The sequence below is a fragment of the Petromyzon marinus genome, chromosome 46, assembly GCF_048934315.1.
Source record: "Petromyzon marinus isolate PM22_M1 ecotype Great Lakes invasive population chromosome 46, UKy_Petmar_22M1.pri1.0, whole genome shotgun sequence".
NCBI lineage: Eukaryota > Metazoa > Chordata > Hyperoartia > Petromyzontiformes > Petromyzontidae > Petromyzon > Petromyzon marinus.
In genome coordinates this window covers 13,669,018-13,952,179 of record NC_133712.1, presented here as the reverse complement: position 1 = coordinate 13,952,179, position 283,162 = coordinate 13,669,018, and the positions used below count along the sequence as shown (strand labels likewise).

Sequence of the window (283,162 nt, the reverse complement as noted above, 5' to 3'; positions counted from 1 at the left end):
AGCTTCCACACAGCGTTACGCAACCGATGAAAAGATATTGCCGCTCGACTGATTCGGAGCGAGACCTCTGCTGTTAAACTGGAGCCGGTCATAAGCACACTGCCCAGGTATGAGAAACTCTCCACGCACTTACACACACACACGTACTTACACACACACGCGCACTTACACACACACGCGCACTTACACACACATACGCACTTACACACACGCACTTACACACACACGTACGTACACACACACGTACACACACCGTCACCCTCACGGTCTCACTCACAGTGACACTCATAGCCACGCGTGGCTCTCACCGCGCATTTCCTCCCCGGCTCTCTCCCTGGCTCTCTCCCTGTCTCCCTCTCACCCGCTCCCTTCCGTCTCCCTCTCTCCTTTCCTCTCACCCGTCTCCCTGCCACTTACACCCTCCGTCATCTTCCACTCCATGCTCCCCAGCTCCACATCTCCTCTCCCCCTCCCCACCCTTCCTCACTCCCTCTCCAGCAACCCCCCCCCCCCCCCTGGCGTCTCCTCAACTCTCACTCTCTCGCCTCACATCCACACCCCCTCCCTCCACCTCATACCCTTCTCCCCCTTCGTCTCCCTCATTTCCCCCATTACGTCGCCGGGCTCCACGTCACCCTCCCCTCTCTCCCCCCTGTCTCCCCGTCTCTCATCACCGCCCTCCAGCAGCCGATTCACTCTCCCGTCTCCCTCTGCCCACCCGCTCTCTCCTCCACTCCCTCCCATCTCCCTACATCTCCCTACTCTCTCTCCTCCACTCCCTCCCGTCTCCCTACTCTCTCTCCCATGCACCATCTCCCCCGTCTCCCTACATCTTCCTTCTCTCTCCCACGATCTCCCCCCTCCCGTCTCCCTCCATCTCCCGTCTCTCTCCCATGCACGATCTCCCCCCCCCACCCCCTCGTCTCCCTACATATCACACTCTCCTCCTTCCCCTCTCGCCTCCCTCATTTTCCCCGTTCCATCTCCCCGCTTCCCCGTCTCCCCTCTCCCACCCACTCCCTCCCTCCCTCTCCCCGTCCCACTCCACCGTCTCGTCAGCCGCCCTCCGACAGCCTCTCACGCCGCGGCTGATGGCAATGGATGTGTGCGTGTGGGCACCGTAGCACAGTGGCCTATGGGGAGCGGTGGCACAGTGGTTGGCGCACTTCGCTGCGAAACCCGGCGACCCGAGTTCGATTCCCGCTCACGATCAATTACAGTGGCGAATGTTTGAACCGGTCCGTGGCCTCACCACACCCGGCCGCCTTTGTCTCACCAACCCCCTTCATACTTCGTGCCGGGCTTCAGAGGTGCTCTCCAACAGCACTTGCCCCAACAGTTTGTTCAAGGCTATATGGGGTGGGGGGTCTTTGTATGTGGGGAACATCGATTGTGCATCTGCCAGTCATGTCGATTAGTCAACCCATGGCATCTGGGTCTGTCCCGTGGTCACGCCAACGCGTCATGTGGCCTCAAAGTGCACCTAGCCTGGCACAAGCGCTATGGTGACGTCACCGCCACTTCGTAGCGAATGGCGTTTGTTGTATGTAGGTGTATATGAATGTGTATGAACTGGTCGTGTGCATGCCCTAGGTCAACTCAGCTTCAAATGAGCACCTGGTGTGGTGCCTAAATATCGCCACTATGGAGACAAAGGCGGCCGGGCGTGATCCTGGCCACCCATCCCCTCGTGTGCCGTGCCGGTCTTCATAGGAGCTCGCTAATAGCACTTGCCCCAACAACCTGTTAAGGCTATACGGAGGATCCTTGTCTTTGGATGTACGTGTATATGTGTGTGTGTACAATACACGTGTGAGTGTGAGATCCCTTCCCGTGGCCGCTAATGGGCCACGTCAGCCTCACAATGAGACTCGCCGGTCGTGAGTGATGGTAAATGACAGCGTGACCCCATTACCACCACCACCACCCACACTCCCCCCCCTCATTACCTGGGGTGGAGGCGAACATCGCAGTCCAACGCCGTACGCGGCGGTCCCGTGTATCGCCCACAAACGCCTGGCGGTTCACCACCAGCATTGACTCTGGCAACATCAACACCAGCCTCTCTTCTATAAACACCTGTGAATGCGTGGGTGGATGGGGTGAATGAGTGGCTGCGGGCATAGGGCTAGAGGCACGGTCAGTGCCGGATTAAGCTAGTGCGGGGCCTGTAGCATATGTTATAAAGGGCACCTAAATAAAGAAAAAACACATACATATTAAAGCACATTTTTAACTTGCATAGTAAAGTAATTGTATTTTTTTCATTTGCTATACAGCCAGATAATGACAAATCGCTAACCTAAAACACCCAGTCGTTCATAAAAGTTGAAGGCGGTATAGTACTATAGTAATAGAGCAAGTGCAGAATCACTGAACCGGAATTTATAGCTTGAAAGTGCGGGGCCCGTAGCTACAGATGCAGCTACTTTTACTACTCGGATAATCCGGCACTGGGGACGGTTGGCTACGTACGGTGCGAAACAAGTTCAACACACTACTACATACGTAATCCTTGTAAACCCTTCCTTTTCCCTGTAAATTGCCTGCCACCATTGAGAAGGAGCTTCTCAACTCCATGGGCCTTGCTCAGAATACGCTGGCTGAGTGAGCGGTTGGGGTTCGAGGTGGTGAGTGGAGTGTGGTAGGTGGTATGAGTGTTGTGAGTGTCGGAGCAACGAGGTGGTGAGTGGCCTTTAATAGAATGCTAGGGCAAGTGTTGTTAGTGAGTTGCACGGCTCACAAGAGCAGTGGGTGGTCAGAACCACGCCCGGCCGACTTCGTCTCTCCAAGTGGCGATGATTACACACCGCATCAGGCGACTAATTATTTGAGGCCAAGTCGACCTAGGGGAGGCCCAGGTCCAGTTCATACACATACATACAACAAACGCCGCTACTAAGTAGCGGTGACGTCACCACAGCGCTTGTGCCAGGCTAGGTGCACGTTGAGGCCACATGACGTGTCCAAGGCTCGCTGTTGGCGTGACCGATTCAGATGGCCGTGAGGCAGGGATCTGAGCGGCAGTTCCGCGCTAACCGCTGCGCCACCACCCTAATGGGCTCCATTCGCACTCTCACGCCCCGATAATTACGCGTTAATTGGCCCGGCAACCTGGCGGAGATAAATGGGGAGACAGTTATAAGTGCCGGAGGGTCAATAGTGGAGGGGGGGGGGGAGATTGATGGAGCCGCATCGGGTGTTTAATTTGGGGGTCCCTATTGAAAATGTGTGGGGGGGGGGGGGTCACCGGACCTAGAATTCCATGACACAGTTCGAGTGAGGAGATGGAGGAGCAGGGGTGGGGGTTTAATTTGGGTCCTGCAGATTGGGGGGCCCTCCCCTCCCTACCCGTGACCATGACCACCGTCTCCACCTCATCACCATTGTCATATACCGGTAATCACACCAACATCACCACCACCATCCTATTACAACCACCATCATATTATACACTACCGTCACATCGTCACCACCGTCATCATATAATCACACAAACATCAACTGCCATTCCCACCATTATATAATCACACACCAACATCACCATTATCATCACATCGCTACCATCACGACCACGTCCCCCTCCCCCTGAATCGTCCGCGCAATGGGCGAGACCCCGTCGCCCAGGGGGTTCGCAGGGGGCCCGCGATGAGAATTGGGAAGGGGGATAGCGCCCCCCTGTGGGGGCTCGAAATGGCCGACTAGCCCCCCACCGCATCACCACCGCCGTCGATAGCAAATGACGAAGATCCATCACCCCTGTACGGCCTTAACATACTTTTGGGGCAAGTGCTGTTCGCGAGCACCTACGAAGGCCGGCAGGGTACACGAAGTGGGTGGGTGGGTGGCCAGCACCGCGCCCGACTGTTCACCTACCCCGAACACAGCGCTGCCGAAACGACGCACTGGCGTGATGGTATGAGTCAAGCGAACATGTGGTTGGGTTGTCCACCACATGGAGGCGCAGGAGTGTGGAGGAGCGGGCGGATCGTCTGCGGAGATTACGCCACTGCGGCAGGCGCGACACGGGGCAGCAGGGGCGTGCCCGGGGGCACACGGGGGGGGCACGGCGGAATGGGGGGGGGGGCACGGCGGAATGGGGGGGGGTGGTACCGGTCCCCCATCACGAGCCCCATGGCGCACGCAATTAACCGCGGCGCGGTGTCCTTTATACGTCACTCCCGGCAGGTGTCATATGTGCCAGGTCACCTGTGCCGGTTGACACCTGGTCAGACTTGCAAACCGCGTGCTCCATCTCAAGGGATTTAGCTGGTGAACGTTTAAGATGAATAAACGCAAAACCAAAGGCTTCCGAGTAGCCTACGCAGCATGCAGGGGCAAGTGCTGTTAGCGAGCGCCTATGAAAAAGCCGGCACGTCGCACGAGAGGGTGTGGTGTGGCCACAACACCTGGCCACCTTTGTCTCCCCAGTCCCGATGTTTTATATACTGCACCAGGTAAACTTATTTGAGACTGAGTCGACCTAGGGGAGGCCCAGGATCTGTTCAGATATTTACTGTCGCCGACGTTGGCCGTGAGCGGGGTTCATAGCGCAGTGCGCTAACCACAGCGCCACCACTCCCTACACGAGACATACATGCATACACGCACACAAACAGGCGCGGTGTGCTGTTATAGGCATTTGCAGTTTTCAGTTTAATACAGAATTCGTCTTTAAAAGTGCAACTCAATGTGAAAGTTCGACTCCGGGTCGCGGCTCGGGGTCGAGCGGGCAACGTGGCGGCGACATAAGCGGTGGCACCGACACAGGGCCCCGTCACGCCGTGTCACGCCGCCAAATGCTCCGTTAAAATGTAAAACCGCGGTGACAACGCCGCCGCCGCCGCCGCCACCGTCGCTGCCGCCGCCACCACTGTCCGGCCGTGGAGAGGCAGCACGTGGCTCATGCCCCCACCCCCAACCGCCACCGCGCACACTCCTCCACGCACGTCACACATCGCGCACGCGTTGGTCGCACACGTTGGTCGCACGCGCGGTCGCAATAACATTCAATTGAATGAGAAATTCACATGGGCTATGATTACAGCCATTGGGCATGGGGGGACGGGGGGGGGGACGGGAGGTAGTGGATGTGGGGGGTAAAGGTGGGGGGGGGGGGGCGGGTGCTGAGCCACACAACAGCTGTGGCGGGAGACACAGGGGGAGTTGGGTGGGCAAGGCATGGAGGAGTGGGAGACTCGGGTAGGGGTGCGCCAACCTCGTGGGAGAAGCGGGAGGCTGGTGAACGCGGGGAGGGGGGCACGCCGGGAATGTAAGTAGGAATGTTTGTGCTGGGCGGGTAAGGGGAGCGGGGGGAGAGGGGGGGCACGGGAGACACTTGCGGTCATCTCGCATCTCTGACCGGGTGGGGTCAAACCACCTCCTCCTCTCCCAGACTTGACGCCAACTCTCCGCGTCGTCAACAAGGATCGTGTCCTCCTCCTCTTCCTGCTCCGCCACCCAAACAGGAGCTGTCAAATCCGCTTGTAGTCTGGGCCGCATCAGGCAGGGTGTGTCTGCAGCTGTCTACCACATGTCAAGGGCTTGTCCATGTACACGAAGACAAACGTGTCTCATGTAGCCTTAAGAGGCTGTAGGGGCAAGTGATGTTTGCGAGCACCACTGAAGGTCAGCACGGCACACGAAGGGGTGGGTGGCCAGCACCACGCCCGGCTGCCTTTGTCTCCCCAGTGATGATGTTAATTACACATCACATTGGGTACTCATTTAGGGCTGAGTCGACCTCGGGGAGGCCCGGGATTGGTTCAGATATTCGTCACCGGTGTAGGCGGTGAGTGGAAATCGGACTCGGGTCTTTGCTGGGTTTCTAGCGCAGCGCGCTAACCGCTGCGCTACCGCTCCCCACATACATACGCACGCACGCGTGTCTACGCACGTGTACACGCGCGACTGTACACAGGCGAGCACGCGTGCGCCCCTAGGAGTCAAACTGAACGCGCCACTGCTCCCCGCTGTTGATGCTGCCAGTAGGAGGGAGGCCGACCGCCCCCAACGCGTCGTCCAGGAAGACGGACTCCCCACCTCCGCCCCCCGCACCGCCGTCCAGCGCGGTGTTGTCGTAGTTACGGGCGCCGCCCTGGTCGCCGCGGACAACGGTCTGCGGGAGCGTGAGGTCGGCATCGTCCCCGTCGTCCACCTGGGACTTGTAGGAGAAGAGGATCGTGGGCTCCGCGCTGCGGGAGGGAGCGGAGGGACAGCGCTCACGTGCACGCACGAGCCGGAGGCGCCCCCGCATGCCCCACACGGGGCTGCTGGGACAAGTGCTGTTTGCGGGCACACATGCGCTGTAAACGCCGAGTGGCCTACGATGTAGCAGGAGCAGCAACAGCAGCAGCAACAGCAGCAGCAAAAGCAGCAGCAACAGCAGGAGCAGTAACAGCATCACCTACAACAGCAGCAGCAACAATAAGAGCAGCAGCAGCACCAACAGCATGAGCAGCAACAGCAGCACCAACAGCATGAGCAGCAACAGCAGCAGGCTCTCCATGAACGGAGAGGTGGGGGGGGAGGGGAGACCGGGAAAGGAGACGGGGAAATTTAGGAGGGGTGGCACCACAGGGGAATGAGATGGGAGGGAGACACAGGAAGGCAGACACAAGACACACGGGGGGGGGGGGGGTAGCCACAGGGAAGGAGACACACGGGGGAAGGGAGACATTGTGGGGGTGGAAGGAGTCTCGGGGAGGAATACGGGGGCTGGGGGCAGCACTGACCCAAAAACCCCGCGCAGGAAGGTGAGGTACAGCAGCGGCGCAAACGCGGTGAAGTAGAGGAAGGTGGTGACGTCCACCAGGCTGGGACAAAAACACACAAAGACACAGATCCCCACAATAGCCTTTAACAGACTGTTGGAGCAAGTGCTGTTAGCGAGCATCTATGAAGGCTGGCACAGCATATGACAGATTAGGTGGCCAGCACCACGCCCGGCCGCCTTTGTTTCCCCCGTGCTGATGTTTACCCACCGCACCGGGTACTCAATGAAGGCCGAGTCGACTTAGGGGAGGCCCAGTACCGGTTAAGATAATCGTTACCGATTGTTGGCTGCGAGCGGGAATCGAACTTGGATCGCCGGGTTCGTAGCACAGTGCAGCGCTAACCTCTGCATTACCGCTCCCCACAGCGCGCACGCACACACCACGGCTATTAGTGGCTTGTGGCGTGGTTGGCTATGTGGTTGATGGTGTGGTATAGCGGCCGGCGTGGATGGCGGTGTGGTTAGCGGAGGTGTGTGGTTGGCAGTGCGGTGAGGGTGCGGTGCGGTTACCACAGCCCCGCAGTGACGTTGGCCACCAGCAGGGCGCTCCCCACCCCCTGCACGAGGTTGAGCACCGACAGGAATGCGGAGTACCAGTAGAAGCTCTGCCTCGCTACACACAAGGCGGTATGCGCACACGCGGTATGCGCACACGCGGTATGCACACACGCGGGGCACCCACATAGTACACACATAAGGTACACACACGGAGCACACACACGGTACGCCCATACGCAATACACACATACATTACACACACACGGTACGCACATACGCAGTACACATATACAGTACGCACACACAGTACGCGCACACGCGCGGTGCCTGCGGTATACACGCATGGTATACACACCCGACCTTTTCAGGAAGAATGCTGCGATCTGGACCTTTGACCCCGACACCCAGACTGGGCGCTCTAACTGCGCCTCCCCCACCCACGCCAACCGCTAACAGCTGACCGCCCCGACACAGCAGTGAGAAGTGAGTCCCTGTTGCATTTGTCAATCAGTCACTGTGCTCCCCCTCTCTCCAATCCCGTGACGGCCCCTGACCCGGTTTCTTTAGACCCAATGTAAACACGTGTGCAATCTACACGCACGCACACACACGTGCAGAGTGAACATGCGCGCAAGCGTGCGTAAGCACAGATGCACGCAAGCAGACAGTGTCACAAGCACACACGCGTATACGGACAGACATCCGGACACATGCACACGCGGAAAACGCAGAGCCCAAGGCACACAAACCAATATATGCAAGCACGGACACACACATGGACGCACACGCACACATGTACCCAAACACGACACATGAACACGCTCTGGTATGGCGGTTAAAGGCGGTACAGAAAAAAAAACGTGGACAAATCTCCATCTATTCCACCTGTATGGGATAAAGTGAACATTTCGCCCATAAATATTAGGCTGAAAACTTTTTCAATATATGGAGAACTGCAGAGCTGCTGCTCCAGCTATGTATAGCACTCAGCACGAGGGGCGCGGAGACTCACATGGGAGAGAGATCTTGTGTCGGATCGGAGTCCTCGGCAGAATCACGATGACCGAGTAGATCTACAAGACACAGCAAAAGACAAAGATCCCCCATATAGCCTGTAATAGAATTTTGGGGCCAAGTGCGGTTCGCGGATATCATCCTTGAAGGCGAGCACGGCCGACACCACGCCCCGGCTGCATTTGTCTCTCCAGCGCTGATGTTTACACACCGCACACTGGGTACTCATTCAAGAACGAGTGGAGGCCCAAAGCCAGTTCAGGTATCCGTCACCGGTGTTGGCCGTGAGGAGGAATCGAACTCGGGGCACCGTGTCTGTAGCTCAGTGCGATAACCGCTGCGTCACCGTTCCCCACTACGAAACACAGCACACACACACACGCGTCTATACACCACGACTAACATCAGTTGGCAGGCAGCATCTTAAGGTCGACTGATCCCAAAAGGAGGACCTGGGTGGTGTGTGTAAAACATCACCACTGGCAGAGACAAAGGTGACAGGGCGTGGTGCTGACCACACCACCTCCCTTATGTACTGTGCCAGACATCAGAGGCACTTGCTAACAGCACTTGCCCCGACAGGCCACCTGGGCTACACAGGGAACCTTTGTCATTGTGCGAGCGTATATGCACGCGCTGACCAGCATGGAGAAGCATGGCCAAGCAACATCTCCCGCAATGTGCACGTGACATGGGCCGGCGATATTCCAGCAGTGGATTGCGAGAGGGCCACCTGGGTGGGCGGCTCGCAGCGATTGGATGCTCGCAAGTTCACATCCTGGTTGGACGGGTGGGGGGGCAGTGTGTGTTGACTCAGCCCCATCATCCCTCCTTACCTCCCTCCCCCCCCCCCGGGTCGATACAATGAGTATCAGTTTGTGGCGGGGGGGGAGGTCATCAGTGGTTTTGTTCTATGAAGGGACTCGCCTCCGCCATAGGAATGTGGAATATGGGAATATGGGGGGTGGGGGCTGCACTTGGTGGAGTGGTGCGATCGCGCCCTCTAGCGGCAGTGACTCGTCACCAGCCAACTGGACAGGTTTCAGTGTCTCATCATGAGCAGATTCAGCCATCTGTGCAGCATCTCATCCACAGCAGGCCCACAGTGTTGACTGTGTTGGACCAATGCTGCTGGGATGATGCATTCCCAGGAGGCCATGTGGCTGATGGGATGTGAACAAAACATGTTTTTTTCTTGTAGAAGGACAGATAAGGGAACGAGGTGAATAGTCTGCCTAAGTTCTCCACAGTGATCTGCGTCGAACATTGAACCGGGACCCGCATCGAACGGAGAGAGAGGTCCTTGCCCATAAACATCCAGCACTTCTCCAGTACTGGTTCAAGTGAGCCCGACTCGGCTGAGGAGACACTGAATGTCGAAACCCTGTTACTTGCGGAACACGGAAAGCCGTCCACGGTCAATAGTTCGCCAACACCCCCCCCCCCTCCCGTTGCGCATGTCTCTCCGGCCCCCCACACCCCGTGGCGCTACCAGGAAGAAGAAGCAGGAGCTGGCGAGCCAGAAGTGCCGACCCCCGTGTCCGTAGATGTTGAAGTCCTCGGCCGAGAGGTAGTAATGTCCGTCCGGGTAGAGGATCTCGAGGGCACCCTGGGAGAGGTGCAACCCCATCATCATCATTGTCACAATCTTGTCATCACAACTTCACCGTAATCGTCACAACTTCATCGGATGAAGAGTAGTAATGTTCATCAGAGTGGAGCATCACTTCATCGCAACATTGTGGTGAGTGTGAGTGAGCATGCGAACAAGAATGTGAGAGTGAGCGGGCGAGGGTGAGAGAGTGAGAATGTGGGCGAGTGTGGATGTCAGTAAGTGGGTGTATGAGCAAGTGTGATAGCGATTGTAAATTGTACCTATGCGATTAGGAGCGTGAGTGCAGGAGTGTGTACCTGTGTCTGAGTGAGTGTACCTGTGTGAGAGTGTGAGATTGAGTATCTGTGCCCAAGTGAGTGTACCTGTGTGAGAGTGTGAGTGCCTGTGTGTGAGAGGGAGAGTGAGTGTACCTGCATGAGAGTGTGAGTGTACCTGTGTGAGTGTACCTGTGTGAGTACCTGCGTGAGAGTGTGAGTGTACCTGTGTGGGAGTGAGTGTGAGTGCCTGTGTGAGAGTGAGAGAGTGAGTGTACCTGCGTGAGAGTGTACCTGTGTGGGAGTGAGTGTGAGTGCCTGTGTGAGAGTGAGTGTACCTGCGTGAGAGTGTGAGTGTACCTGTGTGAGAGTGAGTGTGAGTGTACCTGTGTTAGTGAGTACACAAGGGCAAGTACGGTGGTTGTGGCCAGAACTCGCTTCACGCTGGCCCTGCTGTCAAGGTGGCCTGAGCACACACAGCATCATCATCAGCAGCATTAGCACCACATCAACATCATCACAATCAGTAATGGTCAGTGCCCGTGCTGTTTGGTGGTGGTAGTGGTAGTGCTGTGCTGGGCATCGGGCCCCACCAAACGCAAGGCCGAAGATGACGACGCTGAGCTCCGTAGCGAGGAGGAAGAATCGTGAGATCTCCCACAGGATCTGCAGCGCAACAACCAACACGACCACAACGATCACAACCATAACGACCACCACAGCTATCACCATCAACCATTGCACCATCACAATCATTACCACCACCATGACCACTACCACCATTAGTATCACAACCACGACATCACTACCACCATCCACCGTGGCACCATCATCACCACAACCCTCACCATTACCACCACCATTAAAAACAACCATAACCATTACCATAATTATCACCACCACTAGCAACCCCAGGGCGGGGGGGGGTCGTTGTGGTCATGTTTATTGTGTTTTTTGTTGCGTTCGTGTACATGGAGATTGTTGTAATTGAGTTTGTTGTTGTGGTAGTTGTGTTTTTTTGTTGACATCTGTGAAAAAGAGCTTTATAGCTCATTGGATTCCTCCAGTATAAATAAATATTCTGATTCTAAGATTGTGGTCGTTGTGTAGATTCTGGTTGCATTGTTGTTGGTCGTGGTAGGTGTTGTGGTGCTTGTGATTGTTGTGTGGTGGTTGTGGCTGCACCAACCTTGTCGGCCACTGTGGCGCTGGTGGAGGTGCTCACGGTCATTGAGACGATCGCCCGGACGATGCCAACCACAGCGACGAGCAGCACCTGGGGAGACACGGGGAGAGAGACACATGGGGAGAGAGACATGGGGAGAGAGAGACATGGAGAGAGACACACACGGGGATAGAAACACATGGGGAGAAAAACACTGTCGAGAAATACACACGGAGATAGAGACAGATGGGGATAGAGACACATGGGGAAAGAAACACATGGGGAGAGAGACGCATGGCAAAAGACACATAGAAAGAGAGCGACACGGATACATGGGGAGAAACATGGGGCAAGAGCAACACATGAATCGATTGGCGGTGACCCGGGTCACCATCGTGACCCGGGGTGCCAAAACCTCCATAACTCCAAAACCAGAAGGCCTGTGAAGACGGGAGATGTCACCGAGTCTGATACGCACACCAAATATGGAAATAAAAAAAACACACGCAAAACACCCATAAAAAGGGGGGCTGCTGGGGATTTGTGCGTGGCAACGGCTGTTTATTGCTTGTTTTGAAAGTACATCAGGATGCTGGTCTGGTCATTCCCCAGCACGTTCTGCTTCTTACGGGGGCGGCCACCCCCTTGTCTTTGGGAGCGAGACCACTTGGGAGGCAATGGCGCACCAGGCGCTCTCTTGGAATGGCCGGCGGTCATGGTCGTTGCTGGCGGGATCGACATCGTCGTCATCATCGCTCCCAGCGTCGCCCTCCGGCAGGACAGGGTAGTGCCAGCGATGCTCCCAGAAAAAAACCTTAAACGATGCCCGGCCCACCAATATTTTGCGGTGACCCGGGCTACCGCCAATCGATTCACATGGGGTAGACTGACACAGAGACTCATAGACTTACATAGAGAGACCCAGAGACTTACATAAACTAAGTTGTGATTAAACCCAGTTCTCAAGTGCACTGAGTGAATGGTCTCCAATGACTGCACACCATAACACTGATCACATTAAATTTGGTTCTGCTATGAATTTGGCCAAATTCCAGCAATGAGAATTAAAAATATTGGTTTAACCATCACGTGACGAGCATTCATCTCATACGGCAGTGTGAGAGGAGAAGTGTCGACCAGCGGTGACTTGCAGAAGGAATCTCAGAGGTAGCTCTGTGATATCCGCTTCCGCTGCAGGCCGATCTGTGTGAAATTTCCAAATGGATTTTGCGTCTTCTGACCCCGCGGCGCCAGAAATCGAGGTCGGTATCGGATGTCATCGCAAAACACTGCAACACTCGCCCTGCAAGCGGTGCAACGTGGCGATAGCGGCCACGTGTAGCTGCGCACCAGCAGGTAGAAGGTGGTGAAGATGGGGCTGGCGCTGGCGCGGAGCTTGAGCTGCACGCTGCGGAACTTCCACGTGAGGAAGAGGAAGAAGAGAGCGTTGGGGATGAGAAGGATGACATCCCAAACTCGCACCCTGAGCACACACACGCAGCAACGTCATCATCATTAGCAACATCATCAGCAACACCAACGACAGCAAAAATCATCAGCAGCAACAACATCATCAGCAGCAGCAACAACATCGTCAGCAACATCATTGGGGCGGTGACGCGGAGCGATAATAGCGTGCTCGCCGCCAGTTGCAGAGGATCACGGTTTGTATCTAGCGGCCTCCCTGGATAATACTGCGGTGTGCATATGAATCATACAAATACTAGTGCCGTCTGCTTCACGCACGGTGGACATCAAAGAACCCGTGACGTAATTTGCAAGCGTAGACCATTATGTGCTAGCGTCATGGTCCAAATTGACTAAAATTGTAAAATTAAACCACAAATTACTCAATTAGGGTCAAACACACACAGTAGCCCCAGCGGTTATCGGCCCCGACTGCGAGACCTTGGCAGGACCCTCCTGACGAAGTCGTGGGACTTCTAAGTGAGGCCCTCTGGGTATTGGGTAAACATGCAACCTCACATACCTGTCAACCCCTTATCAGTGCTGCCTACCTTATTACAGGCCAATTCAGACCTTGTTGGTCACCCCGTGTACCTTATAAATCTCAACGTTCATTCTACAAAGTCTCATCACAAGGGGAGAAACACGAACAAAGAGCAAAACACATTTTTTGCCCGTATTGAAACGGCTGTACGCCGTATGGACCTGAAAACTCAATTTGCCTGTACAAGAATACGGGTAAACCCTCTGGGTTGACAGCTATGAGGTGGTCATATTGTTGGTCTCTGTGGTAGGTCTCCCCCACGTGTCGCTCTCTCCCTGTGATGTTGATTGTGTTGTTATGCCACCACTACAACACTTGTCAGCACCATCAACTCCATCAACACCATTGGCACCTCCATCACCGTGCCTCCCCCCGCTCCCCCTCACCTGGACTTCCCCTCCCCCCGCTCCCCCTCACCTGGACTTCCCCCCCCCCCCCTGCTCCCCCTCACCTGGACTCCCCGATGTCCTCGTACAGGATGTAGAGACACGAGTGCGGCTCGGAGATGTTGCCGGGGGTCGTGGGGACCGTGGGGACCCCAGGGGTCCGAGTCCCCGGGCCCGGGGTCGTCACGTTATCCAGAAACCCCGCCATGGAGGGGAGGGGGGGGGGGCGAGGGGACCTGAGGGGAGTTTGAAGGGGGGGAGGGGGCCGAGCGGGGATCAGGGCCCGTGGGGGGCTGATAGAGAGAAGGGCAGGGGGTAGAGAGAGGGGCAGGGGGTACAGAGAGGTGCAGGGGGTAGAGAGAGGGGCAGTGGGTAGAGAGAAGAGGCAGATGTAAAGCGAATTGCAGTGGGTAGAGAGCAGAGCAGTGGTGTAGAGAGAAGAGCAGTGGTGTAGAGAAGGGCAATTGGTCGAGAGAGGGGGCAGAGGGTAGCGAGAAGGGCAGGGCCCGGGGCAGCCCCGTGTCCGGATACCTCTCTCGCGCCCACTTCTCGCAGTAAACTTCCGTTTCGATGGGAGGGGCGAGAGTCCCCGTTTCCGTTTCCGGTTTGGCTGGGGGCGGGGGGGGCCATGGGGGCGGGGGGAGGTGACACCGTCGGCCGCGTCAAGTACTCCGGTCCCCGCGGACTCGTCAACCAATGGGGCAGCGCGCCCTCTCCGTCACGTGCCCTTTACCTAGTTAATATTCATTACGTTTCGCGCGCTTTTTTGGTCGTCACGTGGTGCAAATTTGGCGGGAAACCGTGCTCACGGGTCGAGGTGACGGGGAGATCCTTTTGCTTCACCTGCCGCGACTCTGAACTGCTGCGCCTCCCATCGCAATGGCGGTGAGTTCTCGTGCTCCGTGCTGCGATGATGATTATTATTGTATCTCGTGGTCGATAAGTCCCTATACCCCTTCCTGAGGAGCGGTCTAAGCTACACGCTAGACAGTAGTTTTCCGTCCATGCCGGACGGGACTGATAACTTTTAACAGCGAAGTGCCTCTTGTTGCGTTTGGTACAATCGCACGTACGGATTGATCAGCAACCTGCTAAGCTGTACTGCGCTACAAGTGAGGCGACCGACGCCCGACTGCGCTATCACTGGGTGAACCGCCAACCCCTCCCTCGCCGTTGTTGTGTAAGGCAGGCGAGGTTGACAATGGCCAGGCCCTCCTCCACGGGGTTAGGGCCCCCGGGGTAACGTGAGGAGAGGGGGGGGGGGAGAGGTTCACAGTGGGCAAAAGTGGGGAATCTGCGGCCCGCGACTTCATATCGTAACCTCCGCAGTGACCACACAAGGGACACAATCGGGCACTGAAGAAAATATTTTTTTTTCTAACATGGCAACACCGAGTCGCCTCTGTCACCGCCAGAGCCTCCTGACAGGGACAGACTGACACTGACGCGCGCAAGTGTGTGTGTGTCAATGTGTCGTAGTTGTCCACAAAGTGCACCTATAATACAGGTTTTTTTTAGGGTTAGGTCGGGTAAATATATAAATGTTGCGTCGTTAAACCCGCCACCACCCGACAGCGCCAATCAGTAAGGTTTGCCACGTAAACAGAACGTGACAATTCGTTACTAGTACAGCACACCGGTGCGTTGGAGAGCAAAGTCACAACATTTACGACACATTTACGCGATCTAACTCATAAAACCTGTATTATGGACATTGGTCGAGAAAAGTGCACCTAGCATGGCACAAACGCTGTTGTGACGTCACCACCACTTAGTGGTAAACAGCGGTTGCCCACAGAAGGTATTTGAAATCCCTATAGAGTATAGCGGCTCGCAGTATTAACCAAGTTGCCAACTCTCGCCACAGGACAACCACTGTTTATCTTCCCCACACAAGGTAGTTACCTTTTTTATCGACCCGGACGGAGCGAGGGATGATGGGCTGTGTCAGCCTCCCCCCTCAAATCAGGATGTGAACTCGCGACCTTCTGATTGCAGCGAGCCCCTTTCACCATGCCGTGTGTGCGCATCGCGGGACCTGTTGTTTGACCATACCTCCCCACCTGGTCAGTCACCACGGGTGTATTGGGGCCACGGCTCCGCCCCTGATCACTGGAGGACGAGTGGTTTGGAATAATTAATCGTTGCTCTTGCAGGATTCTTCGGAGCCAATGTCGGAGGGTGAAGGTCGTGGGGGTGCGCGAAGGACTGGTCAGGACGCCCTGACCTCGAGCCCCGGTCGCGACCTCCCACCCTTCGAGGACGAGTCTGATGGGCTGCTCGGCACAGAGGGCGACCGCCCGGAGGAGGAGGAGGAGGATGATGATGCAGAAGAGCTAATCGGAGACAACATGATAGCGTGAGTGTGGCGCCATGGCCGGACGCAGACCCGGTGTGGGAATGTGGAATAAGTGACGGTGTTTTTGTGTTTAACACGTCGGCTTCGCGGCTGATGTTAGGGTCCATGATTGCTTTTTTGGGTTGATACCAATGTGTCGTACGCCCTTCTCCACCCAGCACGGCCAAATAATGAGATGAACAAACTAGACGATTCTTACGGCATCAGCTCTAGTGGGTGGCTGAACAGCCAAACCCACAGCCGTCGACAATTAGGTGCGCCTTTGCGCTGGCAGTTGAAACTGGCATCTCAAGGCGATGGGCGATGGCCTTAGTTTGTCAACTCCCAACGGCCTGCATTCCCACACAGGCACAGGAGACGTCCCGGTGATCCTTCACAGGCTACTGGAGCCAGATCCCCTTGACAAACACTTCAGAAGACATCCTAGAGAGCTGAGGGTGGTGGGAGACGGGCAGGGCAGATCGTGGAGGTCCCGGCGTATCGTCGTCCGCGGGGCATCTGCGGGATCTGGCGGAGGGGGTAGGAAGCGTTTGCTTGCTTGTGGGCGATGTAGGAGGAGGTGTGGTGTTGGCCGCGATGAGGCCTTCGCGCAGAGCGGCACTGTAAGCAAATCGAACCGCGTGCGTTCACAGAGACTACCGTGCCATCCCGGAGCTGGACATGTATGAGCACGAGGGCATCGATGACAACGAAATTCCGTCTGAAGCGGAGCTGTCACCCGGCGCGCGGGCGCGGGCTGAGGAGGAGATGGAGCGCCGCGACCAGCAGATGGGGCGGACGGCTCCGGGACGCACACGGCTGGGCCTGCTCTACGGTGAGAGGGGCGACCGTGCGGGCATGTGTCGGGGGAGTGGGTAGCACAGTGGTTGGCATGCTGCGCTATGAACCCCGCGATCCACGTTCACTTCCCGCTTACGGCCAACACCAGTGACGATTATTTAAACCGGTCCTGCGCCTCCTCTCGGTCCGACTAAACCTCAAATGAGTATTTGGTGTGATGCGTAAACACCACCATTCGGGACACGTCGGCGGCAAGGTGTGGTGCTGGGCACCCGCCCACTCCCTCGTGTGGCATGCCAGTGTCATACGTGCTTCTCCAATACAACAAAACACGTACGCCGACCCCTCCCTCTGTCATGACGAGCTGCCTCCTCCCTCCCGACAGACATGGACGAGGAGGACGGGCAGCCAGCACGGAAGCGGCGCCTGGGCGAGCTCGCAGCCGAGGGAGCGGATGATGATGAAGAGGTGTGTGGGGTGGTGCCTCTGTTGGTCTTCTCAATCAATCAACCTGTGGCACCTGGGTCTGTCCTGTGACCTCCTACTGGAGAGAGTTGGACATTTCACGCGGCCGGACACAAGCACCTTGGTGACCGCCACTTAGTGGCGAATGGCAGTTGTGTGTGGAGAGCGGTGGCGCAGTGGTTAGCGCGCTGTGCTACAAACCTAGCGACCTGAGTGCAAATCCCGTTCACGACCAATAACCGTGGCGGATATTCGAACCAGTCCTGGGCTTCCCCTTAGTCGACTCGGCTTCAAATTAATACTTGCGGTGTGTAAAACATCAGCACTGGGGAGACAAAGGTGGCTGGATGTAGTGCTGGCCACCCACCCCCTCATGTGCCGTCCTGGCCTTAATAGATTATACGGGGGATATTTGTCTTTGCAGATGATTGAGAGCATCGAGAACCTGGAGGACATGAAGGGCCTGTCGGTGCGAGAGTGGGTCTCCATGGCGGCACCACGCCTCGAGATTCACAACCGCTTCAAGAACTTCCTGCGCACGCACGTGGACGCACATGGGCACAACGTGTTCAAGGAGCGCATCGCCGACATGTGCAAGGGTGGGAGCGGCATGCTGTGCACACCACACCACAACACCACACGCACACGACTACCACACTACCACCGCACTCCACGCATGCCATGGCCACCACAACCACGGTGGCCACAGGAGCGTGCGGCTTGTGTTCTAGTCACCACGTGTCTCCCCATGTCTGCTTGAGTCTCTCTTGAGTTTTTGTATCTCCCTATGTCTCTCACCATGTCCTCCCGGTATTATCCTCCTGATTGTGTCTCCTTCGTGCTCCCCATGTGTCTCCCTCACCCAGAAAATCGCGAGTCCCTTGTGGTGAACTACGAGGACCTGGCGGCACGCGAGCACGTGCTCGCCTACTTCCTGCCCGAGGCACCGGCCGAGATGCTCGGGGTGATGGACGAGGCGGCCAAGGAGGTGGTACTCGCCATGTTCCCTAAGTACGACCGCATCGCTCCCGCGATCCACGTGCGCATCTCCTCGCTGCCACTCGTCGAGGAGCTGCGCTCCCTGCGGTGAGTGGGATCTCGTGTGCGTGCGCATGCGTCCGTGTGTGTAAGGTGGTGGCTCACGAGAACAGCACTTGCCCCAACAGTCTATTTAAACAATACGGGGGTCTTTGTGAGTAAGGAGAGTGGTAATGGTGTGGTAATGTAGTGGTTAGTGCACTGCGCTATGAATTCGGCGACCCGAGTTCAATTGCCGCTCATGGCCAACACCGGTAACGATTATCTGAGCCTCCTGGGCTTGCCCTAGGTCAACTCAGCTGCAAATGAGTACCTGGTGCGGTGTGTAAACATCAGCAATAGGTAGGGTGGCAAAGGTGGCCGGGTGTGGTGCTGGCCTCCCACCCCCTTGTGTGCCACGCTACTCACTAACAGCACTTGCCCCAACAGTATGTTAAGGCTATACAGGGGATCTTTGTCTTTTTTGGAAACTAAGTGTAGGTCGATGGGTGAGTAGTTGTGGTTATTTTTGTCAGCCATGTTTATTATCTCGGTGACTATGACACTGGTGGCTGTTTAGCATCGAGTATGAAATCTGCGTACGCCTGACACGTGCATGCGCCCTTGGGCCCTGCGTAGGCAGCTGCATCTAAACCAGCTGATCCGCACAAGTGGTGTGGTGACGGCCTGCACGGCCGTGCTGCCCCAGCTGTCCATGGTCAAGTACAACTGCCACAAGTGCAACTTCGTGCTGGGGCCCTTCCTCCAGAGCCAGAGCCAGGAGGTGCGCCCAGGCTCCTGCCCTGAGTGTCAGAGCCTGGGGCCCTTTGAAATCAACATGGAACAGGTACGTCGGCCACGCCAGCCAATAGTGTGTGTGGTGTTGTGTGGTACTGTGACAGCACTTGCCCCTACAGTTGGTTATGACTATACAGGGGATCTTTATCTTTGGTGCTGGCCACCCACCCCCTCATGTGCCGTCCCAGCTTTCATAGGTGCTCACTAAGAGCACTTGCCCCAGCAGTCTGTTAAGGCAATATTGGGAATCTGTCCTGTGTGTCGGTAGACTGTCGAAGAGCTGTGAGCTGTGGCGCTGCGGTTAGTGCACTGCAATACAGTGAGGGAAAAAAGTATTTGAACCCCTGCTGATTTTGTACGTTTGCCCACTGACAAAGAAATGATCAGTCTATAATATTAATGGTAGGTTTATTTGAACAGTGAGAGACAGAATAACAACAACAACAAAATCCAGAAAAACACATGTCAAAAATGTTATGAATTGATTTGCATTTTAATGAGGGAAATAAGTATTTGACCCCTCTGCAAAATATGACTTAGTACTTGGTGGCAAAACCCTTGTTGGCAATCACAGAGGTCAGACGTTTCTTGTAGTTGGCCACCAGGTTTGCACACATCTCAGGAGGGATTTTGTCCCACTCCTCTTTGCAGATCTGTTCCAAGTCATAAAGGTTTCGAGGCTGACGTTTGACAACTCGAACCTTCAGCTGCCTCCACAGATTTTCTATGGGATTAAGGTCTGGAGACTGGCTAGGCCACTCCAGGACCTTAATGTGCTTCTTCTTGAGCCACTCCTTTGTTGCCTTGGCCGTGTGTTTTTGACATCCTTGGAGAGCTCTTTGGTCTTGGCCATGGTGGAGAGTTTGGAATCTGATTGATTGATTGCTTCTGTGGACAGGTGTCTTTTATACAGGTAACAAGCTGAGATTAGGAACACTCCCTTTAAGAGTGTGCTCATAATCTCAGCTCGTTACCTGTATAAAAGACACCTGGGAGCCAGAAATCTTTCTGATTGAGAGGGGGTCAAATACTTATTTCCCTCATTAAAATGCAAATCAATTTATAACATTTTTGACATGCTTTTTTCTGGATTTTGTTGTTCTGTCTCTCACTGTTCAAATAAACCTCCCATTAAAATTATAGACTGATCATTTCTTTGTTAGTGGGCAAACGTACAAAATCAGCAGGGGATCAAATACTTTTTTCCCTCACTATTAATCCGGCGTCCCGAGTTAAATTTCCACATAAGTGGCAAATGTTTGAACTGGTCCTGAACTTTCCCTACATTGAGTGGACTTAAATGAATGCCTGGTGCAGTGTATATAATGCATCAGCACTGGGGAGACAAATGCAGCCATGGGAGGCGTGGTGCTGACCCACCACCACTTTGTGGGCCATGCTGGCCTTCACAGGTGCTCTTCACTAAAAGCACTTGTCCCAACAGCGCATACCATCTATCTGGGGGTCTTTGTTTTTTGTCTGCGTGTATGCATGCATGTATCGTGTGTGCCTGTCTCTGCGCGTGTGGACGTTTGTGTGTGTGTCTGCGCGTGTGTTGACACACGCGCAGACACACACCTATCATGTGTGTTAAGGCTACAAAGGGCACCTTTGTCTTCGTGTAGACTGTGTACCAGAACTACCAGCGAATCACGCTGCAGGAGTCCCCGGGCCGCGTGGCCGCGGGGCGGCTCCCGCGCTCCAAGGACGCCATTCTCCTTGCCGACCTCGTCGACAGCTGCAAGCCGGGAGACGATATCGTGAGCACCGTGCCGTTGTGTCTGCCCTACCTAATTACAGTCCTAGTTCATTTTTCTCACTACCGCATCCATTTCTATCGCTACCTATATTGTATCGCTGAATATACGCTCTGCACTTCCTAGAATTATTTCATTTGATTGAATATCTACCCTGAAACTACCCATAATGAAACTAATGGAACATATACTGCATCAAATTTTTATGAATACCACGAAACGTTTAAATATGAATTTTAAACAGAAAGTGTTCACTTCCAAATGTTCGTTTACCGTGCATTAGGCTAGGCCTAGACTTCTCCAATCGCTGTTGGCTGAGATCATAAGCAATCGAAGTGTAATTGTGTTAAATAAAGTTGTTAAAATAAATAACTCAGAAACTTAAAATGAAAACTAGCAATAGAAACATGGGGGAAAAAAAAGAGTTCTAAGCATAGAAAACAAACCGTTACATGATGCTACAAAATCATCTATTTACCTTAACTCTAGTGAAGCTCGGGCTCGGTGAAGGCGGCGTTTTGGTGGTATTCATCTGTAACCTCGCCGCGCTGCACTTTGCGCTTCCGTAACTAACGCAAACATTTCTTCATATTTACATTTTTTTTACATTATTTATGAGAGCATTTCTGTAAGGTTGGATTTCCGTAAGTCGGGTCTTCCGTCACCCTAGCAACGGCGCAATGTTCTTGCGATGTCTCGATAGCAACACCGCAGCATCGTCTCATCACCACAGCAATATTGGAGTATTACAGTGTCCCAATGGCAACATAATGTCAGCGCGATGTCTTCAAAGCAATACCGCCACATGGCTCGGCAACATAGCGGCCACCCCCCCCCCCAACTCTTTTCCTGTGGTCGGTGATGGTGACCTCACCCTGTGTTGCCACGACCGCAGGAGCTGACGGGAATCTACCACAACAACTACGACGGCGCACTCAACATGTCTAATGGCTTCCCCGTGTTCGCCACCGTTATCCTCGCCAATCACATCACGTGCCGCGACGACAAGGTGGCCACTGAGATGCTCACGGACGAGGACGTGCGGGCCATCATTGCGCTGAGCCGCGACGAGAGGATCGCGGAGAGGGTGAGCCGCGCGGCGGGGAGAGACACGGGGGGTGGTTTGGGGGGGGGGGGTGGTGGTGGGGGAGACACGGGGGAAGAGACATGGGGGGAGTTGCATAGAAACACAGGGATAATTGAGAACACGTGACCACGGTGAGTGGATGCAAGTAAGTGGACACGTGGAGACATGCAGGCAGGGGTGGGGGGTTGGACAGACATGAGATGTACACGGGGACAAGCGTGTCAGGCATCGAGTGTGTGTTTGTGCATGGCGCAGGTATTTGCCAGCGTGGGGCCGTCCATCTACGGGCATGAGGACATCAAGCGCGCCATCGCCCTCGCCATGTTCGGGGGCGAACCCAAGAACCCAGGTGACCCCTCCCCCATGACCCACGTCATAGCCCCCGACCTTTTAAATCGTGGTTGGCACCGTCAAAGTTCGACTTGAGCGTAAACACGTCTCTTGAATTGAGCTCGATCAACATCATTATTCTCATAAGAGCCTGGGGAAAGAGACCATGATTAATGGGGGAGGGAATTACAAAGCGGAGCAGCACAAGGAAAGTAGAAGATAGAGAAGTCAAGTGCAATTGTGAAACCAAGTGAGAATTCCAGAGACCAGGAGAGAGGAGTCTCATTTGCACGAGCGAGTGAGCTTCGCGTCACTGAAACGATCAACGTAAAACAACGTTACAGTGATGAAGCGGCAAATAGAAATCGGCGCAAAAACACGGACTACCGCCCCCCACCCCTTACCGACAGGCGGCAAGCACAAGGTGCGCGGGGACATCAACGTGCTGCTGTGCGGGGACCCAGGCACCGCCAAGTCCCAGTTCCTCAAGTTCGTGGAGAAGGCCGCGAGCCGCGTGGTGTTCACCACGGGCCAGGGTGCCTCCGCCGTGGGCCTCACGGCCTACGTGCAGCGCAACCCCGTGAGCCGCGAGTGGACGCTGGAGGCCGGCGCTCTCGTGCTGGCTGACCGGGGAGTGTGTCTCATTGACGAGTTCGATAAGGTGAGTGACGTCGGAGGGGGAGGGAGAGGAGAAGGGGAGGTGGAGGGGGAGAGGAGAGTCGGGCAGTGACAAGCACGGGAGGTTGATGCGATCCGGCAGTGGCATGCTTAACCGCTTGTCGCTTCGCGGTTTTAATCCAGCAGGGTGCCCTGGTTAATACTCCAGTGGTGGTGCCATCTGCTTCAATCACAGTGGATGTAACCGTCTGTTAAAGGCTACGCGGGTGATCTTTGTCTTTGCAGATGACAGATCAGGACCGCACGAGTATCCACGAGGCCATGGAGCAGCAGAGCATCTCAATCAGCAAGGCCGGCATCGTCACCTCGCTGCAGGCGCGCTGCACCATCATCGCCGCTGCCAACCCCATCGGTACAGCGCCTGCCCTCCCCTCTTTGTTTCCTTCTCCACCTCACCCCGTCCTCACCAACTGTCATCCTATGACTTTTAGGGTCGCGTGACACCCGTGTCACCCGTGTCGCGCTGTCCCCCTCTGTATGTGTGCGGTGCGTGTGCAGGAGGGCGCTACGACCCCTCGCTGACCTTTTCGGAGAACGTTGACCTCACAGAGCCCATCCTGTCTCGTTTCGACATCCTGTGTGTGGTGCGCGACACCGTTGACCCCGTGCAGGTGAGTGGTGGGGTGGGGGGTGGAACAGTGGTGCAGTGGTGAGCACGGCACTACGAAGCCGGTCACCCAAGTTCGATTCCCACTCACGGCCACCGACATCGGTGATCGCGAATATCTGCATCCGATCCTGGGCCTCGACTCAGCCTTTAGGTGAGTGCGGCTTTTAAAGCTCGGCACCGGGGAGACGAATGTGGCCGCCCGTGGCACTCGCCACACCACTGCCCCTCGTGTGCCGCGTCGGCCTTCTGACTCACAGCGGAGTCCGCACGCGTGGGGTACCTCTGCGCGTGTGTGGGGATGCAGGACGAGATGCTGGCGCGCTTCGTGGTTTCCAGCCACGTGCGTCACCACCCCGGCGGGCCTGAGCGCCGCGGCGAGGAGGCCACCGGTGCCGGGCCGGCGCCAATGCCCAACTCGTACGGTGTGGAGCCCATCCCGCAGGAGCTGCTGCGCAAGTACGTGACCTACAGCAAGGAGAAGGTGCGGCCCAAGCTGAACCAGATGGACCAGGACAAGGTGGCGCGCATGTACAGCGAACTGCGCAAGGAGTCCATGGTGAGACTGGTGGTGGGGAGAGAAATCGACGAGACACCAGATGATCCGTCCAGCGACCCACGCGTTGATTTGTTCAACTGCTTCTGCACCCGACACTCCACCATTCACCAACAAACAACCCCCTGCCCCCTCGCACCCCCTTCCCACCCTGTCTACAGGCGACAGGTAGCATTCCCATCACGGTGAGGCACATTGAGTCGATGATCCGGCTGGCAGAGGCGCATGCGCGCCTGCACCTGCGTGACTTCGTGCTGGAGGAGGACGTGAACATGGCGATCCGCGTCGTGCTCGACAGCTTCATCGACACGCAGAAGTTCAGCATCATGCGCAGCATGCGCAAGGTGGGAGCAGAGGTCACCGCGTGAGAGCAGGGTCTGGGTGGGAGGAGGGACCACGGCATGGGAGTAGGGTCCGGTGGGAACAGGGTAAGGGTGGGAGCGGAGTCCAGATAGGGGCAGGGTCCAGGTAGGGGTAGGGTCCAGGTGGGATGAATGGGTGCAGTGCTGTGACCGGTCACCTGTCTCTGTCCATCTCTCCTTGTGTTTGTCCACCTGTTGTAACCGCCGTGTGTCTCCACGTATGTCCTCCCCGCGTATTCCTGTGTATCCCCTCTCATGTCCCTGCATGTTCCCCTTGTCTTCCTCACCTGTTCCCATGTGTCACAGCGTGTTTACATGCTTCCTATGTATCCCGTGCGTGTGTTCCCCGTGCATCCGTCACAGACATTCTCACGGTACCTGTCGTTCCGCCGAGACAACAATGAGCTGCTGCTCTTCATCCTAAAGCAGCTCGTGTCCGAGCAGCTGAGCTACCAGCGCAGCCGCTACGGCTCCACCGGGGTCGCCGGTGGTGGCAGCGGGACCCGGCACGATCGCGTCGAGGTGCCCGAGAAGGACCTCGCCGACCGGGTGAGCTCTCAAGGTCATCGGGTCACCAGTTAATGGGGTTCACGGGGTCATACATTGCAGATTGTTAATGGGAGAAAGAAGGAACAATTCTGAGCCCAAATTAAACGGAAAACAAATCAGAGACAGCCCGAAAACAACAGGCCTGATCGACTTTTATTTAAGTGCTTTTCCTATAACGGAGGTCAGCTCGGACGAATTGCTTTCAAAATCCATTGATCGTAAAGTTTAGGTGACAGAAACGTCAGCTTAGGTTGGGAATGATTTCCGCATTGGTAATGTTCAGCAGGGCTATTTCGGAGTACCGACTATGATGATGCCACTACAATGTGGGTAACATTGGATGAGCTGTGTAACAATGTCGATGTTACCGTGGCGAGGATGAGCGGAGTCACCATGGTTACCAAGTGGCAGTACCTAACCTGTGAGCCCCCCCTTTGCGCCCCTCCCCCTTTCTGCCCCCCACAGGCGAGACAAATCAGCATCCACAGCCTCTCTGCGTTCTATGATAGCGACGTCTTCAAGAACAACCTCTTCTCTGTTGACACGAGGCGCAAGCTCATCATCCAGCCACTCTGAGTGACACGGAGGGGACACGGAGGGGACACGGAGGGGACACGGAGGGGACACGGAGGGGACACGGAGGGGACACGGAGGGGACACGGAGGGGACACGGAGGGGACACGGAGGGGACACGGAGGGGACACGGAGGGGACACGGAGGGGACACGGAGGGGACACGGAGGGGACACGGAGGGGACACGGAGGGGACACGGAGGGGACACGGAGGGGACACGGAGGGGACACGGAGGGGACACGGAGGGGACACGGAGGGGACACGGAGGGGACACGGAGGGGACACGGAGGGGACACGGAGGGGACACGGAGGGGACACGGAGGGGACACGGAGGGGACACGGAGGGGACACGGAGGGGACACGGAGGGGACACGGAGGGGACACGGAGGGGACACGGAGGGGACACGGAGGGGACACGGAGGGGACACTGGGGGTGGGACACGGGGAACAGAGGGGTCATGGTGTCGCGCGGACGAGGGACACGGGCCACACACGGGGAGATCACTGTGCGTTTGCTGTGTGGCTGTCGTATTTTAAATTGAACAACTGCACAATCATAAGTGGATGTTAAATAAATGTCCTGGAGCACGAGTCTGCTCTGGAAAACTACGTTTGCGAAAATTCGCAACACAGAACTTTGAGAAACTCCAATCAACGCCCCCGGGGCGAATGGGCGCAGTGTTATTACGGGGGTCAAGAGGGCACGGGACGCGTGTATTTGTGTGTGGCGGTTGTTGTGGCGCTGGAGTCGTGTGTCGACGTCGCGAGGTTGAGATAAAGCTGTGTTTTCTCAATGGCCGAGTTGAGAGTGGATTTTGTCGGCTCCACACGTGCAGCATATATCAAGGTTCACCTACAACCCTTGCTGCATGCTGCTCCCAGAGGCGTGAGGGTGAGGGGCAGTTCTGGTGGTGTTCGTTCAGTTGCTCCACGCCCACCACTAATGACAACGCCCACTATCCCAGTTGCCTCCGCCCACCCTCTACTAACCCCGCTCACCATGCAGCCCTCCGTGTCCGAACGCAGGGGCGGGACTAGAAAAGGCGGGGCTTGGGAGAGTAAATGGGCGGGGCATGGAGAGGGGCGGGTCCTACAGGGGTAATCGACTTAGTGGCTGTAGTCAAAAACATTTTTGTAGCTTTTCATCAAAGATCTCAAAGGGCTGTACAGAGCAGGAGCAGACAGTGCATAAAAATAGAATTACATTTTTAAGAATAATTTACGAAATTAACTAAAATTAAAATAATCGGAAACGTATAAATATGTTTTAAGGCGCATTTTTAAAATGTCCAGACTACCGATCCCTCTGATATCTCGTGGAAGAGCGTTCCATAGCTTGGCAGCTACACGGGAAAAATCTCGGTCACCCAGACCGAAACCTCGACCTGGGAATGCAGAGAAGATCTGCATCCCCAAATCTCCGGGACCTTGAGGGGACATGGGTGCAGCATGTCAATGATGTAGGCTGGAGCATCATGGTTCACTGCTTTGTAAGTTAATATGATTTTAAACTCTGGTATGTGAAACTGGAAGCCAGTGCAGGTAGGCCAACACTGGTTTAATATGTGGTGTTCTGGTTAACACCCTATCAGACGCATTCTGAACATGCTGCGAACTGATCAGCGCCTAATTAGTCACGTCAGTGAGTTAAGACATGACAATAGTCTGTCAGATGAGATGAAGGCATGATACGTAAACATTTTTATAGCGTCATTCATGCTAAGAGTCCCAGTCGCGCTGTGCCCAAGATGGGGCCACGGATCAACTTGTGAGAAGAAAAAAACATTTTGTTGGCCGAGGACGACGCAATCTACTAAATTTTTATTTTGTCTTGAGACCCCCTCCACTACCCGTCACCACCCCCTCGGGGCGTAGCAGCCCCCACGAGCGAGCCGCCGCCAGGCACAGCCAAGCGAATTAAATCGTCACGTGGCGTGCGAGCGTTTCACGGCGCGCGGATTATTATAATGATCAATGAGCTTCGCTTGGCGGCGGTGGTGGTGGGTGAGCGATTGTCAACTCGCAACTCTACGTTGAAAATTCCCTTCTTTAGAACCGCTTTTTTTGTGTTTAGTTTGTTTTCCTTCCCCCACGCACTTCCGATTAGCGCGGATGGCTACGTACGGTGCGAAATAAGGTCAACACCCGGCGCATCCAATTCTGAGCAGTGGCCGTAAGAGAGCAAGTCTCCCTCGCTCACCTGCTGAATTAAGACAGCTTCTTAGCTCGAATTGATGCTGTCCTTGTGATGGCCGGCGCAGTTTTCTACGAAACGTCGAATCGCTGCGTGGCGAGAGTTTTAACACGTAGGATTTCGCAACCAATATCCATAATAGAGGTTTTTGGGTTAGATCGCGTAAATATATAAATGTGTTGTTAAAACCCGCCACCACCCGACACAGCCAACTAGTAAGGGTTGTCACGTAAACAGAACGTGGCCAAACTTGATTTGGTGCTTTCGTGACTGCAATAATTAATCTTTGGTTCTTTCAGTAAAGTCACTTTCTACGTGACTTTACCGAAAGAACCAAAGATTAGAACGTGGCCACTTCGTCACTAGTACAGCACACTGGTTGTGTGTTGGAGAGACAAGCAACAACATTTACAAACCGAGTACGACGTTTCGCCAATAATTACAACAACTAGCTTCATCAGGCGACAGCCAGATTTGTGGAGAAGTGATATATAAGGAACGAAACAGGTGGACTTCTCCACAAATCTGGCTTTCGCCTGATGAAGCTAGTTGTAATTACTGGCGAAACGTCGTACTCAGTTTGTAAATGTTGTGGCTTGGCTCTCCAACACACCGATGTGCTGTACTAGTATACTACACTATGCACTACACTATACACTACTACGCAATACACTACACTATACATCTCTACACACTACACTATACACTAGTGCTGTACTAGTGACGAATTGGCCACGTTCTGTTTACGTGACGACCCTTACTAGTTGGCTGTGTCGGGTGGTGACGGGTTTAACGACACATTTACGCGATAATAACCCAAAAACCTCTATTATAGATGTGGTGAGAGAGACGGGGAGATGCGTGAGAGGGGGAGTCACCCACACTTTGCCCTACCACGACTGTGGTGGACCTGTCATCCACGGTTAAGGGGCCGTCCATAAATGACGTCACGCACCTAAGGGGGGGGGGGGTCAGACATTCGTGACGATGTGTGACGGGGGGGGGGGTTTGAGAAATGTGACGTCACATCAAAATGCGCAACTTTAAATAAATATAGACGACACGTTCTACTTAATTAGACTTTTAAATAAATGTTTTCTCCTACAACATCAGAGTGCAGCGGCACATTAAATACGCACTACAATGACAATAGTTTAAAGCGATGTGAAGCATGTTTTATTTTAAAAATAGAAATATGGTTTTTGGGGGGGGGGCAGAGTTTTGTGACGTCATATTTGAGGAGGGGGGGGTTCTGACTTTTTGTGACGCCGTGTAACGAGGGGGGGGGGGTCAAAAATCGTCCAAAGTCGCGTGACGTCATTTATGAACGGCCCCTAATCGGCGGCCTCTGGATCGCGTGTCGCGCGCGTGAATCGTCACACGGCCGCGTCTCTCTGTTAAATGTTTCGACTGTCGCGAAACACGAATCGATTATTGCAACAGCGGAAAGAAATCTGTGTCCATTTATTCTCCGCGCGCTCCTCGCCGAGCGATTAATCGGTGTAGCGAATCGATTGAATCGCCACGGCCGCGCGAATCAGCGGAGCGCGAACTCGGCCCGCGGAGGCCCGGAGGCGCGAATCGAAGCCCGCGAATCCGCGACTGAGGACGCGAGACCCCACGGCTCCACGTGTTTAAGGTAGAAACTGCACAGCACTGCGGAGTTTGGGTGACGGGGCAGTTGTGAGTGGGCGCACGGGGCAGCTTTGAGTGTGTGGGGGGCACGGGGCAGTGTGTGGGGTGGGGGGGGGCAAGGCTAAGGACAGGGCAGGAGGAGCGAGGCGATATCAGGCGCGGGCAACAGCAGCGGAGGTGAGAACGAATTGAATGAACGCCACCACAAACACCACTGCAGCTAACACTGGCCACTTAGCACCAGCGCCCACACTTGCCCTGGTACTAACCGCTGTATCTAACACTGACACGAGCTCTATCGCCAAGCCCAATCACCAGCACGAGCCCCAACACCAGCGCTTACACGAACTATAACCTCTTCAACTAATACGATCCTTGACCCGAACCCTCGTCCTAACCCCCAGCCCTAACCCTCGTCCTCACCCCCAGCCCTAGCCCTCGTCCTAACCCCCAGCCCTAACCCTCGTCCTAACTTTGCCTCCTTGCCATACCCTTGTAATGACAGGAAAGGATCACCACCCTGACCCCCTCCATCACCCCGAGTGACCCCCTGGACACAATCCCCACGATGGCGCAGGGAGGTCAGCGACGACGTCCGCGCCTGCTTGCGGTGTCGGGGTCCTTCCGCCTGCGACGACCCTTGCGGCGACCCCTGCTGCGACCCCTGGGACCCCTGCGACAGGACCCCCGGCATCGACGCCGGGTCACCCTGGTGCGACGAAGATTGGTGACGCGTGGGGTCGGCACGTGGGTCAGGAGAAGGGTCAACAGTGATGATGATGATGGTGATGACCCCGTGAACTCAGAGCCACAGTCGGGAGGCGAGGGAACCACCGCAGAGGAGATGGAACCGCAATCGGGCTCCGGAACGGGGCCAGAGGAATGGACATCGACTGATGCCGAAAAATTCGGCATTAGCAGCGAAGATGAAGAGGTGGACGAGGGGCATGAAGAGGTAGATGAGATGGAGGAAATGGAAGAGAATGACGAGATAGACAGGGCAGATGATCGTGAAGAATTGGGCAAGGTGGGCGATACGGAAGACGTGGAGGAGGATGATGATGATGAAGAGGTGGAAGAGGAGGAAGACGAGGTGGACGAGGTGAAGGTGGAGGAGCCGGAAAGCGGCGGGTATCGCCTCGCAGAGGGAGACCGCGTTGTCGTGGTGATGGACCCCGGTCAGGTGAGAGGGTTGGCGAATCACGCATAAAGATCATCGGAACTTCTTGCTCCACGCCCAGCCCCTAACCCTCCTGTGTCCCTCTTCGGGTTCCCGGGGGAGTTCCCCTCTGCCCCCCCCCCGTCACCGCAGACCCTGACGTTGCATGGCTGCTGCGAGCTGCGCTGCCTGCGGGGCCGCCTGGAGCTGCTGGGGTTCGAGCTGGCGCCATCCCACGCGCCCACGGAGCTCCTGTCGCCGCGGACGCACCGCGCGCTCTCCCTGCGCGCCCTGCCGGACCCCCACGGGGACCCCCACGGGAAAGGGGATGGAACGGCTCGGCTGCGCCAATCGCTCACCGCCGCCTCCTTCAGTGCCGGTGCGGCCCAGGCCTCGGTCCTCTGCCCTGGTTCCCGCAGCGTGTCACTTCCTGCTGCCACCTCCACTCACTTCCTGCCGTGCCCTCGCTCTTATGTCCGTTTTGCCTTGATTTCTAAAAGCAGGGCAGCACTCACCCGAGCCCTCACCGTAACCCTTACCCTGTCCCTCACCCTCTCTCTACCCTAACATCATGTAGCCCCTCACCCTGTCCCTCACCCTCGGCCATGTGTATCCCTGACCAGAGTGTCACTCTTATTCCGGGTCACTCGCCTCGGCCTGGCTCAAATTAGCCCCTCACCCTAACACTGACTCGAGCTCCTCCGCTACCCCATGCATTTCTCTTAACCCCATCTGTGCTCCGTGAATCCATGCAGGCGCGGTGGAGCGGTTATTGCGGTGGCGGCGCGGTGGCGATGGTGGCGCTGGTGGTGGTGGTGGCGGTAGCGGGGTCACCGCAGGGTCAGCGGTGCTGGTCCTGCGCCGGCTGCACTCCCCGCTCGTCCGCTTCCTCTCCGAGTTCTCTCCCACCCCGCGCCTTCTCTCCCCCAGCTCGGTGGGGTCACGTGGGGTTACACGTGGGGTCGCACGGGGTCATGCACGGCGTCACGTGGGATTACACGCGGACATACGTGGGGTCACGTCGTTGTTACATGGGGTTTCTACAGGGGGTCACGTGGTGTTACATGGGGTCATGCTGGGGTCAGACACAGGGTCACGTGGGGTCGTGCATGGGATCACGCGGAGTAATACACGGTGCTGTTAGCGAGCATCTATTAAGGCCGGTACAGTGTACTTTCTGTGTACACACCCCTGTATGACGCCGGTGCTGGTTGTTTGTGGGGCACAGGGGGACCCCCACAGGAGCCGGGGACCCCTACACGCGGCTGGAGTGGAGGAGGTGGGGGAGACAGAGGGGATCGCAGTGTCCGAGAGCTACAGACACGCCATCGACACCATCGTCACTGCGTGCCGCAGAGAGGGTACATTACCATATCATCACCATCACAACATCACCAGCACGCCGTCACCATCACGCCGTCACCATCACGCCGTCGCTATCACGACATCACGGTCACGCCATCGACACGCATCGTCACGGCGTGTTGCAGAGAGGGTACATCACCATATCATTGCTATCACAACATCACCATCACAACATCACCATCACAACATCACCATCACAACGTGTGTGTGTGCCACGAACCCGGCGACCTGAGTTCAAATCCAGCTTACGGCCAACACCAGTGACGATTATCTGAGCCGGTCCTAGGCCTCTACTAGGTCGACTCGGCCTCAAATGAGTCCCTAGTGCGGTGTGTAAACATTGCCACTATGGAGACAAAGGCGGTCGGGCGTGGTGCTGGCCACCCACCCCCTCGTGTGCCGTGCTGTTGCCACCAGCCTTCATAGGTGCTAATCGCAGCAGCGCTTGCCCCAACAGTCAATTCAGGCTATATGGGGTTTCTTTGTCTTTGTGTACGTGTGTGAGTAGAGGGGGTGCACTACCCCGTGGTGCTCGTGTGCGGGAAGAGGAACTCTGGGAAATCCACGTTCAACCGCTTCCTCCTCAACTCCCTCCTCAATCAGTGAGAGCCACGGCGGGGGATCAAGGGGGATCGGCGAGGGAGTCGGGGGTGGGGGGGGTACAGGGGGGGAGGGGGCGATCATGGTAGAGAGTGGGGGGGGGGATCAAGGGGGTGGGAGGGATGAATGGGGAGTGGAGGGGGGGGGGATCAATGTGACAGTACTTGCCCATCAGCCTGTGTGGGCTACATGGGGGAACTTTGTTAACACGTGTCTGTCTGTTTGGGGGAGCGGTGGCGCAGCGGTTATCAGATTGTGCTGCCGACCAAAGTTCCAATCCCGCTCGCGACCAACGAGTGGCGAATATATGAACCGGTCCTGAGCCTCCCCGTAGGTCGACTCAGCCTTAAAAATTAGTAATTGGCATGGTGTGTAAAAAATTCAGCACCGGGAATACAAAGGCAGCCGGGAGTGGTGTGCCACGCTGGCTGTCACAGGTGTTGCTCACGAGCTGCACTGGTCCCGACAGTCTGTTAAAAGGCTACACGGGGGATCTTTGTATTTGTGTGCGTACAGTATGTCACGAGTACAATACCTGGAGTGCGACGTGGGGCAGACGGAGTTCACTCCGCCTGGCTGCATATCTCTCCACGACGTCACGCAGCCGCTCTTCGGTGAGTCTCGCTCACCCGGTGAGGTGCTCACCTGCTGATACACACAAAATGTCACTTTCACGCGCATAAAAAATACTAAAGATCCTCTGTGTAGCCTTAACAGACTGTCGGGGCAAGCGCTGTTAGCGATCACCTATGAAGGCCGACACGGCACCCGAGGGGATGGGTGGCCAGCACCACGCCCGGCCGCCTTTGTCTCCCCAGTGGCAGTGTTTACACATCGCACCAGGACTCATTTGAGGTTGAGTCGACCTAGGGGAGACCAAGGACCGGTACAGATAATTGTCACTGGTATTGAACCGTGAGCGGGAATCGAACTCGGCTTGTCGGTTTCGTAGCGCAGCGCGCTAACCACTACACTACCACTCCCCACAAACACACGTGCGCACACACGTGTACACACACACACGTGTACACACACACACGCGCGTACACACACACACGCGCACACACGTGTACACACACACACGTGTACACACACGTGTACACACACGTGTACACACGTGTACACACACACGTGTACACACACGCGCACACACACACGTGTACACACACACTCACCCTCACGCTGTACTTCTCACACCATGGTGAAGCCAAGGAACTGAGACTCCAGGAATAATTTCTCAACTTCTGCGGCCGTCCCCCCCTCGTCGTGCCCCTCCCTCCGTGCCCCCCCCAACCGCTTGTGCCCCCCAAAGGCCCCCCGTTTGGGCACCCCCGCGAGGCGGCGAGCTGCGTGTTCTACGGCGACGTGAGCCCCGAGCGGGACCCCAGCCGCTATGTCGCTTCGGTCCGGAGCGTCGTCCTCGCAAGCGGCACCCGACGCCTCGCGCCGCTCATCGTCAACACCATGGGATGGGTGCAAGGTGCAGGAAGAGGGGGGGTGGGGGCTGGGTGGGGGGGGGTAAGGGGGGATTGGATGGGGGGTGGGTATGGGAAGTGTACGATGAGATGCAGGTGCATAAACACACAGATTCTTCTCCGGTCACGGATGTCCACACACACAAAGACAATGAGCCCTCGTACAGCCTTACCAGGCTGTTGTAGCAAGATTGATGTTAGCGAGCGCCTATTAAGGCCAGAGTGGTGCACGTGGGGGAGGGTGGCCAGCACCATGCCCGGCCGCCTTTGTCTTCCCAATGCTGAAGCTTACACACCACCGCACCAGTTACTCATTTTCACTCTCTCACACACTCGCACACTATTGCTGCCCCACTCATTCACACGTCTCTCCCAACTCTCTCGCGACCCCCACACGGTAACCCCCCCCGTCTCCTAGGTAATGGGCTGGCACTGCTCGTGGACCTGTGCCGGATGCTGCGCCCAAGCCACGTCGTGCAGATGAGCCCCAACGGTGTCGAGGCCCAGCCCTTGACGGCTGCCACCCTGCGCGCCCTGCACGGCTGGGAGACGGTGCCCGAGGAGGACAGCCACGATCGCGACGACGACGAGGAGGATGAGGAGGAGGGGGATGAGGAGGAGGAGGAGGAGGATCACGAGCTGCTGGAAGTCGTCAACAGTTTTGCTTCCATCAAGGGATACAGGGCCATGTGAGTGCTGACCCTTTGACCTTTATGGATGTCTGTTGGACTTCTTTTGCATCCTACGTAGCCAACTCTGAACCTGTCGCGGTGCACAAAGTGAGAGGGGAGGGGTACGGCACAGCTTGCACGGCCAACATCAGTGGCTCCGCGTGATCAATGAAACGGTGCTGGGCTCCCTCCCCCAAGCCGACTCGGCCTTAAATGAGCAGCAGCTGGCACGGTGCGTGATGATATCGTGGCCGGGAAGACAAAGGCGGCCGGGTGCGGTGCTCGCCACCCCGCCAACTCTCGTAGGTGCGAAGTGCCGACGTTAACAGGCGCTCTCTATACAGCATTGCCCCGACATTGCGATTGGGCTACACAGGGGATGTTTGTCTGTAGCTGTGTGTGTGTGTGTCGAGTGCAGGCCGGTGCCCAGCAATGTACTGCGGGAGCTGTCCCTGTTGGCCTACCTGAGCCAGCTGCAGCCGCCCGGAGCCAGGGCCCTGTGGCCCCTTCACCGGCTGCCTCCCTACGAGGTGCCCGCACACACAAACACTGCGTGTGTGCTTGCACGTGTAGTGTGTGCGTGCGTACAAATATATGGGGGATCTTCGTCTCGTGCAGCGGTTAGTGCGTTGCGCTACGAACACGGCGGCCCGCGTTCCGATTGACGCTCATCGCCACAAACACCAGTGACGATTTTCTTAACCTGGTCCTGGGCCTCACCTAAGTCGACTCAAATGAGAGTACCTGGTGCGATGTTTAAACATCGCCCCGGGGGATAGACAGAGGCGGTCGGGCGTGGTCGTGGGTTGGGGTTCGGTGCTCGTTAACAGCGCTCTCCCCAACGTCCTGCCGAAGGCTGCACGGGGGACCTTTATCTGCGCGCTTCTCCGCGTGCCCCCTCCGCGCAGGTGCCGCTCTCCTCCGTGGCGCTGCACTGCGCGCCGGGCGCCGTGGCCCCCGCCCACATCCTATACGCCCTCAACGCCCGCGTCGTGGGGCTCTGCCGGGCCCCCCCGGGCCTCCCGCTGCGCCCCTCACCCACGGTCTCCCCGAACGCCCCCCTGATCGTGCACGGGGACCTCCCCCCCTGCCACTGCTATGGCCTCGGTGAGAGGGATGCGGGGGACGCGGGGGGACCCGGGGAGGGACACGGGGACCCGGGGAGGGACACGGGGACCCCGGGGTGTGTGGAGGGGTTGATGGATGTAATTTGGTTGTCGTGGTTGAGTAATAGTGGCTGTTGCGTAATGCAGTTGCTGTGGTGGTTGCCATCTGGTGATTGTTCTCACGGTACAATGTGGTGGTCGTGGCGGCTCTCAGGCGTAGTACGTGGGGTGGACGCTCCCCGCGGTATGCTGCTCGTCCTCACCCCGCTCGCCCCCGAGCGCCTCCGCCTCGTCAACCTCCTCGTGCTCGGAAACGTGCCGCTCCCTCCACTCCTCCTCAAGAAGCAGGTGACCCGGGGGTCATCCGGGGGGCCATCCGGGGGTCGGGGTTGGCTCACTGGGACCACTACGCCTTGTGTTGGTTGCGGTGATGGTCGTCTAGAGGGTAGTTTTAGTGGTGCTGTGCGTGGTGGTGGTGGTGGTGATGGTGCTGATACATTTGGCAATGGTGGTGGTGGTGATTGTGGGAATAGCGGTGGTCTTGTTGGGGATTGTGGTCATGAGGATAGTGGTGGTGGTGGTGTTGGTGGTGATTAAGGAACAAAACAGGAAGACTTCTCCACAAATCTGGCTGTCACCTGATTAAGCTAGTTGTAATTACTGGCGAAACGTCATACTCAGTTTGTGAATGTTGTGGCTTGGTTTTCCAACACACCGGTGTGCTGTACTAGTGACGAATTGGTGCGTTCTGTTTACGTGACAACCCTTACTAGTTGGCCGTGTCGAGTGGTGGCGGGTTTAACGACCCATTTATATATTTCCGTGATCTAACCCAAAAAAACCTGTATTATGGATGATATTGGTCGCGAAAGCCTACTTGTTAAACTGATTATATTTTCATCAGCTTTTTGGAAGCTACCTGGCCTTTCGCTCCACATGAAGCTTCGGGTCTTCATGGCCACAGTTATGCCCTCCCTTCTCTACGCTAGGAAAACGTAGACCCCCCCTGAAGGAACATCTCCACCAGTTAGAAACATTCAGGCTGGCCTGCCTACAATCCATCCTGGGTTTATCCAGACTGCATTGTGTGTGGAGTTCACAGATCCTTGAAAAATCTGGATACAGTCATCAGTTGGGCTGAGTAGGCTGCATGCCCAGCCACCCCATGCCCAAGCAGCTTCTGTTTGGCCGGATAGAGGGGGCTAAATGGGCGCGGCACGGGTTAGAGAAGAGATGGAGTGATGTTGAACAGAAGGATGTGGAGCTGAGTGGACTTACCGATGACTGGTACCAGCGGTGTCAATATTGGCCTATGTGGAGGAGGCTCGTGAAGGACGCTACTGGGAATTTGGATGCAGTCGCCCTCCAACAACGGTGGAGGGTAGAGGAGCGACGCTCACAACAACTAGCGAAACGCCGGGCGGCTAAAATGAAGAAATGTGGCACAGTAGGGAGCGAAGTGCACCTAGCCTGGCACAAGTGCCATAGTAATGTCACCGCCACTCAGTGGGGAACTGTGGTTGTTGTTGATGGTGGTGTGGTGGGGATGAAGGTGGTGGCAGTAGTAATGTTGTTGTTAACATGGGCGGCTATGCCGTGGTTAGGGGGAAAGGAGTGGGGGGGGCACACTACTAACCCCTCCCCCCACACGTGGCTGGCTCGTGAAGATAACGGCCGAGACAATAACTCTCACACGGGGGGGGGGGGGGGGGCACGATCCCCCACTCCTCAGCTCCCTCCTCCCCCATACCCAGCTCCCCCCATCACCCGAGAAGCCGTGACGAATGTGTGAACTGGTGCTGAAGCCTCCCTTAGGTCCACTCGGTCTTAAATGGATAACTTCTGCGGTGTGTAAACATCGCCGCTGGGGAGACAAAGGCGGTCGGGCGTGGCGCTGGCCACACACCCCCTCGCGTGCCGTTCTACGGCTCTCATAGGTGCTGCTCGCGGGCAGCACTCGCCGCACGATTCTGTTGAGGCTCCACGGGGAGATCTTTGTGTGTGTGTGTGTGTGCGAGCGGTGAGCATGTGATTGTTGAGGAATGCGCGCCCTCATTACAGATTAAAAGAGTGACTCGGGCCATTGTGGCTGTTGTCGTCGCTGCTTCTGCTGCTGTGGCAGCCGTTTTTGTTTGTTGCGTCTCTGTGTTGCGCGCGACGTCACTGCTGTTCGTGTGATTAACAGTGTCTGAACCTGTCCCCGTGTCTCTCCCCGTTGTGTCCCTGTGTCGTGTCCCCGCTGTGTGTTCCCCGTCGCGTCTCCGTTTCGTGTCCCCGCCGTGTCTCCGCCGTGTCTCCGCCGTGCCTCCGTGTCGTATTCCCATCGTGTCTCTGTCTCGCGTCTCCGTCGTGTCCCCGTCGTGTCTCCGTGTCTCCGTGTCCCCGCTGTGTCTCCGTGTCCCGGTCGTGTCCCCGTCGTGTCCCCGTCGTGTCCCCGTCGTGTCCCCGTCGTGTCCCCGTCGTGTCCCCGTCCTCCAGCACGGCGTGCGGGGCGAGTTGCCCTACGTCTCGGGCCTCTACTCCGTGCGTCTCGCCGGCTCCGGACAACTCCGCGTCACTCGCAACCACAAGAGACCGGGGCGGCAAGCGCAGTCGTGACGCCAGCACTTCACGCCAGCAGCACACCACATCTCACAGCATCACACCGGCATCACGCCAGTAGCACGCCACATCTCACAGCATCACACCGGCATCACGCAACATCTCACAGCATCACACCGGCATCACGCCAGTAGCACGCCACATCTCACAGCATCACACCGGCATCACGCAACATCTCACAGCATCACACCGGCATCACGCCAGTAGCACGCCACATCTCACAGCATCACAACACACTGGGTCACACCGGCAAAGGAGGACTGGCCCATTACACAGCTTATTACTTGCTCAACATCGCCATAACATCACACATCACGTGGCGTCTGTGCTCGTGTAAAGTTTTGTTAAAGTCAATATCAATAAAGTTCTCTTGATTTTGCATCCGCTGTTGGCGACCTGAATGACGGGAGGAGGGGGTAGCCCCGCCCCCCCAAACCCTCCACAAAATCCCCCGCCCACTCCAATCCCCCCCCATCCAACCCCTCCCCCCCAATCCCCCGCCCCCCCAAGTTTCTTCTCCCTCCATCCCCAGCTCCGTCTCCCACTCTTCACCCCCGCTCCCTAAGCTCTCCCCCGTCTCGCCATCTCCCACTCTCGCCTCATCTCACTCTCGTCTCCCCTCTCATCCCGCGTCAGTCGTCCATCAACTCCCGTCTCCTCCGTTCTCTCGCCTCTGCACTTCCGTCCATATCAACGCCAGTCCCCTCACTCCCCGCTCTCCCCTCCTCCCATCTCTCCCCTCCCATCTCTCCCGCTCTCCCCTCCTCCCATCTCTCCCCTCCTCCCATCTCTCCCGCTCTCCCCTCCTCCCATCTCTCCGCTCTCCCCTCCTCCCATCTCTCCACTCTCCCCTCCTCCCATCTCTCCCCTCCTCCCATCTCTCCACTCCTCCCATCTCTCCCGCTCTCCCCTCCTCCCATCTCTCCACTTTCCCCTCCTCCCATCTCTCCGCTCTCCCCTCCTCCCATCTCTCCCCTCCTCCCATCTCTCCCGCTCTCCCCTCCTCCCATCTCTCCACTTTCCCCTCCTCCCATCTCTCCGCTCTCCCCTCCTCCCATCTCTCCCCTCCTCCCATCTCTCCACTCCTCCCATCTCTCCCGCTCTCCCCTCCTCCCATCTCTCCCGCTCTCCCCTCCCATCTCTCCGCTCTCCCCTCCTCCCATCTCTCCCCTCCTCCCATCTCTCCACTCCTCCCATCTCTCCACTCCTCCCATCTCTCCACTCCTCCCATCTCTCCCGCTCTCCCCTCTCATCCCGTCTCCATGGTAACCGCTGGGCGCGCACTGAGGATAGATGAACCCCCCCCCGCCCCCACTCTTGCCTCTCTCCCACTCTCTTTCATCGCTCTCCCCGCTCTCCCCGCCTCTCCCCCATCACGGGAGTTTTTATTTTTAACGGGACGGGGCGACGCTCGGGAGGTTTACACGGGGCCCATCACCACCATCCCTCGCCCTCCATCCACCATCATCCCATCATCGTCCATCCACCATCACCCTCCACCATCCCTCACCCAGGCCCCTCACGCTCCATCCACCATCCCCCCTCATCATCCACCATCCCCCCCCCCCTCCATCGCTCACCCCCCAAAGGGCTCCAAGTTGTGAATTGTCAGGAGCGATGTCAGCCGCCATCGCTACCTCGCGGTGATGGTGATGATGATGGTGGTGGTGATGTCTTTGCGCTCCACTGCACCGTACGCGACTCTGCTGCTACTGCTGCTCACTGCTCGAGCCGCTGTTGGTGACGGTGGTGATGTTGGTGACGGTGGTGGTGGTGGTGATGGTGGTGATGGAGGGCAGCCGAGCACTGAAGCAGACGAGCAAGGGGTTCGGCAAGCCAGGACCCCGACGTCCGGGGTCTCAACGTGGACCTCTGGCCCCGGCACCCCCACCGTACCCCCTGGGACCCCCCCTCTGTCGTCCACGAACTTTGAGACTCCGCAGCCAACAGGTGACGGGGAACTCGGACACGCAGTGTGGTGTGTGGGGATTAGTTAGCGGTGGTTGGTGGTTATTGTAATGGTGATTTGTTGACGTCGGTGGTGATGTTGGTGATATTGATGGTGTTGATGTTGGTGGTAATGGTGTTGGTGATGGTGGTTAATGATGTTGGTGATGGGGATAATGATATTGGTGATGGTGGTATTATTGGTGGTGATTAATGATGTTGGTGGTAATGATGTTGGTGATAGCAATGATGGTGATGATGTTCGTGATGGTGGTAATGATGTTGGTGATGGTGGTAATGATGTTGGTGATGGTTATGATGTTGGTGATGGTAACGATGGTGGTGGTGATGGTGGTGATGGTGGTGGTGATGGTAACGATGGTGATTATAACGATGGTGATGGTAACGATGGTGGTGATGTGTGCAGGTGGTGAGGCGGTGGATTTTGAACCGAGTGACGTCACGCCCGGCGCCCAGGCTCCGACCAATCAGGAGACGGCAGGGCCTCCACAGACCACGCCCACTAGCGCACCTGTGACTCCACGTGACTCCGGTGGGACCCCGTCCCGGCAGGTGTGGGCGGGGAGGGGTGGTGGTGATCGTGGTGTTGATAGCGGCAGTGATGATGATAGGGGTATAGTAATGGTGGGGTAGTGATGATGATAGGGGTAGTGGTGCTAATAGGGGTATAGTGATGGTGGGATAGTGATGGTGGGGTAATGATGATATGGGTATAGTAATGGTGGGGTAGTGATGGTGGGGTAGTGATGATGATAGGGATATAGCAATGGTGGGGTAGTGGTGGTGGGGTAGTGATGATGATCGGGGTATAGTAATGGTGGGGTAGTGATGGTGGGGTAGTGATGATGATAGGGGTATAGCAATGGTGGGGTAGTGATGCTGATAGGGGTAGTGATGGTGGGGTAGTGATGATGATAGGGGTATAGTAATGGTGGGATAGTGATGCTGATAGGGGTAGTGATGGTGGGTAGTGATGGTGGGGTAGTGATGGAAGTGCACCTAGCTTGGCACAAATGCCGTGGTGACGTCACCGCCACTTAGAGGTGAGCGGCGGTTGTTGTTGATGGTGGTGGTGATGATGCTGATAATCGTGGTGGTAGTTGGTGATGATGGTGGTATGGGGGTGGATGGTTGGGGGCAGGGCTGGACTATGAATGTTCTTTGTTCTTCTGTTCTTGATCCACACGGGGAGAGAGGTGGGGGGGCGAGCGGCCATTGAGCCGTGGATTTGTAAGTCTGGACTCAGCCACGACGCTTTCATTAGGGGGGGGGTCCGGGGGGTCGGGGGGGGTAGGATGTAGACGAGTGGGGAGATAAGAGGTATGCGAGATGGGAGCTGCACCGAGGGGAGGGAAGGGGAGAGACCCGTGTAAAGGGAGGCCAACTCCCGTTACCGGCTTTAGCGCAGATTACACGCGGGGATTTACCTCGACAGATGGGGGAAGGAGGGGGGCAGACCCATGCTGCTCCTGAACCCCCCCATAACCCCTCTCCCGTAGCCCTCAACCGCTTGCATCACTCCACAACACCGACGCACGCTGTCTGTGCGTCAACCTCCGTGTTCACGCCGAAGAACCCGCCTCGGTATTTCTGCGTCGTTGATCGCCCAAGCCATTTTGACTCCCCGTGAGTGATGGGCAGTTGTGGAGATAATGGAGGAGTTTCCGTGCCCCCCCCGGGCAGTGTGCTTGTGACCAGCTCCGTCTTGGCAGCCGTGGTCTCACTCCAGGTTCACTGGAGTGGCATTATTTTTAATTTGCTGCGTAACGCTGCTGCGTGGGAGCGATTTGGTCTGTCGCTCCACACGAACCTCCGGGGCTTATCGGCCACAGTTATGCCCTCCCTTCTCTATGCTTGCGAAACGTGGAGCCATCGAATGTAACATCTGCACCGGTTCAAAACGTTCAGGCTGGCCTGCCTACAACCATCATGGAAAATCCCAGAGTTTGATCTTCTAACGAAACCCATAGTCCACCCTAAACCACAAACTATGGCAGATTCGGATACCTGATGCATACATTAAAATAAAATAAAAATAAAAACTCTTTGGTGTGCGACTGTGGTCATCCAGAACAGACCATATGCAACGTATAACAACGCAATGCCCGATCCACAAATACGAAGGAGACATCACAGCGATACAACGCCGCCGCTTCTGACGCGGTTATCTGGCCTTGACCCCCTGAATGTGCAATTGTAGTAGTCAGTGCCGGGTTATCCTCGTAGCAAAAGTAGCATATTTTACGGGCCCCGCACATTTCAAGGGCCCTGCGCTAAATGCTTTCAAGCTATCAATTCCGATTCAGTTATTCTGCACTTGCTCTATTACTATAGTACTATACTGCCTTAAACTTTATGAACGACTCGGTGTTTAAGGTGAGCGATTTGTCGTTCTATCTAGCTGTATAGCAAATGAAAAATACAATTGCTCTACTAAGTAAGTAAAAAATGTTTCAATATTTACGTGTTTAAAAAAAAAAGCAGGGCCCCTTTATAACATATGTTGCAGGCCCCGCTTAATCCGGCACTGGTAGTTGTCTACATCAGCCGTACGAAAGAAGACGCGTTTAACCAGGCTGGACTGGTTAAATACGTCCTTGAAAGAGCTGGCGATGCAGTTTCTGTTTGGCCAGATAGAGGAAGCTAAACGGGCACGGCAACGGGCTAGAGAAGAGATGGACTGATGCAGGCAAGCGAGGATGTGGACCTGAGTAGGCTTGCCGAAGGATCGTACCAGCGGTGTCAAGATCGACCTCTGTGAAGGAGGCACGTGAAGGACGCTACTGGGCAGGTGGAGGCAGTCGCCCTCCAACAACAACAGAGGGCGCAGGAGCGACGCTCACAACAACGAGCGGAGCGTCGGGTGGCTAAAACGCAACAAATTGGCACAGGTGGTGCATCTACCAGTCATCTCATTCAGCTCATGGCACATGGGTCTGTGCCGTGACCTATCAGCGAGCCTACAACACTTTACATGACATCAAAAGAGCACCTAGTCTGGCACAAGCGCTCTGGTGACATCGCCGCCACTTCGTGGCCAATATTGTTGTCTCCTCTGTGTGTTCAGGAGGTTGGAGAACGTGGGGTTGAAGAAATCGGGAGGGAGGAGGAGGCTGGGGTCCCTGGGAGGGAGGGGACTGAGAGCCCTGAGAGGGAGGAGACTGGGGGCCCAGTGGGAGAGACTGGGGGCTCTGGGAGGGAGAATGAGGCTGGGGGTCCAGGAAGGGAGAATGAGGCTGGGGGCCCTGGGAGGGTGGGGACTGAGAGCCCTGAGAGGGAAGAGACTGGGACCCCTGAGAGGGAGGAGACTGGGGGCCCAGTGGGAGAGACTGGGGGCCCTGGGAGGGAGAATGAGGCTGGGGGCCCTGGGAGGGAGGGGACCGAGAGCCCTGAAAGAGAGGAGACTTTGGACCCAGTGAGAGAGACTGGGGGTCCAGGGAGGGAGAATGAGGCTGAGGGCCCTGGGAGGGAAGAGACTGGGGATCTCGTAAGGGAGGAGGAGGCTTGGGAGGGGACCGAGGGCCCTGGGAGGGAGGAAACTGGGGACCCAGTGAGAGAGACTGTGGACCCAGGGAGGGAGGAGGAGACTGTAGACCCAGGGAGGGAGGAGGAGACTGGAGGTTCTGAGAGGGAGGAGACCGAGGGCCCTGGCAGGGAGCAGACTGGGGGCTCAGTGGGAGAGACTGGGGGCCCAGGGAGGGAGGAGGAGACTGTGGATTCAGAGAGGGAGGAGGAGACTGGAGGTTCTGAGAGGGAGGAGACCGAGAGCCCTGGGAGGGAGGAGACTGGGGGCTCAGTGGGAGAGACTGGGGGCCCAGGGAGGGAGCAGGAGACTGAGAGGGGGGAGGCAGGGGGCCCAGGGAGGGAGGAGTCTGGGGGCCCAGGGAGGGAGGAGACCGAGGGCCCTGGGAGGGAGGAGACCGAGGGTCCTGGGAGGGAGGAGACTGGGGGCCCAGTGGGAGAGACTGGAGGCCCAGGGAGGGAGGAGGAGACTGAGAGGGAGGAGGCAGGGGGCCCAGGAAGGGAGGAGACCGAGGACCCTGGGAGGGAGGAGACCGAGGGCCCTGGTAGGGAGGAGACCGAGGGCCCTGGGAGGGAAGATATTTGGGGCCCTGGGAGGGATGAAGAAGAGACTGAGAGGGAGGAGGCTGGGGGCCCTGGGAGGGAGGAGACCGAGGGCCCTGGGAGGGAGGAGACCGGGGGCCCTGGGAGGGAGGACGAGGCTGGGGGCCCTGTGGAGGAGGATGAGATTGGAGGCCTTGTGAGAGAGAGCGGGGACCATAGGGGCCCTCATGGAGAGGTGCAGACTGGGGGCCTTAACAGGGAGGACGGGATTGGAGGCCCTGGGAGGAAGGAGGCTGGGGGGCGTGCGGGGAAGGAGACTGGGGGCACGAGGGACCCTGCAGAGGATGAGGAGGCCGGGGCCCCTGCAGGTGGAGAGGATCCCCGGGGCCCCCCCCTCCCCGCCCTGCTGGGGGCACTGGGAGTGGCGTGTGCACTGCTCCTGGCACTGGCGGCCGCGTGCGCCGCGTGGAGGAGGAGCGCGCGGAGAGCGAAGAGTGGGGTACGCGACTCATTCACTCACGGTCACTCAGTTTTCACAAACTCACACGCTCATTTATATGAGCGACACCATCTACCGCCTTGCTGCAAAACATTCCTTAAAACATCTCGTTACACTAAACCACTCCACTCTGCGTTTTGGCTTTGAGGCCAATTATATAACCAATCATTGCAACCTGCAGGTCAACTCAAATCTGGATATGTGGCGAGACCATGACTGGGCTGTCTTCATCCTAAATGTCATCTTAAATCCGCCATTTACCGAAAGGACCACTTAGTTTCTCCAACTCCGTTCCGTAGTCTCAGAAGTGCCTCCTTATTCCCATTAAAATATTCGATTTGTTATAACTTTGTTTTGGTAAAAAAAAAGTGTTTACGCATTGCTGCTCCGAGTTTATGACAAACCCTTACCCGCTCATCTCCAGTTTGATTCTCCCCATTCACGTCCCCTGTGTCCCTATTAAGACTTAAAACACAAATCACTTGCACCTGGTACCGACCTTTATTCTGGCGCCTTTTTCTCTCCTGTGCGTGCCTCGATCCCGGCTCCGTTCCTGGGGGTGAGCGGCCACTCGCTGCGTCTGCGCTACGGTTGTGGAATTCCCTACCCTTGGAAATTCGACCATCCGACAGTGCGGATACTTTCATCAAGTCTCGTCTTAATACCACATCTTATTAACCACAATAGAGGTTTTTGTGGGTTAGATCGCGGGTTATTACCCAAAAAAACTCTATCACGGATAACATTGGTCGCGAAAGCCTACAGCGTTAAACATCTTCTTAAGTCATCTTCTCTGTTCTTTCGGTAAAGTCACGTAGAATGAGAATAAAACAATAAAACAAAATAAGACAATAAAATTCTCACGACGTTTCGGCCACAACACAAGTAGCCTTCTTCAGGTGAAGGAACAGAACTGTCGGGACGACAGCGCTTCATTGAAGATAATTTTATTGTCTTATTTTGTTTTGTTTTATTCTCATTCTATGTGGTGACTTTACTGAAAGAACCAAGAAGATGAATCCTTGCAGTCACGAAAGCTTTAAATCGAAATCTTCTTATGTCAGTTTATTATCTTTAGTTTCTGTTTTGTCTTGGCCTATCCTTATTCTTGCAAGGCACCTTGAGACATTCGTGGAATGCTCCTTTCAAATAAATGTAAATTACATTGTATTTGCACTCGGGGGGGGGGAGGTTGTAATTCGGGTGTCTTGTTTACGACCGGTAAATAACCTCGTTCCTTCGTCTGCTGGTCGTGCAACATCCCTCAAGGGCCCCTTCTGCACCAACACAGCCGTCATTCACCCCTAAGTGACGGTAACGTCACCACGGTGCCTGTGCCAGGCCAGGTGCACTTTGAGGCCATCACGTGTAGTGCCGAACGCTCGCTGCTGGCAGCAGGTATCTCGGGGCAGACCCAGCAGGTGCCATGGGTTGGCTGATTGAGATGACCGGCTGATGTACCCACCGGATCTACCCCCTACTGAGCTGTACCGCACTCGACTCCGTCTCGTTTCCTCTCTGTTGTTGCTGCTGCTGCTGAAGTGCACCAGCAGCAGCCGCACAGTAAAAGAGCCGCGAAACTGTGGTGCAACGCGACCGTTCGTGTAACAAATGAAATTAACTCATTCACACGGTCAGTCATTCACTCATTAACGCCAGTACAGGGGACCCCCCCCCGCCCCCTCTTCGTAACGACAGCGATTGGTTCCACGAAACCGGCCGTTAAGCGACGTGGTCGTTAAGCGAGTATAGGGAATGATTTGGTCGTGAGAATTTTATTGTGTTATTTTATTATTTTATTCTCATTCTACGTGACTTTACCGAAAGAACCAAAGAAGAAGAAAATTATTTGGTCGTTAAGCGAGTTTCGGGAATGCGCATTTAAAGGCTTCATTCGTTCCGATAGTATCGAAAGTGACACCTTTTTTTACCCAAACAACGTACGTTTATCATTTCAGTTTCAGTTTTTTTTTATTTTGGTATAGCCCTGTGAGCCATTCGGCTCTTGAATCGGGTGCAACCACAACAAAAAAAACAAAAACACCAACAAGAAAAACATCTTAAAGTGACTATGTGACTGTGCAAACAGAAAATCCATTTCAGCAATGGATATGAATACATAAAGATACTAACAACATTATAAGCACACAACATTAAAATAAAAACGTGGTTAATCAATGCATGAATTAATATTTACCGTAGCCACAACAGCCCGTCGTTCGCAGGGGAACGGTTGATAAGTGAACATATTGGCCTCTACGGAGGGGTGGCCGTTCAGGGAGCGTGTTCAACTCTAATTATTAAATCTCACTCACTCCTTTGCATGTTCACCACAAGGACCGCGTGTGGTTGATGCAGGCTTGACTCCTTGCAAAAGGGTTTCTATTTGGGTGTATGGACATCTTAACACCTCCTATTTTATTGCCAGAGAGGGTAAAACCATTTTTTATTTCATACTTTGACACTGGCAAAAAGGTTCCCATTTTGATCACTCACTCCGTTATTCATTCGAGAATTCTCTCATTCGCCCACCCCTTGTACCATCCCATCTCTGCTACGTAGGAACAGGTTTGGGGCCGTCCATAAATGACGTCACGCACCTGAGGGGGGGGGTTAGACATTTGTGACGATGTGTGACGAGGGGGGGAGGGGTTTGAGAAATGTGACGTCACATCAAAATGCGCAACTTTAAATAAATATAGACAACACGTTCTACTTAATTAAATATACTTTGTAATACATGTTTTCTCCTACAACATCAGAGTGCAGCGCCACATTAAATACGCACTACAATGACAAAAGTTTAAAGCGATTTGAAGCATGTTTTATTTTGAAAATGGAAATATGGTTTGGGGGGGGCAGAGCTTGGTGACGTCATATTTGAGGGGGGGGGACTGACTTTTTGTGACGCCGTGCGACGAGGGTAGGGGGGGGTCAAAAATCGTCAAAAATCGCGTGACATCATTTATGAACGGCCCCTTTGCAGATTTGTCAAGCACGTCTATGAGGGTTTGGGGAAGGAGAGGTACAGGCAGACCTTGCTTGGCGAGATGTTAACTACCTCGCCTGGTGTACAGGAGGTTCATGAGTTCGACCCCGACCCTGACGCCTGTTGTAGATTCGTGTTCTCCCCGTGGTCGCATGGATTTTTCTCTGGGTCCTCCGGTTTTCCCCTCCACGTTTAGAATCAACAACACACGTTTAGAGAGTATTTAGCTGATATAAATGCCCACGTGATAAGCCACAGAGTAGAGCTTTCATTTGTGATGGCCACATCGCTTCTGAAAAAGAGCTATATAGCTCAATGGGCCTTACTTGGTAAAATACCAAAAATAGTTTAGTTTGGTTAGAGTGACCCCATAGAACGCCGATTCGTTATAGCGCTCTTTGTCCTGGAAGAAACTATTTACAACAACAAAAAAATAATAATCTAAAGAGTCATCTAAAAGTGCTGAGCCAATCAGAGCGACGCACGCTTTGAGCCACCCCCCTCTCCCCCCCGCGATTCGATTGTTACGCATCGTGGTGACGATTATTTTTTTTAGAGAAACAATCTATTTGTTTAGCCAGGTGAGACCAGGATAGAGTCTTCAGGCACCGGCTCAGAATCAGAATGTTGTATTTAGATCGCAGGAGGAATCCGATGAGCTATAAAGCTCTTTTTACTCACAGATGTCCAGTAGGGGCCGTTTAGAACGCTACAACGACAAACAGTACAAAAGTACAAGAAAGTTTTATTTTTATATTTAAAGCTTTCGTGACTGCAGGGATTCATATTCTTGGTTCTTTCGGTAAAGTCACATAGAAGGGAAACAATAAAATAATAAAAATATAAAACAATACAATTCTCACGACGTTTCGACTGCAACACAAGCAATCATCATCAGGTGTGAACATTTTTCTTGCTGTGGTTTTCACACCTAGTACAAGAAAGCTAAACAAATAATCAAAACACAAACAAATACAACAATAAACCATCCCCATCCTTCCAGGAAAAGCCCACTGAGGTATTAGCTTATTGTTCAGGAGCTTATCTGGCCACAAACGATAGCTCTACAAAGTGGCCCCGCCATTCATAGCAGCAACGTCATCGAGATCATCTCAACGCAATCTTTCTAAATGTGAAGGAAAAAAACCGGGGGACCCGGGGAAAAAAATAATCCACGCGACCACGGGGAGAGACACGCAAACTCCAAATATACAGCTGCAGGCGTCAGGGATGCGATCGAACCCACGACCTCGTGCATACCAGGCGAGGGACTTAACGTCTAGCCACCGTGACGCGTCTGGAGAGCACGCGTCCATCACGGAGATGGAGCGATGACATATCAAGCAAAATGAAACCTCGCCACAGAAATTTAGACTGAGGGCATCACGAAGTTCACGGAGCTCCACTCTGAGGATCCCGGATTGGCAGCGCAGCAGCTCCCCCGCCACTAACTTGTAGGAGTACAATAGAATGCACTTGTGAATACAGTACATAATACTTAGTGACGTTATTAACAAACGTAATTTTTTTTGCATTCATGAAATGTTTACCATCTGTATTATTATTCGCACTTTTGCCGATAAAGCCCTCATATAGTGCTCATATGAATAAGAAAAAATATATAACACTGCCAGGAGCGCATCCCCATATATACAATGGTGTAATGGCCCCCTTTAGCGCTGATTCGATGAGGGCTCATTTCTTCAGGAACACATCTTCATCGCTAAGCGGGGTCTGCTTGTATTCGCTCGGGGAGAGATGGGGACGGCCTGACCCTGTCCGGGCTGTGGAGCTTCAAAGGTTAAGTGGCTGGCTGACATATGTCATCTAAGAGCGATCAGCTCAAAGTGCACCTAGCCTGGCACAAGCGCTGTGGGGACATCACCACCACTCAGCGGTTGTTGTGGTTGTTGTCTCTGTCCCATGTTTCCATGGCAGCGGCTCACCGAGGAGATGCAGGGACCGCGCTTTGGTTGCCACGACAACCCGGCGATGGACCCCCGTCCAGAGATGCAGGAGCGGCCCCACAGCTGGAATGGGGGGCCCGGGCCGGGGCTGCCCCCTCCACGAGGGGTCCCTCCGGGCGTGGCCAGACCCCCCTGGGCCCCCCAGCACGCCTCACACCCCGGGGCTCCAAGCAAGAGAGAGCACCACGAGGAGGAGGACACACACCTGTAGAGAAGCGACCTCAGCAGGACACGCGATCTCACTTGGACAAGCGATCTCACCTAGACACGCAGCCTCACCTGGACACACTGCCTCACCTGGACAAGTAACCTCACCTGGACACGCGACCTTACCTGGACACGCGGCCTCACCTGAACATGCTGCTTCACCTGGACACGCTGCCTCACATAGACACGCGGCTTCACCTGGATACGCGATCTCACCTTGATACGCGACCTCACCTGGATACGCGACCTCACCTGGACAGGCGGCCTCACCTGGACACACGATCTCACCTGGCAACGCAATCTCACCTGGACACGCGGCCTCACCTGGACATGCTGCCTCACCTAAACACGCTGCCTCACCTGGACACGCGACCTCACCTGGCAACACGGCCTCACCTGGATACGCAACCTCACCTGGACAGGCGGCCTCACCTGGACACACGATCTCACTTAGATACGCAATCTCACTTGGACCCGCGATCCCACCTGTTCACATTCTCACCTGCACACAGATTTACTCGCCTGCACACCACCTGGTCGCGTGAGACTGCAGGCAGGTGGGGGGGGGGGGGTGCCGTCACGTGCTTGTGTCTGCGATTGCCTACTAAGGGCGCCACTCGAGCACCAGATTCCCCTTTCCCCTCCAATTCGTCCTCCTCGCCCTGTCTCACCCCGGATGGAGGAGGAGCCCGGATCGATAGCGCGTGTCCTGGTGGTGACGCCAGCGTCTGCCCAACTTGGCCCTGCCCCCCAAACTCCAATCAAAATCCTCATTCCAAGCGTGAATAATCCCTAAGGCCAACCCAACCCTAACCCTAATCCCAGTTATAACCCTAACCACAACCCAAACCCTAGCCCTAATCCCAACCTTAACGCCAACCCTAACTTGAGCCTCAACCCAAACCCTAAGCCTTACTCTAACCCCAATCCTAACCTGAACCCTAATCCCAACTCGAACCCAAACCCTAATCCTCGCCCTAATCCGAAAGCTACGCGAGTCTCTAACTCCAATGCGAATCCGAATCAAAACCCCAACTCTGACCCTAAATCATTCCTCAACTCCACCTCTGTGCCTAACCCTATCCCCGAGCCTAAATCATGATTTCGAGCTCCATGCCTAGCCAGAGACCTGAATACCATCTGACCCTACTAACCCTATCCACGACCCCGAATTCCCAACCTCCAACCAACCCCAACCCTAATCCCGACTCTAACCCAGACCCCCCCCCCCCCCTGATGACCCCGGCACCCAAAGGTCACCGTGGCCCCCCGAGGAGGTGGGGTCAGTGTGAAGTGACTTCTCGCTGGGAGAGGAGCTCGCAAACGCGCGATCGCTCGATTCCACGTTTGTTCCACCGGGTCACTTTTTTCCCTTTTAAGCCCGATGTTCCGTGTCAGCACCTCGTGGCGTTGAAGGACGGCTTCGACGTTTCGTGGCGCGCTGGCGATTCGTGCTCTCGTTTATTTGGGGGGGGGGGGGGTGTGTCTGTGTGTGCGTCTGTGTGTGTGTCTGTGTGTGTGTTTGTGTTTTTCGTGGAGTCCCCCACGCTGCGTCGATGGCTGCACGCAAACGCCACTTGAACTTGCACGAAATACACGCGACGTAGTAACGCACGAGTGAATATAACCTCGCAAACACACAAATGTCTCTATGTGAATAACGCTCGCGACAAGACGCGCGTGGACGTGACGTGTGTGTACGTGCGCCGTGCTGGTCTTAGTAGGTGCTCGCTAACATACAAACAAAAAACATTTGCCCCCAACAGTGTGTGATTGCTATATTTGGGATCTTTGTGTGTATATGTGTGTTTGCAGCGGTTAGCGCGCTGTGTTATGAACCCGGCGACCAGGGTTCGATTCCCGCTCACGGCCAACACCAGTGACGATTATCTGAACCGGTTCTGGGCCTCCCCTAGGTCGACTCAGCCTCAAATAAGTACCTGAGGCGATTTGTAAACATCGCCACTACAGGTGGCCGGGCGTGGTGCTCGCCACCCATCCCCTGGTGTGCTGTGGCAACCTTCCTCGGTCCCTAACAGCACTTGTCCCCACATCCTGTTAAAGGCTATACGGGGAATTTTCGTCTTGGCTTTTAATGATGAGAGGCAGTCACCGCATCCTCCTTCTCCTCCTCCTCGTTATTGATTTTCCGGGAGAGGCGGAGACCCGCGTGTGCGTGGGTCTCGGCGCCTGAGTCCCCGTGGTGTAAGAGGCAGTGTGGAGAAGGGGGTCCCAGTGTGGAGAAGGGGGTCCCGGAGTGCAGAAGGGGGTCCCGGAGTGTAGAAGGGGGTCAAGTATACAGCGATGGCGACAGATGAGAGTGTGGAGAGACCAGGGCAGCGGTGAGTGAGGCACACAGACACATCCACTTGTGTACACGTACACACATACGCTCAGGATCTCGCAGTATCACGATACTTCGTGCAATAAAACATCGTGGTCTGCAGCTTAAATGAGCCATCTACCGTTTACAATCCAGCAGAGACAGTAGTGCAAATTCCACATTCCTATGACGGCGACGGGGTGAGTCTTAAACATTGAACAGCCGCTCTTGACTCCTCCAAAGTGGTAGATATTTTATGGACTACGAGAAAGGGATGATGGGCTGAGTCAACCTTCCCCTCCCCACCTCCCCAACCAGGCTTTGAACTCTAAACCTTACGACCGCTGAGACTGCCGCTTGCTCTGTCAGATCCACGATTATCGTATCGCACCTTACGCAATACAGCCTCCTAGGTTACAGAAGAAATTTGAACAATTGGATGGAACTGGAAGCATCTTCTGCAAAGTTCTTGAAGAACATCGCGAACCTTTGCCCACAGACTAACAGCGGCAGTGATTCATCCGATACAATCAAATCTCTGGACCAGGTTTCGACAGTGTCACACCAATAGAGATCACACACGTGTGTACACATACCTCGCACACGTGTGTACACGGTGTACATAGATCGTACACGCGTGTACACAGATCTCGCACACGTGTGTACACGGTGTCCATAGATCGCACACGCGTGTACACAGATCTCGCACACGTGTGTACACGGTGTACATAGATCGCACACGCGTGTACACATACCTCGCACACGTGTGTACACGGTGTCCATAGACCGTACACGCGTGTACACAGATCTCGCACACGTGTGTACACGGTGTCCATAGATCGCACACGCGTGTACACATACCTCGCACACGTGTGTACACGGTGTCCATAGACCGTACACGCGTGTACACAGATCTCGCACACGTGTTTACACGGTGTCCATAGACCGTACACGCGTGTACACATACCTCGCACACGTGTGTACACGGTGTACGTAGATCGTACACGCGTGTACACATACCTCGCACACGTGTGTACACGGTGTCCATAGACCGTACACGCGTGTACACAGATCTCGCACACGTGAAGCGCGTGCCCACTCTGTCTCGTTCGCCTGGCCGCGCTCCTCACCGAGGACACGGCGGTGGGGTCGTCACCGAAACGAATCGTCGCGGGGTCTCGGCAGAGCCTCGCGCGTTGCCTTCTCGCATCCGCGTTTCGCGCCACGGGTCACTCACGGCCGGCGGAGGGGTCCGTCGACTCGATTACCCCACGCGCGGCCAAAGACCGTCGCTGTCCCTCGGGCCTCAACATCAAGACGGCAGCTGCCAAGGCCAACATCGCAAGAGGTTTCAGAAAAAAAGCCCCTCCCACGCCGCTGCCCCCTGTTGGTCTCCAGAAAGCGAACAACCTTGCCGAGGACGGCGACGACGACGACCTCGCCCGCCGATCAGAAGCAGGAGACCGCAAAGACCTTCCTCGAGTCACTGAAAGACACTCGGCAAGAAGACGAAGGTGGCGCAACACGGCCCAGGGGGCTTTGACTTCTTACGGCAACGAGCCGCCTGGCGCAACCCTCACCGGGCTGCTGGGAGCGATGTCCTCAGAGCCAACCCTGAGGACATCGCTAGACGGGGCAATTCAGCGGCTGTCATCGACATAACCCCCCCCCCCCACCTCCTCACCACCTCCTCACCACGTACTCACACACACACACACGGCGCGTCTGCACTCTTCTGCCGTCAGAGCCGAGGAACCGGAGCTGAACCCGGACCCGTCCCTGCCCTGGCACGTGCAACAGCTCCACAGGTGACATTAAAGCTAGTGCGGGGCCTGTAGCATGTGTTATAAAGGGGCCCTGAATTAAAACAGAATTGTTTTACTTGCACAGTAAAGTAATTGTATTTTTTCATTTGCTACCTAGAGCCAGATAATACGACAAATCGCTCACCTTTAAACACCCAGTCATTCATATAAGTTGAAGGCGGTATAGTACTGTAGTAATAGAGCAAGTGCACAAATCACTGAACCGGAATTGATAGCTGGAACGCATTTAGCACCGGGACCCGTAGCTACATATGTAGCTATTTTTGCTCCTGGGATAATCCGGCACTGGTGAAACCCCCCCTCACCCGAGCACGTGACATCCCTCACCACCCCACCCACGCACCCACACACCCACACACGTGACCGTTCTCACCTGCACGCACGCAATGACCCGTGCGGCTGTCCGCGCGCAAAGGTTACTGGGGGCGGCTGCCGCGCGGAGGTTCCTGAACCCGTTGGAAGAGGAGGAGTGGGGGGCTGGGAGGGGGGCCGCCCTGGCGCGAGTGATGGAGGAGGCGCGGGCATCGTCACGTGAGTGAGCGGAGGGGTTACCACACGACTGGGGGGGGGAGGGCAGGGGGGGGGTGGAGCACCCAGCTCATTAGACTAGGGGTCGTTAACCAAAATAACAATAGGCATTTTTTTCAAATTCGGTTAAAAAAGATGGCCCTCAATATTTCAAGCGCCACAATGCACTGCGTGGTAAATACGAGACCGTAGTCCTTACTCTTTGGTTCGTTCGGTAAAGTCACGGAGGTAGAAATAAAATAAATCACGACGTTTCGGACACAACACAAGCGGGCCACGATTTTCACCTGAAGACGGGCGTTTGTGTTGCGTCCGAAACGTCGTGATTTATTTTGTTTTATTTCTACCTACGTGACTTTACCGAAAGAACCCAAGAGTACGGATTCCTGCAGTCACGAAAGCTTCAAATCAAGATTGAACCGTAGTCCTTATTTTTTTTTAAACGTCACGAAGCAGTCCTTAAAGAGCCGCACGCGGCACCAGAGCCCCAGGTTTCCGAGCCCTGCGTTAGACCGACAGCGACACCACGCGAGTGACGGGGGGGAGGGGTGCGTTGCTTTGCCCCCCACCCCTCCCCAAATTCCGCAGGCTCCGGCAGGGTGGGGGCCCTCGAGGTGTGGAGTGCCCTGCGCGCAGCATTCGCAGCCCGGCTCCGGGAGCTCTACGAGGAGCCCCCCACTGCCCCCCCCCCCCAGGCGAAGAGCCACCGGGCCACCCCCCCCCCCCAAGGCAGGGGAATAGGTGAGGTCACGGGGTCACACATCTCTCCACGGCTTATTTTGCCCCCTCCCCCAACCCTCACTGTGGGTGCTAACGGGGTGGTCACGTAATTGGCTAAAGTAGCGCGATCTCTCAAACCCCCCCCCCCCCCCGTTAACGGGCCACGTGACCTGTGCCCCCCTTCCCTCCTCTCCCCCAGGGCGACCTCTACAGGAAGGCAGGGGACGCGAGGCTCCCACCCTCAAGGCGCCCCCCCCCCCAACCCACTAAGATAGGGTCCCCCTGCCGTAAAAGACAAACGCGGTCTTGAAATTAGTGACGCCGGCATTCACGTGCGAGAGATCTAGTCCCCTATACAGCGGTGTGGCCCTGTCCACAGCGTCGCCAGGGATTGCTCTGCGTTGTGTGATGGCAGAGTGTTGCCTTGAACCAGGGACCCACGTCTAACATCTGGCAGCTCGCCAGCATTGGTTCAAGCGAGCTCGACCCTGTTGCCGATGATGAGACGCTGAATGTCAAAACCGGTCCAGGATTATGCTCGCGTTGAACCAATCGATGCCGCCGAAGTTACGCCCTCCCAAGAAAGTGCGGGTGTGTGGCTGATGGGATGTGTAAAGAATACGTGGTGACGCATTTGCGTGGGCAGAGACGCGAGCAGGAGGCGGTGATCGTCGGCCGTTGTCGTGCTTGGGTTTATTTTTTGTCGCTTGTATTGCGGAACAAAGTCCCCATTTCAAACACCCCGGGGGATTCAAATCACGCGGCAGCACAACGGGCTCGGTCACCGGGCCGATTGCGAGCTCCGCGGCCGCCCAACCCCCACAGCACGTGGCGGCCCAAACACGCGTCACAAAGAGCTCCTCCGCGTCACCACCACGAATCGCACTCTGATGTGGGCGTGACGCGCGCGTGTACACGTGTCAGTGTCTGTGTGTACACGTGTCAGTGCGTGTGTATACACGAAAGGTCCTGGCAAGGATTATTCAACATCCCCTTGCTAGGCACGCTGTGGAGAGGCTTGCGGAGCCTCAATGCGGTTTCAGGAAAGGGCGGTCCTGCACAGATGTCATATTTTCTGTCCGTCTGCTACAGCAGAGGTGTAGGGAATTCCAACAAGACCTACATCTCTGCTTCATTGACCTGGTCAAGGCCTATGATACCATAAGTAGGCTTGGGCTCTGGGTTGTTCTTCGTGCTTTCGGAGTCCCTGACCCTCTGCTCACGCTCATTAAGGACCTTCATGATGGTGAGCAGGCCCGGGTAAAACTACGTGGCCGGGAGTCAGAGCCATTCCCTGTACACCTTGGTGTGCTACAGAGATGTCCTCTGGCTCCAACATTATTTAACATCTATTTCGACCACGTAGTTCATGAAGCCTTCAGTAGCTGTACCGGAGGAATTTCCATCTGGTACAGATACAATGGGAGGCTGATCGATGCCCGGGTGCGGTCAAGGGATGGCTCCCTATTGGTCAACCACGTTATGTATGCCGACGACCTGGTAATTGCAGCTCACTCAGAGGAGTTGGAGGCGCTGCTGCCGAAACTGGAGTGTGCCACTAAGAGGTGGGGCCTTACCATCAGCCCCACCAAAACGAAGCACCTGCCTGGGTATTTTGTACCATCGGGCACTCCACCCCCACAACTCCCAATCGGTGATGGGGCAGTTGTGGAAAGAGTGCAGAATTTCCCATACCTGGGCAGTGTGCTCATGACCGGCTCCGGTTTAACAGCAGAGTTATTACTCCGAATCAGTCGAGCAGCATTATCTTTTCATCGGCTGCGTAACGCTGTGTGGAAGCTACCTGGTCTGGCCTGCCTACGATAAATCCTGGGTTTAACCAGGCTGGATTGTGTGAGCTCACAAATCCTCAAAAGATCTGGCCAAAGTCCCATCGATGAGCACCTCCGGCAGGCAAGGCTGCGTTGGCTGGGTCATGTAGCCCGCATGCCCAGCCACCGCATGCCCAAACAGCTTTTGTTCGGCCGGATCGAGGGGGCTAGGCGGGCGCGGCACGGGCTAGAGAAGAGATGGAGTGATGTGGTACAGGAGGACGTGGAGCTGAGTGGACTTGCCGATGACTGATACCAGCGGTGTCAAGATCGACCTTTGTGGAGGAGGCTCGTGAAGAACGCTACTGGGCAGTTGGAGGCAGTCGCCCTCCAACAACAACAGAGGGCGGAGGAGCGATGCTCACAACAACGAGCGGAGCGCCGGGTGGCTAAAGCACAGCAAATTGGCAGGTGGTGCATCAGCCAGTCATCTCGGTCATCTCAGTCAGTCTACCCGTGGCACCTGGGTCTGCCCCGTGACCTCCTGCCAGCGGGCATTCGACACTTCACGTGGCCTCAAGATGCACATGGCCTGGCACAAGCGTGGTGGTGACGTCACCGCCACTTAGTGGCGAATGGCGGTTGTTGTTGTTGTGTACACGTGTCAGTGTGTGTCTGTGCACACGTGTTATAGTTTGCTATGCGTATGTGTACACGTGCCATTGTGTTAGCGGTGTCACTGGATCCCTGCACACGAGACGCGATCCATCTCTTGGGATTGACCACGTGTACTATTATCTTTAAAAACATCTAAAAGTAACATTTTGGAGGCGCGTCTTATAATCCGGTAGCTGTGTGCGTGATCAACGTGCACCTCGCATGGCATCAGCACCATGGTGACGTCACCATCACTAAGTGGCGAACGGCGGCGATTGGATGCGCTTATAGCACTTGCCCCAACAGCCTGTTAACACTGTCGTAGGTGGCATCTGGTTTGTCTTTGTGTGACCAGATGTGTGTAACATTACTGTGGGAACCCGTCGACCCGAGTTCGATTCCCGCTCACGCCCAACACCAGTGACGATTATCTGAACTGGGCCTCCCCTAGGTCGACTCAGCCCCAAATGAGTACCTGGTGCAGAGTGTAAACATCGCCACCCCTCGTGTGCTGTGCCAGCCTCTCTCACGGCACTTGCCCGAAAAGTCCGTTAAGCCTATACGGGGTTGCCTTTGTCTTTGGAACTTTGCACCTCTTCCACATCAATCCTGATTGGGAGGGCTTGACTCGGTCCATCATCCCTCCGTCTGGGGTCGATAAAATTAGTACCACTTTGTACAATGAGTACCAGTCAACAGTTGAAAGATAAACTCGTTCATCCCCCGCCAAAGTAATGTGGAATTTCCACCACTGCCCCACGGCTGTAAACAGGAGAATAGCACCAATGGCTCTGAGGCCAGAGTCGCAGAGCCAGTACAGCTGAGATCCAGGTTCGAATCAAGGTTCCAGCCACTGCCTGTGGATAAACCAGGGTCTCAAGTGTAGCAACGAATTGATGGCCTAAGCCCAGTCAGCAGCGAATACCATCGCGACCCAGAGACTTACACAGAGACCCAGAAACTAAAATACACTTCTATGTGACTAAACTGGGTTCTCAAGTGTAGTAGCGAGTTGGTGGTCACAGCCCAGTCGCCAATGGCTGCACCAAAAAAACCTAGCAAGTAAAATGCATTTTTCACTTGATTTGGGCCAAAAATTATGTCTCTAAGGATTAAAAATATTGTTTCGTCTCATCCAGCATTCAACCACCACACCGCGGGTCACAACAACGCACTCACCCATCCACCCACTCACCACACTGTGGGTCACAACAACGCACTCGCCCATCCACCCACTCACCACACTGTGGGTCACAACAACGCACTCACCCATCCACCCACTCACCACACTGTGGGTCACAACAATGCACTCACCCATCCACCCACTCACCACGCTGCAGGTCAGCTCCCTTCTCTCTCTCTCTCTCTGCTTTTTCCCTCTGCTTCTCTCTGTTGAGAGCGCGATACACTGGTGTGCCGCTCTCCGACACACCGGTGTGCCACTGCAGGTCACCTCCCTTCCCTCCGCTTTTTCCCCTCGCTTTGCTCGACTGTAAAATTCCCTCTCCGATCAATCATCGTCATCGTCTATTTTCCACCCAAGCTTTCAAAATTAATAACCTCGCTCCATTCGCACAGCCTGGGGTTTTTTGGGGTCGGATCGCGTAGATAAAATGTGTGTCGCAAAACCCTACTCCACCCGAAACGGCTAAGCGTGGCCGATTGGCTACTGCTTCAGCAGCACACCGGTGTGTTGGAGTGCAACACAGCGATGTGTTTGGGAGTGCAACGTACCGTTGTACCACTCTCCCTGACCCAAAAATAGATTATTAATTATAATATCAATCGCGAAAGCCTAACACACGTGTCACATCCATCAGATGCAGATCATGCCGCAAGCGCTGGATGATTGGTGGGCTTGCCGCACGCACCGTGGAGACAGCTTTGGATTGGTCGCGTGGTCACGCAGACCGGCGGTCGGGACACGCTCCCCCGGTTGATACCAACATCGCGGGCGTGGAGCGGAACCCCGGGGGGTGGGGAGGGGGTCACACAGGGGTCAGCAAGGGGTCCAGGCTGGGGTGGGGGGGCCCTGTTAGAGCGTGGGGGCCCCCCAGCCGAGGTTATGGAGCGCGTGGAAGGTGGCGGCGAGAAGCGCCGTGCCCAGGAGGTCGCCCAGGGCGGTCAAGTATGGGATGGAGCTGCTGTCGGGGTCCGAGCCACGGGCCCAGAGCCAAGGTACAAGCCACGCGGCCACGCACAGCAGCACACACACCTGCGCACGTGCACACACACACGCGAGTGGGTACAGGTGCTATGGCAGAGGTGTAGAGAATATCAAGAGAACTTTACATCTCTGCCAGGTCTCTGGGTTATTCTTCATGCTTTCGGAGTCCCTTGACCCGTTGCTCACAACAATAAAGGACCCTCACAGGTGGTGCATCTGCCGGTCATCTCAATCAGCCAACCTGTGACACCTGGGTCTCTCCCGTGACCTCCTGTTGGCGAGCCTTCGACACTTACTTCACGTGACCTCAAAGTGCACCTAGCCTGGCACAAGAGCTTTGGTGATGCTTTCAGAGGTCCTCGCTCAAAGCACTTGCCCCGACAGTCTGTTAAAAGCTACACGGGGGGCACCGTTGTCTGTATGCATCTCACCTGCAGCAACGCTGCCCCCAGGTAGAGGGGGATGAAGGCCAGGGGGGTGGGGCTGGGCCCCTGCAGGAACCGCACGGTGGCCATGACGGTCACATGACCCGGGACTACGAGGGAGAGCAGCACGCGGGCCGAGCAAGAGCTCACGCCTGTAATACAAAGACAAAACACTAATATCCCCCGTGTAGCCCACACGGGCTGCTGGGGCAAGTGCCGTTAGCGAGCACCATCTATGAAGGTCGGCGCGGTACACAAGGGGGTGGGGTGTGGCCGATTCCATGCCCAGCCACCTTTGTCTCTCCGGTGGTGATATGTTTACACATCACACCAGGGTTGAGCACTCGTTTAACACCGAGTCGACCTTGGGGATGCCCAGGACCTGTTCAGATAATCGTCACCGATACTGGCTGTGTCCAGGAATTGAATTAACCACCACGCCACCGCTCCTTACACACACTCCTACACAAGACAAAGACCCCCTGTATAGCCTTAACAGACTGTCGGGGCAAGTGCTGTTAGTAAGCACTTATGAAGGCCATCATGGCACACGAGGAGGTGGGTGACACCATGCCCAACTGCCTTTATCTCTCAAGTGGTGATGTTTACACACCGCACCAGGTACTCATTTCAGGCTGAGTCGACTTAGGGGAGGCCCAGGACGCACACACACGCGTGCACACACACTTTATCACTCGCACACCTATATACACACACCTGGACTTGGCACATGCATTTTCTGTGCCTAAGATACCATCAACAGGGCTACACTTGCACACAGGTGATGTGAAACTGGAGAACAGGTGAGCCTCGCCTGCGTACAGATGAGAATGCAGCGAGCAGGCGAGTCCCACCTGGGCCGCAGAAGGTGGCTCGGAGGCTGGGCCAGGTCCCCGTGGGGAGCCCAGGTGAGTGCCCCAGGTGCAGGTGAGTTGAGATGCGACTCGCCTGCACGGCTACCAGGTTCCCTCCCACACCTGGGGGGGGGGGGGTAGGTGGGGAAGGTGAGTGCTACAAGGGGAGATGTGCAGGGTGATGTTGTGGTGAGTGTCATATCAAGATCCTGGGTGGGTGAGTGTTGGGTGGGTGAACAGGGGTGGTTGGGGTGAGTGTTCAGTGGTGGAGAGAATTGTGGGTGAGCTTGTAGCGAGTGCCATGTAGCCCCCAGGAGGTGATTGCCATGTGGTAGAGGTGTGCTTGGGGTGAGCGCACTATGGAAAGGGTAGGGGGTGAGGAGCGAGGGTCCTCACCGTTGATGATGGGAGTGAAGACGGCCATCCCCGAGTATCCCGGGTTCGTCACCGTTTTGTCTAAAATCAGTCCTCCCACACTGCAGCACAAAGACAAAGAGCCACCAACCCCCTATAGGCTTAACAGACTGTTGGGGCGAGAACTTTTAGTGAGCAGCACCAATGAAGGCCGGCACGGCACACGAAGCGGCGAGTGGCCATCACCACGCCCGGCTGCCCCTTCCCCCCCACCCCCCGTACCTACTAATGGCCACTGCGGCCACGACGGGGGTCCAGCCGTGGTAGAGGACGTCGTGGGTCGTGGGACAGCGCGAGGCTAGGGCCACCCACAGCGGCGCCAGCAGGACCACGGCCAGGCACACCGCGCCCGGCAGCAGCCCAGCGTCTAACCACCACCACCACCACGGGGACAGCCGGAGAGACACGCAGAAGAGGGCGGGGGAAGGGCAGGGAGCAGGAGGAGGCCAGTGTCAGCGTTCTCCGGAAATCGGAGCTGTAAACGGTGAGAAGGCTCTCGGGGTTCGGCACAGAGCTCAAACAACTCCAGTTGCACACGACACACGCACACATATAGAGCGCACTCGGCCCTGTGGATTATGCAACAACCTTCAATAGTTCTTGAAGAAATGCATTGCGGTCCTTTCCATATAAGCTGCACACTCGGTGTGTTTTTAGGCCTATGTGAGTTTATGAGTCTCTATCTGAGTCTGTTGGTCCGTGTGTGAGTGTATGGGTCTCTATGCAAGTCTGCGGGTCTCGAGGTGAGTCCCTGGTGACTCGGCTGAGATTCCACTTCAATCCCAGGCGACGGTTGCAACCCAGATTGGAACCCAGGTTTTCTGCCACCCGGCCTCCTCCGATTATGACATGCGAGAAGGGTCAGGGTGACCCTGCGTGACCCGACATGAGCCGTGTGACCCAGTACCATGGTGCTGTAGAAAGGTGGCGGTGTGCGCGAGGAGGGTCAGGGTGACCAGGTCACCGAGGCTGGCCGCCACAGGGGTCGCCACGTTGTCCGGGTTGATGCCGGCGCGGCGCGAACTCACGATCACCGCCACAGTGAGCAGGCCTGGGTACCACCATCATCACAATTAGTCTTGTCAGCATCACTATGATCACCACCACCACCATCATCACAACCATCACTACCATCCCCATCACTACAATCATTACCATAATCGTCACCGCTGCTATAATCACTACCATTAACATTTCCACCACCTCCACCTACACCAGCTCCAACACCACCCCCTCCACCAGCTCTAAAGACTCCGTATAGCCTTAGCAGACTGTAGGAGCAAGTGCTGTTAGTGAGTAACACGTATGAAGGCCGGCACGGGACACGAGGGAGTGGGTGACCAGCACCACGCCCGGCCGCCTTTGTCTCCCAAGTGGTGATGTTTACACACTGCACCGGGTACTTATTTGCGGCTGAGTCGACCTAGGGGAGGCCCAGGACTGGTTCAGATCATTCTCACTGGTGTTGGCCATGAGCGGGAATCGAACCCGGTAAGCCAGGTTCATAGCGCAGTGTGCAAACCGCTACACTACCGCTCCACCACCTCCACCACCACCACCTCGCTCGTACCGAGTGCGAGCGCCGCTGTGAAGGCCGTGCACATGCTGCTGGCGCAGAGGTGAGCGACACGGGCGGGGTCGGGCCAGGGGCCCCAGCCCCCCGCTCCCCCCGCGCCCCCCATCCAGCCCAGCAGCACCGCGGAGAGTGCGGCCAGGAGGCCGACCACCGTGGCCTGCAGCTGACGGCCCCAGCACACACGACATTGCACATGACACGCGGGCGGAAACTCCGAGACACATACAATCACGTGTGACAATCTGGGTTGTGGGTTGACTCGGGCTCAAGCACCAACCCTCTGTGGTCGATACAATCAGCACCACTTTGTAGGGAAGTCCATAGGAACGTGGAAATTCCACCACTGGGTCAGGGCTGTAAACGGAGAGATGACTCCAATGCTCATTTGAGCAGGAAATCACTTTGGCGTGACGTGAAACATGACGCGTGCGACACCTGGATGAGAGCGATGTTGGAGGTGATGAGAAGGCGCTGCCCAGATCCATCCATCTCCCCCTTGTTCGCCTGGACAATGACAAAGACAGAGACGAAGATCCCAGGGGTTCCGCACGCAGACTTTTGTGGCAAGTGCAGTTAGCGAGCACCGGTGATGTACCGGCGGCGGGTGTGGCCAGCAGGACCACGCCGGGCCGCCTTTGTCTCCCCAGTGCTGATGTTTACACATGCCGCACCAGGCGCAAGTAACTGATGTTGACCGTGCGTGCGTGCGCACGTGCGCTTTGTTTTTGTGGCGTGGCACAAGCGCCGTGGTGACGTCGCCGCCACCTAGTGGTCAACGACGGTGGTTGTTGTTGTACACGTGCGTGCGTGTACACGTGCGTGCGTGTACACGTGCGTGCGTGTACACGTGCGTGCGTGTACACGTGCGTGCGTGTACACGTGCGTGCGTGTACACGTGCGTGCGTGTACACGTGCGTGCGTGTACACGTGCGTGCGTGTACACGACGGTGTAAAATAAATTTACATATATGTGTGTACACGTGTGTGCGTGCACGAATCTGTGTGTGTACACGTGTCTGCGTGTGTGTGTACACGTGTCTGTGTGTGTGTATACGTGCCTGTGTGTGTACACACACGTGCCTGCGTGTGTGTACACACACGCGGAGGGAGACTCACGGCCGTTGAGAGTCGTGACGCAAGCGTCATCTCCAGGTTCCCCTTGAGTCCGAGCAGAGCGGGGACGAGGATGAACAACTCTGAGCGCTCGCGGAACACGGCCCAGTGCTGCGAATTACAACACGCGGGGATCCACGCAATTTTACCCACACATCTAATGCATGTATAGTAGTAGTACCCTCACCATTGCAACAAAGATCTCCCGTGTAGCCTGTAGCAGACTGTAGGGGCAAGTGCTGTTAGCGAGCAACCTATGAAGGCCGGCACGGCACACGAGGGGGTGGGTGGCCAGCACCACGCCCGGCCGCCTTTTGTCTCCCCAGTGGCGTTGTTTACACATCGCAACAGGTACTCATTTGAGGCTGAGTCGACCTAGGGAAGGCCCATGACCGGTTCAGATCATCGTCACTGGGTGTTGGCCGTGAGCGGGCATCGAACCCGGGTCGCCAGGTTCGTAGCGCAGCGCGCTGACCGCCACACCACCGCTCACCATTGCAATCCACCCTCATCCACATCATCAGCACCATTTAATGCATCAGCATCAACACTCACCCTCACCTACACGCTCACTCACAATCCTTAACTGCACCATACACCCGTCACCGCATCTGTACCACACACACACAAGCAGCCTCACTCACCTGTATCACCCTCACCGGCACTCAACCCCCCTCACCACACCTCACCTGCACCACGCACTCAACTCACCCTCACCTGTACACTCACCCTCACCTGTACACTCACCCTCACCTGTACCCTCACCTGTACCCTCACCTGTACCCTCACCTGTACACTCGCCTGTACCCTCACCTGTACACTCACCCTCACCTGTACACTCACCTGTACCCTCACCCTCACCTGTACCCTCACCTGTACACTCACCCTCACCTGTACACTCACCTGTACCCTCACACTCACCTGTACACTCACCTGTACACTCGCCTGTACCCTCACCTGTACCCTCACCCTCACCTGTACACTCACCTGTACACTCACCCTCACCTGTACACTCACCCTCACCTGTACCCTCACCTGTACCCTCACCTGTACCCTCACACTCACCTGTACACTCACTTGTACCTTCACTCACCTGTACACTCACCCTCACCTGTACCCTCACCTGTACACTCACCCTCATTTTCATCGCCAACAGCAGCGGCAACATCGTCGCCAGCATCAACACCTCAACCGTACCTCACCATCACCCGTAAGCTCACCCTTACTCCCACATAACCATCACCTTCAGCAACATTATCATCATCATCAGCAGCATCATCATCATCAGCAGCCATACCTCCCCGCACCTGCACGTTGTCCAACACGGTGCCGGCTCCGGCCGTGCCAAGCCCGGCGAGGAGAAAGGGAACCACGACTTGCAGGGCGATGGAGGCGGCTCCCTCCTCTACCCCCTTGTTCACGGGGGTCCCCTCGTCTGCCCGAGCCCCTCTCCCCACCGGGGTCTCTGTCTCACCCCGGCGTCTGCGGGCCTCGAGCCTCGGTCTCGCCTGCGCGGCTTCTCCGGCGAGGAGCGACCTCACCCGGCTGAGGGGGTCCATGGCACCGGGGGTCTTCGCGGGGTCGGGTCCCCCTTTTTTTTCTCCGGCCGGATCGAGGGGTTTAAACTCTTCCTCGGGGGGTGGCCACGCCGTGGCCAAAGCCCCTGGAGGCGGAGTGGCTCTGGCGCTGAGAGGGGATCTCTCACGCCCTCTGCTGGGCCCTCTCACGCAGTAGGGGTTACCACTTATACCAGTCCCCTTAAATTATCCCCTTCCCCAAGTCCTTTTAAACCCCCTTACTCCTGTCAGGGCCCCCTTAGCGACCCCTACCGCTTCCAAATCCTGGAAACCCTCGCAGGCCTCCCCCCCCCCTCTCCCTTTTGTGGACCCCGACAGGTTCCTTTCCCAGGTGGCCCTCTCCAGAAGAGCCGGGGCCGGTTTGGGATCTCGACCGAGTAACGGGTCCCCTAAATAGCCACAGCCATCACCACCAGCAGCACCCCAACCACAACCAGCACCACCACCCCCCCCCCCCCCCCGTGTCTCGGGTTTCTCCTCCGAAGGGCCCCCTCTCCGATTACGGCCTCACCGTTGGAGGGGACCGCCGGGGTGTGAGGGGGAGCGGTGGCGGAGCGGTTAGCGCTACGAACCCGGCCACCCGGGGCTCGATTCCCGCTCGCGGCCACCAACACCCAGAGGCGATTGTCTGATCCCGTCTCGGGATTTCCCCTAGGTAGACTCGGCCTTAAATGAGTACCTGGTGCGGTGTGTAACGCATCGACACTGGAGAGACAAAGGCGGTCCGGTGTGATGCTGACCACCCACCCACTCACCACACTGCAGGTCACAACAACTCACTCACCTACCCACTCATCTAACCACCCACTGATCACACTGCAGTTCACAACAACTCACTCACCTACCCACTCATCCAACCACCCACTCACCACACTGCAGTTCACAACAACTCACTCACCTACCCACTCATCTAACCACCCACTTACCACACTGCAGTTCACAACAACTCACTCACCTACCCACTCATCCAACCACCCACTCACCACACTGCAGTTCACAACAACTCACTCACCTACCCACTCATCTAACCACCCACTTACCACACTGCAGGTCACAACAACTCACTCACCTACCCACTCATCTAACCACCCACTCACCACACTGCATGTCACAACAACACATTCACCTACCCACTCATCTAACCACCCACTCACCACACTGCAGTTCACAACAACTCACTAACTCACCTTACCACTCATCTTACCACCCACTCACCACACTGCAGTTCACAACAACTCACTAACACACCTACCCACTCATCTAACCACCCACTCACCACACTGCATGTCACAACAACACATTCACCTACCCACTCATCTAACCACCCACTCACCACACTGCAGTTCACAACAACTCACTAACTCACCTTACCACTCATCTTACCACCCACTCACCACACTGCAGGTCACAACAACTCACTCACCTACCCACTCACTCATCTAACCACCCACTCACCACACTGCAGGTCACAACAACTCACTCACCTACCCACTCATCTAGCCACCCACTCACCACACTGCATGTCACAACAACTCACTGACCTACCCACTCACTCATCTAGCCACTCACTCACCACACTGCATGTCACAACAACTCACTCACTTACCCACTCATCTAACCACCCACTCACCACACTGCAGTTCACGACAACTCACTCACCTACCCACTCATCTAACCACCCACTCACCACACTGCAGGTCACAACAACTCACTCACCTACCCACTCATCTAACCACCCACTTACCACACTGCAGGTCACAACAACTCACTCACCTACCCACTCATCTAACCACCCACTCACCACACTGCAGGTCACACCAACTCACTCACCTACCCACTCATTTGACCACCCACTCACCACACTGCAGGTCACAACAACTCACTCACCCACTCATCCAACCACCCACTCAGCGAGTGCACTCTAGAATTCTCTCCCCCCCCCCACCAGCCTCTTATCAACAATAACACGCTTGCCTATCACGACAGCACTTTGATAGTGCTGTTTGTTGCTGTCCGCTTGAGGTTTTGCACTTTTGGGTCCGTGCTCAGCAGCTGTATGTCATGTATATACACAGACATGTACCGTACCAACAACAACCGCCGTTCGCCAATAAGTGATGGTGACGTCTCCACGACACGTGTGCCAGGCAAGGTGCACCTACAGGCCACATAAAGTGTGAAAGGCTTGCCGCTGGCAGATCACGTGACAACTCGGATGCCATGAGTTGGGATCACTGGCAGATGTACCAACTGTGCCAATTTGCTGCGTTTTATCCGTCCGGCGCTACCGCTCGTTGTTGTGAGCGCCGTTCCTCCGCTGTTGGAAAGCGACTGGTTCCAAGACTTCCCATGCGGCGTCCTTCACGAGCCGCCTCCATACACAGAGGCCGACCTTGACACCGCTGGTACCCGGTATTGTACAAGTCCACTCTGCCTCACTCCCCCCTCTGTACCGCAACAGTCCACCTAGCCCGCCCATCAGGACAAACAAGTTGTCTCGGGAATGCGGTGGCCGGGCATGCGGTCTGCATGACCCAGCCAACTCTGGAACCACAGAGTGTACCGCAAACACACACTCACACGCGCTCCACACGCAGGTCATCTTCCCCTGGCTGGGGTAGAAAGAGGCCCTGGCGGGTGGTGGTAGTGGAGGAGGAGGAGCAGACTTGGCGGCTGCAGACAACGTCTGTGCTGCTGTTGGGTGGGGGTGCGAGTGCGTGGAGTCGTCTCAATGCAGAAACGCACCCGGTGAAGTAAACAGCAAAGAGCACGTGCGTCAAAACACAGCGACACGGGGTTGGCCCGTGGTCGCATCCGTGGCACTAACGATTTGCTGCTGCCTGTTGGACGAAGTTGATTCTTCACTTCTATTACAGCTTAACCTCTGTAGGGCCTTCCTCGTTATGGCCCCCCCCCCTCAAACTCAGTACCTTGGCACCACCGGGCGTGGTGCTGGCCACCCACCCCCCTCGTGTACCATTCCGGCCTTCAGATGTGCTCGCTAACAGCACTTGCTCCGACAGTTTGTTCAGGCTATACGGGAGATCTTTGTACGTGTATATGTGTGGGGAGCGGTAGTGTAGTGGTTCGCGCGCTGCGCTACGAAGCTTGCGTGCCGAGTTCGATTCCCGCTCCCCCTACCCCCCCCCACCCCCACGTTTCACCCTCCACAATCACACCACGATCCCATGTGCACCGAGACCGCAGGACCCGAAGACAATGAATCCACAGAATCAAGACGGGGGGCTTGATGAGTTTTTAATTGGTCACGGATCAGCGGTGGTGAGGTGCGGGCAGCGAGGTGGGCGACGCGGTGCGGTGGAGCTCTAGAAAGGGTCGCCAAGCGGTGCGGTGGAGCTCTAGAAAGGGTCGCTGTTCCAAGCGGGAGGCCGATGCGCGATGTTCGGTCTCCGAAGAGGTGGCCATTCGGTTCGCGTGCAAGGCGACCGTAAGGAACGGGCGCAGGGGTGTGGGTGATGAGGTTTGCAGAGGTGCGCCATTGGCAATTACGTGTGATGAAGTGTGGCTGATATACTGCGTGCTTCAAAAAGATGTTAACACTTATATGGGACTTTCGTTTTTAATGGGAAAAAAGAACGAATAAGGGACCGTCGATAAATGACGTCACGCGATTTTGGACGATTTTTGACCCCCCCCCCCCGTCGTCACACGACGTCACAAAAAGTCAGACCCCCCCCCTCAAATATGACGTCACAAAGCTCTGCCCCCCACCCCCCAAAAAAAGATAAAACATGCTTCAAATCGCTTTAAACTATTGTCATTGTAGTGCGTATTTAATGTGCCGCTGCACTTTGATGTTGTAGGAGAAAACATTTATCAAAAAAGTATATTTAATTAAGTAGAACGTGTTGTCTATATTTATGTAAAGTTGCGCATTTTGATGTGACGTTACATTTCTTAAACCTCCCCCCCTCCCCTCGTTACACATCGTCACAAATGTCTGACCCCCCCCTCCCCCCTTAGGTGCGTGACGTCATTTATGGACAGCCCCTAATACACTGTAACATGATAAAAAATTTAATGTTAATATCTTCACACTGTTAAAGAGTCTCCCACGTGTTCTCCATCGTTGTCAACACGTGGTCTGGAATCTTCTCCAGGTGGTCTCCAGAGCCCGGAAGCAGCCGCACATGTCACGTGGTCTTTTCTCAGAAGTGTTAAAAACATTGTTTTGAAGCACCCTGCGTATAGTAATAATAATATATGGGCCATGGGGTGAGTGTTCAGGTTTATGAGAGGGGCGTGGTGAGTGACAATCACAGACCCCGTCGCGCACTGTGCGCGTGACGAGGTGTTTGTGACGAGGTGCGCGTGACGAGGTGCGCGTAACGACGTGTGTGTGATGAGGTGCGTGTGACGAGGTGCGTGTGACGAGGTGCGTGTGAGGGACGAGGTGTTGCTGCTCAGTACTCCACAGTCACACACTTGGTGCGCAGATACTCATTGAGAGCTTCCTCACCTGCGGAGACATGCGGACACACACGGCACACAGACGTGAGCACACCACACCAGCAGCACACCACTCCACAACAGCAGCACACGACACCAAACCAGCAGCACACAAGCAGCGCACCATACCACCTCCACACTCCACAGCACACCACCTGTGCCTCACCACCTCCACACCACACACCGTGCCGCCCGACCTCGGCCCCACCGCATCACACCACCTCCACCATATCACATCACAAAGACAAAGACGCCCTATATAGCCTTAACAGACTGTTGGGGCAAGTGCTGTTAGTGAGCATCTATGAAGGCTGGCTAGCACCACGGACGACCGCCTTTGTCTCTCCAGTAGCGATGTTTATACTCCGCACCAGGTACTCATTTGAGTCTGAGTCGACCTAGGAGAGGCCCAGGACAAGTTCAGATAATCGTCACCGGTGTTGGCCGTGAGCGGGAATCGAACCCGGGTCGACGGGTTCGTAGCACTGCGAGCTAAACCTCAACACGACCGCCATACCACATCACCTGCGCCCCGCCACACACGCGCACCACACGCGCACCACACACCACACCGCCACCGCCACACCACGTAACCTGCGCCCTGCCACGCACGCCCCGCTCACCCAGGTCCTTGCCGAAGCCCGACTGCTTGAAGCCCCCAAAGGGCGCCGCCACGTCCGTCTTGTTGTAGGTGTTGATGAAGACGGTGCCGGCGTTGAGCGCCTCGCTCACGCGCAGCGCGCGCCCCACGTCGCTCGTGAACACGCCCGACGCCAGCCCGAATTCCGTGGCGTTGGCACGCCGCAGCACAGCGTCGTCATCCCTGCACGCGGGCCGGGGGGGTGGGGTATGGCGCCGTGCAGCATCACACAGCGTCAAGCAGCATCCTACAGCATTACTCATGCATGCAGCAGCATACACTATTGTACAGCACCACACATACACGCAGTGTTACACAGCATCGTAGAGCATCTCACACACACACACAGCCAGCGTCATACAGAATTCTATAGCACCACACACACACAGCGTCATACACCATCGTAAAGCACCAAACACATAACCATCGTACAGCACCGTACACACACAAACACAGCGTCATGCACACAAACAGCCGGCATCGTACAGCACGGTGCGCGTAAACAGCGCGGTACACACCCAGCCAGACCATCCCTGCAGGGTCTGCTGTATGGAGCGCGCCCTGCACTTGATCTTCTACTCATCTGCAGCACATGAGGCCATGAACCTACTCTATCCCCCCCCCACCCCCCACCGCTAGCCCCCTCCACTCCTCCCCCTCACCCGCTGGGGAATCTGGAAATGATCATGATGGGGCCGAACGACTCCTCCTGGGCGATGAACATGTGGTCCTGCACGTCGATGAACACCGTGGGCTCCATGAAGAACCCTGGGGACACGCGGTGTGGGGACACGAGGAGACACGGGGACACCATGGGGGGGATACCAGGGAGAGACAGGAACAACAGGGACACATGGGGACACCAGGGGAAGACACGGGGACACCAGGCAGAGGAAGGGATACGGGGACACAGGGACATGGGAGACACGGGCACATGAGGGAGAGACAGGGATACGGGGACACAGGGACATGGGAGACACGGGCACATGAGGGAGAGACAGGGACATGGGAGACACGGGCACATGGGAGACACGGGCACATGAGGGAGAGACAGGGACATGGGAGACACCGGCACATGGGAGACACGGGCACATGAGGGAGAGACAGGGACATGGGAGACACGGGCACATGGGAGACACCGGCACATGAGGGAGAGACAGGGACATGGGAGACACGGGCACATGGGAGACACCGGCACATGAGAGAGAGACAGGGATATGGGGACACGGGAGACAGATGCAGAGAACAGGACACAGGGACAACGGGAGAGAGGGTGGGGGAGACATGGGACAGAGGAACGGGACAAATATGAGAGTTGTACACTGTACAAAGATCCCCCGTATAGCCTGTAACAGATTGTTGGGGCAAGTGCTGTTGGTGAGCACCTATGAAGGCCGGCACGGCACACGAGGGGGTGGGTCGCCAGCACCCCGCCCGGCCGCCTTTGTCTCCCCGGTGGCGATGTTTACACATTGCACCAGATGCTCAGTTGTTCAACCTCGGGGGTGGCCCAGGAACGATTTAGATAATTGTCACCGGTGTTGGCCGCCGTGAGCGGGAATCGAACTCGGGTCGCCGTGCTCGCAGCGCAGCGTAGCGCTAACCGCTGCACTCCTGTGCCCCACGTACGTAGACACACACCCCCACCACCCCCCGCCTCCCTCACCTGGCCGCTTCACCTGCCCTCCCCCACACATGAGCTTGGCACCCTCTTTTCGGCCACGCTCGCAGAACTCGAGCAGCTTCCTGAGATGCGAGGCGTGGTTCTGGGGGCCGTGGTCCGTGCTGCGGTCCAGGGGATCGCCCACCTTCATCTTGCGCACTTCCTCCACCTGCACGGGGGACACGGGGGGTGGGGGGGGGTGTGACACACGGGGATACGAGGGGGGCACGCGGGGACAATAAACAAACGAAACAATGTTTTATTTTTAACCAAGTAAGGCACTACTGAGCGGTACATCTCTTTTTCAGAAGCGACCTGGCCACACAAATGATAGCTCAACGAAGTGGCTTATCACGTGGACATTTATAGCAGCCAAATAATGTTTCTAAATGTGAAGGAAATAACCCGGAGGACCCGGAGAAAAAATCCACACGACTACGGGGAAAGAGACACGCAAACTCCAAATATACAGCAGCAGGCATCAGGGTCGGGATCGAACCCACGACCTCCTGCACACTCGGCGAGGTAGGTAACATCTCGCCACTGTGACACGCGGGGACACACGGTGATACATGGGGCTTTTATAATTGTTGATTGTTGTTGCCGGTTGTAGTTGAATGTTTGTTGTTTGATGTTGTTGTGGAGGTGGTGCAGGAGTCACCACTCTGGTGACGAACGTGTCGTGGATCCCGTCCTCCAGAAACAGCCGCCCCGCGGCGATGCAGTTCTCCCCCTTGTTAAAGAACACGGCACTCATGCCCTGCGGGGACACGGGGAGACGGGGACACAGGGACACGGCGACACGCGGATGGACATAGGGGGAGACGGGAACATGGGGACATGGGGACACGGGGAAGACAGGGACACGGGAAGACGGGGACACGGGGAGACGGGAACATGTGGATGCGGGGACACAGGGACACGGGGAGACGGAGACACGCGGATAGACATAGAGGAAGATGGGGACACGGGGACACGGGGAAGACAGGGACACGGGAAGACGGGGACACGGGGAGACGGGACACGGGAAGACGGGGACACGGGGACATGGGGACACGGGAAGACGGGGACACGGGAAGACGGGGACACGGGGAGACGGGGACACGGGGAGACGGGAACATGTGGATGCGGGGACACAGGGACACGGGGAGACGGGGACGTGGGGATGCGGGGACACCGGGAGACGGGGAGACAAGACAGGGACGCGGGGATGGATACAGGGGAGGCATGCTTAGGGGGGTGGGTGGGGGGTATGATCAGGGTGAGAGTGGACAAGGGGAGGTAAAGGAGGTGGTAATGTGGAGTGGGGGGCTGGAGGATGGGTTGGGGGTGGGGAGGGCGTACCATGCGGACCGCCTTGTCCAGGTCACAGTCGTTAAAAATGATGAGGGGGGACTTGCCACCCAGTTCCAGAGACACTTTCTTCAGATTGACCGTGGCACAGCTGTGTGGCACAGAGACAGATACCGCTGTGTCATGGTGGATTATGGGTAATACCTCATCGATACGATGATGGTGGTGATGATGATGATGACGCTGTGATTGATAGAGCTCCCTCCTTCATGCCGGAGCACCATTACACCTCATTTTAAACACATGGAAGGGCACGCCCAGTGGCAGCTGTCCCTGTGTGGCATAAGGTGACTTGATACTTGGGCCTGCGAGCGGGCGTTGGTCTACCAGTAAGGGGCGGGGGTGATGATTGCTTCGGCGCGTGATCCCAATCGAGTAAGTTGTGGGTTCACGTTTAACATTTGGTCAATGGTGTCCCGTGACGCTGGCGCACAGGGGCGTGCTCTTGCGAACGTCCACTGCGAGTGAAGCAGCTGCCACCGAGGTATAATAAACCGGGGCGGCCTGCCAGATTCGAACCGCGAACTTCTGTGGTAATCGGTGAACGCTCTGCCGTTGGGCCACAATGACGGTGACGACGGCGGTGACGACCACGGTGATGACGATGGTGAGTGTTGTGCACCGCGGTGGTGGCAGCGTCGCTCATGCGCACCGCGTCTCTCGCGATTGCCGACCAGGAACCCAGACGAGTAGGGAGGCAGCAGCAGCAGCCAAGGGGTGAGGAGCCAGCGCTACCAACAATTTCCCAAAACGTTTCAGCCAATTAATGAATATTAATACATCTCACCACCCCATATATATTGCAGAGTAGGAGCTTTCGAGGCTTTCTACCGGGTCCAACCTCTTCATGACCTGCTTTCGAGCATTTCTACGGAGCTCACCTGTTGATGATCTGCTTCTAGGAATTTCTACCGGGGCTCACCTCTTCATGATCTGATTCCGAGGATTTCGATCGGGGCTCACCTCTTCATGATCTGATTCCGAGGATTTCTACCGGGGCTCACCTCTTCATGATCTGATTCCGAGGATTTCTACCGGGGCTCACTTCTTCCGAAGATTTCTAACGGGGCTCACCTCTTCATGATCTGATTCCGAGGATTTCAATCGGGGCTCACCTCTTCACGATCTGATTCCGAGGATTTCTACCGGGGCTCACCTCTTCCAAAGATTTCTGCCTGGGCTCACCTCTTCATGATCTGCTTGCCGACGTCGGTGGAGCCCGTGAACCCGAGCTTCCGCACATCCGGGTGCTCCGACAGTCGCTGGCCCACCACTGAGCCTGGGTTCGTGGGTCATGGGGTCATGGGGTCATGGGGTCATGGACACAGGTGTGGGTCAGTGTATTCGTGGGTCAGTGGAACAGGTCAGGGTTAGATTCACAAGGTCATGGGCACGAGGTCAGGGGCAGTGGGTCATGAGGTCATGTGCACAGGTGCGGGTCAGTGGATCATTGAGGCAGAGGGAGGGGAGTCGAGGAGGGGGAGAGGAGAGGGGGAGTGGGGAGGGAGGGGTGAGTGAGGGTGGGGATGAAGAGGGGTGAGTGGGGGGAGGGATACCTGGGCCGGGGAGGATGTTGATGACTCCCTTGGGGAATCCGGCCTTTGCTACGAGCTCCGCAAACTTGAGCGCGCTGAGCGGAGTCACCTGCACACAGCATCATCATCATCAGTGTCAGCATCATCATCATCAGCATCATCGTCAGCATCATCGTCAGCATCAGCGTCATCGTCTGCATCATCAGCATTGTGGTGGTAGTGTTTGAGATGGTGATGGTAGTTTCTTTGTTGCTGGATGTGGTTGTAGAGTTGTTATTGTGTTAGAGGTGGTGTGAATTTTAGTGGTGGTGTTGTAGTTGTGGTGGTGTTTGCAGTGGTGTTTGTGATGGTTGGTCTAGTGGTGGTTGTGGTGCTGGATTCGGTGGTGGTTATGGTGGTTGTTGACCTGCGCCGGTTTCACCACGGCCGTGTTGCCGGCGGCGAGGCACGCGGCAAGTTTCCACGACAGCATCATGAGTGGGTAGTTCCAGGGGATGATGATAGCACACACCCTGCAGAGACACAGTAGGGGGGACACGGGGAGACACGGGCAGACACGGGGGGACACGGTGGATGTGAAAATGTAATTATTGCAGTTCAATAAACACCAGAGGCCGTGTGTAACCCCAGTGACCCCGGTGACCCCGGTTAAGCCGGTGACCCACCCGAGTGGCTCGCGCTTCGTGAAGGTCAAGTTGCGGTTGGGTCGTGCGTGGTTGATGGGGATGGTGGAGCCCTGAATGTGGGGGGGGGGGGGGCAGAGGGTGGGGCAAAGACCAGGTCAGAGGTCAAGCTTAGGATGACAATCTCCTTCCTGTTGTCCTCCCCCCCATCTCCCCTACGCGTCTCCCCCACCGTGTCTCCCCACCACCCCCGCGTCTCACCTGGATCTTGTCGCACCACCCTGCGAAGTAGCGGAACGTCTGGATGGACATCCCCACGTGCGTCTTGAGCGCGAGCGTGAACACGGCGCCCGAGTCCAGCGACTCGATCGTGGCCAGCTCCTCCTGGTGCTGCTCCATCAGATCCGCCAGCCTGGGGTCGTGCGCGGGGTGGTGGGGGGGTCATGAGGGGGGGGGGGTCACCCAATCAGTGGGTCATCCGGTGAGAGATTCATCTCATGGGGCCAGTGGGCCATCTCCGTCAGTGGGTCATGAGGTCTTCGGTGGGTTATGCTGGGTCAGTGGGTCACGTGTACGTGGGTCTGTGCCAGCCCAGATGTTCCCAAAGAGCAGCCCAGAGTGATGAAGACAAAGGTTCCCCACTACCCCCGTATGACCCACACGGGTCTGTGGGGCAAGGGCTGCCGGCGGGCACCCGTGTGTGCGCGCACCTGTACATGAGGTTCCCGCGGTCGCGTGCGTTCATGCGGCTCCACTCCCCGCGCTCGAACGCGTCCTTGGCGGCCGCCACAGCGCGGTCCACATCAGGGGCCGTGCACAGAGACACGGAGCAGAGGGCCTGCGGGGACACGGCACTTGTGTCACTCCACTGCTGGATGAAGGCCCGCTACCCCTCCCCCCCCGCCCTATGCTGTGTTGGCCGTAGGGGTTGTTTGACCATACTTCACCGCACTGGTCAGTAAGAGTATGGGGGAAAGGGCTGTTTCAGATGTCACCGAGCCAATGATGTGAGCCATGACGGTCAGCGTCACCATCTTAACCTCCACCAGCATCATCACCACCACCACCACCACCTCCACCACCAACTTTACCACAAACTCGAAACAAAAACACCTCTATCACCATGATCACCATGACCACCAACCCCTCCCACCCCCTCCCCACTTCCCCCCCAATCCCCCTGCCGCCCAGTGAGCGCCCACTCACCGTTCCCGTGGCCGGGTTCACTGTCTCGTAGGTCGCCCCCTCCGCCGCGTCCACGAACTCCCCCCCGATGAATCCCTGGTGCGGGATTCGCACGGTCATCGCGTTCACCTCCATCACCACCTGCGGGACGACACAGCTCGCCGTGTCTCCTCGTGTCTCCCCGTGTCTCCCCGTGTCTCCCCGTGTCTCCCCACATCTCCTCGTGTCTCCCCGTGTCTCCCCGTGTCTCTCCACGTCTCCTCGTGTCTCCCCGTGTCTCCTCGTGTCTCCCCGTGTCTCCCCGTGTCTCCCCACGTATCCTCGTGTCTCCCCGTGTCTCCCCGTGTCTCCCCACGTCTCCTCGTGTCTCCCCGTGTCTCCCCGTGTCTCTCCACGTCTCCTCGTGTCTCCCCGTGTCTCCCCGTGTCTCCCCGTGTCCCCCCGTGTCTCCCCACGTCTCCTCGTGTCTCCCCGTGTCTCCCCGTGTCTCCTCGTCTCTCCCCGTGTCTCCTTGTGTCTCCCCGTGTCTCCCCACGTCTCCCCGTGTCTCCTCGTGTCTCCCCGTGTCTCCCCGTGTCTTCTCGTGTCTCCCCGCATCTCCTTGTGTCTCCCCGTGTCTCCCCGTGTCTCCCCGTGTCTCCCCACGTCTCCTAGTGTCTCCCCGTGTCTCCCCGTGTCTCCTCGTGTCTCCCCACGTCTCCCCACTTCCCCGCGACCCCATGTCCACCGTATCTCCCTGTGTCCCCATGTCTCCACGTCTCTGCACATCCCCGTGTCTCCATGTCCCCGCGTGGCTCCCCGTATCGCTGTGTCCGAGCGTCCCCGTGGATGTCCACGTGCCTCCCCGTGTCTCCGCGTGTCTCTCCGTGTATCTGTGTACCCGTGCGTCTCTACGTGTCTCCGCGTGTCTCACGTGGTCCACGACGATGTCCCCCGTGCCGCCCTCCCCGCGCATCTTGCGCACGACCATCTGGATGAACTCAGCGAAGGAGCTCGCCATGTACACCTCCTCGTTCTGCAGCACCACCTCGCTGCACAGCATCCTCACCTCCTCCACCAACCTGTCACATCGTCACATCACCTCGTCATTACGCCCTCACCTCCTCCACCAGCCTGCCGCGTCATCATCGTCGCACGACCTCATCAATCCAACATGCCGTAGCACCATCATCTGGTTGGTCAATCACCCCGTGACTTCATCGTCTTGCCACCTCGTCACCTCATGACCGACAACCCTGTCACCTCATGACCCTGCAACCGCGATGCTGTGACCTCGTGACACCCATGTCAACCGTGACCCCGCGACCCCGTGACTCCACGACCCCGTGAGCTTACCGGACAACGTCCATGGAGCCAGCTCCACTTTTGAAGAAGTCCGTGGCATCCACCACCTCGTCCACGTTGCTCAGGATGCCCTTCCACACGGCCTGGGGTCAAAACCGAGATTCACACTCCCGGCGGTGATGATGGGTGCGGCGAGTGCGTGCGTGCGCGTGTGTGCGTGTGCATGTGTGTGAGCATGTGTGTAAGTGTAGCGGTTAGCGCGCCGCGCTATGAACCGGGCGACCCGGGTTCGATTTCCGCTCACGGCCAACACTGGTGACGATTATCTGAACCGGTGCTGGGCCCTCCCCTAGGTCGACTCAGCCTTGAATTAGTACCTGGTGCGGTGTGTAAACATTGCTACTGGGGAGACAAAGGCGGTCGGGCGTGGTGCTGGCCACCCACCCCCCTAATGTACTGTTCCAGCCTTCATAGGTGCTACTCGCTAACAGCACTTGCCCCTACAGTTTGTTAAGGCTATACGGGGGATCTTTGTCTTTGCGTGAGTGTGTGGAGGAGGCTCCTGGAAGGACGCTACTGCGCAGGTGGAGGAATTCGCCCTCCAACCAGAACGGAGGGAAGAGGAGTGACGCTCACAACAACGAGCAGAAAGCCGGGCGGATAAAATGAAACGAGGTGGTACAGTGGGGAGCACAGATGGTGCATCTGCCAGCCAGCTCAGTCAACCCATGGCACCTGGGGGGGGGGCTATCCCGTGACCTGCCAGCAGCGAGCCTTCCGCACTTCATGTGATGGTCACACGGTGCACCTAGCCTGGCACAAGGCACAAGCACCCTGGTGATGTCACGGCCACTTAGCAGCGAGTGACGGCTGTTGTTGTTGATTCCCGCTCACGGCCAAGGGGCCGTCCATAAATGACGTCACGCGATTTTGGACAATCTTTGACCCCCCCCCCCTCGTTACACGGCGTCACAAAAAGTCAGACAACCCCCCCCCTCAAATATTACGTCACAAAGCTCTGACCTCCTGATGTTGTAGGAGCAAACATCAAAAAGTCTATTTAATTAAGTGGAACGTGTTGCCTATATTTATTTAAAGTTGCGCATTTTGATGTGACGTCACATTTCTCAACCCCCCCCCACCCTCGTCACACATCGTCACAAATGTCTGACCCCCCACCCCCCTAGGTGCGCGACGTCATTTATGGACGGTCCCCAACAACCAACGACGAATACGTGAACCGGTCCCGGGGGCCTGCCCTAGGTTGACTCGAGCATCGGCACTGGGGGGGGGGGGGAGGAGGGAGACAAAGGCGGTCAGGCGTGGCGCTGGCTTCCCCGGACTTTATAGGCGCTGCTCGCCAACAGAACTTGGCACTGCAGGCCTGTCTGGGGGCTTCTCCCGGGGGGGGAGGGGGGTGGTGGCATTTGACTTCGGTTCCGTACCCGCACTCGATCGGCAACTTCCCTCTCGCTGTCGGAGAGCTCCAGGCTCTGGGTATCCCCCTGGGAGAAGTAGGCCGAGGCGGGGATCGTCTTCCCGCTCTCCAGCTGCAACACCTGCACCCTCAGCTGCACACAGACACATACAGACGAAGATCCCCCGTAAAGCCTTAACAGGCTGTTGGGGCAAGTGCTGTTTAGCGAGCAGCACCTACGAAGGCCGGCACTGCACGCCCATAAACACAGACACGCAGAGTGACAGAGTTCTAGATCCAGAGAGACGCAGACAGAAAAAAACAGAGAGACACAGGCACACAGAGACACGGAGACACCCCCCCCCCCCTATCCTCACTCGTCGGACTTGAGCCGGCCGCTCCACGCGCTCCCCACGCTCGCTCGCAACTAGATCAAACATCGCATCACCACCATCATCATCATCCCATCATCACCATCATCACCACCACCATCACTACCATCACCATCATGATTACCGTCAACTCATCACCACCATCATCACCACCATCATGACCATCATCACCACCATCAACTACCATCACCACCATCATCATTTCCATCATCTCATCACCACCATCATATCCACCACCATCATCACCACCACCATCATTAACCATCACCATCATTGAGTACATTCGGTATTGGCACTGTCATTCTTATAGTGGAAAGGCCATCACGAAGGCAGGAGGAGCCTCTGTACTTCACAGACAGGTAGAGTACAAGTAGAGTCTGCCAGTCAGAAGCGATGCTGATGCTGCGTGTAGTCCCACTTGAGTGGCGGAGCGAGTGGCCGAGGGAGTGACCGAGCGAGTGACCAAGGGAGTGACCGAGGGATTGACCGAGGGAGTGACCAAGAGTGACCGAGCGAGTGACCAAGGGAGTGACCGAGGGATTGACCGAGGGAGTGACCAAGAGTGACCGAGGGAGTGACCGAGGGAGTGACAGAGGGAGTGACCGAGGGAGTGGGCGAGCGAGTGACCGAGTGAGTGACAGAGCGAGTGACAGAGGGAGTGACTGGGCGAGTGACCGAGCGACTGACAGAGGGAGTGACCGAGTGAGTGACCGAGGGAGTGACCGAGTGAGTGACCGAGTGAGTGACAGAGGGAGTAACAGAGGGAGTGACCGAGGGAGTGACCGAGTGAGTGTCGGAGCGAGTGACTGAGCGAGCATCACCATTTTGCCATCGTTTCCGAACAGCACCAGCCCCTGTGGGGTCACGACCCCGGGTTGCGCTGCCCCCTCGATGGGTAGGGGCTGCCCTGTGGGGGCGGGGCCCTCGAAGAGCGAGGAGCCGAACAGGGAGACGCACTGAGAGGACAGCAGGTGGAACACCATCAGCGTCATCATCAGCATCATCATCAGCAGAATCGTCATCATCAGCATCATCATCAGCAGAATAGTCATCATCAGCATCATCATCAGCAGAATCGTCATCATCAGCAGCATGTGCGGAAGGAATGATGGGTGTAGCTTCTGTATCCATAATAGAGTTTTTTTTGGGTTAGATCGCGTAAATATATAAATGTGTCGTTAAACCCGCCACCACCCGACACAGCCAACTAGTAAGGGTTGTCACGTAAACAGAACGTGCCAATTCGTCACTAGTACAGCACTAGTGTATAGTGTAGCAGTGTATTGTGTAGTGTATAGTGTATAATGTAGTGTATAGTGTAGTGTATAGTGTAGTGTATAGTGTATAATGTAGTGTATAGTGTAGTATACTAGTACAGTACACCGGTGTGTTGGAGAGCCAAGCCACAACATTTAAAAATCTGAGTACGACGTTTCACCAGTAATTACAACTAGCTTCATCAGGCGACAGCCAGATTGTTGGGGTGGGGGGGGGCGTGGCCTGTAAGCAGGAGGTGAATGAGAGAGACAGAGAGAGTCGGAGGGGGTAGGGGCTTCTCTCACCTCCCCCTCGATCAACGTCCACGCCCCGGGAACTTTATCGTTGCCTCTGATCCAGTTGTGAATCGCGAGCGCCGGCTGATCCCAGTTTACCTGCACGACAGCACGCTCCAGTCAGCTGGGGTCACTCGGGGTCACTTGGGGTCATCTCAGGTCATGTTGTCATTCGAAGCCAGTGGTAGTAATTCCCACATTCCTACGACCGGGACGAGTCGATCCATAGAAGACAAATAAAAAGGATTGACATTTCCCACAATGTGGTACTCGTTTTATCGACCACAGGGGGAGGGATGGAGGGAGTGTAGTGGAAGAAGGGGAGGGAGGGGAGGGGAGGGAGGGAGGGGAAGGGAGGGAGGGGCTGAGTCAACCTCCAACAGAGATGTGAACTCGCGAGGGTCCGGTAGCTGCGAGCCACTCGCTCCATGCCGGGCCTCACGCCCGTTGTGACCGTGCGGCCTCAGAAACTCACGGCGCCTGACATCTCAACCAGTGGAAGGGCACCCCCAGTGGCAGCTGTCCCCGTGCGCCACGAGGAGTATGCAGCACCTGGCCTGCGAGCGGGCATCAGTTTTCCAGTAGCGGGGGGCGATGACTGAGTAATTTGCGGTGTGATTTTTTTTCTCCAAATTTGGTACTGTGACGCCGGCATGCAACGGCCTACTCTTGCGAATTACGTCATGGGATCTTTAACGGCCGCCGCGGGCGAAGTGGACGTCGCGGAGTTTTTGTTTTACCGCGGTGAATGCGCAGACAACCGCAATATTGACCAGGGTGGCCCCGCTAGGTTAAAACCAGGAACCTCGGCAACAAGCGGCAAAAACTCGCTGCCGCTGAGCCCCGTCGCCGCCGTTGGGACCGCCTTGGGTCATCAGGGGTCACCGGGGTCATCTGGGGTTACGGGGAGCTCGTGGGGAGCTCACCTGCGCGTTGTCCTTCTTCTGGATGCCCTCATAAGTGGCCCCCTCCTCCAGCTGGATAATGCGGGGGGCCGTGCCGTCAGCGATCATTCGCACCGCCTCCACCTGGGGGCGGAGAGGCAAAGTTGGAGGTGGCGGGGGGGGTACCCTCCCCCTGCCGTGTCACGCCCCCCTCTCTCCATCCCCCCCACCCTCAGACCACCTCCCTACCCTTCGTACCTTGGCCTAATGCCCCCCTTGCCCCCCCCACCTCCCATACCATGGCCTTCATTCCCCCTCACTCCCACTCGCCCTCCACCCCCCCCCCATACTATAGTGGTAAAATTTTCGCCCCCCTCTTTCCCCTGCCAGCCACAATCCCCACCCGCCCCCACCCCTCCCCCTCGTCCGTGCCTGAGTCTTCATGCCCCCCGCTGCCAACGCTCCCCCGGCCATCCCTCCCCCTCCTCCCCTTCCCCCGCACCATGGCGGTGACCCCCTGCGGGTAGAGGAAGCGCTTGTAGAAGGAGCTGACGGTGTCGTCGGGCAGCACCGCACACTCCCTCTGCAGCAGCAGGGGGCCCGTGTCCAGCCCCGCGTCTGCCCAGAACACCGAGAAGCCGCCCCTCGCGTCCCCGTGGATCAGTGTCCTGGGGCGTGGCGGCGGCGGCAGCGATAGGAACATCAGCATCATCATCATCAGAAGCAGCATTATCAGCAGCATTATCAGCAGCATCAGCAGCATAAACATCAGCAGCAGTAGCAGCATCAGCAGCAGCATCACAATCACCATCCCATCGCAACTATCAACATCACCACCCCCATTCCCACGACCACCACCATCATCACCACCTCCATCCCAACCATCATCACCCCCACCATCACCATCATCACACCCATCCCCACCACTATCATCATCACCATCACCACCCCCATCCCTATAGAATACATCCCAACCATCACCATCATCGTCATCACTCCCATCCCCACGACCACCGCCACCCCTAGCACCACCACCATCCATCCCCACTATCATCATTCCCCACCCTCCGGCCCCCCGCTCCCCCGCACCAGTTGATGGCGGAGGCCCCGCGGTGCCTTGGCAGCAGCGACGGGTGGTAGATGATGGAGCCGTGCCGTGGGTGGTCGATCACCTCCATGGGGATGAACTGCGAGCAGAAGGGCAGCACGTTGAGCTCGGCGCCCAGGCCGCGGTAGGTGTCCAGCAGGGCCGCCACGGGCTGCCCCTTGAGACGCCAGCGTGGCGGTTTGAAGACGGGCACCGCGTCCGCCTCGGCCGCCGCACCTGGGAGGCGGTGCGGAAGGGGACGGACGCCCCGGTCAGCCGCCTCGCCTGCTCAGCGGGTCGCTCGCCCAACGCTCAGTCACGCATTCACTCGGTCACTCACCGACCCATCCAAGATGTGTTTAGTGGTTTCGAGTGGATAGATGGGATTTCGGAGGGTCAATGGAGTTTCGGGGGTTCCTCACCAAGGGGGTCTGGCCTCCCATCCGTGTCGGGGATGGTGAACACGCCCACAACCTCGTGGCCATCCTCGCGCAGGCCCCGGTACACGTCCAGGCCGAACAGGCTCTGCCCAATAACCACCACGCGCATCCTGGCTCCTCCTCCTCACCTGCACATGCACACCAGGTGAGACCCCGTCACCAGGTGAGTCTCCTTCACCATTTGAGACTCCACCGCCAGGTGAAACCCCGTCACCGGTGAGACTCCTTCACCATTTGAGACTCCACTGCCAGGTGAGACCCGTCACCAGGTAAGACCCCGTGACCAGGTGAAACCCCGTCACCAGGTGAGACTCCGTCACCAGGTGAGACTCCGTCACCAGGTGAAACCCCGTGACCAGGTGAGACCCCATCACCAGGTGAAACCCCGTCACCAGGTGAAACCCCGTCACCAGGTGAGACTCCATCACCAGGTCAGACCCATCACCAGGTGAGACCCATCACCAGGTGAAACCCCGTCACCAGGTGAGACCCGTCACCAGGTGAGACTCCGTCATCAGGTGAGACTCCGTCACCAGGTGAGACCCATCACCAGGTGACACCCCATCACCAGGTGAGACCCCATCACCAGGTGAAACCCCGTCACCAGGTGAAACTCCGTCACCAGGTGAGACCCATCACCAGGTGAGAACCATCACCAGGTGAAACCCCGTCACCAGGTGAGACTCCGTCACCAGGTGAGACTTCGTCACCAGGTGAGACCCATCACCAGGTGAAACCCCGTCACCAGGTGAGACCCCGTGACCAGGTGAGACCCATCACCAGGTGAGACCCATCACCAGGTGAGACCCCGTCACCAGGTGAGACCCGTCACCAGGTGAAACCCCGTCACCAGGTGAGACCCATCACCAGGTGACACCCCGTCACCAGGTGAGACCCTGTCACCACGTGAGACCCCATTACCAGGTGAGACCCCGTTACCAGGTGAGTCTCCGTCACCAGGTGAGACCCATCACCAGGTGAGACCCATCACCAGGTGAGACCCCGTGACCAGGTGAGACCCATTACCAGGTGAGACCCCGTCACCAGGTGAGACCCCGTCACCAGGTGAGACCCCGTTACCAGGTGAGACTCCGTCACCACGTGAGATCCATTACCAGGTGAGACCCCGTCACCAGGTGAGACCCCGTCACCAGGTGAGACCCATCACCAGGTGAGACCCGTCACCAGGTGAGACCCCGTGACCAGGTGAAACCCCGTTACCAGGTGAGACCCCGTGACCAAGTGGGACTCCGTCACCTGTAGGCTCACAAGAAAAGTTCCAAAGCAGCTCGGGTGTCCACCTTTTCCACACCAAACCCGGACACCTGGAAACTCAAGTCGGTGGACGATTGAGTGAGTGGATGGGTGAGTGTGTTATTAGGTGAGTAGATGAGTGGTATGGGTGAGTTTGTGGGTGATTGAGTGAGTGGATGGATGAGTGAGTGGGTGGAAGGGTTTGCTACCCTCCCCACTGTGGACCAAACCCAGGCAGAGCTCTCAGTCATCAGAACGCGCTGTGAGAGGGGTTTTGGCACGGCGCTGGTCGCGGATCCTCGTTACGAAGCCACCCGGAACGCCCGATCACAGAAGCCAACTGCCCGCTGGCCGGGTCAACCCCTTATCGCAGCCACGCCGCCACCCTGGTTAATACCGCGGGTCTATTAACCAGACAGGTTGCTGCCACCGCGGTGCAGAGGTCAACTCCCAGAGGTCACCGGTGCTGTGAGATCTCGCAGCGCGGCAGTTTAAACAATGGTCCAAATTACTTGAACCCCCCCCACCCCCACCTATGTCCCCCCCCACCCCCAGCAGAAGCATAAATGATGGGTTCACCACAGTTAAGTCTATGATCGGCAGGTCGTGCGTGGTGGTGGTGGTGGGGTAAGCAGTGGAGCGCTGGTGCAGCGGGAGGGGAGGCGGGAGGGCAAATCTCTGATGGGCGATTTCGTCGACGTGTACAATGTTATCGCTCCGTCACAGCGGCGCCGTCTGTGGCGGCGGCGAAGACCCCGGTGACGTCTTCAGGCCACGGGCCCACAAAGTTTGTGCAAAAGCACAGGCAAATGTTGTCCTCGATTGTGGACGGATTGGCGTCGGGGGATGATGGGGCTGTCCCCCTTAGGACAATAAACAGAGCGATAGGGAGATCACAAAGCAATGCTGCTCATCCACTACCATCATCAGCAGCAGCCAGAGTCAATACACTGCTGGATGAAGGCCTCTCTCTCTCCCCTAGACGTAGCCACCTCTCGCGGGCTCGCGACGCACCGATCCGCCCGGCTCCTGCCGCACACGAAGCCGCTGTAGACACCCTCTCGGGCGAGTTATTTCCCTCCTTTGGATGCTGCTCCGCCGTTATCAACCGGTCTCGACCACATGCCATCGTGGTCCCCTCCAGCGCCTTGCCCAAGCCTCACTTCTCTTAGCAAGGCGTTGCGACGACGACGATGATGTTGCTGACGACGACGATGATGATGATGCTGCTGACGATGATGATGACGACGATGATGATGCTGCTGCTGACAATGATGATGACGATTATGACGATGATGATGCTGCTGACGATGATGATGCTGCTGCTGACGACGATGATGACGATGATGATTCTGCTGACGTTGATGATGCTGCTGACGATGATGATAATGGTGCTGCTGACGACGATGATGACGATGATGCTGCTGACGACGATGATGATGATGCTGACGATGATGATGATAATGCTGCTAACGACGATGATGATGATAACCCTGCTGCTGACGATGATGATGATGCTGCTGCTGACGATGATGATGCTGCTGCTGACGATGATGATGATAATGCTGCTGACGACGACGATGATGCTGCTGCTGACGATGATGATGTTGCTGCTGACGATGATGATGCTGCTGATGATGATGATAATGCTGCTGACGATGATGATGATAATGCTGCTGACGACGACGATGATGATGATGCTGCTGCTGACGATGATAATGATAATGCTGCTGCTGACGATGATGATGCTGCTGCTGACGATGAGGATGATAATGCTGCTGCTGACAACGATGATGATGATAATGCTGCTGCTGACGATGATGATGTCCCTGACACGCGTGCGTTGTCTAATCCACGTATTCGTCTCTTTGTGTCTGAGTGCAGCTTCAACCATGCATCTCTCCATGATATCATTATCATCTAGCCACTGCCGCGGATGAAAATTAATGATATTTCTAACACGTGTATGTTCTCTGATCCACGTGTTCCTCTTCCTGTGTAGCAGTGGAACTTACAGCGTGCATCTCCCCATGCTTTCATTATGATGTATCCACTGTTGGATCAAAATCAATAAGATGATGAAGAAAATTACGTCTCCAACTCGTGCGTGTTCTCTCTAATCCCCGTGCCCCTCTGTCTCTCGGTGTAATTCCCAGCGTGCATCTCCTCCACCCTTCTCTGCGCAGTTTTGCGCTCCGCCTCACCTGTCACGTGTCCGCGTCTCGCATCACAAACACCACAATTGCGACGATGGTGCAGCCACGCGGAACGTAGCAGAAACATAGCGACACACTCCCAAGTTGATTCCGTTCATTGCCAGGTAGAGAAACTCAAAGAGACCAGGACGAGTCGTTTGTAACAACGACAAAAGCCCTACCCGTGCCACCAAATGGACCGAAGTAAATACAACATAGTTACAGAAATTAAGATGAAGCCAATACAGAAGGCTACGAAGTTGGGATCAAGGTACAAACACGAGCGATGACAAGGGACTAAACTTGACCTTCGGCAATCAAACAGGAGGTGTTAAAATGTTCAAAGACCAAATAGGCGGCTATTGCAAGGTATCGTGTCAGCATTAACCACACATGCTTGTGGTAAAACACGCGAACAAAACGTGCTTTGATAACAATATATGCATTGCCTTTGAAACTGATTGGCCTACTTTATGGCCTCCACTCAGCAGTGTTAGACCAGATCATGCCATTAAGCGAACAGCACATATCAAATCATTAAAAGCTCGGGTTGAGCAGTTGTATCTGTGGAAAAGAGTGAAGCCTATTCTTTCTGTTTTTGGTTCTTTCGGTAAAGTCACGTAGAAGGGAAATAATAAAACAATAAAAATAAAACAATAAAATACAATTCTCACGAGGTTTCGGCCACAACGCGAACAGCCGTCCTCTGCTCTTCACCTGAGGACGGCTGCTTGCGTTGTGGCCGAAACGTCCTGAGAATTTATTATTTTATTATTTCCCTTCGACGTGACTTTACCGAAAGAACCAAGAATATTAATACCTGCAGTCACGAAAGCTTTAAATCGAACTATTCTTTCTGCTTCGTTTCGATCCCGTCATAAAACGGTCCCATAGACATATAGGCGACATTTGCAGTACAGAAAGTTCGCTAGAGGACAGCAGACTTCTGTCAGAGGGACACAGTTCAGGGGACAGCGGAGCGTGGGAACCCGGAGCAGCTACTGAGGGTGAACGGGCTCAGAGCGATGACACCAAGAGGTGGTGGGATGGAGAGCTCAACTCAATCTCGAGCAACCTTCACCCAAGGAGCTGAACGAATACGTTGATCCAGCAACGCGTCTTAGCCTCTGGCATCACCTGCACCCACATCACCTGTACGTCGATCCCCTGCACCCCCATTACTTGCACCCCCATCACCTTCACCCTCATCACCTGCACCTCAACACCTACACCCCCATCACCTTCACCCTCATCACCTTCACCCTCATCACCTGCACCTCAACACCTGCACCCCCATCACCTTCACCCTCATCACCTTCACCCTCATCACCTGCACCTCAACACCTGTACCCCCATCACCTGTACCCCCATAACCTGCACCCCCATTACCTGCACCCCCATCACCTGTACCCCCATCACCTTCACCCTCATCACCTGCACCTCAACACCTTAACCCCCATCACCTTCACCCTCATCACCTTCACCTTCATCACCTGCGCCTCAACACCTGCACCCCCATCACCTTCACCCCCATCACCTTCACCCTCATCACCTGCACCCCCATTACCTGTACCCCCATCACCTGCACCCCCATCACCTGTACCTTATCACCTGCACCTTAACACCTGCACCTCAACACCTTCACCATCATCACCTGCACCCCCATCACCTGTACCTTATCACCACGTCCTCACCTCGTCCTCACCTCGTCACACCTCTCCCGCTCTCAATTCGACCTCCGCGCGTGTCTCACGTTTTTGATGGGGCCCGGTGGGGGGGTGAGGGGCATGGGGGGCGGGGCTACCATGTAAATATTTGACGTCACTGATAAAGGGGCGCCTCCGGCGAAACCCGCCGCGATTGGTCAGCACGAGCACGCGCCCCCGAAACGTGGCCAATCGGAGCAAGCGACCACGTGGGCGTCGTCGTCCCCCCCACCACCTTCTGCCCTGATAGCCGCGCCCCCTACCAGTTGAATGACGTCGGCATACAGCCAGAGTCTGTCCACTGCTGGATGAGGGCTTCCCCCTCCCCCCACAGCCACCACGACCTCTCTCTCTGTGGCTATGCAAAAAAATCCATCGTTGCACAGACAACGACGCACAACCACCCCCTGCTGCAGCCCTCACGCACCCCCTCACGGCGTACCCACCTATACAGCACTGACCCATACCTCCGTTGCGTGTCCCGATAGCGGATTCACTCACCCCAGAGAGCGCGCTGGGTCCCCTCGATGGCACCAGTTGTGGCAACCCCCCCCCATGCCCCCTGTCCTCTCGTGCACCCCGTTATCAGGGCCCCGATGACCCCCTCGGCCCCTGTACCGCGTCACGCCAAGTGGGGGATGGGGATTGAACTGGGGTCTGGAGGACTTTAGACGGTGGGGTTGGCTGTTTCGTGGTGGAGGGGGGCGTTTGTGCAAGCTCAAAAAACAGCAACAACAGCAACAACAGCAGCAGCAACGACAACAACACCAACAACAGCAGCAACAACAGCAGCAACAACACCAACAACAGCAACAACAACAGCAGCAACAACAACAGCAACAACAACACCAACAACAGCAACAACAACAGCAACAACAACAACAGCAGTAACAACAGCAACAACAACAGCAACAACAACAACAGTTGCAGAAGCAGCCGCTTCTCTCGCGTCAACTCGCGACTCACGGTCGCAAACTTTTCGCGGCGTCTTCCCTCATGGAACCTCGTCTCCCCCCCGCCACCTCATCTCCCCTCGTCTATCCTCATTTAGCCCTCATCTCTCCTCATGACCCTCATCTGTCCTCATTTGACCTCATCCACATAGTCTCCCCTCACCTCCCATCATCTCTCCTCCTCACCCCATCACCCCCTCCTCATCTCTCCTCCTCACTCCATCACCCCCCCCCTCATCTCTCCTCCTCACCCCCCCCCCCCCTCCTCATCTCTCCTCCTCACTCCATCACCCCCCCCTCATCTCTCCTCCTCACCCCCCCCCCATCTCTCCTCCTCACCCCATCACCCCCCCCCCCCCATCTCTCCTCCTCACCCCATCACCCCCCCCCATCTCTCCTCCTCACCCCATCACCCCCCCCCCATCTCTCCTCCTCACCCCCCCCATCTCTCCTCCTCACCCCATCACCCCCCCCCCATCTCTCCTCCTCACCCCATCACCCCCCCCCCCATCTCTCCTCCTCACCCCCATCACCCCCCCCATCTCTCCTCCTCACCCCATCACCCCCCCCCCATCTCTCCTCCTCACCCCATCACCCCCCCCATCTCTCCTCCTCACCCCCCCCATCTCTCCTCCTCACCCCATCACCCCCCCCCCCATCTCTCCTCCTCACCCCATCACCCCCCCCCCATCTCTCCTCCTCACCCCATCACCCCCCCCCATCTCTCCTCCTCACCCCATCACCCCCCCCCCCCATCTCTCCTCCTCACCCCATCACCCCCCCCATCTCTCCTCCTCACCCCATCACCCCCCCCCCCATCTCTCCTCCTCACCCCATCACCCCCTCCTCATCTCTCCTCCTCACCCCATCACCCCCTCCTCATCTCTCCTCCTCACCCCATCACCCCCTCCTCATCTCTCCTCCTCACCCCATCACCCCCCCCCCATCTCTCCTCCTCACCCCATCACCCCCCCCCCCTCATCTCTCCTCCTCACCCCATCACCCCCCCCCCCCATCTCTCCTCCTCACCCCATCACCCCCCCCCCATCTCTCCTCCCCCCCCCCTCTGTAACTTGGCCCCGCTTCGGGTGACCTCCTCGTGGCCCCCGTCCCCGCGTCGCTAATCGCGCGCCACCGCCCCCGCAGAGGCGGCGCGCGCGCGGGGGGGGTGGGGGTGGGGTCGGTGGCGTGCGACTCCCACAAAGGCAAAGGGCCCCCGTGTAGCCTTACCCAGACTATAGGGGGCAAGTGCTGCTCGTGTGCAGCAACACACGAAGGCCGGCACGGCACAACAAGGGGGGGGGGGGGTGGAGGCAAGGACCACGCCCGGCCGCCTTTGTCTCCCCAGCGACGATGTTAATACACCGCGCCGAGCACTCATTTGAGGCTGAGTCGACCTTGTCAGAGGCCAAGGGCCCGGCTCAGATAATGGCCACAGATGTTGGTCGCGAGCGGGAATCGCGCGCGAACCGCGACACCTACCGCTCCCCATAGGCGCAACGCGCCCCACGGGTGATATCGCGATATATCGCGATATCGAGATTACTCGCGATATAGCGCTTTCATCACGACGACAGAGTGACCCCCGTGTCTGTGTGAAGAGAACACGGAGTGAAGCAGACAAGGGGGGCCCGAGTAGCGGGGGTCTCTGTTGGGGGGGGGGCGGGTGGTGGGTGGGGGGTTTCCCGTGGCGAGGGAATTCCCAGACCCCCTCCCCCTGGATCCCTTTGGCCCCCCGATCGAGGGTCAGCCCCGGTCCCTACCTGCGTCCTCGTCTCTCCAGGCCCTGATGGAGGCAGAGGCCCGGGTCGTGGGCAGTGGCTCAGCTTCCAAAATTAGACCGAAGCCCTCTGCACCCCGTTTCTTGACTCTCCCCACCAGCTTCCGCCCCCCAGGTCTCCCACTCTCGCTCCCCTCTTATTTACTTGTCCACCACCCCATCTCCTTTCACTCACCCCTCTTCTCTCAGCTGCCTCTCACACGAGTTTCACTCATCTTCCATCCCCTCCATACATCTCTCACTGACCTACTCGACCACGTTACTATCCACTGTTGTATATGTGGGTGTGTGAAAATTTGGTGAAAATAAGGAAAATTTTATGAAATTCAAAATTTGCATAATGTATAATTATGCACATTCATTATGCTAATTAAAGAAGTAATCGTATTAATTTATGCGAGTGGGTGTGGTTATGTTAATGACAGCCTTCATGATAATCAGGCCCCGCCTCGTTGACGAGTTGGTGTTATCAATAGGGATAATGCAATCAATCGTATGCAGTTATACTAGTGTCAACTCAGCTTCGTTGTCTAACTTCGTATCATCGATCAGTATAATGAAATTATTCTCGCTTCAACATTTATTGAGTATGGATTAGTGTGTTTATATTTTTATTTCCCCGAGTTCATATCTCATCGCAGGATACAGTCCTTATGCAAAAATTATAGGAAAAAATCGCACGACCACTTCTGCATTAATCAATTTATTTTCTAATGAAACCTTAACTCTAAAAGATGCAACTCTCGGCTTAGTAATAAAAACAACACAGTATCAACACATTTTGCGTTGTGGCCGAAACGTCGTGAGAATTTTATTGTGTTATTTTATTATTTTATTCTCATTCTACGTGACTTTACCGAAAGAACCAAAGAAGAAGTATCAACACAGTCTCATTAATGACTGCGTGGTTTCACTTAGACAACAGCACATGGATCCCGCATAACGCGATTGTTGTTAGTGAGAGAGAGTCGTTAAAACCTGCATGCAAGCTATTCTAAACAAAAACCTTAACATTCTATTATGAATTATTATATTTGAAATCGGCCACACAGTACTCCCGGATGCTCATTCATTGATCCATAGGCAATCCTTATCACGTTGTTAACAGGGCAATTAATTATTATGCAGCGTAACACGAACGTATGGAAAATATCCTTATGGAAAATATCCTTAATATTATGCGACGGTATTCATACGAAAAGACAATAAAAAATTATTATTATTCTCAAAGGCGCAAATAATGGATTCGTTGTCAAGATTATGCCATTGAAAAGAAAATACAAAAAGGTATGACCGAGTTGCTTCGTAACTCAATGGCAGCAGGGTTTTTCACGAATCAGTTGATATTTAATGTACCACCTTGGAATGGTAACTCTTCTTGAAACCAAAGATAACTTTAGAACAACCTTATTGTCGATTCGGGTTCGGCTGACGCAGCTGACAAGTTGACACGGTGCTGCAGTCGCGGTACTTCGTCGGTAGATGGCGTACTGACTGCGCGTTCTCCAGCCCTGAACGCTCTCAGTGGCGGCCCGAACGCCCACACTGCTGGGTGAGCTGCATCAGCACGCTCCCTCTCCTTGAAGATGCTCAAACGCGCTCGTGCTGGTTCGCTGGCCGCAGTTTCTCTCCGCTGCTGGATGAGCTGCATCAGCACGCTCCCTCTCCTTGAAGACGCCCAAACGCGCTCATGCTGGTTAGCTGGCCGCAGTTTCTGTCCACTGCTGGATGAGCTGCATCAGCACGCTCCCTCTCCTTGGATATGCTCAAACGCGCTTGTGCTGGTTCGCTGACAGCAGTTTATCTCCGCTGCTGGATGAGCTGCATCAGCACGCTCCCTCTCCTTGAAGATACGCGAACGCGCTCGTGCTGGTTTGCAGAAGCTCTTGCTTGGTGTCGGTCGCGCCGCAGCTGGACTCATTGTAGAATAAACTTTCAGCGATACTCTGTCTTTCAGCTCTTTGAAATCACACTCGGTGGCGCCTCACTACCCTGCGAGTCTTGCCATCGTCAGTAAATAGCGACGGGGCCCCTTTGGCCTCCGCTCGCCGCCCCCTGCTCTGCAGCTCGCCGGCTGGCGACCTGTTGCTCTCGTTCCCGGTTTGAACTGCACTTTTTAGATGATGGTTCAGCCGTTATATTCAAAAACATCTCCACTTTGCGCCGTGGAAGGCGTGGCCGGTGTGTGTGTGTGTGCGTCCGTGCATGTATGTTCGTGTGTGTGTCATCCCATCGAGCCCTCCGCGTCTCCCCATCCATCGTACCCTCCCCGAGGCATACCTTCACCCGTGGGTCACAGATGGACCCCCCTCCCTGCAATGATTCTTTCTGTGGTGTTATTCCTGCTCTCCCGCGCGGCGAGAGACAAAGACGGCCGGTGTCTCTTTCTCTCTCTGACTCTTGAGAGGCATTTTTATATTACGTCAGTCTCCTGCAATTCGCTGTGCTCAGCACTTGGTCTGTGACCTCTGACCCTGTGAGTTATTATTTATTTACTTCCATGGCCCGTCCATGACCAACATATACCATGCTGAGGGCCTGGGTTGGGGTTGTTTTTAATCATTATTTAAAAAAAAACAATAGAAATATGTATCTATATGTATCGGAAATTACTTGTTAATATTATTAAAAATGAAAAAAGGCATATATACAACACCACTCACCGTTCCAAATCGATTCAACACCCTATTCCTCAATCATCCACACAACCACTCACCCAACCATCCACCTGTCCTCAACTCTTGTCACTCGCCCACCCACTCACTCAAGCAAAGACAAAAATCCCCCGGATAGCCTTGAGACTGTAGAGGCAAGTGCTGTGAGCGACCGCCTATGAATTTTGCCCCTGGCACACGAGGGAGTGGGTGTCTAGCACCACGTCCGGCCGGCACCACGCCCGGACGGCACCACGCCTGCGAGAATTACGCTCGCCTGCCTTTGTCTCGTGAGTGGTGACGTTCACACACCGCACCAGGTACTCATTTGAGGCCGAGTGCACCTAGAGGAAGCCCAGGACCAATTCGGATAATCGTCACTGGTGTTGGCCGTGAGCGGGAATCGAACCCGAAGTCGCTGGGTTCGTAGCGCAGCGCACTTACCACTACTACAGCGCGCGAACCACTACTGCTTCCCACAACCCACTCACTCGCCCACCCACTCATTCACTCACGCACTTCTAAACTTGTTTCCATGCGCATTTTTTATTCGACCATATAACATACAAAAAACAGCAAAAAATCGATTCAACATTTAACACAAGTTGCGACACGTAGCGCAGATGAGCTTATGTAAACCTAGAGGACAAAGACAAAGGTGCCCGTGCAGCCCACACAGGCTGTTGGAGCAAGTGCTGTTAGCGAACACCTTATATCCCACACCTCCGATTAGCACGGTTGGCTACATACGATGCGAAAAAAATTCAACATACGTACAAGGCCGGAACGGCTTATCTGCGAGTGGGTGGTGTGGCCAGAACCACGACCCCGGAGCTGATATTAATATACTATGGCAGGTACTAATTCAAGACTGGATCGACCTAGGCGAGATCTAGGACCGGTTCAGATCGTCGCTGTCATTGAAGCTGAATCGAACTCGGGGTCGCCGGGTCCGTAGTGCAGTGCGCTAACCACTACGCCACCAATCCCCACACAGGCACAGACAGACACAGACAGACACAGACAGACACAGACATACACAGACATACAACAGAGACAAAGATCCCCCGTATAGTCTGTAACAGACTGTTGGGGCAAGTGCTGTTAGCGAGCACCTACGAAGGCCGGCACGGCACACGAGGGGGTGGGTGGCCAACACCACGCCAGGCCGCCTTTGTCTCCCTCATGGCGATATTTACACATCGCACCAGGTACTCATTTTTGAGGCTGAGTCGACATAGGGGAGGCCCAGGACCGGTTCAGATAATTGTCACTGGTGTTGGTCCTGGACGGGAATCGAACCTGGTTGGCCAGGTTCGTAGTGCAGCGCGCTAACCGCTACACTACCGCTCCCCACATACACACACAGACTAGCACTCGAACACACACACAGACATGCACACCTCACTCCCGAGTCATTGAGAACCTATGAACCTCAAGTTTTCAATATCGTTTGCTACTTTAAAAGTGACTCACTCAGTGTCAACCAGTAACCCATCAGACACACCCAGTGTCCATCACAGTGACTCATTGTCCACCGCAGTGACTATCCGAATGTCCACCACAGTGACCCACCCGGTGTCCACTGCTCGGCGCTTGAGAAATCCGCGGAAGCGTCAAGCTTCCTGCTTTGAGACATTGAGTCTCACGCGAGGTGGTGAAGGGGGCGGAAGTAGCTGCGCAGATTTCTAATATTTTCCCTTCGTTTAATTCTACTTAGCAGACAAACGCCGCTTTTTCCCCAAATTCAACAGTGAGCTTATTAAGTAAAAAATAATAATTTAAATATAACAAAAGTCTAGTTTTTTTATTACAATTATTGCTATTGCATAAAAAAAATACCATTTACAATTTCCTCCACAGATGACAGTAAATTACACGTGGCAGGCAGCAGAGGGCGCCAGTGTCGAGGCTTCCCAGGATTTCTACCTCAAGTCTTGGACGGGGTGGGGGAGGGGGCGTGGGGTGGGGCGGGTGCTCCTCCCCCAAAATACGTGACCTTGCGTGACCTCACGTGACCTCGCGTGACCTGATCACTGCACGGAGGTCACGTGCGGTTGATATCAAACATTTATGTTGATGATCATAGTTATGGTAGTGGTGAAGATTGCGATGGTGGTGGTGGTGATGATGACAGTGATAGTGATGATGCCCGTGATGTTCGTGATGGTGATGATGGTGATAATGGTGTTGATGATAATAGGGATGATGGTGATTATGACGATGATTCAAGTGATAGTGATGGCAGCGATGTTAGTTTAGGTGATGATTATGATTTAATCTATGATGGTGATTGTGATGATGCGTGATGACGATCACCATCTTCATCATCTTCACTCATCCCATTGTCACCATCATCACCCCCATCGTCATTATCATCATCGGCGTGATCATTAGCACCTTTGGTGAGCACGGATGGCTCGGTGCGTAAGAAGTTCAACATACAAACAAATTGCCAGCATCATCGCCACCGTTACCGCCATCATCACTGCCATTATCACCAACATTACCACCATCATCACCCTCCCCACCGCCACCATCGCGACCACTTCGGTCACCATCACCGCGTGTCCATGAACGCCGCCGCCGAGTAGTTAAAGAGCAGGAAGTCGTGCCGGTACAGCGCGTACAGGCGCCGTCGGTAGTGCGCTCCGAGCGTGCGGAAGTGTTTCAGCGCCTCTCTCCTCGCCTCGCTGCCTTTACCGCCACGGCCACCGCCGTCACCGCCGCCGCGGCGGCCGCGCGCCGGCGCAGGGGGAAACTCGACGTCGGCGCCGGCTCCGGCGAGCCGCAGCACGAGGCTGGCGTCGCGCTGCAGCGTCTCGTACTTGCCGACGACGTCGTAGCGCACGTGGCACGGGTGGCACAGCGCCGTCACCGTCTCCCAGTGCTCGTTGAAGGGCTCCTCGGCGCGCGTGCGCGGGTCCGCCAGGTACCACGCAAACTCCTCGAAGCGCACGTCACTGCCGCGCCGCGCCGCTTCCGCGCCCGGCGCGCGACGGTGCCGCTGGATGATGCGCGTGCCGTAGCGCGAGTGGAACGCCGTGTTGTACCTGGGGACGTGCCGGGGGAGGTTTGGGGCGAGGGAGAGATGGGGGGGGGGGAGGTGAGGGCGGCGGCGAGGGGTGGGGTGGGGTTAATTTTGGACCGCGACGCTGCAGTCTCTACACAAAGGTAAAGGTCCCTCCCCCCCCACCCCCTGTGTAGTCTTCACAGGCCGTTGGGGCAAGTGCTGCTGGGTGAGCACCTATGAAGGCTGCCACGACCCACATTGCTGATGTTTGCACACCATGCCAGGTACTAATTTAAGACTGAGTCGACCTAGTGGAGGCCCGAGGACCGGTTCCGATAATCGCCACTGGTGTCGGTGGCCGTGAGCGGGAATCGAACTCGGGTCACCGGGCGTGAACCGTTACACTGTCGCTCCCCACACACGCTCTCTCTCCACACCTCTTAAGCCTTTCTCCCCTAATCCTCACCGCACACACTCCCGCACCCTCTCCCTGTATCCCTTCCCCCCGAACGCTCACCACCACCACAGCCTCTCTCCGTCTCCTCTCCCTCCAGCTCCCCTAACCCTCTCACCACCACACAGCCCCTCATCGCCCCCCGTCACCCTCACCGCTTGGTGAACTTGTTGGTGTAGGCGGAGACGAGCCTCTCGAAGGGGTGGCGCACAAAGAGGAAGGAGAGGTACGAGTGGAGCCGGCGGTTGATCTCGGAGGCGTTGAAGTGCGCCAGCGAGCGAAGCGCGCCGGGCACGTGAGCCTCGTGCGCCGGGATCGCCTGCGCCTGGCGGCCCCTCGCCCGCCCGCTCAGCACCAGCATCACGCGCTTCCAGTTCGTGCACGCCACCTGCAGTCTCAGCAGCACCGGCATCAGCACCATCAGCACTGGCAGCACCGTCAGCAGCAGCACCATCAGCAGCAGCATCACCAGCATCACGAGCTTCCAGTTCATGCACGCCACCTGGGGTCTCATCATCAGCTTCATCAGCATCATCATCAGCAGCAGCAGCACCACCAACATCATGCGCTTACAGTTCATGCACGCCACCTGGGGGCTCATCAGCAGCAACACCATCATCATCAGCACCCGCACCATCATCATCATCAGCATCATCAGCAGCACCACCAGCATCACGCGCTTACAGTTTTTCAGTTATTTTATTTATTGATTTGGTATAGCCCTGTGAGCCATTCGGCTCTTGAATCGAGTGCAACCACAACCAACAAAAACATGAACAAGAAAACATCTTAAAGTGACTATGTGACTGTGCAAACAGAAACTCCTTGAAAAAACAGCAAAATATTCCTGAAAAGGCAACGTACACCAACGCTGTGTGCAAAAATCCCAGTGGGATGCAAGTCAAACAACAACCACAAGAAAACTTAGATTAAAGCCATCAGTCTAACTCCGTACTACAACAAAACAAACATGTCCAACCAAAAAACGTTTTCGAAATCACCAAAAAATAAAGCCATAATTGCAATGTAACAGTGATCATAGGGACTGTGACCGAATTTTTTACAATAAACTACATAAATAACATGTAACACCAAACCCTAGAGCCACAGCTGGCTGCATGAGTTTCTCCACAACAACAGAAGCATCAGTCGGAGCATCACATTTTTCAATGCACCTTTAAGATCAGCACGCTAAATCAATATACAGATAATACTTTGTAGCGTCATCCGGAGCGAAACATTTTATTCTATTTTACGCTAATGAATAGCAGTGGCAGCTAGGGGTGTACAACTCCAGTTCATGCATGCCACCTGGGGTCTCATCAGCAGCAGCATCATCATCATCATCAGCACCTCTACCATCATCATCAGCACCAGCATCATCATCATCAGCAGCAGCAGCACCACCGCCATCATCATCACCAGCAGTATCAGCACGAACATTATCATCTGCACCGGCATTAGTACCACCACCATCATCATCAATAACGACGTGAGACACCGATGGCGTAGACGATGGTGATGGCGTAGACGATTGTATTGATGATGGTGGTGGTGGTGGTGATGGTAGCCGCACCTTGGGCACGTAGCAGTAGATGAGTCGGTGTTCATCGTCCACCAGGAGGTGTTTGAGGTCCGCGGGGCTCAGCACCCGGCGCTTGGGCCCCCCTCCAGGGCCTCCCCCGAGCCCCCCCTCCTGGATGGCGTTACACCCCCGAGAGAGCCGCTCCCTCCTCGCGCGCTGCACGGGGTCCGCGGAGACGATCGTCATGCGCTGGGGGGACACCGGGGGGGGGGGGGGGGGACACGGCGGGGGGGGGGAAGAGATGCGGGGACGTGGGAGGACACGGGGGCGACACAGGGAGACACGGAAACATGGGGACAGACACAGCCAGAACGTTACATCAATCAGGCTCCGTAGAGAGACACAGAGATGCACAGAGACAGAGAGACACACCTGTTTCAGGTGAGACAATCTGTTATGCCCCTTCCCCCCCCCCTACTCTACCCCCCCCCCCCCGGAGGGTGGGGGTAGAGTAGAGGGTGGGGAAGAGAGATGGGGGGGGGGAAGAAGAATCTAGAAACTCACTAGGGGGGGACGTGGTAGGCCCTGAATTTGAAGCTTTTCAGCAGGGACCACCCCCCCCCCCCCCCCACTCTCAAATTAAAACAAAACCATTCTGGGCGTGGGGGGGGCATCACCCCCATTGTGCCCCAGCCCCCCTCCTCCCGGTTCTAAGGGGGTGGGGGAACAGGTGGGGTGGGTGCTGGGTGCTAGGTGCTGAACTGGGTGCTACTGTGAAACGCCAAGCGAGGTGCGTGGAGCAGGGCGCCAGGTGGAGGGAGGGCGACTACATTCCTGAGATCTGTGCAAGCCTGGGGCAAGGAGAGAGATCAAAACTCCCTCTCTCCCTCACTCCCTCCCTGCTCCTCTCTCTCTCTCCCTGCCCCTCTCTCTCTCTCTCCCTGCCCCTCTCCCTCACTCCCTCCCTGCCCCTCTCTCTCTCCCTCCCTGCCCCTCTCCCTCCCTGCCCCTCGGCCTTATCTTGGTATCGTGATCGTGTCCGAGGTAAGGATGGTGGCGGGGTGCATTGTGACGTGGATTGGAGGGCAGTGGTTGGGGGTGGGGGTAAGGGGGGTTTTGGGGGAGCAGTGGGGTGGGGGTGAGGGGGAAGATGTTGTACCTGCTCCCAGCTGAGGATTCCGTCGACGTCTCCGAGGCTCCGTGTTCGGAAGGGGGCCACACCTGGCGGAGAGGGGGAGGGGAGGGGGAGAGAGGTAAGGGGCGGGGCTGTGGGCTACTTGGGTAACCTGTAGCTGTGCACTCAGCTGTGTGGGTCCGGCTTTGCTGCATTCCGTGTTCCATCTCCATGGGGGTGAAACAAGCACCGGGACACACACACACACAGACGCATAAATAGGTAGACAAACACATACAACCCCCACGCACAAAGATCCCCCGTGAAGCCTTAATAGAATGTTGCGGCAAGCGTTGTGAGCGATCACATATGAAGGCCGGCGCGGCACGCGAGGGGGTGAGTGGCCAGCACCATACAGGGGCGATGTTTACACACCGCACCAGGTACTCATTTGAGGCTGAGTCGACCTAGGCGAGGCCCAGGACCGGTTCAGATAATCGTCACCAATGTTGGCCGTGAGCGGGAATCAAACTCGGGTGGCCAGGTTTGTAGCGCAGCGCGCTAACCGCTGCACTACCGCTCCCCACTACGCAAAGACAAAGATCCTCCGTATAGCCTCAGTAGACTGTTGGGGCAAGTACCGTTAGCGAGCACCTACGAAGGCCGGCACGACGCACGAGGGGGTGGGTGGGCAACACCACGCCCGGCCGCCTTTGTCTCCCTAGCGGCGATGTTTACACATCTCACCAGGTACTCATTTGAGGCTGAGTCGACCCAGGGGAGGCCCGGGACCGGTTCATATAATCGTCACTGGTGGTGGCCGTGAGCGTGATTCGAACCCAGGTATTCAGGTTCGTAACACTAACCGCTCCCCACTACCCCCACACATCCACACACACCCACACGCACCTTTGCGGCCACCCGCATGTACCTGCACGATGCCCTAATCCCCCCCACGCCCCCACCCCGCCTCGCCCCCCCCTCCCTCCTCCCACCTTCCTCCCTGCGGCCGAGTTCAAGCGTCTGGGATGTGTTGACGCCGTGAAGCGGGTGACAGCCGACGTCTCGCCGCTCTTATTTACGGACGAATCCACTCGGTCGCCCAGGAAAGCCTCCCCCGAGTCTCGAGACTCCCTTTTTTTTCAGGAGGGTCCCGCCAACGTGTTTCTCGAAAGAATTTGGGGCGATGTTGTTGCTGCTGCTTCTGCTGCTGCGTGATCCCAATTGAGTCATTTGCGGGGGGGGGGGGGGTTCAGCGTTGTGTTGATGTTTTTTGGCCAATAGCAGTTCTACTGTGCGTGTAGGTTTAGCTATGGGAGGAGGAGACCCAGGAACCCGGCGGAAACCCGGGCAGGACACGGGGGAGAACGCACGGGAATTGAATGTTTGACACTGAGACAGCCCCTGTCTACACCGAGACACGGAGACAGCCCCTGTCTACACAGAGACACTGAGACAGCCCCGTCTCCCGTGGGTATCTGTGTAGATATCCCCTGTCTACACAGAGACACTAAGACAGCCCTGTCCACACAGAGACACGGAGACAACCCTGTCTCCCCTGGGTCTCTGTGTAGACATCCCCTGACGACACTGAGACACGGAGACACCCCTGTCTCCCCTGGGTCTCTGTGTAGACAGCCCTGTCTACATAGAGACACGGAGACAGCCCCCGTCTACACAGCGACATTGAAATAGCCCTGTCTACACAGAGACACGGAGACAGCCCTGTCTCCCCTGAGTCTCCGTGTAGACAGCCCGGTCTACACAGAGACACTAAGACAGCCCCGTCTGCCCTGGGTCTCTGTGTAGACAGCCCTGTCTACACAGAGACACTAAGACAGCCCTGTCTCCCCTGGGTCTCTGTGTAGACAGCCCTTTCTACACAGAGACACTGAGACAGCCCTATCCACACAGAGACACTAAGACAGCCCTTTCTACACAGCGACACTGAGACAACCCTGTCTACACAGAGACACTAAGACAGCCCTGTCTACACAGAGACACTAAGACAGCCCTGTCTACACAGAGACATTGAGACAGCCCTGTCTCCCCTGGGTCTCTGTGTAGACATCCCTGTCTACACAGAGACACGGAGACAGCCCCTGTCTACACAGATACACTAAGACAGCCCTGTCTACACAGAGACACAGAGACAGCTCTGTCTACAGAGAGACACTGAGACAGCCCTGTCTACGCAGAGACACTGAGAAAACCCTGTCTCCCCTGGGTCTCTGTGTAGACAGCCCTGTCTACACAGAGATACACGGAGACAGCTCTGTCTACAGAGAGACACTGAGACAACCCTGTCTACACAGAGACACGGAGACAGCCCTGTCTCCCCTGGGTCTCTGTGTAGACATCCCCTGACGACACTGAGACACGGAGACACCCCTGTCTCCCCTGGGTCTCTGTGTAGACAGCCATGTCTACACAGAGACACGGAGACAGCCCCCGTCTACACAGCGACACTGAAATAGCCCTGTCTACACAGAGACACGGAGACAGCCCTGTCTCCCCTGAGTCTCTGTGTAGACAGCCCTGTCTACACAGAGACACTAAGACAGCCGTGTCTCCCCTGGGTCTCTGTGTAGACAGCCCTTTCTACACAGATACACTGAGACAGCCGTTTCTACACAGCGACACTGAGACAACCCTGTCTACACAGAGACACTAAGACAGCCCTGTCTACACAGAGACACAGAGACAGCTCTGTCTACACAGAGACACTGAGACAACCCTGTCTACACAGAGACACTGAGACACCCCTGTCTCCCCTGGGTCTCTGTGTAGACAGCCCTGTCTACACAGAGACACTGAGACAGCCCCGTCTGCCCTGGGTCTCTGTGTAGACAGCTCTGTCTACATAGAGACACGGAGACAACCCTGTCTACACAGAGACACTAAGACAGTCCTGTCTCCCCTGGGTCTCTGTGTAGACATCCCTGTCTACATAGAGACACGGAGACAGCCCCTGTCTACACAGAGACACTAAGACAGCCCTGTCTACACAGAGACACAGAGACAGCCCTGTCCACACAGAGACACAGAGACAGCCCTGTCTACACAGAGACACTGAGACAACCCTGTCTACACAGAGACACTGAGACAACCCTGTCTACACAGAGACACTAAGACAGCCTTGTCTCCACAGAGACACTGAGACAGCCCCGTCTCCCCAGGGTCTCTGTGTAGACAGCCCCTGACGACACTGAGACACGGAGACAGCTCTGTCTCTGTGTGTCCTCGATAGCCGATGGGTGGAGTTTTGCCATTTAGGTTTTCTTAGAGAGGAGGAGGGAGGAAGAGACAGGGGGAGAAAGATGGGGACACGTGGAGAGAGAAGGGGAGTGGGGAAAGACACGGGGATAGTGGGGGGAGACACACGGGGGTTAGTGGGGGAGCGGGCATTGGGAGAGGGGGCGAGAGGGGAAACCGAGAGGAAGAGAGGGGTAGGGGGGTACGGGGAGAGGGCGAGTAGCGAGTAGAAGAGGGAGGCGGGGATGAATCAGCAAGGGGGGGGGGGGGCAGCAGAGAATGCGCGTGGATACAGCGAATGCGGGGAGAGCAGCAGAGATGGGATGAGAGATAACGGGGAGTGGAGTGGAGTGGGGGGTGAATGGGGGATTGGGGTGAGAGAAAGGGGGGCCAGGCAGAAAATAAGTTTCCATGCTCCAGGGCCTTGGTGGGGGTGGGGCGGGGTAAGCGAGGGGGGGGGTAAGCGAGGGGGTAGGGAGGAGAGGGAGGGAATTCCGGAGTCGTGAACGCACAGGAAGCCAGAAGCACTCACCTCCCTGGGAGGGAGATCAGAGGGAGGGGGGAGGGGCAGGGATGGTCAGGGAGGACACCTCGATCTAGGGACCCCACCACGAACGCAATGGGAACACGAGGGCACACAAAACACAATAAGCCCCCGTGTTGCCAAAACAGTCTGTTGGGGCAAGTGCTGTTCGCGAGCACACATTAAGGCCGGGAAACCACGCGCGGCCGCCGCCTTCGTCTCCCCAGTGGTGATGCTTGAACGTCGCATCGGGTACAGTACTTGATCATTTAAGTCCGAGCCGTGGGCAGGAATCGAACTCGGGTGCCGGGTTCCTGGCGGGTCTCACGCTCCCCATACCCCCGGGGTCTCACGCTCCGGGCGTAGTGAGGTCGTCTGACCGCCTGTAGACCCCCAGCCGCAACCTCATCACCAGGCCCGACTCCATTCCTCATCCGAACTCGAGCCCCGGTCCCCAACCCATAATCCCCTCCTTGCCGGGGTCCAGCCCCTCGCCCCGCACCTCCGCGCCCATTCCCGGCATCTGTTGCCCGAGGGTCCCCGTGACCCGGTGACCCCCACTCCACGGGCCCCCTCGACCCCCAACCTACACCCCCCCCCCCTTCACGCGAACTCGACTCCTCTTGCCGCGGGGACCCAACATTCCACCCCGACCACGTGGCCCCCCTACTCTCCTGCACTCCCTCTACTCTCCCTCCACGCCCCCTACTCTCCCTGCACTCCCTCTACTCTCCCTGCACGCCCCCTACTCTCCCTGCACGCCCCCTACTCTCCCTGCACGCCCCCTACTCTCCCTGCACTCCCTCTACTCTCCCTGCACTCCCTCTACTCTCCCTGCACTCCCTCTACTCTCCCTGCACTCCCCCTACTCTCCCTGCACTCCCTCTACTCTCCCTGCACTCCCCCTACTCTCCCTGCACTCCCCCTACTCTCCCTGCACGCCCTCTACTCTCCCTGCACTCCCTCTACTCTCCCTGCACTCCCTCTACTCTCCCTGCACGCCCCCTACTCTCCCTGCACGCCCCCTACTCTCCCTGCACTCCCCCTACTCTCCCTGCACGCCCTCTACTCTCCCTGCACTCCCTCTACTCTCCCTGCACTCCCTCTACTCTCCCTGCACTCCCTCTACTCTCTCCACTGCTGCCTTTTCCCTCTCTGCTGCTTCTTCCCTCGCACTGCCCAACTCGAGAATCTTCTCCCATCATCAGCGTCGTCGTCGTCGGCATTCTCTCGAGCTGCCACGGAAACAACGTCGCTCAATTCAAGAGACGCTTTCCACTCTAAATCGTTTACAACTCTGGATGGCGGTGCTGTTTGTTGCCGGCCGCTTGATGCTTCGGGCCTGCGTTGAAAAACGATGACACCCCCTCCCCCTCACCCCCCCCCCACCCGAAACCGACACCGGGGTCGGGTTGAGCCTCCACACACACAGGGAAAGACAAAGGTTTCCTGTGTAAACCCACGCAGGCTGTAGGGGCAAGTGCTTTTGTTGCGAGCACCTATACGAGGGGGGGAGGGGGGGGGTTGACCTGCGCTACGCCAGACCGCCTTTGTCTCCCCAGCGCTGGTGTTTATACAAAACATCAAGTATTGAATTGAGGCTGAGTCGACCTGGTGGAGGCCCACGATCTGTGTAGAAGTTGGCCCCAGTGAGCGGGAATCGAACTCGGGTCCCATGGTTCGTGTGGCGCAGTGAGCTAACCGCTCCGCCACCGCTCCTCACAGAGATTCACCCACCCACCGTGCACCGTGGGAGGGGGGGGGCACCGGGGGGAAGAGGGGCACTGGGGGAGGGGGGGCACCGGATGAGAGGGGGCGGGCACCGGGGGAGGGGGGCACCGGGGGAGGGGGGCACCGGGGGAGGGGGGGCACCGGGGGTGCCCACCCCCTCACATTAACCGGGGAGAGGGGGGGGGGCATGAAGATGCATCTCTCTCAGCTGGAGTCAGGGCCCACGAACTGGGTCATCTGGCCATCCTGGGTCTCTGGCCACAGCGTTATGGAATCAGGACTCGGGTCCCTGGTCCTACGGAGCCAGAAACCTGGCGCCAGGAACCCGGTGACCCAGTGACCTGGCGCCAGGAACCCGGTGACCCAGTGACCTGGCGCCAGGAACCCGGTGACCCAGTGACCTGGCGCCAGGGACCCGGTGACCCAGTAACCTGGCGCCAGGGACCCGGTGACCCAGTGACCTGGCGCCAGGAACCCGGTGACCCAGTGACCTGGCGCCAGGGACCCGGTGACCCAGTAACCTGGCGCCAGGAACCCGGTGACCCAGTGACCTGGCGCCAGGGACCCGGGGACCCAGTGACCTGGCGCCAGGGACCCAGTGACCCAGTGACATGGCGCCAGGGACCCGGTGACCCAGTGACCTGGCGCCAGGGACCCGGTGACCCAGTAACCTGGCGCCAGGGACCCGGTGACCCAGTGACCTGGCGCCAGGAACCCGGTGACCCAGTGACCTGGCGCCAGGGACCCAGTAACCTGGCGCCAGGAACCCGGTGACCCAGTGACCTGGCGCCAGGGACCCGAGGACCCAGTGACCTGGCGCCAGGGACCCAGTGACCCAGTGACATGGCGCCAGGGACCCGGTGACCCAGTGACCTGGCGCCAGGGACACGGTGACCCAGTAACCTGGCGCCAGGGACCCGGTGACCCAGTGACCTGGCGCCAGTAACCCGGGGACCCAGGGACCTGGCGCCAGTGACCCAGTGACCTGGCGCCAGGGACCCGGTGACCCAGTAACCTGGCGCCAGGGACCTGGTGACCCAGTGACCCAGTGACCTGGCGCCAGGGATCCGGTGACCCAGTGACCTGGCGCAAGGGACCCGGTGACCCAGTGACCTGGCGCCAGGGATCCGGTGACCCAGTGACCTGGCGCCAGGGACCCAGTAACCTGGCGCCAGGGACCCGGGGATCCAGTGACCTGGCGCCAGGGACCCGGTGACCCAGTGACCTGGCGCCAGGGATCCGGTGACCCAGTGACCTGGCGCCAGGGACCCGGTGACCCAGTGACCTGGCGCCAGGGATCCGGTGACCCAGTGACCTGGCGCCAGGGACCCAGTAACCTGGTGCCAGGGACCCGGGGACCCAGTGACCTGGCGCCAGGGACCCGGGGACCCAGTGACCTGGCGCCAGGGACTCGGAGACTCAGTGACCTGGCGCCAGGGACCCGGTGACCCAGTGACCTGGCGCCAGGGACCCGGTGACCCAGTGACCTGGCGCCAGGGACCCGGTGACCCAGTGACCTGGCGCCAGGGACCCGGGGACTCAGTGACCTTGAGCCGAGGACCCAGGCAGAGATAGTCTGGATCCAGTTTCCGTGGAGGTTCAAGTTTCGATTCCAGCGACCGCCCTGATTAATACTGTGGTGTGTATTGACCATATTAACTACGCGCGGACTGCTTCAAAGTGGACGTTACAGATCCCCGTGACGCCATTCGCAAGAGTAGGCCATTGTGTGCCGGCGTTCAAATTTGCCAAATTCGAAAAATGACACCACAAATGACTCATTTGTGATCCCACACAGCAGGGATCACTGCTCCCTACTGGCAGCAGACTCATGCCCCAGGCCCCTCTTGCGAACGAGACGCATGTCTTGGTTTCTCGAGTTCGCAGCCCTGTCACGCAGAGAATCAACTCGGAAACTCGGATCCAGACAGAGATCAGGCTACTGGGAGCAGGAATTACCGGAGCCAGGATCCGGTCTACATGGATGGAACCAGTGCATTCGGTCAGCTAGAGCCACAAACGAGGAACCCGCAGTCACGCGTTATCATTATTCTGCTCGCTCACTCGGGAAAGCCTCACCGAGTCTCGTAACTCTTTGTCAGAAGGTTCCTGCCAAGTTTTTCAGCAGTCGAAAGGAGATAAGTGCTGCTCTTGCTGTTGTGCGTGATCCCGACGGTGTGATCTGCGGTGTAATTTTACACATTTTGTTCAAATTTGGAGCGTGACGCCGGCACACAATGGCCTAACTCTTGATGAAGACCGTGACGGGGATCTTTAACGTCGAATTCAGATTTGTAAATGCTGTGGATTGGCTCTCCAACACACCGGTGTGCTGTACTAGTGACGAATTGGCACGTTCTGTTGACGTGGCAACTCTTACTAGTTGGCTGTGTCGGGTGGTGGCGGGTTTAACGACACATTTATATAATAACGCGATCTAACCCCCCCCCCCCAAAAAAAAAAAACCTCTAATGGATCTTTAACGTCCACTCCGAGTAAAGCAAACCCAGCGACACATTTGAAGCCAACGAACTCGGTTTCATCGACCCGGGGACCACGGTTCGCCTGGGATACTCGGGGGCCGGGGACCGCGTCCCTGGAGCCAGAGAACCCCCGGGCGGAACTCTCAATGAGTCCCGATCTGCGAGTCTGAAACCACGACTCGTGGAATCGGTGACCCCGGTTCAGAGTCCAGGACGAGGGAGAGCGCGTGTCTCCTTATCTGTCCGAATGTGTTTGTGTCTGTGTGTGGTAGTGTGCGTGGGGAGCGGTAGTGTAGCGGTCAGCGCGCTGCGCTACGAACCTGGCCAGCCGGGTTCGATTCCCGCTCACGGCCAACACCGGTGACGATTATCTGAGCCGGGCCTGGGCCTCCCCTAGGTCGACTCAGCCTCAAATGAGTACTTGGTGCGCTGTGTAAACGTTGCTACTTAGGAGACAAAGGCGGTCGGGGCGTGATGCTGGTCACTTGACTCTCTATTATGCCGTGTCGACCTTCAAAGGTGCTGGCTAACAGCACTTGCCCCAAAAGGTCTGTTGAGGCTATACAGGGGATATTTGTCTCTATATGAGTGTGTGAGTGTCTCTGTGTGAATGGGTGTTTTTGTTTGTGTGCGTCTCTTGTCTCCTGTGCGTGTGTCTCTATGTGAGTCTGTGTGTGTGTCTCTATGTGAGTCTCTGTGTGTGTGTCTCTATGTGAGTCTCTGTCTCTCTATGTGAGTCTCTGTCTCTCTGTGTGTGTGTCTCTATGTGAGTCTCTCTCTGTGTCTCTGTGTGTCTGTGTGCGCGTGTCTGTGTCTGTGTGCGTGTGTCTGTGTGTCTGTGTGCGTGTCAGACCCTGTCAGGTGCCCCATATGCCCCGTTACCTGGAGCCAGGGAGCCGTGCAGGTAGGCGAGAGCCAGGAGGATGGAGCAGCCACAGCTTAACAGCGCCATGCGAAACAGACGCAGCCTCATTCTCCCCCCCGGCCCCCCCCCCAGCCCCCCCACCCCCTCCTCCTTCCAAGGGGTCCTCGCACCCCCCCCCCCCTAAACTCTGCCCCCCTCGAGCCGAACCGGGGATGCCCCCTCGACTCCCCGCGCGCGCGCGCTCTCTCTCCCTCCCTCTCTCTGCTGCTCTCTCTGTGTCCACGGAAGAGCGGCCTGCGGACGAGCTGATCTCTCGCTCTGCGGGAGGGGGGGGAGACGGACGAGACCACGTACAGGCAGAGGGGTGATGGTGGTGATCATGATGGTATGGGGATGGTTGGTGGTGGTGGTGATGATGGTAGTGATGATTATTGTAGTGGTGACCATGGTGGTGGTGATGATGCTTGTAGTGGTCGTGATGATAATGGCCATGATGGGTGGTTGTTGTTGTTTTACAAACCTCACCCGGTACTTATTTTAGGCTGAGCCGACATCGAGGGAAGCACCAGGTACTGTTCAAGCACCAGCCGCCACTGATTGTAAGCAGGTGGGGGGGGGTCGTATATACAGTGAGGGAAAAAAAGTATTTGATCCCCTGCTGATTTTGTACGTTTACCCACTGACAAAGAAATGATCAGTCTATACATTTTAATGGTAGGTTTATTTGAACAGTGAGAGACAGAATAACAACAACAAAATCCAGAAAAACGCATGTCAAAAATGTTATAAATTGATTTGCATTTTAATGAGGGAAATAAGTATTTGACCCCTCTGCAAAACATGACTTAGTACTTGGTGGCAAAACCCTTGTTGGCAATCACAGAGGTCAGACGTTTCTTGTAGTTGGACATCAGGTTTGCACACATCTCAGGAGGGATTTTGTCCCACTCCTCTTTGCGGATCTTCTCCAAGTCATTAAGGTTTCGAGGCCGACGTTTGGCAACGCGAACCTTCAGCTCCCTCCACAGATTTTCTATGTGCTAAAGGTCTGGAGACTGGCTAGGCCACTCCAGGACCTTAATGTGCTTCTTCTTGAGCCACTCCTTTGTTGCCTTGGCCGTGTGTTTTGGGTCATTGTCATGCTGGAATACCCATCCACCACCCATTTTCAATGCCCTGGCTGAGGGAAGGAGGTTCTCACCCAAGATTTGACGGTACATGGCCCCGTCCATCGTCCCTTTGATGCGGTGAAGTTGTCCTGTCCCCTTAGCAGAAAAACACCCCCAAAGCATAATGTTACCACCTCAATGTTTGACGGTGGGGATGGTGTTCTTTGGGTCATAGGCAGCATTCCTCCTCCTCCAAACACGGCGAGTTGAGTTGATGCCAAAGAGCTCCATTTTGGTCTCATATGACCACAACACTTTCACCCAGTTGTCCTCTGAATCATTCAGATGTTCATTGGCAAACTTCAGACGGGCATGTATATGTGCTTTCTTGAACAGGGGGACCTTGCGGGTGCTGCAGGATTTCAGTCCTTCACGGCGTAGTGTGTTACCAATTGTTTTCTTTGTGACTATGGTCCCAGCTGCCTTGAGATCATTGACAAGATCCTCCCGTGTAGTTCTGGGCTGACTCCTCACCGTTCTCATGATCATTGCAACTCCACGAGGTGAGATCTTGCATGGAGCCCCAGGCCGAGGGAGATTTACAGTTTTTTTGTGTTTCTTCCATTTGCGAATAATCGCACCAACTGTTGTCACCTTCTCACCAAGCTGCTTGGCAATGGTCTTGTAGCCCATTCCAGCCTTGCATAGGTCTACAATCTTGTCCCTGACATCCTTGGAGAGCTCTTTGGTCTTTGCCATGGTGTAGAGTTTGGAATCTGATTGATTGATTGCTTCTGTGGACAGGTGTCTTTGATACAGGTAACAAGCTGAGATTAGGAGCACTCTCTTTAAGAGTGTTCCTAATCTCAGCTCGTTATCTGTATAAAAGACACCTGGGAGCCAGAAATCTTTCTGATTGAGAGGTGGTCAAATACTTATTTCCCTTATTAAAATGCAAATCAATTTATACCATTTTTGACATGCGTTTTCCCGGATTTTTTTGTTGTTGTTATTCTGTCTATCACTGTTCAAATAAACCTACCATTAAAATTATAGACTGATCATTTCTTTGTCAGTGGGCAAACGTACACAATCATCAGGGGATCAAATACTTTTTCCCTCAGTGTATCTGCGCTAGCCCCCGTGCCACCAGGTATGTGATGGCGATGGTGTTGGTGGTCTCTGTTTTATACCTGCAGCATCCACAGCAGCAGCAGCAAGACGTCATTGGCAGGGGGACACGTGCCGAGGCAAGACGCCTGACTCTTATTCTAATAGACTCGTGGCCAGAGTGTTGTTAGCGAGCACCTATTAAAGCCAGCACGACGTCTTTGTATCCCGATTGTTGATGGTGTGGTTTGCTGTTTGTTTTGTTACCACACCGTTACCAGGTACCAATTGGAGTTGACTGAGGGTTTGGCCCAGGACAAAGTTCTGCTGTCGCTCGCCACTGATATTAGCCGCGGTCGGGAATTAAACGAAGGTTTTTTAAAGTTTTTTCAGTTTCATGTATTAGGTATAACCCTGTAAGCCATGCGGCTCTTGACTCGGGTGCAACCGCAAAAAAACAAAAACACGAATAAGAAACAAGTGACTACACGCAACAGAAAAATCCAGGAAAAAACAGCAAAGTCTTCCAGAAAAAAAACAATATTTCAACGCTGTGTGCAAAAATCCCAGTGGGATGCAAGGCAAACAATAACAACCATAAGACAATTTAGATTAAAGTTATCAGGCTAACTCTGTACTACAACAAACAAACATGGCTAAACCGAAACGTTTTCTCAATCACCAAAATAAAGCTTTATAACAATGTAACAGTGATCATAGGAACTGTGATTCAAATTTAACAATAAACGATACACATACAGTAACATGTACGACCAAACTTTTCAGCCATAGCTGGCTGCATGAGTCACTCCATAACAGCAGGAGTATCAGTAGCAAAATCAAAAAAATTCAATACACCTTTAAAGATCAACACACTATAATAAAAACTCAAGATCATACTTTGCAGCGGTCATCCGGAACAATACATTTGATTTCAGGCCATTCTGAATAGCAGTGGCAGCTAGGGTGTACAACTCCTCTCGAGCAGTTTTGAGTGAAAATGTCACAGGTCGTGATCCAAGTTGGAGTTTATTGGCGATAGCATTCCAGACCCTGGGGGCACCATTAGAAAAGGCCCTAGTTCGTAGTGCTGTGTGCTAACCACCGCGCCACCACTCCCCCACGTATAGTCATACGCACTCGCATGCGGACACGCACGCACAGATACACGCGTAGACTTAAAATCCAGATAATTATACGCACAGAGTGCGATGGAGCGGTAGCGAAGTGGTTAGCGCACCGTACTGTGAACGTGGCATCTGAGTCCACGCATCTGTGACGAGTAATATCTGAACCGGTCCTGTTCCCCTCTTTTCACCGACCATCCCAAACTGGCCATTTCATTATCGTCAGTAGCCATGATTCATTCACTGCTGGATGAAGGTGACCCCAATCTATCTCCATTACACCATCACATGCACGCTCACCTGTCCACTCACCTACCTACCAACCTACTCACTACCCATTCACCACCCGCATCGCCCGCAGTGGCGAGATGTTAACTGTCTCGCCCGTTGTACAGGAGGTCGTGAGTTCGATCCCACAACTGACGCCTGTATATTTGGAGTTTGCCTGTCTCTCTTCCCGTGGTGGCGTGGATTTTTCTGTTTCTTCCCTTCACATTTAGAATCAACGTCGCGTTTAAAGTATTTAGCTGCGAAACATTTCCATGTGATCAGCCGCTTCGTTCAGCGATCATTTGTGACCAGGTCACGCTGCTGAAAAAGAGCTTTATAGCTACATGGGCCTGGGCTGGTAAATAACAAAATAAATGTGTTTAAAAAAAATTGTTGGAAATCATTTTCCCATTCACATGCCTGCCCATCCGTCAGCCCATTCACCTACCTGCCCATTCACCTACCTGCCCACTCGCCTCCCCGATGTGCCCCCCCCCCCGTAATCACCAGGCATCGTTCAATGCGGCTCTTCGTGAGCTGCACCTGTAGGCGCGCGCCTCGCATCACTTACCACTCTCAAATAAAACAACAACAGCAGCAGCGGCAACCACCGCATGTCATGTGGATGTAACCCGCAAACCCATCCCCTATACCCTTTCAGGCCCCGAAAGGTTATCAACAAATCTCTCAATATAATACAAATAGCAGAGCTTCGCGTCACCGCAGCTGTGACGCACTGGGATTGACATCACTCGGTCTCACGCCGCCGTGCCGGCTTGCATAGCTGCTCGCTAACACCACTTGCCCCGAGTCTAAAAGGGGGGGGGGGTGTTTGAAGTCTGTATGTAACCCTAAACCTGAATGTGTTGTTTTATAAAATGCACCTCTACTATGGCACACGCGCGCGCTGTGGTGGTGCTGGTAGTGGCATCGCTGCCACTGTAGTAGTGGTGGTGGCATCGCTGCCACTGTAGTGGTGGTGGTGGCATCGCTGCCACTGTGGTGGCGAATGGTTGCTGTGGCCACCGTGTGTGTGTGTAAGCGGAGAGCGGGCGGGGAGCGGAGAGAGAGAACATATGTTCTAAACTAAACTATTTTTTTTTACATTTTACCAGGTAAGGCCCACTGAGCTATGTAGTTCTTTTTTCAGAGGCGACCTGGCCACAAATGTTAGCCCAACGAAGTGGCTTATCACGTGGGAATGTACGGCAGTTAAATATTCGAAACGCATGGCTCATAAATGTGGATGGGAAAACCACGCGACCACGGGGAGAGAGACACGCAAACTCCAAATATACAGCAGGAGTCAGGGTCCAGGTCGAACCCACGACCTCCTGTATACCAGGCGAGGTAACTAAGATCTCGCTGCCGTAGCGCGCCCAGTGCCTACCGGACACCTAAACTTACCTGGCTCAGATTCAGGGCTATTGTTCCGGCACAGGGCAAATGAAAGAGGGCTCGCGATGCCCACTAATCCACTCGCACAATGAGCTCCCCCGTCACGGCCCCGCGGAGTCATTGTACGAGACGCATACACTTTCCTCCCTTCTGTGTGTGTGGGTCTCACACACAGGCGCGTGTGTGTGTGTGTGTGGGGGGGGGGTCTCACACACAGGCGCGCGTGTGTGTGTGGGGGGGGTCTCAAACACAGGCGCGCGTGTGTGTGTGTGGGGGTCTCTAACACAGGCGCGCGTGTGTGTGTGGGGGGGTCTCTAACACAGGCGCGCACGCGCACACCCGCAGCACGGGCGCGAACTTCCCCGGTTTGTTTTCGTGGTGGGAGACGTGCACAAGGAGGGACCCGCGGCAACCACGCGAATGCGATGACCTTTACCCGCGGCTCACAGCGAGGTCACGCGCAAAGCGAGTCGAGACGGGCAAGTGCTCGTCACTCCTTTACAGGTGGGCCTCTGCCAAGCTTGTGGCACTAATGGGTGGGTCATGTTCAGGGCCGGATTAAGATTTTTTTTCGGCCCCTGGGCTGCAGGTACTGTGAGGCCCCCAGTAATATTTTCAAAAGGAAAACAAAGTTAAAGAAAAATCAAAAGAATTTTTACAAAGCCTACAACCAATACAATTCAGCATTCACAAATGAAATAACTTTTCTCTTAAACCTCTGGAGGGCCTCCAGCTGGTGGAGGCCCCTGGGCTGCAGCCCCTAAAGCCCCGTGCCTTCATCCGGCCCTGGTCATGTTGCTGCTGCTGCTGTTGTTGTGATCCCGCGGCCCGAGTTCAAATCCCGCTCGTTCGTGGCCAACATCAGCGACGATGATTTGAACCGGTTCTGGGCCTCACCTAGGTAGCCTCAAACGAGTACCTGGTGCGGTCTGTAAACATCGCCGCGAGGAAGACAAAGGCGGCCGGGAGTGAAATTTGCCACCCACCTTCCCGTTCGTATGTCGTGACAGCCTTCACAGGTGCTGCTCGCTAACGGCACTTGCCCCAGCAGCCCGTCAAGGCAAATCGGGGGGAGATGTTTCTATTTGATCCCAATTGAGTAATTCGTTGCTTATTTTTGCAGAGACAAAATTCCCAGCATTGAGAATGTTATACCAGTACCGGTGACGTTGCGTTGTTTTAGCCGTGGCAGGAAAACCGGACAACCCGGAGTAAACCCATTGCTACTCGGTGTCTGCAATGTTACGATTGATTTGCTGCACGTAACTTCCTTTTTTTTTCGCTTGCACCCAGCTCCTCCGGCGGGCCATTCTTGTCGAGCAGCTTCCGGCTGATGAATGCGTGTCACCCGCGTCAATAACAGACCGTCAATCAGTCAAGCCGGAGGCGGCGGCGGTGGGGGATACATAAACTCCGCAGAGAAAGGCGCCCTCGTCGGAACTCGAACCCAGCCGCTTCTTGCCGTGAGGCTTGCGGTGTCACCACTGCGCCGCCACCACCACCGTCGCCCGTTCATTGGCTTCAACACACGACCATGTGGCTCCGCAGTGCAGCGAGCGGCTCGCATTCTGAGTTCACATCCTGGTTGGGGTGTGGTGTTAGTGGGGGGGTTGATTCAGCCCATCGTCCCTCCGGGGTATATAAAATGAATAGGGTCGACCGTAGTTGTCCTATATACTCACCCCCGTCATAGGAACGTGACGTTTCCTCCACTGGCTCAAGGCTGGACACACGAGATGAGCAGACTCAACAATACTCGTTTGAGCAGGAAGTTACTCCGACTTGCGCACGTACAGACACTCGTATCAACAAAATGTTGTCACCTCCTTATCACTAAATTGACTTAAACTTTCGTGACTGCAGGAATTCATATTCTGTGGTTCTTTCGGTAAAGTCACGTAGATGGAAAATAATAAAATGAAAATAAAGTGAATACAAATAATACAAATATCACGACGTTTCGATCGCAACACAAGCGGTCGTCAAAACAGGATGACGACCGCTTGTGTTGCGATCGAAACGGCGTGATATTTCATTTACTTTATTTTAATTATTTCTATCTACGTGACTTTACCGAAAGAACCATAGAATACTCATTATCACTCTTTTATCGATTGTACCATGGTTACCGTAACTTCACTTATTGATTCCTCCACTCATCTTGCGGATGAGTGGAGGAATCCATCACGCGGTGTTCAACCATCACTCACCACACTGCAGGTCACCACTCACACACCCATTCACTCACCCACTCACCACACTGCAGGTCACAACCGACTCACCACACTGCAGGTCACAACTCACACACCCATTCACTCACCACACTGCAGGTCACAACTCACACGCCCACTCACCACACTGCAGGTCACAACTCACACGCCCATTCACTCACCACTCACCACACTGCAGGTCACCACTCACACACCCATTCACTCACCCACTCACCACACTGCAGGTCACAACTCACACACTCATTCACTCACCACTCACCACACTGCAGGTCACAACTCACACGCCCATTCACTCACCCACTTACCACACTGCAGGTCACAACTCACACACCCATTCACTCACCACTCACCACACTGCAGGTCACAACTCACACACCCATTCACTCACCCACTCACCACACTGCAGGTCACAACTCACACACCCATTCACTCACCACACTGCAGGTCAAAACGCACATGCCCATTCACTCACCACTCACCACACTGCAGGTCACAACTCACACGCCCATTCACTCACCCACTCACCACACTGCAGGTCACAACTAACACACCCATTCACTCAGCACTCACCACATTGCAGGTCACAACACGCCCATTCACTCACCACACTGCAGGTCACAACTCACACACCCATTCACTTACCACACTGCAGGTCACAACTCACCCACTCACTCACCACACTGCAGGTCACAACTCACCCACTCACTCACCACACTGCAGGTCACAACTCACACTCCCATTCACTCACCACACTGCAGGTCACAACTCACACACCCATTCACTCACCCACTCACCACACTGCAGGTCACAACACTTCTCATTCACGGAATTCCCTCCCATCGTCGTCTCTTTTCCCCCAGGCTATTACCAAAATAACTTCGCTCAATTCAAGAAGCCTGTTAACTAAAAAAATATGAATAGATTTTACCCTTTCTCACAATAAAACAGCTGTGTTAAGATGTTCAAACACCAAATATAAACCTTTTGCAAGGAATGTCTCCATTAACCACACGTACGTGACATTAACACCACGTATACCTTTTACAACTTTAAAGTACCGTTTGTTGATGGTCGCTCGACGTTTTTGGGCTTGCTCAGCAACTGTGATTAAAATCAAGACAGACGATGTGACGAGATGGTTTTTTAAGTGTGCGTCCATTTGTTACTCCTCCGGCAGGCAAGGTTGCGATGGCTGGGCCATGTAGCCCGCATGACCCAGCCACCGCATGCCTAAACACCTTTTGTTCAGACAGAGGGGGCTAAACGGGCACGGCACGGGCTAGAGAAGAGATGGAGTGATGTGGTACAAGAAGATGTGGAGCTGAGTGGACTTGCCGATGACTGGTACCAGCGGTTTCAAGATCGGGCTCTGTGGAGGAGGCTCGTGAAGGACGCTGCTACTGGGCAGTTGGAGGTAGTCACCCTCCAACAAAAACGGAGGGCAGAGGAGCGCCGGGCAGCTAAAACACAGCAAGTTGGCACAGTAGGAGGCATAGATAGTGCATCGGCCAGTCATCTCAGTCGACCCGTGGCACCTGGGTCTGCCCCGTGACCTCCTGCTAGCAGGCGTTCGACACTTCACGTGGCCTCAAGGTGCACATAGCCTGGCACAAGCGTGGTGACGTCACTGCCACTTAGTGGCGAAAGGCGGCTGGTGTTGTTATCGAGAGTCCTCGAGAGCTCGGTGGAAATCTCACCAACATTCACCTCCCATAGTCTTGAATGTAAGAGCTCTCCTAATCTAAGTAAACTGTGCCTTGTCCAAACAAAGTTCTACTAATCGAGTCTCTCACACAAAAGATCCACCGTATATCCTTTAACAGACCGTGTTGGTTACTTCATTTGAAACCGAGTGGACCGAGGGGAGGCCCAAAACCGGTTCAGATAATCGTCACTGTTACTGGCTGTGAGTGGGAATCGGACTCCAGTCCGCCGGGTTCGTAGCGCAGTGTGCTAACCTCTGCGCTACCGACCGGATTATAAGACCCACCCCCATTTTTTCATTTCAAGATGGGGGGGACCTGCGTATTTTCATCCAGAGAATACGGTAGCTGTCGGCTTTTGGCTGTGGTGGGGGGAGGTTTGAAGGGGACTAGAGTCCACGTTTGTATCGGGCCCATCGATCTCCCAAACAAACGGAATTCAAAACACGTGAACTATAAACCCAGAGCGGTGGCGCAGTGGTTAGCGCACTGTTATTTATTTACTCCGCTTGTTCACAAGGTGCTGCGGCGTTGGGAGAGTACTGCCACATTCTCAGTAGGGAGACAATGGTTGCTGTGTGTGCAATCGCAATTGAGTAATTTTGCGGTGTACATTTTTCAACACTCGGTTTGGGAATTTTTTTTTACCGTGACACTGGCACACAACGGTCTGCTCTTGCGAATGACGTCAGGGGATCTTTAACGTCCACCCTTGAAGCAGACGTCACCGAGCAATTATGGTCAGTACACACCACAGTATTAATCAGCGCAGCCACTGGTATCGAACCACAACCATCTGGAGTGAGTGCGTTCTACGAACCCGGACGAGGTGTGCACGATTCCCAGGCACGGTCAACATCACTGGCGGTGAGTGATGTCAGCACCGGCCCTGTGGCACTCCCCTTCCTTCACCAACCCACACTTATAAATCGTCTGAGACTTCCTGCTCAAATGAGCAGAGGCATCGGTGCACTCATCTCCTCAGAGGACAATCACTATCGACTTCCTCCCAAAGTGGTCCTTATATTGACCCTGGAGATCATGGGCTGTAGTTGACTCCCCCCCATCCACCCCCCCAACCAGGATTTGAACTCGCAACCTTCCATTGCAAGCCACTCGCTGCACAGCCGAGCTACCCGGCCGTGCCTGCAGCGAACCGGTCCATCCTCCCACAAGCCAGCACCGATACTCACGCGACGCGCCCTTCTTCACTCGCTCTTTATTTTGTCTCTGTTCACATCAGGTACAGACGGCGGTTTAACGCGAGAAACACCGATACAATAAACCCAGCATCATCATGAGCCATGGTCACTCCCAATTGCTGGATGGATGCCTCCCAAAGCCACCGCCATCTCGCAATCCTGTGATGTGCCCGACCCTATTCCCACCGGGGATTAATTTCTCACCAATTAGTAGTAGCCACAACCATAGCGAGAGGTGTACTGGACGTGGATGAAATTATGCTCTGCCCAAACCCTATACCAATCCCCAACATCAAGCAATCCGCTCTTTCGTTCACTCGCATGCTCACGTCGCGCAGAAATCCATCACCCACCCACCATCATGCACCACGAACAGCCAAAACCGGTAATAGACTCCGATTGGCTGCTGCGATATTTTTCACTGCGGTGCCACACGTGTGCACGTCGGGCATTGGCGTACGCACGCACACACGCACGCACGCACACACGCGAGTCACACAGCACCGCCACTCGCATCCACAGGCTCCTTCATGGTTCGGCTAAATAAAACCACGCTCACTTCACTGGTCGTGTATTTGTGAACCAAACAAGAGATAGTGATGGATGAGGTCACAGTCATTTAGCGGTGGGCGAAGGGAGATGCGATGGAGGAGATCAAATTGAGGGAGTACAGAGAGGAGATGGAGACGGCAGATAGACACACGTGGGGAGTAGACACTGCACAGAGACAAGGGGAGCATAGTGCGGAGACATGGAAACAGAGATTCACGAGAGGGGAACCTGGGACAGCAGACACGTGGCACAAGAGGGACACGGAGTCACCGATATGAGATCGGACGGTTGATGGAGCATTGTGGTGACTCCAGCAACACGGGACAGACACAGGGAGGTGGGACAGAGCTCGCCCGTGTTCATCACATTAATTGCTCATCACACAAATCTCGCTCACCACCCCACCCCCCTCCCCCATATAGCCCACACAGGCTGTCTGGGGAAAGTTAGCGAGTAGCACCCATGAAGGCCAACACGACACGCAGGGTGCTGGTGTGGCCAGAACCACGCTCGGCACCTCTGTCTCCCCGGTGGTGATATTTACACACCACACCAGGTAGTCATTTAAAGCAGTCCACCCTTATGGAGGCGCAGGACCGGTTCAAATAATCGTCACTGATATTGGCTTGCGAGTGGAAATCGAACTTGAGTGGCCGGGTTCGTAGCGCAGTGCGACACTCACTGCACACAAAAGACACCGGCGCACGCATGCAAACACGCATGAGGCAGCCGAGGGCCGCACTGCCTGCCAGAGGGGGCGTTAACTTGCGGTGCCTCCAAATCATCACACCACCAAAATAAATATGGTACAACTCTTCTGACATAGAGGGGATAGTGGGGGGGGGGGTTGTGGGATGGACCCGCTTCCCTAAGTTTCATCTGCACTGGCCGGCCTCAGGTCAGAGGTTAAACGGCCAAAGCGTCATGGAGGGCATTTTCGACGCCCCTCAAGGTTGCAGGTCAGGGGTGAGAGGTCGAGGTGACCCAGCTGTCGCCCACTGCCCGGGCTCCTCTGCTCCATTACCTCCCCAATCCTTCTCCCTATCCCCTCCCCTCTTACCACGTGGCACCATCCAACTAGGGGGCGCTTATCACGGAGCGAGAGGGAATGGGGAGCTGCGGTGCAAAACACCCACTGCTCTGAGAAATACAGCCGCTGCCAATAGGCACAAACTATCCCAACTCTATCCTGTACCCCAATTCTAACCTTATACTCAAAACTATCCCAACTCTATCCTGTACCCCAACTATAAACTTACACAACACTATTCCTAACTCTATCCTGAACCTCAACTCTAATCCCAACCCTCATGATCTCCTTCCTTCCATACATTTCTGTGGAACCCGTTATTGCTTTTGCCCCATATCTATTTCCTTCGTCGTTGTATTCCATTTTACGCTATTGCTTTCATTTACTTTGGTTACCCAGGTCACTCTTGCGAATAAGATTCCTATCCTGGTCTCTTGAGTTCTCACCTGGTTAAACTAAATACACTTATCTGCAGCAATGTTTTACAGAGCAGTGGTGCATTTCACTACAGTGCCGGGAAATGGAATCGGATCGGATCGCAAAGCAGAGGCCACAATGTGGCTTGCACGACGAATAGAAATCCACGGAAGCTAATTTTTCATGAAAGGAAACGCCGCCGAGGTTGTGACTATGCACAGACACACGGCAACGGCTGCAGAGCTCGTAAATTACTTAACAAGCTCTCGTGCTTCCGCGGATTTCTTTCGGCGTGGCCTTGCGGTGGTGGAGCAGGGGCCCGGGCAGCAGTAACGACAGCCGGGCTTAACCTCAGCAGCCGGTCTGCTTAATGTCGGCCCCCGAGCGCTTGGTCACCGCGAGCATGGTGAAGATCTGTACACGCAGACACAGAGAGGACACATGCAGAACATACATGGACACACACACACAGAGGGGACACACACAGGAGGCACATACAAAGATCCCACCGTAGTCTCTAACAGATTGTAGGGGCAAGTTCTGTTAGTGAGCACTCATTAAGGCCGGCATGGCACACGAAGTGGTGGGTGGCCAGGACCACGCCCGGCCGCCTTGTGGCGATGTTTACACACTGCACCAGGTACTCATTTGAGACGGAGTTGACCTAGGGGAGGCCCAGGACCGGTTCAAATAATCATCACCGACTGGTGTTGGCCATGAACGGGAATTGAACTTGGGCGACAGGGTTTGTAGGGCAGTGAGCTAACCGCTACATTGCTGCTCCCCACAAATGCACAGGGATCACAGGGTAAAAGACAAAGACCCCCCCCCCCCGTATAGCCTTAACAGACTGTTGGGGAAAACACTGTTAGTGGGCACCTATGAAGGTTGGCACGGCACACGAGAGGGTGGGTGGTCAAGACCATGCCCGGCTGCCTTTCTTTTCCAGAGTAGCAATGTTTACACATCGCACTAAGTACTCATTTGAGGTTGAATCGATCTCGGGGAGCACCAGGACCGATTCATATAATCGTCAGTGGTGCTGGTCGTGAGGCATACATACCCACCCACAGGGACATACTAACACACACCAGGGACATGCTACAATGTATTATGGCATGGTGCAGCATGCGGTATTGTTGTGATGTGTTATGGTGCGGTGTGCTGTGCTGCGGTGCGTTGCGGTGTGTGCCCGGCCGACCTCAGCGCAGGTCGGATGGATGCCGATGGTGTCGTCCAGCTGGGCCTTTGTGAGGCCGCACTTCATGGCAACACCGAAGCCCTGGGTTATCTCACCGGCGTTGGGGCCGAGCACGTGGAACCCCACCACTCGATCCTGCCGAGCCACACCACAAGCAAACCACCAATATGGTTGTCCACACCACCAACATTTTCAACCACAGCATCAACATGTCAACCACACCATAGGGAAACCACCAATACTGTCAGCCACACCACCAGCCACACCACAGGTATACCACCAATACTATCAGCCACACCACCAACAATAATTAGCCACATCACAGACAAACCACCAACATGGTCAACCACACCACCAACATGCACAACCACACCACCAACATGTACAACGAAAACCATAGGCAAATCACCAATACCACCAGCCACACCTGCAGGCACAACACGGACAAGTCTAGGCACACCACGGTCACACAATTTGTGGGCACACGTGCCTTGTCAGCCTTGTTACAGAGGATCTTGGCGTAGCAGCTGTTGTTATCACCACCGGCCACAGTCCACTCCAGCGGCCAGAAGTTGCTGTGGAAGACCTATGTGGAGTGGGGGGGGGGGTCCATGTGAGGTCACAAAACCATGCTGGTGCCCAGTGTGGCAGGAGGTTCTCACCCACTGGGTGGTGGTTGGTGGTAGTGATGCCAGTGGTGATGGTGGTGTTGGTGATGGTGGTGTTGATGACGGTGGTGGCGGTGGTACTAGTGGCAGTGGTGGTGGCGAGGTAGCGATGGAAGCTGTGGTGGTGGTGGAGGTGAAAGTGTTGGTAGTGGTAACGGCGATGACGGTGGTGGGGGCAGTAACGGTGGCGATGATAGTGGTTGTCTCACCTCGATGTTGTCGCCTCCCAGCAATTCGATGGCCCTCTCCTCCGAGAGGCCGCAGCAGCCGTACTCGAGGGGCGTGAACACGGTGGTACACACGTTCACGTAGTCACACTGCAGCACACACACGACACGTAAACACACGCAATGTTACGAACACAACACGCAGCACACACTCAGCACACCCACACGCAGCATACAAAACACGCAGCAAACAAGCATATGCCTACGCACGTGTATACACACACACACATACGCAGCGCACTAGTTAACATGCAAGCGACACATGAACACATGCAATGATACAAATGCAACACGCACAGTACACACATGCGCAGTTGATACACAAAAAAAAGACATTTAATATATCGGTCCCGGTGAGAGTGGTGCCGCTGGTGCGCGTGTGTGGCAAGTGTAGTGCAGGGGTGAGCGCACCACGCTAAGAACCCGGAGACCCAAATTCGAGTCCCACTTGCAACCAATAACAGTGGGGAACATTTGAAACAATCCTAGGTCTATTTTAGGTCGAATCAGCCTTAAAATGAGTACATGGTACAATATTTGAACATCACCACTGGGGAGACAAAGGCAGCTAAAGTGTGGTGCTGGTCACACACCCTCGCATAGGTGCGCCACGCCTGCCTGCATATGTGCCCGTAACAGCACCTGCCTCAACAGCCTGTTAAGCTACATGGTGGATCTTTGTCGTTTAGTGTGGCAACACTGGTGAGCATGTCTGGTGAGTTCGCCACTGGTGTCTGGTGAGTGTGTGGTGCGTGTGCTGCTGGTGAGTGTGTGGCAAATGTGCCGCTGGTGAGTGCGTGTAGCTTGTGTTCCGCTGGTAAGTGCATGTGGCGAGTGTGATGCTGGTGAGTGCATGTGGCGAGTGTTCCGCTGGTGAGCACGTGTGGCGAGCGTGACGCTGGCGAGTGCATGTGGCGAGTGTGCCGCTGGTGAGTGCATGTGGCGAGTGTACCGCTGATGAGTGCGTGTGGCGAGCGTGCGGCTGGTGAGTGGGTAACCTTGGTGGTGCCGCCCCCGTAGAGCCGCTGGGCCAGCAGCCGGCCGGCCTGGATGGCGATGGGCGTGAGCTCCAGCTTGCCCTGCAGGATGTCGCCGATTGCGTAAACGTGCGGCACGTTCGTCTGCTCCACGTCGTTCACCGGCACCTTGCCCGTCCTGCCAACGTCACACCAGAGCGTACCAGTAGCGCTGTGCTACGCCAGGGGCAATCATCACCGGCAAAGGCATTAACCATGATGATTGCACAATTGGGATAAAATTGGGAGAAAATTACTACAGAAAAACAAGGAAACTGTTGAACGGTCGCCAGTGACAAGTCCATGAGACTCATCCGACATATCGTGGCGTTTGGGGTGGCCTAGGCCCGGCATGAGTGGTGGTGGTCGTGGTGTGGCCGGGGGCTACCTCTCATCCACCTTCACTCCAACCACGTCCAGCCCGATGTTGGACGTGCAGGCGTCTCTCCCCACGGCGATCAGCACCTAAACGGGGGTCCAGAAGTGACAATCACCGTCGTCGCTTAAAAACAGAATACGCCATTACTCAATATCGCCCCCTACGGGGACAAACTTGAAACGACCCTCCTGAAAATAAAGAGTCGAAGAGACTCGGTGAGAGTATCCTGGGTAAAGAACCGTAAATAAAATAATGTGGGGAGAGGTGCGCAGGACTCACCGTGTTGAACTCGCCCTCGTACAGCTCCGAGCCTTCTGTAGCCTTAGCATGGACCTTGAGGCGGCCGGGGGTGCCGGCCTCGAGCTGCTCAACCTACACAGACAAAAATCCCCCATATCGCCTTAACAGACTGTAGGAGCTCAACCTCCACACATAAGTCACATTTACTTACGACACAAATACTATATATCCATATACACCCACTTGGTTTCCAATTGCTCTACCTATACAATTGTGCACGTTTAGCACGGTTGGCTACGCATGGTGAAATTCAACATAAATACATACACCGTGTACATACCAAATATCCCTCGTATACTCTTGAACAGAGTGTTTGGGCAAGTGTTGTTAGCGAGCACCTCTGAAGGCCAATAATACAGGGGGTGGGGTTGCCAGCACCATGCCCGGTCACTTCTGACTTCCCAGTGGCGATGTTTACACACCACACACTTATTTAAATCTAAGCTGATCTCGCGGAGGCTCAGGACCGGTTCAGATAATTGTCACCGACGTTGGCCACGAGCGGCAATCAAACTTCGGGTTTGTAGCGTAACACGTGAACCACTGCGCCGCGACTCCCAGCTACCCTCCTCCTCGCCGTTAGCCCTACCGACGTTGTGATAACGGTTGTATCGTGAAACGTCGTCTCGTATCTTATGGTATTAAGTGAATTAAGTCTCTTCGTTAAACACGCGCTCTCCTTTCTGTCTCTCAATGTAGCCACAAGCGCGCACCTCGTTGTGTTGTACCATGAATAATCTTATACCACGGCAGCGCCACCGCCGGGGGTGGGCACTCGTGATGGTTGGGCCTAGTGGGGGGCCCCAATGGAGGCCCATGGGGAGCACCAATGGGGACCCGTGGGGGCCCAGGAGTGGCCCTACCTTGGTGGGCACGAACTGGCGGATGAACTTGACCCCGTGTTTCTCCATGTAGTCTCCGGCCAATTCGGCCATCTGCTGATCAAATCCTCGCAGCAGGATGGAGCGCACCATCACAGTCACGTCCAGCCCCAGCCCCGCCAAAAAGCCGGCGCACTCCAGCGCCACGTAGCTGGCGCCCACCACCAGTGTCTTGCCAGGGCAGTACGGTAGCGAGAAGAGGTCGTCGCTGAAAGTACAGCAATGCAACGCAATCAGCAACAGGGTGGCGGGGTGGTGGTAACACTCCTGCCTCGCAGCAAGCCGGGTTTGGATTAAATTCCCGATTCGACCGCCTTTCTATATGGGCTTTGCATATTCTCCCCGTTCTGCAGTTTTAGTGTGTGAGTGAGGGTGTGTGCGTGTTCCATTCTCGTTCATGCCCAACACGAATGACTATTATCTGAATCGGTCCTGGGCCTCCTCTAGGTCGACTCAACCTTAAATTAGTACCATACCCGATGCGATGTTCCGACATCACCACTAGGGAGAAAAAGGCGGCTGGGCGTGGTGCTGGCCACCCACACCCTCATGTGCCATGTTGACCTTCATAGGTGCTCGTTAACAGCACTTGCCCCAACAGTTTGTTAAATCTATATGGTGGATATTTGTCTTTGTGTGAGAGAATGTGTGGGGTTTATATGTTCTCATATTTTGCATGGGTTCCCTCCGGGTTCTCCAGTTTCCTCCCATCGCTAAAACAACAATCTAACTTGTATTGACTTAGGGAGGCTTTCCTGGGTAAACAAGGGCAATCGTAATAATAACACAACAAAATAACACAAGCGGTAAGGAAACACGGAGCGATATGACACAATAAACTCCTTTGCTTATTTTAACCTCGCGGTTGCGAGCACCAGCCCAAGGATCAAAACGTCAAGTGGCCAGCAACCAACAAAACTGAAGTTATTGTCGACCAGGGGTCGGCAACCTGCGGCTCTGGAGCTGCATGCGGCTCATTAAGGACTGCTTCGTGACATTATTCACATGCATTGCGGCTTTTTAAATATTGTTTTTTTTTACCAAAATCCACAAAATGGCTCTTCTTGTTATTTTGGTTTCTGACCCCTGTTATAGATTAGAGACGCAGGTCTTTCAAAGGGCAACACTGCCATTCGATTCGTGATTTGATATCACAATAACTGGTGATGCCAACACCACAAACGATGACAATTACGAAGTTGATAAGATGCCTGTCGTTATTGACACAGTCCGGTAACCTCATTTGGCGCGTGATTCGGATCGAGCTGGTACGGGGGTGGGGGGGGTGGGCAGCTGCATCCTCTCCATCCGCACTCGTTACCCTCTCCAGCTCGTTAACTCATCTCGACTTGAGACACGAGACCCGGCTAATGAGCGGCAACATCGATCTACCATGGCGAGGTAGTTTTAGCCTCCTCCTATGCAACCGTGTCCCGATGTCCCCCGGCTCCCCAAAACTGAGAACCGATCGTTCCGTGTTTAAATTTCAGAATTAAGATGCCGAGTTGATAGGTCTTCTTCGTACAGCTGACGTAAATTGTAGAGCAACAACTCTAATTTAACTGGGAGTCAAGCGAATCAACCATGATCTAAATAACGTCCCTCACCACTACCCGAAGTCGCACAGACTCCTTTTTGGACCCAAGCGCTTAACCTTCCACAATGCAAATTCAACCCTGATGGTGCTTGCAACGCCGAATGGAGTCCACACAACAAGTTGGCAGTGGTGCAAAAAGCATAACTCAAAAACACCGCGTCTGTTATTATTATACCTGAAACGGCAACTATATCACCCAGGAAGCACCCGTCTCATCAGATCTCAAATGCTAAGCAGGCTTTACCCTGGATAGTGCTTGGATGGGCGACCACTATGCATAACAAGTTGTTATTTGGCTACATTGTTGACAGCAGATACCAGTTCAGCAAAACCCAATGTTGCACTCTGCTTCCATGGTCCCCGCCTTCACTTACTGTTATGGGTCAAATAAACTCCCACAACCCACGTGGTATAAAGAGGCCCTCATCCAGCAGTGGACTGACAAAAGGGCTGTACATGTGTAATGACAGGGTGACACCTGCTGGCCTGGAAAAGGAATCACGGGTACGGGCACGATTAAATACCAACCAATTAGAGAAGGAGGTGTATCTGGGGCAAAGGTAACAGGGGGGGTTAGCCGAGATACTCTGGGAACCTGTCGTCTGGCCACGTGGAAGATCTCCTGCGTGGTTTCCATCGCTATCATCATTACGCCGCCAGCCAGCGGCGTAGCCGAGTGAGGGGGATGGGACCACGCCGAGTGATCGGCTGTGTGTCGAGTGAGGGCGATGGGGCCACGCCGAATGATCGGCTGTGTGTGTAGCCAGTAGAGACGATAATACCTAGAGTTATACTCAGTGTGAGGAAGAACAAGTGTTGGCCTGTGTTGTGCCCAGTGTGAGTAATAAAGTACCCTCTACACGACGTGTCGCGGAAGTCGCTCATTAGACACGTACAAAAGATAAATATATACAGTAGGAGACATTGAATGTTGAAACCGGTCCATTGGTTTTACCATGTGTGTTGAATCAATGCTGCCGAAATTACACGCTTCCAGAAGGAAGGTCACATTGCTGAAGGTATGTTTAAAACACTCAACACTGGAGTGGTTGAGTGTTGACCTCTGCAATGATTAATCACCGCATCCTCGGAGCTTTGGACTCTGAGCGAACTCCGCTGGATTGAATGATGAATGCGAGGCAGCACGTGCCACTGCCTGACTCGGCGTTCCCGTGCTCGCGCTGCGCTCGGATTGAAACTGCCGAGTAAGGTTCTCATGCCGGTTCCTGACGCTGCTACGACAGTGTCGAGACGCACGATCTCCAAAATATTTCAGATATATATTTCTTGCATGAGAGATCAATAGACTCGCACAGAGACCTAGATAATCAAATAGGAACCTAAAAGACCCGCACATAAATTCAATTTGATAAAACCACGTGCATAATGAGCACCTGTGAAGGCCAAAGCAACACGCCCGACCGCCTTTGTCTCCCCAGTGCTGATGTTTACACTATATCAGATACTCATTTAGAGCCGATTCAACATAGTGGAGGCCCAGAAATGGTTCATTTATTCTTTACAGTTGTTAGCCGACAGCAGGAATTGAACTCTGTTGATTGAATGTCGCGCATTGCGCTAACCACTGTACTACCGCTCCAAACTACATATGCACATAGATTACAATAGCCCCCTGAGCACTTGTGCCAAGCTAGGTGCATTTTGAGGCCATGGGAAGTGCGAAAGCCTCGCTGGCAGGAAGTCACAGAACAGATGCGGATGTTACGGGTTCAATGAGATGACTGGCAAATGCACCTCTTGTGTTCCCCACTGTGCCACCTTGCTGCATTTTAGCAAGCTGGCATTCCGCTCATTGTTGTGAGCATCGCTGATCCACCCTCCGCTGTTACTGGAGGCCGAAAGCCTCCAAAATACCCAGTAGCCTCAAAGCACACCTAGCCAGGCACTGCCCAGTAGCATCCTTCACAAACCTCCTCCAGAAGTCGATGTTGACACTGCTGCTACCAGTCATCGGCAAGTCCACTTAGCTCCACATCCTTCTGTACCAGTTTACCTGGCACAGTTCACCTCTTCTCTAGATCCTGCTGTGGCCGTTAAGAGCCCCCTCTATCCGGCCAAGCTGCTTGGGCAGTTGCATTGGTTGATGGCGTACATGCACTCTCACACTCTCTCCTGTACACCAGCCACACCTGGTGATGCAAAACTCCTTGTCTCCTGGTATGCCCAGGTACCGCGGTCGTTCCCCCATGGCGAGGATGAATGTCTCGGCTGTGTGCTGGGTTTCCTTACCCCGCTTGTTGGTGGCCTAGGGAGCGCAGTAAATACACGTACAGCCGCACGCACACATAGGTACAAACACACACACATAGTCACCAAGAATTTGTTTACAAATAGGTCACAGGTATCTCTTTCAAGAGTATTGAGTCGGTAAGAACAAGGATTTGCATATACAGGGTGAGTAAATGTATCATCTCATCTCAATCATTCCACTGCCCTGTCTAGCCAAGAAGCCTCCCAGCGGCAGCTGTTCCTGTGTAGCACAAGGTGGACGCAGCACTGACCTGCTAGTGGGCATAAAGCTGCCAGTGGGGGGTGATGTATTATTCTTTTGCTCGTTTACCCAGGAAAGCCTCTCCGACTCACACTTGTTTACCAATTGAGTAATTTGTCACCATCCACGTTACCACTACATTCCCAACTCACTCGACCACCACCATCACCACCACCATTTACTGCCTTCTCACCACCCTCATCACAGACTCCATCATTGTCCCCCATCACAATCTCTATCACCACCTAACACTTGACCCGCTCTCCCACCATGCGTACCTTGATAGCGTGGGCGTCGGTGAAGGTTCCGAATGCGTTGACGTAGCTCACGGCATGGTCGCGCAGTGCCACGCGGTAGCCCCAGTTGAGTGAGCCAATGTAGTTCTGGATGGCTTCCTTCATGGTGCTCCAGTTGTGAGTCACTGTGGGTCAGGAGCAGGCTCACTTACTCACCAACTAATGAATCAACCCACTCACAAACTCACTCAATTATCAACACCAACTCACTCACTGCCATGCTCACTCAAAATCCACTCACTTACCAACAAACTCCTTACCAACACAATCACCAACTCACTAACCAACTTACTCTCAATGCCACACTATGGGGGCCCCTCATCGTGCCCCAGTTATGAATTACAGTGGGAAGGGAGCAACTCACTTATTCGTGAAGCTATACATCAACTCAATCGGCAACTTAATCACCCATTCACTAACTCACTCCACTCATGTGGCTTGGAAAGTGCTGTAGTGCCACAGCAGTGTAGTAGTGGCACAGCTGATGAAACAGTCACACAGCTGCCGGTAGAAGTGGCACATCTAGTGTAGCAGTGGCAGAGGAAGGCACCTTGCTGGTCGTACTCCCAGCCAAACTTGCGCGAGTCGGAGAGCGCGTGGCCCAGCAAAGCCGCCTGGTGCATCAGCTTCTTCGGGATGCAGCCCACGTTCACGCACGTGCCACCCAGGCCTGGCGAAAACAGAGATATGTTTTAATCATTAATAAACAGTATATTTGTATTAATAGTAGGCTTGTTTAAACAAGCCTCATCGAGTCTCATAACGCTCTTACAGGAGGGTCCTGCAAAGTTTTCCCAGTAGAGGGCGATGATTGCTATGTGTGCTGTAATCCCAACCAAGCAATATGCGGTGTAATTCTTGTAATATGGAGCATGACGCTGGATGGCCTACTCTGTTAGGCCAGGTGAGCATTTGAGCGAGCAGGTGTGTGGGTGAGCAGGAGAGAGGCTCACCCCATGACGTGCCCAGCGGGGTCGGCTGCACAAAGTCCAGCACCATCACCTTCTTGCCGAGCTTGGCCGCCTCCTGCGAAGGGAACGCAACGCTGGTACTGCGGGTAGCGATGCGTCGACTCAACGATTTGACGTAAATTTTTACACTCACAATGCAAGCGCCAAAACACACAAATCGATGTTACCCGCTACAAAGCGCAGTTCAGATAATGTGGCGGTTAAAAAAACAGAAAGGTGCTCAAAGAAGTGTGGAGAGATGCGTGTTTGGAATTGTAGTGTGATACAAAAAGAAAACACAGATTCAAGACATCATCTACAATGTTGGGGGCAGGATACGTCGCCAGAAGGGAAGCTGACCGTGGTCAAGAATAATAACGGAGTGGCAGCCAAAGAATGGAAGGTATCAGAGAGGACGTTACCAGTGGAGGGAGTGATGAGATCAGCTCATGGTGTGCAAGTGCTGGCTGGATTGTTGCATTGCAGGTTCGTGAGATGTGGTGATGGTTTGGAGCGGCCTTCATCCAGCAGTGGATTGTTCATGGATGATGATCATGGGCCAACATGACCCCTGCTGCCAAACGCAAGTCAAGCGATTTCCTGCTCAAATGAGCATTGAGGAATTGGTGCTCATCTCCTGTTTACAATCCTGAACCAGTGGTGGAAATTCTATATTCCTATGGCAAGGGCCAGTCTATGCATAGAACCACTGTTGACTTCCCCACAAAGGATGACGGGCTGAGTCAATCTGATTCCAAGCCGCTCGCTCTACCACTGAGCCACCAGCTGATGAAGAGCTCGAACCTTAAAGTTAGTGGACGGATTTTGAGCCAGGGCGAAAATTCTACATCGCTATGACAGGGGTTAAATAGCAAACGGCACAACATATGCCACAAAAATGAATTATTCTTCAATCCAATCTTCACTCCAAATCTCGACAATTCATGAAATCGTGCGAGAGGTTGGGGGGGATGGGAGGAAGGAAAAATGTCAGAGCTAGGGTGGCGCAGTGGTAACACTTGAGCTTTAGAGTAAGAGGGCCTGGGTTAGATACCCAACTCAGGTGCCTTTCTATGTGTAGTTTGTTTCTTCCGCTGTTTTGTATCGGTTTTCCAGTTTCCTCCCACAGCTAAAAAACAATTTAACTGGTATGGACCAAACATCCCAATACTGAAAAACAACCTACAAATTACTCATCGGGATACAAGAATCTTGGGACCGAGTGAATACTTTCCTGGCTAAACAAGTGAATAATAATAATCAAGCGGCTGCCTCTACCTCTGTACATACCTTTACAGGTGTACACAGAGGTCAAAGTACAACTATTGCCCCTAAGTCTATTACCGCATTCTCCAGATTATAAGACACCCTGGAAAATAAGACGCACCCACCAACTTGTTCCCGGTGTTAATAAAATTACACAGATCTGGCTTTCATAATTTCGTGTTCACCACTCAAACTTAGATCGGATGACGACCAAATGTGGGCAGAGGTCCTCGCACGGCCAGTATTGGTGCTTAAATCATCGGCTATGCACGGCTCCGACGACACCGTACCAGATCAGCAGGTTGTGTGTTCTGGGCCTGCTCAAGATGGCCACCACTTTCCCAAGGCTTGCTCTGTCGCAGCCGACACCTGCACGGAGGCAGTTCAAAGCATCAGCTGCAGATTGCCCGTGGTTCCTATGACCCGGATAGAAGAGTCTCCGTGGTGCGTTGTGATGAATCTAATCTCGCATACACCTACCATATTTAGAGGCACCCACAAATCGAGCAATCAAATTTCATTTTTAAAAGTGCGTTATAATCATGATTGGCGACGTTTTGAGAAGAGAGATGGTCTCTGTCCTATGACGAAGGGCCATTACTTTAAACTTCACCTATTAAACTTCTGTTCCTCTTTCAGTCATTGTTATCGACAAATGTTTTTTTTTTTATCTCAGGAAATGCTGACTCACCAGGCAATTGCTGACATCACTTACAATGTGTACAGAAGCCTCCAAAACTGTTTGCCATGTGGTGACAAAGTAGAGGGAGGGGCGCGCAGGTGACAATGGGATAAATGCCAAGGCCTCAGGGCTAAATGTAGGTGCAGTTCTGCCATGGTTTAAAAACGGTCACCACGCTTGATACCAAGCCGTAATCTCTACACGTTGTTCTCATGACTCTCGCGGCAATAACACAATGACACATGAACCTTATGGTGGTACCCCAGGGTAACATAAGTACCCCGGCTCTCGCATAATGTCCATGATAGTAATTTTTTGTCTGTTGATGGTTGGCGATGCGGCAATCAACTCATCTCGATGAGCTGTACACGATGCACTTTGGTGCATACGAGCGTTCAGGGTTTCAGCGCAATTGTCCTCGCTGCGCTTCGACATCTTGGAGTAGCACTGATTTCGGATTTATTGGTACCCCAGTCGCGGAGTTAAGTACACCCCTGGAAAACATAGTGTCCCAGAAAAAAAAATTAATTGCCTCGGCCATTTTGTATTATTTGGTACCCCGGGGTACCGCCATTAGGATCGCATGCGCCATCAATAATCACTTGCAACGCGGTGCTTGTGTTAGCAGTGGTGATGGTGACACGTGGTCATGAGGTGGCACCTGAGTTCTGAGATCAATGTCGAGACTCTGACAAGCGAAATGTAAATTGCCACCAGCTGATGCTAGGGCCGTGCCCTCAGGGGGTGGTGACGAGTGGAGGGAGGTGGCTGTCCCGCCCAGCACCATCGAGAAATTTAATGGAGTTTATGGATGATGAAAATGCGATGATAGTGTAGGCAACTATGTTCCTGGTCATTCGATACCATCACTCATAAACCACCATTGTCCATCATCACCCACCATTGTCCATCATCACCCACCACCCAAGGTCACCCATCAACCACCATCATCTATCACCTACCACCAACTACCACCAATCAGCCACCATCACCTGCCATTAGTCACTACCCACCATCAACAATAACATATTATCCACCATCATCAACTATCCACCATCACCAACCATCCACCATCACCCAACATCACTCACAAGCCACCCTAAGTCTTTACACAGCCTCGCTTCACTACCCTACACATTTTTCCAGTTTCTGAGCACAGGCACAAAGGACAAAAACTTCAAACGGCTAGCAACAAAGAGCACTATCAAAGTCAAAATCGGTAAGAGTTTACATGTTCCTTAAATTGAGCAAAGCCATTGTAAGAGCTTGGGAAAAGAGACACGAATGTGAAGGAATCACCAAGGGGAGCAGAGCGAGAGAAGGATTAGAAATAGAAGTGTCATGGTCTGCAGTGTGGTGATTGAGTGGTTGAGTGTGGACGAGTGATTGAATTAGTGAGTTAGTGGGCAAGTGGGTGGGTGAGTGTGTAGGTAAATGAGTGGGGGAATGAATGAGTGAACAAGCAAGTGAATGTGTGGGTGAGTGGATATGTGAATGAGTGAAAGAATTGAGTAAGGTTATTTCTACTCATGGCACCCACCCACTTAAGCCGGTCACGGCTAAAACCAAACTTCTAAAGTTAGTTTGGCAGTAATCTCAGCCCAACTGTGCCAGAGGCACACACACGCGCGCATGCACCATGACTCAGCAGTTTTCCGGTTAGGGCTGGGACGATTGCTTTAAAGCACAAGGGGCCGGTGTGGAACGGCACCAGCACCACTCCACACACCATTGCTGCTCCTACCCCCACCACCACTGTGAGGCAACGCCACACTTAAGCCTCATCAGGCACCCATGGCCAGTAACTCATTGTGTAAGCACAAGGTACGGCCGTGCTGCTTTTTAGTGCTAATGACGCTCGCTTCAAAGCTAATGCGATTCTGCTGCAGCAGTCGTGGTAAAAGGGGAAAAAATGCGGACCACAAACTCCCCCACCGCAGCGTGGAGGAGCACGTGGGTGGGTTGGTGGGTGAGCGCGCCATTGAGCAAGCAGTTGCGCAAGCTATCAAATGAAAGTGGGCGAGTGAGCAATTGTGTGAGCTATTGAATGAGCGTGCAGGCGAGTGAACTTGGCTGCGTAAATGAGGAGAGTTTGATGGCGAGTGAGCAAGTAGATGAGCGAGTGGGTGACCGAGTGAGCGAGGAAAGCGGTCCCCCCTTGCCTTGGAGGCAGCGAGCCCCCCGGAGCCCCCCCCGATGACAATGAGGTCGTATTCGTAGGAGTGGCGCACTGCGTCCGTGTCCTCCACCGGTGGTGCGGGTGAGGGGGCTGTGGAGGCCGCCAGCAGTTGCTGTAGTCGCCCGCTCTGGTATGCCTGCATCACCACCAGTGCCAACAGACAGAGACGAGCATAACCACCCACTAGCTCACACCACATCCTCTCACAACACTCAGGCACATGGCGTGTGTGTGTGTATATACACCCACCTGTACACATACCGAAGACAAATATTCCCTCTATAGCCATACAGGTTTGGGGAAAGTGCTGTTAGCGAGCACCTATGAAGGCCGGAACGGCACACGAGGGGGTGGGTGGCCAGCACCACGCCCAACCAGCTTTGTCTCCCTAGTGGCAATGATTACACACTGTACTCGGTACTCATTTGAGGCTGTGTCGACCTAGAGGCGGCCCAGGACTGGTTCAGATAATCGTCACTGGTGTTGACCGTGAGCGGGAATTGAACTTGGGGTCACCGGGTTTGTTTGTTTGTAGCACAGCGCGCATAGTGCTCTACTACCGCTCCTCATTACCATCACACACACATGTACACACGCGTACACACAAAAGACAAGGATCCCCTGTATAGCATTTAACAGATTGCTAAAAGCTATACAGACAGACACATACGCACAACCCCCCTTGTAAATAATGAGCTGTACATGTGAAAAGATCACAAAGACCTCGCACATTTCCGTCCGAGGAACCCAGAGCCAATTATCACCAATTAACATCTCCTTCAGACCGTCTATTTCCAGCGACGTTGCATATTCTGGGGGTTTCTGTGTGAGATGAGAATGCAATGTCTACTCAAATTAAATAATTGTCCCGGGAGTCTCACACACACAAAGACCCCCCAGTAGAGCTTCAACATAATTTTGGGGCAAGTGCTGTTAGCGAGCACCTATGAAAGTCAGCAACGGAGCACAAGGTGGTGGTGTGACCAGCACCATGCCCCTCACCTTTGTCTTTCCAATTCCAATGATTACACACCACACCAGATACTCATTTAAGGCTGAGTCAACCTAGGGGAGCAAACGGCAGGCTCATATATTTGTCACTGATGTGAGTGGGAATCGAACTTGCCGGGTTTATAGCGCAGTGCACTCACCACTACACTACCGCTTCCCACCCATATACACCTACACACCTTTACACACACAACTGTGCACAAAGACAAAGATTATCCACATGGCCACACAGACTGATGGGGCAGTGCTGTTAGCGAGCACCTGCAAAAATGAACACAACAAGCCATGATCGCGCTAATGTTGGGCAATGTCAAACTGGGATGACGGCTGTGGCTTACCTGGATCGTCTTGTCACAGCCTCCCACGTGAGTCTTGTTGACAAACACGTTGGGCACTGTTTTCTGTCCCGTCATCTCCAGCAGAACCTCCTGGATGAGAGGCCCATCGTCTGAGGAGATACACTGGAGAGTGAGAGAGGTGGAGCAAGCCTAACACTCCCACAGCCAGATGTATACGCTACTACTTTTCTCATACACATCCTTACCTATTAATACTACACTCATACATTAATTTCACACTCAAATACAGTCGTCACATTTATCATATTTTTGTACTTTTTCAGGAGGGTCCTGTCAAGTGGCTGCAGCAGAGAGCAATGTTGCTATTATGTGAAATCCAATAAGTAATTTGCAGGTAATTTTTCACCAGTGGGATGTTTGGCCAATACCAGTTCCACTGTTTGTGTGGGATAGTACATTAATGCCATATACCCACACATCAACACCACATCCCTACAGTCCTGACTTCTCTGTGCATTACCACTGTACTCACACCTACAAAATCCACACCCATGAGTAATCCTTTTAAAGGTGAAACATGTGGAAAAGTCTACAAGAGGAGTTCATGAGGCTTTTAAAGCAACATACAGTCGTCGTTGTTATTATTATTACTACTACTCTATACGTCTGACAAGGTGGTGGGGTAAAACAATCAGGCATGTGTGTCGTGTGGCATGGCGTGTTGTAATGTAGCATGGTGTAGTTTGGCATGCTGTACAGTGTGGTGTATTGTATTGTAATACAACAATGGTGTAGTTTAGCATGGTGTGTAGTGTAGCAGTCACGTAGGTGAAAATAAAATAACAAAAAATCACGACGTTTCGGCCACAACACAAGCGGCCTTCATCAGGTGAAGGGACGAGACTGTCTGGAGGACACTCCAGCGCTGTCCTCCAGACAGTCTCGTCCCTTCACCTGATGAAGGCCGCTTGTGTTGTGGCCGAAACGTCGTGATTTTTTGTTATTTTATTTTCACCTACGTGACTTTACCCAATAGAACCAAAGAGTATGGATCCTAGCAGTCACGAAAGCTTTAAATCTAGAATAGTGTAGCAGTGTAACAGTGTGTTGAAAAGCAGCATGACATAGCTTACTGCAGGGCTGAACAAATAATTATAAACACATGCCAATCATCCTTCTGAAAACAATGACTAAGACCACAGCTTCAATGCAACTACTAACCCCTCTCAATAATAAATCGTACGAGTAGCAAGATCTCTACTCTCATCAAAAATATCCAATCGTGTCAATGCGGAGAAATTACAATCCGCCTTCCTCCTTCACATTATATATTTTTTCACATATCCCAACAACCGCGCAGCCTTCTGGGAATGCATTACTATGAAGGAGGCGCATTTGTCTGCTTATTTTATCATCATCATAATCGTAAACAATTAATTCTAGACCCAAACATCGCATCTCCTGGATTTGCCATTGCTTGGAGACACTGGTGTAACCATCAATCGCATCAGAACATCAACAGGCCAATGCGCACATCTCCTGCATAAATGGGAAATTAAGAACAAAAGCCGCCACAGTAGTGCGATTGTTGCCATGCAACCCAAATTATGGAGCGTATAGTCAACCACTGTAGTCTGAGCTCCTTCAATGGAGGAGGAATAGCAACACTACACGAACTCTCTCCTGAAGCCCTCGTGGCTAGCGGGTCTCGACATTGGCACTAAGCTTCTGAACATTTTGCTGCCATTATGTCAGTCTCCACAACGGCAATTATATTTTCAAGAATAATAATATACTATGCCACAGCAATGTTATTTGAAATTACAATTACAGGGATTATTGCAATTAAAAACAGATGACACGGTGACCATCACCTTCACCCCATGCCTGCTGCACACAAGAACATCTCTGGTCAGCGCTGTGTGTGCCAGTTAGCGCCCGGCTAGAGCAGGACTCAGCAATCTGCAGCTCCGGAGCCGCATGCAGCTCTCGAACGACTGCTTCTTGACGTTATTTATTAAGGAAATTCTCATCTTAACATGGATTGCGGCTCTTGAAATATTTTTTTTACCAAATTCGAATAAAATTCTTCTTCTTGTTATTTTGGTAGCAGACCCCTGGACCAAAGGGCTTGCAATGGCAGTGGAGTGGTTGGGTGTGCTGCGAGGCAGCAGTGCGTGACCGAGTCTCGTACCTATCAGGTCCAGCTCCAGGGCTTCGTAAGAGACCTTCAGTTCTGTGAAGAGCCCCTTCACCTGCCGACCAGAGATGGGAATGAACTCATTAACATTCAACACCAACATTTTGTTTATCTAGGTGCGGTATTAATTGCATGAATGCATACTGTGTCAGTTATATATTTAAAATAATCGTATACCTATTCCATTCTTTGCGATGGATGGGTGTGCGTGCATGTGTAATTACATGTTTTCTATGTGTTTACGTATGTGTATATATGCAATTATACGAGTGTGTGCATGTATATTGGTGCTCGATAACAGCACTTGAATGCTATAGGCGGGGGATCTTTGTTTTTGGGTATATAAGAACATTGGTGTCATATTTGAACCAGTTCGGAGCCTACCCTTGGTTAACTCAGCCTCAAAAAAATACCTGGTGCAGCATGTCTGCACTGGGGATATAAAGGTGGCCAGGATTGGTGATGGCCACCCCACCCCCTTATGCGCCGTATCGGTCTTCAATTGGGCTCGCTACCAGCACTTGCCCCCAGTCTGTTAAACGCTATACAGAGGATCTATGTCTTTGTATGTATATGTAGGTGGGGTGTGGTAGTGCAACGATTAGCACACTGCGCTATGAACCTGACAGCCCGAGTTTGATTCCTGCTCACGATCAATACCAGTGACGATTATTTGAATCGGTCCTGGGCCTCCCCTAGGTCAACTCGGCTTCAAATGAATACCTAGCGAGGTGCGTAAACATCGCTACTGGAAAGACAAAGGCGGTCGGGCGTGGAGCTGGCCATCCACCCCCTCGTGTGCCACAGTATCGACCTTCATAAGTGCTGCTCACGAACACTACTTGTCCCAACAATTTGTTCAGGCTATATGGGGGATCTTTGTCTTTTTGTGTAAATGTATATTGTTTGTACACGCATCATTACGTGTTTGCTATCCGTGTGTAAATCAACACCCAGGACACCCTAGCAAATGAGATTTTTCCATCTCGAGGGATTATTAAGGTGAAAACCCTCAATAACTAAGCAATAAACCCAAATAAACACTGCAACTCTGGATCGCTCACTCAAAGCAATCGGTACCATTGCTGAGTGCTTGGCGTTTTAGGTATCTAGGTCTGCGCTTAGCACACATGCACAAATAAACATATAAAGATTCCCCCAATACTTATGGCCTTAACTGGTTGTTGGGGAAAGTGCTGTTAGCGAGATCCTATAAATATGAGGGGGGGGCGGGTGTGGCTATCCGTTTGATAGTGCTGCTTGTTGCTGGCCGTTACACGTTTGGGGGCCTTTGCTCAAACTATAAAAAGATTAACAGGTACACTTATCTCCACGCCCAGCATGGCGGTGGAAATTATCCCTAACCAGTGATCAGAGGCGCACCCCCACCCGGGAATGCTCCCACGCCAATTAGTGGGCAAAAATTACATGTGTTTTATGACGGCACACTCATCAGTATCAATCAGCCTCCTTTTTAACCCCCCACCCCCCCATGGAGCACCTACATTGCAGACCCCTCCTCCCTCCCCCCATGATGATGGCAATATGTTCAGAAGCCCAACGCCAATATCGAGGTCTGTGAGCCATTAGCATGGTTGGCTACGTAAGGTGGCGAAGAGAGTTCAACAAACACACAGTCATGACGAGAGGACTCTTTAGGACAGAGTTCGTGTATTTTTGCGTTTTCTCCTCCGTTGCAGGAGCAAAGCGTACGGTCGTTTACGATGTGGACCATTTTTTGGTTTACACGGCCACAATCGCACTGTGGATTGTCATTCATTTTCCATTCATGAAGGAGCTGTGCGCATCGGCCTGTTGACGGTCTAATGCGGTTGATGGTTACACCAGTGTCTTCGAGGCTGGTGTCAAATCCAGAAGATGCGATGTTTGGATCTAGAATTAATTGTTTACGATTATGATGATAATATTGAACACACAATCTTTATCTGCAGCAGCCTCGACTCTTTCAAGTAAGGCTGCCACTGCCCTGGAACGTGGCGTCATTAACTTTACAAGCATTGAGATTTAACGACGGTTTTTAAGACAGCACTGCCTGCTGCCATAGGCCTCCGGGCTCACGAGGTGAGCGTGGTTGAGACTATGGTGAGGTTATGCAAATCCTGACCACTCCCAACTCGGTCACCACCCAAAGCTGTCCTCTGGGTAACGAAGAGGCTTCTTGCATTGTTATAATATTTCACACTATATCATACAATATTAACGTTGACGGTAAGGTGATGATCGTGATAGAATTTCCCCATAAGTTTGTAGTTCGCGTTTTTTTGGAATTGTTTTTTTATGCTTTGCTCTCATTCCAGTACGATTAAACACTGCTGAAGAGTTGTTCCAACTGCAGTTGCGTGGAAAATAACGAGTGGGTCGTCCGACTATGACAAGTCGCCCCACGGTGACAGAAGTTACTGTGCACAGCGCTCTATTTTTTATTCAAACATTTTATATTGGAATGCCTTGTTACGGAATATTTCGTTTGCAAGCATATCCAGGATGTAATTAAACGAAACGTTGTCGTTGCAAGGTGGACACTAATTAATCCAGAAAGTTACCCGGTTCGCGAGGCTAAGATGCTACTTCGCAATGACGGACGGAAAAAAAATAACCATCGCGGTGCCCCATTGCAGAGTGATGGGTCCTTGTGCGGCCGTAATGAAACGAAGCCACGGAGCGTAATGCAATTGAGATGTACATTAGTTGTGGGCCGTACATAATAAAGTCGTGGGTCGCGTGAAACTCAGTGGTTGTGGGTCGTCGTGTCTGGCCCGACGTTGCCCAGCTACTGCCGTACCGGGTTTAAATCACGGCTGTGACGTGACTGACGACGCCTCGCTCGCGTGTCACGAAGAGAAAAGACGGCGAGGAATTCACCCTGGCAAGTCAAGACTCCGCATGCCGAGCGAGCACAACCACACGCCCCAGAGGCCCTGAATCCTCGCAACTATTATATCCGGAACGCGAACCACACACACACACGCGAGTTTACACAATCCTTCACAACCCCTCTCCCTGAACTAGACAGTGACTCGGCTTTCACCATGCAGTCGAGTACGACGCCGACTCGAGAGAAAGCCAGACCGACCGCCTCCACACACCAGCCGCGAGAACACCCACCGGCTCACCCCCTCACATTCACCCTCAAATCAACTCACTCACCCCCTCCCAGCCCTCTCACCTTTTCGCAGAACGGACAGAAGCTCTTGCTGAACAAGACCACTGGGACTCGCTCCACAAGACCTTGGACCCGCGTTCGGGCCGCCTCCCGTGCCTCTCCCGTGGGGGGCATGGCTCCCCTGTGGCTCCCCTGTAAAGGCGTCTGTAGGTCCTGGTGGGTCCTACCCAGGATCAGCGAGCCCTGTTGTGTTGTCGCTGGTGACAGGGGCCCGGATGCACTGGGGTCTGTAAACATCAGCAGCGGCGATTAATTACAGGCGGAAACGTCCGGGACTGAACTCAGGGAAATGTTCAGGCACCCCGAAACATCTTCTCAATGAAGCCCCGTTAAGAGATGTACGAATAGAGAGTAAAAGAGCATGAGGGGAGCGAGAAAAGGGGGGGGGGAATGAGGAGCAGAGGAGGGTGTAACGAGGTGTGTGGAGAGGTCAGTGGAGCCGAGTTGATGTCCGGAGTTGATGGGAGTTGCGTGACTAAGTGTGCGGGGAGAGTTTACGGGGAGAGTTTACGGGAAGTTGAGCCGAGAGAGGCGAGGGGAATTGAGTGAAGAGGTGTGTGAAGAGAGTTTATGGAGAGCGAAGAAAGGTGTGAAGATGAACTAAGATTGTGGGAGCGGAGGAGGCGACGGAGAACGAGGAGAGGGTACAGTATGTGAGGAAGGAGAGTTTGAGAAGTGAAGAGGGGAGGAGTACAGCGAAAATCGAGGCGATGGACGCGATGATCAACGACGGCAGATGAAGAGGCGGAAATGATGTTAATGATGAATTAGGGAATATTGATGATGTTATGTTGACGACTAGGTGATTCTGATTATTGACACGCTAGTTATTTTTTTATAACAGGATGTTCCTGTACATGACGATGTTGGTAAGGTGCTGATGTTCCCGAGTTGGGCAATGAGTTGATAATGTAGAGGCGAAGCTGAATACGTAGAGCATAATGTTGAGGATATAACTATGTTGACGAGGACGTTGGTGATATAATAACGAGGTTCGGTTAAGAGGTGTGAATGAGGTTGGTAACGAGGTCAAGACGATGTTGGCGATGAGGTAATAGAATGATGTTGCTGATAAGATGTGAACGGGGTTGTTGACGAGGTAAAGACGAGGTTGGTGGCGAGGTGATGGTGGCGAGGTGATGGTGATGAGGTGACCACTTCTCACCTCCGCCTCGCGCCACTGGCGGGAACCCCGCGCCGCTCTCGCCTAGGAAGCCTCGCGCGCGTCAGCGAGCACGTGACACTCTGACCAAACTCACGATTCTTAAAACGCCTTGCGGGCGTCCAACGTCCGTGACAGGCGTCTTAACGAACGTGATGGGCGTAACCCTTGCAAGCCGATTACGCGCCCCAAAGGCACTTTTCCTTATCATTGACTGTGCCCACGGGTTTGCACCCGGTGGTTGAGCTCATGAGGTGGGGTGGGGCCACAGTTATGGGGCGGGGCCGCGAGTAAAGGGGCGGGACCACTAGCGAATGGGGCGGGGTCACACGTAAAGGGGGCGGTGCGGCGAGAGAAGGGGTGGGGGGACGACTGAATGGGGAGGGGCACGAGGAAAGGGTTGGGGGCGAGTGAAAGGGACGGGTTCAATTTAGACTTAAAATTGCATGATTGCAGGAATTCTTTCCTTGGTTCTTTCGGTAAAGTCTCGTAGATAGAAAAATAATAATAAAAATAATAATAAATAATAACTTGAAAATAATAAAAGCAAAAAAGCCACAATAAAAAAATAATAAAATCAAATTCAAGAATAAATTGAAAATTTCATGGGACCTCCTTTGCCAGTACCAAAATATGTTAACATCTTAACACCTAAATTTTGATTTAAAGCTTTCGTGACTGCAGGGATTCATATTCTTGGTTCTTTCGGTAAAGTCACGTAGAAGGGAAACAATACAATAATAAAAATATAAAACAATAAAATTCTCACGACGTTTCGACTGCAACACGGTAGGACCAACACCTCGGCCGTGGCAGATCACTGTTATAATTCAGTAGGCTCACATGACATTGACTTCTCCAAGACAGAGGTTATTTGCAAACCATCTGGCTACCATGAGAGATTCGTTCATGAGGCTATCCACATATACAAACACACAGACAATTTCAAGCGAGAAGATGGATTTTGGCTTTAGCAATCATTGGAAGGATTTGATAAACCTTTCCGGGTCTTAATTGATTGTTCACGCTTACAGTGGCTTTCAGACCGCATCCATTATTTTCGTCTCCCCCCTCTTTTCCGAACATAGATGGACTCGTCCGTCTGAATAACTGCTAAATCGCTCTCCGTGGTGCTAACGTTAAAAAAACGCCACTTTTTCAAATTTTCTTGCGGTGGTTTTCACACCTGATGATGATTGCTTGTGTTGCAGTCGAAACGCCGTGATAATTTTATTGTTTTATATTTTTGTTATTTTATTGTTTCCCTTCTACGTGACTTTACCGAAAGAACCAAGAATATCTTAACACCTGTTTGTTTCCAGAAAAAAATGGAAAAACCTATTCTCAAATTAAAAAGCAAAAAGAGGCGGGGCCATAAGTAAAGGGGGCGGGGTGGCGAGTGAAGGGGGCGGGGCACGGGCGAAGGAAGCGGGGCCATGAGTAACCTCATTGTTGTCGCACGGGGGCCACCTCGTGCGACTTTTAGGTTTCCACACTAACCACGATGGATGGGTGGTCAATTAAGGGCACCTCCACCCACCATCCAAGGTTCAAGTTCTTCGTGTGGCTGATGTTGATGGAGAGCAACAGCTGTAATTTTCACGAGCCGGATAATTGCGTCAGAAATAGCAGCTGTATCACCGTGCATTGAGTCATAGAGTATCAATCTTGATTTGAAGCTTTGGTGACTGCAGGAACCTATACTCTTTGGTTCTTTCGGTTAAGTCACGTAGGTATAAAATTTTATTTAATACATTTTATTTTATACCTTCGTGACTTTACCGAAAGAACCAGAGTATTGCTCTTTGGTTGTTTCGGTAAAGTCACGTAGAAATAAGAAATAATAATAAAATTACATAAAAGCATACGACGTTTCGATTGCAACGCAAGCAATCATCATCAGGCATAGAAGAGCTAAATTTAAGAGAGAGAGGAAACACAGAACCGCAGATATATATACAGACACCCAAGCAGAGGGAGTTAACACAGAGACACAAAGAGAGACACAACGTATGGAGTACAGACAGTATGTTCAATTGTTCTCGGTGATCAGTCACCGCACTTTTCCGGACAGTTTTTAAGTCAAGTTGGTTTTGTTTCACGAGGCGACAACTCAAGAGAACCGGGATGAGTCTCATTTTGCAAGCGTGATCTGGGTCACCAAACTGACATAAGGGGCCGTCCATAAATGACGTCACGCGATTTTTGATGATTTTTGACCCCCCCCTTCGTCGCGCGGCGTCACAAAAGTCAGACCCCCCCCCCTCAAATATGACGTCACAAAGCTCTGCCCCCCCCCCCCAATAAAACATGCTTCAAATCGCTTTAAACTATTGTCATTGTAGTGTGTATTTAATGTGGCGCTGCACTCTGATGTTGTAGGAGAAAACATTTATTAAAAAGTCAATTTAATTAAGTAGAACGTGTTGTCTATATTTTTTTTAAGTTGCGCATTTTGATGTGACGTCACATTTCTCAACCCCACCCCCCTCGTCACACATCGTCACAAATATCTGATCACCCCCCCCCCCCCTAGGTGCGTGACGTCATTTATGGACGGCCCCTAAGCAAAACAAAGTACTTTATACAACACTCTACCGTATAACGGTCCGTTGTATTAATAAAGCTAGCGCATGTTCTTTGAGGTTTCAACCGGGACACGTGGTGAGCTATCGGCCCCTCCCCATCTCACCACTATCGTTGCCCGTGAGTGGCCTGACATTGGCCCCACCTACGAGCTTGCTCGTGTGCAATGAATAAGGGTCAGTGACCGAAACGTCGCCTATCGCATACTTTTCGTTTTAAGGCCACAGTGCTATTGACGTATGTGATTTTTTTCTTCATTTTACCGCTAATATTACTGCGGGAGTGACGTGACGTCACTACATGTTGGGTAAGTGACGTTTGAGACTTCTACCCATTGACGTCACTCAGACAGAGAGGGACGTGTGACGACACGACCATACGAAAGGAACTAACGTCACGGACCTGCAACAAAATGACGTCCCCAACAACCATCTAAACAATCAAGAACACTGCGTGACCTTAAAAAGGGTGGTGGGTGGGGAAACGCATTTATAACCGGCGACGTTTCGGGCAACGGCCCTTCCAACAATATCGGCCGCGCACACGTCACTCGCAACAACCGCAGCGCGAGACGGGGAAGTGACGTCACAGACTCCCCCCCTCCCTCCCCTACGCCCGCTTCCGGCAGCACGGCTTCAAGATGGAGTCGGCGTTGGCACGGCTCAGGGCCATCCCCACCGACATGGTACCCGAGCCGAGCCGTGCTGGGCCGAGCGCCGCTCCCCACGTGCACGTTCACAGCACGCGACCCCTCCGGAGTCAACCGGGGCGCCCGGGTCCCGTGGCGAGACGAGCCCGAGCGCTGTAGTTATGTCAACATATGGGATGGGATGGGATGGAGGGGGGGGAGATGTTGGCAGCGACTTTGGTGCTGGGTTTGTTACTGGCGGATGGTGTTTGGTGGATGGCGTGATGATCATCACCGGTCCTGGGTGTCAGTGGTGATTGGTGTTGCTGCTGTCGCTAATGCTTTGTCATAATGCGAATAGTGTGGCGATGGTAGCGATGATGTCGCTGATGGTAGATCGCGTCGGTGATGCTGGTGATCGGGATCTTAAGACTTGGAGGAATACGATGGGCTATGAAGATCTTTTTTTTTTCACAGATGTGATGATGGAGCGAATAATTACTGGCACAGTGCTGCTTGACGATTGTCGTAGTCGTGCTGATGTTGGCGCTGTCCCCCCCCCCCCAACCATCTGCAGGATTACAAGGGACAGCGCCTGGCTGAGCAGATCTTCCAGACGGTGACGGGAGTGTTTGCGGTAAATCTTCACCTCCTCACCTCGCTCTTCTCTCTCGCCTCACATCCTCACTTTTCCCCTCTCCCCTCTCCCCCTCTCATGTGATAAGTGTGGTTTGTTTTGGTCCGATTGCTGTTTACGACAGCCACCACAGTACACACACGCACCACAAGTGGCGTGCTATATACCAGCCACGTGCGCGCGTGGTGAGGTGGTTGAGTTCAGGTGGTGAGTTTGGTGATTAAAATGGTGAGTGTATGGATGGTGAGTTCTGATGAAGGCGACAAATCTGTCGTGAGTTTGTTGTGATGAGCATAGGGTAGTGAGTACAGCGATTCGGTTGTTGGTAAAGAGTTTGGTGGAGGTGATGGTGAGTATTGGTGAGTAGTTGAGCGCTGCTGCTGCTGTCTGTCGTGAGCAGATCGCCGGCTTTGTGTGGGGCTACATGGTGGAGGAGTTTGGGCAGACCGTCTACGTGGTGCTTGCCGGCTTCTTCCTCTCGTGCGTGGTGAGTGTCCACTGTGGTATGTTCACTGTGGTATGTTTACCGAGTGGCCACTGGTGTGGTACTGTGGTGAGTTTCCACTGTGATTTAGTGTCCACTGGTGAAGTACTATGGTGTGCACGGTGGTGAGTAAACACTGATGAATGTCCACTCTGGTGAGTGTCCACTGCGGTTCGTAGTATGTGGGCTGTGTGTGTACTCTGTAGTGTGTGCTCAACATGTGACGGTGTGCTGTTTGTGCTGATTTACCTATGTGCGTGCTTCGTGCATTGTGATGCATACATACAGTATCTGTACTGTGTATGTGGTGTATGTACTGTATTATGCAGGTACTTTGTGTGGTGTATGCTGTTTAAATTAAGTCTTAGTTTCTGAAGACGATGTGCTCTGGGTGTATACTGTCTGTATGCCATCTTGTCACCTTTGTACGTGTGTAGTGTAGCACAAGTCGGAGACGAGGTAGTTGCAGGAGGCACCTTTTATTGTAACACCTTCCGGCCGTTCACACACAGGATCGCCTCCTTCTCGCTCCCGTTGCCGTACAGCCCAGCCTAGACACAACCCTAACCGCGTTGCACCGACGGCGTCGACCGAGACGGCCAACAACTGTCCGGCCGCGCAATTGTCGAGTGAAGGCGCCGGCGACGAAGGCGGCGAAGACGACGGCGAGACGAGTCCACTCCCATAACCGGCAGCCCGGAGCTCTCGCTCTCCGCTGCTTTTATTCTACTCTGCGCGGCCTGGCTCCGCCCTGGCCGCGCCTCCCTTCTCGAACCCACTAGCGGGTTCCAGGGGCTTCCCGATGAGGTCTTCCGTGACCCTTGCCCCAGTTCCTCCGCCCTGCCGGCGCACACAACCGTGTATATGCTCGACGGCGTGTGCACTAACTGTCCACCGCAGTTGCTGCTGCTGGACAGCAGTCGGCGCTATGTCACTACACGTGCATAATTTCAGTGTGTATGCTGTCTGCATGTGTTCACTGTGTATTGTCTCTCTATGATTTATGTATGTCCATACTGTCTTAGTGTGCGCCATCTGTGTCGCTACCCATGGGTTCATCTCACCCCATGGGTTCATCTTACCCCGTGCTCATTATCAGCGCAACTCGCCCCTCAGTTTGCTGTGATCCACTCCCCCCCCCCCCCCAATGTCTTTCACCACTCAGCTCACTCTGCCGCCGTGGCCATTCTACCGGCGCAGCCCCCTACCGTGGCAGCCCCCCCGTGACCCCGGGGAACCCCCACGAGCGCCAGACCCCGGCAGGAAGAGCAAGAAAAACAAGTGAGAGCATGCGGTCTGCAGTAGCCCAGCTCAGTGTGTCACTCAGCCTGCTGTATTACAGTACTTGTTTAATTTGGTTATTCAGGTTTTTTTTTACACTGGAAAAGCTCACGGAGTCCCAGGACTCTTTTTCAGGAGGGTCCTGTCAAGTTTTTACCATAGGAGGCGACGATTGCTGTGTATAATTCATTAAAGTCCACTTTGAGTGAAGCAGACGGCCCGTAGCATTTTTATGGTTATACAAACCACAGTAATAATCAGGACCGTGAACCTCTGCAGCAAGTGGCAAACTCGCCACCACTGGGCCACCGTCACATATGAAAGGTAAAGGCCCAGCCCTGCAATTGCTCACTCGCGCCAATGCTGGCGGAAGCGCCTTTTCCAGAGCGAACTCTGAGGGCATTTGATCGGTGACTATCACAGTGCTCGCCTCCACCCCTGCCGTGGCGTCACGAGTCCCAGATGAATATGGAACAGACCAAGGTTAGATGCCCGTGTTGGCGGTGTTTCAGTGTGGCCCTTCTTCACAGCACAGAGACCAAACCCTCTGCTGATCTTTCTGCTATGAAGGGTCGTTACCCAAAACGTAGCCCATTACCTCATTCTCTGGATTACAAGACGCACCCAAAACTTTAGGGGTCTTCTTAAAACAAAAAAAATAGCGTCTTTACAATCTTGAGAAGATTTTGAACAAGATTTAAACACGTCTTCTGGAAGACGTTGTATTCTCGGCATTAGACGAACTTTCAAGTTTTTTTTCAAAGCCGGGAAAACAAGTTCATCTTAGAATCCAGAGATGACGGCGTGCATTTCCTCTCCAGTGCTGTGTTCTTGTTGTATGAACTAATTCGTTTGATTACCTAATGAGCTGCTGTGAACGGCGCAGCCATGCTAACAAGCGTGTAAAACCGTGCAGGCCGCTGGCGCAGCGCGAGGGACGCTGACCCCCGACCTCGACTCCCGGACGCCAGCCTCCCTCCGTTGTTGCAGCCGTCGAAAGGCTCTGTCGGGCCTCCCCCGACAGAGAACCCTGGTTCAATAAAGGATGGAGCGCGTGGAAGAGAGAGATGCGTCTACATTGTCTGCTTTACCCGTCGCGAGTTGATGGTTTGCTGTACCTCCTTGTGTGTGTGGCCTACACCGTGCATGATTCCCGCTTTTGTACTGGCGCATCTGGGCCGTGCCAGAGCCGAGTCGAGCCAGCCCGGTGTGGCTTAGCAGGCACCAGGTTATTTTTCCACTGCACAAGCCTAGCCGTGCTGCTGACGTCATGCGGAATTAATGAGTAGAGACGCTTATAAATGACGCAGTCATGCACGCGCACCCCCTCGCAGTGGAAAATCTCCCAGGGCCGTGATGGTCCCATGATGGCTCGCTTATTCCAGAAGAAAACGGGTATTGGCGACACAATCACCACAAGTATTGGCTTGTATTAAACCCCCAGGAGTGTATAGAAATGGGTACAAACTCAGTATTCTATCAGCGGCCATTATCAATTCACTGTTAGATGCAGGCCTTCCGGAAGTCATCGACATTTATTTCGCTCCATATCTGCGACGGGTGGGACTACTTCGCGAGTTTATTTCGCCTTTGGAAGTTCACCATTACCGGTTCAAGCAAGCCCAACCCTACTGATTGGACGCTGAATGTCGAAACCAGACCCTGCTTATAAACGTCGGACACCAGTATTGATTGGTTCAAGCAAAGCCTGATTGCTGTTAATGGGACGTGGTCGAAACTCAACTAATTCCGCTGTAATGTACTCGCAGGAGACTGATGGGATGTTGCAAAGTACTGTAACGTTTTATTTAGGAGGGGACACGTGGAGGCGAATTGTCTTACAACGATTATATTACAGAAGCTTAAACTCTATATAAGGAACGAAACGTACTTCACAAATCTGGTTGTCGCCTGATGAAGCTAGTTGTAATTACGGGCGAAACGTCGTACTCGGTTTGTAAATGTGGCTTGGCTCTCCAACACACCAGTGTGCTGTACAAGTGACGAATTGACACGTTCTGTTTACGTGACAACCCTTACTAGTTGGTGGTGGCGGGTTTTAAGGATACATTTACACGATCTAACCCAAAACCTCTTATCATGGACTTACAACATTTGCTTGAAACCCAAGAATCCGCGTTACCATGGCGACGCGGGGGGAGGGGTGCGGGACGCGTTGCGTATCTACTACACGCGCCTCTACATAAACAGGGCTCTCGATTGGCGGAGTCACGCACGTGATCGCGCCTGTCCAATGGCGTCCCGAGAGCTGCCCGTCGACCGCCGTACGTTGTGAACCCCGGGGCCGCCATCTTCGGCAAGGAAGGCGGGGGCGAATACCTACCCACCGTGTGACACGAGGCATCACGTGACACCAGAAACGTCCCCCGAATGGTTCGCGCTGACGATTTAACCCTTACCCAATATGGCCGCGTCGGCGTCGCTTAAACAAAATTTTGAAGAACCAAAATCAAATGTTGAGTTCCCCGCCCCCACTGATCCCCATAGAGACGCGGTGGTGGCGGAGGTTGGAACGGCAGCCATGGAGAGATACCGGCGTATTCGGCTCGTGGGGAAGGGCAGCTACGGGGAGGTCCACCTCGTGCAGTGCCTGGGGGAACGCAGCAAGAAGCAGGTGAGGTGGAGGAGGGTGAGGCGTGAGGCGCCCGGGGTGGTGAACGGTTTAGGGAGGTGCCGGGAGGAGGTGCCCGCGAACTGGGCCGCCCCATCGGGCGAGACCGATGTCTCAGCTCCCGAGTCAAAGGCCTCGTTGACCAGACGATCAATTAGACAGTTGGATCAGATCGATCAAATAGTCAACAACATGGTAAACTAGTTGCACGGTATACCAGATAATTGACCAGATAGTTGCCCAAATAGTCACCACCCCATAGTCAAAATCAATAAAATTGTTAACGTTATAGTCATCCACAGTTATCAAATTGATAACCTCTTAGCAAACCAGAACGTCACCCAAATACGCTGAGGCACCCTGAGTCACAGATATTATCAACCACATATCCACCCACATAGTTGCTCTCATCGTTACCCAGTCACCTTTATTTACGCAGTCATTCGTCCAGATGATAACAGTGATAATTTTATAATGCGCCTTTCATATAAGTCTCAAAGCGTTGCACAAAAAATGAATTAAACTGCCAAGTATGAATACCTCTTCTTTGGTTCTTTCGGTAAAGTCACGTAGAATGAGAATAAAATTATAAATTGATAAAATAAAATAACACAATAATATTCTCACGACGTTTCGTGAGAGACTGTCTGGTAGGACAGCGCTGTCCTACCAGACAGTCTCGTACCTTCACCTGATGAAGGCCGCTTGTGTTGTGGCCGAAACGTCGTGAGAATATTATTGTGTTATTTTATTTTATCAATTTATAATTTTATTCTCATTCTACGTGACTTTACCGAAAGAACCAAAGAAGATGAATCATTGCAGTCACGAAAGCTTTAAATCGAAAAGTATGAATACATTTCAAACAAAATGAATAAAAACTGATAACAATAACTACACTCAAAATATAGATAAAATAAAATACCTTAAAGCCGATAAAATTACAGTACAAATAAAATCCAGTTACACCGACAAGCATCCTCAATCACCCCAAGCCACCCAAATATTCGTCCTCATTACGGTGAGGCACCCAGGTCTTGTCTATTTTTATTTTACCAAGTAAGGCCCACTGAGCTACATAGCCCTATTTGAGATGCAACCTGGTCACAATTGATAGCTTTAACGAAGTGGCTTATCATGTGGACAATGTCTAGCAGCCAAATACTCGAAACGCATATTCTAAATGTGGAGGGAAAAAAAAACTTGATTTGGAGCTTTCGTGACTGCAGGGATTCTTTGGTTCTTTCGTTAAAGTCACGTGAAAAGAGAAAATTATAAATTAAATAATAGCATACGACGTTTCGATTGCAACACAAGCAATCATCATCAGGTACAAATGAAAGAGAAAACAAACACAGTAAACTTAGAAATTTAATGCAATACAACACAGAGAGTCGGCTAACATAACAGTCAACACCCTACCTGGTTGATTACGTTCTTCCAAAGATTGCTAAATTTGAGAGAGAGACAAAACACAGACACGGAGACACATAAGCAGAGAGAGACAACACAGAGACACGCACATAGGCACACAGAGAAACAATACCGGAGGACCCGGAGAAAAATCCACGCAGCAGCCACGTGCGAGAACACGCAAACTCCAAATATACAGCAGCTGCAGGCGTCAGGGGTTGGGATCGAACCCACGATCTCCTGTATACCAGGCGAGGGAGTTAACATCTCCTAGCCACCGTGGCGCCCCAGAGTTATGCTGTAGTTACCCAGATAATCGCCATGATTCTACCCACAACTCTTATGTGGGGTTCATCTCCCAGGCGTGGGGGTATCTGTGTGGTGAGTACGGGGTCTGTGGTGTATTATATGATGTGTTTGTGTGTGTTGTGTGCACGTAATGATCTGCCCATGTTTGTGTCGTTAAGGCCCTCAACCACCCGCCGCAGAAAGAAATGGTCACGCGTACACAGGGGCCGTCCATAAATGACGTCACGCACCTAGGGGGGGGGGTCAGACATTTGTGACTGTGTGACGAGGGGGGGAGGGGGTGATAAATGTGACGTCACATCAAAATGCTCAACTTTAAATAAATAAACACGTTCTACTTAATTAAAGACTTTTTCAAATAAATGTTTCCTCCTACAATATCAGAGTGCAGCGGCACATTAAATACGCACAATGACAATATTGTAGTTTAAAGCGATTTCGAGCATGCTTTATTTTTGGGGGGGTTAGGGCAGAGCTTTGTGACGTAATATTTGAGGGGGGGGTCTGACTTTTCGTGACGCCGTGTGACGGGGGGAGGTCAAAAATCGTCCGAAATCGCGTGACGTCATTTATGGACGGCCCCACACGCCTTCTAACGCACCACATGTTTTATCTCGGCTCGCCGGGTAACATTTTTACGCGCAATTCTCGCAACCAAATTTAGCAAAAGTTGTGAGAATCCTTCAACTTACCGGTGAGCTGAAACGATAAATGGCTCGTTACAACGCTTACTCACGAGACAATTTCATTTGTGAAGGGCCGTGACGACACAAATTTGGCCAGATCATGACGTGCCCTAACTCGAAAATGTAGTGAGTGGTGAAATGCCCTAACGCATTGCAGAGGTTCACGGTTAAATGACAGCGGCCTCCATGATAACTACTGCACGGTATTAACCATCTAATCACTCTACTGCTTCACAGTGGACGTTAAAGATCCCGCGACGTCATCGCAAGTGTAGGCGCTTGTGTGCCTGCGTCATGACCCAAATTTGCCAAATATAGTTTTTAAAATAGTACTCGTAGTACCCATAGTACACTGTAGCGATCATCGCCCCCTACTGTTAAAACTTGGCAAGGCCCTGCTAAAGAAAAGCCACGAGTCTTTCCTTTGAAAACGATAATGAATCGTGATACTGGCTACAAAAACCTGCACGTAAAGCGGTGTCCGTGTGTTGACAATAATTTCATATTGTAATGCACCACACAGTATTCGCTCACTCTTGTAGGGAGAGAACCAAAGACGAGCGGGAAGACAGCCACACAATGAGCCAGCACCAACAATTGCACAACCTCAGCGGTCCTCTTTATATTAAGGCGTAATCGGGAGGAAACCAAAGCACTCGAAGGAAACCTACTACGCATGTGAGGGGGGAAACACTCCATCCCATATAGGTGGGACAGAAAAGATTCCACATTTTTGCTGTACCACCTGCTCCAGGCGAGCCAGTGTACGGTTCTTTCTTGACGCGCACAGGAGTTTTAAAACATTTGTGCGGTGCTCCACCAACCCCCGCTGCTGCCTCCATAGTGCTGGATTAAAGACCACGTGCAGCACGGCCATCACTCATGCATTCATGCTGCGCTTTGTGTCCCTTTCCCCTTCAGTTTGTCATCAAGCACCTGAGCCTGGCTTCTGCGTCGGCGCGAGAACGCAAGGCTGCTGAGCAGGAGGCGAATCTCCTCTCGTCTCTGCGCCATCCCAACATCGTCACATACCGCGAATCGTGGGAGGAGGGCGGCTGCCTCCACATTGTCATGGGTTTCTGTGAGGGCGGCGACCTCTATCATCGCCTGCGCCAGCAGAACGGCCAGCTGCTGCCCGAGCCGCAGATCGTGCAGTGGTTCGTGCAAATCGCCATGGCGCTGAAGGTGGGCAAGCGAGCGAGCATACGTGTGTGTGTCTACATGTGGGGAGCGGTAGTGCAGTAGTTAGCATGCTGCACTACGAATCAGGTGATGCGCATACGATTCCCCCTCACAGTCACCAGAGTTTGATTCCTGCTCACAGCCAACACCTGTGACGATTATCTGAACCGGTCCTGGGCCTCTCCCAGGTCGACTCAGCCTGAAATGAGTACCAGGTGCGGTGTGTAAACATCGCTACTAGGGAGATAAAGGCGGCTGGACGTTGTGCTGGCTGCCCACCCAGTTGTGTGCTTTGTCCACCTTCATAGGTGCTCACTAACAGCACTTTCCTCAACAGTCTGTTCAGGCTATACGGGGGATCTTTGTGTGTGGACTCAAGGTGGGTGTGTAGGCAGTTGGAGGGACTGACACTAACCGTTACACATACCCGCTTCTGGTGGGGTAAAAGAGCTTCTGAGCTCAATGAACCTTTCCTGAATGAAACTCACTTTCTGATATCCTCTACAACAGTAACTCTACCTAACACGAACACGAGCTCTCACGCTAATACCAACACCTAACCCTAATACTGTACCTAACACTAGCTTTAACATTCATACTAACTAACTCTAACCCCAACCCTAATTCTGACCCCAATTCTAACCCTTACCCAAACCTCACTGATAAACTACTCCTGACACCCAACTTCACCCAACACCAACATCAATCCTGACCCCAAACCTCTACTCTACCCCCCATGCTTAACCAAAGTTAACTCCCCACCCCCCACACCCCACCCTCCCCCAGTACCTGCACGACAACAGCATCCTGCACCGGGACCTAAAGACGCAGAACATCTTCCTGACACGCGGGGATGTGATTAAGGTGGGCGACCTGGGCATCGCACGTGTGCTGGACGAGCCGGCGGCCATGGCGAACACGCTGATCGGAACGCCGTACTACATGAGCCCCGAGCTCTTCCAGAACCAGCCGTACAACTACAAGGCACGTGGGTCCACGCGGGCTAGGCTGGTGCTGGGTAGGGCGGTGCTGAATGAGGCAGTAATAAGTGGCTTGTACCGAGTGGTGGGGAGCGGTGGTGCAGTAGTAGGTAGCGCATTGCACTGCGAATTCGGCGACCCGAGTTCAGTTCCTGCTCACGACCAATAGCAGTGATGAATATTTTAACTTTTCCTCGGCCTCCCCTAGGTCGACTCAGCCTTAAATCAGTACCTGGTGCAGTTTGTCAACATCAGCACTGGAGAGACACATTTGGCCAGGTGTGGTGTTGGTCACTCACCCCCTTGTCTGCCGTGCCGGCTTTCATAGGGGTGAGTATTGTGGGTGTGAGAGGAATGCGGATTAGTGGCGTGTGAGTGAGTGTTGTGGGGGTGATTTTCACCGTGGGTGAGTAGTGAATAGCAGTTAGTGAGTTGTGAGTAGTAGGTGGTGGTTATTGAGTAAGTGGTGAGTGTGCGGTTCTCACTCACAGTCGGATGTGTGGGCGCTGGGCTGCTGTGCGGTGGAGATGGCCACGCTGAGACATGCGTTCAACGCACGCGACATGAACGCCCTCGTGCTCAAAGTGGTCAAGGGCAAGGTGAGCAGCCCTTCCCCAGGGCCTGCCACCCCCAGGCCCCTCCCCAACCTTGTCCCCACCGTACCCTACCCATGCATGCCCAGCACTTGTGTCTCTGTACCCATTTGGACCTCCCAAATGGCTACATACTGCGCAAGATAATTTCACCATACATAAATGTGTGCGTCCGCGCGTCCCCCCGTGTCATCTAGATCCCCACACTACCGCCGCAGTACAGCCGTGAGCTGGGCGAGCTCATCGTATCGATGCTGAGCCGCTCCCCCGATGAGCGACCTGGCCTCCAACACATCCTCAAGCGCCAGTTCATCCGCAAGCACATCAGTGACTTCCTCCACAAGTGAGTCCACCTTGTCCCGCTTGTCTGCATCGTCCACCCTGCCATCAGCACCAGCATCATCTTCATCAACTTCACTGTTAGTATTGTCATCATCACTATCATTATAACATCATCATCATCACAAAAGCATGATCACCATCAGCAGAATCAGCATCATCAGTATCATCATTGCTACAGCATCATCATTGCTACAGCATCATCACTACAGCATAACGAACATTGTCAGTATTAGCATTATCATCTTCAGCACTACCAGTATCATCATCAGGATCAGCATTTTCACTATCAATATAAACCATATCAGCAGCATTACCAGAATTATAATAGTAACTTATCAGCAGTCACCAACATTGTCTTCATCACTTCCAGCATAATCAGCACTGCAAAATCAACATCAGCATTACTAGCATCATCACCACTATCATCATTTTTATCATCATCACCCTGGCCAGCATCACCCATATCACCAGTGCTGACGGCATGTGCCAAATGTAGCGAGGATCCTGTGCTGTGTGGGTGTGTTGTGTGTGCTTTGTCTTTGTATACCTTACAGGATGGAGACCGAGCATAAGCGTGGCAGAGGCGGCGCCGCTAGGAAACCCCGGGAGCAAGCGGAGAAGGCTCCATCGCAATCGCAGCCCAGCGCCAAGGTCTCCATGGAGACGGGAGACTCGTGTGTCCCCATAGCAACCATCTCCAACGTGGAGCTGCAGTTGGGGACCCTGGGGAAGGGGCCATGGGGTGACAAGGAGGACAAAGGGGGACCTCCCCTGGATAAGCAGCAGGGGAGGAGGATGGAGAGCAGCCCCAGCAGCGATTCCGCGATTCACCCAATATCTGACCCCAACTCCAAAATTAACCCAAACCGTAACTCAAAACCTAACCCCAACCCTGAAACCAGGTCAAACCCTGTTGCGAAGCGGAACCCGACCCCCACACCAAAGGTCGCCAATCCCCTTCTCCCCACAGCCACCGCAACCCCCAACCCGACCCGTGACCCCGACCTCGACCCCAAACCTCGGCCAACTCCTAACACCGGGCAACAACCTCACTCTACGCGCACAGAGGTAGCGGTGTCACCGTGTCACACTCACGCGCACACACACACACGGGAGAGTGTGGTGCGCGCATGTGTGTGTATGTGCTTGTGCACGTGGTGAGGCCAGCGTGCCCAATTGTGCAAGTGTGGAGTCAGATGTGAATATGTTGTGAATATCACGAGTGTGTGGTGTGTGTAGCAGTATTGTACTTGAGTGTGTAGTTTGTGTACACTGTGAGTGTGACGACACCGTGTGTACAGTGTATGTATGTTTAACTTCTTTCACATTGAACGTAGCCAACCGTGCTAATCGGAGGTGTGTGTACAGTGTGTGTGTACACTAAGCGTGTGTACACTGAGTGTGTGTACACTGTGTATCAAGTGATTTTGTTGTGTTTTAGGCCTCGGGCCGTTGCACCAGTGACCCCGTCACCCCTCCTGCCGCGACCCCTCCTGCCGCGACCCCTCCTGCCGCGACACCTCCTGCCGCGACACCTCCTGCGGCACCATCCCAGGGCGTGCCTGCACCGAGCCACAGGGTGCGGCTCTGTCCACCAACACCACCGCCATCAACCACCACCTCCACCACCCCATGGGCTTGTGCCGTGGTATTGACGCCACGGTACTTGTGCCGTGGTTGTCTCACCGCGTGGTTGCGTGTCATCCTGTGGTTGTGCGGCAGAGTGTGGCGAGGGAGAGGAGGCGGCAGAGGAAACTGCAGGAGGAGCAGCAACACGTGCCACTGGGTGAGGGGGCTGGCGTGGGGGCTGGCGTGGGTGTGTGATGTGTGGTTCTTATGTCTGTGCGAGCGCCTGTGATGTGTGTGGTTTTTGTGTCCGAGTGCCTGTGTATGCTGGCAAAAACAACCCCCACCTCCTCGGCAGTTGCCAGCCGGTAACACTGAGGTGGCTGTGAGCAATGTCATTTCGGTGAAGGCCGATACTAATCAGCTGTTATCCCGACAGTGTGTTCGCAGCTGCTACAGTGGCCAATAGGGGCTCTAGATGGGAGCGAGGGTCTGGTAACCCTTCCAACTTCAACTAATTTACCAGAAAACTACGAATTAAAGATCAAAACTAGCTTGTGCCGGAGGCCCCTGGAGGAACAGGTCCCCCATGACACCTGGCCAAACCCCATTTGGCAGAGCCAGGAGACTGTACCCCACCCACCCACCTTGGGGTTCCTGATCCAATTCTGGACCAAGAATCCCAAAAGTCAATTAAGGCTTTACTGGGGCTGGTCTCTGTCTTGGTGTGCCAGCTTCAGAGTAACTGGTGGAGTGTTAATGGCATCATTGGTGAGCAGCAGTGGTGAGCGGTGTCGATTGCAAGTGCGAGCGTTGACCCTCACTCGTTTGCGTGTGCAGTTGCCCAGCACCGCCCACTCGTGTCGCTTGGCTCAGCCCCCCCGGGCCCCCCAGCCCCCGCAGCCCACCCCACCACTCAACCCAGAGTCCCGGCGACCGTGGTGAGCGAGAGCCAGGTGAGAGGAAGCACAGCAACGGTGATGTGCGTGACGGAGTGGGCGTGTGTGGAAGCTACCTGGCCTGTCGCTCTATACAAAGCTCCGGGTCTTCTCAGCCACAGTATTATCCTCCCTTCTCCATGCTAGGAAAACATAGACCCCCCCCGAAGGAATATCTATCTGCACCGGTTTCAAACATTCAGGCTGACCTGCCTACGATCCATCCTGGATTTAACCAGACTGGATTGTGTGAGGAGTTCACAGATCCTTGAAGGATCTGGACACGGTTCCATCAGTGAGCTCCTCCAGCAGCGAGGGTGCATTGATTGGGCCATGTAGGCTGCATGCCCAAGTAGCTTCTGTTCGGCCGGATAGAGGTGGCTAAACTAGCACTGCACGGGCTAGAGAAGAGATGGACTGATGTGGTACACAAGTCTGTGGAGCCGATTGGACTTGCCGATGACTGGTGCTAGCCGTGTTAAGATTGGCCTCTGTAGAGAAGGCTCGTGAAAGAAGTTACTGGGCAGTTGGAGGCAGTTGCCCTCCAACAATAGTACAGGGCAGAGGAGCAATGCTCGCAACAGAGCGGAGCACCAGGCGGCTAAAACGCAGCAGGGAGCGTAGGCAGTACATCCGCTGATCATGATCATCTTATGCAGTCTTTGCCGTGATCTCCTGCCAGCCAATGACAATTCACGTGGCCTCAAGGCTGACCTAGCCTAGCACAAGCACCCTGGTGATGTCACCGCCACTTAATATAAAATGACGGCTGTTGTGTGCATAGCTGTACGTTCTTGTGTGTCTACCTGTTTCTGCGTGTGTCTGTATGCATATCTTTGCGTGCTTATGGATGTCTGGGTCTATTTATGTCTGTGTATGTTTCTGCTTGTGTGTGTGTAGAGGGAGAGTGGCCTTGGCTCCGATGAGGATGATGACGACGAAGCATCTGCCTCAAGAGGCAGTGTGGCAGGATCAAAAGACAGCTGTGGCCGGTAGGGGTGGTGGGAGCGGCGGTGGTGGTGGGAGCGGCGGTGGTGGTGGTGTCGGTTGTGTTGAGGGTGGTGAGGGTGGTGAGGGTGTTGATGTGACAGTGAGGATAGTGGTAGTGGTGGTGAGGTTGGTGTGGCGGTACCAGTTGTATTCTTGTGGTAGAGAGGTGGTGTTGTGGCGATTGTCCTGTTGTGGTAGACCCGAGATTCGCCATGTGAGCGTCGACCACACCGCCCCATGCGTGAATGTGCACGTGCAGGCCGAGCAGCGCGGGGTCCTGTGACGTGCAGGATCTCATGGAGGCCATGACGCTTACGCTGAAGATGGAGCCTCGCGGCGCTCCGCCCACCACCAATGGCCACACGCCGCTGGCGGCCTCCCAGAATGCCATGCGGGGGTTCCACAGGAAGTTCCACGACACGCTGGTGCTTAAGGGAAAAGCACCAGATCCCTCTACCCTCCTCCTCACCCTGTCTCCCGGTAACCACCGCCACCCCCTCTGTTGCTAGGTAACCACCTCTATCTTCCCAGTAACCAACCTTGTGTCACTCCCGCTCGTGGCACTGTCACTTTGGACATCTGTGAACTACTGGACATCTGTGAAAAATAACTTTACAGCTCATCGGATTCCTCCAGCATAAATATTCTGAATGATTATTTGTGAACAGGCGACTGTTGCATTGGTGTTTGTGCTGCTGGCGTTGTTGTTGGTGGTATTGAGCTCGTTGGTGATGTTGCCGTTGTGGCTGCTGCTGTAGAGAGCGGCGCGAGGTCGGGCCGCGTGCAGCAGCAGCTGCTGTGCCTGCGCAAGGAGCTGCTGCCGGCGCTGCACTGGGAGACGCTGGAGGCAGCGTACGCCATTCTCGACTCGGAGCACCAGCAGCAGGTACCACCCCACCAGCATCCCCCCCCCCCCAAACCATCCCCGTGTGACCCATGATCTCCGACTTCATGTGACCCACAACTTCCCGTGACCTCCTCTGACCCCATGACGCCTCACAACCTACTACAATCTCTGGAATGATCAGTGTGACCCCCCGAGACCCATGTGTATCCCTCTTACCTTGTGAACCATGAACTTCTATGACCCCTTGATCCCCTCCGGTGACGCCGCAATTCTCAGTGACCTCTTGCATGGCATGTCTCGCAACCTCCTGCATAATCGCGCGATCCCCTGCTTGACCCCATGAACTTAACGTGCGAGCCCACAAACTGCTTTGACCTTGTTATATTTCGTACGAATGACCTCCCGCCTAACTGTTGCCCACTGTGTGACCCCAACCGCCCCCACCTCACCTGCTCCCACGACCCAGGAGAAGCTCATCGAGCTGCTGGGGGAGGCACGGTTCAGGGAATTCGGCGAGAAAATATGGAGGCTCAAGTTTTTCGAAGAGATGATGGACATTGGCCCCTGACCCCCGATCCTCAAGACTACGTCCCCCGCGAACATCCTGCCACCTTGCGCTGCGACTGCCGATTCCTGACCGCCGAGGTAGCGACGAGCAATCGATGACTCGTCGGTATCACGCGATGAGTTGGCGAGTAATAATAAACGTGCTTTTGTAGGAGACGCTGCCCGGTGTGCGTTTGGCTGCGAGTCGGTTTCTTCCTCCGGCGCCGTGGCCCCAGGGCCGGGATAACGATTACACACGCGACAGCAAAAGTCGCGCGTGTAATTGTTGCAAGAGGTTTGTTCAGATCCCAGCGGCTGCCGTGGTTATCACTGCGGGGCTTGTTGTAACCGTGACAATACTACTACCACGCGTTGTCTGCTTCACTCACAGTGGATGTTAAAGATCCGCATGACGCCATTCGCACGAGTGGGCCAATGCGTGCCGGCGTCACGGTCCAATTATGAAAAATTACACTGCAAATTACTCAATTGGGAATCACACAGAGCAACGATTATCGCCCCCTACTGGCAGCAGACTCAAGTAACTCTTGCAAACGAGACTCATCCTGGCCTTCTGCATTCTCAATTGGTCACACAACACAAACCTGAGCTGTCACAGCGGGTGCCATTTCAAAACGCCGTGGGTAAAGTAGCGCTGTGCACGCGTCGTCCGGCAGTCACTCGAGGCACTGCTGCCGCCGTGGTGGGATCACTAAGCCCCCCCCCCCACCGCAAACTGCTCTCTGCAGATTGCCATTTGCCGCAACCCTGCCGATGAGTGCGACGAGCGACGAGGAACGTCTCCACTACAAGGTCCATGGCTTCCCATGATCTTGAGAAAAACTCCTTTATTACGACATCAGGAACGCGATTAAAACGGCTCTCCCTCTCAGGGGACACCCACCACCTCCCTGTGGGCTCCCCTTCTCACTGCGCCCCCCCCCCCCCCCTACTCATCCCCGTCCCTCAACACAAGTTGGTCACGATCAGGACTGTTCACCTTTGCTTGCCCTGCCCTGCACCCTGCCTGAGGACCGGCCCTGTACCCTGCCTGGGGACTTGCCCTGCACCCTGCCTGAGACCCGGCCCTGCACCCTGCCTGGGGACTTGTCCTGCACCCTGCCTGGGGACTTGTCTTGCACCCTTCCTGGGGACCGGCCCTGCACCCTGCCTGAGGACCGGCCCTGCACCCTGCCTGGGGACTTGTCCTGCACCCTGCCTGGGGACTTGTCCTGCACCCTGCCTGGGGACCGGCCCTGCACCCTGCCTGGGGACCTGTCCTGCACCCTGCCTGAAGACTGGTCCTGCACCCTACTTGAGGACTGGTCCTGCACCCTGCCTGGGGACTTGTCCTGCACCCTACCTGAGGACTTGTCCTGCACCCTGCCTGGGGACCGGCCCCGCACCCTGCCTGGGGACCTGTCCTGCACCCTGCCTGGGGACTTGTCTTGCACCCTGCCTGAAGACTGGTCCTGCACCCTACTTGAGGACTGGTCCTGCACCCTGCCTGGAGACTTGTCCTGCACCCTGCCTGGGGACTTGTCCTGCACCCTGCCTGGGGACCGGCCCCGCACCCTGCCTGGGGACCTGTCCTGCACCCTGCCTGGGGACTTGTCTTGCACCCTGCCTGAAGACTGGTCCTGCACCCTACCTGAGGACTGGTCCTGCACCCTGCCTGAGGACTGGTCCTGCACCCTGCCTGAGGACTGGTCCTGCACCCTAGACCTTGTGAACGCCCCGCCTGAAGATGCCCTCGCGGGAGGCTCCATATCCTGCACCCTGCCTGGGAACGCTCCATCTGGTGACACTCCACGCCGCACCCTGCGCTGGGCGTCATGGTGCAGCATGCAGGGGGACGGCAGGGACCCCGGGCCTCGCTCACGTAGGCGGCAACGCAGAACCTGGGGGGCACGGGGGGTGGGGGGGCACGGGGAGGGTGAGCACGGGATGCGGAGGGGTGGTGAAGGTGACGGCGGTGGTCATTATGGTAATGAGGATAATGGTCGTGTTGATATAAGTAGGCATGGCGGTGGTGATTGGTTGTGGTGGTGGTAATGATGGTGAGGGAGGTGATTGATCATGGTGGGAGTGGTGATGATGTCTGAGGAGAGACTTGTGGAGCCCCAATGTGGTTTCAGGCCAGGGTGGTCCTGCACAGATGCCATATTTTCTGTCCGTATGCTAAAGCAGAGGTTTAGGGAATCTACATCTCTGCTTTATTGACCCGGTCGAGGCCTATGATACCATCAATAAGCCTGGGCTCTAGGTTGTTCATCAACCCAGAGCCCAGGCTTATTGTTCCTGACTCTCTGCTCACAATCATTAAGGACCTTCATGATGATGGGCGGGCCCGGGCAAAGCTACGTGACCGGGAGTCAGAGCCATTCCCTGTTTACCTTGGGGTGCGACAGGTATGTCCCTCTGGCACCTACATTAATTAATCTTTTTGACCACATAGTTCGATAAACTTTCCATGGCTGTACAGGCAGAATTTCCAGTTGGTACAGATACAGTGGGAGGCTGATCGATGCTCGGGTGCGGTCGAGTGATGGCTCCCTATTGGTCAACAATGTTATGTTCGCTGATGGACTGGTGATTGCAGCTCAATGTGAGGAGTTGGAGGCGCTGCTGCTGAACCTGGAGTGTGCTACAGCCCCTCCAAAACTAAGCACCTCGCTGGGTATTGTGTCATCAAACACTCCACCCCATCAACAACTCCTCATTGGTGGGGTAGTTTTGGAGAGAGTGGAGAGGTTTCCATACCTGGGCAGTGTGCTTATTATCAGATCTGGTTTGACAGCATAGGTCTCCCGAATCAGTCAAGCAGAATCTTTTCATCATCTGCGTAGCACGGTGTGGACGCTACCCGGTCTGTTGTTCCACACAAAGCTTCGGGTCTTCTCGGCCACGGTTATGTCCTCCCTTCTCTATGCTTGCGAAATGTGGACCCCACTAATGGAACATCTTCGCCGGTTAGAAACATTCAGGCTGGCTTGCCTACGATCCATCCTAGGTTTAACCAGGCTGGATTGTGTTAGGAGCTCACAAATCCTGGAAAAGATCTGGACACAGTCCCATCAGTGAGCTCCTCCAGCAGGCAAGGCTGCATTGGCTGGGTCATGGAACCCGCATGCCCAGCCACTGCATGCCTAAACAACTTTTGTTCAGCCAGATAGAGGGGGCTAAACAAGCACTGCACGCACTAGAGAAGAGATGGAATGATGTGGTATGAGCGGATATGGAGCCAAGTACACTTGCTCATAACTGGTGCCAGCGGTGTCAAGATCAACTTCTGTGGAAAAGGCTCTTGAAGGACGCTACTTGGCAATTGGAGGCAGACGCGCTCCAGCAACAACAGAGGGCAGAGGAGTGACGCTCACAACAACGAACGGAGCGCCGGGCGGCTAAAACATCGCAAGTTGGCACAGTAGGGATGGCACAGGTGGTCCATCGGCCAGTCATCTCAGTCAACCCATGACACCTGGGTCTGTCCTGTGACCTGTCAGCGGGTGTTTGACACTTCATGTGGCCTTAAGGTGCACCTAGCCTGGCATAAGCGCAGTGCTGACGTCACCACCACTTAGTGGCGAATGGCGGTTATTGTGGTGGTGGTGGTTGGCTCACCGAGCTGGAGATGTTTGCGATGAAGATGGAATCATGGAGGCCCCTCCTTTCCACTTGCACCTCTCTCCGTACACCTCCCGGGGACCTGAAGGGACGGGGGCCACGCGTGGGGCCCCACAGCTGGAGGGAGGAATCTGGGGGGGGGGGTGCGAGACACAATACACTCACTCCCCTCATGCTCGCTCACACGCTTCACCCTCTCATCCTCACGCTCACCATCTCGCTCACGCTCTCACCCCGTCTTATGCCGAGCTGCATTCCTCCGCTCTTGCAAGCGCCCTCAACGTCGGGGGACCCGGTCAGGATGCTCAGCTCAGTCGCGGGGGTCCCAGCGTCCGCATTCCCCTTCCCAGGGGGCTTCTGCCCTGCACAGAGGGGTCCCCACACAGAGAGGGTCCCACACAGAGAGGGGTCTCTGAAGTCGAGAGAAGGGCAAGGGGGACCAGAGGGGAGGGCGAGGCCGAGGGGAGCGTCTCACGGGCGGCGAGGAGGTGGTGAGTGAGCTGTCTCTGCTGCGCGACGAGGGTGACCAGGAGGCGGTGGTTGAGCGCCGGGAGGTCGCGGAATGAGTGGTGAGCGAAGAGGAGGAGGAGCAGCGCGACGAGGAGCGCCACGCGGCGAGACCACCACGAGAACAGCCACACCTCGTCCTGTGCCAACAACCCCCACCTCGTCACTCACCAACAACAACCCCACCTCGTCACTCACCAACAACCCCACCTCGTCACTCACCAACAACAATCCCACCTCGTCACTCACCAACAACAACCCCACCTCTTCACTCACCTCGTCAATAGCCTCACATCGTCACCAACGTTCCTCGCTTAAGCACGACCACATCTCGTCAATACACCAAACCATCGCTACACCTCGTCATCACGCACACGTCCCCCACCACAGCTCCCATGAACGTACCTTGTCAACATACAGAATGATCACTTCGTTAACACACCTCGTCACAATGCAATAAAGGCTATCTCATGGCATGCCGTGCCTCGCACAACCTCGTCAAATATACCACAACCCTCACGTCTTCACGTTCACTTTTCATTCTCAACCCTTCGCCTGGTCTACTACATCGTCACTCACCTCGTAACCACATCACCCTGCCCCTTCACCTCGTCATACCTCTTCACTCCTCGTCACCACTCGCCACACATCATCACACCCTTTCACCCACTCCCGCACACCTCATTACGCCAATCCAGTCACACCCCTCAACATCCATCCTCACCACCTTGTTGCAATGATCGTCGCTCACCTCCCCTCACACTCTCACCTCATCACCCCCCCCCTCACCAGGTGAGCTATCCCCCCCCTCACCTGCACGTTGGGCCCCGGGGGATCCCCCCAGGTGATGAGGGTCGTGACCCCTCGCTCCAGCAGCAGCTGCGCCGTGAGGAGCACGAACAACCACGGCCTGAGGCAACCACAACCACCACCAGAACTACCACCACAACTACCGCCACAACCAGACCTTTAAGCAACCACTACCAGAACTGCACACCCATAACCAGAATAATACACCCACACCAATCAGCAACTACACTACACCCAACTACTCCATCGCCTAGAGCTACGACCACGACAACCATCACCCCCAGAACTCTACCCAACCACAGCCGCCAGCTCTCCCCTATCCCCCACGATCTCCACCCCCCCCCCCCCTCGCCTGGCTCTGGCGGTCGATGTGGCCGTGGTGAGGATCCAGGCGAGGGGGCAGCAGAGGGCGTAGAGGAGCGCCGCGTGGAGGCCCCCCAGATCGCCGGCGAGGAGCGCGTGCAGCGCCGAGAGGCGGCGCAGCGACTCCGCGAAGAGCGCGCGGCTCTCCAGCGCGCTCCCCCGCAGCTCCGAGAAGGCCACGCGGACTCCTGGTGTGGGAGGAGGCGGTGGTGGTGGAGACGCGCGGGAAGATCAAGGAGATGCACGGGGAAAAATGCACGGGTAGATAGAGACACGGGGAGGCAGGAAGACACCGAGATAGGGAGCTGTCCGCCCGGTTCCAGCTCACTAACATTATCCACACAATGCTTGCCAGCGCGACTCACTCGCACCCTCACTCCACTCACCCGTGTCGTAACCCACCAACTTGCCCACACCACATCCAACCTATATATCCTCCTTAACGCCTCCCTCACACTCTCGCCCACCATCCCCCCCTACCCGCTCACCCTTCTGCGACTGTGCCAGGGCTCTCCTGAGGCTCTCCCCGCTGCGCGCGGCTCTGTGCTGCGCCCTCACGAACTCTCCCTGCGAGGTGAGGATGCTCTCCCCGAGCTCCGCGCTGCGCCGCAGCTGCCGGGAGAAGCGCGAGGAGCCGCGAGCGAGCACGGAGAGCAGCGACTCCGCGTCGTCGCGCCACGCCTGGGTCACGGGGACATGGGGCACGGGTTACAGGGGGCACGGGTTAGAGGGGGCACGGGTTACAGGGGGCACGGGTTAGAGGGGGCACGGGTCACAGGGGGCACGGGTTACAGGGGGCACGGGTTACAGGGGGCACGTGTTACAGGGGACACGGGTTACAGGGGGCACAGGGACAGGGGGCACGGGTTACAGGGGGCACGGGGATAGGGGCACGGGTTACAGGGGGCACGGGTTACAGGGGGCACGGGTTACAGGGGGCACGGGTTACAGGGGGCACGGGTTACAGGGGGCACGGGTTACAGGGGGCACGGGTTACAGGGGGCACGGGTTACAGGGGGCACGGGTTACAGGGGGCACGGGGATAGGGGGCACGGGTTACAGGGGGCACGGGGATAGGGGGCACGGGTTACAGGGGGCATGGGGATAGGTGGCACGGGTGACAAGGGGGCACGGGGACAGTGAAGTGTATGTCAACCCTGCTAATCGGAGGTGCGGAGGGAAAGACGACTAACTCAACACCAAAAAGCAGTGCTAAAGAAATGAGTTTTCAATCGAGAGTTAAAAGTGCGGCGTAGTTCCAGCGGCTTCCTAACATCGACAGGAAGAGCGTTCCAGACGGCCGCAGAAGCGCATCCGAAAGCGCCACGCGATGCGGTGACCGCCGTCTGTGTTCGATGGCCAGCAGCCAAAAGCCGCCACCGCCGCTGCTACGACGACGAGGAGTGGAGTTCGCGTGGCGGTTTATGCTCAGCGACGAGATCAGCGAGGTACCGTGGTTAATTTTTTTGGCAAGCGCTTTGTGTGCGTGTGCGATGAATTCGCAGCGACCCGACAATGGAAATCGTTCGGCAAACGCAAGCCAATGCAGCTCGGCGAGCACTGGACGGACACGGTCGGATCTTGCAGTTCCCGTCACGACCACGTGCCAGAGAATGTCGTACACGCTGGTAATGTTTTTTTTTAATATATGCCAGACGTCCCGTAGAGTAGCGGAGTTGCTACGATGTCCAGTATGGGCGGGTCAGCAAGTTACATGGGCAACACAATGCAACAACGACAACAAATAACGATCGTAGTGCGAAATCGAGAAACGGGCAAGCGGGTCACACTAAACAATTATGCGACTCCCAATTTTCAAGCGTTTGGCAAGCGAGGCAACAACAACAACAAAAATAACCCCCCCCCTCCAACAACAACAACAGTCCCAGGCCACACCTGTGCGCGCAGGTGGTGGCACACGCTGTGGGCGTGCGTGTAGAACTCCGTGTATGCGCTGAACGCCACGGGATCCATGCTCCGCGTGCAGGTGCGGGGGTCCCGCGGCCTCTGCGGGCACGAGGGCAGCGCCCTGCCGGCCGCCCTCAGGTGGCACCGCGTGAACGCGAGGGCCACGCGCCGCTGGGCCTCCTCGCCCAGCCGTTCGCAGCCCGCGCGCAGTTCGGCCAGGGCCCGGCTCCAGCAGAGGCCCAGCCGCGGCTTCGACTCCGCCTGCATCTCCATCATCATCGCCACCCTCGCCATCGCCCCGTGGCCGCCTCCGCTTCCTTCTCCACTCCGCTCCGCGCTGGGAGGGGGGTCCCCTCCTCCGACCGGAGGCCCCCGTTCGGAGGATGGGACCCCGCTAGGAGGAGGATCCCTGGATGGGACCTCGCTCTGAGGGTCCCTGAATGGGTCACCGCTGGTAGGAGGATCCCTGGGCGGTGTCGAGGAACCGTGGCGTTCGCATTGTGAGAGAGATGCGAGGAGGAGGAGGACGAGGAGCCGGATGACGAAGTGGTGGAGGGAAATGGAGAGGAGGGGGAGACGCGAGGCCATTTGCGCGCGGTCTTGGGATGAGGATTAGGAGACCTGGGGGGAGGATTCGTGGGTACACGTGGGGAGCGGTGGCGCGGCCGTTAGCGCACTGCGCTATCAACCCGAGCTCAATTCCCGTTCCCAGACTCCACCAACAGTGGCGGATATCCCGAGGTCGATTCAGCCTTAAAGGAGTACCTGGTGCGGTGTGCACACCATCAGCACGGGGGGGGGGGGAGACAAAGGATGCTGTTCACGTGTGTAGCTCTACCTGTGTGTAGCTACCTGTGTACACGCGTGTGTGTGTGTAAGCTACCTGTGTACACGCGTGTGTGTGTAAGTTAACTGTGTGTACACGCGTGTGTGTGTAGCTACCTGTGTGTACACGCGTGTGTGTGTAGCTACCTGTGTGTACACGCGTGTGTGTGTAGCTCTACGTGTGTGTACACGCGTGTGTGTAGCTCTACGTGTGTGTACACGCGTGTGTGTAGCTCTACGTGTGTGTACACGCGTGTGTGTAGCTCTACGTGTGTGTACACGCGTGTGTGTAGCTCTACGTGTGTGTACACGCGTGTGTGTAGCTCTACGTGTGTGTACACGCGTGTGTGTAGCTCTACGTGTGTGTACACGCGTGTGTGTAGCTCTACGTGTGTGTACACGCGTCTGTACCCGTGTGTGTACACGCGTCTGTACCCGTGTGTGTACACGCGTCTGTACCCGTGTGTGTACACGCGTCTGTACCCGTGTGTGTGTACACGCGTCTGTACCCGTGTGTGTGTACACGCGTCTGTACCCGTGTGTGTGTACACGCGTCTGTACCCGTGTGTGTGTACACGCGTCTGTACCCGTGTGTGTGTACACGCGTCTGTACCCGTGTGTGTGTACACGCGTCTGTACCCGTGTGTGTGTACACGCGTCTGTACCCGTGTGTGTGTACACGCGTCTGTACCCGTGTGTGTGTACACGCGTCTGTACCCGTGTGTGTGTACACGCGTCTGTACCCGTGTGTGTGTACACGCGTCTGTACCCGTGTGTGTGTACACGCGTCTGTACCCGTGTGTGTGTACACGCGTCTGTACCCGTGTGTGTGTACACGCGTCTGTACCCGTGTGTGTGTACACGCGTCTGTACCCGTGTGTGTGTACACGCGTCTGTACCCGTGTGTGTGTACACGCGTCTGTACCCGTGTGTGTGTACACGCGTCTGTACCCGTGTGTGTGTACACGCGTCTGTACCCGTGTGTGTGTACACGCGTCTGTACCCGTGTGTGTGTACACGCGTCTGTACCCGTGTGTGTGTACACGCGTCTGTACCCGTGTGTGTGTACACGCGTCTGTACCCGTGTGTGTGTACACGCGTCTGTACCCGTGTGTGTGTACACGCGTCTGTACCCGTGTGTGTGTACACGCGTCTGTACCCGTGTGTGTGTACACGCGTCTGTACCCGTGTGTGTGTACACGCGTCTGTACCCGTGTGTGTGTACACGCGTCTGTACCCGTGTGTGTGTACACGCGTCTGTACCCGTGTGTGTGTACACGCGTCTGTACCCGTGTGTGTACACGCGTCTGTACCCGTGTGTGTACACGCGTCTGTACCCGTGTGTGTACACGCGTCTGTACCCGTGTGTACACGCGTCTGTACCCGTGTGTGTACACGCGTCTGTAGCTCTACCTGTGTGTCGCAGTGTGTACACGCGTCTGTACCCGTGTGTGTAGTTACCTGTGTACACGTGTCTGTACCCGTGTGTGTACACGCAAGTCCCCGCGAGCACCCCGGATTCAAATCCCGCTTCTCCACGCGCGGCAGCCAATTAACATTGTCACGTGATCCGAGCTCCTCCCCCCCCCCCCCCCCGTAGTAGCCACGCCCCAGCTCATTAACGCCACCTTAGCCACTCCCCCCCATGGACTCATGATGATGAAAGAAGAAGAGATGGGATCAGCTCCTCGCGGTGTAGAGGGTGGTCCAGATGTCTTGTGACCCCCCCAATGACCTCTAACAGTTTTCCTTTGTATATGCATTTGTGTTAAATTAAAAAAACCTTGCTTAAAATATTAAGTTTTAGATAATTAAATGGGGAGGGGGGGAGTGGTCACAAGATATCTGGACCACGCTGTAGCGCAGCAGGTTTCCTTGGGTGGATCGCGAGAGCGCACAATACTCATCCAGCAGTGAATTGACCGTGGCTGATTACGATGAGCCCATCACCGTCCCAAACACACCGGACGGCATGTGCAGGCGTCTGCCTAATTAAGCAATCAACAGCGATGAGGCTTAATTGACTGCGGTGATGTCATTAACATTCCACAAATTACCTGGCGATGCTGCTGCTGTTGCTGCTGCGTCGCAAGTGGTGAACGAGCAGAGACAACTCAACACGTCCCGAGTGTCAACAACAACACCGCTGTGTGGGGCCTTAAAGGGGGGAAACTATTTTGGCGACGTTTCGGGGTAACGGCCCTCCGTAGCACGTAAAATAATAACAATGACGGGAGTGTTGTGGTTTTTAAAAAGAAATCGATATTGAGTTTAACCATGACAAGCCATGACAAGCCCTGCTCATCAGCAGCAGCAGGGGGCTCTGCCAGTTGTTCATAATGGCCATATCCCAACGTACTAAACAATTAATCTTGATTTGAAGCTTTCGTGACTGTAGGAATCCATACTCTTTGGTTCTTTCGGTAAAGTCACGTAGGTAGAAAAATCATAGATCACGTTTCGAAACAATTGGACTCCTAAATAAAACCATTTTTTGCCAGCATCAAATTATGAAAAAATATATAAAGTTTTTACCCCTTTCTGGCAATAAAACAAGAGGTGAAGATGTTCAAACACCAAATAGAAACATTTTGCAAGGAATCAAGTACTGCATTAACCACACACGGTACTTGCGGTGAACATGCAAAAAAAATGCTCTGATATTTGCATTTTCTTGGTTCTTTCGGTAAAGTCACGTAGAATGGAATTAAAATAATAAAAATAAAACATAATAAAATAAAATTCTCAGAATTTTTTTAATGTTTTATTTTCTCAGAATTTTATTTTTTATTTGTTTTATTTTTATTATTTTATTTGCATTCTACGTGACGTTACCGAAAGAACCAAGAAGATGAATCCCTGCAGTCACGAATTTAAATCGAAATTTTATATTTGCATTGTCTTTTAATGAGTGGCCTACACCAGATCAGCCTTCTTTCGGGCCAAGTCTCACCAGAGTACGTACGTGTGGTTTAATGCAGACACGATTCCTTGAAAATGGTTTCTATTTGGTGTTTGAACATCTTAACACCGCCTGTTTTATTGCTAGTAAGGGTAAAAACCTATTATTTTTAAAATCGTAACGCCTAATATGGCCGTGGGCGTGGTTTCCCGAGCCGTGGGCGGGGCCAACATTTCGACGCGTTTGGGAGCGACTCCGTTCTGTGAACTTCCTCGAGGTTTAGAATCGAACTGGGGACCCCCCGCGTCTGACACGGAGGGACCTTGTCGATAAGACACCTGGGCAGCTCGGCAGCACTGGTTCAAGCAAATAAAATGACTGCTGCTGCTCGATACACTGGATGTCGACATCGGATCGAGTTGTTTTCGCTTGCGTTGAAAATGCTGCTGAAATTGCGCACTCCCAGAAGCCCGTGGGGCTGATGGGACGTGTAAAAATAGGTGAAGAGACATGTGAAGGAGACATTGTCCGCTTATTTAATGTCAGAAAGTTCGAGGTCTTAATTATGTTGATATACGAGGGGTCCTTTTGTCCACTTCTTGCCGACGGAGCGAGGGAGCGGCTGCCATCCACGTGTCCCGGTCGAGGATCATAGAACGTGGCCTCCAGGCAGGTTCCACCCCTCACACGCATCACGTGACCGCAGACACGTTGTGCTGCCCAGCTCCGTGGGTGAATTTAACATTTTCCCAAGATGCAACGCAACCCCCCCCCCCCCCCCATGATCATCATGACTACACACCATCACCACCATCAGCCCCTGTCACCACCATATTCCACATCTCCCTCCTTAATCATCTCCCGAATCACCTCCATCCCCACTCGATCGCCACCACCTCCATCACCTCCACCATCACCTCAATAACCATTTCCTCAATTATCAGAGTCCCTTCGCCATCACCTCGTCAACCACATCGTCCACCACCTCCTCGCCGCGCTCATGATCACGTGGGATGAACTCGGCAGCATCCCCTTTGGCCGGAGGTCACAGGGTCAAACCAGACTCCTCTCGCCATGCAGAGGGGACTGGTTCCCCCCCCCCTAAGTGGGTGCCCGAACCCCCAATCAAGCTGTCATTCCCCCCCCCCACCCCTTACTCTCCGTTAACAGAGAACCCCAAGGGGGGGTGGGTGACCATAAGCTAACCCTGACCGTGATGCTGACCCTGACCCCTCAGAGAAAAGACACGCGGAGGAATCGGTCATCTCTATACGGGATATATTGGGGTTTTTTTTTACAACAATAATCATCATCGTCATCATAGTCATGCCACAGGTAATAGCTTGCAAAGAAAACAAGAAATTTAAAATAACAAAAAATTACCACAACCTGCTCCACCACCAACTCCACCACCCTCCACCACCCCAATTGAAATTCCTCCCCTGGATTTTTACTCATCATTTGAAAGAGAAACACCGGTGGTGGTGACGGAGGAGAGACGAAGAGGAAGAAGAGGGGCAGGAAGGGAAACCGAGCGAGAGGAGGAGAGATGTTGAGAGACCGAGACCCAGGGGGTGGTAACGGAGGAGAGGGTGAGGGGGTAGCGGGGGATGCAGGCATAGGAGGGGGGCGGCGGTGCAGCAAGGGGGGTCAGGGCAGTGCAGCGTCATAGGGTACAGGGGTGGGAGAAGGGATCACAGGGATAACCACTAACTCCCCCCCCACAACCTCCGGTTCCCTCTTTACCCCCTCTGCTCTTTCAGGGCTCATGACCCATACACCAATGTTGTATAAATGGCTGTGGTTCCATTGAGAGGTGGTCATTACCAAGTGAACTTCGGGGTTCCAGACACTCTGGGGCACTGGGGATAGACATAATACAGCGAGCATGGCCTGGTCTTGGGCTCTTACAGGGGGTGCCCAGGGGTCCTAAATTAAGACCCCCTTGTGATCCAGGCACCACAGCCCCCGGGAGTGGGTGGGGGGGGCAGGGAGAAATGAGAGCGAGGGGGAAGAGAGGGTGAAGAGAGGCAAGGTGGGAGAGAGTTCGGGGAGAGCAAAGCAAAGGCATGTCTATAACTCTACAAGCAAACTTGTCCTCCAATTATCCGTTTCAACTTCTGCCCCCCGTAACTCCGTGAATATTGTTAAGATGGGTGTGGGCGACGCAGGGGACTATGCGAGAGGCAACACAAGGGTCGATTTGGTAGGGTGACACAAAGGGGCTATGCGCGAAGCAACATGGACCACCTCTTGGTGGGTAAACACAGGGATGATTTGGTGGGGTGCCAACAGGGGGCTATGCGAGGAACGACAGGGACCGACTCTTGGTGGGGCGACACAGGGGGGGGACGCGAAGGGTAACACAGGGAATTATGCGGGGCGACACAGGGGACTACGCGAGGGGCGACGTTAGTACTGTATTTATAATGTTATTCAAACTCCCCTTGCCCCCCCACCTCTCCCCACGTGGGGGGTGGGGGGGGAGATGTGCAAGCGCCAAGTGCGTGTGCGTTACACCCTGCAACGCAGGGTGTGCGCGTGTGAATGTTAACATGGATGTGTGTGAGAGCATGCTACCAGGCGTGTGCGTGTTAGCAGGGTGTGTGAATTGACCGGTGACTAAATTCGTGCACTAGTGTGTGTACAGTGTGTGCATGATGCTCGGCGTGTGTGTGTGAGCTATATGTGCGTGCGAGGTGGAGATGAGTGTGAGTCGGTGTTCTTAAGAGCTGTGGTGATGGAGCTTTGAGTGAGAGCTCGATGTGAGTGAGAGGTGCGACGAAGGCTGGGTGGATGTGTGCGAGCCGTGCGTGAGGGCTGAGTGACCCGTGCGTGAGCGGTGAGCGAGCCGTGCGTGAGGGCTGAGTGAGCCGTGTGTGAGGGCTGAGCGAGCCGTGCGTGAGGGTTGAGTGAGCCGTGTGTGAGCGGTGAGTGAGCCGTGCGTGAGCGCTGAGCGAGCCGTGCGTGAGCTGTGAGTGACCCGTGCGTGAGGGCTGAGTGACCCGTGCGTGAGTGGTGAGTGAGCCGTGCGTGAGGGCTGAGTGACCCGTGTGTGAGCGCTGAGTGAGCCGTGCGTGAGGGTTGAGTGAGCCGTGCGAGAGGGTTGAGTGAGCAGTGCGTGAGGGCTGAGTGACCCGTGCGTGAGGGCTGAGTGACTCGTGCTTGAGGGCTGAGTGACCCGTGCGTGAGGGTTGAGTGACTCGTGCTTGAGGGCTGAGTGACCCGTGCATGAGCGCTGAGTGAGCTCTAGCAGCAGCTGCTGGATTTTGGTTTGTCGTTGTTGGTCAACTTGATCTGATCGGGAAACTCGTTATACAGCTCCACCTCCGTCTCCTAATACACACACACACAGGGACACACACACACATATATGTGAGATACACAGGGACATATACATACCAATATACAGATCCACCTCTGTACACACTCCACCTAACATAAATGTACACAAAAGATACAACAACCGTTATTGGCCATTAAGTGGCGGTGGTGTCACTACTGCGCTCGTGCCAGGCTGGGTGCACAAAGACAAACACAGATACTCATACGCACACAGATATGCAAACAGAAAAGACAAATATTCCCCCCCCCCCCCCCCCCCGTAGCCTTAGACTTTTGGGGGAAGTGCTGTTTGCGACGCCTATGAATGCAGGCACGGTCCAAGAGGGGATGGGTGGCCAGCACCACGCTCGAACACTTTTGTCTCCCCGGTGGCGATGTTTACACACCGAACCATGTACTCATTTGAGGCCGAGTCAACCTAGGGGAAACCCAGCACCAGTTCAGATATTCGTCACTTGTGTTGGCTGAGAGCACGGATTGAATTCAGATCTCATGGTTGGTTCATAGCGCAACTTGCTAACCACTACACTATCGCGCTCCACTACACTATGCATACATACATACACAAATACTCAGATATACTGCTCTGCGATGTTGATTATGTTGTTTTACGTTGCAAGATGGTTGTGATGTTGGTGATGTGAGAGGCATTAATGGTACTCATGGTGATGTTTATGATGAGCATGGTGGCGATGGCGGTGATGTTCGTGAATGATGGTGACATTATTGATGTTGGTGGTGATGGTGTGGATGATGTTGGTGGTGATGGTGTGGATGATGGTGGTGTTGATGGTGGTGTTGATGGTGGTGTTGATGGTGGTGTTGATGGTGGTGTTGATGGTGGTGCCGTTAATGATGGTGGTGTTGATGGTGATGGCGGTAGTGAAGGTGGTGGTGATATTTATGTTGATGGAAATGTTAGCGATGGCGATGATGATGATGTTATTGACGTTGGTTGTATTCTGCGTTGTTGAAGTTGGTGATGGTGTTGATGCTGGTGATGGTGTTGATGCTGGTGATGGTGTTGACGATGGTGATGATACCTGTTTGAGCGCGTTGCGAGCGATGGTCTGGAAGGCCTGCTCCACGTTGATCGCCTCCTTGGCGCTCGTCTCAAAGTAGGGGACGTCGTTCTTGTTCTGACACCAGGTCTGGGCGCGCTTCGTCGGGACCTGGGGAGCACAGGGACTCACAAATAAGGCCAAAGGTCCCCTGGGTAGCACACTCAGGCTGCAGGGGCCAAGAGCTGTTGACCCTTTGTCATTCTGATGGCCCGTCATCGGAACGGGACCGAAAGAAAAACTTAAATGAAATAACTTTATCTGTGACGAGGCTTCCACAAGACCATATGGGAGGGCGTGTGGCACAGTTTGGCGCCAGCTATCATAGTGTGCGGTTGTGCCGCTACAGTTCTCTGCGGTGAGTAACGGGACCCCACCCTGCACCTTGCAGTCATCACGGAATGGGAAAGTGTTAAGCGAGTACCTGCAAAGGCCCGAATGGCACACGAGGAGGGTGTCGTGACCAGGACCGCACCCGCCCGCCTTTGTCTCCCCAATGCCGATGTTTATGCACAGCACAGGGTACTCATTCAGACCGAGTAAAACTGGGGGAGTCCCAAAGGCTGGTAGATTAATTTCGCCACTGATGTTTGCCGTAAGCGGGGAATTTATCTTGGGTCGCGGGATTTGTAATGTAGTGCTAACTATTATGCTACCACTCTCCCTTCAGTCTCTCTCTCTTTCCCGTGTCTCTCTCTTTATCTCTCCCACCTGTCTGTTCTCCATGTCGATCTTGTTGCCAAGCACCACGAAGGGGAAGTTCTCGGGGTCACGTGGTGACGCCTGGATGAGGAACTCGTCGCGCCAGCTGTCCAGCGTCTTGAACGTGCCGGGCTGCGTCACGTCGAAAACGAGCACACAACAGTCGGCGCCGCGGTAGAACGCCACGCCCAGCGACTGGAACCGCTCCTGCCCTGCTGTGTCCCAGATCTAGACACAGGGGGATAACACAGGGGGAGACGTGGGGACATGAGACACCGAGAGAGACGCCCAGGGAGTGGAATCGCTCCTGCCCCACCGTGTGCCAGTTCGAAACACAAGAACACTTTAAGGCAGGGACGTGACCGACAGGACACAGGTAGACAGTACACACACCCACACGCAGATGTTGAAACACACCGATACATGAGACAGAAGGCAACTCTCACAGACTGGTGCCGCTCCTGACCCCGCAGGGTCCCAGAGACTGCGACACGTAGAAACGTCTCTCAAAGTACACCGAAAACGCTCACTGGTGAGGAGCCGGGGGTGAGTGGGCCTGAGGTGAGGAGTGGGTTGGGGTTAGCAGGAGCGAGTGGGCGGGCTCACTGTGGGTGAGCATGGGCTTGAGGCGAGGGCGGGTGCACGAGCGCGGCTCAGGATAAGTGTAGACGAAGGCGAGCATGGGTGAGAGTGGACCAACGGGGACACGGAGCAAATAGGTGCAAGGATGAGTATCTGTGAGTAGAGTTGAGCGTGGGTGAGTAGAGGTGAGCATGAGTGAGCGTGGGGGGCGGGCGACACCTGCATGGTGACGAGCCTGTCGTCCACCATCACTTCCTTGGTGAGGAAGTCCGCGCCGATGGTCGCTTTGTACTGGTTGCTGAATTTCTTGTTCACGTACTGGTTCATGAGCGACGTCTTCCCCACCCTGCGCTCGCACACACAGGCACAGGTCCCACGTGTAGTTCTATACACTGCCGGGGCAAATGCTGTCAGCAAGGCCCTGTGCCGAAGATGTCCCGTGTAGCCATTAACAGGATGTTGGGGCAAGGGCTGTTTAGCGAGTTTGCGCTTATGAAGGCCGACACGGCACACGAGAGGGCGGTGTGGCTAAGAGCCACACATGGCCGCATTTGTCTCCCGTGGTGATGTTTATAGCGAAGTGTGCTAACCGCGACACTACCGCTCCCCACATTTTGCCTTATAGACTTGTAGGGGTGACACACACACAGCTGCGCACACACACACAAGCCCGCACACACACGTGTGTAGACACACAAACACACACACGCGCACAGCCCTACAGCCATCAACTACAAAGCCGAATTCAGAAACTGCGGCCTACATTTATCAGAGCGTGCAAGTCCCCTAACAGCACATGCCCCAACTGTCTGTTTGAGGCTACATGGGGCATCCCTGTATACCTACGTGGGGGGCAGTGGCAAAGTTGTTAACACGTTGCACTACAAACTCAGCAACCCGAGTTCTACTCTCGCCCACGGCCAACACCAGTGACGATTATCTGAACTGGTCCTGGGCCTCCCCCGAGGCCTATTCATCCTGAAATGAGTACCTCGTGCGGTGTGTAAACATCGCCACTGGAGAAACAAAGGCGGCCAAGCATGGTGCTGGCCACCCACCTCCTCATGTGCCGTTCCAGCCTTCATAGGTCCTCACTAACAGCACTTGCCCCAACAGTCTGTTAAGGCTATACGGGGAATCTCTGTACGTGTAAGTACATGTAAGTGCGTTTACGTGTGTGTACGTGTGCACGTACCCAGAGTCTCCGAGAATTATCACCTTGAGCAGAACCTTCTTGCGGGAAGTCATGGCGGAGTCTGCCGGCATAGACAGAAACACAGGTGAATCGGGGGTGAGTCGGGGCGATTGAGTGAGGTTGTTGAGTCTGGATAAGTGAGTATGGCAGGTCATGGGTGAGCGCCAACGTGAGAGTAAGGGATGTGTGGAGGGGCGAGTTTTGGTGAGTTTTGTGTATGGAAGGTTTCGGTGCCATCCGCACTCATCAGTAGAGCTGAGCCGCCTCCGACTAGACAGGTCAAGGGTGAGCGGTCAGGGTTGAGGGGTCAGGGATCATGAACTGGAGTTGAAAGAGGACCCAAGAGGCTCAAGTGTGAGGGGAGGGGGGAAGGAGGCTGGGGTCACAGGGCGCCGAGCCAAGGCATATTGCGCAGCCTCTCTCCACTACTGCGGCACAACAGCACTACACACTACAAAGTTACACAAACAGCACAACACCACACAACACAACCAGCACAACACCACACAACACAACCAGCACAACACACCACTACACAACCAGCACAAGACACCACTACACAACCAGCACAACACACCGCAACACAACCAGCACAACACACCGCAACACAACCAGCACAACACACCACTACACACCACAACAACACACCACAACACTATACAGCCAGCAAAACGTATAACACTACACAAGCAACACAACACTACATAACTAGCACAACACATGACATAACACAACAAAATGGTCATCAAACACCACCACAACAACAAAGCAACCCATCAGTGACCTCTCACCAAACAGCGCACGTGATCCAGCATTGCTAATAGACCTGACATCACTCCACACACGACATCACAGCAACCTCACAACACCACTACTCGCCACACAAACATCACCACGTCATCACAACACCACTGCTCACCACTCCAGCATCACCACAACTCACCACATCAACATCACAACGTCATCACAACACCACTACTCACCACATCAACATCACCACGTCATCACAAAACCACTGGACTCTATACCCTGCCTACCTCTCCCCTTACTTCCAAGAACTCTCCAATTTCTCCCCTCTCATATCACTGTACTCCTTCCAGACGCTCTCTTACCTCTCCCCTATCATCTCCACTGCTTCGCTTGGTGGGAGGTCGCTCATTCTCCTCTGCTGCCCCTATTGTCTAGAACACTCTTCCTCCAGCCATCCGTGCTGTCGACTCCCTGCCCCTGCACAAGTCTCGGCTCAAGACCTGCCTCTTCCCCTCTGCCTATGACTGACTGTCGCTCAGAGACCCATAGCCCCATACAGAACCACACGCACTCACACAGAGACGCGGACTCGCACACAGATTCACACAGAGACACTGACACACTCACACAAAGACACGCAGACCCACACATTCACAATACTATGCACTCAACATCACACTAGCACCAGAACACTACTCAGTGTAACTAACAACCCTCACATCATCATCACTACTTTAAACCCTGATCCGGACTGACATTAAGTATGAATGCCTTCATCCAGCAATGGATTAACAAAGGGATGTAAATTATTGTTATTTTACCATGACAACACTACCAGGCGACTGACATTACTCATCATCATCACCACCATCACCACCCCCACAGAGCACATGATCATACACATGATCATACACACATGACTTGCATAACATGTCACTACAGTATTAACCAGTTTAACACGTAGGCTTATTAACCACATCACTAACATTACGACTACACTACTCAACACACTATCACTACTCAATATACTACCGTAACAACAACATCACATCACTACTATCATTACATCACTCCTAATAACATGACATCATTACTAACATCACAACACTCGTCGATAGAATAACATCCCACTACTCACAACACTATCACAACATTATCATCACTCCTTTCCCAATTTAACGCCTGCACTAAGAACATCACAACACTATTCACGATTCTAACATCAAAATACATTATACCAAATCACTTGGTCCATACGCAACATCACCACTACCCTAACATCGACACATCACGCCACCACGATAACTCACTCTGCCCCAGAGCAAGAGCGCGTAATGGGAGAGACGGATCAAAAGGGAAGTCACCACCATCAATCTCTACGTCACTCACTACATCAACACATCACTACGTCACTCACTACATCAGCACATCACTACGTCACTCACTACATCAGCACATCACTACGTCACTCACTACATCAGCACATCACTACGTCACTCACTACATCAACACATCACTACGTCACTCACTACATCCGCACATCACTACGTCACTCACTACATTAACACATCACTACGTCACTCACTACATAAACATCACTACGTCACTTACTACATCAACAAGATAACTACATGAACACCATCACTCTATCAATACCAACAACATAACTACCATCACAACGTCACTCACTACATCAACACATCACTATATCACTTACTACATCAACAACATTACTTACGTGAATACCATCATTACATCGCCACATCAATACCAACAACATCACCCATCACAGCTCATACTACAACCTTCATCGAACATCATAAATACCACCACCATCACCGCCAACACCACAACCACTAACACAACCATTACATCTCACACTAGATACCCATTTGAGGCCGAGTCGACCTAGGGGAGGCCCAGGATTGCTTCAGATAATTGCTACTGATGTTGGTCGTCTGCGGGAATCGAACTCGGGTCGCCGGGAGGATAGAGGAGCACGCTAACCACGACACAACACCGCTCCACCACTACTAACACCACAATCACTAACACCAACACAACCACTACTAACACCACAACCACTACTAACACCACAACCACTAACACCAACACAACCACTAACACCAACACAACCACCAACACCACCACTACTAACACCACAACCACTAACATCAACACAACCACTAACAACACAACCACTACTAACACCACAACCACCACAACCACCACAACCACTAACAACACAAACACTCCACCACAACCACTAACACCAACACAACCACTAACACAACCACTAACACCACAACCACTACTAACACCACAACCACTACTAACACCACAACCACTACTAACACCACAACCACTACTAACAACACAACCACTACTAACACCACAACCACCACTAACACCACAACCACTACTAACACCACAACCACTACTAACACCACAACCACTACTAACACCACAACCACTAAGACCAACACTAACACCACAACCACTAACACCAACACAACCACTACTAACACCACAACCACTAACACCACAACCACTACTAACACCACAACCACTACTAACACCACAACCACTAACACCAACACAACCACTAACACCAACACAACCACTAACACCACAACCACTACTAACACCACAACCACTACTAACACCACAACCACTAACACCAACACTAACACCACAACCACTAACACCAACACAACCACTACTAACACCACAACCACTAACACAACCACTACTAACACCACAACCACTAACACCAACACAACCACTACTAACACCACAACCACTACTAACACCACAACCACTAACACCAACACAACCACTACTAACACCACAACCACTACTAACACCACAACCATGAACACCAACACAACCACTAACACCAACACAACCACTAACACCACAACCACTACTAACACCAACACAACCACTAACACCACAACCACTACTAACACCAACACTACTAACACCAACACAACCACTAACACCACAACCACTAACACCACAACCACTAACACCAACACAACCACTAACACCAACACAACCACTACTGACACCACAACCACTACTGACACCACAACCACTACTAACACCACAACCACTACTAACACCACAACCACTAACACCAACACTAACACCACAACCACTAACACCAACACAACCACTACTAACACCACAACCACTAACACAACCACTACTAACACCACAACCACTAACACCAACACTACTAACACCACAACCACTACTAACACCACAACCACGAACACCAACACAACCACTAACACCACAACCACTACTGACACCACAACCACTACTAACACCACAACCACTACTAACACCACAACCACTAACACCAACACAACCACTAACACCACAACCACTACTAACACCAACACAACCACTAACACCACAACCACTAACACCACAACCACTAACACCAACACTACTAACACCAACACAACCACTAACACCACAACCACTAACACCAACACAACCACTACTGACACCACAACCACTACTAACACCACAACCACTACTAACACCACAACCACTAACACCAACACAACCACTAACACCACAACCACTAACACCAACACAACCATTAACACCACAACCACCACTAACACCACAACCACTAACACCACCACAACCACTACTAACACCACAACCACTAACACCACAACCACTACTAACACCACAACCACTAAAACCAACACAACCACTAACACCACCACAACCACTACTAACACCACAACCACTACTAACACCACAACCACTAACACCACAACCACTACTAACACCACTAACACCACCACAACCACTAACACCACCACAACCACTACTAACACCACAACCACTACTAACACCACAACCACTACTAACACCACAACCACTACTAACACCACAACCACTACTAACACCAACACAACCACTAACACCACAACCACTACTAACACCAACACAACCACTAACACCACAACCACTAACACCAACACAACCACTAACACCAACACAACCACTAACACAACCACTAACACCCACAACTACTAACACCAACACAACCACTACTAACACCACAACTACTAACACCAACACAACCACTAACACCAACACACGCACTACTAACACCAAAACCCCTACTAACACCAACACAACCACTAACACCACAACCACTAACACCCACGATCTACTTAGCCACGAGGAGCCACGTGGACCCAGAATCACGAGGGAACAAGGACACTGGGAGGAGGGAGCAGGCAGAGTAACCGAGAAAAAAGCATGGAGAAGCAGAGAGGGAGTAGGGAGAGCAGAGAGGGAGTAGGGAGAGCAGAGGGGGAGTAGGGAGAGCAGAGAGGGAGTAGGGAGAAGCAGAGAGGGAGTAGGGAGAAGCAGAGAGGGAGTAGGGAGAGCAGAGAGGGAGTAGGGAGAGCAGATAGGGAGTAGGGAGAGCAGAGAGGGAGTAGTGAGAAGCAGAGAGGGAATAGAGAGAGCAGATAGGGAGTAGGGAGAGCAGAGAGGGAGTAGGGAGAGCAGAGAGGGAATAGGGAGAGCAGAGAGGGAGTAGGGAGAAGCAGAGAGGGAGTAGGGAGAGCAGAGAGGGAGTAGGGAGAGCAGAGAGGGAGTAGGGAGAGCAGAGAGGGAGTAGGGAGAGCAGAGAGGGAGTAGGGAGAGCAGAGAGGGAGTAGGGAGAGCAGAGAGGGAATAGGGAGAGCAGAGAGGGAGTAGGGAGAAGCAGAGAGGGAGTAGGGAGAGCAGAGAGGGAGTAGGGAGAGCAGAGAGGGAGTAGGGAGAGCAGAGAGGGAGTAGGGAGAGCAGAGAGGGAGTAGGGAGAGCAGAGAGGGAGTAGGGAGAGCAGAGAGGGAGTAGGGAGAAGCAGAGAGGGAGTAAGGAGACCATTTACACTACTCATACCATTCACACGACCCCTACCACACTCCTTACCATTCACACTATCCCTACCACACACTAACACTACCACTATGCCTACCATTTTACACTACCCATACCATTCACACTACCCCTACCACACTCCCTACCATTCACACTATCCCTACCACTATGCCTACCATTTACATTACCCCTACCACATTAATTCTACAACTACCCCGACCACTCACACTATGTCTACCACTACCCGTAATACTACCACTACAGACCACTCACACACGAACTACTTCTCATAACACGTCCAGTTTTCGGGACCACAATACAACATGGTTTATCTCCCCAATCACTAACATCAACCAGATCCTTCCACAACACCCAAACCAGACACCGGAAGGACCGACAGAAGGTGAGAGGGGGGGGTGGAGGAAGATGAGGGACAGCAGAGAGAGGGGGAGACAAGGTAGGGGGGTGGAAGGACGACGTCTGGGATAGGGAGACAAGCGGGGAAGGAGAGGCGCAGGGAGGCTGAGCTGCGAGAGGGAGACAGTGGCAGAGGGTCGGAGAGACGTAGGGAGAGCTGGAAATGGGAGGGGCAGGGAGTGAAGGGAGATGGGGACGACCACGGCCACGAAGCCGGCAGCGAGGGTGCCGTCCGTCGGCAGCGTCGCCGTGACAGTACGCACTGTACCTGTACCAGCAAACGCGGAACTGGTAGACGAGTGAAAAGTTCCCGGTGTCTCAAGGAGTACTTACGAGACGAGGGTCAATGGGGATTGAGATACACCTTACGAGCAAGATAAACGGGGGGGGGGGGTCCCTACAAGGGGGTCTGGGGACTACCGAAAAGGCACCTATATAAAGGAGAAATAGATTTGTGTGGGCGGGATAAAGGGGGGCCGAGATGGGTACATGTAGGGTGCTCAAGGGGGGGGGTAACCTATAGAGGCGGTGCCTGTAAAAGGGATAAAGGGGCAGCGAGTGGGGGGTCAAGACTCAAGAGCACCCGAGGGGATGCCTACGAAGAAGATCAAGGGGATCCATGTATGGTGAGCGAGGGGGATCGAGGCGGTGCCTAGAGAAAAGGAGTCCTTGTCGGTGGTTTTAAAGGGTTACCCAGGGGATTACTGAGCTGGATCGAGGGCGTCACCTCTAGAGGCGCTACGTGTAGGAGACATAAAGGGGGCCCGAGGGGGGCCCGAGGGGGGCCCGAGGGGGGCCCGAGGGGGGCCCGAGAGGGGCCCGCAGCGGGAGCGCTACCTGTGTGGGTCCGGGCCGCGTCTCGTCTCGCTGGGGTAGAGATGGCGGCGCGGGTCACGGGGCCGAGACGTCACGCGACGTCACCGCGCGGTGGGTGGGGGGGTGCGCTTCCGCGTCACGTGATCCGTCCTTGGGGCGGGGCTCGGGATTCTCAGGTTTCACCCGCGACCACGTGATCCCCACCCTACATCCCCCCACCCTCCCGTCTGGTCCCACGTGACACGCCCCTCCACACCCCCCCACTCGCCTGTCTGGTCCCACGTGACTCCCCACCCACCGGCCCGTCCCTCTATACCCCCCCTCCCAGTCCCACGTGACCACTTCCACCACAGCCCCTCGCCGGTACCACGTGATCCCCCCCTCTCAGTCCCACGTGACTCCCCCCCCCCCAAAGCCCTCTCCCGCCACCCTCCCCCGGTCGCACGTGACCTCACCCCCCACCCCCCTCGGTGTGTTCACGTGGTTGGTCACTCGAAGCCAGTCAGGCAGCAGTCATGGTCAGTCCACTGCTGGATGAAGGCCACTCTCACCCCGAGTCGCGATCCCGACAATCCAGCCCAGCGCCTGCACGCGGAGACGATTTCACCGCTCCGTCTCCGCGGTGGACATGCAAAAAACATTATTTATCAGGCGCGTCCTTGGCTCCCTTCGCTGCCACCTTCGATTGAAATGAGATACGTTCTAGATTTGAAGCTTTCGTGACTGCAAGGATCCATACTCTTTGGTTCTATTTTTTACCTACGTGACTTTACCGAATAGAACCAAAGAGTATGAGATACGTTATTTTTACTGAAGGAGCAATCCGATGTCCAGTAAGGGGGCAGGTCAGAACGTTTACACAAATGTACGAATCAAACTAAACACATTTTTTTTATCTTAACAAATAGCAAAATTGAACTTATTAGCTTATTTTTCAGAAGCGACCTGACCACAAATAGTAACTCAACGATGTGGCGGCTTACCGTGTGGAAATTTATAGAAACCAAATAAAAGTGTGGGCGTAACCATACTTTAGCCAACAAAACACGCTCTTCCTTTCGATATTAGAGCTATGCACTTTTAAATCATCCAGATTGAAAACTCATTTATTTAGAACCGCTTTTTGTGTTCAGTTGTCCTTCCCGCCACCGGACCTCTGATTAGCACGGTTAGCTACGTACGGTGCAAAAGAAGTTCAACATATTGGAGCATGCCACTCCGATTACTTTCGTCCCGTGTTTTGAGATGATTTGAGATGTTACACGGATGATCCCGTTAACCAGTTTCCCGTATATTTTATACGGGCGATTCGTGGTGCCTGAGCACAGCAGGTAACAGCAGAAAACAAGACATCGATATCGCAGAGCACGAGTGTGCAGATTCCTTTAAGGAACATTTCACAAATACCAACGAAACACACGCGAATCGATAAAAAGTGCAAAATATTAAGAATAAGCCCCAGATAAAGTGATCCATGTGAAAGTAAACTCCATTTTTTGGTCCAACAGGAATAAAAGCACACGCGAATAGACAAACAGGCAGTGAAACCATAATATGAGAGCAATATTAGCCGGAAAATGTTACATATGCTGTATACAAAAATACTACTTTAAAATCGACGAAGATAAAGTATTTGAGAGATCTGTTTTTGCTTTGTAAGATATGCTTGATTTTTTTTTTCAAAATGTGATTATAAAACATGCGTGTGCTTGTAGAAGCCATATCTTGTTGAGAAGCAAACATTAATATCGAACCTAGAGACCCATAAAGTTGCGATAGGTGTCAAGAGCAGTGATTCAGCCCCAATCTTCGCCCTCCCTCTGGGACCCCTATTTTATCAGGGCCCCCCACAGGGTCCTCTCACTTGCCTCCTGGATGACCCCCACATAATTCACACGGGACCCCCTACGGGAGCAGAAGTAAAACTCCGAAGGAAGAGGGGGGGGGGTAGAGGGTGAGGGTGAAGGGGGTGTGGGAGGGAGGTTGAAAGAGGGAGGGGGATCAAAGCTCTCTGCAGGAGGTCTGATAAGGGTTCAGCGTGAGGGTGGGGGGTCCCAGTGGTTGCGTAACCCCACCCCCTACACGCCGCCTTGCACCTCACCCTCTTCACCGGCACCTCTTCGCGTATCTCCCCTAAGTCGACTCAGACATAACTGAGAAGCCAGTGCGGTGCTGTATAATGAACATCAAGTTAGCGGGGAGACAAAGGCGACCGGGCGTGGTTCCGATCACACCACCCGTCATGTGCCATGCATCTGTCTAGGCTAAACGGGGGATCTTTGTGTGCGTCCACCAGCACCTGTTGTATATGTCGGGAGCGGTGGGTCAGTGGTTAGCGCAACGCGCTACGAACCCGGCGTCCCTGGTTAAAATCACGTTCAGGGACAACGTCAGTGACGAATATCCACCCACAAGGTCGACTCAGCCTTAAATGGCTACTTTGGTCCGATGAGCACGGCTGGCTAAGTACGATGCGAAAGAAGTTCAACACACACAAGCAACGGGGAGAGACAGAAGTGGCCGGACGTTTAGTTGCATAACCACCGACACCCACGTTCTCGTGTATGTCGTAAAAGGTGCTCGCTAATAGCTCTGGCACACGAGAGATTATTGCCTGGGGAGAGGTGGGGCTAGGGGAGAGTGGGCGCTCCGAGGGGCAGGGGGGAGGACGCTTAGGTATAAATGGGTGGTGAGAGGAACTCATCAAATACCCCACTCCGAGACCTTATTTTAGACCCCCCCCCCCTTCTGAGAGTACCTGTGAGTAGAGACGCTTCACCTGTGCAGGTGAACAGAGACGATCCTGGAGACAGGGAGATACACAGGGAGACAGAGAGGCACGGGGAAACAAGAAGAGAGACACAGACAGACAGACATTGAGATACATCGAGACACACACAGACACAAGGAGACACAGAGATAGACACGGACAGGGTGACCGAGAGACACAAAGAGGCAGTGTTAGAGAGAGACACAGGGAGACGCACGGACATACAGGGGACAGAGGGAGACATGCCGGCGCGGGGGGATGACCTCGCTCTCCACTCCTCTATTGGGGTCGCGCGTCTCTACCCCCCAAGACCCCGGAGCCTCTGGGACCAAGAAGGTCTCAGCCACCCGCCGCACTGCCCCTGTCCGCCTCGGCGCCTGCCCAGCCTCGGGGTCCGGGCGCACCCCTGTGGAGACCCCTGCGAAGAGACGGAACCCAAGACGCGCGCGCAAAGGGGGTTCCGCGTTACCTTCCACCTGCTGGACGGGGTCTCCGGGACCCAAGGTCGCCGAGGGTCCCTTCAAGACCATCTCACTCGGGACCCCCTTGCTGCAGGACTCCCTCGTTCCATCCTCAAGAAGCGACTCTCGGTGAGCAGCGTGGACGGGGCGGAACTGGGGTGTCGAGAGGACCCAGTAGGGGTGGGTGGAGAGGGAGCCCGCGACTCAGGGGGTCCGCTGATCCCATTGACTCCACGGAGCCAGTTGACTCCGCTGGCCTTTATGGGTCGCGGCTCCGTGGCCACGTGGAGTTCAGAGTTCACGCGAGTCCTCGTGGAGATGAGAGATGGAGACAACGGGGCACGGATACACTGAGACACGGGGACACTGAGACAAGGGGTCGCGGAGACACGGGCCCTGCTGAGAACACGTGGAAAACCGAGACAACGTGTCTATGTGTGACACTGAGACACGGGGACACTGGGACAAGGGGTCGCAAAGACAAGGACCCTGCTGGGAACACTTGGAAAGACCGAGACACCGTGTCTATGTGTGACACTGAGACACGGGGACACTGGGACAAGGGGTCGCGAAGACACGGGCCCTGCTGGGAACACGTGGAAAGACTGAGACAACTTGTCCATTTGGGACACTGAGACACGGGGACACTGGGACAAGGGGTCGTGAAGACACGGGCCCTGCTGGGAACACGTGGAAAGACTGAGACAACTTGTCCATTTGGGACACTGAGACACGGGGACACTGGGACAAGGGGTCGGGGAGACACGGGCCCTGCTGGGAACACGTGGAGACACTTGAGACGAGGTGTCCTGGCGGAGATCGGCACGGTGACACTGAGACTCAGTAGCCATTCTTGATCCATCCTGAAGTCAATGAGACATGGGGATACGCGGAGGAAATTACATGAAGACACGGCCCTTCTCGGGGACACGGAGACACGGGGACACTGAGACTCGCGGAGACATGCGGTGATACGGAGACACGGGCTGTGTTGCTGTGTTTCTTCAGTGACTGTGATTACATGCGAAGTATGTGCAGTTTACAACAATATGGTGTATCCTTTCTGGCAATAAAACAGTTGTGTTAAGATGTTAAAACACCAAACAGAATCCTTTTTCAAGGAATCCTGTCTGCATTAACCACACGTACTTGTGGTGAACATGCAAAAAAAAACATGCTCTGATAATATATGCATTGTATTTCCAGAAAGGGTAAAACCTATTGTTATATGTCGATACTGGCAAGAAAGCTCCCATATTATGTACCGTTTATTTGGCGAATGCTTTTACACGTCAATTTAACCCAATTATAGCAGTAGATACACGAGACAAATAATACGCAAGTGCATATGTATGTCGATGTTCTGTGAGTGGACGCCAGCCCACGTAGCCACGGAGCCATGTGAGAGCCTCCTTACTAGCTATTTGGTGGTAAATCTTGACTTAAAGCTTTCGTGACTGCAGGAATTCATATTCTTTGGGTCTTTCGGGAAAATCACGTAGATAGGTTGAAAGAAAATAAAACAAATCTACGACGTTTCGATCACAACGCAAGCGATCGTCTCCTCCTGATGACGATCGTTTGTGTTGTGACTTTCCCGAAATTCCCAAAGAAGACTTGATTCGAAGCTTTCGTGACTGCAGGAATTACTCTTTGTTTTTTTCGGTAAAATCACGTATAAATAAGAAATAATAAAATAACATAATAGCGTACGACGTTTCGGTTGTAACACAAGCAGCCATCATCAGGTACAGAAGAGCTAAATTTACGAGAGAGGAAACACATAACCCCAGATATATATACAGACACCCAAGTAGGGGGAACTAACACAGATACAACAGGGGACACAGAGAGAGAATCACACCAAACAAACAGGGGTGTCTGTATATACATCTGGGGTTATGTGTTTCCTTTCTCTCGTAAATTTAGCTCTTCTGTACCTGATGACGGCTGCTTGTGTTGCAACCGAAGCGTCGAACGCTATTATGTTATTTTATTATTTCGTATGTATACGTGACTTTACCGAAAAAAACAAAGAGTAATTCCTGCAGTCACGAAAGCTTCGAATCAAGTCTAAACCACCTCTACGGGGAGGTATGAGATCTGTGTCTTTGTGTTGTCTCTGCTTGTGTATCTGCCTTTGTGTCTTGGCTTGGATTTGTGTCTCTGTGCTGTCTCTGCCTGTGTGTGGGCCTTGTTGCTTCCGAGTGGGTGCTGCCGCACCCCACTTTGCTCCATGCATACCTCATGCTAATTTGTCCCATTGTCTCTCAGCCTTACCTTCTCTGCCTATTTAAGGCGAGTTCACTCTGTGCTGGTTCGCTCTGCTTGGATGTTTATGTGTGTGTGTGTGCGGTCTGTATTTTAAAATTTCATACTCAACTTGCAATTTAGCAATCTTTGAAATAGCGTAATCAACCAGACTATGCGTTAATTGTGTTTGACCGACCGTCTGTGTTGCTTTATATGGTTTCTAAATTTTGCTAAACCCTGTTTGTTTGGTGTGATTCTCTCTGTGTGTCCCCTGTTGTATCTGTGTTAGTTCCCCTTACTTGGGTGTCTGTATATACATCTGGGGTTATGTGCTTCCTCTCTCTCGTAAATTTAGCTCTTCTGTACCTGATGACGGCTGCTTGTGTTGCAACCGAAACGTCGTAGGCTATTATGTTATTTTATTGTTTCTTATTTATACGTGACTTTACCGAAAAAAACAAAGAGTTACCCAAAGAAGAGTTGGTGGTAGCACGTGCAGGGCAACTCGTCCTTGCCCTGCCGCACTTCACAGCCGGAGACAACGTGCGCCAGTACAAATACAAAGATCCCCCGTGTAGCCTACACGGGCTCTTGGGGCAAGTGCTGTTAGCGAGCACTTATGGAGGAGGTCGGAACGGCTCACGAGGGGGTGGTGTGGCCAACGCCTTGTCCGGCGCGCGTTTGGCTATCCAGCGTTGATTATTACACATCGGACCAGGTATTCATTTGAAGCTCAGTCGATCTAGGAGAAGCCCAGGACCGATTCAGATATTTGTCGCGGATGCTGGCCTTGAGCGGGACTCGAACTCGGGTTGCCGTTTTAGTAGCACGATGCGCTAACCACTGCGCCACCGCTCCCCACAGAGAGACAGGTGCAGACACTCACATCCTCTTACCGTCACAACTTGATATTATTAACCGTCTTGAGGATGACGAGGATGTGACGAGGTGATGCAGAAAGATGATGACGACTAAATGAGATAACGATGAGAAAAACATTCTGTGTGTTGTCTCAAGCTGAGAGTCGGCATGCTCACAATCGTTGTGGCCACCATCACCAACAATACCCTCAACACCATATTGCACCACCGCCATCAATCTCTACATCATGTCCAACATCAACATCAGCACCTCACCATCACTACCATCTCTGCATCATCATCATCTCAGCACCTCACCATCACTATCATCAACATCTCTACATGTTATCGTTTATGTAATCTCATCAATCATCCGCATCATCCTAACCATTAACATCATCACTGCACCATCACCAAATTCACCATTATTTAGGGCTTGTGGTTCTAAACTTTTTGTTGGCTCGTGTATCCCTTGTTAAATTTAGTTTAAACCGTGTACCCCCTTTGCCTGACCCAACATGTTTCTGAGAAATAAATGTACGAATAATGAACATCAATGTTTTAACCAAGCGTCCACTTTGTGAGGTTATCCTAACCAGCTGGTAACTGCAAGCTAATTAAATAAAATCAAAGGACGGACGCTCTGCATTGCGCGACGTAATTTGGTCGTGCTCGCTGGCTGCTCTTGTAAACCAACATTATGTACCATCAATGAGTTTAGAAATGTTCATTCATATCGTTCTAGGTTATCGTGAGGATTTAAGATTTCTCCTAGTTATTTTATAGTGGCAGATTCATACAACGTGATTATTCACCAACGACTCTCACGTATGATATCATTTCACACGTCCATAATATAGTATTTTTTTTGGGGTTACATCGCGTTAATATTAATGTGTCGCTAAACCCGCCATCACCCGACACAGCCAATTAGTACGGTTTGTCACGTAAACAGAACGTGCCAATTCGTTATGAGTACAGTACACCTGTATATTGGAGAGTAAATCTTGTACTAGATTTGCTCTCCAACACATCGGTGTGCTATAATAATAGGGTTTTCCCCCTTTTTTCTGGCAGTAAAACTGAAACCTTTTTACAAGGATTCATGTCTGCATTAACCACAATACCTGCAGTCAAAATGCAAACAAAAAAAACTATGATAATATATGCATTGTCCTTGAAACTGATTGGTCCACACCAAGGGACGGCTTTCTTTTGAGCCTCGACCCCATTGGTGCTCGACCACATGACGCCAAAAGGCGTCACACAGCTCAAAGACAATGCACTATCAAAGTAATGAGGGCTCGGGGTGAGCATCTACATCATTAGACCTCCTTTGCCAGTACGAAAATGTAATAATAGGGGTTTTCCCCTTTTTTCTGGCAACAAAACTGAAACCAATCAGTTTCAAGGACAATGCATATATTATCATAGTATGTTTTTGGTTGCATTTTGACTGCAGGTATTGTGGTTAATGCAGACATGAATCCTTGTTAAAAAGTTTCAGTTTTGCTGCCAGAAAAAAGGGGAAAAACCCTATTATTACATTTTGGTACTGGCAAAGGAGGTCTAATGATGTAGATGCTCACCCCAAGCCCTCATTACTTTGATAGTGCATTGTCTTTAAGCTGTACGCCTTTTGGCGTCATGTGGTCGAGCACCAATTGGGTTGAGGCTCAAAAGAAAGCCGCCCCTTGGTGTGGACCAATCAGTTTCAAGGACAATGCATATATTATCATAGTATGTTTTTTGTTTGCATTTTGACTGCAGGTATTGTGGTTAATGCAGACATGAATCCTTGTAAAAAGGTTTCATTTTTGATGCCAGAAAAAAGGGGAAAACCCCTATTATTACATTTTGGTACTGGCAAAGGAGGTCTAATGATGTAGATGCTCATCCCGAGCCCTCATTACTTTGATAGTGCATTGTCTTTGAGCTGTACGCCTTTTGGCGTCATATGGTCGAGCACCAATTGGGTCGAGGCTCAAAAGAAAGCCGTCCCTTGGTGTGGACCAATCAGTTTCAAGGACAATGCATATATTATCATACTATGTGTTTTTTTCTCTTCTTTGGTTCTTTCGGTAAAGTCACGTAGAATGAGAATAAAATAATAAATTGATAAAATAAAATAACACAATAATATTCTCACGACGTTTCGGCCACAACACAAGCGGCCTTCATCAGGTGAAGGGACGAGACTGTCTGGAGGACAGCGCTGGAGTGAAAAGCCACGCTCAGATCGCGATCTTTAAGCTGTGTGAGAAGAAACAAAGCGCCTTGACAAAGGAATTAGCATAGAATTTAGTATTGAAATGGCTGAGTGATTAGCTTGTGACTGGTCACAGAAATGGCTATGTTAAAGTTAAAGCATACACATCCGCAGAGGCACCCCTTGACAAAGGAATTAGCATAGAATTTAGCATTGAAATAGCTAAGTTAAAGCATACACATCCGCAGACGCACCCCTTGACAAAGGAATTAGCATAGAATTTAGCATTGAAATAGCTGAGTGATAAGTTTGTAACTGGTCACAGAAATAGCTATGTTAAAGTCAGAGCATACACATTCACAGAGGCACCTAGTACAAATCAAACAGGAGAATTTAGCATTTAAATAACTCGGCGAATTTAGCATTGAAATAACTGAGTGATTAGCTTGTGACTGGTCACAAAAATGGCTATGTTGAAGTCAAGGCCTACACATCTGAGCTATTCACAGTAACTGTGTATACACTACAATATATAATGAATACTATATAGTGAACCAATAAAAAACTAAAATATAAATTACCTTAATGTTATCAATAAACTCTATATATTCTCCAATCAGCTAAGCTACCAACAATAAGTCGTTATATATCACAATGCTATATGGCGAAAAAAATGAGTGGATTCTTACCCTCAACTTTAGCAACACGGATAGCTACGGGCCCCGTTCAGACGAACGAGTTCATCCATGGTCGGAACAGAGGAGGGGGAGAGAGACAGCTGCGAGGCGCTGTTATACTCTATGTTGTAAACCATACCATTAACCGTGGTGTGAGAGGTATTAAGAGTCAATGCCAGCGAAAGAGCTGCAGTCTAAAGGTCATCGTAAAATACAATTAATTAAGAACGGAAATGGTTTAAAACATCTTTCCAATGGTTACTAGGCCAGAATCCATCTTCTCGGTTGAAATTGTCTCTGTGCTTGTATATGTGAATGGCCTCATAAACGAATCTCTCATGGTAGCCGGTTGGTTTACAAAGAACCTCCGTCTTGGAGAAGTCAATGTCATGTGAGCCCACTGAATTATAACAGTGATCTGCCACGGCAGAGGAGTTCGTTCTACTGTGTTTCAAGTCTGCTTTATGTTCGCGGATGCGGTCCGAGATATGTCGTTTGGTTTCTCCAATGTAGCTACCACCACAGAGGCACTTTAGTTTGTAAACGCCCGGGTACTGTATGTCTGGAACAGCATCTTTTACAGATGGAACTAGATCACGGATTTTATGTACTGTGTTGAATCGGACCTGGATCTTGTGTTTATTCAGGATTTTGGAGATCTTTTTAGTGACCCCTGCAATGTAGGGTAAGGTGAGGGTTTTGAGTGGCTCCACAAGAGGATCCTTCTTCATGACTGGAGTGATGGCTTTGCGGATTGTGTAGTCGGAGTAACCATTAGCCCTGAGAGCCTGGTGTACGTGCTTGAGTTCACTGGTAATGTATTCCTGGTCGGAAATGCATTGGGCTCTATGGTATAGAGTCTTGATGAGGGAGTTCTTCTGGGATGGATGGTGGTGGGAATCCGGTTTCAAGTAAGCATCTGTATGGGTAGCTTTCCTGTAGACAGAGTGGCTCATTGAACCATCATGTCTCCTTTTAATTAAGACATCCAAAAAGGGTAGTTTGCCATCTTTTTCGACCTCCATGGTAAATCTGATGGCTGGGTGTATGGAATTGATGTGGTCGCGGAATTGGTCTAGAGCAGGCTGGCCATGTGGCCAGATGACAAAGGTGTCATCCACGTACCTCTTCCATAAGGTCGGGCGTAGAGTGGCAGTCTGGATGGCGTCAGTTTCACATTTTTCCATGAATATGTTGGCTACAACCGGAGATAGGGGGGAGCCCATTGGGGTTCCCTCAGTTTGCTTGTAGAGAGTTCCATTCCAGGTGAAGTATGTGTTGGTTAAGCAATGTCTCACCAGGGGGGGTACATCAGTATGCAGTCCTTGATGAACCAGGTCTTCAATGATAGCGATGGTGTCAGGTACCGGGACTTTGGTGAACAAGGACACCACATCAAAACTGACAAGCAGGTCGTCTGGGGACAGGGAAATGCCTTTGATTGTCGATATCAGGTGAGTAGAATTTAGTACTGCAGAGGTGGTTTTTCCAGTGAAAGGTCGCAGTATATCAGCAAGAAAACGTGCCAGTTTATAGGTGGGGGAGTTGATAGTAGAGACGATGGGACGAAGGGGTGTATCTTCTTTGTGTATCTAAAGTTGAGGGTAAGAATCCACCCATTTTTTCGCCATATAGCATTGTGATATATAACGACTTATCGTTGGTAGCTTAGCTGATTGGAGAATATATAGAGTTTATTGATAACATTGAGGTAATTTATATTTTAGTTTTTTATTGGTTCACTATATAGTATTCATTATATATTGCAGTGTATACCCAGGTACTGTGAATAGCTCAGATGTGTAGGCCTTGACTTCAACATAGCCATTTCTGTGACCAGTCACAAGCTAATCACTCAGTTATTTCAATGCTAAATTCGCCTAGTTATTTAAATGCTAAATTCTCCTGTTTGATTTGTACTAGGTGCCTCTGTGAATGTGTATGCTCTGACTTTAACATAGCTATTTCTGTGACCAGTTACAAGCTAATCACTCAGCTATTTCAATGCTAAATTTTATGCTAATTCCTTTGTCAAGGGGTGCCTCTGCGGATGTGTATGCTTTAACTTTAACATAGCCATTTCTGTGACCAGTCACAAGCTAATCACTCAGCCATTTCAATACTAAATTCTATGCTAATTCCTTTGTCAAGGCGCTTTGTTTCTTCTCACACAGCTTAAAGGTCGCGATCTGAGCGTGGCTTTTTCACTCCATCGCTGTCTTCCAGACAGTCTCGTCCCTTCACCTGATGAAGGCCGCTTGTGTTGTGGCCGAAACGTCGTGAGAATATTATTGTGTTATTTTATTTTATCAATTTATTATTTTATTCTCATTCTACGTGACTTTACCGAAAGAACCAAAGAAGCATGTGTTTTGTTTGCATTTTGACTGCAGGTATTGTGGTTAATGCAGACATGAATCCTTGTTAAAAGGTTAAAGTTTTGTTGCCAGAAAAATGAGGAAAAACCCTATTATTACATTTTGGTACTAGCAAAGGAGGTCTAATGAAACATCGGTGTGCTGTTCTGTTTATGTGACAACCCTTGCTAATTGGCTGTCGGGTGGTGGCGGGTTTAACGAGACATTTATATTTACGCGATCTAACACAAAAAAAACATTTATATTGGTCGCGAAAGCTTACGTGTTAATCTCACACATTTATAAATCACATCACGTACCTCCCTGGGACATTGCCACGCGTACCCCGAGTGGTCCGCGGACCCCCGGTTCCGGTTGAGAACCGCTGGTTTAGGAATTGTGCACCGTGCCGACCTCCACAGGTAAGGGGCCGTCCATAAATGACGTCACGCGATTTTGGACAAATTTTTACCCCCCCCCCTCGTCACACATCGTCACACATGTCTGACCCCCCCCCTAGGTACGTAACGTCATTTAGGGACGGGCCCGAACTCGCTCGCAGTAACTTGTCCATTAATTATCAACTTTTGCGGGCCACACGGCGGATCTATGTCTTTTAATTTCAGTGCTGCCCCCTACCGTGTTCCCGTGAGATACCAGATCGCTCTCACTTATGCAAACGTGGGGACAATGTTTGGCGGTTGCGATTTACTTTCTAATAATCCGGAGAACACGGTTACAATACATAGAATCAATCAATACTAACACCACACGCCGAGTGTGATTTGTGATAACCGATACGTGTGTGTCCCTGGTGACATGGTTGAGACCATCAAGTCACCCCACTCAAAACTCAATCTATGTGAGTCCATGAGTCTTTGTTACGAGTCTGTATGTGAGTACGTGAGTCTCTCAGTTAGTCTGTGGATCTCTGAGTCTATGGGTCTCTGAGTATACGGGTCTCTGTTAGTCTATGGATCTCTTTGTGAGTTTATAGGTCTCTATGTTAGTCAATGGATCTCTGAATCTATGGATCTCTGTGAGTATACGGGTGTGTGTGTGAGTTAGTCTTTGGGCATCCACGTGAGTACTGTATGTATCTCTATGTAAGTCTATGTATGGGTATCTACGTTAGTCCATGGACCTCTGAGTCTATGGGTCTCTATGTGAGTCCATGTATCCCTATGCGAGTCTTTGGGTCTCTGTGTAAGTCGCCGGACCTCCGTGTGAGTCTCTGGTGACCGGGCTAAGCCCACCAACTCGCTGCACGGGGTGCCGCCAGTTTCAGTTTCATTTATTTGGTATAGCCCTGTGAGCCATTAGGCTCTTGAATCGGGTGCAACCGCAACAAACAAAAAAACATGAACAAGAAAACATCTTAAAGTGACTATGTGACTGTGCAAACAGAAAATCCATGAAAAAAACAGCAAAATATTCCTGAAAAAAGCACCGTACATCAACGCTGTGTGCAAAAATCCCAGTGGGATGCAAGTCAAACAACAACAACTACAAGACAACTTAGATTAGGGCCATCAGTCTAACTCCGTACTACAACAAACAAATATGTCCAGTCAGACAGCCTACCAACTGATCTGAGTAGCGTCGTCGATAACACTATACTATATAACACAATGTTTGTTCTTGGGTACGGAGTGTTATTTTTTAATTGCTTATGCCTCAAAAGTATAGAAAATGGCTATTAATCCCCACAAAATTTTGCTTTTGTGACCAGGACTTTATGTGGACGAAAGACACAAATTCACACTTTTTCTCATTGAAAATAGGTAAATTTCAAAATATCACTGTCCTGGTCACAAAAGCAAAGTTTGTGGGGAATAATAGCCATTTTCTGTACTTTTGAGGCATAAGCAATTATGAAATAACACTTACTGCCCAGGAACAAATGATTATGTTTTGCTACACAGTGCAATAGACGGACTAAATATTAAATGTGTTAACCCCGATGGTGCTCGTTAATAAAGAAGTGCCTCCAACTCTCCAAGCCTTATAATCTCCGAGTTAGTCACTACACAATACCTAAACGAGTGTTTCTAAAACGTGGAGGGAAAATCCCGGAGAAAAATAAACGCGACCACAAAAGAAAAGAGAGCGAGGGACCACGCAAACTGCAAATATACAGCAGCAGGCATTGTCAGAGTTTCCAGTTTTAGTTTTCAGTTTATTTATTTTGGTACTGTATAGCCCTGCGAGCCATTCGGCTCTTGAATCGGGTGCAACCACAACAAACAAACAAAAACATGAACAAGAAAAAACATCTTAAAGTGACTATGTGTGTGCAAACAGAAAATCAATGAAAAAACTGCAAAATATTCCTGAAAAAAGCACCGTATACCAACGCTGTGTGCAAAAAAAATCCCAGTGGGATGCAAGTCAAACAACAACAACAACCACAAGAAAACTTAGATTAGGGCCGTCAGTCTAACTCCGTACTACAACAAAACAAACATGTCCAAACCAAAAAACGTTTTCGAAATCACCAAACAATAAAGCCATAATTGCAACGTAACAGTGATCATAGGGACTGTGACCGAATTTTTACAATAAACTACATAAATAACAGAGTGGGAGTCGAACCCACGATCTTGTATACCAGGCGAGGTAGTTAACATCTCCTAGCCACCGTGATCTTGTGTTTTGATTTAGTGTGCTGATCTTTAAAGGTGCATTTAAAAATGTTGATACTCCAACTGATGCTCCTGTTGTTGTGGAGTGACTCATGCAGCCAGCTATGGCTGCAGGGTTTGGTGTTACATGTTGTTTATGTCGTTTATTGTGACATTTCGGGCACAGTTCCAATGATCACTGTTAGATTGCTTTTATGGATGTATTTTGGTGATTTCGAAAACTTTTTTGATTTGGCCATGTTTGTTTGTTGTAGTACGGAGTTAGACTGATGGCTTTAATTTAATCTAAGTTGTCTTGTGGTTGTTGTTGTTGTTTGACTTGCATCCCACTGGGATTTTTGCACACAGCGTTGGTGTACGGTGCTTTTTCTGGAAGAATTTTGCTGTTTTTTCCTGGACTTTTCTGTTTGCGCATAGTCACTTTAAGATGTTTTCTTGTTCATGTTTTTGTTTGTTGCGGTTGCACCCGATTCAAATGCCGAATGGCTCACAGGGCTATACCAAATAAATGAAACTGAAATGAAAATAATGATGGGAGAGATAAACTCCAAATATACAGCAGCAGGCGTCAGGGTCGGGATCGAACCCACGACCTCTTGCATACCAGGCGAGCTGGTTAACATCTCCTAGCCATCGTGATGATGATGAGAGAGACACGCAAACTCCAAATATACAGCAGCAGCAGCAGGCGTCAGGGTCGGGATTGAACCCACGGCCTCCTGTACACCAGGCGAGGTCGCTAACATCTCCTAGCCACCGTAATGATGAGAGAGACACGCAAACTCCAAATATACAGCAGCAGGCGTCAGGGTCGGGATCGAACCCACGACCTCCTGTATACCTGGCGAGGTAGTTAACATCTCCTAGCCACCGTGGCGCGCCCCTAGCGTCGTGTCGCGTTGACCACCCAACACACACCACCCCGGGTTGCCGTGTGGGGTGAGGATGTCCCTCACCCCACTCCACCACCCCAGTGGTGGAGACGAACGACCAAGACGGCAGCCAGAGGGCGAGCCACAAACATCGCCCCGAGAGACGAGGCGATGGTCCCACGGGCGGTGAACTCGGCTCGCCTACAGACTAGAATCCTGCGCCGTTGCCACAGGAACGTGGAACGTCCACCACTGGCGCTGCACGGGCTTGGCGAAGAGCACCGACGTCTCAACGCTGCTCATCTGAGCAGTGAAGTCTCCCGTGGGACGCTCGTTGAGAGATGGTGACGGTCCAACAGTGGATAGATCATGGCTGCCGAGGCCTACGCCTGAGCCCCGCCCTCCCGTCTCTCCTGGGCGTCCGACCCAGGGTCCTCGGCTGGAGGTCGGGGGGGAGGCGTCTAGGCAAGAGCGAGGCGCCTGCTCGGCCTATGCCTGGCAATAATAACGCGAGCATTTTGAGACCCAGGAATTCAGAGGTGCAGACAACAACATTGGGGGGGAAGTGTAGAATGTTGAGCGAGGCGAGTCGCCTTTGTATGCAGTTTTTTTTAATTGTCAAACGCCGTCATTTTATATGCATAACAAAGCAGCCGTGTCGGGGAACCTCGCGTTGCCAAGGCGACCGCGAAACTCGAATTTACACGAGTTTAAACATCTTACACTTCGGAACAAAGTTGCGGAGCAATCGCTAGCAAAGTCGGGAGCGACTTTAACTCGGTCGCAATTGTCATGATAGACTGAGCAGCCCAAACAACAACAAAAACACACAATGTCAACAAAAACGAACTGCGAATGTTTAAAACATCTGCGCGCCGCGGTGTGACCACCCAGTGTGGAGTCGCACAAGTGGCTTAGTCGTCGTTGCGTGTTTGTGTACAGCGCAAAGATCCCCCGCGTAGTCTCTTAAGGCCGTCACGGCACACGAAGAGGGTGGGTGTGGCCGGCACCACGCCCGGCCGCCTTTGTCTCCCTAGACGGCGATGCTTTTACTACACGCCGCACCGGGTACTCATTGGAGGCTGAGTCGACCTAGGAGAGACCCAGGACCGGTTCAGACAGCATCACTGATGTTGGCCGTGAGCAGGAACCGAACTCGGGCGCCGGGTTAAAAGCGCCAGCACGATAACTGCCTTCCTCAGCGCTGACGTTTTTAACACACCGCACCGGGTACTAATTTGATGCTGAGTTGACCTAGTGGGGGTAGGGAAGACCTGGTTCAGGTATTCCCTCGCCACTGATGTAGACCGTGAGCAGGAGAAAACGAACGCGGGTCTGGCCGGGTTCGTAGCTCCAGTGCGCGAACCACTGCGCCACCGCTCCGCACACAGGTGCACGCACACCTGTACAGGTGTACGCACACCTGTACAGGTGTGCGCACACCTGTACAGGTGCACGCACACCTGTACAGGTGCACGCACACCTGTACAGGTGCACGCACACCTGTACAGGTGCACGCACACCTGTACAGGTGCACGCACACCTGTACAGGTGCACGCACACCTGTACAGGTGTACACACACGCGCACACCTGTACAGGTGTACACACACGGGTACACCTGTACAGGTGTACACACACGGACACACCTGTACAGGTGTACACACACACGCACACCTGTACAGATGTACACACACACCCACACCTGTACAGGTGTACACACACGGGTACACCTGTACAGGTGTGCACACACACGGGTACACCTGTACAGGTGTGCACACACACCTGTACAGGTGTACACACGCACACCTGTACAGGTGTACACACGGGTACACCTGTACAGGTGTACGCACACACACCTGTACAGGTGTACACACGCACACCTGTACAGGTGTACGCACACACACCTGTACAGGTGTACACACGCACACCTGTACAGGTGTACACACACGGGTACACACACCTTCACGGGAGCGTTGCATAGGTAACGGGAGTCTCGTCTATTCTGCAGCACTCCCGGCGTCTCTCAGTGGCACTCACTCTGTTCAGAACCACTCTCTAATCGGAACCACGACCTTTTTAGAACCACTCACCTCACCAATTTAATACTCTCTCTTCCCCCCTCATATCTCCTCACCCGTATATCTCCCATCTTCTCCCCTCACTACTTTACCCCCCTATTCCCTCCTCTCGTTTCATTGCCTCTCCCTTGCCATCCCCTCTTTATCGCCTCACCCCACTCACCTTACCTCTTCATTTCCCAACCACCTATCCCATTCTCACCTCTTTATCTCCCCCTCCTTACATCTTTATCTCTCCCACTATACTCTCACCTCTTCACCCCCCCCCCCCCCCCCACAATCTTCCACACTCTCACCTCTTCATCCCCCCCCACATCTCCCCCACCCTCCTCTCACCTCTTAACCCCCCCCCCCCATCTCTTGCACTCTCACCTCTTCACTCACCCATAACCTCTCTCCCTCGTCTCCCCCACTCCCCACTTCATCCAGTCCCCCTCATCTCTTCACCCCCTCTGCCCCCATCTCTCCCACTCTCCTCTCACCTCTTCACCCCCCCCCCCCCCCCAACACGCCTCCCCCCTAGTCTCCCACTCTTTATGGCGCCACTCAACCAGTAGCCTCCGCGCCTCCTCTTCGAGTGGACACCGCTGCTGTGCTCACAGCGCCAATGAAACGAGAGTGTTGCTCCATAAGGCCATGGTGAACTTAAACGCGTCAATGTTTTGCATCAATGTACGACCTCCCGTAGCGGCACCCAAACCCTAGTATCGGGGATCGACCGAAAGTTGAACGGTGAAAGGTTGCACGCAACATTGCTGATGTTGCGTGCAATATGGTGGTTGTTGTTACGTGCAACATGGTTGTCTATTTTTCGTTGTTCTACACGAGTTACAACACGGTACAGTTGCCAGTTACTCAACAACACAAAGCAACTTTGTTGAATCCCGCTTTCAAATCACGGACAATTTGTTTTTTGTCATTGAATACTGACGTTTTACCTCCCCAGGTGACGCCAACTGTGTGGTTATCGGCGTCACGTGGTCACGAGGCATGCATCTCGCACAGAACGGCCTGCGGAAGCGGATATCACAGAGCCACCTCTTAGATACCTTCTCCAGGTGACCGCTAGTCCACACACGGCAGACAGCGGCGCATCCTCACTCGCCCCTGCCGTATTGAGGGTAATGTTCATGGCGTGACTGACAAACGGACATTTGTAGTTCTCAGAAATGTAATTCGGCCAAATTAAGAATCGCGGTCAACTATAGATAGCACAACGCAGAGACAATGTTGCAATCAACAGCAAGAAAGTTGCACCATTCAACTTTGGGTTTCGGGGTTAAGAGCAGTGTGTCATTTGGGAATAGGGATAGGGTGAGAGTTAAGGGCTGGGGTAAGGTTTTTGGCTTGGTTTAGGCGTTGGGGAAATAATTAGATTTCGATTTGTTCGGAGTTGGGGAATGAGTTTAGGTTAGGGTTATATATGATAAATTCAGAGATTCGTGAGATGATTTTTGGGTAGGGGTGAGGGAGATAAGTTGAGGGATTTGCGGAATAGGTGGTGAAAGGAATAGGGGGGTAAGTGAGTATATAGAGGGTGTGTTGAACAATGAAGGGGAGGGTGAGTGATGGTATAGGGGGGTACGTGGGAAGAGAGGGTGGATGATTTTGGGGATTTGTGGATATGGGGTGAAAGGAATAGATGAGGGGGGATAAGGGGATGAGTGTGCGGGTCAGGGTTGGGTCTCTCTGCATAGGTGGGTGGTCTCGTGGGACGCGGCATGTGTGCGCAGCGACACGCGGCACTCACACCATCCCTGCGGCGCTCCCACAACCGCTGTGTAGTAGACCAGAGAGCCGTGCCGATCCGTTCCAACAGTGCATCCAGCAGCCGCTCATGTCTTATACCCCTGCAGTTCAATAGCCGCCCGGCTATGAATACACTGCCCCTGCCCATCCATTCCCTCCCTCCAGTGAGTTCTGGATCAATCACCACGGGTGCAGCGAGGTAGGAACTCAGGTTTTCTCCGCCTCAGATATGGACACGGGATTCCAGCTGCCCGAGTGACAGTTTGTGCAGCCACACGGCCTCGAACCGTATCGGCTTCTCTGGGAACCCAGGCTCTGCCAAATTTCCTGTTTCACGAAACGGACCAGCCTGCTACTCGGTGGTTGTGCGAACGTGGCAGCACTCACGCATACACTCACACGCAGACACAGAAATACACAAAGATCCTCCATGTATCCTACACAGGCTGTTGGTGCAAATTTTGTTAGCAAGCACCTATGACATGGGTGGTATGGCGAGGATCACGCCTGGCCACCTTTGTCTCCCCAGTGCTGATTTTTTTTATTTACACCTCACCGGGTACTCATTTAATGCTGAGTCGAACTAGGGTGAGACCCAGCACCACCAGTTTGGATAATCGCCACTGATGTTGGCCGTGCGTGAGAGAAAGAATCGAATTGGGGTTGGCGTGTTTGTAGCGCATTGCGCTAACCATCATGCCACCACTCTCCATCTACACCCACACCGACGCACACACACACACACACTCCCATTCCGCGTGTCACTACATTATACTCCATGTACATCCTCCTACATCCATAAAGTCACGCAGGATAACATACAGCTAACATACAGCTGACATACAACTAACGCGAGCTAACAGACAGATGACGTACAGGTGACATACAGGTGCGTGCAGTGTAAACATGCAACGAGGGGGGGTCACTGAGAAACCCCGTGAGACCCCTAAGACCCCCATGATAACTCCCTCATTACCCCCCGAGACCCCCTTGGAAGCCCCCCACCCCCTCTTTTAGGGGAACTTTTGCAGGTCCACGAATGACCCTGGCGTCGTGGTGGAGCCGGGGAACAGGGGGGGAAGTCGGGGCCCAGGCCCCCTTAATCTGAAATGACACGAGGGGGGAGGGAGAGGAGGGGGGGGGGTCAAGGTTCACGTTAATGACGTTGTGATTGTGAGTGCGTGAGCGAGTCCGTGTGTGAATGTGAGTCCGTATGTGTGCCAGTGCGTGTGTGGGTCTGCCCCGTGACCTGCCAGTGGGCGTTCGACACTTCACGTGGCCTCAAGGTGCACATAGCTTGGCACAAGCGTCGTGGTGATGTCACCGCCACTTAGTGGCGAATGGCGGTTGAGTGTGAGTTTTCCAGGTGTGTGAGTGAGTGAACGAGTGAGTCAGTGCTCAGTGTCAGTGATCGTTACAGTGTGTGTGTGATCATGTCAGTGTATACATGTGTGAGTGTGTCCGTGTGTGTGTGTGTGTCTGTGTGCGAGTGTCTCGAGCAGTTAGCACGATGTACTAAGAACCCAGCGATCTGACTTCGATTCTGGCTCACGGCCAACATCAGTGATGCTATCTCAACCGGTTCTGGGCATCCCCTAGGTCGACTCGGCCTCAAAATAGTACTGTACCTGGTGCGATGTGTAAACATCGCCATGAGGGAGACAATTGCGGCTGGGTGTAGTGCTGGCGACGCATCTATGTGCCGTGCCAGCCTTCGTAGGTGCTCGCTAACAGCACTCGCCCCTACAATCTGTCAAGGCCATACGAGAGATCTTTGTGTGAGCGAGTGTGTCACCGAGTGTGTGCTCACACGCATCGGGGGCCGTGCTGTGGGGTGCCCCCGCGGCCCCTCCCCTCGCAGGGCTGCTGGAGGGGGGAGGCGTCGGGGGGGGCACGGGGGAAGGGGGGGGGCCCTCCTGACTCGAGCCCAGATGCAGCCTCTGCATGTGCCGCACCACGGCCGTGGCATTGAACGCGCGCTGGGTGGGGGGGGGGGCACAGGGGGCAAAGGGGGCACGGGAGAGAGAGTTAAAATCCATTCTCACGCTGTCCCACTGCTGGTCACACGGAAGCTCTCTCCGTCCATCTGTATCGAATCAAAGTTAAATGTATGATTGTTTATTTAATCTCTCCGATCGTTTATGCAGGAAAGCCCTACTGAGCCTCGTGACTCTTTTTTGTTCCACGAGGGTCCTGCCCATACAGGAGGGGTGGTGGGGGGGGGGGGGCGATTTTTTTTGCGTAGCTCCCCAGCCGAGAGTTGATCCAACAAAGTTGAGCTGAACTTGCAGTGTGTGTTAGGTCGTGTTGATCCATGGGACCTCGGCATGGACAGCCTGCACACAGTGAGCAAAGCTGCTCCCTCCTACTCCTCTCTCATCCTCCCTTCTCTTTCTTCCTCCCTCCTCCTCTTCCCTCCTCCTGTTCCCTCCTCTGGAGAATGCACGTGGGGATCCCAGCGTAGAGCGACCACCTCCTCGACACGTCCGTCAATGGGCCTTGTTCTTCTTCATATCACGTACAGCTATTAATTTACATGCCATGAAGGGCCATTGCCTAAAACGCCGACGAGCGAAGTTCACGGAAACGGTGGAACAGGGGGGCCACCACTGCGTTGCCAAACTTTGCCAGAGTTTGAAAAATGACACTGCAAGCGACTCGGTCGTGGTTGCTACGCGAACTCACGACGCATGGCAACCACGGCCCCCGACTACGAAGAACGTGGCAGGACCCTCCTGCAGAAACGCCTTGAGACTCGCTAGAGCGGCACGCGCCGGGGGGGGGGGGGGAGTGCAGGGGTCGACGGTGCCCCCTCTACGACCCCAGCAACTGCTGCGGGCTTGCATCGTGCTCCCACACTGACTTAGGCCTGCCACCGTTCCGTTTGCACGTCGGCATGCGGTCCTGAGTAGTCCGAGGACCCCCAAATAGGGAGGTCCCACCCCCTACACCCCCCCCCCATCCCGTACCTTCCACTTGCGCTTGGCGAAGTTCTTACGAATCTGCGCGCTCACGGACTCGTGGATGTTTTTGTCGAGCGCCGTGTCCCCTGCGATCCTGTGGGGGGGTGGGGGGGGTAGGGAAGGCGTCACGGCGATACTGGATGTGGTGTGCACACAGCGTCGCAATGCATTGTGGGTTGCTGGCAGAGACTGCGGTGGGCGGCACGTGACGAGTAACAACTGCAAAAGGATCTTCGTGGGAGGTGTAATACTGGATGTGGTGTGCCGGGATTGTGTGTATGTATGTATATATACTGTGAGGAGCGGTAGTGTACATGTTTGTTTTGTTGTAGTACGGAGTTAGACTGACGGGCTTAATCTAAGTTTTCTTGTGGTTGTTGTTGTTTGACTTGCATCCCACTGGGATTTTTTGCACACAGCGTTGGTGTACGGTGCTTTTTTCAGGAATATTTTGCCGTGTTTTTTCATGGATTTTCTGTTTGCACAGTCACATAGTCACTTTAAGATGTTTTCTTGTTCGTGTTTTTGTTTTTTTGTTGTGGTTGCACCCGATTCAAGAGCCGAATGGCTCACAGGGCTATACCAAAATAAATAAAACTGAAAAAAAACGGAATAGTGTAGCGGTTAGAACGCTGCGCTACGAACCCGGTGACATAGCTGTGACTCCCGCCCACGACGATAATCTGAACCGGTCCTGGGCCTCCCCTAGGTCTACTCAGCCCGGTGTAGCGTGTAAACATCGCCACTAGGGAGACAAAGGCGGTCGGGCGTGGAGCTGGCCACCCACCTCGTAGTGTCCTGTGCCGGCCTTGATAGGTGTTCGCAAACAGCACTTGCCCCAACAGTCTGCTAAGGCTATACGGGAGATATTTGTCTTGTATGTACTGTATACATGCTTGTGGTTCAGAGACCCACCCCCCTTTGCCCGGTAGTGGGATCCGATGCAACCCTCATCCACCCTCCTGATCCCCTGAATTGTTTATAATCGTTTATTATTATTCACCTGGATAATCCCTTGTGTTGGAACATCCTGCCGACAAGCATGAACCTCTTTACCCAAACTGCTCCTCTCTCCATTTCTCTCCTTCCTCAGCCCTCTCCCTTCCCCCTCCCATTTTTCCCTCCCCCTCTCTCTCTCCCCCCTCTTTCTTCTCCACCACTCTCCATCCCTCCCTCCTTCCTCGCCCTCGCTCCCTCCCCCTCTCTCCCTCCCTCTCTTCCCTCCCCCCTCCCTCTCCTCCCTCCCCCCTCCCTCTCCTCCCTCCCCCCCTCCCTCTCCTCCCCCCCTCCCTCTCCTCCCTCCCCTCTCTCTTCTCCCTCCCTCTTCTCCACCACTCCCTCTTTCCCCCCTCTCTCTTCTCCACCACTCCCCCTCCCTCCCCCCGTTCCTCCCCCCTGCTCACCACGGGTGCTGCAGCGCCTGCTCACACGTGAACCGCTCAGCCACATCCTTCTCCATGAGGTGACGGATGAAATCCTTGGCTATAACAGACAAAATGGTCAGCAGCAGTATCATCAGAATCGTATTACTTTTCTGCGATTTAATTTTTTGATTTCACCAGGTTAAGGCCCACTGAGCTATGTAGCTCTTTTTCAGAAACGACCCGGCTATCGCAAATGATAGCTCAACGAAGTGGCTCATCGTGTAGCAATGTATAGCAGTTAGCCAAATACTCTAAACGCGTGTTTCTAAATGTGGAGGGAAAACCCGGCGGACCCCAAGAAAAATCCATGCGACCAAGGGGAGAACATGCAAACTCCTAATATACAGGTGTCAGGGCCGGGATCGAACCCACGACATCCTGCATACCAGGAGAGGGAGTTAACATCTCCTAGCCACCGCGGTTCCCCATTAGACACTGTAGTCATCGCCATTGTAACCACCGTCACCGTGCTCACCGTCATCCTTTATCTCACCGCACTGGGTGTGTTCACCACGGTGAACTGGGGTAATGATCAGTGTTACGGTGACCCCTGTGGGGTATTGGTCAGGGTGAACCCATGGGGTAGAGGTCAGATTCTTCGTGACTTCAATGGGGTAGAGGTCATGTTCATGGTGACCCATTTGGGGATTATAGGTCAATGTTACTGTGACTCCTGCTGGTAGTGGCCACAGTGAGCCCGTGTGATAGGGGTAGGGGTGACCTCGGTGGCGACCCCGTGACCTCACCAGAGTCGGAGATGTCGTCCCAGTAGGGGGAGTCGAACTCGTACTCGGCCTTTAGGATTTGGTCGAATAGACGTGAGTCGACCTCGTCGTAGAACGGAGGGTACCCGCACAACCTGCAGTACCACACACAGCCACGTGTACCACCGCACTATCATGTACAACCGCGCCACCACGCTACCATGTGTACTAACGCACCACTACGTGTGCTACCGCACTATTGTGTACAACCGCGCCACCACGCTAACGCACCACTGCACTACCGTATTTCAGCACTGGAAAGATAAAGGCGGCTGGGTGTGAGAGTGTGAGTCAGTGAGAGTGAATTATTGAGGTTGAGTGAGTGAGAGTAAGTGAGAGAGTGTGAGTGATTTAATGAAAATGAGTGCGTGAGAGAGTGAGTGAGAGTGCCAGACTCACAGGATATAGGAGATCACCCCGATAGACCAGCAGTCCACAGCACGCGTGTACGGCTTCTGAGCCAGAACCTCGGGGGCTTCACACGCAGGTGAAAACACACGGGGTAAACAAACACACAGGTAAATACACAGGTGAACACACACAGGTGAACAGTGACAAAGATTCCCCGTAAAGCCTTAACAAACTTTTGGGGAAAGTGTTATTAGTGAGCACCTATGAAGGCTGTAACGGCACACGAGGGGGTGGGTGGCCAGCACCACGCCCGGCCGCCTTTGTCTCCCCAGTGGCGATGTTTAAACACCGCACCAGGTACTCATTTGAGGTTGAGTCGAACTAGGGGAGGCCCAGGACCGGTTTTGATACTCGTCAGTGGTGTTAGCCACGAGGGGGAATCGAACTCAGCTCGCTGGGTTCGTAGCGCGGTGCGCTAACCGCTACACCACTGCTCCCCACACACGGGTGAACAAAGACACCCATACACACAGGTGACCACACATGCACACAGGTGAACACGTACACACACGTACATACCAGTGAACACGTACACAAGTAAACGCACTCAGCGGGGAGGCGTTTGGGCCGCCCCTGCATCCGCTCCGGCGGTGACTGCGCGTGCATGTGCCGTACCCACGTATCCCGGTGTGCCGCATGCCGTGGACATCACGCTGCCCGGCGCCTCCACCTTGGAGAGGCCGAAGTCGCTGATCATGATCTTGGAGTCGTCCTCGGCGCTGTAGTACAGCAGGTTCTCCGGCTGGAGGCACCGTCACCGTTACATCGTCATCGTTGCATCATCGTTACAATCACTCTGCATCGTCAAAATTAAATCACTCAATGTCACCGTGATGTTACGCGGCAAATTCATCGTGCGACTTCACTTGATATCACCGTGAGTAGTGAGTGAGTGGTGAGTGAGTGGGTGGTGAGTGAGTGATGAGCGAGTCTTGCGTGAGTGGTGTGCGAGTGTTGATGGCGAGTGGGTCGTGCGTGCGTGCGTGGGTGGCGAGTGAGTCGTGGGTGTTGACGAGCGAGTGGTGGTGAGCGAGGGAGTGAATGAGTCGTGCGTGAGCGGCGAGTGGACGCTCACCTTGAGGTCACGGTGCACCACGCCTTGGCCGTGGAGGTGCGAGACTGCGCGCAGCACCTGGCGGATGAGGGCGCTCGCGTCGCGCTCCGTGTAGAAGCCGCGCTCCACGATGCGGTCAAACAGCTCCCCGCCCGACACCCTGCAGCACCCAGCAGCATCAACAACAACACCAAATAGCATCAACAACAACACCCAGCACCATCAACACCCTGCAGCACCCAGCAGCACCCAGCAGCATCATCAACAATACCCAGCTGCATCAACAACAACACCCAGCACCATCAACACCCTGCAGCACCCAGCAGCATCATCAACAATACCCAGCCGCATCAACAACAACACCCAGCACCATCAACACACTGCAGCACCCAGTAGCATCAACAACAACACCCAGCACCATGAACACCCTGCAGCACCCAGCAACATCAACAACAACACCCAGCACCATGAACACCCTGCAGCACCCAGCAGCATCAACACCAAGCAGCACCCAGCTTCAACATCCTGCAGCACCCAGCAGCATCAATAAAAACACCCGGTATCAACAACACCCAGTAGCATCGTCAACAACAACAAACACCCAGCAGCAGCATGAACAACAACAACACCCAGCATCATCAACACACAGTGGGTCTGTTCGTGTCCGCGAAACAGAGAGTTAATTTCCCGTTCACGACCAGTAATGGGGGGCGAATGTGTGGACCGGTCCTGTGCCTCCTTCTCGGTGATCTCAGCGTTAAATGAGTAGCTGGTGCGTTGGTTGTTACACATCAGCACTGGAGAGACAAAGGTGGCAAGGCGTGGTGCTGGCCACAACAGCAGCAAGTGCTGTTGAGCTGCCCCCCGGCAGCATTTAGCCACAACACTCAGAATAGAGGCAACGAGGGGGATCTGTGTCTGTTAGTTCATTTCTAGTTCATTTATTTGGTATAGCCCTGTGAGCCATTCGGCACTTGAATCGGGTGTAACCGCAACAAACAAAAAACATGAACAAGAAAACATCTTAAAGTGACTATGTGTGACTGTGCAATCAGAAAATTCAGGAAAAAACATCAAAATATTCCTGAAAAAGCACCGTACACCAACGCTGTGTGCAAAAATCCCAGTGGGATGCAAGTCAAACAACAACAACCACAAGACAACTTAGATTAAATTAAAGCCATCAGTCTAACTCCGTACTACAACAAACAAACATGGCCAAACCAAAAAACGTTTTCGAAATCACCAAAATAAAGCCATAAATGCAATGTAACAGTGATCACAGGGACTGTGACCGAATTTTTAACAATAAACTACATAAATAACATGTAACACCAAACCCTAGAGCCATAGCTGGCTGCATGAGTCACTCCACAACAACAGGAGCATCAGTCGGAGTATCAACATTTTTCAATGCACCTTTAATATCAGCACACTAAACCAAAATACAGATAATACTTTGCAGCAGTCATCCGGAGCGAAAACATTTTATTTTATTTTAGTTTGTGCGTGACAATGTCGGGGCTCACAGCTGCATGATAAGGTAGAGGTGCGAGTCGGTCTCGTAGATGTCCTCCAGCGCGATGATGTTCTCATGTTTGATCCTGGGGCACACGCGCACGCACGGCACACCACATCCAGTATTCCCCTCATCTCTCTGCGGCTGTGGTCAACACTGAGCCACGGACCACTCGCTCCATTTGCTTAACCATGACCGGGAAAATATCCGCGCGAGAAATTCAATCCTGGGCATCGCCATCATTAACATCACCAGCATCATCACTGTTATCACTCTCATCACCACCATGGTCACGAATAATAGCATCGTCACCATCTCCCTAATCATCTCCAGGCACCAACGATACACACAGCCTGAACCTCAAATGGTAGGGTCCATTAAATAATTCTGTAGCCTCTCCTCTCTCACCTGGAGAGCACGTGCGCTCCGTGCCCCACGTGACGCTCGCCTGGAAAGCACGCGTGCTCGTTACACCACGTGACTCACCCGGATAGCACGCACGCCGCACGTGACTCTCACCTGGAGAGCACGCACGCCCACGTGCCCCACGTGACTCTCACTTGGAGAGTACACACACCCACGTGCCCCACGTGACTCTCACCTGGAGAGCACGCACACCCACGTGACTCTCACCTGGAGAGCACGCACACCCACGTAACTGTCACCTGGAGAGCAGGCACAGCCACGTGACTCTCACCTGGAGAGCACGCACACCCACGTGACTCTCACCTGGAGAGCACGCACACCCACGTGACTCTCACCTGGAGAGCACGCACACCCACGTGACTCTCACCTGGAGAGCACGCACACCCACGTGACTCTCACCTGGAGAGCACGCACACCCCCGTGACTCTCACATGGAGAGCACCCACACCCACGTGACTCTCACCTGGAGAGCACACACACCCACGTGCCCCACGTGACTCTCACCTGGAGAGCACGCACACCCACGTGACTCTCACCTGGAGAGCACGCACACCCACGTGACTCTCACCTGGAGAGCACGCACACCCACGTGACTCTCACCTGGAGAGCACGCACACCCCCGTGACTCTCACATGGAGAGCACCCACACCCACGTGACTCTCACCTGGAGAGCACACACACCCACGTGCCCCACGTGACTCTCACCTGGAGAGCACGCACACCCACGTGACTCTCACCTGGAGAGCACGCACACCTCGTTCTCCACGGTGTTGTCCTTGCCGCGGAGTGCCGTCTTGGCGATGCACTTGATGGCCACGTGCCTCCCCGTGGAGCGCTCCTCTGCCAGCACCACCTCTGAGAATGCGCCCCTGAGACACGGGGAGACACGGGGAGACAAGCGGGGGGGTCACGGGGACACACGCGGAGTCGCGGGGCGACTTGGAGACAAGGGTGGTCATGGAGAGACGCAGAGAGACACACGCAGAGACACGTCCCAGCCTTCATAAGTGCTCACGAACAATTTTTGCCCCAACAGCCTGTGCAAGCTACACGGGGGATCTTTGTCTTATACTTATGCCTGTCTGTATGTATGTGTCCGAGTGTATGTGTATACAGTATATGTATTGAAAACGAGTGTGTGTGTGTGTGTTTACATGTGTTGATGTATGCTCACAACAACGAGCGGAGCACTGGGCGGCTAAAACGCAGAGAGTTGGTACAGCAATCTCGGTCAACCCATGGCACCTGGGCCTGTTCCGTGACCTGCGAGCGAGTCCTTCGACACTTCACGTGGGCTCAAAGTGCACCTAGCATGGCACAAGCGCCGTAGTGACGTCATCGTCACTTAGTGGCGAACGACGGTTCTTATTGCTCTGAGTGTACGTGTATATGTGTACGCGCATGGCCTCCAGAGTGCACCGAGCCTGGCACGGGCACTGTGTTGAATTCGCCGCCACCACGTGGCGAGTGAATGCATGCGCATTGCGTCCCCTCGGGCGAGAGGGGCCCCTTTCCGGGGGTCCCCTCGGGTGAGAGGGGCCCCTTCACGGGGTCCCCGCAGGCGAGAGGGGCCCCTTCCCGGGGGTCCCCTTGGGCGAGAGGGGCCCCTTCCCGGGGGTCCCCTCGGGCGAGAGGGGCCCCTTCACGGGGTCCCCGTGGGTGAGAGGGGCCCCTTCACGGGCGAGAGGGGCCCCTTCCCGGGGGTCCCTCGGGCGAGAGGGGCCCCTCCATCCTTCCCCTCTTCCCCCCCCCCCCCATACAGAAAGAAAACTGCTAATGTGGACAACCGTGAACTGTCACACACACACACACATGGGTTACATATTAAAACAAAGATCCCTCGCGTGAACACACAACGTGCTGCGAAGGCCTCGACGGGTGCACCACCGGTGGTGGAGGGGAGGGTGGTGGGCAGGGGTGTGGTCAGAACCGCACCCGGCCGCCTTTGTCTCTCCCAGTAGAGATACTAAACACAGGGGGGCTCTTCGCACGCAGGCCTGGCCACTCGCCAGGTTGAGTCTGCGAGCTGCTGCTGTCCTCACTTCTGCTTTTCCCAACGAGAACACGAGGAGGAAGAGGAGAGGGAGTGTGTGTGTGGGACTGTGTGGTTGTGTGTGTAGTGGGGAGCGATAGTGTAGCGGTTAGCGCGCTGCGCTATGAACCTGGCGACCCGGGTTCGATTCCCGCTCACGGCCAACACCGGTGACGGTCCTGGGCCTCCCCTAGGTCGACTCAGCCTCAAAGCAGTACCTGGTGCGACGTGTAAACATTGCTACTGGGGAGACAAAGGCGGTCGGGCGTGGTGCTGCCCACCCACCCCCTCCGTGTGTCGTGTCGGCCTTCATAGCTGCTAGCTAACAGCACTTGCCCCGACAGTCTGTAAGGCTATGAGGCAGATATTTGTTGGAGTGAGTATGAGTGTGCGTGGAGGTATGTGTGGGAGTGAGCGTGCACGTGTGGGGAGCGCAGTGATTAGCACTCCACGAACCCGGCGACCCGAGTTCGATTTCCACTCGCAGAAAAAAAACAGTGACGATTATCTGAACTGGTCGAGGGCCTCCCGTAGGTTGACCTTGGATCAACATTACAACTCCTCTGGCATTTCAAACCCAGAACACAACTGACCAAGGCCGTAGCCATGGAGACAACATTGGGGGGGACTAGGGGGGGGGGTCCCAACCCAGAAAAATATCTAAATTTGAAAACTCATTTCCTGCCTAAAATATTTCAAAATTCACGAACACATGGGATAGACTTTTTATTTATTTTTGACAATGTCTAATAGTGTGTTGTATTACATTGCTCTGTTTTTACTTTTTTTTACCATTGCTTGTTTCATTGTATGTAATGGCAGAGATTAGGGATTAATAAAGTACAACCACAATCATATAAACATAAATCTATGCATTGATTTATATGAAGACAAGTCCAGATATTGTGGCCAAGGTTTAGCAAATTGTTGTTTGGATGTGTCCCCCAATATATATTATAATTACGGCCTTGCAACTAACACATGGCATCATCAGGTATGGGTGGTGTGGGTGGCCAAAGGGAGGAGTGGAGGATACAAAGATCCCCCGTGTAGCCTTGGCAGACTATTGGGGCAAGTGCTGCTCGCGAGTATCACCTTCGAAGGGCGGCACGGAGAACAACACCATCAAACAACTAACACCCACCACAACCTTCAACTAATGTCATTGTCAAAAATACCATCACCATCACCGCCAACACCACAACCACTAACAGCACTACAACCAGTAACTGACGCACCGCTTACACCTTAACAGATTATTTGGGCAAGGGCTGTAAGCGAGCACCGATTAAGGCCTAAACAGCACACGATGGGGTGGGTGACCAGCACCGCGACCGGCCGCCTTTGCCTCCCGTTACAAATCGCACCAGGCACTACCAATTTGACGGGTTCATGTAATCGCCGCTGTTATTGACCGTGAGCGGGAATCGAACTCGGGTCGCCGGATTCGTCGCCGGATTCGTAGCCGCAGCGCGCTAACCACTGCACTACCGCAACCCTCTACAAACACCGAATCCCCCCCCCCCCCCCACCGTGTAACCCAATCCTGCGCGTTAGCCAAGTACACACACAATCCCGCTGTGTGTGTGTACCTACAGCACCACGTGTGTTTTAGGCACACAACACTCGCAGACGAACGACAATCTGACGACGACGACGTCACGGCGACGGCACAACCTGAATGCGTTGTGACGTCACCGTTGTGACGCAGCGACGCGAGTGCCGAGTTCTGCGTTGTGCGCGTCGACCTGGGGATCAGACGTCTCACAGAGAGGAGGCAGCCCTTGCCTATAAACCAAGGCCGTAATTATAATATATTGAGGGGGACACATCCCAACACATCACCCCCAATATTCAAATATGCTCAAAATGTCCCCCCCCCCAATATATTGCTATAAAAAATAATTGCTATGCTATGTAAATGAAAACAACAATTTGCTAAACCTTGGCCACAATATCTGGACTTGTCTTCATATAAATCAATGCATAGATTTATGTTCATATGATTGATTGTGGTTATGGTTGTACTTTATGAATCCCTAATCTCTGCCATTACATAAAATGAAACAAGAAATGGTAAAAAAAAGTAAAAACAGAGCAATGTAATACAATAACACACTCTTAGACATTATTGTAAAAAAAAAGTCCATCCCATGTGTTTAGTGAATTTTTGAATATTTTAGGCAAGAAATGAGTTTTCAAATTTAGATATTTTTTCTGGATTGGGACCCCCAGACACCCTGGAAGATTTGGTCCCCCCCCCCAATGTTAACTCCATGGCTACGGCCTTGCTATAAACACCTGGGCAGTTTCACGAGCACAGGATCAAGCGAGCCAGAGACACTGCTGATGAGACGCTGAATGACGAAACCGGTCCAGAGTTGTGCAACGCGTTGAATCAACGCGTGCCGAAGTGATGCGCGTTGACTCGAGATTTAAGGGCCGCGCGGGCTGACCGTGACGTGTACGGAAAGGTCGTCCTTGTTGATGTGGAGGGCTGACGTGGGAAGAAGGTGGGGGCGGATCGTCGTCTCGCGCAGTTGCTTTGTCAACAGAACCCTTCACTGCGTGTGCACAGACCGCAGAGATAGAGATCGCCCGGATAGCCTCCACAAGCTGCGGGGGAAAGTGCTGTTAGCGAGCATCTATGCAGGCCGTCACGGCTCACCATGAGGGTGGTCGTGTGCCAAAAATAAAACACAAGTGCCGGCCGCCTTTGTCTCCCCGGTGCACCAGGTAAGTTGTTTGAGGCCGAGGCGCCACAGGGGATGGGGGGGGGGCAGGACCGGTTTGGATAATCGTCACTGGTGTTGGCCGTGCGCGGGAATCGAACTCAAGGTCGCTGGGAATGGTCGAACTCTATACGCCGGGTCCGTAGCGCACTGCGCTAACCGCTGCCCCACCGCTCCCCGCGCCGGCGTTTGGGGATGAATTCATTCGCGGGGCGCAGCTGGGACGAGGGAGTGAGGAGTGTGGGGTGTGTGTGCACGTGTGTGTCTGTGTGTGCACGTGTGTGTGGGGTGTGTGTGTGCGCACGTGTGTGTGTGTGCGCACGTGTGTGTGTGTGCGCACGTGTGTGTGTGTGCACGTGTGTGTGTGGTGGGTGTGTAGGGGGTGTGTAGGGGGTGTGTAGGGTGTGTGTGTGGGGGGGGGGGGGGTGCACGTGTGTGTGTGTGCACGTGTGATGTGTGTGTAGGGGGTGTGTAGGGGGTGTGTAGGGTGTGTGGGGGGGGGCACGTGTGTGTGTGTTCACGTGTGTGTGTGTGCACGTGTGTGTGTGTGATGTGTGTGTGCGTGCGTGTCTCCACGAGGGCTATGCGCTGCATCTGTGTCTGTTTGTGCGTGGTGCTGACTACCCACCCGCCTCGTGTGCCGTGTCGTCCCGAATGGGTGCTCGCTAACAGCACTTGCCCCACCAGTGTGTTAAGGCTATACGGGGGATCTTTGTATGTGTGAGCACGAGGCCGTGGTGTTGGCCAAACCGCCCCGAATAGGAGCTACTCACTAACAGGCTTTGCCCCAATAGCCCGTGTGAGCTATAACGTACGGTGCGAAAAACAATTCGACACACTGTACATACACACATGGGGGATATTTATCTGTGCGAGTGGGGGCGCAGCGGTTAACGCACTGCGCCACGAACCCGGCGAGCAGAGTTCGACGATTCGCGGCGACCCCGAGTTCAATTCCCGTGCAGGGACAACCCCAGTGGCGATGATCCGAACCGGTCCTGGACATCTCGCCCCCGATATCGACTTGCCCTCGAGCAGCAACCCGGTGCGATGTGCATAACAACCATCGGCACTAGGGAGACAAAGGCGGCCGGGCGTGGATTTGTCCACACTGCATCGCCCACCCCCCTACTTGGAGCGCCGTGTCGGCCGTCAGTGGCGACTCGTGAACAGCACTTGCCCCAGTAGCCAGTTTAGGCTCAAACGGGGGAAGGGTGTGTGTGTGTGTGTGTGCGCAGAGCCCATATTTGAGATTCTTTACCAATGAGGAATACCAAATAAATAACTCACAAATCTTTTATACTTCTCGCCTCAATGCACGTGTGAGTGCTATGTCTGTGCAGTGCCGGATGATACTCATAGCAAAAGTAGCTACATGTGTAGCTGCTACATTATGTAGCTGCTACATTATGTAGCTGCTACATGTGTAGCCGCTACATGTGTAGCCGCTACATGTGTAGCTGCTACATTATGTAGCTGCTACATGTGTAGCCGCTACATGTGTAGCCGCTACATGTGTAGCTGCTACATTATGTAGCTGCTACATGTGTAGCAGCTACATAGTGTAGCTACTACATGTGTAGCTAAATGCTTTCAAGCTATCAATTCCAGTTCAATGATTCTGCACTTGCTCTATCGCTATAGTACTATACCGCCTTCAACTTTTATGAACGACTTGGTGTTTAAGGTTAGAGATTTGTCGTATTATCTGGCTGTATAGCAAATGAAAAAATACAATTACTTTACTATGCAAGTAAAACATGTGTTTTTATATTTATGTGTTTAAAAAAAAATAGGACCCCTTTATAACATATGCTACAGGCCCCGCACGAGCTAGTCCGGCACTGTGTCTGTGCGCGTGCGTCTCTGACGGATGTGCGGCATCTGCCAGTCATCTCAATTCAGTCAACCCATGGGCACCTGGGACAGTTCCGTGTGGTCTCAAAGTGCACCTAGCCTGGCACAAGCGCCGTGGTGACGTCACCGCGACTTGGTGGTGAACGCGGGTTGTTGTTGTTGTCTGTGTGTACACGTGTGGGGAGCGCGGTAGTGTAGAGGGAAGTGTAGCGGCTAGCGCGCTACGAACCCGGCGACCCGAGTTCGATTCCCCCTCACGGCTACCAACACCGGTGACGATTATCTGAACCGGCCCTGGGCCTCTGCTAGGTCGAGTCAGCCTCAAATGAGTACCTGGTACGGTGTGTAAACATCGCCACTGGGGAGACAAAGGCGGCCGGGAGTGGTGCTGGCCACCCACCCGCTCGTGTGCCGTGCCGGCCTTCATAGAGTGCTCGCCCACAGCACTTGCCCCAACGGTCTGTGTGACGTCCGTAGAGGAAGAGATGATTGAGAGATGGTGAGGAGATGAAGGTTGATGAGAGCTCACTGGATGTGAAGAGAAGATATTGAGCAACGGATGATTAAGAGAAGACCGTGTTCAGGAAATGAGCAGATGATGAGGTCGTAGGATCGTGACAGATCAAGAGGAGACGTTGGAGATGTTGAGATGACGATGAGATGATGTTGTTGAGGAGGGGGAGATGATGTTGTTGATGATGGTGATGATTTTGAGATGGTGGTGATGGTGTTGAGGATGAGATGATGGGAATGATGTTGAGATGATGGTGCTGAAGACATGATGGTGATGGTGTTGAGGAGTAGATGAAAGTGAGGAGATAGATGATGGTGATGTTGAGATGATGGTGCTAAAGAGATGATGGTGATGGTGTTGAGGAGTAGATGAAGGTGATGTTGAGGAGATAGATGATGGTGATGTTGAGATGATGGTGATGGTGTTGAGGAGTAGATGAAGGTGATGTTGAGGAGATAGATGATGGTGATGTTGAGATGATGGTGCTGAAGAGATGATGGTGATGGTGTTGAGGAGTAGATGAAGGTGATGTTGAGGAGATAGATGATGGTGATGCTGTTGAGATATTCATGAGAAGGTATTGAAGACGTGACGAGACCCGCGAGCGGAACTCGTGGTTCGATTCCCCGGGGTTTGAATGAAATGAGGAACTAAACAGAGACACAGGTCCCCCCGGTAGCTTACACAGACTATACGGGCAAGTGCTGTTAGCGCGTAGTACCACGTATAAAGGTCGCCACGGTTGGTATGGCCGGGACCACGTCCAGCCGCCTTTGTCTCTCCAGTGCCGATATTCACACCGCACCAGGAACCAATTTAAAGTCGCGTCGACCGAGGACCGGTTCAGATATTTCCTGCCACGTGGGTCGCCGGAATCGTTGCGCAGTGCACCTAACCACTTCGCCACCGCTCCCCACACACATACACAAGACACAAAGATCCCCCGTGTAGCCTGTAACAGACTGTTGGGGCAAGTGCTGTTAGCGAGCACCTATGAAGGCCGACACGGCACACGAGGGGGGTGGGTGGCCAGAACCACGCCCGGCCGCCTTTGTCTCCCCCTAGTGGCGATGTTTACTGCACACCGGACCAGGTACTCATTTGAGGCTGAGTCGACCTAGGGGAGGCCCTGGACCGATTCAGATAATTGTCACCGGTGTTGACCGTGAGCCGGGAATCGAACTCGGCTCGCCGGCTTCGTCGCGCAGTGCAGTGCGCTGACCGCGACACTACCGCTCCCCGCACACGTCCACACGCACACAAAGGCAAAGATCCCACGCATAGCCTTGACGCACTTTCGAGACAAGTGCTGCTCGCGAGCAAAAGCAGCAGCGCCGCCTATAAAGGTCGGCACGGCGCACGACGCGGGAGTAGGGGGGGGGCGGTGTGAGTCAGCACCACACCCGGCCGCCTTTGTTTCCCCAGTGACACGCGCGCACACATGTACACGCGCGCGCGCACGCACGCGGACACACGGCACTCACGTCCCCAGGACGTCTCTGAAGAGGAAGAGTCCCTTGATGTCCGGCGTCTGCTTCTTCTCGGGGCCTCCGCCCTCTGCGCGAAGTGGCATCGCCACCCTCTGCCGCTCTGCGTCCCGCTGCCTTACCTCTCCCTTCTCTCTCCAGCCCCCCGAGCGCGCGCTCTTCTCTCTCTAAATCCTCTCCACCTCTGCCCTCTAGCTCTCTCTCTCTTGTCCCCGCGCTCCTCCCTCCCTCTCTCTCTCGCTCGCCTCTCTCACCCACCACTCCTCTCGCACTCTCTCGTCCCTCTCTGATCTCTCTCCTCACTCTAATCTTGTTCCTCTCCTTGCCTCTCCCTTATGTCTCTCTTATCTCGTTCTCTCTCTCTCCCTCGCGACGTTGCTGCGACCCAAGTAGGCTGCGGAACGCGGAGTTCGGGTCACGGAGGAGGAGGGGCTGGGTTCGATGCCCCGCGCTTTGCTTGGCAGCTTCACGCGCTGCTCTCTCTCCTGCTCTCTCTCCTGTTCGCACCCCCCCCCCACCGACCCCTCCCCCTTTAGACGCAGAGAACCGCAAGGGCGGAGCGACTGTCTCGCTCTCTCTCTTTCCCTCCCTCTCCCTTCGCTCTCGCTCCATCTCCCTAAATCTTCTTTCCAAGCTCTCCCTCCCTGTCTCGCCTTCCCCTCTCTTCCTCTCCCAGTCTCTCCCTCCATCTCCCACTCTCTTCCTCCATCTCCCACTCTCTCCCTCCATCTCCCACTCTCTCCCTCCATCTCCCACTCTCTCCCTCCATCTCCCACTCTCTCCCTCCATCTCCCACTCTCTCCCTCCATCTCCCACTCTCTCCCTCCATCTCCCACTCTCTCCCTCCATCTCCCACTCTCTCCCTCCATCTTCCTCTCTCTCCCTCCATTTCCCACTCTCTCCCTCCATCTCCCACTCTCTCCCTCCATCTCCCACTCTCTCCCTCCATCTCTCTCTCCCTCCATCTCCCACTCTCTCCCTCCATCTCCCACTCTCTCCCTCCATCTCCCACTCTCTCCCTCCATCTCTCTCTCCCTCCATCTCTCTCCCTCCATCTCCCACACTCTCCCTCCCTCCATCTTCCTCCCGTCTTGCCGTCCGCTCTCTCCCTCTCTTCATCTCCCACCCCTCCCTCCTTCTCGCCCCCCCCCCCGCTCCCCCTCCAGCCCCGTCCCTGGGGGAGCCCCCTCTCTGTGCGGGGTCAATGAGACGTAAATTAATTGAATCGCTAATTACCCCGCGAGACACGGGGGTGGGGGGGGGTTGGAGGAGGGGGTGGTGGGTCACGGTCAGAAATGTGGGGGGCTGGGGGTGTTTTGGGGGTAAGGGGAGGGGCTGTGGGGGGGGGGGCACAGGGGTCACCGAGGCCCCGCGATCACGTGACCCCGGGTCGTAGAATCCTAATCCGAGGGGCGGGGGAAGCGGGGGGGGGAATTATGAGTCACGTGGTCACGGATCATAAACGCAAACATAATTTCAACAGAAAATACAGAGAGCGAGAGAGACATCAAACCAACAAAATACACCAGGCAGAGCAAGGCGGCATTAAACACAAAGCACACACGATTAAACCAACACAAAGCAAACACAAGACCCCAACACTAAACCAACACAAAGCCGTGGCGCTGAGCAAACGCAGCTGCACCGGCTGGGACGCGGTAACCAGAGTGACTCGCACACAGATACAGCAACATCATCATCAGCAAAATGAGCAACATCAGTAGCAGCATCAGAAACAGCAGTAGCATCATCAGCAGCAACATCAGAAGCTGCATTGTCAGCAGCAGCATCATTCAGCAGCAGCATCATCATCATCAGCATTATCAGCAGCAGCAAGATCAGAAGCAGCAGCATCAGCAGCTTCAGTGGCAGCGTCATCAGCAACATCATCATCACCAGGGGAAGCAGCAGCAGCATCAGCAGTATCATTAATATTAACAGCATCAGCAGCATCAGTAGCTAAATCATAATCATCATCAGCGGCATCATCGTCCATTCTGCCTTAAGACTCCCTCGTCGTCCTCATCATCATCGGCTTCATCCTCATCACCCCGTCCTCCTCACCTCGGCTCATCGTGTGGACCTCTCCTGGCCCCTCCCCCACCCGATGAGCGAGTTCGCGTCTCGCACCTGTGCCCAGGTGATGCACCATTATCCTCGCCCTCTTGTTCCCCCACGTGTCCCTCGAGGTACTTGGGTTTCCCGAGCCTTTGCTTTGTTTTTGTTCAGCGTCAACCACGGCTCCCACCTCCCCCCCCGCGAGATGACTCGTGGATTTTTGTTGTTGTCAGACACCTCGGGGTCAGAGGTGACGCGATGAGGTGGGTGAGAAGGGGGTGAATGGAAGGTGACCGGGGGTGAATTTGGGGGTGTAGGGGAAAAAATGGGGGTGAGAGGGGTGAGTGAGTTGGTGGGGGGGGGTGTTTATACGCGCACGAATAACCTCACACATCACCCCTCGTGAAGACGAAGACCCCCCCTTGTAGCCTTATCAGGCTCTTAGAGCAAGTGCTGTTAGAGAACAGCACCGATGAAGGCCGGGGCCGGCACACGAAGGGGTGGGTGGGTGGGGCAGCACCAAGCCCGGCAGCATTTGCGAACAGCACTTGCCCCAACTGTCTTCATGGCTACGCGGGGATCTTTGTCTTGTGTGTCAATTCAGCCCGGTGCGGTGTGAAAAAACATCGCCACGGGGAAGACAAAGGCGGCCGGAATTCCGGCCACCCCACCCCCTCGTGTTCCCGTGCCGGCCTTCGTAGGTGCTACTCGCCAACAGCACTCGCCCCAAACGGCCTGCGTAGGCTACACGGGGGACATTTGTCTTTGTAAAGTGCGAGCATCACATACCGGCATTCCGGACTGACAAATCACCTTCAAACCCAAACATTCGCGGACAATTTAGCCGAATGTCAAGCGATCCATGGCAGCCACGCGTGCGTGCGTGTGTGCGTGCGCCTGAGTGTGGAGGGGGAGCGGTGGGCGTGGTGGTTAGCGCACTGCAATAGAACTCGGCAACACGAGGTTTCCTCTTCGATTGCGATGAATAACAGTGGCGAGCGAATATGAGGAAGCCTTTTGGCGGTAATAAATTTGCACGTGATAGGCCAACCTCGTTGAGCTGTCAGTTTGGTCCAGGTCGCTTCTGAAAAAGCGCTGTGTAACTCGGTGAACATTACCTGGTAAAATATTTTTTTTTAGTTTTCATAGTTTAAATAGAGTCGGTCCTGGGCCTCCTCTAGGTTGACTCAGCCGTAAACGAGTACGTACCTGGTGCGGTGTGTCAACCTTAGCATTGGGGATACAAAGGCGGCCGGGCGTGGTGTTGACCACCCACTCCCCTCGTGTTCCGTACCGGCCTTAATAGGTGCTCGCTAAAAGCATTTCTCCCCAACAGCCTGTTTCAGACTGTATGGAGGATCTTTGGCACGGCGCACGAGGGGATGGGTGGCCAGCGCTACGTCCGGCCCTCTTTGTCTTCCCAGTGCGAATCTCTTCAACACACACCACAGCAAGGCCATAGCCATGGAGTCAACATTAGGGGGGACCAAATCTTCCAGGGGGTCTGCCCCCCCCCCTCCCAGAAAAAATATCTCAATTTGAAAACGAATTTCCTGCCTAAAATATTAAAAAATTAACTAAACACATGGAATGGACTTTTTATTTAAGTTTAACAATAATGTCTAATAGTGTATTGTATGACATTTTCTTGTTTCATTGTATGTAATGGCAGAGATTAAGGATTAATAAAGTACAACCATAACCACAATCATATAAACATAAATCTATGCATTGACTTATATGAAGACAAGTCCAGATATTGTGGCCAAGGTTTAGCAAATTGTTTTTATTTACATGGCATGGCAATTATTTGTTTGAAAAAGTATTGTTTATAGCAATATATTGGGGGGGACATTTTGAACATATTTGAATATTGTGTGATATATATTATAATTACGGCCTTACACCACAGACACCCACACATCCAGACACTGGACACGCACAGGTATATCCAGTTGTGCGTGTCTATTTGTGACAAAGATCCCCAGTGGAGCCTGAAATGACTGTGAGGGCAAGTGAGGCTAGCGAGCACCTATGAAGGCCACCGTGGCACACGTGGGAGTGGATGGGGAGCACCACGCTCGGCCGCCTTTGCCTCCCAAGCGACGATGTTTACACACCGCACCAGGTACTCATTTGAGGCTGAGTCGACCTAGGGGAGGCCCAGCACCGGTTCAGATCATCGTCACTGGTGTTGACCGTGAGCTGGAATCGAACTCGGGTCACCTGGTGAGTTAGAAATTCTCACTCACCTGGTGAGCTAGAGAACACATCCTGACTCTGGTGAGTTAGCAATTCACATTCACCTGGAGAGTTAGCAATTCTCACTCACCTGGTTACAGAACACATTTTCACTCACCTGGCGAGTTAAAGAACGATTCTCACGGACAGATGTATCAGCGGCTCGAGGTAAGGGTAGGCGGCGTCTCGCTCGCCATTGCGTCACGGCATCTTCAGGGGCGTCGACTCCACCGGGAGATTCCCGCGAGTCGGAACAGCCTCGCTGCCACAGGCGGGGATGGTGCCCCCGCTCATGACCACGAGATGCCGCACCTCTGCTTAGCACGGTTGGCGACGTACGGTGGGAAAGAATTTCAACACACACACACACAGCTGACTCTTGAAGAAGAGAGGGAGGGGGGGGGGACCTTGCCTATGAACGCCTGGAAAGTTCACCAGCATTGCTTCAAGAGCCTGACTGTGCTCCTGATGAGACGAAACCGGTCGAGAGAGTGTTTGTTCGAGTTGGACCAAAGCTGCTGTAATCGTGCGCTCTCGGAAGGCCGTGCTGCTGATGGGATGGGTTAAAAAAAAAACATTAGTTCACGTTCTTATGTGTGGAGAGATAGATATGTGGAGGTGGCGGGTGGGGGGGATCACCTGCTGGTCAAGAGAGCTTTGATATCGAGCGATGCCTCTGGGGTGGTGGGGCGGGGGGGGGGGGCTAACGTCTGGTTGACGTTCGTCAGCTGTTCACCCTCGCGGTGTGCATTTCACGTTCCGCGCGGTGGCAACACGGGGTAGGGGGGATCTTCTGTTGACCCCTCCACCCCGAGTCCCCGAACGTGGCCGGGCCAGCAGGCAACAACGTGACAAGGGCGCGCCACCCCCCGCTCCTGCGCGCCCCCCCCCGAGGGGGGACGCGGGCGCACCCTGTTGGCGTGTCCCCACGGGCGCGCCCCCATGATTACCGCCGCGTTCCAACCACCACCACCGCCGCCGCACCTTCGCGAGCAGCACGATGCTCCCACACTCCCCTGCGCTCGAGTGCCAATCCAGGGCCAATCCAGGGCCATCTTTCCAGCGGCCGCACTTGGGCCTGCAGTGTCCCAGCAAGCGCTGTGGAGGCAGCGGCAGCGGCCGGGAGCGTTGGCGGATTCGCCGCGCGCGTTGGGCGTGTGAAACTCATCTCTTTGAAACGAACGTTCTTCGATTGGAAACTCGTGTCTTGAGAACTGCGAAGGGAGTCCAACGCACGTGTGCACGCAGTACGAAACGCCCTTCCCTTGGGCGGGCGTCGGAAGAGCAGCCGTAGCCTGGCGAGCGAAAATCTCCATCTGTTCCATCTGTGTGATAGGGCAAAGTTGCCCCCCCCCCCACCCTCGCTCGCGCGTGGGTTTCCTCCCACGTGGTGTAAACTCCCCCCCCACTCCACCCCCCCCCGTGTATACGTAAACAACTCCCCCCCACTCCACCCCCCCCCCGTGTACACGTAAACAACTCCCCCCCCCACTCCACCCCCCCCCGTGTACACGTAAACAACTCCCCCCCACCACCCCCCCCCGTGTACACGTAAACAACTCCCCCCCCACTCCACCCCCCCCCGTGTACACGTAAACAACTCCCCCCCACTCCACCCCCCCCGTGTACACGTAAACAACTCCCCCCCCACTCCACCCCCCACCCGTGTACACGTAAACAACTCCCCCCCACCACCCCCCCCCCGTGTATACGCAGCGGGCTACGCCGTGAGAGCGACGCCGCTCTACGAACTCTCTCCCTCTACGAACTCTCTCGCCCTACGAACTCTCCTCTCCCTCTCTAAGAAACCCTCTCGCCCTACGAACTCTCTCGCCCTAGGAACTCTCCCGCTCTAAGAAACTCTCTCGCTCTACAAACTCTCCCGCTCTATGAACTCTCTCGATCGCCCCTGGGAGGCGATAATCACCGCACGACCTCCAGGCCACGATTGCCCGGATTGGGTTCCTCTGCGGCAATGCGCTTTGCTTTTTTGCTCCGATTTTCTATTTGCTTCGCGGCTGTAGATTATTTAGTTTTGTCATTTTGGGGACGCCCCCAGCCCGCCGCTCCCCAGGTCACGCTCTTGCGTCTCATCCTCCTCGCCTCGTGAATTCTCACCGCGTTACACAAAAATCAACTCGAGACTTGACCCCCAACCCACATCTTGTACTTGACATCCGCGTACCACAGTGGTCTCTTATAACCTAGAGAATGCGGTATCGCGACTGGCCGGCAACGTGAAATGTCTAAACGCTGCCTGGCGAGGACGGGAGAGGCTGCCATTCCTCTGCCGGGAGCCGGGCCGGTGCTAGTTCTGGCTCCGGTCACCACCAGCGTGGACAGTCCTCTACTCACTTGGTCCGCCGCTCGGGGCAAGAAGCTGTCAAACAACAGGGAACGGCTCTCTCTTTCTGAACGAAAGAATGGAGGAAGAGGCGTTGGAGCGTGGCGGTGGTGAGGTGCGGGAAGCTGCGAGTCCCAGGCTCCCCTCCCCGTCGACTTTGGGCAAGGAATGGTGACGGTAGTCGTGGTGGGCGCGATGACGGTGGCTTACGCGCCCACCGAAGATGAACAGCATTGGAGGGATGCAGGCAAGGCCGACGAGTCGGATACCCTGCTATGACACCGCGTGCCCAAGGTTGCTGGCTGAAGTGGCTCCTCGGGATAGAATCGTCTTGTTGGCTGCTGGATCAATGAATTTGCCGACATACTTAGTGAAACATTCACACAGACATTATGTTCTCACGCGCACAAAGGCAGCAGCAGCAATGCGGTTCATGAGCTCAATGTCAATATCGAGGTCTTCTCACGACCAAAAGACTTCAGGAGTGGGAGTTTGTGTAGCTTTGCTGTTCCTCCTCTTCTGTTGAAGGAGCACGGACTATAGTGGGTTTACTAAGCGGTCAATAGTTTGGGTTGCGTGGACACAATCGCACTACTGTGGCACGCGTCTGCGATTTTCCATTCATGAAGGAGATGTCCGCATTGGCCTGTTGATCTTCGGAAGGACAACCTACCGATGATCAACCAAGACCACGACAACGTCCCTCGCCGCCAACCCAAGTCCCAATCCCACTTCTGGGATCGCGCTGCTGCTGCTGTCGTCGCAATCCCAGAATCTCACCACCCAGATCCGGAAGAATGCTGCTGGGCGAACGGAGTGGAACCACACGGACGTCCAGAATAATAAGAACCTCCTCATTCGAGACGCAAACATCAGCAGCACCTCCTCCTGGCTTTGACTTTCCTCCTCCTCCTCCAAGACGCCGGTTGGTGGAACCATCAACCGCACCACCAGAACACAGAAATGAAACACAACCACGAGACGATGCATCAATCACTCTTCTATTCAAAAAGGACAACACTGACCGGACGAATTGCAACAACACTCAGTGGACAGCCCCACTGCCTCCTCCTCCTCGTCCACACGTTGGAGCCCTGCACGTGAAATATTAAAGTGTTTTTTTAACACATCCCATCAGCCACTCGGCCTTTCTCTTGGCAGTGCATACTTTCCGGTTTCAACATTTAGCAAAGTCAGGCTCGCTTGAACCAATGCTGATGAACTGCCCAGATGTTTACAGGCAAGGCCCCCCCCCCCCCCATCTCTCTCTATGGGTCCCTAGTTAGACCCAAAACCCTATCGTACACAGCGCAGGATAACAATTGTAATACACAACACAACATTTAACTTTTTGTGTCAACGATTACAGACGCATTACCATCACAGGTAGTTCACAATCTTGATTTGTAACGGAGTTAGCAAGACACTTCGAGGGCAGTCGCTCGCACGAGCGACCAGACCCCGCTAGCAGGGGGGGGGGGGTCAATGATTGGGGTCACGTGGCAACATCACCAACACCTCCCCCTCCAGCACCACCACCGGCGCCACCCCATCACCGCTCGCTCCCGCCGTGGGAGATGGCGACGGATGCGTCTGTCCCGGTTGCTGCGTTGACAGCGGCTCCGCAGACGGTCGCGGCGCGGCGGTCGTGCACAGCACTCGCAGCAGGAGGCTGCGGGCGCGCGAGCGCCCCACCGCGGCGCTCACCGTCACCTCGTCGCCCGTGAGCAGCGGCGCCGGGAAGCGCAGGCGCGACGATGCCAGCACGCAGCCAGCGCCGGGCAGCCGCGTGCCCAGCAGCGCCGACACCAGCCCCGCCAGCAGCACGCCGTGCACCACCGCCCGGCCCGGCGCGACGCCAACACCGACGCCGCTGGCGTCGTGCACGGGGTTGGTGTCGCCCGTGAGCCTTGCGAAGTCGGCCACGTCCTGCGGCGTGAAGACGCGGCGCATCTCGGCGCGGTCGCCCACGGCCCACGCGTCGCCACGGCGACCAGCCGGGGCAGGCACAGGGGGGTGCGACGAGGTGGGGAGGGACGAGGAGGAGGTGGAGTAGAATGAGGCGTTAGCCGTGGCTGGGGATTGAACTCGGGTCGCCGGGTTCATAGGGGATGAGGAGGGGGAAGAGGAGGGGGAGAACACGGGGGAGGAGGTGGATGAAGAGGTGGTGGACCATGAGGTGGAGAAAGTAGAGAAGGGGCCAGGTTGCCCACGGATCCTCCACCCGCACTCCGCCCCCATCCCCCGCCCACCACCAGTTGCTGTTGGCAACAGATGGAGGAGAGCAGAAGGTGTTGGAGGAGACAGCAGGACCCGGAGCTTCGCTATGGCAATCAGGGAGCTCATGGCGAACCGGTACAGCCTCGGCAACCAATTGCAGGCAGCCGATGACAGTCGGAGGAAGTTACAGTCGGTCAGTCCAGTCTCAGGTCCCGGCTGTTGCCCGACAGAGACAGCAGAAATGGAGACACCTGGTGGAGACAGGAGACAAGTGTCAGAGGCGCCGAGACCCTGGGTTCCAATCCGGGTTTCAACCACAGACTCTCACAGGGACCCGCAGACTTGCATTGAGACCCGCAGACTCACATAGAGAGCAATAGAAGGGATCTCAGAGGTAGCTCTGCGATATCCACTTCCGCGGGATGTTCCGTGTGAGATTTATATTTCGTGACCGCCAGGGGCGGAGCCAGGATTTTTGTCTTTGGGGGGGGGGGGCTGACTTCAATATTCTGAGATATCCAGTGTTTATGTTTTCCAATGGGCGCCACAAATGTATAAAACAAATTGCATTGGATTTGAACGCGGAGTATATTAATAGGTCGGAGCCGCTGATGTGGCTCATAAGTTCGATAAGTTCGAAAGGCTGCCGCTCAAGCAGCCTGCAGGGCAGCACACAAGGTGGCAGCCTGCAGGGCAGCACAAGGTGGCAGCCTGCAGGGCAGCACAAGGTGGCAGCCTGCAGGGCAGCACAAGGTGGCAGCCTGCAGGTCAGCACACGAGGTGGCAGCCTGCAGGGCAGCACAAGGTGGCAGCCAGCATTTTGCAGCAGCCGGATATCCGGTTATCCCGATTACCGACTTTCCCAAAATTTCAGGGGGGGCTTAGCCCCCCCCAGCCCCCCCTCTGGCTCCGCCCCTGGTGACCGCGCAATGCCGATATTTATCGCAGTCGGGGATCACGTGGGAAGGAAAACGTCAGAATTAATTAACAAAAAAATGTGCCCGTCATTTGCAAGCGGGATTCAACAAAGTTGCTTCGCGTTGCCGAGTAATGGGTAACTGTACCGTGTGTTGCAAAGCGTCTAGAACAACGCGACACAGACCACCACAACAAAGACCACGTTGCACGCAACAACAAAAACCAAAACGATGCAGGCAACCTTTCACCGTTCAATATTTAGATTGAACTCCGAGTCCAGGGCTGGTTTGCCTGCTGTATAAATGTAAACTTGGATCACCCGATGAGACACTCACCTGCTGGATGTGGACGGCAATGACGAAGCCTTGGTGCCTCGCGGCCAGAGATAGCGACGCCCACAGACGCACGAGCCCACTGACACGCGTACAAAGACAAAGGTCCCCCAGGTAGCCTTAACAGGCCGTTGAAGCAATTGCCGTAGACGAGCACCTTTGAAGGCCGGCACGGCAAGCCTATGATGGCGTGGTGTGGCCAGCTGCATGCCTGGTGTTTAATAGTGGTGTTTAATACACACCGCACAAGGTACTCGTTACAGCAGTGGTTCTTAGCCATTACTGCAGCCTTACACACCCTCTTTGTTTTCAATCGTAAAACAAAAATGAATCATGTTAATAAATACGTAGGTTTGATAAAACAAAGTAAGTTGCATTCACGTGCCCGTGCTCAATTTGTGTTTTCGATTATTTACCTTCTAAGAAAAATCTGGCCACGCCTCGCACCCCCCAGACAGGGCATCTCGCACCTCCAGGGGGTGCGTGCACCCCAGGTTAAGAAGAAGAAGAACCACTGGATTACAGGCTGAGTCGACCTCAGGGGAGGCCCAGGACCGGTTCAGATATTCGTCACTATTCACTGGCCGTTAGCGGGAATCGAACTCGGGTCTCTGGGTTCACAGCAAAATGCGCTCATTATTGCGCCGCCGCTCCCCACACTCTCACATATACACAGAGGGCAGCAGCATGGCGGTCCAGTGGTGACACTCGCGCCTCACAGCAAGCAGTGCCAGGGTTCGATTCCCCACTCGGACGCCTGTCTGTGTGATGTTGCTAAGTTCTCCCCGTTCGCCAGAGAGTGTGGGGAGTCTGTATATTTTCCCATTGCTCTGCATGGATTTCCTCTGGGTTCTCCAGCTTCCTCCTCCCATAGCTAAAACCACACACACACAGCGGTAATGGCAATGCTTTAAACCACATCCCGATGCTCAAAAAAATTATCTGCAAATCGCTTAATTGGGATAACACAGCAGCAGCAACATCGCTGCTGACTGCGTAAATTAGGCAGGAGCCTTGAGACTCGACGAGGCCCTCCTGGGTAAACGAGCGGAATCGTGATGGTGATGATGACACCATCGGCGTTGCAGGCGGTGGCCGGGTACCTGCTGATGACGCGCAGTATGCACGACTGTGAGCGAGCATCAAATCTGATTACGTCGAATGGCAGAGCAGCTCCCACCTACACGTGCAAAGAGAGAGGGCGGCACGGGGGAGAGAAAGACAGAGCGATGGGGTTAGAGGGAAACGGACACTTGCACTTACACAGACACCAATATCCCCCGTGCTGTCAGCGAGCACCGATTAAGGGCGGCACGACACACTAGGGCGTGGTTGGCCAATGCCATGCCCCGGCTGCCTTTGTCTCCACAGCGCTGATGTTTACACAAAGTACCAGGTACTTATTTAAGGTCGAGTCGACTTAGCGGAGGCCCTGGAATGGTTCAGACGTTTGTCGAAGTGGAGTGCAGTGCAGCTCTAACCACATTTCGTCACCACTCCCGCACACACCATGGTCGTTGTGAAATTTCAGAACTCGATCTTTGTTTTGCCAAACGCACATATCTGTTTATACACAAACACAATACAGATGCACAACACATAGACAAAGATCCCCCGTATCGGCTTAACAAACTGTTGGGGCAAGTGCTGTTAGCGAGCACCTATGAAGACCGGCACGGCACACGAGGGGGTTGGGGGCCAGCACCACGCCTTTGTCTCCACAGTGGCGATGTTTTCACACATCGCACCAGGTATTCATTTGAGGCTGAATCGACCTAGGGGAGGCCCAGGACTGGTGTTGGCCGTGAGCGGGAATCGAACGCGGGTTACCGGGTTCGTAGTGCAACGTGCCCACCACTTCACTACCGACCTTTGTTTTTCCAAAGGCACATATTTTTTTCACACACACAACACACGCACACAACACACACCTGGGGACACACAACAACCGCCACTCGCTACTTATAGTAGGTGACGTCACCATGGCGCTTGTGCAAGGCTAGGTACACCTTGAGTCCAGGTAAAGTGTCAAAGGCTCGCTGTCAGGAGGTCAAGGGACAGACCCAGGTGATTAGAGTTGACTGAGATGACTGGCAAATGCACCCACCTATGCTCCCTACCGTGCCACCTCGCTGTGTTTTAGCCGCCCAACACTCCGCTCGTTGTTGTGAGCGTCGTTCCTCTGCCCTCCATTGTTTTTGGAGGGCGACTGCCAAATAGTGTCCCACATGAGAGGCTCCTCCCCCACAGAGGACGATCTTGACACCGCTGGTACCAGTCAACCGCAGGTCCACCCAGCTCCACATACTCCCGTACCACATAAAGTCCGGAGCTTCGCATGGAGCAAACAGGCGAGGTATGTTCTATATAACGTTACACAGCCGATAAAAAGATAATTCCACTCGACTGATTCGGAATGAGACCTCCACTGCCAAGCCGAAGCTTGTTATAAGCACGCTGCCCATGTATGGGAACTCCGCTACTCTCTCCACAACTGCCCTACCGCTCACGGGGAGTGGAGGCGGTGCGGCGAGTGACTCACCTCCCCGTGCAGCTCACGGAGAGCGTTGGTGACAACCAGACGGAACTCCGCTTCGTTCAGTCTCACTCCCTCCTCCTCACACTCCCTAGGGGTGAGGCGGTGAGGGGGGTGAGAGGATGAGGAGTCGAGGGGGGTGACAGTGTTTCAGCTGCCGTGCCGAGAGATGGAATCGCAAGTTCAGTGCTGCTGCTGACCGCAGCGTCTCAGTGGACAAGGTGAACACGCTGTGTTTGTTGCTCCAGGCGTTTCAGGAAACCTGTAACCGGTTTTAACCGTTTTATGTTACCGGAAATGCAGAAGACCGGGTTTTCAATCACCCGAATAGAGACAACCTCACAATGTAAACATAATGACCTGTGTACTGCGTATGTACTGTGCATGTACTGTGCATGCAAAGCGTGTGTACTGTGCTTGTATTGCGCGTGTATTGTGTACTGCGTGTGTACTGCACGTGCATTGTATGTACTGCGTATGTACTGCACGTGTGTTGTGTGTACTGCGTGTGTAGTGCACGTGCATTGTCTACTGCGTGTGTACTGCACGTGTATTGTGTGTACTGCGTGTATACTGCACGTGTATTGTGTACTGCGTGTGTACTGCACGTGTATTGTGTGTACTGCGTGTGTACTGCACGTGCATTGTGTGTACTGCGTGTATACTGCACGTGCATTGTGTGTACTGCGTGTATACTGCACGTGCATTGTGTATACTGCGTGTATACTGCACGTGCATTGTGTGTACTGCGTGTGTACTCCACGTGCATTTGTGTGTACTGGGTGTGCACTGCACGTGTATTGTGTGTACTGCGTGTATACTGCACGTGCATTGTGTGTACTGCGTGTATACTGCACGTGCATTGTGTGTACTGCGTGTGTACTGCACGTGTATTGTGTGTACTGCGTGTGTACTCCACGTGCATTGTGTGTACTGCGTGTGTACTGCACGTGTATTGTGTGTACTGCGTGTGTACTCCACGTGTATTGTGTGTACTGCGTGCATACTGCACGTGCATTGTGTGTACTGCGTGCGTACTGCACGTGCATTGTGTGTACTGCGTGTGTACTGCACGTGCATTGTGTGTACTGCGTGTGTACTGCACGTGCATTGTGTGTACTGCGTGTGTACTGCACGTCTAGCATGTGTACTGCGTGTGTACTGCACGTGTATAGTGTGTACTGCGTGTGTAATGTGTGCATTGTGTGTACTGCATGTTTACTGTGTGTACTGCATGTGTACTGTGTGTACTGCGTGTGTACTGCATGTGTATTGTGTGTACTGTGTGTGCACTGTGTGTAATGTGTGTACTGCGTGTATACTGCACGTGAATTGTGTGTACTGCGTGTGTACTGCACGTGTATTGTGTGTACTGCGTGTATACTGCACGTGGATTGTGTGTACTGCGTGTGTACTGCACGTGTATTGTGTGTACTGCGTGTGTACTCCACGTGCATTGTGTGTACTGCGTGTGTACTGCACGTGTATTGTGTATACTGCGCGTGTACTGCACGTATATTGTGTGTACTGCGTTGGTACTGCGTGTGTACTGTGTGTACTGCACGTGCATTGTGTACTGCGTGTGTAGTGTGTACTGCGTGTGTACTCTGTGTATTGTGTGTACTGCATGTGTACTGTGTGTACTGCATGTGTACTGTGTGTACTGCGTGTGTACTGCGTGTGTACTGCACGTGTATTGTGTGTACTGTGTGTATTGTGTGTACTGCATGTGTACTGCATGCGTACTGTGTGTACTGCGTGTGTACTGCATGTGTGTTGTGTGTACTGTGTGTGTACTGTGTGCATTGTGTGTACTGCGTGTGTACTGCACGTGTATTGTGTGTACTGCGTGTGTACTACGTGTGTACTGTGTGTACTGCACGTGCATTGTGTACTGCGTGTGTAGTGTGTACTGCGTGTGTAATGTGTGTATTGTGTGTACTGCATGTTTACTGTGTGTACTGCATGTGTACTGTGTGTACTGCGTGTGTACTGCATGTGTATTGTGTGTACTGTGTGTGCACTGTGTGTAATGTGTGTACTGCGTGTGTACTGCACGTGTATTGTGTGTACTACGTGTGTACTGCACGTGTATTGTGTGTACTACGTGTGTACTGCACGTGTATTGTGTGTACTACGTGTGTACTGCGTGTGTACTGCATGTGCATTGTGTGTACTGCACGTGCATTGTGTGTACTGCGTGTGTACTGTGTGTATTGTGTGTACCGTGTGTGTACTGTGTGTATTGTGTGTACTGCGTGTGTACTGCGTGTGTACTGTGTGTACTGCGTGTGTACTGTGTGTGTACTGCACGTGCATTGTGTACTGCGTGTGTAGTGTGTACTGCGTGTGTAATGTGTGTATTGTGTGTACTGCATGTGTACTGTGTGTACTGCATGTGTACTGTGTGTACTGCGTGTGTACTGCGTGTGTACTGCATGTGTATTGTGTGTACTGTGTGTGTACTGTGTGTACTGTGTGTACTGCGTGTGTACTGCACGTGCATTGTGTGTACTGCGTGCATACTGCACGTGCATTGTGTGTACTGTGTGTGTACTGCACGTGTACTGTGTGTACTGCGTGTGTACTGCATGTGCATTGTGTGTACTGCACGTGCATTGTGTGTACTGCAGGTGTATTGAGTGTACTGCATGTGTACTGCGTGTGCATTGCGTGTACTGCAAGTATATTGTGTGTACTGCATGTGTACTGTGTGTACTGCATGTGTACTGTTGTACTGCGTGTGTACTGCATGTGTAATGCACGTGTACTGCACGTGTACTGTGTGTATTGTGTGTACTGTGTGTGTACTGTGTGTGTACTGCACGTGTACTGTGTGTTCTGTGCGTGTACTGCACGTGACTGTGCGTGCACTGTGTGTACTGCATGTGTACTGTGTGTGTACTGCACGTGTACTGTGTGTACTGCATGTGTACTGTGTGTACTGTGTGTGTACTGCACGTGTACTTTGTGTATTGCGTGTATACTGCGTGTACTGTGTGTGTACTGCGTGTGTACTGTGTATGTACTGCACGTGTACTGCACGTGTACTTTGTGTACTGCGTGTATACTGTGTGTACTGTGTGTATACTGCACGTGTACTGTGTGTACTGTGTGTGTACTGCACGTGTACTGTGTACTGCGTGTGTACTGTGTACTGTGTGTACTGCACGTGTACTGTGTGTACTGCGTGTGTACTGCACGTGTACTGTGTGTACTGCGTGTGTACTGTGTGTACGGTGTGTACTGCACGTGTACTGTGTGTACGGCGTGTGTACTGTGTGTACTGTGTGTGTACTGCACGTGTACTGTGTGTACTGCGTGTGTACTGTATGTGTACTGCACGTGTACTGTGTGTGTACTGCGTGTACTGTGTGTACTGTGTGTGTACTGCACGTGCATTGTGTGTACTGCGTGTGTACTGCACGTGTATTGTGTATACTGCGTGTGTACTGCACGTGTATTGTGTGTACTGCGTGTGTACTCCACGTGCATTGTGTGTACTGCGTGTGTACTGCACGTGTATTGTGTGTACTGCACGTGTATTGTGTGTACTGCGTGTGTACTGCACGTGTATTGTGTGTACTGCGTGCATACTGCACGTGTATTGTGTACTGTGTGTGTACTGTGTGTTTACTGTGTGTACTGTTTGTACTGCGTGTGTACTGCGTGTGTACTCTTCTCACAGGCGTGCTCGCAGGTAGAACCACTGGCAGCTTGAGTTGATGACGATTTTCTCGAACGCAGCCTCTCGCCCGCGGGGTCCAACTCCCCTCATCCCGGGTGCCCCCTCGACGATCACAGGGGGTCCTCACGGGGGTTCCTACGACGTATCGTCATCATCATCATCAGCCATGACCTATCCACCGCTGGATGAAGCCATCGCTGCCCAACCTGGCGTCGCCATCTCTCGCGACGCAACAACCCTCTCCACGAACTAATTTCGTCGCTCCATCTCCCCGGTGGACGTCACCCCCCCCCCCCCCTAGGGCGTGTTGTTTCACTCCTTTGGCTGCCACTCCGTTATTAGCCGGTCCCTTCTGGCCGTGACGCCTCCTGCCCAAGGCCTCACTCACGTCTCTAAAACCGTGCATGTCCTCTCTCACCCGTATGTGTGTGTTCCTCTGCCTCTCTGACTAATTCCCAGCGTGAATCTCGCCCCAACCCTCCCGCACGCTTCTCCGCGAACTCTCCGTCTCGACTGTCTCTGCTCCACGCATCCCGGTCCCCCCTGAGTGGGACCTCTTCCTCTCTAGGGCGCCAGTCTGCGGTAGCCACAGCGTGCCATCACGTCGCCGTTTCACGCACCGCGCCGCAGTAGAGCATTTACATTCAAAACACTGCATTATGACAGCACCTCACCACTCACACTCTCCCCGCCACTCCACGACCCCACCACTCACCCCACCACCACTCACCCCACCACCACCACTCTCCCCACCACCACTCACCCCACCACCACTCTTCTTACCTCTCCTCACCTCTCACGAGAGCCTCGCAGTTTTGGGAGGTTCGTCTCGCAGCTGCTGCGTCAGCTCCCTCCGCGTCTCGTGGCGGCCATGTTGGTAAGGGGGTAGACGCCCTCTGGGAGTGTAACACGCAGCAGCAGGCTTTAGACCACCAATATTATTAATCATAAAGGTTTTTGGGTTTAATCGCGCAAGTATAAATGTGTCGTAAACATCCACCACAAGGACACAGCCAATCAATCGGGGATTTGTCACGTAAACAACGCGCCAATTAGTAACTACTTCATTCTACCGGTGTTGTTGGAGAGTAAATCCACAACATTTACAATTTGAGTAGTACGACGTTTCGCTGATAGTTACATCAACCAGCATCATCGGGCGATTTGCCTCCAACTACCAGAGGACCCCCCCTCCTCCCTGAGCAACATGGCCGCCAAATTACAAAACGCTTTAACGTGGTCCCTCGACGAGACGGACCGTACCATTAGGTCTATGAGGTATCCGGATTCTTTGAGAGAGAGAAAATGCATCGGACACATTAATTAATCAAAAACCTCTAAAACAACATTCTCAATAGCTTATGATATTATATATAACAAGTTTAAGCGTGTTCAATTGCAACGATCGTACTTTATGTGGGTAACTCTACAATGGAATACTCCAATTCCCCCCTTCAATACGTAATGGTACATTTCACCGTCGTCTTTACGACAGCGGCCCGGAGCGGTCTTTGCGACACTTGGCACGTGGGGTAAAGTGTGGGTGGCTCCCGCCTCTTCCAAAGTCGTCTCAGCCAGCGTGGAAGAGTAGACCAAATATCCTCGGCTAAGCTCGGCAAATGGTAGAAGCAAATCAAAATAAGGGGCCGTTCATAAAATACGTCACGCACCTGGGGGGGGGGGGTCAGACATTCGTGACGATGTGTGACGAGGGGGGGGGGTTGAGAAATGTGACGTCACATCAAAATGCGCAACTTTAAATAAATATAAACAACACGTTCTACTTATCTTCTTTTTTCTTCTTTGGTTCTTTCGGTAAAGTCACGTAGAATGAGAATAAAATAAATTGATAAAATAACACAATAATATTCTCACGACGTTTCGGCCACAACACAAGCGGCCTTCATCAGGTGAAGGGACGAGACTGTCTGGAGGACAGCGCTTGTGTTGAATGATCTTAAGGTTGTGTGGAATCCCTCCCCGTAGAGGCGGTTAAATTTCGATTTAAAGCGTTCGTGACTGCAAGGATTCATCTTCTTTGGTTCTTTCGGTAAAGTCACGTATTAAATAAACTTTGTAATAAATGTTTTCGCCTACAACATCAGAGCGCAGCGCTACGTTAAATACGCACTACAATGACAATAGTTTCAAAATGGAAATATGGTTTGAGGGGGTGGGCAGAGCTTTGTGACGTCATATTTGAGGGGGGGGGAGTTCTGACTTTTTGTGACGCCGTGTGACGAAGGGGGTGGGGGATCAAAAAACGTCCAAAATCCCGTGACGTCATTTATGGAAGGCCCCTAAGTGCAAAAACAGCCGAATATAAATCTCCAGTCCTCTCCAGCGGTGACAATTCCCGCTGTAAATTCCTGAATGAGCGGCTACGGTGCCGCGCTAATTTGCCAAGCGGCGCTCCAACAAACCGGGTTCTCGTCACATCGCGCTACAAACCACGGCGCAGCCATCGCTAACATCCATAACAAGAACAGCGCTAATTAATCTGTATGTCCCCTGCAGAGAGTGTAACGTTTATTTGTTTAACCAGGTGGGAACTCAGGAGGGCAGGATCGAGGCTCGTTTCGAAGAGTGACCTGGGTCATTAAAATGACGAGGAATATATATTTTAAACCCATATAATGTGACGTTGGTGTTGACAAAACATCCCCAAAGCTGAGAAATTCCTTGCAAATCACTCAACTGGGAACGCACAGCAGCAGCAACATCGCCCTACCCTTCCCTATTGAAAAAAAACTTGACAGGACGCTCCTGAAAAAGAGTAGAGTATTGAGACTCGGGTTTCCACGGGTGGAACAGCCTAACAAAGTACAAACATGATTCAAATGGAACTCGGAGCAAAAGCCTCACCGAGTCCCAAGTCTCGATCTCAGGGCACCTGATCAATCGGGATCCTTGGCCAGGAAGTCCATTCGCGTGGCAGGAAACTTGAGAAGCCCGGAGAAAACCACCACCACGCGAGGGAGACAGCTCCGTTACACGTTGGCTAGGAGATGTTAACTACCTCGCCAGGTATACAGGAGGTCGTTTGTTCCATCCCGACCCTGACACGTGCTGTATATTCGGATTTTGCATCTTCTCCCCGTGGTCGCGTGGATTTTTTCTCCGGGTCCTCTGATTTCTCCCTCCACATTTAGCAACATGCGTTTAGAGTATGTGGCTGCTTTACATTTCCACGTGATGATAAGCCACTTCGTTGAGCCATCATTTGTGACCAGGTCGCTTCTGAAAAAGAGCTATATAGCTCAAGTGGGCCTGACCTGGTAAAATAAAGTTTTGTTCACTTTCGTAACGCCGCCGCGTTCATCCACGCGGTGTCGCTGTGAGTCCATCTCCACACTGCTGGTTTAGTTACTTTTGTGTAACCAGGCGAGAGTTCTCTCTGGGTCTCCAGAATGACAAAAAGCAATACGGTAACTTCTCGCCAAACGCGTGGTGTTTACACGACGCGTTTTACCATTTGGGAACACTTTTCGCACAACGCGGAAGGCACACCGTTATAACGTGGAACGCGCCAACCGCCCCCCGTTATAACGCAATTTCTGAACGGCCGACGAACTCCTTTCTTGAGCTGCATTGAAGAAAATTAAGATGAGAGCAAGAACAAGCAATTAGAAATCAGTGTAAGAAAAACTGTTACAGGAGAAATTAAAAAGAGTGCAAAAACTAATTACTTAGATAAAGTTATTTAAATTGCAATGAAAGGTGATTCTGGAATATTACTTTTAAGGCATTTTTTTAAAATTACAGAGTGGGATACAAAGTTGCTATAATCGTCATTGCTATTTCATTACTAGATATAATCATTGTTATCGGTGTGGAGAATGTAAGATCTTAACCAAGCACGGTCCCTCGCCTCCTTTCCATAAAGGTCCCTCCACATAAAATATGTAAAGTATTTTTAGGCACATCCCATCAGCCGCAGACATGGCCTTCCTTCTTGCAAGTAATTTTTTTTTTACTTCCAGCAGCATTGGTTCAACGCGAGAAAAAAACTACTCTGGACCAATTTCGACATTCAGTGTCTCATCAACAGTCAGGCGTGCTTCTGTGTTGCGTTGATAGTTTTACGTCGAACTGGGTAAAAGGCACAGATAACAGAAAGAGTGACCTTGCCTATAAACAGCTGGCAGTTACACCTGCATTGCTTCAAGCGAGCCTGACTGCTGATGAGACGTTGAATGGCGTCGCCGGTCCTGATGTTACTTGTGTTGTGCTTATAAGGATCACTCCCAGAAGGTACGTGTAGCTGCTGGGAATGTGCGCGGTGAAGCGTGACGCAGCAGTTAGCCCGCTGCGCTATGTGCCCGGCCACCCGAGTTCGATTCAGGCTCAGGGCCAACACCGCTGATGATTAAACTGCCCCTGGGACCTTCCCTAGGTTGACTCAACCGCAAATTATACCCCATATGGTGTGTAAACATCGCCACTGGGGAGACAAAGGGGGACCGGGCGCCCTGTCGTTGTGCGTCGTCCCGGCGTTCGTTCGTAGGTGCTTGCGAACAACCCTTCTCTCATTAGTCTTTTAGGGCTATACGGGTGACCTTTGTCATTGAGGGACAGATAAGGGAAGGAGACGCATTGTCTGCTGGGCTATGTTGTTATTTAAGGACTGGCCACGTGGACGTTTAACGCGGACCAAAGTCGGCTCAGCGCGGACCATTTTTGGTCATCGCCGACTTGGAAATAGAATTTTGCTCTGAAGATGTTCAGCTGTGAGTCACCGCCCTCGAGGCTCCACGTGCAGCGAACACCGCGGAGATGAATCGCGGAGAGGCAACCCGCGGCCCTCCTCCTGTTGTCGAAGCCGCGAACAACCGAGACCTCTCACGTGAACAACATCGCGCAGCAGACGATCCGCAGCATCCTTCCCATATCCGTGTCCCTACACATTCCACGGAATAAATACAAGCACTTTCTTTTACACATCCCATCAGCCACAACTGGCATTCTCTCTGAGCATTGATTGTTTCAAGGGGTGGGGAAGGGGGGCTCTCAATTCGTCCAAGTTCAATACTGGTCCTGGGGCCGTCGGAAGCCTGACTCTTACGCTTGTGTACTCGGGGCAAGCTGCTTCGTTGAGTCTCGTAACACAACGAAGTTTTCGCAGAAGGGGGCGAGTATTAGCGTGCAGATTCCCAAGTACCGTGTTGTGTTACACCATCCCATCAGCCACAACGGGCCTCGCCGTGATCGGACGCATTGGTTTAGCGCGAGCAAAACTTTTCGATATTCAGTTTCTAGACTCGGTGTCTCATCAGCAGGGCGAGGCGCGCTTGAAACGGCGAACCCGCGAGGTGTTCGCTCCGATGAGGACATGAGCGGAGGGAGTCGAGGGAGTGGTCTCGTCGACAGCGTCTCTCCACTCAGCGCCCACGGCTTTACCTGTGGTCTGGTGCGGAGAGGGGACGTACGGGAAACATCACGATGGACTGAGCCCATTGAACGCGGGAGGTGAAAGAATTTCGAAAGCGAAACAAACTCTCTCTCTCACCTGAAGTCATGTCGCCGTGGCCGGGAGAGCTCGACATTGGGCATTTAGCTCCTGAACAACGTATTTGCTGTCATAATGCAAGAAGAAGCTCGAGGGCAGATAGATAACCCATAGAGACACAGAGACCCATTTAGATACATAGAGACACGTAGAGATACATTAAAGACACGCCACAATTGTGCTCTTGTGGCCGCACAATTGAAACCCTGGGACCTTAGAGTGAAACCCGTGTACAGGGTGGTCCAGATGTCTTGCGACCCCTAAATAATTAATTAATATTTGCGTATTCATTTATGTTTTAAATAAAACTTACTTTCAAACAATATTACGTTTACGAGAATTAAATGGGGGTCACAAGGCATCTGGGCATTACCTGGTACAATTAAAAAAAAAATGTGTTTAGTTTTAGTTTGGATTGTCTGGACCACACTGGAATCTGCGCTCCTGCTACGGAGGAGGGAGGATGAGGAAGCTCAAAACGACACGAACTCTCTCTCTCTGTGATGAAGTTCTCTTAATTGTGTCCAGTAGAGCAGATCTCTCAACAGTGGCATCGAGCTGCTGCACGTATTGAGAGTGAATGTGGGTCATCCCCAATAAACGTCTGGCGGTTTCACCTGCAAATTGGTTTGAGCAGGGCACGACACTGCTGGCGGGACACTGAATAATGTCGACAACCGAACCGGGCCGGAGAGTTTCGCACGCGCTGGAAACAATTCTGCTGAAACTATGAGCGTCCAGCAGAAGGGGAAAAAAACAGGTGGTGAGGCTGATGGGATGGGTAAAAAAAAGCTTTCATGTTTCACGTGGAGGTACGGTAGGTTTTTTTGTTTTAATTGTGGAACGGTGGGGGAGAGGTTGTATTTGGGGGGTCTGGAGGCTTAGGGGATGAAGGATGAAGGGACCCTTAAGGGGGATGGAGACGAAGATGGGTGGGGGGGGGGCCTCAGAATCGCGTGAAAAGCCTTTCGTGGAAAGCAATGGGTGAGGGGAGAGGTCCAGGAGAAATTTTTAGGAATTTCCACTGAAGCGAGGGTGGAAATTTCAATGAAAAGGGGGGGGGGGGCTATGAGGAGGGGGCACTTCGCGTGAGCTCCAGACGCCCGTCTCAGCTCAACTCTGTCATCATCAGCAACAGCCATGGTCAATCTACTGCTGGATGAAAAATGACCTCCCCCTTCCCGCAGGCCGTCGCCACCTCTCACGGTCACGTGGTGTTGATGGGAGTCGAGCGCGACACGCGAGCGGATTTCACGGCTCCATCTCCGCGGTGAACGTGACCCTCTCATCTCTTTACCTCTTCTCTCCCTCTTTCTCCTCGCTGTGCTGTATTCCTCGCTTTCACCTCTCCGTTTCCCTCACCTCATCCGCCCCCCCCCCCCCGCTTCACTTCTCACCTTCCCTCCCCCCTCACCTACTCCCTCATCTCCCCCCTCAACCCGCACTCTCCGCTTAGCTCCGCATCACTCCACTCCTTCACCTCTCTCTCCCTCACCTCTCTCTCCCTCACTTCTCACCTCTCTCTATCTCTCTCTCTCTCTGCCGTTACGTTACAAAGACATTTGCGAAGCAATTTGCGTGAACGTTCTAAACGCGCACCGCGTCTCCACTCTCCGCGATGTCTCTTGCTCTCCCCCCTCTCCTTCCCCCGCTCCCTGCCCTCTCTCACTCCCTCTCCCAGCGTATTTCTCGCTCTCTTTCTCTCTCTCTCTCTGCCCGGCGGTGAGGTCCTCCTCATTCCAGGAATTCCCCCTCCAGCCACCCACCCACCCACCCCCTTTCCAATCTCTTTCCCATTCTCTCTCGCATTCTCCTCTCCTTCCCTCCCACCCACCAAACAATTGTAGTAGTTTTGGCTTCACACACGCGTTCAAATGTGACCGAAAACTCTCCCCCCACCCCATCTCCCACCTCTCCCTCTCTCGCCCCCTCTCTCCACTCCCCCCTGAACTCTCCCCTCCTCTCCCTCCCCGCTCTCTCCCCGTGATGTTCTCCTTCTAGGAACCCCCTCCTCTCGCTCCCCACCACCACCACCCCCGGCCGCCTTCTTTTGTCTCCGCACCGCTCCCAGGAATGTCAACGCGGCGAGACGCGACGTCACCCGATAGGGGGGCGGGGGAGGGGAGGGGGGGCTTAAGCGGGCGGGCGGGGGGGGGGGCGCGGGGGATTTGGCGAGAGGTTGAGGGGGGAGTATCTGGTGGGGGTTGAGGGGAGCACAGGAGGGGGGGGGGGCAACGTGGGATCCGACCGGCGGTGTCTTCTGAAGCGTCGTGGGGGGTGGGAGGGGAGATTCATGGGTGGCGGGTGGGGGGGTATCATGGGGGGGGGGGGCACGAGGGAGGGATGGAGGGCGGTAGTGGGAGGGAGAGACTGAGGTGAAGAGAGAGAGGGACGGGGAGTGGTGAGGAGAGACGTGAGAATAGGTGAGGAGGGGAGAGGTGAGGAAGGATGGGAGAATAGGTGAGGAGGGGAGAGGTGAAGAGGGATGGGGAATAGGTGAGGAGGGGAGAGGTGAGGAGGGATGGGAGAATAGGTGAGGAGAGGTGAGGAGGGATGGGAGAATAGGTGAGGAGGGGAGAGGTGAGGAGGGATGGGAGAATAGGTGAGGAGGGGAGAGGTGAGGAGGGATGGGAGAATAGGTGAGGAGAGGTGAGGAGGGATGGGAGAATAGGTGAGGAGGGGAGAGGTGAGGAGGGATGGGAGAATAGGTGAGGAGGAGAGAGGTGAAGAGGGATGGGAGAATAGGTGAGGAGGGGAGATGTGAGGACGGATGGGATAATAGGTGAGGAGGGTGAGGAGGGATGGGAAAATAGGTGAGGAGGAGAGAGGTGAGGATGGATGGGAGAATAGGTGAGGGGAGGTGAGGAGGGATGGGAGAATAGGTGAGGAGGGGAGAGGTGAGGAGGGATGGGAGAATAGGTGAGGAGGGGAGAGGTGAGGATGGATGGGAGAATAGGTGAGGGGAGAGGTGAGGAGGGATGGGAGAATAGGTGAGGAGGGGAGATGTGAGGAGGGATGGGAGAATAGGTGAGGAGGGGAGGGGTGAGGAGGGATGGGAGAATAGGTGAGGAGGGGAGATGTGAGGAGGGATGGGAGAATAGGTGAGGAGAGGTGAGGAGGGATGGGAGAATAGGTGAGGAGGGGAGAGGTGAGGAGGGATGGGAGAATAGGTGAGGAGGGGAGATGTGAGGAGAGATGTGAAGAGCGGAGGTGAGGAGAATTGAAAATAGGTGTGGAGAGCGGTGAGGAGACAGGACCCGCGACTCCGGCTACCCCTCTCTCTCTCTCACTACTGGACGATGAAATCACTCACCACAGCGCTTGTGCCAGACCAGGTGCACTTTGATGCCATCGCGTGCAGTGTGCAAGGCTCGCTGCTGACAGGAGGTCACGGGGCAGACCCAGGGGTTGTGAGTTGTGCCAGGCTAGGTGCAGGTCACGGACAGAGACCCAGGTGTTGCGAGTTGTGCCAGGCTAGGTGCAGGTCACGGACATAGACCCAGGTGTTGTGAGTCGTGCCAGGCTAGGTGTAGGTCACGGACAGAGACCCAGGTGTTGCGAGTCGTGCCAGGCTAGGTGCAGGTCACGGACAGAGACCCAGGTGTTGTGAGTTGTGCCAGGCTAGGTGCTGGTCACGGGCAGAGACCCAGGTGGTGTGAGTCGTGCCAGGCTAGGTGCAGGTCACGGACAGAGACCCAGGTGTTGTGAGTTGTGCCAGGCTAGGTGCAGGTCACGGACAGAGACCCAGGTGTTGTGAGTTGTGCCAGGCTAGGTGCAGGTCACGGGCAGAGACCCAGGTGTTGCGAGTCGTGCCAGGCTAGGTGCAGGTCACGGACAGAGACCCAGGTGTTGTGAGTCGTGCAAGGCTAGGTGCAGGTCACGGACAGAGACCCAGGTGTTGCGAGTCGTGCAAGGCTAGGTGCAGGTCACGGACAGAGACCCAGGTGTTGCGAGTCGTGCCAGGCTAGGTGCAGGTCACGGACAGAGACCCAGGTGTTGCGAGATGACTGAGATGACTGGCAGATAGACGACCCGTGCCACCCGCCACTGTGCCAAACACAAATACAAAGGTCCCCCGTGTAGCCCACACATGGCTGTCGGGGCAAGTGGTACGATTGGAAATAACTTTATAAAGGCCGGGACTGATGGTGGCGTAGAACCACTCCCAACCGCCTTTGTTTCCCCAGTGCTGATGTTTGCACAGAACAGCGGTTTGCGCCGTGGTTAGTTAATGAACTCGTTCAACATTTATAACTCATTCACGACGCTCTGTTAACTCATTCCTCACAACTCACTGAAGTGCAATCGGCCCAGTACGGGGGAGGCAACGAGTGGCGTAACTTGTGTCGTGACCTCGGCCATCGTTACCCGTATATCGTGACCCGTCGAGTAACGTGGGAGCCCGTGTAACGACCTCAAGGTAACGTTACCCGTCTCGTTATCTCGGGTAACGCGACCTCTCTCTCTCGCGATAACGAGGCGTTACCCGTCTCGTCACTGCCGAGCGGCGCTGCGGCGGCGGCGGCGTCCTCCTTTGTTGTGCAAAAAAAAAAGGAGCCGCGTTTTTTCCCGCCTTTTTCTTAGGAATCCCAGGGGGCGGGGTGACCCCCCGCGGCGTGGGAATCAGCGCGAGACCCCCCCCCCCCGCTTCCCCCCCCCCCACCACGGCACCCCTACCCCCCACAGCGCCCCGCCCCTCTGCTAACCCCCCCCCCCACCACGCTGGAATGTGAAGCACGCGGGGTGGGGGGGGGGGACTAGAGGGGAGCTTCCCATCACAAGGGGGGGGGGGAGGGGGGAGTAAGAGGGAGGGGGGGCTAGAGGGGAGCTGCCCATCACAAGGGGGGGAGGTGGGGGGCTAGAGGGGAGCTTCCCATAACAAGGGGGGGAGTAAGAGGGAGGGGGGGCTAGAGGGGAGCTTCCCATAACAAGTGGGGGGAGGGGGGAGTAAGAGGGAGGGGGGGCTAGAGGGGAGCTTCCCATCACAAGGGGGGGAGTAAGAGGGAGGGGGGGCTAGAGGGGAGCTTCCCATAACAAGTGGGGGGAGGGGGGAGTAAGAGGGAGGGGGGGCTAGAGGGGAGCTTCCCATCACAAGGGGGGGAGGGGGGAGTAAGAGGGAGGGGGGGCTAGAGGGGAGCTTCCCATCACAAGGGGGGGAGTAAGAGGGAGGGGGGGCTAGAGGGGAGCTGCCCATCACAAGGGGGGGAGGGGGGAGTAAGAGGGAGGGGGGGGGCTAGAGGGAAGCTTCCCATCACAAGGGGGGGAGTAAGAGGGAGGGGGGGCTATAGGGGAGCTGCCCATCACAAGGGGGGGGGAGGGGGGAGTAAGAGGGAGGGGGGGCTAGAGGGGAGCTGCCCATCACAAGGGGGGGAGTAAGAGGGAGGGGGGCTATAGGGGAGCTGCCCATCACAAGGGGGGGGGAGGGGGGAGTAAGAGGGAGGGGGGGCTATAGGGGAGCTGCCCATCACAAGGGGGGGAGTACCACACCCCCCCCCCCTCGTGCCCCGTGTAGGCCCTTCAAAGGTACTCGCTAACAGCGCTTGCCCCAGCGGTCCGTTAAGGCTGCGCGGGGGACCTTTGTCTTTGTTTCGCGTCGCTTGTCGTCTCGCGTTGCATCGGCGACTCTCCGGTTTCCCCTCCCGTCCCCTCGTCTCCATCACCTCCCCCTCCCCTCATCCCTGAAGGTAAACAGGATGTGCCCCTCCCCTCCAGGTAAACAGCGCCACGCAGGTAAAAGCAGAGGCAAAGGTGAGGCCGCCTCCACTCGAGCGAGGAATGCGACCTCGACCCACGCCGACTCCGAGACAGAAACAGACTCAGGGAGGAAGCCATAAACCCGGGGGGGGGGGCGAGGCGGTGGGGGGGGTTACAGCGGCGGAGACACAGGTAAAGGCGAGATGGAGGAAGAGTGAGACACAGGTCGACGTGGGAGACAGGGAGAGGGGGAGGGAGACGCAGGTAGACGTGGGAGACAGGGAGAGGGGGGAGGGAGACGCAGGTAGACGTGGGAGACAGGGAGAGGGGGGAGGGAGACGCAGGTAGACGTGAGAGAGGGAAGAGGGAGGCAGACGCAGGTAGAAGTGGGAGACAGAGAGAGGGGGGAGGGAGACGTGGGAGACAGGGGGAGGGAGGGAGACGCAGGTAGACGTGGGAGACAGGGAGAGGGAGGGAGACGCAGGTAGACGTGGGAGAGGGAAGAGGGAGGGAGACGCAGGTAGACGTGGGAGACAGGGGGAGGGAGACGCAGGTAGACGTGGGAGACAGGGGGAGGAAGGGAGACACAGGTAGACGTGGGAGACAGAGAGAGGGGGGAGGGAGCCACAGGTAGACGTGGGAGACAGGGAGAGGGGGGAGGGAGACACAGGTAGACGTGGGAGAGGGAAGAGAGAGGGAGACACAGGTAGAGGTGGGAGACAGGGAGGGAGACGCAGGGAGACGCAGGTAGACGTGGGAGACAGGGAGGGAGACGCAGGGAGACGTGGGAGACAGGGAGAGGGGGGGGAGAGACACAGGTAGACGTGGGAGACAGATAGAGGGAGGGAGACGCAGGTCGACGTGAGAGACAGGGAGAGGGGGAGGGAGACGCAGGTAGACGTGGGAGAGGGGAGAGGGGAGAGGGAAGAGGGAGGGAGACGCAGGGAGACGTGGGAGACAGGGAAAGGGGGGAGGGAGACGCAGGTAGACGTGGGAGACAGATAGAGGTAGGGAGACGCAGGTCGACGTGGGAGACAGGGAGGGAGACGCAGGTAGACGTGGGAGAGGGAAGAGGGAGGGAGACGCAGGTAGCCGTGGGAGACAGGGAGGGAGACGCAGGGAGACGCAGGTAGACGTGGGAGACAGGGAGGGAGACGCAGGTAGACGTGGGAGACAGGGAGGGAGACGCAGGTAGACGTGGGAGAGGGAAGAGGGAGGGAGACGCAGATAGACGTGGGAGACAGGGGGAGGGAGACGCAGGGAGACGTGAGAGACAGGGAGGGAGCCGCAGGTAAGCGTGAGAGACAGGGGGAGGGAGGGAGACACAGGTAGACGTGGGAGACAGGGGGAGGGAGGGAGACGCAGGTAGACGTGGGAGACAGGGAGAGGGAGGGAGACAGGTAGACGTGGGAGAGGGAAGAGGGAGGGAGACGCAGGTAGACGTGGGAGACAGGGAGAGGGAAGAGGGAGGGAGACACAGGTAGACGTGGGAGACAGGGAGAGGGAGGGAGACGCAGGTAGACGTGGGAGACAGGGAGAGGGGGAGGGAGACGCAGGTAGACGTGGGAGACAGGGAGAGGGGGAGGGAGACGCAGGGAGACGTGGCAGACAGGGAGAGGGAGGGAGACGCAGGTAGACGTGAGAGACAGGGGGAGGGAGGGAGACGCAGGTAGACGTGGGAGACAGGGGAAGGGAGGGAGACGCAGGTAGACGTGAGAGACAGGGGGGGGGGAGACGCAGGTAGACGTGGGAGACAGGGGGAGGGAGGGAGACGCAGGTAGACGTGGGAGACAGGGGGAGGGAGGGAGACGCAGGTAGATATGGAAGATGGGGAGAGGGATGTAGAGGGAAGACACGGGTAAAGATGGAGGGGAGGGGTGGGGGAAGGGTGGGAGCGAGGGGGGGGGCGTTGACCCTACCTCCCCCCATTCTTCTGACCTTTGAGCCCCACGGTGCCACGTGGGGGAAGGGAGGGGCCACGTGTAAAATGTTCAAAGAGTCAGTTCCCCTGGGGCGAGGGAACGGGACCCGCCCGACACGAATAGCATCAAAGTGTATAACTCATCTATAAATAAAAGCGCACATCGCCGTCGTCATCAAATCATCATCATCGGAACGCACAAATCACCACAGCGGCAAATGCGTTCTCGTGTACACAGTGATCCGTGAACACGCGCACGCGAGGCGCACGCGCGCGCGTTTGCGTCACAGTGATTTTTCTTTTTCCATTTTAAGACGCGAACGGTTTGATGAGCGTGACCCTTGCGTACGTAAGAGGCACTCACGCGCGCGCGCGATCACGCGCGATCACATGTAGACAAAGATCCCCCCGGACATGCTTGACCGATTTCTTTTTGGGGGGGGGGGCAAGCGCTGTTAGCTTAGCGAGCACCTGTGAAGGTCGGCACGGTACATCAGGGGTGGGGTGGGCAGCACCACACACGGCCACCTTTGTCTCCCTAGTGATGATGTTTTTGCCACACTCTGGGTACTTATTTGAGGCTGAGTCGACCTAGGGGAGACCCAGAAGCGGTTCAGATCATCGTGATTGGTGTTGTCCGTGAGCGGTAATCGAACTCGGGTGGCCAGGGTCGTGGTGCAGCGCGCTAACCACCACGCCACCGCTCCCCACGACTACACACAACAACAGTCGCTATTCACCACTAAGTGGCGGTGACGTCACCACGGCGCTTGTGCCAGACTAGGTGCACTCCGAGGCCACGTTTTGACCTTGACACCGCTGGGTACCGCTCTTCGACAAGTCCACTCAGCTCCACATCCTCCCGTAGCGCATCACCATCTCTTGTCTAGCCCTAGCACGGCTTACATTCTCTCCACTCGCACTCTTTCACACTTTCTGGCTCCACACTCCCTCACACTCTCCCCTCACTCACACAAACCCACACCCACACACACCCCCCTCCTCTCCACTCTCCCCGACCCTCTAGGACCTCGAATGGCCCCACTCCTCTATCTCTCTCGTCTACCCCCTTCACGCTCCCCTCTCCACAGCCCCAACATCACCATCATCATAGCCATGAGGAGGATTTTCCAGGAAACGATTGCGTCACACCCCCCTCCACTCCACCCCCTCGGGAGAGGGGACGACGGGAGGGGGGGGACACGGGAGGCGACCCCTCAACACGAGGCTAGCAAAGTCCGGCTCCACCGCTGGGGTGATTACAATCACGAGTGTTGTGATTACGATCACGAGTGTTGCGTCCGCGCGTCCAACCCCCCCACCCAACCCACGCCGCCACCCCCGTTACCGGTAACCGATATGATAACGGTTACCGGTTTGCCGCACGGTCCAGAGCAAACAAACGCAGAACGCACGCTGACCTCGTGACCTGGCAGGCAAAGGGGTCTGGGCCCTGCGGTGTGCGGAGTGGCCAGGGCAGCGCGCTGGCCATGCAGGGGCGCGCAGGTGATTCGAGACTCTTTTCGGGGGGGGTGGAGGGGGGGTGCACGCCTGTAGGTACGGCGTACGGTGCAAGAGGACAGCCGTGATCAATCCACTGCTGGATGCGGACCTCCCCCATGCCGTGCGCGCGTCCTTTGGTTGAAGTAAATTTGACCATATTTCACCGCGATGGTCAATGCGGGTTGGTGAAGGGGCTGGAGCACGCAGGTGCAGTACAGCAAATAGATTTTACTTTTCCGTCCACGACGTATCCTTCGCGGCACTCTGCGTCAACAACCTGTGTGGTTTGCAGAGTGCTGCTGATGCTGATGATAAAAAAAATAATACTGATGATTGTGATGATTCCTGATGCTTTCTGATTGCTGCCAAGCATGCTGCCGCTGATGAAGGTGCTGTTGCTGATGATGTTGCTTCTACTGCTGCTGCTGACACTGTTGTTGCTGCTGATGATGATAACGATGATGCTGATGATGATTCTGTTCTCTTCTCACGTACGATGGCAGCAGTAGCAGCAGCTGCGTGGTTCAGGAGCTCAATGCCAATGTGGATGTTCTGCTGCTGCTTTTCACCACTGATAAGAGGACTTGAGCAGAGAGTTCGTGTGGTGCTGCTGCTGTTCCTTCTCCGTTGAAGGAGCGCAGACCACAGTGGTTGACTATATGGGTGGTGGTGATGGTGATGGTAAAGATGGATTCATGACCAGACTCCACGTGCAGCTTGAACCTCGCACTGGGCTGCCCAGCCCCGCCCCCTCCCCCCCAGAGGACCCTTAATGGGGGGGCGGGGGGGGTGGACCGGATACAGGAAAATACAAACACAACTCCCATTATCATCATCATCAGCCATGGTCAATCCACTGCTGGATGAAGGGCTTTCTCCCCAAAACCGCCGCCCCCACCTATCAGGATGCTGGAGAGTTACCATGGTGACGAACCCGCATTGACCAGCGTGGTGAAGTATGTTCAAACCAATCCTCTCTCCCCAATGAAACTAAAAACTTTGTTTTATTTCACCAGCTCAGGCCCACTGAGCCATACAGCTCTCTTTCAGAAGACCTGGCCACAAGTGATAGCTCAACGAAGTGGCTCATGATGTGGAAATTTACAGCAACCAAATACACTAAATGCGTGTTTCTGGGGGTCTGGGGGAACACGGGTAGAGAGACACGCAAACTCCAAATAAACAGACATCAGGGTCGGGATCAAACCCACGACCTCCTGTATGCCAGGCGAGGTAGTTAACATCTCGCCACCGTGACATCCAGTCCCACACAAGACAGAAACACCGCGTATCACGTGCACCGCACAAACTACAGACGGCCATACAGAGACATATCTCTAGTGTGGCCTCCACAGGCTGTTGGAGCAAGTGCTGTTAGCGAGCACCTATTAAGGCCGGCACGGCACGCGAGAGGGTGGTGTGGCCGCAATCACGCCCAGCCGCCATTGTCTCCCTAGTGCTGATGTTTACACACCTCACCTCGGTAATCATTTAAGGCTGAGTTGACCGAGGGGAGGCTCAGGGACCGGATCAGAATGTATTCATCACTGACGTTGGCTGTGAGTGGGAATGGAACTCGGTTCGCATAGCGATTACGCTAACCACTGCGCCACCGCTCTCTCATAAACATACACATACACGCACCAATCATCACCCACTCCTCACCACCCACAACTCACCACCCCTCACCACCCACATCTTACCACCCATCCCTCACCACCCACATCTTACCACCCATCCCTCACCACCCACACCTCACCACCACCGCTATCCCCCACCCACATCGCCGCAGGAAGTGGCGAATAATTGAACAGCCTCACCCGCCCCTCCCCCACACCACCCCCCGCCCCTCCCCCACCCGCCCCTCCCCCCCAGAGAGCCCCGCCCCCCGCCACTCGCCTCCCGAGGGAGGGGGGGCTACTTAAGGAAAGGAATTGCGGAGGGGGGGGTACTTAAAGCGGGGGAGGGGCGGGGGGGTGATCTTTAGCCACATCCTGGAAAAATGTGTTAAGCGTGAGAATAAATAAATAATTAACTCCCCTGGATTGTGAATGGAGACGCTGGGGGGGGAGGTAGGAGGAGATGCGGGGGATGGGGGGAGCGGGACCCAGGGGGGAGGGGCAATGATAATGGGGAGGATGCGATGGTTGATGAGTGCGGTGATGATGGGATGAGGAAAACGAGCCATCACACAAACCGTCACACAAATCATCACAAACCGTCACACAAACCATCACACAAATCATCACACAAACCATCACACAAAACGTCACACAAACCATCACACAAATCATCACAAACCATCACACAAACCATCACACAAACCATCACACAAATCATCACACAAACCATCACACAAAACGTCATACAAACCATCACACAAATCATCACAAACCATCACACAAACCGTCACACAAATCATCACACAAATCATCACACAAACCATCACACAAATCATCACACAAACCATCACACAAACCAGCACACAAACCATCACACAAGACGTCACAAACCATCACACAAATCATTACAAACCATCACAAACCATCACACAAATCATCACACAAACCATCACACAAAACGTCACAAACCATCACACAAATCATCACACAAAACGTCACAAATTATCACACAAAACGTCACACAAACCATCACACAAACCATCATTCACACGACGACTAAGATCCCCCGTATAGCCTGCACAGACCGTCCGCGAGCTCCTATTAAGGGCGGTACGGCACACGCGTGGGTGGTGTGGCAAACACAACGCCCGGCCACCTTTGTCTCACCAGCGCTGATGCCTGACACAACGCATCGGGTTATCTCGGGGAGACCCAGGACCGATTAAAATATTCGAGGCGCGGCGCGATAACCGCTACGCTACCGCTCCCCACATACAGTAACGACGATGATGATTATCTCCCGTATAGCCTTTAACAGACTGTTGGGACAAGTGCTGTTAGCGAGCACCGATGAAGGTCGGCACGGCACATCACACACTCGCCCACCATTCATTATTCACCCACACACACACGCGCGCACATTCACACAATCTCCACCCCCACAAATCGTGAGTGTTTCACCTGAACCGCATCGTTCCGTCTCGTCGTGTTTGACCAGAAAGTACGCCGCGTACGTCCCTCCCAATCACAAACACACACACGGACAAAGAACCCCCGTATAGCCTGCAACAGACTGTTGGGGCAAGTGCTGTTAGCGAGCGCCTATGAAGGCCGGAACGGCACACGAGGGAGTGGGTGGCCAACACCACGCCCGGCCGCCTTTGTCTCCCAAGTGGCGATGTTTACACACCGCACCAGGTACACACATACACACACAAACGCACACGCACTCAGTCACACCGTGAAATAAGTCACTCATCACTCCCTCATTCACTCACTCAATCATTCACTTACTCACTCTTCGCTCAGTGGACTCATTCACTCGCTCATTAAAAGATTACGTCAATGGCTCATTTATTTACTCATTTCCTTAGTGATTGGTCCGTTCACTGATTCACTCATTCATGGTGTCATTCAGTGTCTCATGAGCTCGTTCACTCAATAACTAGCAAGTTTAGCTTGTTTTTAGTTTAGTTAATATTAATGAATGATGTTAATCACTCACCCGTGCATTCCGGCTTTCGCCATTGCACCCCCCCCCCTCTCTCTCCTCCATCTCCCCTCTCCCTTCTGTATCTCCCCCTCTGTCTGCTGGTCCCTCGTTCGAGTTGCGAGAGGGCACCACGGTGGCTAGGATATGTTAACTCCCTCGCCTGGTGTACAGAGAGTCGTGGATTCGATCCTGACCCTGACGCATGTTGCTGTGAATTTAGAGTTTGCGTGTCTCTCTCTCTTACTCCCCGTGGTCGCGTGGATTAATCTCCGGGTCCTCCGGTTTTCCCCTCCATATTTAGAAAAACGCGTTTAGAATAATTGGGCGGTGTAAATGATACGTCACTTTGTTGAGCTATCATTTGTGGCCAGGTTACTTCTGAAAAAGAGCTACATCGCTCAGTGGGCCTTACCTAATAAAATAAAAATTATGTATACTTACGCGATCTAACACACAAACCTTTATTATGAATAATATTGGTCGCGAAAGCCTAAGTGTTAAACCAAAATAAAAAATAGATTCGTGTATAGTCTGGTTCACATTTCGAGCCGACACATAAACCACACCACTCATCACACACACCACCCCTCGCACCAGCACATAGACACCACACCATCACCACCACTCGTCACGCGACGATACACACCCCACTAACATAGCACACTCATCACAACAAAGACAAAGATTCCCCGGGTAACCTGTACAAGCTTTTGGGGTAAGTGTCGCTATCGGGGCACCTATGAGAGGGTGGTGTGGCCGGGACAACCACGCCCGGCCGCCTTTGTCTTCTTCGTGGGGATGCGTTCACACACCACCCCAGGTAGCCGCCTCATGAAGCTGAGTCGGCCTAGGGGAGGCCCAGGACCTGTTCATCGAACGGGAATCGAACTCGGGTTACAGCGTTCGGGGCGCAGTGGGCTAACCACTGCGCCCCGAACGCTATAAGTGGACTAACCACTGCGCCACCGCGCCCGCTCTGCTATGACCCCAGCCAGAATAAAGGTCACGGCGCCCGTTTCATTCGCCAGCACGTGACGCCCTCTTCACCTCATCTTCCCCTCCATCTCTCCCTCCCACTCTCCCCCCACTCTCTTTCCTTTCCCCGTCTTCTCCCCACCTCTTCGCTCTTTGCAGTCTCCTCTCTCCCGTACATCTCCCCTCTCTCACCCCTCCATATCCCTCCCCATCTCACGTTCTTCTCCCCTCTATCACCCTCTATCTCCTCCCTCTCCCACTCTCTTCGTAATCCCCCTCTCCCCCATCTCCCGCATCTCTCCACTACATTTTCCTGCTTTCCTAACCACAACCCCTCACCCATACACACATACAAAGATCCCCCGTATAGCCTTAACAGACTTTTGAGGCAAGTGCTGCTAACGAGTCGGACCTAAGAAGGCTGGAACGGCATACGATGGGGTGGGTGGCCAGCACCACGCCCGGCCGTCTTTGTCTCCCTCGTGGCGATGTTTACTACACACCGCATCAGGTAGTTGTTTGAGGCTGAGTAGGGCTAGGGGAGGCCCAGGACCGATTGGGATAATCGTCACTTGGTGTTAGCCGTGAGTGGGAATTGAACTCGGGTCGCCGGGTTCGCGGCGCAATGCGCTAACCGCTACACTACATCCACACACACGGTGCAGCGCACACACACACACACGGTGCAGCACACACACAGTGCAGCACACACACACACACGGTGCAGCACACACACACAGTGCAGCACACACAGTGCAGCACACACACAGTGCAGCACACACACAGTGCAGCACACACACACACGGTGCAGCACACACACACGGTGCAGCACACACACAGTGCAGCACACACACACACAGTGCAGCACACACACAGTGCAGCACACACACACTGTGCAGCACACACACACGGTGCAGCACACACACACGTGGCAGCACACACACACAGTGCAGCACACACACACGGTGCAGCACACACACACACGTGGCAGCACACACACACACGGTGCAGCACACACACACACGTGGCAGCACACACACACACACGGTGCAGCACACACACACGGTGCAGCACACACAGTGCAGCACATACACACACGGTGCAGCACACACACACACGGTGCAGCACACACACACACACGGTGCAGCACACACACACGGTGCAGCACACACAGTGCAGCACACACACACCGTGCAGCACACACACACACGGTGCAGCACACACACAGTGCAGCACACACACACGGTGCAGCACACACACACGGTGCAGCACACACACACACGGTGCAGCACACTCGGAATACCCAACCCCCGTCTCGCACTCTCCCCACATCGTTCACTTGTCCTTCACGTGACGTCACTGGCGCGAGGCTTGTCACGTGAAGGAGGGGGAGGGGGGCTCGCTCGGTAATGCTTGGGGGACGACAATTAAGCGGTGTTGGGGGGAGAGGGGAGGTGGGGGGGAGAGGGGAGGTGGGATATGGGGGGAGGTGGGAGGGAGATGGGGGGGTGATGGGGGGAGAGGGGAGGTGGGAGATGGGGGGCACGTGATGTTAACCACAACCCATGACCTGATATGACCTTAAATGACCTGACCTGGCCGATGTGTTGGAATCCTGAGGTGTCGAGCACACGTACAGACACCACACGTACACGCACCACACGTACACGCACCACACGTACACACCAGTGGTGAGCGCTTACGAACTCGGCGAACCGAGTTCGATTCCCGCTCGCAGCCAACATCGGTGGCGAATATCTGAACCGGTCCTGAGCCTCCTCTAGGTGGACTCAACCTTAAAGGAATACCTGATGCCGTGTGCAAACATCACCACTGGGAAGACAAAGGCGGCAGGGCATGATGCTGGCCACTCGCACCCAACCTCGTGTGCCGTGTCGGTCTTCATTAGGCGCTGCTCGCTAACGGCACTTGCCCCAACAGCTCGCGTGGCCCACACGGGGGACCTTTGTCTCTGTATAACTGTACTTGAGCTGAGCGTCGTCTGATTCATCACGAGGCGACTCGCGCGTCCCCACGCAGAAATCCGCGCTGCCAACGTCGCTGTAGAAATCCGCGGAAGTTTCTAATCACGACCCTACGGCTTTAATCCTCACAAAACGTTGTTAAGCCCGCGGGTTTTTTTTTTTAAACCGTATCACATACCTGGTTTAGATAGAATGGTTATCGGTTTTACAACAGTTTTCTTTCATTTTCAATCTGAGAAATGAGGGCAAATGTGCCACGCGGTGACTTAGCACTGCCGCCGTGCCGTTTGTACGTTCGCTCGTGCCAATTAGTGCGTTCAGTGTTGACATTCCGCTGAACCGAGAACGGTTACCGGTTATCGTTTTACACCAGAATAATAACCCCCTTACGTAACCTCCCAGAGAACACGTGGGTGAGTGGGGCTCGGGAATGACCCGCCAAGGGCTAGAAGGGACGAGGATGGACAATGGTCGAGACTAATGACAGAGTGGCAGCCAAGGAATGGAACGCGCCCGAGAGGACGGCCGTGCGGGCACCGCTTGGCTAGGAGATATTAACTCACAGGAGGTCGTGGGTTCGATCCCTTTCTCTTCTCTACCCTGGCCCCTTCACTCCTTTTCGCCCCTCCCCTATCGCCCTTTCGTGTGACCCCAAAGTGCCCTCTGTCACGGCCACTCATTCCTCGGCCCTTGCACCGCCCCCTGCCATTGAAATCACTCCATTGCTGTTCCAGCTTTATAAAAAACAAAACATTGTCACAGAGCGCCTTGAGCTAAGGGGCTCTACTATAAATATACTTTTAGATAAGAGCAGGAGATGGAGCCATGGTGGGATCGGCTCGTGGTGCAGAGCAGGTGCTGGCTTTGGTGGATCGTTGTTGCATCGCAGGGTCGTGGGAGGTGTTGACGGAGGCCCTCGTGATCCAGCAGTGGATCGACCATGGCTGACGATGATGGCTAACGGTGAAGGATCAAGAATTCGTGAAGAAGTGAGGTTCCAGGTCGGGAACGCTGACGGGGTGCGGGGTTGGTGAGTGCCGGGGTGGAGGGATGGTGGGGTAGTGACGTGGGGGGGGGAGTAATTAAATCGTGTAATTGGCGCGCTGCCCATTAAGCACGGAACAGCGCGTCCTGTTCTGCGCGCGCGCGTGTACACAATGAGACGCGCACGCGCAGCGCCACCACCATCGGCCACGGTTAATCCACTGCTGGATGAATGAGGCAACTCTGCGATGCAAAAGAAATCTCCTTCAGCAGCTACTCCTGGAGGGGATGGTCCCAATCATCGCTCCGTCTGGTGGACGTCGTCCTCCTCTCTCTCTCTCGGACGCATTCCGTTCCTTGTCTGCCATTCCGTTATTAGTCTCGACCACCGGCCATCACCAGCATCATTATCATCATCCCTTCTGGCCCTGACGCGTCCTGCCCAAGTCTCACTCGCTTCTCTTGTGATGTGATGGCGATGTCTCTCACCTGCGTGTGTTCCCCAATCCACGTGTGTAATCCTCTTCCTGTAATTCATTACAACCATCATCCGGATCTATCCACTGCTGGATGAATACCAATAATGAAGTTAATGTCCCTCGACCAGTGTATGTTCTCTGATACACGTGTTTATCTGTGTGTCAATGTAAGTTCCCAGCGTGCATCTCTCTCATCAAAGGGCATACATAAACCATCACGCAAACTGCGGTCATCCTCCTAAGCAGCGGCTTTTGGCTGCTGGCCATCGAACAAAGACGCGCGACTGCATCGCGTGGCGCTTTCAGATGCGCTTCTTCCTTTCGATATTATAAACCCACTGGAGATGTGCACTTTTAAATCTATATTGAAAACTAATTTCTTTGGAACTACTTTTGTGCTTAGTTTGTTGTCCTTCCCCCGAACATGCGATTAGCAGGGTTGGGTAGGTATGGTGCGAAAGAAGTTCAACATAGTACATACTCCACGCTCCCCTGCGCAGTACGCTAACCATTGTGCTACCGCAGCCTGTTGAGGCAAGTGCTGTTAGCGAGCACCTATGGAGGCCGGCACGGCACACGAGGGGGTGGGTGGCTAACACCACGCCCGGTCGCCTTTGTCTCCCTCTTGGCGATGTTTACACACCGTACCAAGTACTCATTTGAGGCTGAGTCGACCTAGGGGAGGCCCGGGACCGGTTCAGATAATCGTCACTGGTGTTGGCCGTGAGCGGGAATCGAACCCGGGTCGCCAGGTTCATAGCGCAGCGCGCTAACCGCTACACTATCGCTCCCCACACACACACGCACACACACATGCACACACACACACACGCACACACACGCACACACACACGCACACATGCACACACACACGGACACACACACACATATGCACACACACACATGCACACACACATGCACACACACACGCACACACAAACGCACACACACGCACACACATGCACACACACACACATGCACACGCACACACATGCACACGCACACACATGCACACGCACACACACATGCACACACACGCACACACGTGCACACGCACACGCGCGCGCGCTCTCCTCTTCCCCTCCCTCCTTCCTCTATAAACGAGTCAATAGGAAGCCCCTGGTCCCGGGAGAAATGAGACTCAGGGAAACAGAGGGGAGTGCACGCGGTTGACTGCACGGCTGAATGTGGAGAGGAGTGTGTGGTGTGTAGGGGGTGTTGGTTGGGGGGTAAGAGTTGGATCGAACCAAGGTCACCTCGGGTTAAACGGACAGGGGGAGGAAGGGGATGAGGGGAGGGAGGAGGCAGCCTTCACATCCGGAGTAGAAACAGCTGATCGACCCAAGAGTGCATTCATAATGCAGCGTGTACCACATAGGCTGCTGCGGCAAGTGCTGTTAGCGAGCACCTATTACGACGGACGGGACGGTACGCATGTTAGGGATGGTGTTGACCAGGACTCCGCCCGGCCGTCTTTGTCTCCACAGAGCTAATTCGAAAGTCGAGTTCGACCAAGGACAGGATCAGGACCGGTTCAGGTTTTCGCCACTGATGTTAGCCGGGAATAGAGCGCCGGTTGCTGTGTTCGTAGCGCAGTGCGCTAACCACTGCACCACCGCTCGCCGTATAGTAGACACGCATGCATATACAAAGATCCCCCAAATAGCCTTCATCGGACTCTTGGGGCAAGTGCTGTTAGCGAGCGCCTTTGTATATGGAGCGGTGGCGCCCGAGTGAGCATCATCATGTGATACGAAGCCGGTGAGCCGCGTTCAAGTCCCGCTGACGGCCAACAGAACTGGCGAACGATATCCCAACCGGGTTGTGGGCCACCCCTGGGTAGACTCAGCCTTAAATTAGTACCTAGTGCGGTGTGTAAACCATCAGCACTGGGGAGACAAAGGCGGCCGGGGCTGGTGCTGGCCACCCTCACCCCCCTCGTGTGCCATGCTGGCATGAATAGGTGCTCGCTAACAGCACTTGCCCCGACAGGCTGTGTGGGCTATAATAAGGGCGGGGTCTTTGCCTCTGTGTGTGATCACGTGACCCCATATTGCGTCGCGATGGAGACGCGGTTAGCGTCAGGTGTGGACAGTTGCGTTACCATAGTGACAAAGAGGCCATCGATGCAGGACATCACATCAGCAAACATTACGCCATCACCCAACATCACCACATCATCCCCAAACCCAACATCACCACCATCACCCAACATCACCACATCACCCCCTAACCACAACCTCACCACCATCACCCAACATCACCACATCACCCCCTAACCCAACATCATTACCATCACCCACCATCACCACATCACCCCCTAACCACAACCTCACCACCATCACCCAACATCATCACCATCACCCAACATCATAATCATAATATCCCATCACCGTCACACCACCAATCAATACAGTATCAGATCACATCATCACTCAACATCACATCGCCAAACACCATCAACCATCACCATCACCGCACATTCCCATCACATCAGCATAATCACCACAAATCATCACCCTACATTAACCATGCCATCACCGTCAGTCCGAGATCACCCTCGCACACAGCCACCATCGATCCATGTACCCACATCGCCACATCAACATCGCATCCCAATAAACTCCCACCCTCCCCCCCACACACACCACACACCACCGCATCACCTTCACCCGGCTGCCCGCCCACGTGACTACGATGTTTTCATCCCCGAGAATCCCGCGCGCGTGACGTCACGATGGGGGGGGGGGGGTGTGGAGGAGGGGGGGTGTGGAGGAGTGGGGGGGAGAGCCCCTCCCCTAGCGCATCACCAAACACAATCGACAAGCCCTCAAAGCATTCGTCAACAGCAGCGTGGCTGCACAAGGACCAATACGCCACCTAGATCAACTATAATCAACATCGTCTACATTTTGATTTAAAGCTTTCGTGACTGCAGTAATTCATATTCTTAGCTCTTTCGGTAAAGTCACGTTGAAGGGAAACAATAAAATAATAAAATATATATAAAACAATAAAAATTCTCACGACGTTTCGACCATAACACAAACGGTCGTCATCAGGTGTGTCACATCAGCATAATCACAGGTGTGTCACACACACCTGTGATTATGCTGATGTGTGTCACACACACACACCTGTGATTATGCTGATGTGACACACCTGATGACGATCGTTTGTGTTATGGTCGAAACGTCGTGAGAATTTTTATTGTTTTTGTGTGTGACACACCTGTGATTATGCTGATGTGACACACCTGATGACGACCGTTTGTGTTATGGTCGAAACGTCGTGAGAATTTTTATTGTTTTATATATATTTTATTGTTTCCCTTCAACGTGACTTTACCGAAAGAGCTAAGAATATGAATCGTCTACATTGACAGACGGTACATTAATAACAATAACACTGTGTAACAAATGTATCTGGAACGTTCTGGAAAATAGATGCATTTCAAAATGCCACTGTCCTGCTCACAAAAGCAAAGTTTGTGGGGAATAATAGCCACTTTCTATACTTTTTAGGCATAAGCAATGACGACATAACACTTGCGACCCAGGAACTAAAATTGTCTTACATAGTGTAATAATTTAATGCCATTAATATGTTAATTTGTTACATTAACATAACTAGCCCCGCCCACTTCGTTTATGACCCTTGGGCTACACCCATTTCAAACCTTTAAAACAGTCTGCATCAGCAGCTTTCCTCGCTCTTTTTTTCAGCCTGATGACGACCGCTTGCGTTGCGACCGAAACGTCGTGGGTTTTTTTTAATTTATTATTTAAAAAAATATTTTAGTTTTATCGTTTTTATTTTAATTTTATTACTTTTATTTTATTTATTTTTTGTTTTCTATTTACGTGACTTTACCGAAAGAACCAAGAATATGTAATAATATCGCCAATCATAACATAAACATCGGCAGCAGCAGCATAATCGCCATAAGCGGGTTAATGAAAGGACCCAAAACTTAAATTGGACTTAAAATCGTCATCATCTTCGCTAATAATACCATCAAAGACGTAATCTTCAACAGCCGTAACCACAGCCCTCGTCACCACACCTCCTTCTTCCCAGACACAGCCCAAAAGTGCACCACCACATCAAGCGCTGTGTCCACACTGCCCAATACCCCCCCCCCCGCCACCATACACCCCACCCTGGCACGGTGCACCACATCAAGCACTTCACCGCAAACCCAACCACACCCATCCACTCACCCAGCCCGCATTCCGCGTTACATCTGCCGCGCACACGCGCGTCTCTCATACGCACACATCACACACACACATCACGCACACACGTACTAACACACATCACACATCATGCACACACATCACGCACACACGTACTAACACACATCACACATCATGCACACACATCACATACACACATCATGCACACACAACACGCACACACATCACATACACACATCACATATAGATACAGACAGCACACACACACATTACATATACATCACGCACACACACATCACGCACACACACACATCACGCACACACGTATATACATACATACATCACATACACACATCACACACACGTACGTACATACACACATCCCACACACATACACACATCACACACACACGTACATACACACATCACACACACGTACATACACACATCACACACACATCACACACACACGCGTACATACACACATCACGCACACACATCACACACACACGTACATACACACATCACGTACACACACATCACACACATCACGCACACACTACACATATCACACATCACGCACACACATCACACACACACGTACATACACACATAACACATCATGTACAGACATCACATACACACATCATGCACACACAACACGCACACACATCACGCAGACACATCATGCACACACATCTTGCACACACATCATGCACACACATCTTGCACACACATCACATACACACATCACATATAGATACAGACAGCACACACACACATCACGTACACACATCACGCACACACACACATCACGCACACACATCACGCACACATATCACATACACACAACATGCACACACATCACATACACACATCACGCACACACATCATGTACACACATCATGCACACACATCACGCACACACATTACATATAGATACAGACATCACACATCACATATACATCACGCACACAAACATCACGTACACACACATCGCATTCATAACCATCAGGCACACAAAGACAACCTCCCCCCCCGTATAGCCTTAATAAACTGATGGGGCAAGTGCTGTTAGTGAGCACCTATTAAGACGAAAACCGGCACGCGAATGGATGGTTTTCGCAAGAGCCACGTCCGCCAGCCTTTGCCTCCCCGTGCTAATGGAGCACAACACCGCACCAGCTACTTATTTGAGGCCGAGTCGACCTAGGGGAGGGCCCGGGAGGGGTCGATGTTGGCCCGTGGAACGGGAATCGAACTCGGTCTGCCGAATTGATAGCGCAGTGCGTAGAATCGTGCCGTGACGTCACGGACAGGGTCGCAGGGGGGGGGGATTAACAGCCCCCCCCCGCCCCATATCTATAAATAGAATCAAACGCGGACAGGGAGAGAATCACAAAAGCCCCCCGCGGGGTCACGTGACGCGAGTGAGGACGCGATGAGCGACAGAGGGGAAGGGAGAGATAGCACAGAGAGAGCGCGAGATGCGGAGAGAGACAGATTTAGAGGACGAAAGAGTCACTATGGGCGCGCAGAGAGAGAGAGAGACGCAGGCGGGTGCGAGAGGGAGACATGGAAAATACATCGACAGAGAGACACGAAAATTAATCTTCCACATCTTCTTTGGTTCTTTCGGTAAAGTCACGTAGAATGAGAATAAAATAATAAATTGATAAAATAAAATAGCACAATAAAATTCTCACGACGTTTCGGCCACAACACAAGCGGCCTTCATCAGGTGAAGGGACGAGACTGTCTGTGCTGTGGCCGAAACGTCGTGAGAATTTCATTGTGTTATTTTATTTGATCAATTTATTATTTTATTCTCATTCTACGTGACTTTACCGAATGAACCAAAGAAGATTAATCCTTGCAGTCACGAAAGCTTTAAATCGAAATTTAATCTTCCACACTTTACGTGACGGTATCAAGGTGCACCTAGCCTGGCACAAGCGCTGTGGTGAAGTCACTGCCGCTTGGTGGGCGAGGGGCGGTTTAGTGCCGTCGTCGTTACTGGGGTGTTGTATCTGCGTGCGAACGTGCCGACGAGATGCTCCATCTCCAGGTGAAATATTTGCATCAACAGGATTAAAAGTCCACCGTCTCGTCAAGCAGACACAAAAAAATAAGGCGACAGATAAAAAAAACCGAGACGTTTCAGCCCCGTCGTAGACGTTCTTGTCCCTGTCCAATGGGGATCGGAATCGGATACGACCAGTCTGTCACAGCGACGAGACTGCCTCTACACGCTCACAGCCCTCTCAATACTGCGGAATGGCCAGGGTCTTTGCAACCCCCCCCCCACACACCCTGAAAATACTCGACACCATTCAGGGGTCCTGATCGAGGGGGTATGTCCCCCCCTCTCTCCAGACACTATTACTCCCCAGCTACCCTCTCTCCACCCCCCCCCCACCTCCGATGACCTCTGGAGACCCCCGATGACCTCTGGCGACCCCCCATTTACCCCGGGTGATGAGGTCGGTGTGGCTGTGATAGTTTTTGGTTCATCTATTTGTGCATAAACATACGCACACGCCTACTCGCGCGTGCCCTGCGAACTGGGCGACCCGAGTTCGGTTCCCACTCCAGACTGTCACGAATACAGCATTTTGAAACGGTCCCAGGCCTCCCCATGGACACCTCCGCCTTAAATAACTAGTTTGGTTTATAAACGTCAGCATCAAGAGAGCCAAAAGCGGCCAGACGTGGTTCTGGCCACACAATTTGCTTTATGTGCCGTGACGGCCTCAACGGGCTGCTCGCTATCAGCACTTGCACCAAAAGCCTTTTGAAAGGCTATACGGGGGACCTTTGCGTTGGTTGTATGCCATGTGGGGTGCACAGGTGGTGCATCTGTCAGCCATAAAGAAGTTAACACACAACACCTGGGGTGTCCCGCAAGCAGCGAGAGCATTCCACACCTCGCGTAACGGTCCCAAGGTGCACCTAGCCTGGTACAAGTGCTGTGAAGTCACTGTCCACTTGGTGGCGAGTGGCGTCTGCTGTACATGTGAGTGCGAGAATGTGTATACACGGCATCACCACGTGCAAACCAGATGTTCCATCAAAGAGTAAAAAAGTCCAATGTCCACCACCAGGCAGATACAAAAAATGCTCAACTTTATTTGAAATCCGTATAAAAAATAACCACGTACACCGCAGCAGCACTGGCCGCGTGCACAAAACACTTCAAATTATTAAGACCTCAAAGGAGGGGTGGGGGGTTAAATATCGCAGTGGTGGTGGCGGTGAGATTGGTGGGGGTCCCCCCTCTCCTCCCTTGCAATTTATTTACAAAAAACGCGCTACTGCAGAGGACGAAGATTGAAATAAATAGAACTTAAAATTGCATCAGATCCATTCTCCTCTCCCCATGACAAGGAACCGCCTCCCCCACCACCCTCTTGCCAACTCACTATGTACACACACACAAGGAAAGGCAATTTACCAGTATCATCATCCCCTTCACCGTTATTATTATTGTTACGTGGCCTAACCAACGCTCTAATCACACTCAGACTGCAGGACTAAGGGGGAGGGAGAGTTGGGAGGGCTGCGCAATTCGTTGTCCCTGAGGGTAGGAACAAAATGGGCCCCCCTCCCCTTGGGTTGGAACCCTCCCCCCAACCATCCCAAGCCAAACCACAAGAGGGGCAAGCTCCAAGAACCCGGGGGTGGGGGTCCGTTAACGCTATGAGACAGGCCACTCGACCTATGACATGACTCGGAGCCAAATAGCCGATGATATTTGAGGTCGTCAGGTCAGGGCCAAGAGGTTGCGGTAGAGGAGGGGGGGGCAAGGATTGGATCAGAATTGGGGTGGGGGTACAGGGGGAGGGTTAAGGGTTGATATTGCGGGAGTGCAGGGGGTTCATTAAGCAAAGGGGTTGGGGGTACATGGATTTTTAGCAGGTGGTGCTGGGAAGGGGTAGACGGGGGGGGGGGGGGGGGGGGAAGCTGTAAACTTAAAACACCACGGGGGGCCGCAGTGTGGTGGATCAGGGAGCTCAGGATGGGCTCCCTTTCACTCAAGACAGACGACCACGACGCAAAATAAATAGCGCGGCCATCACCGTCACATCCAACAATAAATAACTCGAAACATTTGGCGGTGGCGACCCCCTCCACTACTTCACCCCCCCCCCCCCCACGGTAGAGGGGGGGGGGCAGTTAAATGATCAACGCCAGCAACGCGGCAATAGCTATGGTAGCAACAGCTGCATTTAAAGATCAACAGCGAGAGAATTCAAAATCTACGCAAACAGAACGAGGCAAGAACGGCAGCCTCCATTGCATTGGTTGTGCATCATCAACATGGGACACGGAGGGAAATAACGAGATTGGGGCGGGGGGCAAGAGAGATATGGGGATGAGAGATGGATAAAGAGAGATGGAAGGAGAGAGATACCCTGAGGGGGAAGAGGGCAGGGGTTGAATGAGACGAGAGACTGGGGAAAGAGGCCGAGGGACGCAAGGACGAAGCAGAGAGGGTTCTGGAGAGCAGGGGAGAAGAGCGAGAGGGGAAAAAGGTTGGGTAAAAGAGAAAGGGGTAGGGAGACTCTGTTGGGGTTCAGGGGGGTTTAAGGCAGTGAGCGAACCCCACAATCCGCCACCGGCAGATTCCTCTCGACTTGAGGGGGGGGGGGGCGGTGGGGTGTGGCGAGGGTCAGGAGGTGAACGAGAGACGAGATGCGTAAAGTCCACGCAGGCAGGGTTTTTGGCATTCCGAGGTGACGTCACTCAAGCACGCAACGAGATAAAAACAAACCTCAGTAACGACGGGGAAACAAATGCAATAACTTACACATCCCGGTAACCGTGAGTGTGGCAACCGACGCTCATTACTCACACTACAAAAAAGTTCATTAAATTAACCCATCGAGGGAGCGGCGAGAGGGGGCACAATTCGGTTCGTTGAAAAATTCTGTTGAAGCGGTGATGTAAGAGGGGAGGAGGACCCCCCCCCATCTTCTCTCAGCACCCCCCCCCCCACACCCCGAAAACGGTGCCACCGGAGCAGCCGATAGGCACGGTGGTTTTATACGGCGAGCACTTGCGGGTCATGGGCAATTGCACCACGAAAATAACAAGTCAGTAGTAGTACTAAAAATAATTATAATACTCATATAAAAATAACACAAATTAAATTAATGTCTAGCTTATCTTCGCCCGCCCTTAAGGGCGACAGTTTGAAATCGGCCGTTGAGTCTTAGGAGGGTGGTTGGCGTCCTTCATGTCGTACAGAAATAAAAATAATAAAAGCCAAAAGTGTTCAGGGTGAAATCCACAAACAATAACTTAACGCGACCCCCGCCTGCCGAGGGTCACAGATTGAAATTGTCGATGTGGGAGGGGACCAAGTCTCTGGGTCATGATGAGGTTTTGACGATGTGGAGTCTGTCAATGGGTCATTCCTCAAATTGTTAACGATGTCTCTCGACTCGGGGCTCACGAATTCCCGATGATGCGTGATGACGTTGCGTCTCCGTGCGGACGGGAATTGACGGTCTCGCGAAGATGCCTCTTCTGTGGTTAATTCATTCTTGATGAGGTGCAGCAACGTGGGATGAAATCCCTGGCTCATGACTCAAATTCTTGATGACGTGCAAAGATGTGGCATCCCCTTGCTCATCGCAAAAATTCACGACGACGCGCGACATTCTCCTCTTGATGCGATGGCGACCTTCATCGACACATTCTCGACAACATGACTGTCTCAGGGTTCTCCCTGCTGGATGATGTAACATCGTCGTCATCACTGTCACAGGCTCTCCTTGCTGCTGCTGCTCGCGTCGTCAGACTCCGACTCGTCCTCGTCCAGCGATGGCCGCCTCAGCTCCGAGGGGGGGGGCCCAAGCGCCGTCTCGGAGGGGTCCACCACCGTGCCCCCCGAAGGCCCTGCCCCTCCCGTGGCAGTGACGCTCCCGCCAACGCTGCCGCCGACGCCACTGCCGCTGCCGCCGCCAATACCCGGCGTCATCCACGGGTGGAGCAGGAGCTCGTCCAGCGATGGGCGATCGGATGGGCGCACGGAGAGGCAGCGCCGAATCAGGTGCTGGCACTCTGCATGGGCGAGGAGAGACGCACGGAGACGAGAGTTAGCGGCGGTTTTACAATCGATTCCAACGCGGTGCGCGGTCCGTGTGTCATGCACAGGGGGCGCCCAGCAAACACCTCGTCTGCAAGTTGTGTTCGCAGTAAATTAAATCGTGGCTACACTGCCAGTGTGTCACTAACTAGTTGTATCAGTCATTACGCAGACAAGTGTATTGGCGGTGCCGTCTCGGTGGCAAGCGAGTGGTGGGTGTGCATGCGTGTGCCCGCCCGCGCCGTGCGCCACCTCACCAGGGGACACGCGCTTGCGGAAGGTGACGTGGGCACGCAGGATCTCGCCGTCGTGCTCGAAGGGGATGTCCCCGCACACCATGTCGTAGAGCAGCACGCCCAGGGACCACACGGCGGCCGAGCGGCCGTGGTAGCGGTGGCAGCGCACCCACTCAGGGGGGCTGTACACACGCGTGCCTGCACGGGACACAAGACAGAAGCACACGGGGTTTACTACGTTGCACTTGTTTAAAACGTGCCATTTATTTCCGTTTTTGCCGTCTATATTGAGTGCATTTGCAGCTCTCGCGGTGCACCATCCCACGTTCCAGGAAAACCATTCCTACCGAACTGCAGCTTCCAAGAAGGCATATTAGTCAATACACTAGGGGGCGCTGCACTTACTGACGCGCAGACGCTCGGACAACAAATCGCACAAGTCACACAGACAAGCTTAGGATGCGCGCACACACACAGGGACACACGCGACTGGACACTCACGTCCGCGCACTGCCGGGAAGCGAGTGGGGGTGGTGGCGAGTGCTATTGAGCAGTTTTTCTGGGGTTTTCTCGTTGCGCAATTTCCTCCTCCCCCCCCCGCCAGCCACATACTTCTCAGAAAGGAGAGGGGGTGGGCCGGGGGACAAAATCCATGACTAACGGTGACGATGAGCGATGGGCAAATCTCGCTCCAGTCTTCCTCAACGTTTCCCCGGTGGCTCAAAGCCGACCCACGCACGCGTGCCACGTCAGCTCAGCTGTCACGCATGCTCCGTCACCGACGCAATACGCCGTGCGGTGCAGAAAACTGGGAAATTACCGTGCCCTTCACACTGCGCGGGATTTTGGGGTCTGGTTATAATAAGGTTAAACGATAAGGGTAATGCCATATAGTTCTGGGAAAGTCCTTCCTGTAGGCGGTGGTGGATGTGTAACTAATGATGGTAGGACAAGTGGGAGTGTTGATTGTCGAACCCGGTGTCTGTTAATCGTTGTAGTCTTGGCAGTAGCCTTGACGTTTGTGGTGGTTGTTGCAACAGCGATGGTAGTGAATGCGTAACGGTAGTGGTGGTGATGGCGGTGACGCTGGCGAATCCGTCGCTGCCGTGTGACGAGGCCACGCGTCACACGCAAATCTGCGGACGTGGCGCACGCTCTCAAGGCCACCGCTCGGGCAATTCACGCTCGTCATACCGCGGCGATCGTCTCACAATAGCAGGGGGCGCGCACATGCGTCACAGCCGCCCCCGCTTATAATTACGGCTATTCGGCAAACAAATAAAGAGGATCGTGGCGGGCCGAGCGAGGCGAGCGAGGTAGGAAATATTCGTGGGGAGGGGGGGGTGGGGATAGGAAATCGACACGCGGCGTGACGCACCCGTGTTTACATAGCGACGAGGATTAAATGAAATAAAACTCAAGGCGCGCAGTAGAAACTACCAGCAACTCACGCTGACGTGGCGCTACTCCAGAAACGGGTTCAACAACATCCCAACCCCTCTCCCTCCACCCGCTCTTAACCCCCCCCCCTTACCTCTTTCCATTGCTTCAATATCCATCCTCTCTCCCGCCCTCATCTCCCCCCTTCCAACTATCTTACCCCCCCCTCTCTCCCATCTCTCTTAAGAACATCCCTTTCCCCAGCTCCATGGTTGTTCCTCATCTTTTTCCAACTCCCTTCCCTCGATTTTCCTCTCACAGACTTCTCTCAACTCATCTCTCTACCATCTTCCAGCGATCTCCCAACCCCCCTCCCTTTCCACCCGGCCCGACTCTTGCCAGCGTCATCAGCCCCAGGGGTGTTGGGTGGCGACGGGCGCCCAGCCCAGCCCCGACCACATCACACAGCCTTCTGTGCCGCCCCCACCCCCGAGTTCTCGCCTCTCACCCCCCTCTCTTCCCTTCCCCGCCTCCGCCCTAAGCCTCCCCCCCCCCACCCCCCGCCACTTCGCCGCGCCTGTGTTTACATTTTTCTCGTGCTTGCGAACTGCGTCTGCCAGAGGCAAAACTGCGCAATGCTGGCCCCGCGCCACGCACACGAGAGAGACGCACACGGCTCTAAAAGGTCATCGCGGACACGCTGCTGACGCTGCCGACACAATCATCGCGCGCCCCCCCCCCGCGCGCTTGAGCGAGGAATGTGTGGAATTCGCTACTCGCAGGACAGCGGCTAAACCGAGCCCTCGCCCTTTCGCTTAGCCCAAGGATAGACACTCGGAGCTGCCTCCGAGTCTTGCCTTTAATGAAACCCAGCCTACCCCAAAAACAAGTGCGCGTGTGTTATTAATGAATGCGTTTCACGGGCAGTGAAAGCGAGCCAACATCACACAGCAGTAGCCTCTTGTGAGCGAGAGAGTGGGTGGACTGTTGAGCGAGCAAGTTCGCGAGTTACTGGGAGGGTGAACAGTTGAGCGTGTGAGCTAGTGTATGAATGTGTGACTGATCAGGCTAGCATGCGACTGGTGAAGCGAGCGTGTGACTAATCCGTGCAGTATGCGAGTGAGCGAGGGATTCAAGTGTTATCGAACGAACGAGCGTGCGACTCACCAGTCTAGTATGCGAGTGAGTGCTTTGCGTGTGACTTAGGGCTTGGCGAGTGCCTGAGCTGGCACGCCGGTTGGCTTGCCAACTCAGCAAGAGGCCTAAAAGCGCGCTGTGATCCTCTCACCGTCAAAGTCGGTGTACACCGTGTCCTTGAGCAGCGCCCCGGAGCCAAAGTCGATAAGTTTGAGTTCACCGGTCTTGAGGTCCACCAGGATGTTCTCATCCTTAATGTCTCGGTGCAGGACGCCGCACGCGTGACAGTGTCTCACCGCCTCCACCACCTGGCACAGCACAACGGGGGGTTAGCACACGACCACTGCGCCAGCCACTTTAAGAGGCCGCTACAATCACCACATCACACAATGAGTTTCATTGCGCAGGAGTAATTCAATAACATTGAAACCGAACAGTATTTAGTGACTGTCGTTGTTCTTTCAGTGTCGCGTGTTTGTAGTGGCATCACGGTGCCGTGCATCAGTAGCGGCTGGCTAGGTCCGTCAAGCCGTGCCCGACGCACCTGTCTAAAGAAGTCCCGAGCCAGCGCCTCGGGCAGTGCCCCCCTCTCCGTGATGTAGTCGAAGAGATCGCGCGACGGCTCAGGGCGCTCCAGCACCAGCACGAAGCTGTCCGCCCGCTCGTACCAATCCAGCAGCCGGATCACACCGCGCTGGTGGTTGCCGTGGCTGCCGTGGTGGTTGTGGTGGTGGGGAACGGCGCAGGCGGTGCCCCCCGCTCCGGTTCCACCGCCGCAGGGCACGGGGGGGTACGGGCCCCCCACTCGCTTCAGCAGGATCACCTCCAGCGGGACGAGAGCGCCGCTCGACTGGTGAAGAAGCGCAGGCGACGCGATGTTACGGGCGAGGGTGCGGAGGGAGGGCTGTGGTCGAGCGGTGTATGTGTATGGTAGACCCGGTGGAGTTGCTGTAGGTGTGCAAGATAGAGTTATGGCTGTGTAGTGAGAGTGGATGATCGGGGGGGCTCAGGGCAGAGATTGTGGTGGGGGGGGGGTACTCACCAGTTGCCCCCACTCGGTGACTCGCTCCTTGGACACGTGCTTGATTGCGACCTGCAGGGGTGGTGGGGGGGTAGAGGAACAAACACAAGGCAATTAACTCCCGCCCTCCTGCGTCATTACGGCCAATTAAGGGCTCAGCGATCATGTGGAGTGGGTTAGGGTGAGTGGGGGTGAGACTGAGTGAATTCTCGAGCGCTGTGATTTGGTGCGAATGGGCTGTGTGCAAATGAGTTTGTGTTATGATGGTTGGGGTTGTTGCTGTGACTATGATATGGCGTTTTGTTTTGTATTTAACGGTTCTCATGGGTTGGTGTCCTCCAAGCGACGGTGTTGTGCACTTGATTTGCAAGTAGCCGTGGTTGCGTTAGTGGCGTTGTGCACGGGTGTTGTTATGGCGTTGTGTTGGCAGTGGTTTTGCATTACACTGCGCGTGATGGCGTGGGGGTGAATTACACGCGCCATGACTCATCTTAACGCCGCGTTCAGCTGGGGGGCGTGTGTGCTTGATGCACGGAGCACTGCAAGCTTGCGTTGTGTCGTGGGTGTGTGTGCCACAGGGTTGATAGTGGGGAAGTGTGCGGCGTGCCGGTGCGTGTGTGCTAACGCGTGGTGTTCTCCGCAGTGTGGTGTGCTGCAGAGTGGTGTGCGCCGTAGGCAGCGTGGTGTTCTCCGCAGTGTGGTGTGCTGCAGCGTGGTGTGCTGCTCACGGGCAGGCCGTCGCTCGCCCGCACGCCTTGGTAGACAGTGCCGAAGCCGCCGCTACCCAGCACGGGCCCCACCTGGTAAAGCTTCTCCAGGGGTTCCCTCTCTCCACGCCCTGAGGGGGGTCATTCGCAGAGGAGGGGGGGGGGAGATCAGCCACGGTGAGAGGGAGATTGGGGGGGTCTATTTATATAAGGGAATGTGGGAGCCCCTTCCCTCTCCCGTATAGGGGGGGGTCCGTGTTAATTATCTCAGGGATCCCTTATCGAACGAGAAACACAGGGCCAAACAAATAATACAATCTATCGCCATTTGTTTAAACAACGAAGCTCTTGAATTCGACGTCAATTCTTCTGGGGTTTATGATAAGTCAGACTTGTTAAAGGAATGCTGACGGCAGGTGCCAGATGTAATAATAACACTGGGAAGAAGACACCATATAAAACATGGTGTCCGTGTTGAAATTAATAATCAATTCCGTGTGGAAGCTGTAATCCACCAGTGGACTGATCACGGCCGATGACGATGTGTTTAAGCGGGGTATCTGTGGGACTGTTGTTGTTAAACTTCGTGTTGCCTGGTTACGTCACGAGGCAATTAAAGATAATTAAACTAAAATAGCAGCGCCCCCCCCCCCAATCCCATTAAACCCTCCCAACCCCCTCCACTCCAAATTAAACCACAAACCTGACTCCGCCATCCACACCCCCCCTAATTAGAGCAGCAACCCCAGTGAAAATCCCCTTAAACCCCACAGCATCATAAAAATCCCTTAATTACAGCGGAAACCCTATCGAGAAAACTCCCTCTATGAACCACCTAAACTTCACAGTGAATCCCATACACTATCGAACGCCCCCCGTGTCTACAATGGAACATCACTACCCCCCCCCCCTCAACCGTACAATCCTAACCCCGTACATCCCAATCACGAAAAAATTGACACGAAGCGCATTAAACTCTTCATTCTAAACAACCACACATCCCACTACTGCAATGAAAAACCCATAACCACTTCGAATTCGAACCCATCGAAACCACCAACCCTACACATCTTAACCGATACACCCTTCCACAAACCCAAAAATTGCTTACATTTTATCAACCCTACTACAAACCCATAAAGTAAACCCTAACCACAACAAACCTAAACCCCTACAAATCGCCTCTCGATACCACAGCCCCCACCCCCACTCACCACGTGCCGCCCCGCAGCGCGGGAAACGAACAAAACCAAAACAAAACAAAGCGCGAGGAAACGCGGAGGGGGGGGAGCGAGGGGATCGCGGGGGGACCCCCCCCCCTAGCGAGTGGACGACCATAGCGAGGGTGGGGTAGGGGACACCCAAAGAGAGCGGATGATCGGGGGAGAAACGTGGAAAGAGATGATGATCCGATCAGACATAGGGGGAGAGCGACACGCAGAGGGGGATAATCACTGAGAACGAAGGGATGAGAGAGCGAATTCGGGGAGAGTGTGGTCGAGACCGCCCACCCCCTTCCCGCCACGGGGAGCGGACAAGGAGTGGAAGAGATGTGGGGGGGGATGAGTGAGTCTCTGCGACTGACCTGTGTGCACGCTGCTCTTGCACGAAGGGGTGTCCGCGGCGCCGGGCGGGCAGATGTGAGCGAACGAGGCCGCCTTCTTGGAGAGCAGCATTCTCGGCGGGGCTGACTCCCGCTCGCCCTGGCACACCCCGCCGCTGAAGGCCCGGGGTCGCGTTGTGGAGCCGTTGGGGGGGGGGGTGGTGGTGGTGGTCCCGGACACGCAGAGGTCGTCCCCGCGTTGTTGAGTAGAAGGGGAGGACGCGGGAGCGATTAGGTCCCCGGCTACGTAGTCCCCGCTTGGGTAGATGGTATCCGAAGGAGTGTCCCCGGCTTGGTTGACAGAGGACGTGGGGGAGGGGGGGTGTCGGTTCGATTGACTTGGGTGGGTTACGGGGTTCCCGAGGGCGCCTTGGTTACGTTGAGATTCTGGGCTAGGAGAGGCTCTGCCCACGTCTGCACTGTGCGACTGCTGATGCCGCTCTGAGCACTGCGCGCCCCACACCGCGATATCCCCGCGCGCGCTGCCGCCGCCGCTTCACCGCCTCGGCGCCTCGTCGCCGCGCAATATCCCTCCGCCAGCTCGGGATTTCCCCGGCGAAAACACTAAATATTACGCGGTTTTTACCCGGGGAACGAGCTGAAACGACGTTTTATTGCACGTTAAATATCAGAAAAATATATTTTAACGGGAAAATTGAGATTTCCGCGTTTTTTTTCTTCCGTTGACATCGGCCGGGACGCGTGTTCGGGCAGCCGCGGCGCTATTTTTTCTCGCAGTAAAAACCGTCGCACTCCCGTCAGATCAACCCAGTCACGGTCCCTCGGCCAATCAGCGACGGGGGTTATTCAAACTCTCCAATCGGAATGCGAGACAGTAACGCCGGGGTGGGTGTGTGAGCGGTGGGGGGGGGGCAAGGGGTGTCGGGAGGGAGGGGGTCTCGGGATTCCCGCCAAAACGCTGCGGCGCGCGCTACGCGCAGAGCGGCGGGGGGAGGGACGGAGGTGGGGGGGGATGGAAATAAAGGCGCCAAATAAGTCACGTGACCCTCCTCGGCAACGCTCCCCCCCACCACCAGAACCAAACACCAACAGCCGCCAGTCGCGCGTCAAATCAATGCCCCCCCATCCTCAACATTGGATCCCCCCCATCCTCAACATGCCCCCCCATCAACATGGACCCCCTCCCATCCTCAACATGCCCCCCCTATCATCAACATGGACCCCCACCCCCATCATCAACATGGACCCCCCTCCATCCTCAACATGCCCCCCCCCATCATCAACATGGACCCCATCATCAACATGGACCCCCCCCCCCCATCATCAACATGGACCCCCCCCATCATCAACATGGACCCCCATCCTCAACATGGACCCCCCCCATCCTCAACATTGGACCCCCCCCATCATCAACATGGACCCCCCCCATCCTCAACATGGACCCCCCAACCTATCCTCAACATCCACCAACGTCACAACCAAGCCCCCCCCTCACATTCGTTGATAACAACACACGGATTGTGTATGAGACGCTCCGGAAAATAAGACGCACTACCCCCCCCCCCCCCCAATCATTAAAGTTTTACATATTTTGTCATTTATACCGGATTATAAGACGCGCCCCATCCACATTTGCTTGAGAATACATGGGGGGAGAGGAAAACGCGCACAGTCTTCCGGATTATAAGACGTACATTTGTATTCCTTTGTAAATTACAATGTATGGGGGGGGGAGGGAGTGGTGCGTCTTACTTTCGGGTGCGTCTTATAATCCGGAAAACTTTGAATTTTTTTAAACAATAATTTTTAACATATAATAATTTCCCTCAAAAATGTTCCAACTGAACGCCTTCCCCCCCTGCCCCCCCCCCCCGTCTCCGCCAATGTAAAATAAATGAAAATAAACACAACTTGTAAATTAATACGCGCGCGCGTGCGTGCGTGAGCGACGGCGTTAGCAGGCGCCGCACGTAGCGGCCAGACAGTCTGGGCTGAGCAGGAGCAGGAGGAGGGTAAGTCTCCCCCCTCACCCACCACCCACCCACCCAAATAATCTCGCAACAAGAGCTCGTTTCTTTATTGTAGTTTAATGTTTTTTTTTAAACTCTTAACGCGAGGTTTTAAAAATAAACCGACCGGAGGGTGAGTGAGTGAGAGGGTGAGTGAGTGAGAGTGAAGTGATTGTGCAGCGTGAGGGGGTAAGTGAAAAAAAAACGTCGCTCATATTCTTTGCTTTTTCGGTAAAGTCACATTGAAGGGAAACAATAAAATAATAAAATATATATAAATAAAAAACTAAATATTTATTTTATTCTTCTTAGCTCTTTCGGTAAAGTCACGTTGAAGGGAAACAATAAAATAATAAAATATATATAAATAAAAAAACCTAGATATATTTTATTATTCTTAGCTCTTTCGGTAAAGTCACGTTGAAGGGAAACAATAAAATAACAAAAAATATATAAAACAATTAAAAACATTCTCACGAACGTTTCGACCATAACACAAACGGTCGTCATCAGGTGTGTTACGGTCGAAACGTCGTGAGAATTTTGATTGTTTTATATATTTTTTATTATTTTATTGTTTCCCTTCAACGTGACTTTACCGAAAGAGCTAAGAATATGAATTACTGGAGTCACGAAAGCTTTAAATCAAAACGTCGCTGGTTCGCGCTATGGCGTTGACGACCCCACTCCACATTCCCCCGTCCTCGCCACTAACTAATTAGATTATCGCTCGCTAACCGGTTTGTTCATCGCTGAGGCGAACTTGCGAAAAATGCGACGTGTACAATGACCAATATTTCTCGCCTAGTGATTAAGTCATGATTAATCGGTGACTAATTGCCGGAGTGGTCGTGTTTTAACCGGATTATAAGACGGTACTTGCCACCACACACCACCCACCACCACCCCCACCAATCTCTCTTTATTATGAAGAAGCTCAAAAAAATCTGCTCGGCTTGTCCTGTCGAGATCGGGCACGTTTTGGTGAAGGTTATGAGGACGATAAGACGCAGCCCCCCCCCCCCCACCTTAATCGTTACGTGTCACTGGTGTCGATGAAGTTACAAAGACAAAAAGATGCTCAACGAACGCTCGGGGGCAAGTTTGCTGTTGTCGAATGGCACCGATGAAAGCCGCGAACGACACACGACGAGTGGCCAAGCAGCAACCCCACCCCGGCCGCCTTTGTCTCTCCAGTGTCGATGTTCTCACACACACACGCGCGTGGCACCGGGTATTAATTCCATTCATAATAAGAGGTTTTTTGGGGGGGGGGGGAGGGCGATTTAAGATCACGTAAATATAATGTGTCGTTAATACTCGCTACCACCCGACACATTAATTGTCGTCGTAAACAGAACGTGGCCAATTCGTTGCACTTAGTACAGCACACCGGTTGTGTGTTGGAGGGTTGTTAACCCACAGACACGAACAAATTCGAGTACGACGTTTCGCCAGTAATTAATTACAAGCGGCATCATCAGGCGAAAGCCAGATTTGTGAGAGAAATCCTCTCGTTTCGTTCTCAAATAGCGAAAGCTGACGTGTTAAACTATTAATGCGATGCTGTGCGGTCTCACCGGATTATCTGACCTCCCCCCCCCCCCCCACAAACTTTCACTTTCAAATACGTTGGAAGGAAAGTTGCGTTTTATAATGCGGAATAGTAAAAGTCAGCTCATTTTCAAACGTCTCGCACTCTCAATCAGGGGCGGAGCCACAAGGGGGGCTGGGGGGGGGCTCAGCCCCCCCTGAATTTTTGGGAAAGTCGCTAAATCGGGATAAGCGGATATCCAGCTGCTGCAAAATGCTGCAGGCTGCCACCTCGTGCTGCCCTGCAGGCTGCCACCTTGTGCTGCCCTGCAGGCTGCCACCTCGTGTGCTGCCCTGCAGGCTGCCATCTCGTGCTACCCTGCAGGCTGCCACCTTGTGCTGCCCTGCAGGCTGCCACCTTGTGCTGCCCTGCAGGCTGCCACCTCGTGTGCTGCCCTGCAGGCCGCCACCTCGTGTGCTGCCCTGCAGGCTGCCACCTCGTGTGCTGCCCTGCAGGCTGCCACCTTG

General features: G+C 54.0%; 15 protein-coding genes and 2 long non-coding RNA genes across 29 annotated transcripts; 6 read left to right on the top strand and 11 right to left on the bottom strand.

Annotated features, from left to right (window-relative positions):
• Positions 1–4,632: 4,632 nt before the first annotated feature.
• TPRA1 (transmembrane protein adipocyte associated 1) lies at positions 4,633–14,331 on the bottom strand. Of its 2 annotated transcripts, XM_076074227.1 has the most exons (11): positions 14,250–14,304; positions 13,784–14,011; positions 12,672–12,804; positions 11,346–11,432; positions 10,750–10,822; positions 10,543–10,622; positions 9,780–9,896; positions 8,286–8,346; positions 7,286–7,388; positions 6,735–6,815; positions 4,633–6,194 (listed from the first exon to the last, which is right to left on the bottom strand). In XM_076074227.1, exons 2-11 carry the CDS (start codon positions 13,924–13,926, stop codon positions 5,939–5,941), a joined length of 1,134 nt encoding a protein of 377 aa, XP_075930342.1. In that variant the 5' UTR covers positions 13,927–14,011; positions 14,250–14,304; the 3' UTR covers positions 4,633–5,938. The 2 variants fall into 2 exon arrangements, with proteins under 2 accessions (XP_075930342.1, XP_032827487.1); XM_032971596.2 differs by having other exon boundaries at positions 13,784–14,331.
• Positions 14,332–14,377: 46 nt separating this feature from the next.
• Positions 14,378–26,430, top strand: MCM2 (minichromosome maintenance complex component 2). The gene is made up of 17 exons (XM_032971546.2): positions 14,378–14,603; positions 15,875–16,077; positions 16,710–16,891; positions 17,243–17,325; positions 17,747–17,921; positions 18,189–18,408; positions 18,979–19,186; positions 20,763–20,897; positions 21,790–21,981; positions 22,237–22,330; positions 22,722–22,972; positions 23,215–23,341; positions 23,488–23,600; positions 23,904–24,155; positions 24,314–24,496; positions 24,878–25,063; positions 25,529–26,430. The coding sequence occupies exons 1-17, from the start codon at positions 14,598–14,600 to the stop codon at positions 25,637–25,639; spliced, it is 2,721 nt and encodes a 906-aa protein (XP_032827437.1). The 5' UTR covers positions 14,378–14,597; the 3' UTR covers positions 25,640–26,430.
• A 2,723-nt stretch (positions 26,431–29,153) lies between these two features.
• Positions 29,154–38,823, top strand: NOL9 (nucleolar protein 9). 2 transcript variants are annotated; one of them, XM_076074226.1, is made up of 13 exons: positions 29,154–29,469; positions 29,971–30,648; positions 30,778–31,003; positions 31,380–31,558; positions 31,853–31,985; positions 32,498–32,591; positions 33,106–33,203; positions 33,902–34,069; positions 34,483–34,753; positions 35,154–35,265; positions 35,644–35,842; positions 36,056–36,189; positions 38,320–38,823. In XM_076074226.1, the coding sequence occupies exons 2-13, from the start codon at positions 30,034–30,036 to the stop codon at positions 38,437–38,439; spliced, it is 2,349 nt and encodes a 782-aa protein (XP_075930341.1). In that variant the 5' UTR covers positions 29,154–29,469; positions 29,971–30,033; the 3' UTR covers positions 38,440–38,823. The 2 variants fall into 2 exon arrangements, with proteins under 2 accessions (XP_075930341.1, XP_075930340.1); XM_076074225.1 differs by lacking the exon at positions 29,154–29,469 and adding an exon at positions 29,537–29,642.
• Positions 38,824–38,956: 133 nt separating this feature from the next.
• LOC116952255 (uncharacterized) lies at positions 38,957–51,900 on the top strand. The gene is made up of 4 exons (XM_032971444.2): positions 38,957–40,392; positions 40,817–40,962; positions 43,478–44,974; positions 49,902–51,900. The coding sequence occupies exons 1-4, from the start codon at positions 40,089–40,091 to the stop codon at positions 50,139–50,141; spliced, it is 2,187 nt and encodes a 728-aa protein (XP_032827335.2). The 5' UTR covers positions 38,957–40,088; the 3' UTR covers positions 50,142–51,900.
• A 4,302-nt stretch (positions 51,901–56,202) lies between these two features.
• On the bottom strand, positions 56,203–66,284 carry LOC116952330 (solute carrier family 41 member 1-like). 2 transcript variants are annotated; one of them, XM_032971577.2, is made up of 10 exons: positions 65,820–66,284; positions 64,516–64,623; positions 63,835–63,903; positions 63,394–63,562; positions 62,731–62,874; positions 62,046–62,190; positions 61,806–61,885; positions 61,410–61,532; positions 60,562–60,707; positions 56,203–60,178 (listed from the first exon to the last, which is right to left on the bottom strand). In XM_032971577.2, the coding sequence occupies exons 1-10, from the start codon at positions 66,069–66,071 to the stop codon at positions 59,999–60,001; spliced, it is 1,416 nt and encodes a 471-aa protein (XP_032827468.1). In that variant the 5' UTR covers positions 66,072–66,284; the 3' UTR covers positions 56,203–59,998. The 2 variants fall into 2 exon arrangements, with proteins under 2 accessions (XP_032827468.1, XP_032827469.1); XM_032971578.2 differs by having other exon boundaries at positions 65,810–65,928.
• Positions 66,285–69,328: 3,044 nt separating this feature from the next.
• LOC116952313 (cytosolic 10-formyltetrahydrofolate dehydrogenase-like) lies at positions 69,329–92,598 on the bottom strand. 4 transcript variants are annotated; one of them, XM_032971550.2, is made up of 23 exons: positions 92,487–92,598; positions 84,598–84,743; positions 84,178–84,412; positions 83,591–83,756; positions 83,131–83,232; positions 82,214–82,303; positions 81,473–81,607; positions 80,288–80,413; positions 78,894–78,985; positions 78,472–78,619; positions 77,580–77,699; positions 77,084–77,211; positions 76,635–76,785; positions 76,416–76,486; positions 76,157–76,262; positions 75,772–75,859; positions 75,401–75,494; positions 74,207–74,306; positions 73,524–73,622; positions 72,866–73,031; positions 71,862–71,967; positions 71,183–71,382; positions 69,329–70,569 (listed from the first exon to the last, which is right to left on the bottom strand). In XM_032971550.2, the coding sequence occupies exons 2-23, from the start codon at positions 84,722–84,724 to the stop codon at positions 70,514–70,516; spliced, it is 2,706 nt and encodes a 901-aa protein (XP_032827441.2). In that variant the 5' UTR covers positions 84,725–84,743; positions 92,487–92,598; the 3' UTR covers positions 69,329–70,513. The 4 variants fall into 4 exon arrangements, with proteins under 4 accessions (XP_032827441.2, XP_032827439.2, XP_032827440.2 ...); XM_032971548.2 differs by lacking the exon at positions 92,487–92,598 and adding an exon at positions 89,759–89,851; XM_032971549.2 differs by lacking the exon at positions 92,487–92,598 and adding an exon at positions 89,748–89,840.
• A 3,086-nt stretch (positions 92,599–95,684) lies between these two features.
• CHST13 (carbohydrate sulfotransferase 13) lies at positions 95,685–110,252 on the bottom strand. The gene is made up of 5 exons (XM_032971609.2): positions 110,138–110,252; positions 101,309–101,370; positions 100,201–100,398; positions 98,780–99,012; positions 95,685–98,210 (listed from the first exon to the last, which is right to left on the bottom strand). Exons 1-5 carry the CDS (start codon positions 110,226–110,228, stop codon positions 97,718–97,720), a joined length of 1,077 nt encoding a protein of 358 aa, XP_032827500.2. The 5' UTR covers positions 110,229–110,252; the 3' UTR covers positions 95,685–97,717.
• Positions 110,253–120,272: 10,020 nt separating this feature from the next.
• On the bottom strand, positions 120,273–144,411 carry TXNRD3 (thioredoxin reductase 3). Its single transcript, XM_032971570.2, has 17 exons — positions 144,283–144,411; positions 143,121–143,344; positions 139,928–139,988; positions 137,773–137,882; positions 136,407–136,559; positions 132,300–132,372; positions 131,897–132,016; positions 131,329–131,471; positions 130,689–130,804; positions 126,924–127,149; positions 126,040–126,132; positions 125,770–125,846; positions 125,364–125,520; positions 124,348–124,455; positions 123,961–124,056; positions 123,471–123,605; positions 120,273–122,683 (listed from the first exon to the last, which is right to left on the bottom strand). Exons 2-17 carry the CDS (start codon positions 143,229–143,231, stop codon positions 122,621–122,623), a joined length of 1,842 nt encoding a protein of 613 aa, XP_032827461.2. The 5' UTR covers positions 143,232–143,344; positions 144,283–144,411; the 3' UTR covers positions 120,273–122,620.
• Positions 144,412–147,407: 2,996 nt separating this feature from the next.
• On the top strand, positions 147,408–150,959 carry SPCS1 (signal peptidase complex subunit 1). Its single transcript, XM_032971635.2, has 5 exons — positions 147,408–147,550; positions 148,071–148,130; positions 148,531–148,617; positions 149,780–149,895; positions 150,812–150,959. Exons 1-5 carry the CDS (start codon positions 147,506–147,508, stop codon positions 150,837–150,839), a joined length of 336 nt encoding a protein of 111 aa, XP_032827526.1. The 5' UTR covers positions 147,408–147,505; the 3' UTR covers positions 150,840–150,959.
• A 119-nt stretch (positions 150,960–151,078) lies between these two features.
• LOC116952319 (uncharacterized) lies at positions 151,079–163,094 on the top strand. 2 transcript variants are annotated; one of them, XM_076074223.1, is made up of 13 exons: positions 151,079–152,530; positions 155,857–156,120; positions 156,904–157,101; positions 157,589–157,696; positions 157,888–158,033; positions 158,587–159,100; positions 159,474–159,611; positions 159,755–159,818; positions 160,439–160,539; positions 161,437–161,528; positions 161,786–162,006; positions 162,285–162,412; positions 162,840–163,094. In XM_076074223.1, exons 1-13 carry the CDS (start codon positions 152,321–152,323, stop codon positions 162,939–162,941), a joined length of 2,286 nt encoding a protein of 761 aa, XP_075930338.1. In that variant the 5' UTR covers positions 151,079–152,320; the 3' UTR covers positions 162,942–163,094. The 2 variants fall into 2 exon arrangements, with proteins under 2 accessions (XP_075930338.1, XP_032827456.2); XM_032971565.2 differs by having other exon boundaries at positions 160,439–160,554.
• A 639-nt stretch (positions 163,095–163,733) lies between these two features.
• On the bottom strand, positions 163,734–172,536 carry LOC116952316 (uncharacterized). 2 transcript variants are annotated; one of them, XM_032971559.2, is made up of 9 exons: positions 172,421–172,536; positions 170,123–170,755; positions 168,715–168,907; positions 168,216–168,414; positions 167,867–167,963; positions 167,022–167,193; positions 166,780–166,908; positions 166,544–166,677; positions 163,734–164,820 (listed from the first exon to the last, which is right to left on the bottom strand). In XM_032971559.2, the coding sequence occupies exons 2-9, from the start codon at positions 170,720–170,722 to the stop codon at positions 163,906–163,908; spliced, it is 2,439 nt and encodes an 812-aa protein (XP_032827450.2). In that variant the 5' UTR covers positions 170,723–170,755; positions 172,421–172,536; the 3' UTR covers positions 163,734–163,905. The 2 variants fall into 2 exon arrangements, with proteins under 2 accessions (XP_032827450.2, XP_032827449.2); XM_032971558.2 differs by having other exon boundaries at positions 170,123–170,899; positions 172,421–172,527.
• Positions 172,537–175,122: 2,586 nt separating this feature from the next.
• On the bottom strand, positions 175,123–187,810 carry RAB7A (RAB7A, member RAS oncogene family). The gene is made up of 6 exons (XM_032971628.2): positions 187,659–187,810; positions 180,747–180,807; positions 179,771–179,897; positions 178,979–179,197; positions 178,250–178,378; positions 175,123–177,197 (listed from the first exon to the last, which is right to left on the bottom strand). Exons 2-6 carry the CDS (start codon positions 180,797–180,799, stop codon positions 177,111–177,113), a joined length of 615 nt encoding a protein of 204 aa, XP_032827519.1. The 5' UTR covers positions 180,800–180,807; positions 187,659–187,810; the 3' UTR covers positions 175,123–177,110.
• Positions 187,811–203,335: 15,525 nt separating this feature from the next.
• LOC142931001 (uncharacterized) lies at positions 203,336–204,679 on the bottom strand. The gene is made up of 2 exons (XR_012947000.1): positions 204,573–204,679; positions 203,336–204,144 (listed from the first exon to the last, which is right to left on the bottom strand). It is a non-coding gene; the product is annotated as an uncharacterized LOC142931001 (long non-coding RNA).
• LOC142931000 (uncharacterized) lies at positions 204,047–204,754 on the top strand. The gene is made up of 3 exons (XR_012946999.1): positions 204,047–204,152; positions 204,313–204,480; positions 204,679–204,754. It is a non-coding gene; the product is annotated as an uncharacterized LOC142931000 (long non-coding RNA).
• A 1,528-nt stretch (positions 204,755–206,282) lies between these two features.
• LOC116952337 (calcium/calmodulin-dependent protein kinase type 1-like) lies at positions 206,283–224,262 on the bottom strand. The gene is made up of 11 exons (XM_032971591.2): positions 223,750–224,262; positions 215,868–215,999; positions 214,715–214,789; positions 213,207–213,345; positions 212,747–212,873; positions 212,120–212,195; positions 211,703–211,815; positions 210,936–211,014; positions 209,539–209,626; positions 208,380–208,548; positions 206,283–207,673 (listed from the first exon to the last, which is right to left on the bottom strand). The coding sequence occupies exons 1-11, from the start codon at positions 223,836–223,838 to the stop codon at positions 207,669–207,671; spliced, it is 1,092 nt and encodes a 363-aa protein (XP_032827482.2). The 5' UTR covers positions 223,839–224,262; the 3' UTR covers positions 206,283–207,668.
• Positions 224,263–231,382: 7,120 nt separating this feature from the next.
• On the bottom strand, positions 231,383–241,317 carry LOC116952345 (ribonuclease P protein subunit p14-like). 5 transcript variants are annotated; one of them, XM_032971612.2, is made up of 6 exons: positions 240,853–241,317; positions 240,088–240,224; positions 236,408–236,492; positions 234,969–235,045; positions 233,869–233,947; positions 231,383–232,866 (listed from the first exon to the last, which is right to left on the bottom strand). In XM_032971612.2, exon 6 carries the CDS (start codon positions 232,739–232,741, stop codon positions 231,878–231,880), a length of 864 nt encoding a protein of 287 aa, XP_032827503.2. In that variant the 5' UTR covers positions 232,742–232,866; positions 233,869–233,947; positions 234,969–235,045; positions 236,408–236,492; positions 240,088–240,224; positions 240,853–241,317; the 3' UTR covers positions 231,383–231,877. The 5 variants fall into 5 exon arrangements, with proteins under 5 accessions (XP_032827503.2, XP_032827504.2, XP_032827502.2 ...); XM_032971613.2 differs by having other exon boundaries at positions 240,883–241,317; XM_032971611.2 differs by having other exon boundaries at positions 240,873–241,316.
• A 28,745-nt stretch (positions 241,318–270,062) lies between these two features.
• On the bottom strand, positions 270,063–279,883 carry LOC116952338 (serine/threonine-protein kinase pim-3-like). The gene is made up of 7 exons (XM_032971593.2): positions 279,114–279,883; positions 277,550–277,659; positions 276,843–276,893; positions 276,345–276,650; positions 275,952–276,108; positions 273,305–273,481; positions 270,063–273,022 (listed from the first exon to the last, which is right to left on the bottom strand). Exons 1-7 carry the CDS (start codon positions 279,202–279,204, stop codon positions 272,721–272,723), a joined length of 1,194 nt encoding a protein of 397 aa, XP_032827484.1. The 5' UTR covers positions 279,205–279,883; the 3' UTR covers positions 270,063–272,720.
• Between the last annotated feature and the right edge of the window lie 3,279 nt (positions 279,884–283,162).

What these genes read in the sequence shown, in the direction of transcription:
- TPRA1 (XM_032971596.2), bottom strand. Translation starts at nt 13,926, where the DNA reads ATGGCGGGGTTTCTGGATAACGTGACGACCCCGGGCCCGGGGACTCGG. An exon ending in TTGTGTACTCACTAACACAG is followed by an intron (nt 9,897 to 10,542) that starts GTACACTCACAC and finishes CACCTCTCCCAG; the next exon opens with GGTGCCCTCGAGATCCTCTA. An exon ending in ACACAAGATCTCTCTCCCAT is followed by an intron (nt 7,389 to 8,285) that starts GTGAGTCTCCGC and finishes CCTTGTGTGTAG; the next exon opens with CGAGGCAGAGCTTCTACTGG.
- MCM2 (XM_032971546.2), top strand. An exon ending in TTGAAATCAACATGGAACAG is followed by an intron (nt 19,187 to 20,762) that starts GTACGTCGGCCA and finishes GTCTTCGTGTAG; the next exon opens with ACTGTGTACCAGAACTACCA. An exon ending in AGAAGGACCTCGCCGACCGG is followed by an intron (nt 25,064 to 25,528) that starts GTGAGCTCTCAA and finishes TGCCCCCCACAG; the next exon opens with GCGAGACAAATCAGCATCCA.
- NOL9 (XM_076074226.1), top strand. Translation starts at nt 30,034, where the DNA reads ATGGCGCAGGGAGGTCAGCGACGACGTCCGCGCCTGCTTGCGGTGTCG. An exon ending in CGTCACGCAGCCGCTCTTCG is followed by an intron (nt 33,204 to 33,901) that starts GTGAGTCTCGCT and finishes TGCCCCCCAAAG; the next exon opens with GCCCCCCGTTTGGGCACCCC. An exon ending in ATCAAGGGATACAGGGCCAT is followed by an intron (nt 34,754 to 35,153) that starts GTGAGTGCTGAC and finishes TGTCGAGTGCAG; the next exon opens with GCCGGTGCCCAGCAATGTAC.
- LOC116952255 (XM_032971444.2), top strand. Translation starts at nt 40,089, where the DNA reads ATGGTGATGATGATGGTGGTGGTGATGTCTTTGCGCTCCACTGCACCG. An exon ending in GTGGGACCCCGTCCCGGCAG is followed by an intron (nt 40,963 to 43,477) that starts GTGTGGGCGGGG and finishes CTGTGTGTTCAG; the next exon opens with GAGGTTGGAGAACGTGGGGT. An exon ending in CGCGGAGAGCGAAGAGTGGG is followed by an intron (nt 44,975 to 49,901) that starts GTACGCGACTCA and finishes TTTCCATGGCAG; the next exon opens with CGGCTCACCGAGGAGATGCA.
- LOC116952330 (XM_032971577.2), bottom strand. Translation starts at nt 66,071, where the DNA reads ATGGACCCCCTCAGCCGGGTGAGGTCGCTCCTCGCCGGAGAAGCCGCG. An exon ending in CACCTTTCTACAGCACCATG is followed by an intron (nt 62,191 to 62,730) that starts GTACTGGGTCAC and finishes GGTGGTGGTTAG; the next exon opens with ACGCTGGGCTGCTGCCGGGC. An exon ending in TGGGGGCAGCGTTGCTGCAG is followed by an intron (nt 60,179 to 60,561) that starts GTGAGATGCATA and finishes GCACGTGCGCAG; the next exon opens with GTGTGTGTGCTGCTGTGCGT.
- LOC116952313 (XM_032971550.2), bottom strand. Translation starts at nt 84,724, where the DNA reads ATGCGCGTGGTGGTTATTGGGCAGAGCCTGTTCGGCCTGGACGTGTAC. An exon ending in AGAAGAAGGACAACGCGCAG is followed by an intron (nt 82,304 to 83,130) that starts GTGAGCTCCCCA and finishes GCTGTCGTGCAG; the next exon opens with GTAAACTGGGATCAGCCGGC. An exon ending in GGCAAGCAGATCATGAAGAG is followed by an intron (nt 74,307 to 75,400) that starts GTGAGCCCAGGC and finishes TGTGCCACACAG; the next exon opens with CTGTGCCACGGTCAATCTGA.
- CHST13 (XM_032971609.2), bottom strand. Translation starts at nt 110,228, where the DNA reads ATGAGGCTGCGTCTGTTTCGCATGGCGCTGTTAAGCTGTGGCTGCTCC. An exon ending in GCACGGCTCCCTGGCTCCAG is followed by an intron (nt 101,371 to 110,137) that starts GTAACGGGGCAT and finishes CCTCTCCGCCAG; the next exon opens with GTGTGGCCCCCTTCCGAACA. An exon ending in GAATCCTCAGCTGGGAGCAG is followed by an intron (nt 100,399 to 101,308) that starts GTACAACATCTT and finishes GTGTCCCCCCAG; the next exon opens with CGCATGACGATCGTCTCCGC.
- TXNRD3 (XM_032971570.2), bottom strand. Translation starts at nt 143,231, where the DNA reads ATGCCCCCCACGGGAGAGGCACGGGAGGCGGCCCGAACGCGGGTCCAA. An exon ending in GCTGTGACAAGACGATCCAG is followed by an intron (nt 136,560 to 137,772) that starts GTAAGCCACAGC and finishes GTGGTGATGCAG; the next exon opens with GCATACCAGAGCGGGCGACT. An exon ending in CTGGGAGTACGACCAGCAAG is followed by an intron (nt 131,472 to 131,896) that starts GTGCCTTCCTCT and finishes CCTGACCCACAG; the next exon opens with TGACTCACAACTGGAGCACC.
- SPCS1 (XM_032971635.2), top strand. Translation starts at nt 147,506, where the DNA reads ATGGAGTCGGCGTTGGCACGGCTCAGGGCCATCCCCACCGACATG. An exon ending in GGGCCATCCCCACCGACATG is followed by an intron (nt 147,551 to 148,070) that starts GTACCCGAGCCG and finishes AACCATCTGCAG; the next exon opens with GATTACAAGGGACAGCGCCT. An exon ending in AGGAAGAGCAAGAAAAACAA is followed by an intron (nt 149,896 to 150,811) that starts GTGAGAGCATGC and finishes AAAACCGTGCAG; the next exon opens with GCCGCTGGCGCAGCGCGAGG.
- LOC116952319 (XM_032971565.2), top strand. Translation starts at nt 152,321, where the DNA reads ATGGCCGCGTCGGCGTCGCTTAAACAAAATTTTGAAGAACCAAAATCA. An exon ending in ACCAGCCGTACAACTACAAG is followed by an intron (nt 157,102 to 157,588) that starts GCACGTGGGTCC and finishes TCTCACTCACAG; the next exon opens with TCGGATGTGTGGGCGCTGGG. An exon ending in TCAAAAGACAGCTGTGGCCG is followed by an intron (nt 161,529 to 161,785) that starts GTAGGGGTGGTG and finishes GTGCACGTGCAG; the next exon opens with GCCGAGCAGCGCGGGGTCCT.
- LOC116952316 (XM_032971559.2), bottom strand. Translation starts at nt 170,722, where the DNA reads ATGGCCTCGCGTCTCCCCCTCCTCTCCATTTCCCTCCACCACTTCGTC. An exon ending in GCCACCACCTGCGCGCACAG is followed by an intron (nt 168,908 to 170,122) that starts GTGTGGCCTGGG and finishes CCCGTGACCCAG; the next exon opens with GCGTGGCGCGACGACGCGGA. An exon ending in ACATCGACCGCCAGAGCCAG is followed by an intron (nt 167,964 to 168,215) that starts GCGAGGGGGGGG and finishes TGGTTGCCTCAG; the next exon opens with GCCGTGGTTGTTCGTGCTCC.
- RAB7A (XM_032971628.2), bottom strand. Translation starts at nt 180,799, where the DNA reads ATGACTTCCCGCAAGAAGGTTCTGCTCAAGGTGATAATTCTCGGAGAC. An exon ending in ATAATTCTCGGAGACTCTGG is followed by an intron (nt 179,898 to 180,746) that starts GTACGTGCACAC and finishes GTGCGAGCGCAG; the next exon opens with GGTGGGGAAGACGTCGCTCA. An exon ending in ACAGGCTCGTCACCATGCAG is followed by an intron (nt 179,198 to 179,770) that starts GTGTCGCCCGCC and finishes CCCTGTGTCTAG; the next exon opens with ATCTGGGACACAGCAGGGCA.
- LOC116952337 (XM_032971591.2), bottom strand. Translation starts at nt 223,838, where the DNA reads ATGCCACTTCGCGCAGAGGGCGGAGGCCCCGAGAAGAAGCAGACGCCG. An exon ending in CGGCACACCGGGATACGTGG is followed by an intron (nt 212,196 to 212,746) that starts GTACGGCACATG and finishes CTGCGTGTGAAG; the next exon opens with CCCCCGAGGTTCTGGCTCAG. An exon ending in GGACGACATCTCCGACTCTG is followed by an intron (nt 211,015 to 211,702) that starts GTGAGGTCACGG and finishes TGTCTGTTATAG; the next exon opens with CCAAGGATTTCATCCGTCAC.
- LOC116952345 (XM_032971612.2), bottom strand. Translation starts at nt 232,741, where the DNA reads ATGAGCTCCCTGATTGCCATAGCGAAGCTCCGGGTCCTGCTGTCTCCT.
- LOC116952338 (XM_032971593.2), bottom strand. Translation starts at nt 279,204, where the DNA reads ATGCTGCTCTCCAAGAAGGCGGCCTCGTTCGCTCACATCTGCCCGCCC. An exon ending in CAAGAGCAGCGTGCACACAG is followed by an intron (nt 277,660 to 279,113) that starts GTCAGTCGCAGA and finishes GACCCCCCTCAG; the next exon opens with GGCGTGGAGAGAGGGAACCC. An exon ending in TCACCGAGTGGGGGCAACTG is followed by an intron (nt 276,651 to 276,842) that starts GTGAGTACCCCC and finishes CTTCTTCACCAG; the next exon opens with TCGAGCGGCGCTCTCGTCCC.